This window comes from Capra hircus, chromosome 1, assembly GCF_001704415.2.
Source record: "Capra hircus breed San Clemente chromosome 1, ASM170441v1, whole genome shotgun sequence".
Lineage (NCBI taxonomy): Eukaryota > Metazoa > Chordata > Mammalia > Artiodactyla > Bovidae > Capra > Capra hircus.
Window position 1 is genome coordinate 82,663,501 of NC_030808.1, and position 237,446 is coordinate 82,900,946.

Below are 237,446 nucleotides of genomic sequence, written 5' to 3' on the forward strand. Positions count from 1 at the left end.
CCTCAACACCTACCCTAAAGAAAGTAAAGTCACTCAGTCGTGTCTGACTCTTTGCGACCTCATAGACTGTAGCCTAACAATCTCCTGAGTCCATGGGATTTTCCAGGCAAGAATACTGGAGTGGGTTGCCATTGCCTTCTCCAGGAGATCTTCCCAAACCAGGGATTGAACCTGGGTCTCCCGCATTGTAGGCAGACGCTTTACTGTCTGAACCACCAGGGAAGTCTCAATATTTACCCTACCCCCCTACCAATTTAGAGTAAATAATAATGATAATAATAATAGTAGTAGTAATAATAATAGCTACCATTTATTGAGCACCTATTCTACTGTGTGCCAGGCACTGTGCTAGGCACTTTTCGTACAATATCTAATTTAAATCCTCACAACAACCCTGTGAGGTAGGTATTATTATCATTTTACATATGAGAAAACTGAGGCTCAGAGAGATTAAATAACTCTCTTATCACACAACCAAAAAGTAGTAGAGTTGGGATTCAAACCCAGAGTAACCTGACTCCAAATCCCAAGCTCCTGTGAACTAGAGTAGAGGCAGAGGGGAGAGGAAGGACCAAATTCAAGAAAACTTGGATTGGAATGGATATGATATACTGACTAGTAAAATATGGGAAGGAATTTAAGCCCATAAATGTTTCTAGCTGGTGAGCCTATTAACAGTGATGAATGTAACCAGGATTGGAATTCAGGAGGAACATACTTGGCGGTACGGAGGGAAAGAGTTGAGTCTATCTGGACATGTCCAAGGAGATATCCAGCAGGTGATAAAAATACCGATCTAAAGATAAAGGGCAGTTAGGGATGGAGATATATATTGGGGAATCACCAGCATATCAATGGCAGTTGACATCAGGATGGATGATTCTATTTTGGAAGTAAATAGAGAGGAAAGAGAAGTGGACCAATGATGGAATACAGGGACCCTTAAGGCATGAGCAATAGTGGAAGAATCCTCAAGAGAGTCAGAGATGGTGAAACCAGAGGAGGAAGAGAAGTACAGGAGGCAGCCCCATAGTAGTGGCTAGAGGCAACCATGGTCTGGGCTGGGAGCAAACCTAGAGCTCCCAGAAGGAAGACAAGACTGAGTTACACTTCTAACACAGCCCTTAGGCACCCCCCCCCCACCGACCCCAGGAATATGTGTTAAATGAATGAATGCCAAAATACCCCTACCCTAGTTTACACCAAAACTTGGGAGCTTAGGACTTCATCTTACTCTTGACACCCCAGGTCTAAAAATATGGAAGCCTAGGTGAGCCAGAATTTATAGAAGAGGCTCATAGAGAAAGCTGTGATTTGTTTAAATGGGAGAATACGATTAAGGAAAAAAAATCACCCCACAAAACCTGGTACTCTATCTGAAATCCCAGAAGTCCTCCTGCCCAACCTTGCTCTGAGTTATGATGACTGTGAAAACACTGTTAGTTGCCTGGGGTATCTTGTGCTGAGTCCAGCTTATGGGCTTTATTCAGATAGGAAGATGATGGGCACATGTGTGGGAGGTGTGAGGGCTATGAAGAGAGAAAAGTCAGGGGACCAGCCCCACAATCTGAGAAGAGGACTGGGAGAGAGGGTCCAGCCCTCTGGTCAGGGACCAGCCCTGAGGCTTAAGTGAACTTGCATAGGCACGTGTGTGTGTGAGAGAGAAAGAAAGAGAGACAGACAGACAGGGAGAAAAAGGGAGAGAGGGAATGAGAGAGCAGAGAACTCTGGGGAAAGGGGAACAGAGGCTCTCGTAGGTGGGTGAGAGGCTGGGGTGATTCTCAGAAGTCTAGTGACTTGACATGTTTGTTGAAGTGTGGGTATGGGGGCTGAATATCCTTGGAAAGCCCTGAGGGGCTGCTGAAGCAAGGTTCCTGGTCTCCTCAGAGGCTGGGCCTCCTCTCGCTGGGGACTCACAGAAAGTCAAACAGCCCGAAATTCTTGGCTGCTCCAGGCCCAGGAAAAATTGGGAGAGGAAAAAAGAAAAGAAAAGAAATGTTTCAGCCCAGAGGTGAGATGAGCCTGCTGATTAGCAGGGTTAGGGGTCTGAAGGAACCAGCACATGGGGCAGGCATGGGGTGGGTGTAGGTTTGGGTGCAGAGCAGAGATGTTCCCTGGGATCTGCTAGCAGCTCAAGCAACTGAGGGGGCCCTCTGGGCTTCTGCTAAGGTTGCGTGCAGGCAGGGTTAGTATGCATGATTACTGGAGGGGACTGCAGCTCTAGGGTGCAGGGCTGAGGCAGTAGGTGGGGACAGTTAGGAGGAGGGGCAGATGAAGCAAGTCTTTTTTGGTGTCAGTATTAAGGGAAAAAGTCAAGAATCATGCATGCAAGATTAATAGAGGGATGATGCCGCTAAATGAATGGTGAAAAGGAACTGGGAGAGGGGAGGCAGGGATGACGGGTATGCAGGTCTTCAAGGGCACTTCTGGGGTCAATTCTTGAAATATGTGTGTACGGGGTTGGGGGAAGGTAAGGAGCAGCACTAGCCATTTGGGTCCCAGGGACATGAACGATCCTGGGAAGTCCTGCGCAGCAGTTAGTGGGCAGAGGGACAAGCTGGGGCCGGTGGCAGGTTAAGGGCTGCATTGCCAATCAGTGGGTGCACCCCACCCTCGCTGCACCCAGCGAGCAGTTAGCGCGCCTGGATTTAGTTCCATTTATTTCCCTTTCAGGTACCAGACAAAATAAAAAAGACGGACGGAGAGAGGAACGCAGCCAGCCTGGGGCGGGGTAGGATGGTAGTGGGGGAGGGGCCCTGCTCACATCACATCCACAAAGAACTCACTGGGGTTTCCCATGGCCATGCGGAAGGACTGTCTGCTGGCGGTCAGTTCGGGGGGCACGGAGGCCAGGTCGCGGCCCGGAGGGGCTCCCGGGGGCCCCATGGCCGCGGGCGGTGGGGGCATCATCAACATGGGGGGCCCGTAGAGAGGGGGCACCCCAGGGGGGCCGTAGCTTGGGTGCGTGTGATGGCTGCGCAGGCTGCTGGCCAGCGAGTGGTGGCTGCGGTGGCTATGCTCGCTGGCGGCAGGACCCGAGCGCTCGCTGGGCGCCCGCTCCCGCGGCCCCCGCAGGCTGCTGCGGGTCGTGTGGTCCGATTCGCTGCCACTGCCGCCCGACTTCGAGTCCCCGGCCTTAGGGTCCTTCTCCTTCCGCCGGTCGCTGCCACTACGATTAGAGCCACTGCTCCGGCTGCCTGCAGGGGACAGGCAGGGACGGGGTGGGAGACACTCAGAGCTTGTGGAGGAAGCCTGGGGCTCGCCCGTGGCCCTCTCCTCATTACCTTCACTGTGCTGACTGCTGGCACTGCCCCCGCCATAGCTGTACCCCAGCTCTGGGAAGCCTGGGTGCGGATTGTAGGGGTGTGGAGGCGGCGGGTACTGGTAAGGGAAAGCCATGGGCCAAGGGGCGGCCCCTGGGTGCGGCAGAGGGGCCAGCGTGTCCTGGTCGGAGGCGCCGCTGGAACCGTCGTGATCGTGGAGGGAGAGGTTGGCCATGTCTGTGGAGGGAAGCCGAGGACGCATGAGCCGGGTCTGTCCCATGCCTCCGCACCCTTAATCAGCAGAGAGATCCCCAGCCTAGGTCAGGTGGATGTGCTTGGGAAGACAGCGACAGCAGTGGCTGCCAGAATGGGAAGAGGGATAGGCCAGAGATTGCTCACTCCTTCAGACCCCCTCTGCCACCCTCCAGAGGTGGTAGGAAGGGAGACCCTGCAGAGACAGGCCCAGAGAAAACCGTCCCTTGGAAGGTCCCGAGTCACCACTTCAGATGGTCAGATGCCCAGTTTCTCCTGCTTCCTCAGTGGGCTGGAAGAAGGGGCAAAATTCTTATTTGGCAATTTTCTCCTCAGTTCGCTTAGAGGGTAAACAGTAGGGAGCGGAGTATGGGAGGCTGAAATACCAGATAGCCACCAGGTGTTGCACACCTGCCCTTCATCAGGCACAATACGAAGCACTTCATCTCATGCAAGTGTTATCACAACCCTATGAGGAAGGTATGTTTAGTCACATTTTTTTTTTCCAGATGAGGACAGTGAAGTCCAGAGAGGTTAAATGACCAGCCAGAAGAGGTCAACCCGAACTGTAGAAGCTCAGAATTGCTAACTTTACCTTTCCAGATGAGGGCATTAGTAAGAAGAAAGGAGTAGTTTGGGGAAATTTAGGTGAAATTTTGCCCTCCTCACTCACTTAGGACTAAGATCACACCCCATCTGTACCAGGTTCCAGAGCTCTGAGAGCTGCAGTTGCCCTAGGGGCCAGTTGTTGGATCCAGGCTGAGCCCTTTGATCCCAGCCCTTAAGGGAGCTGACCCAAACTTATATGGGAGGAGGAGTCAGGAGAGGGAGCTGAGGCAGCCGATGAAGTCTACCAGCCAAACCATCCATGGTCAAGGCCAGAAGCTAGCATGAGTGGTGGTGGTCATAGGAAGCAGGCAGCTGACTTGGTGACTACTTCAGCCACTAGGCTGTCATCCTATGGGCAGTGACTGTGTGCTCCTGGGCTACCCAAGTCCCCAGCTCTTCCCTTTGAGCTTGCAATATTCCCAACTGAGTAGACCTCGGCCAGTACAAAGGAAAAGGCCTGTTCTGCCAGCATCTCCCTGAGCTCGGCTTCTGGTGACTTGGTCCATGGGTAGAAGACCAGAATGCCCTTGGGATGGACAGTATCTCACAGTATCTCTGAGCAAAAGCCACACCTATCCTGAGAAGCTTTATGTGCCTCTGAAGGTTTGGGGCCAGGGCTGCCTTCTCCTAAATAATGATAATAATAATTATATTTGATTGAGTCTAAGGAGTCACTGATTATAAGATGCACTCCAATTTCAGATATTGAAATGTGAAAAAATGTTCTTCTTAGAATCAATTAAATACGATAAATGGGTAAGCTTTTTCTTTTAGAGCAATTACTGTGGGCCAAACATGGCGCTAAAAGCATTATATACATTAAGCTTATATCATTCTCAAAACAAACCTATAAGATAGGTTTTACTATTAACTCCCATCTTACAGATCAAGAAATTGAGGCACTGAGAGGGTATGTCACTTACTCATGTTCACTCAGTAAGGGTGGAGCTAAAATCTGAACTCAGAACTGTCTAATTCCAAAGCCTTATGCATCTATTATTCCTCCTCCATGGGGCCATGCTGGAGCTGCTGAGGCCCAGGGACACTCCCCTCCATGCAGGTACTTGTACTCCACAAGAACAGCCTTTCTAGTGCCTTGCACCTAAGCTGAAGCAGAGGCAGAACTGGCTTCTGAGGCTGGGCTTCAGCTCCCAATCCTGAGCCTTGCTGTCCTGTTTTGAGGACTCCCTTCTCTAAGGGCTGTCTACTGGCTCTGGAGAATGGGGCTTCCCTGCAGACTTCTGCTTAAGAACCCTCACTGGCTTTGTATTGTCTCACGATCAAGTCCAGATCCCTTGATACAGCTTGCAGAATCCTCTACAGGCTGGCCCTGTCACAGATTTTCCAGCTTCAGTGTGAGGCATAGCTTCAGGGGAGCTGAAGGCATAGCTTCTGAGGAGGCTGGGGACTTGAGGCCTCTGGCCAGCTCGTTTCTGTCTTAGTGGAATCTGCTGTGAGGGTGAGCAGGAATCAAGGCTAGGAACTCTGACTGGCCTTGTTGGGGCAATGTTTCTGCAGCACTGTATACCTAGGACAGCCCTGATGTGATGGGAAGAACAAAGGCTCTGGAGCCAGAAAGACCTAGACTCAAGGTCTCGCTTCTCTGCTTCCAGCTGTGAAACCTGGAGTAGACTACTTAACTTATATAAGTCTCAGTTTCCTCATCTGAAAACAGAATCATCTCCTCAAGGGCTTTAGGGAGGTTGTGAGGATTGAGTGAGAGTGAGATGATGCTTTAGAAACAACCAGCATGGTGCCAGGCACAGAGCAGGCACTCAAAAAACGCCAGCCCCAAGGGGGCTGGGCAGGGAAGTGAAGAAGAACTGGTGCGGGCTCTGCCTAAGAACTGGTCTGGGCTCTGCCTCTACCACACAGAACTGTCAGGTCTTGAGGCTCCCCCAGCTCTACTGCCCCCTAATCTGGGTTCCCTAGAGTCTGCTGCCACATCCACCCAGGCCACTCCCACTTTCAACCAGGAGACGGGGCAAGGAGGCTGGGGAGGCACGTACTGCCACAGAGGTCGCCGAAGATGTAGTAACACTGCTCGGAGAAGGTGATCTTGTTGACAGTGTGGCGGATGAAGCCGGCTTTCAGCAGGTTGCTGGCATACTTGCGGGCCTCTCGCCGGTCAGTGAAGCCTTCCACATTGTGGTACAGCCAGTCCACCACATCCGAGCCTGAGGGCAAGGCTGCCACTTGATTGGGAGGCCCACCAGACCTGGGCTCTTCTGACCTCATAGGAGCCATGAGGCTGGTGCTGATTCCAACTCCAAGGGGTGGCCCAAGGGAGTTCTTGGGTCCTGGCCTGCCCCGCCCCACCACTTTCCACCCCATCCTTCATCCCACCATGGGGCCCTCTCACCGATGAAAGCGTTGGGGATGGTAATCTTGAGCCACATTCGGTCACGGACCTCTAGCCCGGATTCAGGGGAGGCCATGGCTTTTACTATGGCAGCCATGTCACTGTGGATGGACAGGTGGAAGTCGTCTAGGCCTGGGGGTGGGAGGTAGAATGGTGAGGCAGAAAGGGGCTATGGAGTCAAGTACACAGGAGTTTGCATTCCAGCTCTACTGCCTAATAACATGGACCAATGTCAGGCAAATTACCAACATTTGGGACACTCAGTTTCCCCTTCTGTAAAAATAGGGACTTTAATATCTATTTTACAAGGATATTTGAAGAGAGAATTAAATAATATAAATGAAGGTGCTTAGCCCAGTGTACAATGTATGCTGTGATAATAGAAAGGCAGTCATTTACTGAGCGCTTACTTTATGCCACACACTGTGCTTGATGTTTTACTTGTATCCTCTCATTAAACCCTAGAAGCCTGGTAAAGTGCATATCATCAGTCCCATTTTACAAGAGGAAACTGAGGCTTACTGGGTGCTCAGTACAGGTTCAGAAGCAAACGGTTTGGTGAGGGTCAGTGTCCACTGAGGGAAACTGCAGAGTGAGGTGGCTGGAACAGACCGACTCTCCTCTCCAGCTCCCTCGGATGCTCAAGCAAGAGTCTCCAGGTGGGCCTTCAGCAGTCCCTTCCAGCTGGTCCTATGTGCTGGACCCAGGGGTCAGGGTTGGACACTCACGCTCTGTGTCAGGGATGGAGCTGGTGATGGAGGAGCTGGTGGAGGTGATGGTGCTCAGGGAGGGGCTCATGCCGTAGGCAGGGAAGGTGCCGGTCATGGCTGCAGTGTGGGAGACCCAGGCTGCGGGGTCAATGGGTCGGATGGGCTCACCTGCGGGGAGGATGAGGAGTCAGGGACTACCTGCCCTGCCCACTGCCTGGCCCAGTAGGGTAGGTGTGAGGTTCAGGGTAACACAGAAGGAAGGAGAGACCGGGCTCACATATGCTAAGCACCAGCTTTAGGGCCCAGTCTCCCATCCACTTACTCCTGGGCAGTGTGAAGCACCCACGTGGACTTGGGTCCCAGCACTTGGCTACAGTCAAGGTGATGGGCCTGAAAGCAAGGGTGTCCCTAGTGAGGGCAGGATGTGTGGAGGCCAAACCAAGCCCCTTCCCTGTTAGTCAGAAATACCTGCCCTCTCCTTCCCAATGCCATCCATACCCTGGTTTGTGTACAATTTCCCGAAGTACTCGGACCGCGTCATCGTTACTCATGTTCTCAAAGTTGATCTCGTTTACCTGGGAAAAAGGACCAGGAGTGGAATACGCAGCTGTGTTGGGGAGATGGTAGGGAAGCTAAGTTTGGTGGGCTAGGGGGTCTTCCCCATACCAAGAAGCAGGATACAGAGGGTGTGGACATTTCCCCGTCTCCATCCATACCACCACCCAGGGTGGGCAATGGTACCTGTAACAGCATGTCTCCTGGCTCAATGCGTCCATCAGCAGCCACGGCCCCACCCTTCATGATGGAGCCGATGTAGATGCCTCCATCACCACGCTCGTTGCTTTGGCCCACAATGGAGATGCCCAAGAAGTTATACTTTTCTACAGGGAGTAATAAGAACTTGAGACAGGAACGTTCCTACCCAGATTCTCTCTTCATTAGAAAAGGGTAGAAAGGGACAAGAACTAACATTTATTGAACTTGAATCAGGCACTGTATTCTGCATACTCAAACATACTTTCACTTAATCCTTGTTGGCTACGAGGTAGGAACTCAATCCTGTTTTACAGAGAAGACAAATGAGGTGCAGAGAATTTGAGCCATGAAGTGGCAGAGTTAGGGTTCAAACTCAGATTTAAATTCCAAAGTTGGGGCTCTTTTCACTACATCCTGCTACCTCCTAAAGAAGAACACCTAGGGCAGAAATCAGAGACCAAGAATGTAAGGGATGGAAATTGGAAAGTGGGGAAGCATCAGAATCAGTTTAGGAAGCCTTCCTGGGTGCCATTCTCTGCTTCCATAGTGCTTATCTCTGTCATAGCTCTGATCATGAGATACTGAATGGATCAGTGTATGTAGCAGTTTATGCTTATGAAAGAGAGCTCCTTGAGGGAAGGGAACATATCGTGTATCTCTCTGCACTCCCGGTGTGGCACGTAGCAGGTGCTGGAAAGTGTCATTTCACGAGACTCACCCATGTTGAGAGTGACGGTGATGATGTTGAGCGACATGGTGGAGTCCGTGATGCTGCTGAAGGATGAAGACTGGAATAGACAGAGGCCCTGAGCAGCAGGCAGGGGTGGCAGGAACTCACTGCTCCCACCGAGCTCTCCCTCAAGGCTAGCCCTCAGCACCACCTCCCCTCTAGGATGCTTTACCCTGACCCAAGGGGAAGGATCGAAGGAAGCACAAACTCTCGTCTTGCTGGGGGCAGGGGGGCTCCATCTGCTCCACCCACCCCAGCGTCTTGGCCCCATACCCGCTCAATCCGGGAAACCTTCTGCTTCCGCCGCCGTCGCTTGTGTCTTCTCATCAGGCGTGAGGCGCTGCTCTGCTCTGTGGAGCTGCTGAACCTGTGGGGCCCACAGTCGTTCCCCACCAGGCTGGCCCAGCCCTATCCCAAAGAGGCATCGCAGGGCCCGGGTCCCCACCACAAAGCCCACATCCTGCCCAGAGGCCCAGCATCCTCAGGGGTCAGGGCTCCTACGGGTCACTTGTCCCACAGTACCCAGGAAACCAAAGCCCCACCTGCTGGTGGAATCATCCTCATCTGAATCAAAGAAGCTGGTGGTCTCCAACTCGCTGCTCATCAGGGTGGAGGAGCTGTCATAACCCCCTGGCTCTCGTCGCCGCTCCCCCTTGGCAGTTCCATTCAGCCGGGTTGCTGCAGGGGATGGAGGCAGCTGGGCTCACAGTGCTTGATGAAGGAGAGAGGGAGGCAAGGACGAGCCAGGGGCTGTACTGGGGCCAGGCCTATCCAGAGCTCAGGAAGGAAGGCAGAGAGTTGGGTAGCTGGGTGGAAGGGGCAGGGAGAGATGCTGGGGGTGGGGAAGGTGTGGGTTCAGGGAGGACGCACTGTGCTCTGGGCCATCCCTCCGGCGTGGCCGCTCTCGCTGGGCGGACACCAAGGAGTCTGTCTCTGTGTCATTGTCCAGGTTCTCCTGGCTGCCCCCACCAGCGTGAGGGCTGTAGGGAAGAGAGGACTCGGTGGGGGAGGGCGCAGGCTGGGGGCCCCCTCCCCCAGCCAAGCTAAGCTGAGGCAGCCCTCCCCCTAGGGGCTCTCCCTACCCTCCGGTCACACTCACTGGAAGGATGGGGGCCGGGAGTCGCCGATGCCTCCTGTGCGCTCCATGGGCGGTGGCAGTTCTGCTGGGCTGTCAGCACAGAAGGGCGCTGGTTCTGGGTGTGAGCCTTCAGCCGACACCAGCTGATGGGGAGAAGATGCTTGGGTACTGGGGCACAGAGGCCCCAGGGAAAAGGGGCTAGCTGGCTTCTGGCAGGGCATGAAGACTTGGGGAGAATGAAGCAGGGGCCATGGGGGGAGAAGAGACGGGACTGTGCAAGGTCAGCTGAGACGATGAGGAGGCTGAAAGGCATGGGCTGGCGAAATGGAATGGGAGCGGAGAACAAGGGTCAGAAGTCCAAGGTGGAGGTCGGCACGTGACAGAAGGAAACCTGGCCAGTGCCACAAAGGACAGAGGAGACGCTTTTTGTCTCCAGTGTGTACTTCTGTCCCTTTCCCCACTTCCCACCACTCTCACTTTTCACCAAGGCTATAACATGATCTGGAGTGAGAGAGTTCAGTTAGAAAACTCAAGGAAGATTCAGATACTGAAGAACCAAACCACGGTCTCAGCAATGCCTTTCCTCCATCCAGCTCACTGCAGGAATGCAGGTGGAGAGAGGGTTGAGGCGAGCTCCTTACCCAGGACACCACCCGGCCATTGAAGCAGGGCAGCTTGGCATTGTCATCCGAGATCTCCTCCTTCACCACTCTGCAGGGAAAGGAGGGCGTCAGACTGAGCTTTCCGGGGTGGGAAATACAACCCCAACTCTCAGGGGCTCCTCTACCCTGAACTGGGAATCAAACCACCAGCATAAGCCTGTTCAAATGGGAGTGGGGGCGGTAACCCAGGAACAGATCTTTATCACCACCAGAAGGACACCAGCCATGCCCGGGCCAGCTGCCTTCCTGGGGCATTCTCCTGGCCATCGAGTGACTGCAAATTACACCTGATAAATCACTGTCCCCATTGAGCGCAGTCACCCCTAGAATCTCAAGAGCGGTACTCATCCCCCAACATGGCTCTCCTGTGCTAGATTTTATCTTTCCCTCTGAACCTAAACTAGGAAAAAACACACCCTTATCACTGTCCTCTTCTCAGCTGGGAATCCTGACATTCTTCTGGGAGGTGTGGATGAGGAATTGAAGGAAATTAGAAAAGAGAAGGGGAGAAGGCATTTACCAAACATCCCCCACTGCCACTATGACACTGGTAACAACTCCCTTCATTTACTGAGCATGTACTATGGGTCAAGCACTGAGCTAAGCAGTTTACTAGTATTACTTCATTTAATATTCTCAGCAATGCTGTAAAATAGATACAGATGGGGAAGCCAAGGCTCAGCAGCTTCAGAAATTCACCTACAGTCACACAATTAATAAATGAAGAGCTAGAATTTGAATCCTGGTCAGCCTGATTCCAAAGCTTTTATTCTTACCTATTATACCATCTTATCCCCCTACAGTTAGAATGTATAATCTTCACATCAGCCTCACTGTATAGACAATATGATCTTGATTTTATTAATAAGGAAATAGAATCAGAAACTTATTCAAGGTTACAAGAGCTAGATGTCAGGGCTGGAATTCCACTCTAAGCTCATCTGACTCCAAAGCCTATATTCTTCCCAGGGTATTTCACATTATTTCCCATACAGTGATGGAGGTGATGTGGGTCTGTGTGGAGGGTGGGGTTGTGGGAGACAGTGATGCGGGGTATAGGTGAGGCAGGTAGCATACAGTCTCAGGTGTGCAGTTTGGCCTGGTGCATCAGTGAGGCAAGAAGTCAGATTATAACTATAGTTTGGGGCCAGGAAAGGGAACAGAAAAGCTTGACACCCCCCTCCCCTCCACCCCCTGCCAGACTGCATCAGACATCTCAGGAGCTCAGAACTAGAAAGCTGTGATCCAGGGCAAGAGGAGGACATGTGCCTGGAGCTCCAAGCAGAGAGGGAAGACAGGAAGGAGGCTGGGAAGCCCAGTCCTCCCGCGTTCTTAAAGCAGCTCCTGCCCAGAGCTAGGGACGTGCTTGGCTCCTAGTGATGCTCACATTCCTGGACTCACAGCCAAGTTCAAAGGCTGAGCATACCCTCCTCCCTCCCATTCAGCTCTGACTCCTCAACCCCACAGCGACCCCAAGAAAGCAGCTCAAATCATCCTGCGTAGGCGCACCACAGAAAGCCTGGAGACAGAACAGACTAGAAAACAGAGACACAGACATAGCTCAGACCCACTAGCCAGCCTGATCACAGGGGACCCCAAGCTTGTAGCTCCCATGGGAATTGGGGCTCAAATTGAAAGGAGGTATGTAGGCCATGGGGCAAGGACTATGACCTTCTCTGGAGAGGGTCTCAGCACCCCTGTGGTGGGAAACTGCTGTTGGGTCCCCACCACCCCCTCCCCCTGGAGGCCCCACCACACAGCTCCACACTACAGATGTTTCCTCTCTTTGTGGGGGTCACCGACAGGTCACCAAGGCTCTGCTGACTCACAATGATCAGCTGATCTTCAGCAGCCTTGAGGGACTTCAGACAGGCCTCCCCCTCCCACCATGGAGCTGAATGGCTCAGGGTTCCACAGCACTTATACACTCACAAACACATACATACCAAGTGGAATCAGACAAATCTGGGTTCAAATTCCAATTCTGCCACTTATTAGCCCTCCTCTCTTAGAGAATTTTCTTAACTTTTCCAAGCCTTTTCTCATCCTGGTAAGTGAGATTTGTAAATGCCTGACATAGGCCAGACATACACTAAAACCTAGTTATTAACTTTGTCAATTTTTTGCAGGATCCATACTCTCTTTCTAACTAGGTGTAAGTTTCTAAGGGCAGGGACCAAACAAATCTGCTTATCACTCATTGTTCAATCAAGTAAAAAGCCTTTGCTGAGAGCCCAGTGGGCTTTAAGTTTTGTGCTCGCCATTGCATGGTGCTCAAAAAGCATCAGCCCTGGAGCCTACCCTATTCTTGGAGGAACTGACCAATGCACACAGTTCATGTGCGTATGCTGCAATGGAAGCGATCGGAGCTGTAAGGGCAGCAGATGTGTTTCCCGGACAGACATCTGCTGAGTATTACTGAGTGTAGGCTCCTGGCTACGACCAGGGTAGGTGTAAGGATAAACAGGAATAAGTGCCATAACTTTCAAAAGTACAACCAAGAAGAAAGAATTTGGACCTGGAGAAGATCAGGGAAGAGAAGTACCCCAGGTAGAAGGCCCAGAGCCAGGCCAATGTGGGATGTGGCACCGGGAGCAACACGCTTAGCAGCCCGTGCTGTTCCTCCCACAGCTCATGGCCCCTCTAGTAGCTTGTTCTCCCATCCACCATCTCCTCAGTGCTGAAAATGTTTAATGTTTATTTCTATATCTCAAATAATTTAAGAGGACCGGGCCTACCCTGAGCTTGACAAATATTTCTGGAGACCAGATGGGGGTTGGGAGTCCTCAGACCTTGCACACCAGAACCTGGTGAGTGAGCCTGGAGAGCTGGAGGAGACAGCAGCCTTCCCTCCCTGACCCACTTCCCCATCTGTCAGCAGGGGTCACAGGGCCCTGCCTGACCCCTTACCATGGGGCTAGGATAGGGGGCAGCCCTGTCACCTCCACAGCTTGCCAAGGCTCAGCATCTCCCTCAGAGAGGATGTATTTGTTAAGTGATGGTGATAATAATACCTACAGTTGTGTGATTAATGCCTTGACTTTGGAGCCAGGTTCCTAATAAGCTCTGCCACTTACTAGCTGTGTGACCTTGGATAAGGAAGTTACTGAAGTTTTCTGTGCTCTAGTTTCCTCATCTATAAACTGAAGATATTACTACCTGTTCCACAGGACTGTTAAGAGGATCTGAATGAGTAAAGATTTGAAAGTCATTTAGATCAGTGTCTGCACACTATAAGCACCATAAAAAGAGTTTAATAAATGAAATATAGATATATACATTCATCAGCTATTAGTTATCTGTGACAAGATAGCCCTACCAGGTCTCCTTATCATTAATCCTTCTGGGGATAAACAAGATCAATCTCCTCTACTTCATTTTTACCATTGTTCTCAACACTGCTAAAATGGCCTACTCTAATATTTTACAAAAGATGGTTCAAGTGCAAGTACCACTAATGAATGCAAGATGGTTTCAGGAGTATCTGAATGAATGTTTAACTCAAGAGTTAAATATTTTTAAACATAGTTTAGAAAGAAATATAAATAGAAAATCAGACCTGTGGTTCCATATTATTGATTGGGTCAAACTAAGAGTGAGTGGACTGACAGTGGACTCAAAGATATTAAGTCAACAGTGAGTAGCTGTAAATGGGGGCCCTCTATGACTTCAGTTAGGCCTGGCTTGACAGCAGCCTGAGGACAGTGGGAGGTGGCCCACAGAGGTCTAGGTTTAGGAGGTGGGGGCGCTCGGCCTAGTGGATTCTGGGATGAATAGAGGGTAGAGACACAGGCCTAACCTAGTCCCTTAAGGCACTTGGCCCCAGGCTGGCCCCACTGGACTCCAGCTGATTTTCCCCTATCCCATACCCTGAGGCAGTATCTTGGTCTCTTCTAACTCCACTCTTCCCTTACCAGACCAAGGCATCTCCCCAAGTCCCCCCACCACTCCCACCCCTTGCAGATGGATCCTTCTTCACCATCTTCCAATCGGGGGTGTCTATCTCTGGACTGAAGCCAGGCAATCATTACTACACCAGGAGTACTCCACCCAAAGGCAGGAACAGCAACAATCAAAGACAGTTAGAAGCTGAATAGTACTTCCCACCTTATAAAGCACTTTCACACATATGAGCTCATGGGATCATCAAACCCTGAGTTCCAGGGGGAAAGGTGACACGAAAACATGCCAGGCAGAAGACAGAGAAGGTGCTAGCATCCCAGAGCCAGGAGGGCTAGGGGCCTTGGAGAGAAGCCAGAGTGATGAACACCAGGGAGAAGAATGTCTCCCCTTACTCAGATCTGGGCCTCGGCTCTGAAGAGCACTGTAGGCCTCAGGCTACGGCTGGAGAGGCAGCCTTTAGGCCTGTAGGGCCCAGGAAGGCCTTCCCCGCAGGCCTTCAGGCCCAGTGCCCAGTTACTGCGGGGCAGGCTAATGTGAGGGCCTCCCCCTCCCCAGTCCCCTGGGAGTTGGAGGGGAGGATGAGGGGATCAGCCAGGCTCCCCCTCCCAGGCCAGCTGCTACAGAACCTTCCTTCTCCAACATTCCATCCCCTCTTAAAGGGGAAGTCACTGCTTCCAAACTCCGCCTGTCCAAAGCCCAGCAGCTGGGGGAAGAAGACTCTGCCAGTGGGGGAGGATGAACACCAAGAGACCCTTCCTAGCCCTCTCATTCAGGCTCCGAGGCCTTTTCCAAGGTCTCCTCCTTGGCCACCATCTGGAGGAAAGAGGCCTCTGTTCTGCGAGGGAATCTGCACCTGGGCTAGCAGGGACTCCTCCACCGGGGTGAGGCGCCCTGCTCCCTGACAACATCCCGAATGGCCCACAGGGGACAGAGGAGACAGCTAAGTAAACATCAGAGCTGCAGCCTTAGTTTAAGCCTGAGCAACCCTCAGCCAATTCAAGGTCCCACAGCATAGCCCCTAGATGCTCCATATTCCAAATATGGCTCGGAGTTGTGGAGCTGAAAAGATGGAGAAGGCGAAGGCCGAGTGCCAAACACCCTGAGTCTCTGCTAGAAAGGTGGCTCCGTTGGCAGGAGGGCTGGGGACTGCACTCTGGAATGGGTATGGGGGGTGTGTCTGTCTGTGTGGGCCGCTGGTTTCTGAGGAGGTGAGGGAGCTTGACTGAGCTGGAACTGACTGCTCTTAGGGAGTTGAACGTCCCCTTTAAACCAGGGGGCCAGGGTCCCAAACAAGAGGGGAAAGGGGAGCCCCTAGAGGGGCTGAAAGTCCAGCCTCTGAAAAAGCCAACGGGGGCCGAATGGCCGCGTGGCCCCTAGAATCCAGAGTAGGGCTAGAAGCCAGCGTTGCAAGGCGTGGGGGGTGGGGGTGGGGTGGCGTCCGAACTGGTCGAGTGGGCCCCTAGAAGCGGAGTGGCCGGGGTCCCCTGGAGGCGAGGCGGAGCCATCCTCACCCGAAATCGTCGTCCATAGACTTGAAGAAGAACTTATAGCTGGGTCGTTGCAGAACGCCCTTAAAGTCCGCCAAGGTGACGCGCTCGGCGGGCAGGGGCAGCTTCACCAGGTACGGCGTCTCCTGCCCGTCCAGGTGGTAGATGATCTTGGTCTCGCCCATGGCTCCGGCCTCGGGCCCGGCGGCCCCCGCGCTGCCTGCTCGGGAGGCCGGGCCGGGCCTCTCGGGCGGCGGCGGCGGCAGCGGCGCTCGGCGCGGCCCAGCGGCTCAGCCCAGCTCCGCGGCCGGCCGCGGCGCCAGCTCCCTTGTTCTCCAGCCGCTCCCGGGTCCCAGCGCCGCCTGCCGCGGTCGCGGCCGCCGCTTCCGCTCCCCACTCTCCCGGCTCGGCTGACTTCGGCGACTCTTCCGGTGGCCGCGGCCCTCCCGGCGCTGGGCCGCGGCCCGGTCCACTCCCCGCCCCCGACCCCGGCGCGCCCCGCCCCGGCGCGGCCCCGCCCCCGGCCGCCGCCGAGCCGCTCTGGCCTCGCGGCAGATGGCCTGGCTCTCCGCCGGACTCGCGGACACCCCGCCCACCCACCAGGCGGTGCTCGGCTCCTGCGCTCTGGTCCCAGGGCCGGGGGGAGCGTGGCGGCGGTCGCCTACGCCCCCAGGGGCTGGTTGGATAGATCTCTCCAGGATGGCCGGGTTCCCGGACTTTTCAAGGCTCTGGCTCTGGACCCAAGGGGATCGGCTGCTCCTCTGCAGCTGGGGAGGCATTAATGTAGGGGTTGCTTTGCTTCCCAGAGAAGGGGTTCTGACCAAGTATCTCTGGAGGATACAGCCTCATCGACCTGGCCTTTTAGGGTCTGCTGAGAAGCATAGCTGCTCTCATTGAGTGTACCTGACAACTGCTTAAGGACAGAACAAGATCGAGTTCTGATTCCTTCTTGTAACCTCAGTACCTAAGTGTGAAGTAGTGATTTAATAAATGGACTGAATGCAGAATGAGCTTAAGTATGAAGATGCCTGCCTGACTGGGACATGAAGTCTCAAGCCAGGGCTAAGTATAATCGTTTCTAACAGATCTCCTCATGCCTAAGCTTTAGGTAACTTGTTTAATACTGAGTGCCTACTATGTGCAAGGCATACTGCATGAAAGAGCAAAACAAGGCCGATAAGGCTGTTCTTAGGCTCTTCACTCATTTGGAAGGAGGCACAGTGTTCAGTTGCTCAGTGGTGTCTAACTTTTTGTAACCCCATGGACTGTAGCAACATACAGGCTTGTAAATAAATAAGTTCAGAGTGACAAATGCTATGAAAAAGAGTAAAACAGAGTGATGTGATAGTAACAGGGGAAAGAGTAATATGGGAAGTCAGAGAAGGGCTCTTCCATTTGCCTGAAGACCTAGAACTAGTGAGGAAGCATCTATAAGGTCTGGTCTTGAAGGAAGAGCATTCTAGGCAGAGGTACAGACAAGTATAAGGGCTAAGGCAAGAATAAACTTGCCAATTTTGAAGAACAAAAAGAAGGTCATTGTGACTACAATGATGGTGGTAGATGAGTGTCAGGTAGGCTAGGACCAGACCACATAGGTCCTTTTAGGCCACAGTAACAAGTGTGGGCTCCTCCCACTCCATTTTGTATATTGTTGCCAAATAAGCATTTCAAGATTAAGGACCTTTCAGATACCTCTTCAGCTTAGAAACCTCTCCACATTTTGCAGTACTTTCCAAATATCCATAGCATGATATTCAAAGCTCTGCATAATCTAACCTCTACCTACCTCTACAGCCTTTTTTTCATTGTATCCTGTCTATAAAGTTTTGACTTAAATCTGTTCAACCTACTTGTTAGCCCCTGCTCATGCACTGAATATATTTTCATTTCACACCTTCCCTTTAAATTTTTATCAAACTAATATGCATGCATAGACAAATATCAAGAAAATGTTTAACAGCAATCCTGTTTCATTTCCCTCCTCACCCCGACCCGTGTACATTTTTTAAGCTCATATTACTTCTTGATTTATACATTGTGTAAGTCTTTCAAAATTTTTATTTATTTATGGCTGTGCTGTCTTCCATGGCTGTGCACAGGCTTTCTCTAGTTGAGACGCATGGGCTCAGTAGTTGTGACGCTTGGGCTTAGTTGCTCCAAGGCGTATGGGATCTTCCTGGGCCCAAGACTGAATCCATGTCCCCTGCATTGGCAGGTGGATTCTTAACCCCTGGACCACCAGGGAAGCCCTGATTTATGCATTCTAGACATTGTTTATTGATTTCCAATTTTGATGGATTTACCTTTTCTCTACCTCCCCTAACTTCTTAGGATTTTGGTACTTAGTATTGACATTTTGACTATGTTTCCAACTTTTCTTTCTGGCATTAATCATTGCCTTGCTCTTGCGTTTGCTTTTTTATATAGTGTACTTATCATTAAGTCTTTCCACATAATCTAATAGCTTCTCAATTCATATTTTACTAATTCAGTTAAATGTACTAGATAACCCATTGGCTTTCTTTTCTGGACCCTTCCATTCCATTGCTCTGGTCTGCACTGCTGGCTGTCTCAGTCTGTGAACAGCTCTCATCCTTGGACTTCTTTGCATTATTCTCTGAATTCTCTTTACCTCTCCTCTGTATTGGATTCCAGTTTCCTCAATAATTTGCTCCTCAATAGTAATAAAACACATCCTTTGGTAGTTTCCCTTGAAAGCATGAGAAATAAAAATTTGGGGTGAACTATTATGGAAAAGAATCTGAAAAAGTATATATATATTAATATGTATAAAACTGAATGACTTTGCTGTACACCTGAAATTAACACATTGTAAACCATCTATATTTCAATTAAAAGTTTTGAGAAAAAGATTAACTGGGGAGAAACTTGAAAAGATGAGAGCAAGTATTAACAATTTTCCTTCAGAATTCTGAGTCACTCCATTGTCTTCTAGCTTCCAGTGTTGCTATTAAGTGATCAGTCTGATCTCTTAATTTTTCTTAAGCATTTGTATAGGACTTGTTTTTAACTCTCTTTGCAAGTCTTTAGGAAGTACTCTTTATCCCTGGGGGTTCTCAAATTTCTTGGTGATATGCCTTGGTGCTATTCACTGTGCTAGGCATTGGGTGAGCACTTCCCATCTAGTTCAACAATCCTTTCTTGAATTATTTAGTAACATTACTACCATTTTTTCCTGTTGTTTCTGCAACTCCTGCTACATGTTGGACCTTCTGGATTGATCCTTTCTTCTTCACCATCCACTTTATTTTTAAATGATTTCACCTTTTTGCAAGATTAAAAGTATTTCCAAACTTTCCCCTATCTAATCGTACAGGTAAAATATTCAGAATTAAAAACTCAGTAAGTATATAAGGATGGACATAGTATAATCTCCCTCCTATTTGGTTTTGTACTCTTCCAGTTTTCCAGTAGGAAAAAAATCATTTACCTATTTTTTTAATTTCTAAGAATTCTTTTGTTCTCCAACTTTTCCTTTTCATAGCATTTATTCAAAGACACATTATCTTCTCTGAGCTTTGAGAATTATAGCATTTTCCTCCCTAAAGTTTCCAGAAAGCTACTTTGTGAATTCCTTAGTTTCAATTTTCTGTTTGTTGTGATCTCTACCTTTCATATTGCAAGTTTCCTCAAATGTCTGCTGCTGCTGCTGCTAAGTCGCTTCAGTCGCGTCTGGTGGCCCTTAATGGTCTATTCACATTTAAGAGTGAAATACTAAAAGGCTAATTGTAAATTCTGTCCATGTACAGGGCTTATTAAATAACCAGCTTCACTGTAGGGTGATGAGTGGGGGGAAGATGGATTTTTTTTTTGAAACAAAAATATATTTGTAGGCCTTTTGTCTGCAATTGTTTTGGCCTAGGGGCTGTCAGTTGTGATTCAGAGCCCTGCCACTCATATACTTTCACTTTATCCCTCATTTTCAATCTAGCCCCTCACTCTCATCCCCACCATGTCTCCTATTAAATCCAGTGGTTCTAAAGGTTTATACTTTCCCTGAGGTTCTGAGATTTCACGGTGCTATTTTTGTTCATTGTGCTGGGCACTCACTGACTCTTGTCAGTTCTAAAAACTCATGACCTTTGGGTTTAGGAAATCTTTATAAGTAGTTCTTTGAAAATTGCCTCCCCACCATTTCTCCAATGACTAAAGCTCCTATCTCTTGCAGAGAAGTAGGGGTAGTCACTCGGCTGGATCAGATAAAGGACCTGGGGGGCTTTTTCTCATACACATCTCTGATTCCCCTCTCCCCCAACCTTAGTTCTCAGCCCCAATCCGTACCCCCTCTCCTGAGCCTCTTCTGGGTTCGGAAGGGCACACTGATTTGCTTCTTGTTAACAATCACCTCAGCAGGTAGAGCCCATCTCATTCTGCTCTGCTAGCTCAACCTTCACCTTCCCATTTACTTTTTTTCCAAAATGTTTATGTCTTTCATTCATTGCTGTCACCTTGTTTTCCTTGTCATAGAGTCATGTGCCTTTTTCGAAAAATTCCTCTGTTGACACTGAAAGGGGTTTTGGAGGGAGTAAAAAGCTCATGTGTTCAATCTGCCATACTCAAGTGGAAACCCATTGCTTTGCTTATAATGTTCTCTTCTACTTTTCTTTTTTAAAGCCACTCAGGTGTCACAATCCTGTAAGCCTTCTCCCTAAGCACCCAAACTAGAAGGAATATCTTCCTTCTAAAAAGTTCTACAGGCCACTTCTGATCTCTGCCACCCACTAGGTATAAATTAGAGGTACTCTACAGTTAATTGTACTTAACTGCCCCATGAGGTCCATCTATAACCTTCACATGCTTTCTAGTCACTAGGTCCTGTATTTGACAAAGAAGTGAAGTGAAGTGAAGTGAAGTCGCTCAGTCATGTCCGACTGTGGACTGTAGCCCACCAGGCTCCTCTGTCCACGGGATTCTCCAGGCAAGAACACTGGAGTGGGTTACCATTTCCTTCTCCAGGGGATCTTCCCGACCCAGGGATCGAACCCAGAAACTGAGATTTACTGAATAAGAAAAGCAAATTAAGCCAAATCCCAGCCACCCTGTTTCTCCCTCTTCAGAAATACTGAGTAATGCCCCTTCACACTCCTGAACACAGTTCAGTATGCCCTTCCTCAGCTTACTCCTTCTACCCGATTGAAATGAAGAGAGGCAACCATTTTATCTGATGTCCAAGAGGGCCACTTGTTACCAGAGACATCTGCCAGAGTTAAGTGTTAACAGAGTGAGGATTATAGGAAAGCAACAAAGAACTCAACAAGATAAGACAGAAGGGCATGTCTCACAGTCCAAGTTAAAGCAGACAATATTGGAACCTGACAAACTCCAGTTCTAGAGTCTAATAACAAATCCTTGCTCTATCACTTACTACTTATGGGACCTCTATGAACTTTAGACTCCTCTCATCGGAAAACGGGGATAAGACCTACTTCATACGGCTGATGTGAAGATTAACTAAAATAACACATATGAGGGGACAACCCATCTCAGATTCTTCCTCTGTTCTTAAGAATATCCATTGCTGGCCTGAGGTTGTATTTGCATCTGGGGGGAATTTCCTTTCACTGAGACACTGAAAATGGTGAAGGAAAAAGAATTCTGGATGAGGATCAAGTCCTTAACTTTACCCTCCAAAAGTCATGAGACCTTGAACAAATTCCCTTATTTTGAAGATGAAGAGTAGCCCTGTTTCCCTGACAGTGGACCTGGATCAACTGGACAAAGCATGTGATGGACTGGCAGGTGGTTAATGGACTTTACATATTCTTGGTATCATCACCCTCTGAAGAAAAGTGTTTGGACTAGGACTCTCTATGGAACTTGGTTTGGGCACAACACTCCAGGACCACAAATTGGTCCACAAAGGCTGGAAAAGAATCTAGCCCCTTCACTATCATGACCATGGCAATGGTCAACTAGTACCATGGCACCACAGTACCATCTAGTGGACACAACACCCCTCTTCTCCCTCTCCACCAGGTGGTTAAGAAAAAGCTACTACTACATCAGAGGTTCAGAACTCTTTGGTCACCTACATCAACGGCTGATCAATCAGAGTTGGAGAGAAACCAAATATACCCCCTCTCTGTTTTTTTAATATTAACAAATACAAGCCGCAGAGAGGGCCAACTGCTCTCTGCTATTCCCTGAGGGGAACCAGAGCACAAAGCTGTTCCTCTGGTCTTCCTCTAACAGCAGGGCCTGCTTAGCTCCTCCTTAGGCAGAGCTGTTATCCAGCCCAACTTCCTTCACGCTCACTCCCCAGTCAGGATGGGAGGCACACGGTTGCTGATGGTGGGAAGAATACTGTAGTTCCAGCCTCTGCTCCAGTCTCAGTTCAGATGGTGGTCACTCATCCTTTTGAACTAGTCTCTCACTTGTCCTGGCCCAGAAACCTTGAGGTTAATCAACAACACCCACAGGAGCAGGCAGTGTGACTTCAGTCATCTTCAGATGACTCCTCTTCTGCCTCTTTTAGCCACTGGATGAACCTTTGCAGCTGTAAGGAAACAGAGTGGAGAGCTTTGTGCGTTATGGACGCACATAACCCTCCTGTTCTCCTTAGCGAATAAACAACCAGAGGCTCAGGGACCAGCCACCTGGAGTCTAGGGCCGGGAGCCAGGGAACCAGACACCCACTGCAGTCAGAGGAAGGCAACCTGACTCACCTGCTGATTCTTGCGCAACTGCTGGCCTTTGTCAGTTACCTCCCTTTGGCTGAACCAGCTCAGAATTGTTTCCTCAGCCAGGATCTCCAGTTGGTAGAAAGCCATCAGTACCTACAGAAGGCCAGCAGAGGAGGTCTCAGGGGCCTTGCAGGGTTCAAGATACAATGGGTAACAGAGGAAGACGCAGCACGATCTAGTGCCTTCCTACCAGGCCCTCAGCTGCCTCCTATACACTGTGCAGTCTCCTCCAAAACAGACAAGAGTGAGCTGTTCACTCTGATACTGGGACAGGTCTGACTTCTGTAACTGTAGTGCTCCACACATTCCCAGGACAACCTCCAAATGGCTGCCTTACTAGCTTGGCTCCAAGCTGTACTATCTCAGCAATGAGCACAACACTACAGGTAGATGACACTATTAACCAAACTCCACATGGATTCATGTCAGTCTATACTGTGTCTCCATGGAGGTCACCAAAGCCTGTTTCAAAGTAAATGCAAGACTATATGGCTTGGGGTGGTATTCACCTTGGCCATGGAAGTGCTAAGAGCTTCATGCTCCAAAAAGAAGTCCTCAATGGCTGCCAAAGATTCCAAATGATCAGCGGCGCGCTTTATGTAGTTCCTAAAGACAGGGCTCCAGGCCTTGAGCAACTGTGGGAAAGAGGAGAAGCTGCAATATATTCCTGAGCATGTACCTAGACCTGGACAGTAAAGAGAATCAATAATGATAACATAGGTCTTTCAAGACAAGAGGTGGTTGCCTGGTGGTCTAGTGGTAGGATTTGGTATTTTTGCTGCTATGACCTGGGCTCAATCCCTGATGAAGGAACTGAGATCCCGCAAGTCACAAAATTAAAAATTAAAAAAGACGAGAGATTATACAGGCTTTGTGGAACTATGTCATAGGCACCTGGGAGCTGCTGGAAGGACTGGAGAAAAAGAAATTTCCTAGGGAAGGTGAAGAGGGTCAGATGCTGCAGGCTGCTTCAAAATATCTGTTCCCAGTCTAAACGTTCACCTTATTCTGGGTCAGATCATTTTCAGTCGGAGTATGACAATCCAGTCCATTCTGGGTATGCCTTTGGGGTCTAGTACCATCTGAATACTGGAATCTCAAAGGCCACTCATTACTGAAACTAACTTGACTCCCCTGGACAACCAAACCTGCTCTAGAACCCAATCTGTGTCCAGAGGCAAGGAGAAAGGAACCACAAGTAACATATACCTCATAAGACCTTCTACTCCTGATTTCCTTTAAAGTCAAGCCCCCAAAATGTATACCTGTCTCCACTCAACCCCTTGTACCCAGCCTCAATCTTTGCTTACGGGAATCAACAGGGCACAGTAGCGGTTTGGGTCTAGCGGGGAATCCATTTGTTGCAGTGGGAACTCCAGGACCACATGGCTCAATACTTGCATCACTTCCTTCAGGCTTATGTTGTAGGCATACCTGTGGGGACACTGGGGTGACACCAGGGCCTTCACTGGCCCTTTCAGCATACTGTAGGACTATGACTTTGGCAGGACATTGGGGAAGAGGAAGTCAGATGCAACATGCAAAGGGAAGATTTTGGAAGGAAGAAGTCTATGCTGAGGCTAGAACAACGTTCTCTGTTTCAAATGCTACCAGCCTTGTCCAGTCGCGATGTCAAGGGAACATGTTCCTATTTGGGGAAGAATTAGGAGAGAACCTCCACCACCTAGGATTACCCCGAGAAGATGAGAATAGGGAGAGGCTGCTCTTACTTGAGAGAATTTATCTCCAGGACCAGATTGTCACAAGAAATGTTCTCCTCCTTGCCCCGCTGTAGTGTTCCCAGGACTTCATTCTGAAACACTAAAATCAAAGCAAGAATAAGTTCATGGGCCAATATTGCTCCAGGACGCTTTAAGTCATCCAGTCCTCACTTTATGCCCAACCAAACTGGATGTTCTCCTCTTCTGTCCCAGACACTGCTCCCTTGGCCACGTACCTTTGATGTCATCCATCTGTGGAGAGCCTGCCCGGCTGCCTAGCTCTTCAGAATCCATACTTTGCTCACTTTCAGTTTCACTCTCTTCTTCCATGTTGATTCTGAGTCCTGAGAATCCAGAAGGGGTGAGAAAAAAGAAAACGGAAGAGCCCCTGACAGAGAGCAATATATCTGCTCTGTCTGCATGAATAAATTAATGAACAAGCAGTCTGATTCTGATCCCCTGCAGAAGAAAATGGCAACTCACTCCAGTATTTTTGCCTGCAGAATCCTATGGATAGAGAAGCCTGGCAGGCTACAGTCCACTGGGCCATAACAGTCAGACATAACTTAGGGACTAAACCATTGCCAGTATGATTCTGAAGTGTTCAAACTCCCTCAAAATAACCTGATTTAGATAGTGGGTTGCAGGAATGAGGCCTAGCTTACCCCATAGATTCTGCCGTAGTTCCTCCTCTTCCTCCATGTTCATGTCTGCAGCTTTCCAGAGGTAGCCCTGGCCTGCAACTCCGACTTCTGCTGGATTGTAACCTGGAAAAGACACTGATCTTTACCAAGGGCCCAGGAGAAGCACCAACCCCTTAGGAGGAAACACTGGTATTTCTATGGGGCAGAGAGACACACAGATGCCCCACACCTGCTGAGTCTCACACCTTTCAGCTTCACTTTCTCCTTTTCTTGGTCAGCCCCAGAATCATCACTGAACTGACCATCATCCTCATCATCCTCTGCATCTGGAGAGTGCAAAGAGATCACCGAGCCCTCAGGCAGCATGATATCTGGGCCTACTACCACCTGGAGGAGAAAAAAGGAGTGGGTGGCACAAATCCATTAATGTGTGGGACAAGTACTCCCTGCAAAGGAGAGTGACTTTACTAAGTCAAGTAGAAAGCAAATGAAAACCCTGGATTGGGAATTTCAATTCAGGCTGGATTTGGTGGACATAAGGCACTTTCTGGCTCAGCATAACCACCACTCAGCTGTGCCATGTGGAGCAGGTCTTACCTGGGAAGTAAGGACACAGTGAGGCTTCAGTGTAACATTTTCCTTGACCTCAGCATTGTCACAGAGCAGAGACTGATGAATATGTGCTCCAGCAGCAACTCGGACCCCCTGCCACAGGAAGGCCTGGTCCAGCACCACGTTATCACCTGGCTCAGGACAGGAAAGACTCCTGGTCACCCATGGCTCCAATTCCAGACCAGACCACTTTTCAGACCATTTGTGGAGAATGGGGCTGACTGACACCAGCAGAGCTCCCATCCAGCTCTACCACTCCATCCCCAAATTACCATAAATCCCTTCTTCCTCTCTAAGCTCAGGCCAGAGACCAGAACATTGCTCAGCCTGACTACCCTCCACCAGTTTTACAACAATTTGACTATATACTGAACTTAAGAACCTGAGAACCTTTAAGATTTCTGGAGATCCCTTTCAAGAAACTTATTAGAATCACACTCCTGTCTAAAAGTAGAACCAAATTATTCTACCGCTTTTGTTTTGGTACATTTTAAAGTCAGAATCTTATTGTTCTCTTAATGGGGCAGTTCCATGAGAAGCATCACTTTCTTATAACCAAAGTGAGTTATTAAAGAGTATAAAGAACCCTAGACTTATAATCAGAATCAAGTACCTGCATTGCCTCTTATGAGCCATGACCTTGGAGGGACAACCACTTTTAGCCTTTTTGATTATCTATAAAACTTATCTATAAATAATACCTCACAAGGTTTTTATGAGGATTAAATGAAATAAAGTACACAGAACCCCTTTGTAAACTGCAATGTACTGAACAGGTGTTATTGCATGTTAATTATCCAGTTGGTCCTGAATGTGAATACAGGGTACCCTGGAATGCGAAGAGTCACCCAATAATAGGCTCACAGACCACAAATTAAAAGTATCACTGTTTTTACATTCCTGTTCCTTCCTTTATTAAGGCAGCCACTCTAGTTCCTTATTCTCAGGGACTATCCCTCTGTATCCTTTTCTGGACTCATGGGGTTCCCCCAAGTTCCTGCTCCTAGGATGGCCAGCTTGACCTCCCTACCTATACTCACCAATGTGACAGCCAGGGCCAATGACACTGTTAGTGATGGAGCAATTGCTGCCAATGACAGTGCCAGAACCTAAGAGCACGTTTTCCTCCAGGATGCTGCCATGGCCCAGGCTGACCTCAGGCCCTCGGTAGATGTTATGTCGGGAGTGAGTGCAGCTCTGGGTTGTGCTGTCAGTGAAGTTAGCCTCTGGGGTGAGAGGGTAGACCCATCGGCGGATGACATCTGCGCAGACAGCAGCATACATGTGTAGGTTGGAGACCCGGGCACCATATTCCTTAGTTGTTACATGCATGTGGATCTGGTTTCCTAAGATCTAAATGAGGAGAAAAAAAGGTCACCCAAGCAAGCAAGAGAGAAAGAACATCCCCCAGTATAATTCTCTTCTAACTTCCTTAAATTCCCTACTGCTTCTCAATGTCACAGCCAAGTGGCCTGAGACTTTTTTCTGTACTGCTTCCCCCTCACCTCCAGCTATTTTCCTTCCTCCTACAGCTCAATAAAATATAAGACGGGACCAAAAGTCTCCCCACCTACCCAAGGGAAAACAAAATTTCACATTACGTGTAATGGTGGATAGTCACGTTTTTAGCAATCAATTTGTTGATTTTGAGATTTTTTAACATGTCACTGGTGGTCAGATGGTATTGGGGATCTGACAAAAACGAAAAATGAATCTTCTGTGTGTCAGCAGGGTCTACTGTCCCTGAAGTTGGTGAAAATAAAAAAAGCAAATGAAGAAAGAGAGGGAAAAAGGCAGGGTTGGAGGGGTAGGGGTGGGAAACCAAAAGTTATCAGCGTGAGATAATATTACAGCCCTCTTCTAAAGAGGCACTGGGAGCCTCTTATTACCTCCTCATTCACTAACAGGCCTCGCACAAAGTCATCTCGTGTTTGATAGTCGAAGTTGTCTGTAAATAGTTGAGCCACCTGTGTGGAGAAGTCAGAGGGGGATGATGTTAAGTACTATTCTCTGGAAGCAAACATAGCCTCCTAGAGACATATCAGACACTGTGACAGCAGGACATGGGCAAGAATCCCAAAAAAGTCAGCCAATGAACTATTGGGGTCAAGACGACAACACCTCCTTGCTATAGAACAGATAAGAGAGAGGGGGAGAAGAAATATACCTTGTAACTTAAGGGGGTGGTAATACACCCTCAGAGTTTTCCTCGGTGGATATGCAGCCTTTGACCTGAGGAGCTCACCTGAGGAGAGCAGATGCTGATGTGACAATCAAGTAAGTCATAGCGAATCTCCACTCCATCTCCACTGCCCTGGAACAAGCTCTGTGGAGAAGTTACAAGGACTTAACTCATCTCTCCTGCTGAAGCCTGTCACCTTCCCACTTCAAGGACCCCAGATAAACACATACCAGAGGGAAAGAAAAACGTCGGAGGCCTTGGGTCTTCTGGAAATGGAGCACCTGATTTGTGGCACTATCCACGGCCACTACCACGTTGTCCTCATGACAACGAGTTGGGTGGCTGGGGGATGACTCCTTGAAGATCATCGTCATCACAGACACATTTTTTTCTAGCTTCCTCCTTAACCTATAAAGGACAGGAAGGAGATAGCTGTAAAAAAGCAGTCCTAGGGCTCTGTTGGTCCCAAACCCTACCTCTACTGTTTTCCCATCCTGACCTGTGTTCTTCCAGGGCTCTGGTAATATTGATGTTTGAGATGACATCCCCATACACCAGAAGGAAGTCAGAGCGCACCAAGGCTTTAGCATCAACATCACGGAGAACATCCCCCAGTGATCTATACAGCTCTGATGTAATTATTCGAACCACATTGAGGGATGTTGGGCGGCACCATTTGGATTTCCTAAGGGAAGGGAGGGGTGAGGGGAATGAGTAAACCAAACATAAAGATCATGCAGAGCTTCTCTATTCCCCCACCATTCAACATTCACACTCCTTTGCTGTGATTTTTTTGGAGTTTCTGCCAGCTTCTCCTCCACTTCAAAGAGATTAATGAACTATAATTAATGGTTTCAGTATAGTGTCTTGTTTTATGTATATAATCTTGTTTGATGTATATAAATCTTGTTTTCAGTATATAATCTTGTTTTATGGGCTAGAGAAGCATGGCTATTTCCTCTCCATTCCCTGACCCATCCCCAAACATGGATTGGAACTAAAAATCCCACTGAGACTTAGGTTATTTGAAGTATTCTAGGGACAAACTTTTCTCTTAAAGTTCATATCACATTTAGGAGCTGTCTGATGGAGATCATGCTAATCCTAGCCTTTATTTCCTAAGCTTCCTTAAATCCTGAGAGTCACTCTTTATCAAAAAGATTTCACTCAACATTTGTTAAGTGTTTACTATGTGCTTGGTACTAAGCTAGGTACCAGGAATACAAAGATGAGGAAGAGCTCAACATTTAGAAGCTCAGTGGAAAAAAAAAGATGTTACTCTTGTAACTGGCAGATTGGAGCCACCAAATAAAAAGCAAAACTCACTGGGACTAAACTTTATGAGATTCAGAAAAAATTCAAATGCTGTTCTTTAATCTTTGTCACAACTTCAGCTACTCTCCTCCTAAGTGGAGAGAATGCCCTTAGACCTTACAATGGGATACAAATAGACACATTTTTCTCCCTCATAATTTCCCCTTAGTTACATTCATCCTAAGGAAACCAGGGAAAAAATGGTGAAACACGGAAAGAAAAGTTGCAGAGCTTACAGTAAATGTTCCTTGATTTGAGCAGCTTTCCAGCAACAAAAGACAAAGGTTTCCTGTACACCTGTGGCAGTCAGAAATTCCAGAGTGTAGTCAATTAGTGCCACATTGGCCAGGGGCAAGAGGACCTGGAGGATAAGAGACAAAAAAAAGTCTGAAGACTTGTTATCTGTGAGGATCCTCTGAGAAGCATTCTTCCCCCTACTTCAACCACAATTTCACTCTTCTGTCAGTATTTTCAAACACTAGTTTTATCTTTCCTATTTAAAAGTAATCAGGCTCCTACCTTTGATGTTTATGGAATGCTCTAAACATGAGTCTGCTGTGCTTAGTTGCTCAGTCATGTCCAATGTCCAACTCTTTGCAACCCCATGGACCGCAGCCCACCAGGCTCCTCTGGCCAAGAGGATTCTCCAGGCAAGAAAATTGGAAGTGGGTTGCCATGCCCTCCTCCAGGGGATCTTTACAACCCAGGGATCGAATGCAGGTCCCCCGCATTGCAGGCAGATTCTTTACCCATCTGAGCCACCAGGGAAGCCCAAGAATACTGGAGTGGGTAGCATATCCCTTATCCAGGGGAATTTCCCCACCCAGGAATCAAACCGAGGTCTCCTGGATTGCAGGCAGATTCTTTACCAGCTGAGCTACTCCGGAAGCCCAAACATGAGTTTAACGTGTTGCAATCTGGATACAGTAAACACAGAATTTACTTGCTTAGCATCAGACAGAGCTGATACAGAACAGACAACCCTGATTTCTAACACTAGAAATCAGTCATACCTCCAGAAACTTAGGCCTTTTTCCCTGTAAGATTTCCTTCCTTGATCTCTTTCTAAGAGCCAGGGGCTAGCCATCCCAATCAGTTGCCCCAAATAAATAGCCAATTAGACTATCTGGAGGTGGGGTGGGGAGTCAAAGACGGTTTTCCGAAAAAAGAATGTAAGTCCTTTTCTTTGAAATGGGGACTGCTGAGGAACCCAGCAATCATTAGGAGTAGTTCAGTCCAATTCCCCAGTGTCTAGACAATACAGGGGATGCTGGCAACCAGCCACTGAACCCGTTCTGTTCTCCTTTTGACAGATGGCACTGACTGTCATCAAAAGCTGGAAAGGAAAAAAGCACACTGTACAAGATCCAAAACAGCTGTTACTATGGGATCAGACTAGTCTGCTCCTTTTTTAGGCCCAGAACCTCCCTTTTGGAGGCAAAAGGAGGTAACATTTTCTTTCACCTAAGAATCTCTTTTTCCTATGCATAAAAGCCGCGCAGCCTCCTCTTGAGGCACTGAATCCTCGTGTGAAGGCTTCTCACAAGCACTGGTCCAAGGTTAGTTCTGCGGGCCTCCCAAACCCGGAGGTGAACAGCACTACGCGTGCCCAAATCTGCCAGCCACTCACTTGGTCAGGGCTTTTGACCGTCTCTCCGCTTTCCTCCTAACCAGATAAACACGATTTCTGGGAAAGAGAGTGGGCACAAGTCCTTCCAGAGGCCGCCTCACCACACAGTATTACTTGCTCTAGCCCTGCCACCTACAAGGCCCTCCGGCAGCTCTCGAGCACGTCGCTCACCCGAGGCTGGTCCTTGGAGATGGGGAAGAAGCGACGGTTGAAGCTGTCGGCCACCAGAACTGCTTGTAGGGGCGGCGGCGGTTCCTCCTCCGCCCCTCTGGCCGCCCCACCACCGCTGCCGCCGCCGCCTCCCGGTCCGCCGCCGCTGCGCTTGTTGACCTGACTGGCTAACGCACCAGGCGGCGCCACCACAGTAGCCGCCATCTTCTCTCACGGCCACCACTTCCGCACGGAAACTGACACGGCACACAGTAAGGGACAAAAAGATCCAGCACTCGAAATGCGAAGGAGTAGCGAAAGAAGGGAGGGAGGAGCCGAGGGCGGAAGAATGCGCATGCGTCTCCCCTAGGTCTGCCTAAGGGCTGAGCTGCGAGGCAGAGAGCAGTGGGGCCCAGCGGCGCGGGTGCGGCCAGTTGAGGCCGTCGGGCGGCGAGGAGGGGTTTTATGGCAACAAATGTTGCCATCATTTGTTCCTGAGCCAAACTGCCGTTCTTAGGGGATAATGAGACTCGTACTCTGCGAAGCGGCTCTGGATGTATAATCTCCACTCCGTGCTTGCGTGCTAAGTCGCTTCAGTTCAGTTCAGTTCAGTAGCTCAGTCGTGTCCGACTCTTTGTGACCCCATGAATTGCAGCACGCCAGGCCTCCCTGTCCATCACCAACTCCCGGAGTTCACTCAGACTCACGTCCATCGAGTCAGTGATGCCATCCAGCCATCACATCCTTTGTCGTCCCCTTCTCCTCCTGCCCCCAATCCCTCCCAGCATCAGTCTTTTCCAATGACTCAACTCTTCGCATGAGGTGGCCAAAGTATTGGAGTTTCAGCTTTAGCATCATTCCTTCCAAAGAGATCCCAGGGCTGATCTCCTTCAGAATGGACTGGTTGGATCTCCTTGCAGTCCAAGGGACTCTCAAGAGTCTTCTCCAACACCACAGTTCAAAAGCATCAATTCTTCCGCGCTCAGCCTTCTTCACAGTCCAACTCTCACATCCATACATGACCACAGGAAGGGACAAAAAGATCCAGCACTCGATGGACTAGATTGACTAGATGGACCTTAGTTGGCAAAGTAATGTCTCTGCTTTTGAATATACCATCTATGTTGCTCATAACTTTTCTTCCAAGGAGTAAGCCTCTTTTAATTTCATGGCTGCAATCACCATCTGCAGTTATTTTGGAGCCCAGAAAAAGAAAGTCTGATGCTGTTTCCCCATCTATTTCCCATGAAGTGATGGGACCAGATGCCATGATCTTCGTTTTCTGAATGTTGAGCTTTAAACCAACTTTTTCACTCTCCTCTTTCACTTTCATCAAGAGGCTTTGTAGTCCCCCTTCACTTTCTGCCATAAGGGTGGTGTCATCTGCATATCTGAGGTTATTGATATTTCTCCCAGCAATCTTGATTCCAGCTTGTGTTTCTTCCAGTCCAGCGTTTCTCATGATGTACTCTGCATTTAAGTTAAATAAGCAGGGTGACAGTATACTGCCTTGACGTACTCCTTTTCCTATTTGGAACCAGTCTGTTGTTCCATGTCCAGTTCTTACTCGCTTCCTGACCTGTATATAGGTTTCTCAAGAGGCAGGTCAGGTGGTCTGGTATTCCCATCTCTTGAAGAATTTTCCACAGTTTATTGTTATTTATGTAGACTTGTGAGTGCCCTGAGGGTAAGAAATGTCTTACTCGGTCTGGACTCTCCAAGGTGCCAGCTCACATTAGGTGAGGAGAAAGAAAACGGAGGACTACAATTTTTAATGTGCTGGGATCTGGTGGAAAAGAACCAAATTATGTGTGGCTAAAATTTTATTCTTTTATGACATCTTCATTTATTCAATCTGTCAGCATTTATTGAAACCCTACTCTGAGTCTTAATCAGATTGGAAATAAATTTGGAACCAAGAACTGTATAAAGTGGAGTTGGACGTAAGCCACAAGACTGGAGTCTTGAGAAGTGTGGCATCCTAAGGGAAAGAGCCCGTGACTGCGGCGCGTCAGCCAGGCCTGCCGAAGTGCGGGACCTTGGGGACACAGTGGAAACGGGGTGAGGCAGTTTGAGTGTCCTTTGGTTTTAAGGAGCTTTCCAGCAAGGCAGCGCGCTCCTTCAACACGAGAACTTTCGGTGTTTCACCATGTGGCAAAGTTTCTGCAAGGGTCTTTACCTTAACCCATGGCCGCGTGGCATGTCGGGATTCGGAGTTCCAACGGCTGAGCTTTGTTTCCACGCAGCGGCTGTGGCTTGGCCCGCGTTCGTCAGGAACACTCCTCGTGGGTCTGATGGGCCTTGTCATTTCTTCCCTGTACCAGTTAGTGACGGTGCTGAATGAAAACTATTTCTTCAGAATTTTGGAAAATTTAGCTTGGAGAAGGAAAGGCAGACGGCAACTCAGTAAATGTTTTCAACTAAATGAGTATACATTGCAGAAGATGTTTGACCGTCCTACAAACCCACAGGAAGAAAGAGAAAAGAGGGGTGAGTAAATAAACAGGACGCACACAAGAGGGTTGTGTGGGGGTGTGATGAAGGTATGGAAAGTCCAATTGTAGAAAATTTTAAATGACTCCAGACACTTCAGAAAGTGCTGGCTCAGAAGGTAAAGAATCCGCCTGCAATGCAGGAGATGCGGGTTCAATCCCTGGGTGGGGAAGATCCCTTGGAGAAGGAAATGGCATTCGATTTCAGTATTCTTGCCTGGAGAGTCCCATGGACAGAGAAGCCTGGCAGGCTACAGTCTATGAGGTCGCAGAGAGTCAGATAAGACTGATTGAGGAACACTTTCACCTCAGAAAGTGTGAGTGGTAAATCCAGGCCTTGTAATTCTGTAGATCCGTAGCTGGATAGATAAGGTTTTAACAGATGTCTGTTACAGAGACTCTTTCTTGACCTGTTGATTTTTTTTTTTTTTTTGCTTCCAAAACTTAACAATAATAAAGCAGAAATGGGCAAAGGACTTGAATGGACATTTCTCCAAAAAAAGATATAAAAGTGGCCAGCAAGCACATGAAAGGTGTTTAGCATGACTAATCATTGTGTGCTGTGCTGTGCTTAGTCATTCAGTCATGTTGGACTCTGCAACCCCATACATTGTAGCCTGCCAGGCTCCTCTGTTCATGGGGATTCTCCAAGCAAGAATACTGCAGTGGGTCGCCATGCCCTCCTCGATTAATCATGAGTAAGTGCAAATCAAGACTGCAATGAAATATCACCTCATACTCATTACGATTACTGTTATCAAAACAAACAAACCCAGAAAATAAGAGGCATTAGTGAGGTTGTGGAGAAATTGGAATCTTTATATACTATTGGTGGAAATGTAAAATGGTGCAGGTTCTATGGAAAACAGTATGGTGGTTCTTCAAAAAAATGAAACATACGATTACTATGTTTCCAGCAATTCTACATCTGGATATATACCCCAAAAAAGTGAAAAAAAGGACTCAGATATTTATATATTCATGTTCATAGCAGCATTATTTATTCATGATAGTTAAAACATGGAAGCAACCCAAGTGAATGAACTGACAAACAAAAGGTGCTGTATATATACAGTAGAATATGATTCAGTCTTGAAAAGGTAGGAAATTCTGACATATGCTACAAAGTAGATGAAACGCCATTGTGGACATTATGATTTGTGAAATGTCAGAAAAAAGACAAATACTATAGAATTCTATTTATATGCGATACTTAGAATAATCAAAATCATATAAACAGCAGAATGATTGGGGCTATGAGAAGGAGGAGAAAATGGGGAGTTATTTATGGGTATAGCATTTCAGTTTTACAACATGAAAAGAGTTATGTGCAAGGATGGTGGTGATAGTAGCACAACAGAGTGAATATACTTAAGGCTACTAAACTGTACACTTAAAAATGGTGAAAATAGTAAACTTTGTATTATGTATATTTTACTAAAATAAAAAAATTGGGAAAAAAGCTTTCTGGAAACCACAAATTAACAAACCACACACACACACACACACATACACACACACACACACCACATAGAAAAACTACATAACGAAGTAAAAATTTCTTCCCCTACTTCTCTCACTCTATACAACTCCCAGAGTTATAACCATTACATTAAATGGGTATTCTTTCTATTTCCCTGCTAGATTTATGTATCTAGGCATAGAGTTATATGCCTAAGCACATATATACACACACACCATTTTCATGTATTCAAACACACACACACACACACACACACACACACACACACACAAGAGTTCCAGATGTATAAGCTGGGTTAAGAAAAGGCAGAGGAACCAGAGATCAAATAACCAACATTCATTATATCATAGAGAAAGCAAGGGAATTATAGAAAAACATCTACTTCTGCTTCATTGACTATGCTAAAGCCTTTGACTGTGTGGATCACAATAAACTGTGGATAGTTCTTAAAGAGATGGGAATACCAGACCACCTTACCTGTCTCCTAAGAAACTGTATGTGTGTCAAGGAACAACAGTTGGAACCAGACACAGAACAATGGACTGGTTCAAAATTGGGAAAGGAGTATGACAAAGCTGTATATTGTTACCCTGTTTGTTTAACATATATGCAGAGTACATCATGTGAAATATTGGGCTGGATGAATCACAGACTGAAATCAAGATTGCTGGAGAAATAACCTCAGATATGCAGATGCAGATTTCTCTCTAATCACAGAAAATGAATAGGAAATAAAAAGCCTCTTGGTGAGGGTGAAAGAGGAGAGTGAAAAAGCTGGCTTAAAATTCAACATTCAAAAAACTAAGATTATGGCCTCTGGTCCCATCACTTTATGGCAAACAGAAGGAGAAAAAGTGGAAAGTGACAGATTTTATGTTCTTGGGCTCCAAAATCACTGTGGACAGTGACTGCAGTCATGAAATTAAGACACTTGCTCCTTGGAAGGAAAGCTATGATCAACCTAGACAATGTATTAAAAAGCAGAGACATCTCTGTCGACAAACGTGTATATAGTCAAAGCTATGGTTTTTCCAGTAGTCATTTAAGGATGTGAGAGTTGGACCCTAAAGAAGGTTGAATGCCAAATAATTAGTGTTTTCTTTCAAACTGTGGTGCTGGAGAAGACTCTAGAAAGTCCCTTAGACTGCAAGGAGATCAAACCAGTCAATCCTAAGGGAAATCAGCCCAGAATATTCATTGGAAGAACTGATGCTGATGCTGAAGCTCCAATACTTTGGCTACCTGATGCAAAGAACCGACTCATTGGAAACGCCCCTGATGCTGGGAAAGATTGAAGGCAAAAGGAGAAGGAAGCAACAGAGGATGAGATGGTTAGATAGCATCACTGACTCAATGGACATGAATTTGAGCAAAATCTGGGAGATAGTGAAGGACAGGGAAGCCTGGAGTGCTGCAGTCCAAGGGGTCACAAAGAGTCAGACATGACTTAGCAACTGAACAACAACAATAACAGTATTTACCTCATTAGTTTGTTGTGAGGATTATATGAGATAATATATGAAAAGCCCTTAGAACACTGTTGACACATTATCAATGCAATATAAGTGTTAGCTATCATTATTATTATTTTGGCTGTACTGTTTGGCATGTGGGATCTTAGTTCCCCAAAAAAGATTTGAATCCATGCACCCTGCATTTGCAGTGTGGAGTTTTAACCACTGGACTGCCAGGAAAGTCCAGGTATTAGCTATTATGATGATGATATGTTTTTGTCTACAACAAATTTAATTTTTATTTAATATATGGTGGAATGTAGACAAATTATAGCTATTTTCAATGATTCTGTAACATTCTATAGTTTGGTATATCATTATTTGTTTCTTGTCTGATAAACATTCAGATTATTTTTGCAGTTTTTTCTATTGCAAATAATGCTGCAACTATTAATATCACCTTTCTATTGATATCTTTGGGTTTCCCCAGTGATTCAATGGTAAAGAATCTGTCTGCAATGCAGGAGCCGTAGGAATCAGGATTTTGATTCCTGGATCATGAAGATCTCCTGGAGGAGGGCATGGCAACCCACTCCAGTACGCTTGCCCGAAGAATCCCATGGACAGAGGAATCTGCTGGGTTACAGTCCATAGTTGCATTGGACATGACTGAAGTGAATTAGCACATTGATATCTTTATACATTTGCATTTATTTCTTAAAATTGTCTTTAAAATTTTTAATTTATTTTTGGCTGCACTAGGTCTTCATTGCTGTGTGTGGCATTTCTCTAGTTTCAGTGAACAGGAGCTACTTTTCGTTGTGATGTGCAGACTTCTCATTGTGGTGGCTTCTCTTGTTGCAGAGCACGGGGCTCTGTAGTTGTGGCACATGGGCTTAGTTGTTGTGACCTGTGGGTTGTAGAGCTTGGGCTCAGTAGTTATAGCACATGGGCTTAGTTGCTCCTCCACATGTGGAATCTTCCTGGACCAGGAATCGAACCCTTGTCCCTTGCATTGTCAGGTAGATTGTTATCCACTGTACCACCAGAGAAGTCCTAGAATTTGTTCTTAAAGGAGAGTGATTAGTTCAAATTGAATTCAATTTCCATGGCAGGGGACACTCTGTTGAACTCACTGTGAAGCCTGCTGAACCTTCATTGCTCTTGGTGTTGTGAATACTTAATGGCTATCCTTGGAAAATGTGCCATTTTGCCCTGACACAGGCAATGTATGAGAATGCCTGTACCTCTGCTGCCTCATAAACAGAATGTGTTGTCAAAGTTTGGGCTTTCTATCAATATGTAGGGGAACAGAGTATAATTTTAATTTGCACTTCTCTTAGTTTGAGTGAGGTTGAACATACTTTCATATGTTAAAAGACCATTTGTATTGGTCAACCACCAGTTCTAGTTCTTTTTGTAAATCAATATATTGCCATTAAGGTTTCAAAATGAGTCTTGAATATCAAGTAGTCTAGAATGTAAGCTCTGTGAAGACTGGGGCCTTCTGTCTGTTTTATTCCCTGCTGTGTGTCAGGTGTCTAGAAGAGTACCTGGCACATGGTACATGCCCAGGAAATATTTGCTGGATGAATGACTGGTTGTTGCCAGTCAGTAAGGGAGAGTCTTACTAACTTTAGACTGAGAAGTAGAAGTAATTTCAGGCTCCTCCAAGCTGAGGCTTATGCTTCTTGTTTTGTTTTTTAATTGTAGTAAAATACATGTAACATAAAATTTACCATCTTGGGACTTCCCTGGTGGTCCAGTGGTTAAGACTCAATTCTTTCACTGCAGGGGGCACGGGTTCTATCCCTGGTTGGGGAACTAAGATCCCATTTGTCGTGACACATGGCCAAAAGTAAATAAAATAAAGTGCATCATCTTTAAAAAAATTACCAAGATGGTATCCCAACCAGGGACAGACACGTGTACACCCGTGGTGGATTCATGTTGATGTATGGCAAAACCAATACAATATTGTAAAGTAATTAGTCTCCAATTAAAATAAATAAATTTAAATTTAAAAAATTGCCATCTTAACCATTTTAAGTGTACAGTTCAGTGGTATTAAGTACATTCACATTGTTGTGCTTCTAACACCACCATCCATCCACAGAACTCTTCATGTTGTGAAACTGAAACTCTGTATCCATCAAACAATATTAATAATTTCCCATTCTCTTCTCCCCTATTCTGCTGTCTACATGATTTTGACTATTCTAAGTACCTCATTTAAGTAGATTAAGTAGACTCATACAATTTTGTTCTTTTGTGACTAGTTTATTTCACTTAGCATAATGCCCTCAAGTTTCATCCATGTTGTAGCATATGTCAGAATTTCCTTCCTTTATAGGGCTAAATAATATTCCACTCTATGTATACACTACATTTTACTTATCCATTCACTGTGAACCCAAGTGAAACAATACTTGGGTTGTTTCCGTACTTCAGCTAATCATGAACAATGCTGCTTTGAGCATGAGTGTATAAGTATCTGTTTGAGTCCCTGCTTTCACTTTTTTTGGGTATATACCCAGAAGTAGAATTGCTGGGTTGCATGATTTAATCTTAAGCCACCATACAGTTTTCCAGCAGCTGTACCATTTTACATTGTCACTTACATGCATAAGGGTTCCAGGTCCTCCATATCCTCACCAAAGCTTGTTATTTTCTTTGAAAAAGTTTTTCTTTTATAATGTTCATCCTTACAGGTGTCAAGTGATATCTCATTGTGGTTTTGATTTACATTTCTCTCATGACTAGTGATGTTGAGCATCTTTTCATGTGCTTATTGACCATTTGTATATATTCTTTTGAGAAATGTCTATTCAAGTCTTTTGCCCTTTTTAAAATCAATTTTGTTGTTGTTGAGTTGTAGTAATTGTTTATATATTCTGGGTATCAATCCCTTGTCAGGTGTATGATTTTCAAATATTTTCTCCAGTTCTTCAGGTTGCTTTTTGACTCTGTTGGTAGTGTCCCTTGATGCACAAATGTTTTAAATTTTGATGAAGTCCAACTTACCTGTTTTTTTTCTTTTGTTGCCCGTACTTTTGGTGTCATATTCAAGAAATCACTGCCAACCCTGTGTTTTCTTCTAACTGACACTTTTTTCCTCTCCAGGTTCTACCTGTAAAGATGCCAAAATAATGGTTTGATACGTCCCCTTCAGAGTACCGTTGATACATGTATAAGAATTGGACTTTTCTAGACACTGCCAGTCAGGGCTTTGGTTTTTGTATGTATTGAGCTGATGGATTAGGGCACTTTCAGGGTAAATCTTAGAGCCGTTCATGCTTCTCAGCTGGGCTTACTTGTTGCTTAGTGATCAGAGTTCGTGATCTGAGCCACAGTCAGCTTCTCCATCTTTGGCTGTAAAGAATATAATCAATCTGATTTTGGTAATGACCATCTGGTGATGTCTATGTGTAGAGTCTTCTCTTGTGTTGTTGGAAGGAGTGTTTACTATGACCAGTGCATTCTCTTAGAAAAACTCTATTAGCCTTTGCCCTGCTTCATTCTGTACTCCAAGGCCAAATTTGCCTGTTACTCCAGGTATTTCTTGACTTCCTACTTTTGCATTCCAGTCCCCTATAATGAAAAGGACATCTTTTTTGGGTGTTAGTTCTAGAAGGTCTTGTAGGTCTTCATAGAACTGTTCAACTTCAGGTTCTTCAGCATTACTGGTTGGGGCATAGACTTGGATTACTGTGATATTGAATGGTTTGCCTTGAGAATGAATAGAGATCATTCTGTTGTTTTTGAGATTGCATCCAAGTACTACATTTTGGACTCTTTTGTTGACTGTGGTGGCTACTCCATTTCTTCTAAGGGATTCTTGCCTACAGTAGTAGATATAATGGTCATCTGAGTTAAATTCACCCATTCCAGTCCATTTTAGTTCCCTGATTCCTAAAATGTCGATGTTCACTCTTGCCATCTCCTATTTAACCACTTCCAATTTGCCTGGATTCATGGACCTAACAGTCCAGGTTCCTATGCAATATGGCTCTTAACAGCATCAGACTTTACTTCCATCACCAGTCACATCCACAACTGGGTGTTGTTTTTACTTTGGCTCTGTCGCTTCAATCTTTCTGGAGTTATTTCTCCACTGATCTCCAGTAGCATATTGGGTACCTACCGACATGGGGAGTTCATCTTTCAGTGTCCTGTCTTTTTGCCTTTTCATACTGTACATGGGGTTCTCAGGGCAAGAATACTGAAGTGGTTTGCCATTCCTTTCTCCAGTGGACCACATTCTGTGAGACCTCTCCACCATGACCCATCCGTCTTGGGTGGCCTTACACAGCATGGCTCATGGTTTCATTGAGTTAGACAAGGTTGTGGTTCATGTGATCAGATTGGTTAGTTTTCTGTGACTGTGGTTTTCATTCTGTCTGCTCTCTGATGGAGAAGGAAAAGAGGCTTATGGAAGTTTCCTGATGGGAGAGAACACTCAGGTATGACCTAAATCAAATCCTTTATGATTATACAGTGGAAGTGACAAATAGATTCAAGGGATTAAATCTGTTAGACAGAGTGAGTTCTGAAGAACTATGGGCAGAGGTTTGTGACATTGTATAGCAGGCAGTGATCAAGACTATCCCCAAGAAAAAGAAATGAAAAAAAGCAAACTTGTTGTCTGAGGAGGCCTTACAAAATAGCTGTGAAAAGAAGAGAAGCAAAAGGCAAAGGAGAAAAGGAAAGATATACCCATTTGAATGCAGAGTTCCAGAGAATAGCAAGGAGAGATAAGAAAGCCTTTTCTCAGTGATCAATGCAAAGAAATAGAGGAAAACAATAGAATAGGAAAGACTAGAGATCTTTTCAAGAAAATTAGAGATACCAAGAGAACATTTCATGCAAAGATGGGCACAAATAAAAGACAGAAATGGCATGGGACCTAAAAGAAGCAAAAGATATTAAGAAGAAGTGGCAAGAATACACGGAAGAACTATACAAAAACGATCTTCCTGATCCAGATAATCACAATGGTGTGATCACTGGACTAGAGCCAGACATCCTGAAATGTGAAATCAAGTAGGTCTTAGGAAGCATCAGCACGAACAAAGCTAGTGGAGGTGTTGGAATTCCAATTGAGCTATTTCAAATCCTAAAAGATGGTGTTGCAAAAGTGCTGCACTCAATATGCCAGCAAATTTGGAAGACTCAGCATTGGCCACAGGATTGGGAAAGGTCAGTTTTCATTCCAGTCCCAAAAAAGGGCAATGCCAAAGAATTTTCAAACTACCACACAATTGCACTCATCTCACATGCTAGCAAAATAATGCTCAAAATTCTCCAAGCCAGGCTTCAGCAATACGAACCGTGAACTTCCAGATGTTCAAGCTGGTTTTAGAAAAGGCAGAGGAACCAGAGATCAAATTGCCAACATCTGCTGGATCATTGAAAAAGCAAGAGAGTTCCAGAAAAACATCTATTTCTGCTTTATTGACTCTTGCAAAGCCTTTGACTGTATGGATCACAACAAACTGTGGAACATTCTTAAAGATGGGAATACCAGACCACCTGACTTGCCTCTTGAGAAATGCAGGCCAAGAAACAACAGTTAGAACTGGACATGGAACAACAGACTAGTTCCAAATTGGGAAAGTAGTACGTCAAGGCTGTATATTGTCACCCTGCTTATTTAACTTATATGCAGAGTACATCATGAGAATTGCTGGACTGGATAAAGCACAAGCTGGAATCAAGATTGCCCGGTGAAATATCAATAACCTCAGATATGCAGATAGAACCACACTTATGGCAGAAAGTGAAGAACTAAAGAGCCTCTTGATGAAAGTGAGAGAAGAGAGTGAAAAAGTTGGCTTAAAACTCAACATTCAGAAAACTAAGGTCATGGCATCTGGTCCCATCACTTCATGGCAAATACATGGGGAAACAATGCAAACAGTGAGAGGCTCTATATTATTGGGCTCCAAAATCACTGCAGATGATGACTGCAGCCATGAAATTAAAAGATGCTTGTTCCTTGGTAGAAAAGTTATGACCAACCTAGACAGCATATTAAAAAATAGAGATATTACTTTGCCAGCAGAGGTCCATCTAGTCAAAGCTATGGTTTTTCCAGTGGTCGTGTATGGATGTGAGAGTTGGACTATAAAGAAAGCTGAGTGCTGAAGAATTGATGCTTTTGGACTGTGGTGCTGGAGAAGACTCTTGAGAGTCCCTTGTACTGCAAGGAGATCCAACCAGTCTATCCTAAAGGAAGTCAGTCCTGAATATTCATTGGAAGGACTGATGCTGAAGCTGAAACTCCAATACTTTGGCCACCTTATGTGAAGAACTGACTCATTGGGAAAGACCCTGATGCTGGGAAAGATTGAAGGTGGGAAAAGAAGGGGACCACAGAGGACAAGATGGATGGATGGCATCACCAACTGAATGGACATGAGTTTGAATAAGCTCCGGGACTTGGTGATGGACAAGGAAGCCTTGCATGCTGCAGTCCATGGGGTCATAAAGAGTCGGACATGACTGAGCGACTGAACTGAACTGATCAGAGCCAATTTTTCACTACTGTGAGTGTTTATTTTTCTAGTTTCTTTTAGCTCTGGAGTCATTGTTCTGAAAGTTGAGAATTCTTAATATGCTATTGGATAGCTGAGATTTTTACTGTTCATGTCCTAGCTTGCTAGTCTCTCTTTTTTTTTACTATCACCTCCAGAGATGTAACTAGTCTCCAGAGATATGACAGCCCTCTTTGTCCAGGCTGAGCGTTGAAGAAAAATAACTTTAAACTCTTTCAAAAGCTCAGTTAAAACAGGTTGAGGTCATTCAATAGAAACTTCACTTAAAAACTTAAGAGAGGAGAATGGCAGAAAAAAACAGAAAAGAAAATGTTCTTTGCCTAGGCCCTGAAATACTGGAGTGGTTTATGGAGTTAGGCAACACCACCCCCTAGAGGTCATTGTCCACCAACCTACTCACCAATTGTTAGACTGTTGAGCCTGAATCAGTTCACTTCAGTTCAGTTCAGTCGCTCACTTGGGTCCGACTCTTTGCGACCCCGTGAATTGCAGCGCGCCAGGCCTCCTTCTGTCCATCTAAACTCCTGGAGTTCACTCAAACTCATCTCCATCGAGTCGGTGATGCCATCCAGCCATCTCATCCTCTGTCATCCCCTTCTCCTCCTGCCCCCAATCCCTCCCAGCATCAGAGGCTTTTCCAATGAGTCAACTCTTTGCATGAGGTGGCCAAAGTACTGGAGTTTCAGCTGTAGCATCAGTCCTTCCAAGGAACACCCAGGGCTGATCTCCTTTAGAATGGACTGGTTGGATCTCCTTGCAGTCCAAGGGACTCTCAAGAGTCTTCTCCAACACCACAGTTCAAAAGCATCAATTCTTCGGCGCTCAGCTTTCTTCACAGTCCAACTCTCACATCCATACATGACCACAGGAAAAACCATAGCCTTGACTAGAGGGACCTTTGTTGGCAAAGTAATATCTCTGCTTTTTAATATGCTATCTAGGTTGGTCATAACTTGTCTTCCAAGGAGTAAGCGTCTTTTAATTTCATGGCTACAGTCACCATCTGCAGTGATTTTGGAGCCAAAAAAAAAGAAAGTCTGCCACTGTTTCCACTGTTTCCCCATCTATTTCCCATGAAATAATGGGACCAGATGCCATGATCTTCGTTTTCTGAATGTTGAGCTTTAAGCCAACTTTTTCACTCTCCTCTTTCACTTTCATCAAGAGGCTTTTTAGTTCCTCTTCACTTTCTGCCATAAGGGTGGTGTCATCTGCATATCTGAGGTTATTGATATCTCTCCTGGCAATCTTGATTTCAGCTTGTGCTTCTTCCAGGCCAGCGTTTCTCATGATGTGCTCTGCATAGAAGTTAAATAAGCAGGGTGACAGTATACAGCCTTGACGTACTCCTTTTCCTATTTGGAACCAGGCTGTTGTTCCATGTCCAGTTCTTTTTTTTTTTTTCCATGTCCAGTTCTAACTGTTGCTTCCTGACCTTCATATAGGTTTCTCAAGAGGCAGGTCACATGGTCTGGTATTCCCATCTCTTTAAGAATTTTCCACAGTTTATTGTGATCCACACAGTCAAAGGCTTTGGCATAGTCAATAAAGCAGAAATAGATGTTTTTCTGGAACTCTCCTGCTTTTTCAATGATCCAGCGGATGTTGGCAATTTGATCTCTGGTTCCTCTGCCTTTTCTAAAACCAGCTTGAACATCTGGAAGTTCATGGTTCATGTGTTGCTGAAGCCTGGCTTGGAGAATTTTGAGCATTACTTTACTAGCGTGTGAGATGAGTGCAATTGTGCAGTAGTTTGAGCATTCTTTGGCATTGCCTTTCTTTGGGATTGGAATGAAAACTGACCTTTTCCAGTCCTGTGGCCACTGCTGAGTTTTCCAAATTTGCTGGCATATTGAGTGCAGCACTTTCACAGCATCATCTTTCAGGATTTGAAATAGCTCAACCTCCACTAGCTTTGTTCGTAGTGATGCTTTCTAAGTCCCACTTGACTTCACATTCCAGGATGTCTGGCTGTAGGTTAGTGTCACATCTTCGTGGTTTTGTGGGTCATTAAGACCTTATTTGTACAGTTCTTCTGTGTATTCTTGCCACCTCTTCTTAATATTTTCTGCTTCTGTTAGGTCCATACCATTTCTGTCCTTTATTTGTGCCCATCTTTGCATGAAATGTTCTCTTGGTATCTCTAATTTTCTTGAAGAGATCTCTAGTCTTTCCCATTTTTCTTTTCCCATGTATTTCTTTGCATTGATCACTGAGGAAGGCTTTCTTCTCTCTCCTTGCTCTTCTTTGGAATTCTGCATTCAGATGCTTATATCTTTCCTTTTCTCCTTTGCTTTTCGCTTCTTTTCTTTTCACAGCTATTTGTAAGGCCTCCCCAGACAGCCATTTTGCTTTTTTTCATTTCTTTTCCGTGGGGATGGTTTTGATCCCTGTCTCCTATACAATGTCATGAAGCTCCGTTCATAATTCATCAGGCACTCTATCTATCAGATCTAGTCCCTTAAATCTATTTCTCACTTCCACTGTATAATCATAAGGAATTTGATTTAGGTCATACCTGAATGGTCTAGTGGTTTTCCCTACTTTCTTCAATTTAAGTCTGAATTTGGCAATAAGGAGTTCGTGATCTGAGCCACAGTCCGCTCCTGGTCTTGTTTTTGTTGACTGTATAGAGCTTCTGCATCTTTGGCTGCAAAGAATACAATCAATCTGATTTCGGTGTTGACCGTCTGGTGATGTCCATGTGTAGAATCTTCTCTTGTGTTGTTGGAAGAGGGTGTTTGCTATGACCAGTGTGTTCTCTTGGCAAAACTCTTAGTCTTTGCCCTGCTTCATTCTGTATTCCAAGGCCAAATTTGCCTGTTACTCCAGGTGTTTCTTGACTTCCTACTTTTGCGTTCCAGTTCCCTATAATGAATGGGACATCTTTTTTGAATGGGAAAGGCTAAATAAATAGGAAATGCCTGGCTGGTTGAAGCACAAGCTGGACTCAAGGTTGCTGGGAGATTTATCAATAACCTCAGATATGCAGATGACACCAACCTTATAGTGGAAAGCAAAGAAGAACTAAAGAGCCTCTTAATGAAATTGAAAGAGGAGCGTGAAAAAGTTGGCTTAAAGCTCAACATTCAGAAAACTAAAATCATGGCATCTGGTCCCATCACTTCATAGCAAACAGATGGGGAAACAAGGGAAACAATGACAGACTATTTTCTTGGGCTCCAAAATCACTGCAGATGGTGACTGCAACCATGAAATTAAAAGATGCTTGCTCCTTGGAAGAAAAGCTATGACTAAACCTAGACAACATTCTAAAAGGCTGCGACTTAGCGACTGAACAACAACAACGACTAAGATGTTGAACATCTTTTCATGCTTATTGGTCACTTATATGTCTTCTTTGATGAAACGTCTGTTCGGATTCTTTACTACTTTTACAATCGGTTATTTGTCCATTGTTGAGTTTGTAAGAAATGTTTGGTTTTCTTTTTTTTTTTTTGCTTTGCCATGTGGCATGCAGGATCTCAGTTCTCTGACCAGGGATCAAACCTGCACACCCAGCATTGGAAGTGCACAGTCTTCAAATATTTTCTTCCTCTCACTTTCTTGATGGTTTGTTTTAGCTCTTGCATCTAGGTTTAGAGATCTGCTCTGAGTTAGTTTTTGTGTATGGTGTGAGATAGGGATCCAAACTCATTCTTTTGCATGTTGGTATCTAGCTATCCCATCACCGTTTGCTAAAAAATATTTCTTTTCCCTATTGAATTGTCTTGGTCCACTTGTAAAAATTAATTGATCATAAATATTTATGAACTCCCAGTTCTGTTTCATTGTTCTATATGTCTTTCCTTAAGTTAGTACCACAATATCTTGATTATTGTAGTCTGTAGTAAGGTTTTAAAAAAGATTTATTTATTTATGGCTGTGCTGGGTGTTCATTGCTACGCAGAGCTTACTGTAGTTGTGGTGAGCAGGGGCTTCTCTCTAGTTGCAGTGTGTGGGCTTCTCACTGTGGTGGCTTTTCTTGTTGCAGAACATGGGCTCTAGGGTGTACAGGCTTTAGTAGTTGTGGTGCATGGGTTTAGTTGTGCTGCAGTCTGTGGAATCTTCCTAGACCAGGGATTGAATGCATGTCCCCTATATTGGTAGAAAGATTCTTAATCACTGGTCTGCCAGGGAAGTCCATTGTTGAAATAATTCTTAATTTTATTTTCAAGTTGTTTATTGCTAATGTATATAAATACTTTTTTTATGTATTGATCTTGTATCTTATAATCTTGTTTAACTCATTCATTAGTTCCAATAGATGTTGTAGTGATTCCTTCAGATTTTCTATTTATAAGATCCTATCATCTGCAAGTAGAGCTTTTATTTCTTCCTTTCCAATATGGATGCCTTTTATTTATTTGTATTGCCAGTTGCCCTGGCTAATAGTACAGTGTTGAATGGAAGTGGGAAAAATGGGCATCCTTATTTTGTTCCCAATTTTATGGGAAAAAGTTGCAGTGTTTTGCTATTTACTGTGATGACAGCAGGTTTTTCACAGATGCGCTTTATCAGATTGAGGAAGTACCATTCTATTTTCAGTTTGTCGATCGTTTTTATACTGAAAGGTGTTGGATTTTTGTTAAATGCATTGTCTGTATCTGTTGAGTTGATCATGTGGGTTCTGCCCTTTGTTCTTTTAATATAGTCTTACACTAACAGTTTTTTGATGTTAACCAACCTTGTGCTCTCGGGTAAGTTCTGCTTGTTTCTGGTGTGTAATCCTCTTGATGTGTTGCTGGATTTCAGTGTGTTAGTACTTTGATGAGAATCTCTGCTTTTATGTTCATAAGGGATATTGATCTTTAGTTTTCTTTTTATAATGTCTTTGTCTGATTTTAGCATCTGGGTAATAACACGGGTCTCAGAATTAGTTTTGAATTATTCCCTCTGCTTCTAATTTTTGAAAGAGATTGTGTAGAATTCATATTAATTATTCTTTATATATTTGACAGAACTCACCAATGAAGCTCTCTGGGTGTGTGGGAAGTTTTTTTTTTTCAAATTATTGCAGTCATTTTAGGTTTGTTTGATATTTTATCATGATTAAATTGAAGTTATACATCTTAAATCTCTTACTTTATAGATCCCTTCTTTTGCTCTCTCTTTATATTTGCAATTTGTGGGGCAAAAAAGTTTTGAATGACGAACATTTAATGGCTCACATTCAAAAATGACCATATAGCAAGATAATAGGCAGTTTAAGAGTGAAAGTAATTTCTATATATTTTTATATCCCTCTTGATGGACAGGGAGGACTGTCATGCTGCAGTTCATGGGTCGCAAAGAGTCGGACATGACTGAGCGACTGAACTGAACTGAACTGAACTTAGCATATAAAGAATCAGGCCTCTCTGTTTCTACAGAGAAACAAAATATATATTTTCTGAAGAAAAAAAATAGAAATCTTTAGATGGTAAGAAATAGACTCTATGGACTTTCCTGGTGGCCCAGTGCATGGGAAGACTGCACTTCCAATGCAGGGGGCATGGGTTGGATCCCTGGTTGGGGATCCAAGATTCTATATGTTGCACAGTCAAAACATTTTTTTTAAAAAAGGAAAGAAATTGACTCTTGTGATTGTAGAGGCTAAATCTGTAACATAACCTGAAAGATTGGAAATTCAGGTAAGAGTTGCTTTGAAGTGCTGAGTTTGAAATCTGCAGACCAGACCGGGAGGCTGGAAACTCAGTCAGGGTTTCTGTGTTGTACTCTACTTTATTAAGGTATAATAGACAAGTATGTTGCATTATTGAGTAAGAATTCCTTCATCAGAAACATCAGTCTTTGCTCTTCAGATCTTCAACTGATTGGATGAGGCTAACCCACATTTTGGAGGGTAATTTGCTTTATTTTAAAGTCTGTTGATTATAAGTATTAATCACAGCAACATTCAGTCTATTTTTTGACCAGGGAACTGGGTATTACAGCCTAGCCAAACTGACACATAAAATTAACCATCTCAATCACCAAGATGGATATTTAGGACAGAGGCTCCTACTGAAGTAGAAAGGTAAAAAAAAAAAGACAGTGAAGATAATGTTTAAGGTATCTGATCAGAACATTTAAAGACGTTATGAGAGTAAAAAATGTGTTTTTATTTTTTTCCAGAATTTTATTTATTTTTTTATGGCTGTGCTGAGTCTCTAGCTGTGCAGGCTTTTCCTCTAGTGTTGACTCACAGGGGCTACTCTCTTGCTTCCGTATGCAGGTTTTTCTTGTTACAGAGCACGGGCTCTAGGGTACACAGACTTCAGTAGTTGTGGCATGTAGGCTCAGTAGTTGCAGCTCCCAGGCTCTGGAGCACAGGCTCAATAGTTGTGGTACACGAGCTTAGTTGCTTTGCGGCATGTGGGACCTTCCTGGATCAGGGATCAAATTCATGTCCCCTGCCTTGGCAGATGGATTCTTTACCATTGAGCCACCAAGGAAGCCCTTCCCAAAGTGTTTTTAATTAAAACATTTGATAGATGAACTAAGAGTAGAAATGGTCACTACTGAGAACTGAATTGGTTGTCTAGAAGATTGATTATAACACAAAACCAACCTACAAAGAAATGAGGGCATGATGAAAAAGAGTGTGGAGGGCAGATCTGCTAACCTGTGAATAGCAAAAATTCCAGCACAGAGAAAGATTAGATGGAGGGCAGTGTTGCTTAAAACAGACTGTCTTGGTGGGGAATCAGTATAATAATTTAGTTTTGGAAATTAATGAAAATATATTGGTCTAATTATAGTTATTAGGAACATGATCATGAAAGTACTTAAAAAGTATTATAGGACTTAAAATTTATAGGAGGAAAAAAATTAATAGAAATTAGACCGAGCCAGCAAAAGTGAGGGAATGGCAAATAGAGAAAACAACACCAAGGAATATAAATCGTAAACAGAAAATGTATGGAAGGACTAAAACCAACTGTATTTTTTCTAAATGCAAACAAAGCTGAATCCATTTATCAAAAGAAATGTTGAATTAAATAAAATCCAGCTTTATGCTGTTTACATAACTTCATCAAAAGCAAACTGACAAGGAAAGGTGGAAAATGCGTACCTGAAAGATGCACAAGAAAATGGGGAGCTTGGTCACTGGAAACAGAGATGAAAGGTAGACATGTTTTACTCTTTCATACCTTTTAATATTTGTACCTTGTATGCATAATAGTTTTTCAAAATTAACCAAAAATTAATAAAATAATTAATAATTAATTTATTAAATAAATAATTGATGATTGATAAAATTAATAAATAAATATAAAATAAAAAATATTCTGCCTGCCAATGCAGGAGATACAAGGGACTAGGATTTGGTTCTTGGGTTGGGACAATCCCCTGGAGTAGGGAATAGCAACCCACTCTAGTATTCTTGCCTAGAAAATTCCATGGATGGAGGGCTTCAGTCCATGGAGTAACAAAGAGTTGGATACAACAGCAGGTGTACACACACACACACACAGAGGTAGAGTAGCAACGTTATTGTCATACAAATGGAAATGAAGTTCAGAACACATTGAATGGAATAGATAGTGCCATTATTTAAGGATCAAATCAGGGACAATTCAAGATATAATAACCATACACTGTTATGGATCTTATGAAATAGCAGTCAAGTATATAAAAGAAAAACTACAACTACTCAGATAATTTGAATAAAATAGCACACACGGAGAGGATTTAAATTATTCAATCAATAAGCTCTATTTATAGAAGTACATGTAAATAGGGAATATATACTTTTTAATGTCCTGAAACAAAAAATCAATCATGAATCCAGCCAGAAAGAAATTTTATAAATTCAGAAAGTTTCTAAAGTTCGTGTGATCTCTGATGATAATTCAGGAAACTAGAACTTAACAATGAGAGATAGCACTAGCAAAATCCACTTATCCATGGATATAAGAAACACTTTCCTAAATAGGTTTTAGATCAAGGAGGAAATAAATACTCAAGTTATGAACTGTCCTGGAACTAATAAAGAAGAGAACATTTCATTCTAAAACCTATAGGATACAGCTCAAACTGTGTCAGAGTAAAATTTATAGGAAGACTGAGAATATTTTAACTGAGAATTCAACTTAGAAAATTATAGAATAAAATAAAAATAAATTATGAGAGTATTAAATTGAAGTTAGTGCAAGAAAATGAAAAAGATGAATAAAAGCTTCTATCTATAAGTAAGAAGGGCTTTCCTGGTAGCTCAGCTGGCAGAGAATCTGCCTGCAATGCAGGAGACCCTGGTTCAATTCCCTGGATCAGGAAGATCCCCCTGGAGAAGGGATAGGCTACCCACTCCAGTATTCTTGGGCTTCCCTGGTGCCTCAGTCCGTAAATAATCCACCTGCAGTGAGGGAGACCTGGGTTTGATCCCTGGGTTGGGAAGATCCCTTGGAGGAGGGCATGGCAACCCACTCCAGTATTCTTGCCTGGAGAATCCCATAGGCAGAGGAACCTGGTGGGCTACAGCAACTTAGCACACACATGAGTAAGAAATACATCTTTAAAAATGCCTAAGAAATTAAAACTTCTAGTACAGGACATTCGTGACATTGGGTTGTCATCAAAGCTTTATCACAGGCAGAGGGATACACGATGATATTTTGAAACTATCAGTCCTGGATAGTTAACTTTTTATCCCAAAACACGATAAAGAGCCAGAGTTGTCTGCAAAATGATTTATTGGGGCCAGTTAAGCAGGCAGAGGAGGCAGAACTGCTATGCAGGAGATATAAAGGAGAGCCCAGAATCTCATGGGAGAGCTGAGAGAAGCCAACAGAATGCAGGAAGAGGGATTGTTCTTGTAATTGTAATTGGGTTGAGACTGACTGGCAGGGCTGGATTGAGATGCATGGAATGTAGCAGGAAACTTTATCATCTTTGGGGTCGTTACAGTCAGTACTCAACAAGCACAAAGACCTGGCTGACCCCTGGAGGCCAAAGCAACTCTGAGCTGGATGTGCAGGAGCAGACAGATGCCATGCTTAGGTGTTCCAGAGGATGATGACTGTGATAATGGAAGTGGCCAAGAAGAGCAGGTAGAGGCAGAAGAGCAAGGTGTCCATCATGTGGCTGAACTGCACCCACAGGCTGGCCAAGTGCTGCTTTTGAGCCTTGTCTTCCTGCTGGGCCCTCGTGGACCCAGGGCACCCATTTAGCTCTGTCTCTCTGGGACCTGGCAACTTCTGCACCAACTCCATGGGCTCCTTCACACCTATGGAGAGACAAATTCAGCCATGGGCCACCAGGGTCAACTGGGGAATTGTGAGGGCAGGGAAGGAGATAGGAGCAGAAAAGCGGAGGTGATGGAAGAGGAAGCCTGGGCAGTGCTGACTTCCCTCACCAGGCAGGTGGGCAAGGCCCGTGTTTCCCTTCTGGGGCACAGCGGGGCAGCATGTCCTTGGGCTGGTGCAGTGTAGAAGCAGGAAATGGAGCCAGCGAGGCATGGGTGGGGGCTGGGTGGTGGCCAAGTGCAGCAGGTAGGAGATGAAGATGGTCTCCAGCAGGCTGAGCACCATCAGGGACAGACACAGGGCAAAATAGACACCTGGAGGGAAGTTGGGCCTGCCTGAGGGCCAGAGGCACCAGCCAGGACTTCGTTCTTCTCTTCCAATCCCACCCTGGGAAGCACAGCCTCTTTTGCCCAGTATATCTCCCTTCCCTGAGCCAGTTCAGCCAGTCCCTCCCACCCTTCTCTTCTGAAGAGCTGGAGGGGCCATACTGATGAGGGGGGTGCCACTGGCAGGGAGTAAGTCATTCATCATGAGCAGGAAGACGTTGTAGCCCAGCAGAAGAGTTATCTTGAATGGGGCACGGCTCTCGCTTCCTGCTGGCAGATAGAAGCTGAGGGCGTCAATGGTGACCAGAAAGCTACTCGGCACCAGGAGATTCATAATGTAGAGTTTGGGTCTGCGCCTGATGGCCACCTAGTGAGAAGGAGAGGAAGGGAAGTGAATATGGGATTCAGAGGCTGCTTGGAATAGTAGTGACTGTTTCTGTCTCTGCCTTCCTCATTGGTCTCTTATCACTCTGGCATCTGGAGCTATGCAGACAGCTTCATATTTTGGTGTAGAACTTGCCAAGGGAGAGTTAGATTAGAGCCATGAGCTTTAGGAGGAGTATGTGGCTAGGCAGCAAGAAGAGAGGGTTCTGGTCTCTGGCAGAAGTGGTAAAACTGAGAAGCCCTGAAACTTGGGAGATATCCATTTGGTGGAGATTGTAGGCAGCAAGCAAGAAGGAAGGAAAAAGCAAAGGCCTCTGAACTCACATAGAAGATGATCTGATCATATAGGTTGGTGCCCACAGACTTCTTCGGGGTGGCCTTGTTGATGCCCAGGAGCTCCCATTCTCCATGGGTCTGAATGATGTTCTGGGATGTGTCTGCTATTTCCCACACTTCTTTCTCCATGCCCAGCGATATGTACTCCACTGGAAGGAAGAGCCAAATAATTTTCCAAAGATAGTCTCCTGTTGACTCAACTGAACTCTTTTCCCATCCTTTCATTCAACAATTTTTAAAAGTTCTTTATAAAAAATATTTATTTATTAACTTGGCTGCATTGGGTCCTAGTTGTGGGATGTGGGCTTAGTTTCTCCAGGGCATGTGGGATCTTAATTCCCCAACCAGGAATTGAACCTATGTCCGCTACATTGGCAGACAGATTCTTAACCACTGAACCACCAAGGAATTCCCTCAACAAATATTTTTGAATGCCTGCCATATGTCAGGAAATTTGCTAGCAGCTGGGGATGGAAATGCACAATATTTTCCTAACTCCCTAGGAAATATTTTATGGAAAATATTTAAGCATCCAAACAGACTTAATCTTTGCTGCACTTGGTCACTGTGCATGCTAAGTCACTTCAGTCATGTCCTATTCTTTGCGATCCTATGGACTGTCGCCTGCTAGGCTCCTCTGCCCATGAGATTCTCCAGGCAAGAATACTGGAGTGGGTTGCCATGCACTTCTCCAGGGGATCTTCCTGACCCATGGATAAAACTTGTGTCTCCTGCAGCTCCTGCATTGCAGGCAGATTCTTTACTGCTGAGCCACCAGGGAAGCCCATTTGTCACCATTTATTCATAATTTTTTATACATTATTTTCTGTTGCTTTATTGGTTGCTGTTATTCACTCCATCCCTAAGACTCCACTTCAGCTCACCTGTGTAGAGAAATGAGCTGAAGGTGAGGGTGCAGTTCTGCTGGTCAAAGGGGAAGTAGAAGATGTTCAGGTTACAGATGCTTACCACCTTCATGGGTTTCTTATACCTGATGCGACCTTCATTACTTATGAATGCCTTGAGGCCTTTTGGGGTCTTATCCACATCCATGCTGTAAGAGAAATGAGGTGGGAGGCAGGAGCAATGTTTTTTCTTCTTACCCATCTGCTCCTTTCTCAGCCATGTAAGACCACTTATAGTGGCCTTTGGTAGATTGTGCACCATTGTTGCCAGAAGGCAGGGCTTCCCCAGCCCTTAATACGCACAATTCCGTGATGAAAATGTCTGGGAGCCACAGGTTCTTGGTTGCCACACTGATCTTTGAGATGCCGTCACACTCCTCTGGGTTCCAACTGATAAATGGGTTGTCCCAGACCTAGAGCCCAGATGGAGGAGAGATTGAGAGCCTGATAGGAATCAGGGTTATTTTCTCTGCCTTTTAAATTTTTCTTTAAAAAAGAAGTGCTATGAAGTATTTCAAACACATAGAAAAGTATATAAAATAATGTAACAAACATCAGTGTATCTAACACCGAACTCTGTGGAGTCAGTATTCTGATAAATATATTTTGGCTTTTTTTCAAGAAATAAGAATTGCAGATAGAATTGAAGCTCCTTATGTCCATTTCTTCATAAACTTTGATCCCTCTGCTTTCTCACTTCCATGGGAAATTACTGGTGATCAGAGAAATCCTGTCCTTTCTGCAGAAAGGTTGAGATTCAGAGTTGAAAGGTCAGTGGCTCAGCCTCTCTGAGATAGAATTGCCTTCGTGTGAAGTAAGGGCAGGGGGTAGTGGGATTGAATGAAATTAGCTTTCTACTTAGCTGTTTATTTTCTCTTTAGTGGAACATATTTTAGAAATTTAATTTTAAATTCCTAAGAAATAAGATTTTGGGGAAGGGGGCTACTCTTTGTATTTTGTATTATAGTCAGAGATTGTGGTCTAGATAACTTTTGCTTTCCTTCTTGGTAGCCAAAAATATGGTCAGTTTAGGGGAATATTCCATTTGTGTCAAAAAGATTATGCATGATCATTGTACAAAGTTTGATATGTTTATTAAATCAAGTTTCTTAAAAATCACTATATGTTTATTCTTTTTTGACTTGATTTTTGAAAGCAATTTATTGATGCCTTTCACTATACTTGTAGATTTTTAAACTTCTCTCTCATATGTTTCAATGTTATGTTTTGGGGTACATAAACTATCATAATCTTTGTTTAAAATCCATTCTGACTGTAAATATAGAGAGAGAATAAACAGTGTTGGTCTTACCATTTCCAGCCACAGAAATGATGACAAGAGCTGTAACTGTTCATCCTGTCAAAAGAATTTCCTGTTTCCAGCATGTTGGTGGTACAAAATCTGTGCATCCCAACCGTTGCTCATTTTTGTTTATCAGGCCCCAAGGTGTGTAAAAGCTGTGCTGTGGTCAAATCCAACATTACTGGTCAAGGACAGAATCTTGATCAAAACATGTGTTAGGCCATGGGCAGAAGAGTTCATGGCAGGACTGGATTAGAGTAGTGCTTCTCAACCCTGGCTCTATCTTTGAATTACTTGAGGAGTTTAAAAAATTCTAATGCCCATGTTCCATCTAGTCAGAACTTCTGAAGGGGAGCTTGGACATTGGTGTACAGCCAGGGAAGAGAGTCAATGGGTGACAAGAATCTTCTGTGTATGATTATACGTCATTCTGCTGAACTGGATAGAACTTCTTTGGGATCCCCACAGGGCACATGCTTATAGCAGTGATGGAGGAAGCTTCGGTGTGTGGTTAAGGGTTTGGGGGGTTGCCTTGCTGGGAGTGGGGAAAAGGTTAAGGATACTAAGGAGGGCCAGAGAGTCAGTACTCACAACATTTAGGATGGCAGACACAGTGAAGGAGATGTTGACTATGGTGGGGATGCTGAAGTTGATGACTGGACGGAAGGCCTTTCTTTCAAACACTGAATCCAGAGCAGTGGTGTACATCCCGTTCTGGCCAAACCCTGTGCAGTTGATGGTGAAAGTACTGCCTCTTCCTGTAGTCAACATAGAATGTGTGAGAATTAGGGGAGAACACTTATGTTCCCTATATGAGAGGGTCCCAGGTCAGGAGCTTGGGGGTAGCCTGTGATATTAATGATAGTGAAGTCGCTCTGTTGTGTCCGACTCTTTGCAACCCCATGGACTGTAGCCTACATGGGATTTTCCAGGCAAGAATACTGGAGTGGGTTGCCATTTCCTTCTCCAGGAGATCTTCCCGACCCTGGGACTGAACCAGGGTTTCCCGCATTGTAGGCAGATGCTTTACCATCTGAGCCACCAGGGAAGTCGATATTAATGATACCTAACATTTATTGAGCATTGAGATATAGTTCAAGCCCCTTAAATGGATTACCTTATTTAATCCTTCCAAGCCCCTATCAGGTAGAAACTATTTTTATCCTCATATAATAAATGAATTAACTGAGTTTCAATAAGAGGAAGTAAATTTCTGCAGTCAAACAGATCGTAAGAGGTAGAAACTGGACTTGATGTAAGCCCAGGTTTGTCTAATACTGCTGTACCATATACCCCCTTAGGTATCATTCTTAGGAATGAGATGGAGAATAGGGGAAAAGGATCACCATGATCCAGGTGCCAGGCACTTTCTACAAGGTGAGGAAAGAAGGGTTGGGCTGGAAGGCAAATGATAGAAACTAATGTGGTGAGCTGAATTAGGGCTCTGGGCTCCTTGCTAATGTTTTTTTCTCCATGCAAAGCATGCCCAAATCTTTATGCAAACACTGAGCCATGGGGCAGCAACAGCCATCAGAAAGAATTTCATTCCCAGGGCCCCAAAGAGAACATATCTGTTTCACCTTAACCACCCCAACCTTCCTTCCCCCTATTTGCCCCTCAACCCTATATCAGCCTTCTAATTTGAGCTTTTGAGGTCTTGCCTTCCCCTTTCTTCTGACTAGTAGATTCTAATTTTCTACTAGAGCAAATTTATTAGAGAAGTAGCAACCTGGAATGAGAAATAAAGACGGTTGGTGACCTCTGTGATGAGAACATCAAGCCTTATCTTTTCCCAGACTGACAGTGCTCTCCAGGCAAATCCTTGGATCATTCTGTGAGCGATGAATATTCATTTGTCAATCACTGTGCGTGGCCAAAGGACATTTATCATGTTTTTTACTGCCTAGACTAGGTGTACAGTTTGTGTTTCTTCTCTGCACTGGCCTCTAAAGCACCTCTTGTTCAGTCCTCTCCTCAATGAATCCTCTCAAGCCCCTATCAGTTAGAAACTATACTTTTGTTTTCCTACACCTCCCCCTTCCCAAAAGTCACATGACAACCTAAAGGGATAAAATGCCATTTATTGGCACCTATCAAATGCCAGGCTCTGTGTGGTCTTTCTCATTGAATCCTCACAATGCTTCAAGGTGGTCCTATTTTACAGATGAGAAAATGGGAGCTCTGAGAAGTCAAGCAGTTTGCCCAAGTTTACACAGGTAGCCAGCTGAGGGACCAAGATTCAAACCCAGACCTTCTAGTGCTAAAACCCATGTTCTTTCCAGTATACCATGTTAACTCCAGTATACCAGTAAAGCACACTGTAGCTTTACTCTCCACCTGCTGCTCTCTGACATCTTACCTAACCTAGAGCACTTGGGGAAGTAACTAGTGGGGAAGTTATAGCTGAAAGTGGGCCCTTTGCCGCAATGGAGTAGGTTTCAGAGCTATAGAGAGAAAGAATTACACCTGTGCATAGAAAGGTGGATAGTCTTGGAGGCTAAATGGTAGAGAAAACAACTGGGGATGGTTCATGAAAAAAAAGTAGAAGAGTCCTTATGTAGCATGTCAACAGAAGGGGATCTTCTATCTTTCAGAGGAGAGCCTATTTGGATATTATGGTAACATAGTTATGAAATAATTATGCTCATCTTAAATAATTTCTAGAAGTTGGAAATTTGAAAGCACATCTTAGGTGTTCTCCCAGAGAGGGTCCTTGCTTCTTTTCCTGTGTTGCCCATGTCTTACCTGGAAGCAGAAGACTGAGAACAATATAGAAGGAGAGTCTCTCCCTATGGAACCAGCTTCTGTCCATCTTCTTTGTCTAAATTCTCCTATGAGCCTGTACCAGGACCCAAGAATTCCCAGACTAAAAGAGCACAGGCCACACCTAAAGTCTAAGTTTGAATACTGATAGGATTAGCTGACCACGGACATTTGTAACCTCCCTGGAAACAGAGTTCCGGTTGTCTTGTCATTGCCCTTGCTTGAGGTTTAAGGCTTCTCTCTCAGATGTTTCACTACAACAGTTGTGGTTGTGGATTATCTGATATTTACTATCTTTAGATATTGGTGTGATCTCTCAGTCTGTAGATTCATCTCTTTAATTCTGGAAAGTTCTCAGTTATTAAAAAACATTGTTTTTTTTCTATTCTCTCTTATTAGACATCTGTTGGAGAATTCCTTCTATCTCAATATGCCTCTTAACCTCTTTTATTAGTTTCCTATAGTTTTTGTGACAAATCACAAACTTACTGGCTTAAAAAAACCTCTATTTGTTATTTACAGTTCTGTAAACCAGAAGTCCGAAATTTGTCTCAATGGGCTAAAATCAATGTTTTGGTGGGACAGCATTCCTTCTGGAATGTTGCCTCCTATAGGAGCAAATCCATTTTCTTGTCTTTTCCAGGTTTTAGAGGCTGCCTGCGTTCTTGGTTTAGGGTCCTATTTCTCTGTCTTTAGAACCAGCAACACTGAGTCATTTCTCTCATTCTAATGCTTTTCTACTTATATGAAACTTTGTGAATACAGTGTGTCCACCTGGATAATCCAAGCTAATTTTCTCATGCCATGGTCAGTTGATTAGCAACCATAATTCCATCTGCAACCTTAACTCCCCCTTTTCCGTGTGACCTAAACATATTGGTAAATTTTAGAGATTGAGATATGGACATCTCTTGTTGTTCAAGTGCTCAGTCGTGTCCTACTCTTTGTGACCCCGTTGACTGAAGCACGCCAGGCTTCCCTGTCCTTCACTATCTCCTGGAGTTTGCTCAGATTCATGTCCATTGAGTTGATAATGCCATCCAACCATCTCATCCTCTGTCACCCTCTTCTCCTCCTGCCCTCAGTCTTTCCCAGCATCAGGGTCTTTTCCAATAAGTTGGCTCTTTTTATCACATGGCCAAAGTATTGGAACTTTAGCTTCAGCATCAGTCCTTCCAATGAGTATTCAGGATTGATTTCCTTTAGGATTGACTGGTTGGATCTCCTTGCAGTCCAAGGGACTCTTAAGAGTCTTCTCCATCACCACAATTTGAAAGCATCAATTCTTCAGTGCTCAGCCTTCTTTATGGTCCAACTCTCACATCTGTATATGAGTATTACAAAAACCATTGTTTTGACTAGATGGACCTTTTTTGGCAAAGTGTTGTCTCTGCTTCTTAATATGTTGTCTAAGTTTGTCATATCTTTCCTTCCAAGGAGCAAGCATCTTCTAATTTCATGGCTGCAGCCATCATTTGTAGTGATTTTGGAGCCCAATAAAATAAAATCTGTCACTGTTTCCACTTTTTCCCCATGTATTTGCCATGAAATGATGGGACCAGATGTCATGATCTTAATTTTTTGAATGTTGAGTTTTAAGCCAGCTTTTTCACTCTACTCTTTCATCTTCATCAAGGGGCTCTTTAGTTCCTTTTTCCTTTCTGCCATAAGGGTGGTATCATCTGCATATCTGAGGTTATTGATATTTCTCCCAGCGATCTTGATTCCAGCTTGTGATTCATCTAGCCTGGCATTTCACATGATATACTCTGCATATAAGTTAAATAAACAGGGTGACAATATACAGCCTTAATGTACTCCTTTCCCAATATTGAAACAGTCCGTTGTTCCATGTCTGGTTCTAACTGTTGCTTCTTGACCTGCATACAGTTTTCTCAGGAGGCAGGTAAGGTGGTCCAATATTCTAGGGGACCACTATTCTGCCTACCATATGTCTCTTTCATATTTTTCACCTGTTTATCTGTGTCCCTAGTGATTTCCTCAGTGTTAGCTTCTGGGTAACAAATTCTCTTCTCAGCTGTGTATATAATGTATACCCTCTGACCAAATAGCCCTAAACCAAACACTCATAGTCATGTAATCAAAATTTAAAACTATTCTGATTTCTCTGAGATGCCAACTTTGACATTGACTTCAAGCTTTCTTCATATGCATGTGACCTTACAGCTTCCTAGGTAAATCAGCTACAGTAAGTCCCCTCCATACACACCTTCAAGTTGTGAACTTTCAAAGATATGAGCATGCCGCTGGATGCCAGCTCTTGTACTGTGAAGTGAAGTCACTCAGTTGTGTCCAACTCTTTGCGACCCCATAGACTGTAGCCTACCAGGCTTCTCTGTCCATGGGATTTTCCAGGCAACAGTACTGGAGTAGATTGCCATTTCCTTCTCCAAAGATACTGTACTGTATGATTTTAAATGTCTTCTTTGTGTCTGTATTTTAATGTATTGTTTGTGTATTATGACTATGTATTATTTGTGTGAAAAGTATTATAGGTCTATTATAGTATAGTACTATATAGCCAATTGTGTTAGTTGGGTACCTCAGTTAACTCTGTTGGACTTAACAAATTGGGCACTCTCGGAAAGGAATTCATTCCTAGTGTATAAACACTGCAAGTTTATGCAGTGACAAAGAATGTAAGTTTCTAGTAACCAATCACAATAGAAAATAGTATACTTACTCGTTCACGCTTTATAAACTGAGTCGTAACCACTGAGGGTCAAGCTTCCTAACCACTTCTGGTTGGAAGTCTCTCTATTCTCAGTTTGTTTCTTGCTGAATGATATATTCACATCAAATAAAGTTCTCTGAATTTTCTATGACAGAATATATTTATTTTACAATTTCAGATCATTTTATTACACCTAGTTTTTAGTATACTAACAGTTTTGTTAACTTTGTCTCTTCATGGTTTGTTTCCTTATGTGATTTTTATTTATTTATTTGTTTAGTTCCACTGGGCCTTAGTTATGCCATGCAGGATCTTTTGTTGCAGCATGAAGGTTCAGTAGTTGTGATGTGAGGGCTTAGTTGCTCCGTGGTGTGTGGGATCTTAGTTCCTTGACCAGGGATTGAACCCGTGTCCCGTGCACTGCAAGGTGAATTCTTAACCACTAGACCACTAGAGAAGTCCCTGAAGTGAAATATTTGTAAATGATATCTTTCTCCTTGCCTGATCTCTTCAGAATTTGGAAACTCTTATTGAATATTCTTAATTTCATGACATATTATGATTATATTTTTATGACAGTATGGTTACTGGGATTGATTTAGTAAGAATCATCTCCTCTTTACTAACACATTAAAAATGTTGATTAAATAACCAGTGCCCTGCCTGCAATGTTGTATTTGAGAATGATACTTATTCAATCAAAGGTGGTCAGACACTTTTTTTTTTTTTCTTACCAGACTGCAGCAGGTTTAATAGCAGCCCCAAAGGTATGCCCAAGTTGTAACCTCCAGAACCTACAAAGAGGACCTGATTTGGAAAAACAATCTTTGTACATGTAACTGTGGATTTTGAGATAAGCTCAGTCTGGATTAAGGTGGGCCCTTGTTTGTGCTCAGCTGCTCAGTTGTGTCGACTCTTTGCGACCCCATGGGCTGTACCCTGCCAGCCTCCTCTGTCCATAGACTTTCCCAGGCAACAATACTGGAGTGGGTTGCCATTTCCTACTCCATGGTCAGACACTTCTAAGGAATGAAAGTTGACTTTATGGAGCCAATGCTTACAAACCCTTCCAGGAATACTGGCTGTTACCTAACTTACAGGGTTACCAGCTTTTAGGTAGGTAAGGCCACCTTCTGCCAGACTCAAGAATCTTAACGTAGCCTGGGGTCTTCAAGAACAGAGAAATTCACCCGATGGGTACTATAGCTGCCTAGCCTCAAGAGGCTTTTAAAAGTCACATTGGAGGTTTTGGGGAAAACCTACAGCAAAGCAAATTTAAGAATGCCTAAAGGGCAAATTACAGCTTTTTTTCTTTTGCCACTGTAAACAGTGAAGTCATATGTTATGAGACCAGCCTTATCTTGTGATCAAGAATAATCTTTCTTTGAGATTATTTTTGATTAAAAGGGAGGAAATTATAGAAAAAAATTGTACTTCAATGAAAAGCTAATGTTTTGGGTAATTGTTTCCAGTTTTCTGATTCTAGCCCTGTCCATTGCCTTTGAATTATAGCTCATATTAACTTGCAGGTAACTGAGTATTCTTTACAGCATTGGATTTTACTTTCACCACCAAATCCATCCACAGCTGAGCATCATTTCCACTTTGGCCCAGTCACTTCATTCTTTCTGGAGCTATTAGTAATTGCCTTCCACTCTTCCCCAGTAGCGCATTGGACACCTTCCGACCTGGCAGGTTCATCTTCCAGTGTCATATCTTTTTTCCTTATCATACTGTTCATGGGTTCTTGCTGTGAAAATACTGGAGTGGTTGCCATTCCCTCCTCCAGTGGACCACGTTTTGTCAGAACTCTCCACTATGACCCGTCTGTCTTGCTCAAAATCCTTCAAGCTAGCCTTCAGCAGTATGTGAACCAAGAACTTCCAGATGTACAAGCTGGATTTAGAAAAGGCAGAGGAACCAGAGATCAAATTGCCAACTTTAATTCGATCATAGAGAAAGCAGGGGAATTCCAGAAAAACATCTGTTTCATTGACTATGCTAAAGCCTTTGATTGTGTGGATCACAACAAACTGGAAAATTCTTTAAAAAAATGGTAATACCAGACCACCTTACCTGTCTTCCTGAGAAAACTGTATGCAGATCAAGAAGCAACAGTTAGAAACAGACATGGAACAATGGACTGGTTTTAAATTGAGGAAGGAGTACAACAAGGCTATATATTGTTATCCTGCTTATTTAACTTACATGCAGAGTACATCATGCGAAATGTTGGGCTGGATGGATCACAAGCGGGAATCAGGATTGCTGGGAGAAATATCAACAGCCTCAGATATGCAGATGATACCACCCTATTCGCAGAAAGTGAAGAGGAACCAAAGAGCTTCTTGATGAGGGTGAAAAAGGAGACTGAAAAAGCTGGCTTAAAATTCAGCATTCAAAAAGTGAAGATCATAATATCTGGTCCCATCACTTCACGGCAAACATATGGGAGAAAAGTGGAAACAGTGACAGATTTTATTTTCTTGGGCTCCAAAATCACTGTGAACGGTAACTACAGCTATGAAATTAAAAGATGCTTGCTCCTTGGAAGAAAAACTATGACCAACCTAGACAGCGTAGTAAGGAGAAGAGACATCACTCTGCCCACAAAGGTCTGTCTAGTTAAAGCTGTGGTTTTTCCATTAGCCATGTAAAGATGAGAGTTGGACCATAAAGAAGACTGAGCACTGAACAACTGATGCTTTCAAATTGTGGTGCTGGAGAAGACTCTTGAGAATTCCTTGGACAGCAAGGAGATCAAACCAGTCAATCCTAAAGGAAATCAACCCTGAATATTCATTGGAAGGACTGATGCTGAAGCTGAAGTTCCAATACTTTGGCCATGTGATACAAAGAGCCAACTTATTGGAAAAGACCCTGATGCTGGGAAAGATTGAGGGCAGGAAGAGAAGCGGGTGAGAGAGGATGAGATGGTTGGATGGCGTCAACTACTCAATGGACATGAATCTGAGCAAACTCCAGGAAATAGTGAAGGACAGGGAAGCCTGGCATGCTGCAGGCCATGGGGTCGCAAAGAGTTAGACACAACTTGGTGACTGAACAAGAACTGAAGAATATTGTCAAAGACAAGATCAAATAATTAAGAAGACTGATTTTATTCAGGCTATTGTAATAGGGAAATCACCTAGATCCATGGATCAGAATACATTTTTATAGAGAGAAGTAGACATATTACAGGTGAAAATTTACAGTTGAGTTTGTTTTGTAATCAGGAAAGTCTCAGTCAGTTGAACAGGAAATGTTTATTTCTGTGTCTAGCTAGTTTCAGGGGATAAACAGTGCTAATCTCAGTTAATCATTTATGTGACAAAGAGCTAGTAGTTGAGGCTCTGTTCCTGGCCTTGTTAGGGTCTGGGCTCACAGGTAAACAACGAAGTTATGAGAAAGAGTGGGCAGGGGGAATGGTGGTTCTTTGTAGTTAGCCATTTCCTGGAACACAAAGGGTGGGGAGATTTCAGAAAGCAAAAGATTGGTAGGTTGGCTTCTTAACCATTGTTGTTTTCTCAGAACACAGGTTCAGGTAAAGTTCAATGTTGTTAAAATGCAAACTGTATCTCATCCTATAGAGTTACAGTGGAATTCTCTCTCTCTCTTGTGGAAAAATTGCCTTTATTTGCAATTCAGTATCTTTTCTCCATACAGATTTGTGCTTCTTGACTTTTGAATCAATTATAACATCTGCCTGGTTCTTTCATATCATATGAGTCCTATCAATTCTTTTTTTTAAATTTATTTTTATTGAGGTAACATTGATTTATAACATGTTTCACGTGTACAACATTATATTTCTACTTCTGTATGCTCTACCACCAAAAGTGCTCACCACCAAAAGTTTAATTTCCATCTGTCACCATAGAGTTGATCCCTTTACCCATTTTGCCCTCTCTTCCCCTCAATCCCTTCCCTTCTGGTAACCACTACTCTGTTCTCTATATCTACATGTTTGTTTTTATTTAATTTGGTTTCTTCATGTATTTTGATTTTCTGTTTATTTTTAATATTCCAAATATGAGTGAAATCATCCAGTATTTTTTCTTTCTCTATCTGACTTATCTCACTTAGCATAATACCCTCAAGTTTTCTTCATATTGTCACAATGGCAAGATTTAATCTTTTTATGGCTGAGTAATATTCCTATTATATGTGAATATATATATACATATTATATATGTGTATACCACATTTCTTTATCCATTCATCTATTGATGGACACTTAGGTTGCTTTCATACCTTGGCTATTGTAAATATGCCATAATAAACATAAAGGAGCATATATCTTTTCAAATTGGTGTTTTTGTAGTCCTTGGATAAATACGCAGAAGAGGGGTAACTGGATCATAGTGTAGTTCTAGTCTTAATTTTTTGAGAAATCCTCCATGCTGTGTTCCATAGTGGCTGCACCAATTTACATTCCTACCAACAGGGTGTAAGTTTTCCCTCTTTTCCGCATCCTCACCAACACTTATTTCTTGTCTGTTGGATAATAGCCAATCTGGCATGCATGAGGTGATATCTCATTGTGTTTTTAATTTGCATTTCCCTAATATTAGTGATGCTGAACATCTTTTCATGTGCCTGTTGACTATCTGTATGTTTTCTTTGAAAAAATGTCTATTCAGCTCCTCTGCTCATTTTTAAATTGAGCTGTTTTGGTTTTTTGTGTTGAGTTGTCCGAGTCCTTATTGAATATACCGTTTGCAAATATCTTCTCTCATTCCGTAAGTTGTTTCTGTTTTACTGATGGTTTCCTTTGCTGTGCAAAAGCTTTCTAATTTGATGCAATTCCATTTGTTTATTTTTTGCTTTTGTTTCCCTTGCCTGAGGGGACGCATCTAGAAAGATATTGCTAACACTGATGTCAAAGAGCTTACTGCCTAGGTTTTCTTTTAGAGAGTTTTATGGTTTCAGGTCTTTCACATAAGACTGTAATCTATTGTGAGGTAGTTTTGTGTGTAGTGTGAAATAGCAGTCTGGTGTCACTATTTTTTAGCATGTGACTGTCTAATTTTCCCAGCACCAGTTATTGAAGAGACTATCCTTCCTCCATTGTATATTGTTTTCTCCTTTGTTGCAAATTGTTCACATATCCATGGGTTTATTTCTGGGCTCTCAATTCTATTCTATTGATCTATGTATTCCACACCCCACCCCCAATACCATGCTGTTTTGCCAATACCATGCTGTTTTGCCAATACCATATTGCCAATACCATTACTATAGTTTATAATATAGTTTGAAATCAGAGGGTGTGATACCTGCAGCACTGTTCTTTTTTTCTTGGGATTACTTTGGCTATTCGGAGCCTTTTGTGGTTCCATTTAATTTTAGAAAAACATTTTGTTTATTTCTGTGAAAAATGTCCTTGGTGTTTTAATAAAGATTGCGCTGAGTCTGTAGATTGGTTTAGGTAATATGAACATTTTGACAGTTAGTTTTTCCAGTCCATGAGCTTGGAATATCTTTCTGTTTGTTTGTGTCTTCCTTAATTTCTTTCAACACAATGTCTTATAGTTCAGGGTATAGGTCTTTTACCTCTTGGGTTAATGTTATTCCTAGGTATTTTATTCTTTTTGTTGCAATAGTAAATGAGATTGTTTCCTTAATTGCTGTTTCTACTAGTTGATTGTTAGTGTATAGAAGTGCAATAGATTTGGGGTTCTTTTTGGCCATGCTATACAGCATGTGGATTCTTAGTTCCTCAGCCAGGGGTCAAACCCATGCTCCCTGCATTGCAAGCATTGTCTTAACCGCTGGACCACCAGAGAAGTCTCAGAAATGCCGTAGATTTTTGTATATTGGTTTTGTATCCTGCAACTTTACTGTATTTGTTTATTGTTTCTAAATAGTTTTTTTTGATGGAGTCTTTAGGGTTTTCTGTTTATAAACTTGTGTCATCAGAAAATAGTGACAGTTTTACTTTTCCCTTTCCAGCTCTGATGCCTTTTATTTCTTTTTCTTGCCTAACTGCTCTGGCTAAGACTTGCAATATTATGTTGAATGAGTGGCAAGAGTGGGCAACCTTGTCTTGTTCCTGATGTTACAGGGATAGCTTTCAATTCTTCGCCATTTAGTGTAATACCAGCTGTGAGTTTGTCATATGTGGGGTTTATTATGTTGAGGTAAATTCTTTCTATATGCATTTTATTGAGAGTTTTTTTTTAAATCATAAATGGGTGTGCAATCTTGTTAAGTGCTTCTCCTGCATTTATTGAGATGATTGTATGGTTTTTTATCCTTCCTTTTGTTAATGTGATATATCATGTTGATCACTTTGCAGATGTTGAACCATTCTTTACATTCCCGATCATGGTGTGTAATCCTTTTAATATATTGTTGTATTTGGTTTGATAATATTTTGTTGAGGTGTTTTGCATCTATGTTCATAAGATACAGTGGCCTATAATTTTCATCTTTTTGTGTTGTCTTTGGCTGGTTTTGGTGTCAGGGTGATTTTGGCCTTGTAAAAGGAATTAGAAAGTATTCTCTTCTTTAAATTTTCTTGGAAGAGTTTGAAAAGAATGGGTAGTAAATATTTTAATGTTTGCTAGAATTAACTTGTGAAGCTATCTGGTCCTGATCTTTTGTTTTTTGAGAGCTTTGTTTTAAAATTTTTGCATAAATATTTATTATGCCTCTCACAAAGACAGACCTCTTTTTGACATAGTCACAATACTAACAATATTCCTGTAATATCCTAAAATATATAAGTAGTGTTCACAATTCCCTGATAGATCAGTTTTTTAAATTAATTTGTTTTAAAATTAAAGGATAATTGCTTTATAGAATTATGTTGTGTTCTGTCAAACCTCAACATGAATCAGCCATAGGTATACATATATGCCTTCCCTTTTTGAACCTCCCTCCCATCTCCCTCCCCATCCCACCCCTCTAGGTTGATATAGAGCCCCTGTTTGAGTTTCCTGAGAGATATAGCAAATTCCCCTTAGCTATCTATTTTATATATGGTAACGTAATTTCGATGTTACTCTCTCCATACATCTCACCCTCTCCTCCCCTCTCCCCATGTCCATAAGTCTATTCTCTATGTCTTTTTCTCCACTGCTGTCCTGAAAATAAATTCTTCAGTACCATTTTTCTAGATTCTGTATATATGCATTGTGAAAGTCTCATAGTCATGTCTGACTCTTTGTGACCCCATGGACTATACAGTCCATGGAATTCTCAAGGCCAGATTATTGAAGTGGGTAGACTTTCCCTTCTCCAGGGCATCTTCCCAACCCAGGGACTGAACCCAGGTCTCCCACATTGCAGGTGGGTTCTTTACCAGCTGAGCCACAAGTGAAGCCCATATATGCATTAGTGTATGATATTTATCTTTCTCTTTCTGACTTACTTCACTCTATAATAGGCTCTAGGTTCATCCACCTCATTAGAACTGACTCAAATGCATTCCTTTTTACGGCTGAGTAATATTACATTGTGTATATGTACCACAACTTCTTTATCCATTTATCTGCCAATGGACATCTAGGTTGCTTCCATGTATTAGCTATTGTAAATAGTGCTGCAATGAACAATGGGATACATGTCTTTTTCAATTTTGGTTTCCCCAGGGTATATGCCTAGGAGTGGAATTGCTGGGTCATATGGTGGTTTTATTCCTAGTTTTTTAAGGAATCTCCATACTGGCTTCTATAGTGGCTGTATCAATTTACATTCCCACCAACAGTGCGAGAGCATTCCCTTTTCTCCACACTCTCTCCAGCATTTATTGTTTGTAGGCGTTTTGAAGACGGCCATTCTGACTGGAATGAGGTGATATCTCATTGTAATTTTTGTTTGCATTTCTCTAATATTGAGCAATGTTGAGCATTTTTTCATATGTTTGTTAGCCATCTCTGTGTCTTCTTTGGAGAAATGTCTGTTTAGGTCTTTTTCCCATTTTTTGATTGGGTTGTTTGTTTTTCTGGTATTGAGTTGTATGAGCTGCTTGTATATTTTGGAAATTCTTTGTCAGTTGTTCCATTTGCTATTATTTTCTCCCATTCTGAAGACTGTCTTTTCATCTTGCTTATAGTTTCCTATGCTGTGCAAAAGCTTTTAAGTTTAATCAGGTCCCACTTGTTTACTTTTGTTTCTATTTCCATTACTCTAGGAAGTGGATCATAGAGGATCTTGCTTTGATTTATGTTATTGAGTATCCTGCCTAAGTTTCCTTCTAAGAGTTTTGTTTTTTGAGAGCTTTTTGATTATTGCTTCAACCTCTGTACTTGCGATCACTCTCTTCAGATTTTCCATTTCTTCATGATTCAGTCTTGGAAGGTTGTACAATTCTAAGAATTTGTCCATTTCTTATAGGTTGTCCAATTTGTTGGCATATAGCTGTTCATAATATTCTCTTATAATCTTTTGTATTTCTGTGGTATCTGTTGTTATTTCTCTTGTTTCATTTCTGATTTTATTTTGAGGACCTTCTCTCTTTTTTCCCTTAGTGAATCTAGCAAAAGTTTTGATAGTTTTATTTATGTTCTTGAAGAACCAGCTCTTAGTTTCATTGATGTTTTCTATTGTCTTTAAAATCTCTATTTCATTTATTTCTTCTCTGGTCTTTATTACTTTCTTCATTCCACTGACTTTGGGCTTCCTTTGTTCTTCTTTTTCTTGTTCTTTTAGATATAAAGTTAAATTTTTTTGTTTTAGAGTGTTCTTGTTTCTTGAGGTAGATTTGTATTGATATAAACTTCCCTCTTAATACTGCTTTTGCTGTATCCCATAGGTTTTGGTGTATTGAATGTTCATGTCTTTTGGTAATTTTTAATTTTTCCTTTGATTTCTTCATTAACTCATGGTCGTTCAGTATCAAGTTGTTCAGTCTCCACATATTTGGAATTTTTTTTCCAGTTTTCTTCTTATAGTTGATTTCTAGTTTCATACTGTTGTGATTGGGAAATATGCTTGATGTGATTTCAGTCTTCTTAAATTTATTGAGACTTGTGTTTCAACATATGATCTGTCCTTGAGAAAGTTCCATATGTACTTGAGAAGAATGTGTATTATGTTGTATTGGATAGAATCTGCTATACAAATCTTTATTAAAACAGTTTGGTCTAAGGTTTCACTTAAGGCCATTGTATCTTTGTTGACTTTCTGTGTGGATGACCTATCCAAGTCCTCTACAGTTATTGTGATGCTGTCAATTCCTTCCTTTAGGTCTGTTAATTGTTTTATATACTTTGATGTTCCCATGTTAGGTGCATATATAGTAATCACTGTTATGTCTTCTTGATGAATTTTACCCTTTATCATTATCATTTATCATTTCCTTCATTTAAAAAATATCTTATTTATCTTTCCTCTTCCAATTGTTTCTAGAAATCTATCTTTTAACTCAGTAATTATCTTGTCCATTTCCATTGCTTTCTTATACATCCTTCATCTTGTTTAGTGAGTTCTTTAGCTGCTTCGTTCTTTTTTAGAGTTTTCATCTGTTTAATAAAGTATTCCTTCTGTTTATTAGTTTTATTCCTGAGTTCATTAAACTACCTTTCTGAATTTTATTGTAGCTCATTGACCAATTTCTGGAGAACTGTCATTTTCTTTTTGTGGTATAATGTTAATTGATTATTCGTAGCACCTGATGAACTATTCCTCTGCCTGCACATTTGAAGTAGCGACAGACTAGAAGTTAGAGGCTCTTCTTTTTTTCTGGTAGGTGGTGCTATAGGACAAGTTTTTGGTTTTTCTTAACCTGGGCTGCCTTAGGTTTTATCAGCTCTGTGACGGGTGTGGCTCTGTGCCTTCTTGTAGCTTCTTATGCCCCCTGGGCCGTTGCTGCCTTGCTTCTGCCAGTGCTGCTGTCGTTGCCTCCTGTTGCCCTGGGATGGTGGGCCCTTCCCTTGCCGCTAATTTCCCCTGAGTCACAGGATCCACCCCCTGGCGGGAGAGCTAGGATAACGGGGAGCCCAGATCACTCAGGCACTTCTGTTCTGGCTGGTGTGAAGGTTCACAGGCTCCACTGTGAGTCTTGGGGGAGGAGCCGAGATATGGATGCCTCAGTGTCAGGAAGGACGGGCCCCAGGCCCCACTGCTGCTGCTCCCCAGGTGTCTGCGGACGCTGGAGCTGCTAGAGTCGTGTGTTGCCTCCCCTGCTGCCGCCATGTCCTCTAGGGCTGTGGATTCAGCTGCCATGGCCCGAGGCCCAGGATTGCCAACTCTGCTGTTCCTGCAGTTCTCCTTCCTTGATGTGTTCCCGTCTACTCTCTTTTAGATGTACAGACGTTTGAAATTCTGTGGCATCCTGGTGTGTTGGGCAGAGGTAACTTTGTTGAATTTTGGATGTCTTACTGTAGATTGAAGGGGAGAGACAGAGAGGTTTATTTATTTTTTAAAATTTATTTTTGGCTGTGCTGGGTCTTCATTGCTGCACACAAGTGGTCTCTAATCACAGCAAGTGGGGGCTTCTCTTCATTGTAGAGCAGAGGCTTCTCACTGCAGTGGCTTCTCTTGTTGTGAAGCACAGGCTTTAGGCATGTGGGTTTCAGTAGTTGCAGTACTTGGGCTCAGTAGCTGTGGCTCTTTGACCATAGGGTAAGAGGTCTTCAGTAGTTGTGGTACAGGGGCTTAGTTGCTTCATGGCACTGTGATCTTCCTGGACCAGGTATTGAACTTGTGTCCCTGCATTGGCAGCAGATTCTTATCCACTGTACCACCAGGGAAGTCCCACAAAGGAAGCTTTTGATTTCACCATGTTGCTGACATCACCCAGTCAATTCTTTAATATGTATCCCTTTTTATATTTGTACAAGTGTCAAAATTTTGCCTTTTTTTTCTGAAAATTATCTTTACACAGTATAATCCCTAGAGTTTTTTTCAGATTTCACCAGTTATACACATGTTCATTTGTTTGTGTGAACAAGTTATTTTCCGAGGGTTCCAGTAAGAAGCAAGGAAATCATGAGAGCTTTGGAAAGTCCAAAGTCTGATGTTGGCCACAGTGAAGACTGACACCCTGAGTTAAGAGTTATCAGAGTAAAATGGGATAAATCTTTTGATGGGGATCATTCTGGATCCAGAGTCTAATGCTTAGTTTTTCATGTGCAAGAATTACTGTATCTGCTTTCCTTGGCTATTACCTGGATGTGTTAAAACACAGGATTAAGAGTTAGACAAAATTGGATTTAAAATGGTTCTACTGCTTCCTTCCTATATGATCCTAGGGAGGGATCTTTTTCTTTTTCTACCTAGATGTGTGTGCTGTGTACTAAGTAGTGTCCGACTCTTTGTGACCCTATGGATCTTAGCCCACCAGGCTCCTCTGTCCAAGGGATTCTCCAGGTAAGAATACTGGAGTGGGTTGCCATGCCCTCCTTCAGGGGGATCTTCCTGACTCAGACCGGGATCGACCCCGAGTCTCTTATATCAACCTGCATTGGCTGTCGGTTTCTTTACTAGTAGTGCCACCTGGGAAGATATCTAATGCTAATATCTGCCTCATAGTGTTGTTGTAAGGATCAAATGAGATAATGACTGCAATGGGCTTGGCATATAGAAAGTATAGTTAATCTTTGAACAACATAGGAATTAGGGCATCTACCCTCTGCATAGTTGAAAAATCTGCTTATAACATAGTGGGACTTCCATGTCCGTGGTTCCTCCTTATCTGTGGTTCTGCATCTGTGGATTCAACCAATCTTGTACTGTGTAGTACTACAGAGTTTACTATTGAAAAGATTGTGAGGACTTCCCTGGTGGTCCAGTGGCTAAGACTCCACACTCCCAATGGAGGGTCCTGGGTTCAATCCCTAGTCCGGGAGCTAGATCCCACATGCTGCAACTGAAAATGCCTCATGCCACAACAAAGATCCAGCACAGCTAAACAAATAAAGAAAAGAAAGAAAAGAATCTGTGTAAAAGTAGACCTTCTCAGTTCAAACCCATGCTGTTCAAGGGTCAAGTGTACTCAGTAAACAATGGCTATTATTGTTAAAACAACTCTTCTGTGTTCAAACCAAGGAAAGGCCTAAACTAACAATCTTTCATGAAAACTGCAAAAACCACTATGTCTTTATTTCACTCTAGACCCATTAATACTCAAATAAGCAGAGTTCTTGCTCAACAAGAACAAATGGAGTAATAGTTTATCAACTCATCAACTTCAACAGTAGATCAATGATGAAAATCACAGATGCATGCTAATTGATACCTGTTCTTTGTTTTCTTTGCAACTTTTATATTTCTTTTCATGTAAGAAATAATGTACGATCTATAAGACTGTTCATGTAAATGATTTTACAGATCAGCAAAAACCCAATAATGTGTCCAAATTCTTGTCAGGAAAATATGAGTAATGTAGGTATGATCTTCTGACATATCTTGGAGTCACTAATGGTATCAGAGGGGTCAGTAGGGTCCCCACTGGAGGGCTACCGGTAAGAGACTCCTGAAGGGCTGACAAATCCAAGAACTTCTTTCAGGTTTTCCTTTCAGCTTTGCATTAAAACCTACTTCAGTATTCTTACCTGGGAAATCCCAAGGCCAGAGGAGCAGAGGAGTCCATGGGGTCACAAAGAGTGGGACATGACTTAGCAACTAAACAGCAGCTGCAAGGATTTGCTAATACAGGATTGCCAAAATGAGGCATTTGTAAACTAAAATTTGCACATTACTCAAGTGTCCTCAGGATTCAAGTTAGGCACTCTACTAAGATCCTGTATTCCCTGAGAAAGTTAAAAAGCTCCTGCCTGCAAGCAGACACCCTCATGTCAGAATTCTCTCAGTTTCCAGGGGTTTTTGTTATCAATGCATTAGCAGCATTGACCTGAGGTGGTTGAGCTGCTATTATTGCTTTCTGATAATGATCTGGTAGCTTTGTTTCATCATCACCTATTCAGTGTCATGTGAATTGTTTGATTTTCTCCTTCAAGGTGCTGCAGTGCATATTTGCATCAAAAATAGTTTTAGCAATCCTGTGTTAACAAGGCCTTGCTGCTGCTGCTATTTATTGCCTATTTTAAAGTGTATAGGGTATTGTTTGATTAAAAAGACTCATGTAAACTCATATTCTCTTATATAGTATAAACAAATCCATATGTAATTATAGCAGTAAGTTTGCTGCAACTTTTAATTTTGTTCCTTTTCCATTCTGTTATTATCACCAGTTCTTTTTTGAGTGAGGCATTATTTATGGATGAATAAAATAGATTCCATGATCAAAACCATTTGAAATATACTGTTCTAAATTCTTTGAGGAGATTATTAATGCTCACCCTCACAATCCTTAAGCATTGCACAATAGTAACAAAGTAACCAACATGGGACTCTCCCTCCAATTTCTCACCTTGCTCATCCAAAGGTCCTGGCTGCTTTCATCTACTTCCATAAATGTAGAGCCTGTTTATTATGCTACATCCTAACCTTTCCTGATGAATCTATCAGGATGATATCCCAGGACACATCTCATCATTATCTCATCATTCATTTCTTGGCTGGCACAAATGTCATTTTCCCACAGAGGTTTTCCTTGAACATTCTGTTTATCTATTCTATTTCTCTGTCCTGTTACCCTGTTTATTTTCTTTAGGACAGTTATCAGTATATCATATCATCAGTGTCCTCCTGTCTTTTGAGTCTTCTCCTGTCTGTCTTATTCATTGCCATATCCCCAGCACCTAAAAAATATCTGGAATATAAGGAAGCACTAAGTACACTAAAGATTGGTAAATAATGAATGAGTTCTTTGCTCATTCATTTAACATTGCTGTTCTGGGGAGCAGATGACGGGAAGGTCCACAGAGGCAGAAGCTTTCATTTAATCCTGATGGCATGTTGCATGTATTGGAGGTCTACCTGCCAGCCAACCAGTGGGGATTATCAGCTACCCCAGCCCAGTATTTTCTTCTTCAGTTGCAGCAGTTGAAGCAGGGCTGCTCTTCTTCATTGCATCCCCCAACCTCCTCCATCTCAATGGGAAAGAGTCCAAGGCTCTGGAAACTTGTCTTAGGTGTAATGTTTGAATCCCTTTCTCCTATCAAAGAGCCCTAACTGGTCTGGCTGTGAGGATTTCATATAATTGGAAATGGTGAAATCTGTGCGTGAGCTGAAGCTGTGAGTGATGTCAACATATGGGAAGCATGTAGAGCTGATAGATGGGTAGGGAGCTGAGGTCTGTGAGCCCCTGGTGAGTCATCCAAAGGTCAAGGAGGGCCAGGGGCAGACATTGATGAATGTTGAATATATGTATCTGGGAATTGGAGAGTCTGGGAGATGACAGTGGGGAGCAGTGGAATGAGAGAATAAGCTGGAAGTGGTAAGCAAAGAGAATTTTGTGGTGGGGTTATTTATTTTTTGGTGGTGTTTAATGTCTCTATTGAGATATAATTTACATACTATTAAATTCACCTACTTGAAGCACACAGTTCAGTGGTTTTTAGTTTATTTGCAGAGTCACGCAGTCATCACCACTATCTAATTTTAGGGATTCATGTCGATGTATGGCAAAACCAATACAATATTGTAAAGTAATTAGCCTCCAATAAAATAAATAAATTTATATTTTTTAAAAAAGAACATTTTTTTTATCATCCCCCAAAAGAATCCTGTACTCATTAGCAGCCACTCCTCTTTCATCTACCCCTTTCCCCACTAAGTCCTAGGCAACCACTAATCTACTTTCTGCCTCTATGGATTAGCATATTCTGGATATTTCATGTAAATAGGATTATATGATATATGATCTTTTGTGACTGGTTTTCCTTGTACTTAGCATGTTTTCAAGGTTCGTCTATGTAGTAGCCTATACCATGTGCTTCATTTCTTTTCATGGCCAAATAATATTCCATTTTATGGGTATATAACTTCTTATTTATCCATTCTTTAGTTGATAGACACTTAGGTTGTTCCACTTTTTTGCTATTTGAATAATGTCACTGTGAACATTTGAGTACAAGGTTTTGTGTGGACATATGTTTTCATTTCTCCTCGGTATATATCTAGGGATGGAATTGCTAGATCATGTAGTAATCTTGTGTTAAACACATTGAGGAGCCGCCAAACTGTTTGCAAAGTCTGTACTATTTGCATTCTACTGGAACTTTTTCTGACTGGTGGTTTTATGAGTTTGTTCTGGACACTTGAGCCACCTGAATACCACCAGAATGAGTATGTTGGGATTCTGCTTGGATCTCACTATTTAACTTCTGCTGCACAAACCTCTGGATCCCATGAGGCCCATTTGCTATGCTGCTAAGTCACTTCAGTTGTGTTCAACTCTTTTCGACCCTGTGGAACATAGCCCACCAGGCTCCTCTGTCTATGGGATTCTCCAGGCAAGAATACTGAAGTGGGTTACCATTTCCTGCTCCAGGGGGTCTTCTCAACCTAGGGATTGAACCCACGTCTCTTATGTCTCCTATATTGGCAGGTGGATTCTTTACCACTAGAGCTACCTGGGAAGCCCAAATTTTGGGACACAATCCTTTTCCAAAGTTAAGAACCCATCTTCTCATTGACTTTTCCTTTTCTGGCCATGACACACAGCATGCAGGATTTTAGTTCCCCAACCAGGGATCAAACCTGTGCCCCCTGCAGTGGAAGCACAGCAGTGTAACCACTGGACTGCCAAGGAATTCCCCTGATCATTTGTTAAGGTTTTACCTAAATGTAACCCCAGAGGTTGCAAAGAATATAATCAATCTGATTTTGGTGTTGACCATCTGGTGATGTTCATGGGTAGAGTCTTCTCTTGTGTTGTTGGAAGAGGGTGTTTGCTATGACCAGTGCATTTTCTTGGCAAAACTCTATTAGTCTTTGCCCTGTTTCATTCCATATTCCAAGGCCAAATTTACCTGTTACTCCAGGTGTTTCTTGACTTCCTACTTTTGCATTCCAGTCCCCTATAATGAAAAGATATCTTTTTTGGGTGTTAGTTCTAAAAGGTCTTGTAGGTCTTCATAGAACCTTTCAGCTTCAGCTTCTTCAGTGTTACTGGTTGGGGCATAGACTTGGATTACTGTGATATTGAATGGTTTGCCTTGGAAACGAACAGAGATCATTCTGTCATTTTTGAGATTGCATCCAAGTACTGCATTTTGGACTCTTATTGACCATGATGGCTAGTCCATTTCTTCTGAGGGATTCTTGCCCACAGTAGTAGATATAATGGTCATCTGAGTTAAATTCACCCATTCCAGTCCATTTTAGTTCGCTGATTCCTAGAATGTCGACGTTCACTCTTGCCATCTCCTGTTTGACCATTTCCAATTTGCCTTGATTCATGGACCTGACATTCCAGGTTCCTATGCAATATTGCTCTTTACAGCATCGGACCTTGCTTCTATCACCAGTCACATCCACAGCTGGGTATTGTTTTTGCTTTGGGTCCATCCCTTCATTTATTCTGGAGTTGTTTCTCCACTGATCTCCAGTAGCATATTGGGCACCTACTGACCTGGGGAGTTCCTCTTTCAGTATCCTATCATTTTGCCTTTTCATACTGTTCATGGGGTTCTCAAGGCAAGAATACTGAAGTGGTTTGCCATTCCCTTCTCCAGTGGACCACATTCTGTCAGACGTCTTCACCATGATCCACCTGTCTTGGGTGGCCCCATGGGCATGGCTTAATTTCATTGAGTTAGACAAGGCTGTGGTCCTAGTGTGATTAGATTGACTAGTTTTCTGTGATTATGGTTTCAGTGTGTCTGCCCTCCGATGCCCACTTGCAACACCTGCCATCTTACTTCCAACAACATAAGAGAAGACTCTATACATGGACATCAGCAGATGGTCAACACTGAAATCAGATTGATTATATTCTTTGCAGCCAAAGATGCAGAAGCTCTATACAGTCAACAAAAACAAGAACAGGAGCAGACTGTGGCTCAAATCATGAACTCCTTATTGCCAAATTCAGACTTAAATTGAAGAAAGTAGGGAAAACCACTAGACCATTTAGGTATGACCTAAATCAAATCCCTTATGATTATACAGTGGAAGTGAGAAATAGATTTAAGGGACTAGATCTGATAGATAGAGTGCCTGATGAATGATGGACGGAGGTTCGTGACATTGTACAGGAGACAAGGATCAAGACCATCCCCATGGAAAAGAAATGCCAAAAAGCAAAATGGCTTTCTGAAGAGGCCTTACAAATAGCTGTGAAAAGAAGAGAGGCGAAAAGCAAAGGAGAAAAGGAAAGATATAAGCATCTGAATGCAGAGTTCCAAAGAATAGCAAGAGGAGATAAGAAAGCCTTCTTCAGCGATCAGTGCAAAGAAATAGAGGAAAAGAACAGAATGGGAAAGACTAGAGATCTCTTCAAGAAAATTAGAGATACCAAGGGAACATTTCATGCAAAGATGGGCTCAATAAAGGACAGAAATGGTATGGACTTAACAGAAGCAGAAGATATTAAGAGGTGGCAAGAATACACAGAAGAGCTGTACAAAAAAGATCTTCACGACCCAGATAATCATGATGGTGTGATCACTCATCTAGAGCCAGACATCCTGGAATGTGAAGTCAAGTGGGCATTAGAAAGCATCACTACGAACAAAGCTAGTGGAGGTGATGGAATTCCAGTTGAGCTATTTCAAATCCTGGAAGATGATGCTGTGAAAGTGCTGCACTCAATATGCCAGCAAATGTGGAAAACTCAGCAGTGGCCACAGGACTGGAAAAGGTCAGTTTTCATTCCAATCCCAAAGAAAGGCAATGCCAAAGAATGCTCAAACTACTGCACAATTGCACTCATCTCACACGCTAGCAAAGTAATGCTCAAAATTCTCCAAGCCAGGCTTCAGCAATACGTCAACCATGAAATTCCAGATGTTCAAGCTCGTTTTAGAAAAGGCAGAGGAACCAGAGATCAAATTGCCAACATCCGCTGGATCATGGAAAAAGCAAGAGAATTCCAGAGAAACATCTATTTCTGCTTTATTGACTGTTGCAAAGCCTTTGACTGTGTGGATCACAATAAACTGTGGAAAATTCTGAAAGAGATGGGAATACCAGACCACCTGACCTGCCTCTTGAGAAACCTATATGCAGGTCAGGAAGCAACAGTTAGAACTGGACATGGAACAACAGCCTGGTTCCAAATAGGAAAAGGAGTGTGTCAAGGCTGTATATTGTCACCCTGCTTATTTAATTTATATGCAGAGTACATCATGAGAAACGCTGGGCTGGAAGAAGCACAAGCTGGAATCAAGATTGCCAGGAGAAATATCAATAACCTCAGATATGCAGATGACACCACCCTTATGGCAGAAAGTGAAGAGGAACTAAAAAGCCTCTTGATGAAAGTGAAAGAGGAGAGTGAAAAAGTTGGCTTAAAGCTCAACATTCAGAAAACGAAGATCATGGCATCTGGTCTCATCACTTCATGGGAAATAGATGGGGAAACAGTGGAAACAGTGTCAGACTTTATTTTTTTTGGCTCCAAAATCACTGCAGATGGTGACTGTAGCCATGAAATTAAAAGACGCTTACTCCTTGGAAGAAAAGTTATGACCAACATAGATAGCATGTTGAAAAGCAGAGACATTACTTTGCCAACAAAGGTCTGTCTAGTTAAGGCTATGGTTTTTCCAGTAGTCATGTATGGATGTGAGAGTTGGACTGTGAAGAAAGCTGAGCGCTGAAGAATTGATGCTTTTGAACTGTGGTGTTGGAGAAGACTCTTGAGAGTCCCTTGGACTGCAAGGAGATCCAACCAGTCCATCCTAAAGGAGATCAGTCCTGGGTGTTCACCGGAAGGACTGATGCTGAAGGTGAAACTCCAATACTTTGGCCACCTCATGCAAAGAGTTGACTCATTGGAAAAGCCTCTGATGCTGGGAGGGATTGGGGGCAGGAGGAGAAGGGGATGAAAGAGCATGAGATGGCTTGATGGCATCACTGACTCGATGGATGTGAGTCTGAGTGAACTCCGAGAGTTGGTGCTGGACAGGGAGGCCTGGTGTGCTGCGATTCATGGGGTCGCAAAGAGTTGGACACGACTGAGCGACTGAACGGAACTGAACTGAACCCCAGAGGTGTATTGTGACCAGACAGTCCTGTCAGGCCTCATGTCTCCATCTGTTCTTGTATTCTATTCATTGCTTTCTCCACACAAAGCTTTCCTAATGTCTAGCCCAGTAGTTTCAGCTCTAGCTGCACATTAGAATCTCCTGGGAAGTTTTCAAACATACCAAAACCCATGCCAGAGCTTCTCATTTAGGTGGTCTAAGGTGAAGCCTGGGTTGTAAGATTATTTGAAAATTTCCTCAGATAATTCTGACGTGCAGCCAGGATTGAGAACCATTGCTCCAGCTAGAAGAGTCCTTTCTCCTCTGAACTCTATAGCAGTTTTTTTTCCCTCTGTCTCCTGTTGGCTGCTTTGTACATGCCGTGTATCTTAGTTCCCCAACCAGGACCCCAGCAGTGAGAGCACTGAGTCCTAACTACTGGACCGACAGGGAATTATTGCAGTTTCTCTTTAATGGTGCTCAACAAAACTTTAAAAACGTGTTCTACATTTCACTGAAGTTATTTACACACGTATTTTATTTCTCCAGCTGTGCCAGAAGCTTTTTGAGGACAGATATTGTGCTTCATTCTTCAAATCTCCAACAGGGTTCAGTTCAGTTGCTCAGTCGTGTCCAACTCTTTGTGACCCCATGGACTGCAGCACTCCAGGCTTCCCTGTCCATCACCAACTCCCAGAGCTTGCTCAAACTCATGTCCATCGAGTTGGTGATGCCATCTAATCACCTCATCCTCTGTCGTCCCCTTCTCCTCCCACCTTCAATCTTTCCCAGCATCAGGGTCTTTTCCAATGAGTCAGCTCTTCTAACAGGGTTACCCAAGGACGTTTGTTTATCCCCTCACCTGGGCTCAGTAAACATTCATTAAGCACAAACCTATCCCTGAAAAAAGAACTAAAAATAGCAAAACCGCATGACCTTGAGCAAGTTACATAACCTCTAAACCTCTTGGAAAATACTTGGTTACAGCCAGTCTTGGAAAAGACTGGTCCCCCACTGGCATTATCATGGAACAACGTGCAGGAGCCAGCCTGTCAGGAAGTTATCTGACGTCTTCCTTGACCACCCTTCTAAACTTGCAGCTCCCTCCCTGCATTGCCCATTCTTTGCTTTTTCTCGTTGGCACTCAGCACATACTCTGTGTTTCACTTCTCTTCTTTATTGTCAGTCTCCACCCACCCGCAATGTAAGCTCCCTGTGGATAGAGATTTTTGCCAGCCTGGTTCACTGCTGTATCTTCAGAATTCAGAATAGTACCTCTCAGGTAGTAGATGCTCAATAAGTATTTGTTAAAATAATAAATAAGTATTTTAGCCTATTTTTAAAAAGAGGTTTAATCCCTGACCTCTACTCCAGCAACATGAATTATTTTTTGGTAAATATTTGTAGTCTTTACTATAAAGCCTTTCTTTTCCAATAAAAATTATATTTCTAGCATAAACATGTATATTCTGAATTGTGTTTTGGAAATATAATGTCATTTCTGAGAGCATCAACAGTGGTTCTGTTTAAGCCCAGGGAAGGTTGGAGCAGGGATCATGGGCATGTTTTGGGGACTGTTGTATGTGAACTGGAGCAGAGGAACAGGGTCTGGGATGGTTAGTGGAAGCCAAGGAAACCTGAACACTGGGTGTTCTTGCACCACAAGAACTCTACTCCTAGGTGTTCCAGAGGACAAGGACCGTGGTGACAGAGGTGGCCAAGAAGAGCAGGTAGATGCGGAAGAGCAGGTTGTCCATCATGTGGCCGAATTGCACCCACAGGTCAGCGAGCTGGGCTCTTGTCAATCCTGAGCCCCCATTCAGTTCTGCCTCTTTGGGTCCCAACTCCTTCCCTCCCAGTTTTCCTGGTTCCTTCAGTCCTGTAGGGAGGACAGAGATATAGCCATGAAATGGGAAGGAGACAGGATTAGAGAAATGGGAGACTGGGAAGTTGGGCCCAGTGTAGACAGGGTGAGCAGTGTAGACTTCTCTTACCAGACAGGTGGGTGGATATAAGGCCCAGGCTTGTGTTTTCTTTGTGGGGCACAGCAGGGTAACATGTCCTTGGACTGGCGTGGCGTAGAAGCAGGGAGTGGAGCCAGCAAGGCATGGGTGGGGGCTGGGTGGTGGCCAGGTGCAGCAGGTAGGTGATAAAGATGGTCTCCAGCAGGCTGAGCACCATCAGGGACAGACACAGGGCAAAGTAGACACCTGGGTGGCAGGAAGAAGCACACTCAGGTGAGTCAGGTCCAGAGGGACCACCAAGCCCCCCTTTCTTCTGTCTCACACCTCAAGCCTTTTTTAAGATTGACTGCACCTTAGGTGCCTCAGCAGATCTAGCCAGTTCACTCGCCTACCCTGCCTATGTTTTTTTTCATTTTTCATTTCCCAACTGTGAGGTAGGGGACATACTAATGAGGGAGGTGCCAGTGGCAGGAAGTAAGTCACTGATATTGAGCAGGAATACATTGTAGCCCAACAGGAGTGTCATCTTGAATGGGGCACGGTTCTCGCTTTCTGCCGGCAGGTAGAAGCTGAGGGCATCAATGGCGACTAGAAAGCTACTGGGCACCAGGAGGTTTATGACGTAGAGGGTGGGCCTGCGCCTGATGGCCACCTGGTGGAGAGGGGAGAGCAGAGAACCAGGTGAAGTTAGAACTGATGTGAAACCAAGGGATGAGTCCAGTCCCTTCTTTTCTTTCTTTTCTTTTTTTTGGTCTCCACCATACAGCCTATTGGATCTTAGTTCCATGACCAGGGATCAAACCCGCACCCCCTGCACTGGAAGTGCAGAGTTCCAACCACTGGATCACCAGGGAAGTCCCTCCCCTTCCTTTCTTGATGTTCTCACTCCAACAGTAACTCTTTTTGGGAGGAGCAGCTTTTGTGTGACAAATAGGACTCCCCCATACCCACTGAAGAAAACCTAGGCCAGGGATGATAGGTTCAGAGATGGGGGTTGCTTTGGGGACTTGGGAGAGAGGAAGGCTGTGAGGGTTATGGTACCTAGGGACTTTTTTGGTCTTAGGGCAAGTGGTGAAAGGCTCTGAGACTTAGAAGGGTCTGATGAGGAAGCTATGGGGGATGAAGAGTCATGCTGGAATCTCTGGCCTTACATAGAACATGATCTGGTCAAAAAGACTGGTGCCCACAGACATCTTCGGGGTGGCCTTGTTGATGCCCAGGAGCTCCCACTCTCCTTGTGTGCGGCCAAGGTCACGTGAGTTATCCATTATCTCCCACACTTCCTTGTCCATGCCCAGCAACATGCTTTCCTCTGCCGGGGAGACAAACGCTCAGTTAATATCTGCTCAGCACCTGCTGTATGCTGGGATTGCAGAGATGATTCAATGACTGTTTTAGTTACTTTTTCAGCTAGTCCTATAATGTGACTTCCTTGCTGCCCAGTTGCCTCCTTTCAGTTTTGGGCTTTTTCAGGAAGTCTCTAAAATTCAACTTCTCCCCACCATCCACACACCCACAACTAGCAAATACTCCACTATCCCCTTTTATACATAAAAAAGTGACTTGGCCCCTGAATGATTTTTTGTTGCGCCACTGGTTGATCTCATTTTACCCCAGTTACTCAGTGCAACTCACCTGTATAGAGGAAAGAGCTAAAGGTGAGGGTGCAGTTCTGCTGGTCAAATGGGAAGTAGAAGATGTCCAGGTTACAGATGCTGGTCACCCTCATCGGTTTGTTATACACAACGCGACCGTCATTAGACACATATGCAGAGAGGCCGTCCGGGGTCTGATCCACATCCATGCTAAGTGGCAAAAGTGGGGGCAGGCATCTGTTTAAGTTTTGGTCTTAAGTCAAGGTTTCCCAATGCTGCTGCTCTGCCATCTTTTCTTTTTTTAAAAAAAAAATTATTCATTTTAATTGGAGGCTAATTACAGTATTTTAGTGGTTTTTGCCATACATGGACATGAATCCACCATGGATGTACATAGGTTCCCCATCCTGAGCCCCCCTCCCTCCTCCCTCCCCATCCCATCCCTCTGGGTCATCCCAGTGCTCCAGCCCTGAGCACCCTGTCTCATGCATCGAACCTGGACTGGTGATTAGTTTCATGTATGATAATATACATGTTTCAATGCTATTCTTCCAAATCATCCCACCCTCACCTTCTCCCAGAGTCCAAAAGACTGTTCTATACATCTGTGTCTGTTTTACTGTCTCACATATAGGGTTATTGTTACCATCTTTCTAAATTCCATATATATGTGTTAGTATACTGTATTGGTGTTTTTCTTTCTGGCTTACTTCACTCTGTATAATAGGCTCCAGTTTCATCCACCTCCTTAGAACTGATTCAAATGTATTCTTTTTAACAGCTGAGTAATATTCCATTGTTATATGTACCACCAGCTTTCTTATCCATTCGTCTGCTGATGGACATCTAGGTTGCTTCCATGTCCTGGCTTTTATAAACAGTGCTGTGATGAACATTGGGGTACACATGTCTCTTTCAATTCTGGTTTCCTCGGTGTGTATGCCCAGCAGTGGGGTTGCTGGGTCCTATAGCAGTTCTATTTCCAGTTTTTTAAGGAATTTCCACACTATTCTCCCTAGTGGCTGTACTAGTTTGCATTCCCACCAACAGTGTAAGAGGGTTCCCTTTTCTCCACACCCTCTCCAGCATTTATTGCTTGTAGACTTTTGGATCACAGCCATTCTGACCGGTGTGAAATGGTACCTCATTGTGGTTTTGATTTGCATTTCTTAGATAATGAGTGATGTTGAGCCTCTTTTCATGTGTTTGTTAGCCATTTGTGTGTCTTCTCTGGAGAAATGTCTGTTTAGTTCTTTTGCCCATTTTTTGATTGGGTCTTTTATTTTTCTGGAGTTGAGCTGCAGGAGTTGCTCGTATATTTTTGAGGTTAATTCTTTGTCAGTTGTTTCATTTGCTATTATTTTCTCCCATTCTGAAGGCTGTCTTTTCACCTTGCTTATAGTTTCCTTTGTTTTGCAAAAGCTTTTAAGTTTAATTAGGTCCCATTTGTTTATTTATATATTTATTTTGCTTTTATTTCCATTACTCTGGGAGGTGGGTCGTAGAGGATCCTGCTGTGATTTATGTCAGAGAGTGTTTTGCCTATGTTTTCCTCTAGGAGTTTTATAATTTCTGGTCTTACATTTAGATCTTCAGTCCATTTTGAGTTTATTTTTGTATATGGTGTTAGAAAGTGTTCTGGTTTCATTCTTTTATGAGTGGTTGACCAGTTTTTCCAGCACCACTTGTTAAAGAGATTGTCTCTTTTCCATTGTATATTCTTGCCTCCTTTGTCAAAGATGAGGTGTCCATAGGTGCGTGGGTTTCTCTCCGGGCTTTCTGTTTTGTTCCATTGATCTATGTTTCTGTCTTTGTGCCAGTACCACACTGTCTTGATGATCTGCCATGTTTTCTGCCCACCGTTTTCTCATTTCTAGGGGAAAAGTTGATGAGCTGTGACTGTGCTCCTCTCTGAAGTGAGTTTTCAGTAGCCCCACTGCATGGGTTTGCCCTGCACTGCCCTGGCCTGCTCCTTGCAGAAGAGTCTTCCCCCAGCTTTTCCCAGCCCTGATACTCACGATTCTACGATGAAGATGTCTGGGAGCCACAGGTTCTCAGCTGTGATGGTGAGTTTTTTGATATTACCACATTCTTGTGGGTCCCAGCTGATAAACGGGTGATTCCAGCTCTAGGATACAGGGTGCAGAGAGATGGTTATGGCTCAGACCTGAAGCTAGTTTATATCAGCATTTGCTGCCCTTGAGTCCCTTAAAATATACATACATATGTCTGAATTTTTTCTAAATGTATGTACTATGGGCATATGATAAAACTTCAACAACTCCAGAAAGATATAATATAAAAAATAACTTTTTCCCTCCTTAATTCACTCCAACTCAGTTCATCTCCCCAACTCAGTCCCATTATTAACAGTTTTTTATACGTCATTCTAGAAAAAATATATATTCCAGAATTCGTTTGTACTTACCTGGACTCATACTGTGCACATTGTTATATATGTTGCTTTTTAATTTTCTTTAGCCACATTTCCTTTTAAACTCTGATTCCTTTTCTCTCTCTGGTGATAATGTCCCTCTTCTCTAGTTTACAAAGTCTAGAAACCTTTAAGGTTTATAGGAAAACCTTTACAGGAAACCTTAAGCTGGGGTGCTGGATACTTTTGAGCCTTGAAGCTTACTTAAGGGGTTCCAACTATACTGCCCTTTTTCTTCCTGTTTTTTCCATCTGAATTTCAAAATTGATTGGCAGCCCAGAAAGCTATTTGTCACCAGCAATGGCCCCATTCTGGTTGTATTTCCTTGGGCACTGTCAGTTTTAACAAATGTGATTTTTGCAAACAAAGCCAGAAAATCAGGCAAGGAGAAAGAGAGAAAAATGCTGGGATTACATACCAACTTTAACCACAGAAATGATGTCAGCAGCTGAAGTTGTGCATCCTGATTAAAAAAAAAAAAATCCCCATTCAAGATCATTAGTGCTATGAAATCAGGTCCTAGTCTACCTCTTCCCTTTGTTTCCTAAGTGGTCCCATGTTCAGTTTTTCAATTACAAGTCTCGAAAGATAGTTCAGAAAAATTCAGGTTGCACAGAAACTATAAGGAGAAAAAACAGCATGGGAGCCCATTGGGAATATGTTTTTTTTTTTCTTTTATTCTAAGTGGAATATTCCTATAAGGGCAGGATTCAAGGACAATGTTCCCTGCCAAAATGTCACTGCAGCATTCCCTGTCATGTCTCTCAACCCCATAGGATGAACATCAAACTTGTACAAAATCCATTCAGGAGGCTTATCGCTTACCACTGGACAGCTATAACGCTGGACTGACAAGGTAAAGAGTTCTTGTTTTCTATTGGCAACCTATAGAAAAATATAGCAGTCAAAACTTACCACTTCCAGGATGGCAGACAAGGTGAAAGAGATGTTGATACGAGTAGGGATGCTAAAATTGGTGACTGGACGGAAGTCCTTCTTGTTAAATACAGACTGGAAGACAGTGGGGTCTACCCCCTGCTGGTCAAAGCCTGAGCAATTGATGGTGAAAGTGTTTGCCCTTCCTGTAGAGAATAGAGACCCTTTGAGATGAGAATAGGGCTTTTGTGTTTTCCGAAGTGAGAGGAGAGCCAGGGCTGGGACCTGAGAGCCTCCCTGCAGAGAAAGAAATGTGGACACGGGGTGGTCATGTGAACCACCACCACCACCCGCCTTCTTGAACAAGAGTCCCAAAGGCCAAGGCTCTGGGACTTTCTTCCTGCCAGGGCTGAGGAGGATGGGCTGGTGTGGTAGGCAAATGGTGGAAGTTGATGTGGTGAGCTGAGTCAGGGCACAGCCCTTTCTTCCTGTGCTTTTGGTCCCGTATAAAGCCTACCCAAATCCGTATGCAAACTGCTTCTCTGGGGAGACCTCTTCCTTCCATAGTGGTGACCCTAAAGTTTTGACCTTTGTCTGACCAAACTTTTCTTCTCTCCAGCTCTATTATGATTCTTCCTTGTAGATACTGAACAAAATTCCTCTAAAATTTTGTTTCTCAATGTTCCCTTCCCACTTTCATGTTTTCTCATTTCACAAACATCTGTGTGATGTCAAACACGTGGAAACTTAAGGAACGTGGTATGCAATGTGAATTTATTGACTTCCTACAATGTCCTGTGCCCTGTGACCTTCTCAAACTCAGTGATTTCCTCTAAGATCTATGGGAGGCATTTTCATCATCACCATCTTGATAAGATCTCGTTGATCATCCACCATGTGGCTGATGGAGCTGTATGATGAAATGTTATAGTCCTTCTGCCCACCTCCCCCGCACCCCAACCCCAGGTGACTCTGGTTATTCCTGTAGCTAAGCCCAGCCTTTTCTTTCCCACGTCTCTTTTACATCTCCCCATTTCAATTATCTCATGAGGTACATCTCCAAACTAAGGAGAAGCATATCTGGGGGGAAGCAAACACTGTCCTTTTCCTCTATATCACCTCTCTACCACATCTGCCAAAGCAAGGTGGGAAGGAGTTATGTTATTGTCAGAAGGACCCAAACTACCCTGTTCATAGTTACTAATCTGGTAGAAGGACAAGTTGAACATTATTAATATAAAGGAGTGGAATCAGAGAGGCAGTAAAATGGAAGAACAGATGATTTAGTAGATGTCTATGCAGGCAAATGAGACAGGAGCTGTGTGTTCTGACTAGTGAAATAGGTTTTTCATCTGTTTCCCAAAGGAAACCAAAGCATAGATATTAGAGAGAAAAGAAATGTTTAACTCAACTCCTTTGGGTGCTTTCTAGTTCTGGGGAATGAGAGGGTTTCTGGAATTTTCTCAGAACAGTATTCCCCTCTTTCCCTGTTCTTGTCTCATCTTACCTTGAAGCAGAAGGCTGACACTGAGGCAGAGGAGGAATCCCCCTGTAGTGGACCACCACCCTTCCATCCTCCTCTTCTGGATTCTTCTCTAAGGACTCACCAGGAACCCCAAACCCTGGAACTTAAAAGAGTCCAGACCACACCTTGATTCCTGGTTTTAAATGCTGCTCATGACAGCTGACCACTCCCTAGTGAGAGGCTGTGGCCAGAGAGGTCACAGCAGAGTGTCCTGCTTTGCCCCTGTCCAAGTATGCCTTCTGAGCTCTAGGCATGGAGAAAATTGGGCCACTTATCTTTGTCTAGATAAGTGGTCTCAAATTTGAGTTACAAGGACCTTTCAGGAAAACTGGGGGACTTGGGAGATGGGGCAGGTGAGGTCATTAATAAATGTATCATGAAGTCCTTCTGGAAAGAACTGTGCCTCAGATAAAGTGTATGGACCACCAGGAAGGGATGAGTGTGCTCTTTTGTGGTGGGGCCACTTGCTGATTTCACAAGGCAGGAACATGTAATTATTTTGTTGCAGACCTAGAAATATATCCTTTGTCCAGCTAAGGACCTTAGGGATTACTGTCAATACTGAGTTAAGAAGCTTGCTTGAGAGTTTAAGTTCCATTTTTTGTGACATAAACCTTTCAGAACTCTGTCCCTGCAGCTAGCACCACAATACAGCTTCTTTATAAGGTTTCCTCTATCTAATTTTCCCTAACGTAATCCTTTATTTTGCCATTCTCCTAAAATAGAAGTCTCCCACTTACCCTTCCCTGTCTAATGTCTCTAAAGGCCTACAGCCCTGGCATCATCAGGTAATGTTTGTGAGTTGAAAAATCATTTGGAGGTTTGCACGTGTGTCTGAAAGCACCCCAAGTGGTTCTGATTCATACTCAGTTTATTGAAAACTTTGGGATGGGCTATATTGAGATACCACAATCAGGATATTGCTATTACTATTGATATACTCAAGATATAGAACATTAACTCCAAGATTTTTCATGTCACCCTTTTATAGCTATAATTACCTCCCTCCCCATTACTCTACCACCGGGCAACCGCTCACTTGTTCTCTATTTCTATAATTTTGTCATTTCAAGAATGTTATATAGACCAAATTATGCATATATAACCTTTTGGGATTGGCTTTTCTCACTCAACAAAATTCTTTGGAGATCCATCCAGATAGTTGCCTGTATCAGTACCACCCCCTTTTCCTGCTGAGCAGTCGTCCACAGTATGGATGTCACACAGTTTGTTTTTCTACCTGGTGAAGGACTTCTGAGTTTTAAGGGAAAACACTTACTTTGGACACCAAATGTGTTTTTTCTTCCCCCCTTATACTGAGCCATTTGGATATTCATTATCCACAGTTAGTGCCAGTCCCACAAGCAAAAGTCTCATTCCCACAAGACTGCCCCCTACTTCAGATGCCTATTACAAGCCCAGGTCTCCCACACTTCTGGACAACTGACTATAAATTGAGGGTTCCCACAACTCCATCCTCAGGTTTGATGGTTTGTTGTATGGCTCACAGAACTCATGGAAACACTTTGTTTACTGATTTATTACTAGCTTTGTTCGTAGTGATGCTTCCTAAGGCCCACTTGACTTCACATTCCAGGATATCTGGCTCTAGATGAGTGATCACACCATCGTGATTATCTGGGTCGTGAAGATCTTTTTTGTACAGTTCTGTGTATTCTTGCCACCTCTTCTTAATATCTTCTGCTTCTGTTAGGTTCATACCATTTCTGTCCTTTATCGAGCCCATCTTTGCATGAAATGTTCCCTTGGTATCTCTAATTTTCTTGAAGAGATCTCTAGTCTTTCCCATTCTGTTCTTTTCCTCTATTTCTTTGCATTGATTGCTGAAGAAGGCTTTCTTATCTCCTCTTGCTATTCTTTGGAACTCTGCATTCAGATGCTTATATCTTTCCTTTTCTCCTTTGCTTTTCACCTCTCTTCTTTTCACAGCTATTTGTAAGGCCTCCCCAGACAGCCCTTTTGCTTTTTGGCATTTCTTTTCCATGGGGATGGTTTTGATCCCTGTCTCCTGTACAATGTCACGAACCTCATTCCCATAGTTCATCAGGCACTCTATCTATCAGATCTAGTCCCTTAAATCTATTTCTCACTTCCACTGTATAATCATAAGGGATTTGATTTAGGTGATACCTGAATGGTCTAGCGGTTTTCCCTACTTTCTTCAATTTAAGTCTGAATTTGGTAATAAGGAGTTCATGATCTGTGCCACCGTCCGCTCCTGGTCTTGTTTTTGTTGACTGTATAGAGCTTCTGCATCTTTGGCTGCAAAGAATATAATCAATCTGATTTCGGTGTTGACCATCTGGTGATGTTCATGTGTAGAGTCCCAAAGAAAGGCAATGCCAAAGAATGCTCAAACTACTGCACAATTGCACTCATCTCACACGCTAGTAAAGTAATGCTCAAAATTCTCCAAGCCAGGCTTCAGCAATACATGAACCGTGAACTTCCTGATGTTCAAGCTGGTTTTAGAAAAGGCAGAGGACCCAGAGATCAAATTGCCAACATCCGCTGGATCATGGAAAAAGCAAGAGAGTTCCAGAGAAACATCTACTTCTGCTTTATTGACTATGCCAAAGCCTTTGACTGTGTGGATCACAATAAACTGTGGAAAATTCTGAAAGAGATGGGAATACCAGACCACCTGACCTGCCTCTTGAGAAATCTGTATGCAGGTCAGGAAGCAACAGTTAGAACTGGACATGGAACAACAGCCTGGTTCCAAATAGGAAAAGGAGTGTGTCAAGGCTGTATATTGTCACCCTGCTTATTTAATTTATATGCAGAGTACATCATGAGAAACGCTGGACTGGAAGAAACACAAGCTGGAATCAAGATTGCCAGGAGAAATATCAACAACCTCAGATATGCAGATGACACCACCCTTATGGCAGAAAGTGAAGAGGAACTAAAAAGCCTCTTGATGAAAGTGAAAGAGGAGAGTGAAAAAGTTGGCTTAAAGCTCAACATTCAAAAAACGAAGATCATGGCATCTGGTCCCATCACTTCATGGGAAACAGATGGGGAAACAGTGGAAACAGTGTCAGACTTTCTTTTTTTTGGCTCCAAAATCACTGCAGATGGTGACTGTAGCCATGAAATTAAAAGACGCTTACTCCTTGGAAGAAAAGTTATGACCAACCTAGATAGCATATTCAAAAGCAGAGACATTACTTCGTCGACTAAGGTCCATCTAGTCAAGGCTATGGTTTTTCCTGTGGTCATGTATGGATGTGAGAGTTGGATTGTGAAGAAGGCTGAGCGCCGAAGAATTGATGCTTTTGAACTGTGGTGTTGGAGAAGACTCTTGAGAGTCCCTTGGACTGCAAGGAGATCCAACCAGTCCATTCTGAAGGAGATCAGCCCTGGGATTTCTTTGGAAGGACTGATGCTAAAGCTGAAACTCCGATACTTTGGCCACCTCATGCGAAGAGTTGACTCACTGGAAAAGACTCTGATGCTGGGAGGTATTGGGGGCAGGAGGAGAAGGGGATGACAGGGGATGAGATGGCTGGATGGCATCACTGACTCGATGGACATGAATCTGAGTGAACTCCAAGAGTTGGTGATGGACAGGGAGGCCTGGCGTGCTGCGATTCATGGGGTCACAAAGAGTCGGACACGACTGAGCGACTGAACTGAACTGAATTGATATAACAAAGGGCTTCCCTGGTGGCTCAGATGGTGAAGAATTTGCCTGCAGTGCGGGAGACACAGATTCAATCCTTGTATTGGGAAGATCCCCTGGAGAAGGGAATGACAACCCACCCACTCCAGTATTATTTCTTGGAGAATTCCATGGACAGAGGAGCTTGGTGAGCTACAGTCCATGGGGTTGCAAAGAATCGGATGTGACTGAGTGACTAACTTTTTAACTTTTATATAATAAAGGATATAGATAAACAGCCAGATGAAACGATATACAGGGCAAGGTTTGGAACGGTGCTGAGTGCAGGAGCTTCTGTCTCTAAGGATTTGGGGTGTGCCACCCTCCTGGCACATGAGTTTGTCAATCCAGAAACTCTTCGAATTCCATAGTTCACGGATTTCTTACAGAAGCTTTGTTACATAGGCGTGGCTGATTATTAACTCAATCTGCAGCTCCTCTCCTCTCAGCAAAGCATGGGGATTGGAGCAGGAAGTTCCAAGCTTCTATGGCTTGGTCTTTCTAATGACCTGTCCCTATTCTGAAGCTATCCAGGAGTCTACCAAAAGTCACCTCATGAGGACATCATCTGGGAAATTCCGAGGGATTTAGGAGTCTGTGTCAGGAACCCAGAGCAAAGACCAAATATTGAACACAAGATGTTCCTAACACAACTATCGCTCAGGAAATTACAGTTTTAGGAACTCTATTTCAGGAATTGGGAGCAGAGATCAAATATATTTTTCTTCACAGAGTTGTTTACAGTTTTTGTCTATTATGCATAAAGCTGCTAGAAATATTTGTGTTGTGGTTTTTGTGTGAACATAGGTTTTCTGGAATAAATACCCAGAAGTGCAATTGCTGGATTGTTTGGCTGTTTTTGCTGTTTCTCATGGTCTACAGTAGTGAAAGCCTGAAATGCTAATCACTAAGCTAGCAGGGAACTCCCTGAATATACAGTTTATTTATTTATTTGGCTGTGCTGGGTCTTTGTTGCGGCATGTGAACTCTTGGTTGCGACGTGTGGGATCTAGTTCCCTGACCAGGGATCAAACTCCAGCCCCCTGTGAGAGGGGTGTGGAGTCTTAGCCATTGGACCACTAGGGAAGTCCCATGGGTGTAAGTTAAGTTACTTTACCTCTTTTCCTCAATTTCTTCATCTATCAAATGGATAATAGCAATAGCTCTTATCGTATTGTTATAAGGATTAAATAAGGTCATAATTTCAAAATGCTTAGAAAAGTGCTGGTACATAATAGCATGATATAAATATTTGTTAATACTAATTTCAGAGAACACAGTCTGACTGCTACTAAATTTTGAGAAATACTTATAGTCTACCTATAGTTGATTTTTGTAAATATTCCAAATGTGCTTACAAAGAATGTATTCTCCAATTGTTAAGTGTAGAGTTCTATATATTCTCATTACATCTAATTTAACTGTGTGGTTAAAGTATATTATTTTTTCAGTAATGTGTTGTCACTGTGAAATATATTGAAATCTCCTATTTTAATACTAGAACTGTCACTTTATCTTTGTAATTCTTTCCAGTTTTGCTTTATGTATATTTGAAGTTATTTTATTAAATTCATTCAAGTTTATAATGTTTATATCCTCCAAGTGATAGAATAAACATTTTATCTTTATGTTGAGATTCTCTTTATTCTGAATAATTGTTTTTGTCTGATGTTGCTAGAACCATTCCAGCTTGCTTATGATTAGTATTTACCTTACATGTCTTTTCCTATCTTTTACCTTCAGCTTTTCTATGTCCTTTGGTTTTAGGTGTGTCTTTTTAAAGTCCAACTAAACAAACACTACCTAAATTGTTGAGTTTAATACATTTACATTTGTTTTATTATTAACATATTTGGATTTACTTCTGCCATCTTATTCCATGCTCTGCTTCTTTTTTTCCTCCTTTCTTGACTGCTTTTAGTTTCATTTAGGATTTTCTTTCCTCATTTCATTTTTCCTCTCCAACCCTTTGTCTTTGTTTACCACTTTCAGCCAGTCTTCCAACTTATCAGTTCTTTTTTATCTGTGTCTAATTGAATGGCATCACCGACTCAATGGATGTGATTGAGCAAGCTCCCGGAGATGGTGAAGGACAGGGAAGCCTGGCGTGCTGTAGTCCATGGAGTCACAAAGAGTCAGACACAACTGAGCGGCTGAACAACAACAATTTACTTTAATTTATCTACTGTGGTTGTTAAATTTCAATAATTGTATTTTTAATTTTTTAGAAATTTTATTTGCTTCTTCTAATACATCTGCTTATTTTTATAGTCCTTTGTTCAGTGTAAGGGCTTCCCTGGTGGCTCAGAGGTTAAAGCGTCTGCCTCTGATGAGGGAAACCTGGGTTCGATCCCTGGGTCGGGAAGATCTCCTGGAGAAGGAAATGGTAACCCACTCCAGTATTCTTGCCTAGAGAATCCCATGGACAGAGAAGCCTGGTAGGCTACAGTCCAGGGGATCGCAAAGAGTCGGACATGACTGAGTGACTTCACTTTCACTTTCACTTTCACTTTCAAAGGTACATAATGGAATGAGAAATCTCATCTAGTGAGTAGTTACATGTACAGAATATATCAGAATTGTAAGTCATAAGAAAGTTGGAGAGAGAAAAGAATTTTTGTTCAGTGTACAAAATCTTCGCCTACCACAATGTTATAGTATGTTTTGCTCTATTTTTTTCTTTTTAATTTATTTTTTTTATTGAAGGATAATTGCTTCACAAAATTTTGTTTTCTGTCAAACCTCAACATAAGTCAGCCATAGGTATACATATATCCCCTCCCTTTTGAACTTGGCTCCCATCTCCCTCTTTATTCCACCCCTCTAGGCTGATACAGAGCCCCTGTTTGAGTTTCCTGAGACATATAGAAAATTCCTGTTGGCTATCTATTTTACATATAGTAATGTAAGTTTCCATGTTACTCTTTCCATACATCTCCCCCTCCCCTCCCCCCTCCCCATGTCCATAAGTCTAATCTCTATGTCTGTTTCTCCACTGTTGCCCTGTAAATAAATTCTTCAGTACCATTCTTCTATATGTATTCTTCATATATTCGTATATATGTGTTAGAATACAATATTTATCTTTCTCTTTCTGACTCACTTCACTCTATATAATAGGTTCTAGATTCATCCACCTCATCAGAACTGACTCAAATGTGTTCCTTTTTATGGCCGAGTAATATTCCATTGTGTATATGTACCGCAACTTCTTTGTCCATTCATCTGTTGATGGACAGCTAGGTTGCTTCCAAGTTCTAGCTATTATAAATAGTGCTGCAATGAACAATGGGATACATGTGTCTTTTTCAATTTTGGTTTCCCCAGGGTATATGCCTAGGAGTGGTATTGCTGGGTCATTTGGCGGTATTATTTGTAGTTTTTTAAGAACTGTCCATACCGTCTTCCATAGTAGCTGTATCAATTTACATTCCCACTAACAGTGCAAGAGTGTTTCCTTTCCTCCACACCCTCTCCAGCATTTATTGTTTGTAAACTTTTGGATGATGGCCATTCTGACCAGTGTGAGGTGATATCTCACTGTAGTTTTGTCTAATAACGAGCAGCTTTGAGCATCTTTTCATGTGTTTGTAAGCCATCTCTATGTCTTCTTTTGAGAAATGTCTGTTTAGGTCTTTTTCCCACTTTTTGATTGGGTTGTTTGTTTTTCTGACATTGAATTGTATGAGCTGCTTGTGTATTTTGGAAATTAGTCCTTTGTCAGTTGTTTCATTTGCTATTATTTTCTCCCATTCTGAAGGCTGTCTTTTCACCTTGCTTATAGTTTCCTTTGCTGTGCAAAAGGTTTTCAGTTTAATCAGGTCCCACTTGTTTACTTTTGTTTTTATTTCCATTACTCTAGAGATCTCTTCAAGAAAATTAGAGATACCAAGGGAACATTTCATGCAAAGATGGGCTTGATAAAGGACAGAAATGGTATGGACTTAACAGAAGCAGAAGATATTAAGAAGAAGTGGCAAGAATACATGAAGAACTATACAAAAAAGATCTTCACGACCCGGACAATCACGATGGTGTGATCACTCATCTAGAGCCAGACATCCTGGAATGTGAAGTCAAGTGGGCCTTAGAAAGCATCCCTACAAACAAAGCTAGTGGAGGTGATGGAATTCCAATTGAGCTATTTCAAATCCTGAAAGATGATGCTGTGAAAGTGCTGCACTCAATATGCCAACAAATTTGGAAAACTCAGCAATGGCCACAGGTCACTTTTCATTCCAACCCCAAAGAAAGGCAATGCCGAAGAATGCTCAAACTACCACACAATTGCACTCATCTCACACGCTAGTAAAGTAATGCTCAAAATTCTCCAAGCAGGCTTCAGCAATACATGAACCGTGAACTTCCTGATGTTCAAGCTGGTTTTAGAAAAGGCAGAGGACCCAGAGATCAAATTGCCAACATCCGCTGGATCATGGAAAAAGCAAGAGAGTTCCAGAGAAACATCTACTTCTGCTTTATTGACTATGCCAAAGCCTTTGACTGTATGGATCACAATAAACTGTGGAAAATTCTGAAAGAGGTGGGACTACCAGACCACCTGACCTGCCTCTTGAGAAATCTGTATGCAGGTCAGGAAGCAACAGTTAGAACTGGACATGGAACAACAGCCTGGTTCTAAATAGGAAAAGGAGTGTGTCAAGGCTGTATATTGTCACCCTGCTTATTTAACTTCTATGCAGAGTACATCATGAGAAACACTGGACTGGAAGAAACACAAGCTGGAATCAAGATTGCCAGGAGAAATATCAACAACCTCAGATATGCAGATGACACCACCCTTATGGCAGAAAGTGAAGAGGAGCTAAAAGGCCTCTTAATGAAAGTGAAAGAGGAGAGTGAAAAAGTTGGCTTAAAGCTCAACATTCAGAAAACGAAGATCATGGCATCTGGTCCCATCACTTCATGGGAAATAGATGGGGAAACAGTGGAAACAGTGTCAGATTTTATTTTTATTTTTGGCTTCAAAATCACTGCAGATGGTGACTGCAGCCATGAAATTAAAAGACGCTTACTCCTTGGAAGAAAAGTTATGACCAACCTAGACAGCATATTCAAAAGCAGAGACATTGCTTTGCCAACTAAGGTCCGTCTAGTCAAGGCTATGGTTTTTCCAGTAGTCATGTATGGATGTGAGAGTTGGACTGTGAAGAAGCCTGAGCGCCGAAGAATGGATGCTTTTGAACTGTGGTGTTGGAGAAGACTCTTGAGAGTCCCTTGGACTGCAAGGAGATCCAACCAGTCCATTCTGAAGGAGATCAGCCCTGGGATTTCTTTGGAAGGAATGATGCTAAAGCTGAAACTCCAGTACTTTGGCCACCTCATGTGAAGAGTTGACTCATTGGAAAAGACTCTGATGCTGGGAGGTATTGGGGGCAGGAGGAGAAGTGGATGACAGAGGATGAGATGGCTGGATGGCATCACTGACTCAATGGACGTGAATCTGAGTGAACTCCGGGAGTTGGTGATGGACAGGGAGGCCTGGCGTGCTGCGATTCATGGGGTTGCAAAGAGTCGGACACGACTGAGCAACTGAACTGAACTGAGGAGGTGGGTCAAAGAGGATCTTACTTTGATTTAGGTCATCTAGTGTTCTGCCTATGTTTTCCTCTAAGAGTTTTATAGTTTCTAGTCTTACATTTAGGTCTTTAATCCATTTTGAGTTTATCTTTGTGTATGGTGTTAGCAAGTGTTATAATTTCATTCTTTTATGTGTAGCTATCCAATTTTTCTAGCACCATTTATTGAAGAAGATGTCTTTGCCTTATTGTATATTCTTGCCTCCTTTGTCTAAAATAAGGTACCCATAGGTGCATGGGTTTATTTCTGGGCTTTCTATCTTGTTCCATTGATCTATATTTCTGTTTTTGTGTCAGTACCATACTCTATTGATGACTGTAGCTGTGTTGTATAATCTTAGATCAGAAAGGTTGATTCTTCCAGCTCCATTCTTCTTTCTCAAGACTGCTTTGGCTATTCGGGGTCTTTTTTTTCCATATGAATTATGAAATTTTTTGTTCTAGTTCTGTGAAAAATGCCATTGGTAATTTGATAGGGATTGCACTGAATTTGTAGATTGCATTTGGTAGTATAGTCATTTTCACAATATTGATTCTTCCTACCCAGGAACATGGGATATCTCTCCATCTATTTATGTCATCTTTGGTTTCTTTCATTCAGTTCAGTTCAGTCACTCAATTGTGTCTGACTCTTTGCAACCCCATGAATTGCAGCACACCAGGCCTCCCTGTCCATCACCAACTCCTGGAGTTCACTCAAACTCACATCCATCAAGTCGGTGATGCCATCCAGCCATCTCATCCTCTGTTGTCCCCTTTTCCTCCTTCCCCCAATCCCTCCCAGCATCAGAGTCTTTTCCAGTGAGTCAACTCTTCGCATGAGGTGACCAAAGTACTGGAGTTTCACCTTTAGCATCAGTCCTTCCAATGAACACCCAGGACTGATCTCCTTCAGAATGGACTGGTTGGATCTCCTTGCAGTTCAAGGGACTCTCAAGAGTCTTCTCCAACACCACAGTTCAAAAGCATCAATTCTTCGGTGCTCAGCTTTCTTCACAGTCCTACTCTCACATCCATACATGACTACTGGATAAACCATAGCCTTGACTAGACAGACCTTTGTTGGCAAAGTAATGTCTCCTCTTTTCAATATGCCATCTAGGTTGGTCATAACTTTCCTTCCAAGGAGTAAGCATCTTTTAATTTCATGGCTGCAGTCACCATCTGCAGTGATTTTGGAGCCCAAAAAAAGAAAGTCTGATACTGTTTCCACTGTTTCCCCATCTGTTTCCCATGAAGTGATGGGACCAGATTAGTGTCTTATAATTTTCTGTGTACAGTTCTTTTGTTTCCTTAGATAAGTTTGTTAGATATTTAATTCTTTTTGTTACAATAGTGAATGGGATTGATTCCTTAATTTCTCTTTCTGATTTTTCATTGTTAGTATATAGAAATGCAAGTGATTTCTGTGTATTGATTTTATATCCTGCAACTTTGCTAAATTAACTGATTAGCTCTAGTAATTTTCTGATACTACCTTTAGGGTTTCCTTCAGGGTTTTCATGTCATCTGCACACAGTGAGAGCTTTACTTCTTTTCCAATCTAGATTCCTTTTATTTCTTTTTCTCCTCTGATTGCTGTTTTGCTCTATTTTTTCCCCAGAATTTTTATAGTTTTAACTATTATATTTATGCCTATGATAAATTTTGAGTATATTTTTGCATATGATATGTGTCAATATCTATAGTCAACACAAATATCTGTTTTTTCTAGCACCATTCATTTAATAAGACTGTTCTTTCTCCACTGAATTATCTTGACCCATTATCAAAAGTCAATTGACTAACATGCATGGATCTAGTCTGGATCCTCTCTGTGTTCTATTGATCTATGTCTATCCTTACATTGCCTCACATACTGTATATCTAAAGTAAAACTTAAAATCAAATAGTGTAATTTCTTCATCTTTGTTCTTCTCTTAAAAATATTAGGCATTTGCAATTCTATATATATTTTAGAATCAGCTTGTCACCTCTCTAGAAACAAAAAACCTTGCTTTTATTGTGAATTAAACAATGCTTAAACAAATATACAAATTTAGGGGAGACCAAGATGGTTACATAGGAGTCTCTTAAACATCCCTCCTCCCATAGACACACACAGAGCAATTCCCTCTGAGAGAAATCAGAAACTGGCTGAGTGACTTCTACATGTTGGGCAAATGAGAAAATATCCACATGGAAATGGGTAGGAAAGATGGAGACATACACTCAATGTACACTAGTTCCTTCACCCAGCACAGTACCATATAAGCAGGAGAGAACCCTCAACTCTGGAATGAACCGTGACCTGAAGAGTGAAAGCTTTGAACCACACATCTAGCATCCCAACTTTTATTCATCTCCTTCCTTGTTGCAAAAATGATTTAAGATATTATACCTTTTAACTGAGGGCATAAAGGGAGATAAGCAAGTACAGTTAAATTACCTAGTTAAATGCATGGTTGAAAACAATCTGCCAATGTTCTTTTAATATCAGAAAGTGAGCAGTGATTTTAATCTAATGTAAGTTCAAGTCTGTTAACTCCATAAATAAGACTGCAATTACTGATCTAAAAATAATTAAATGAAAACCTATACAACAATGAATATGAACAAAATATTGCTATTTACACATGGCTAAATCTCACAAATATAACACTGAGGGAAAGAATTCAGACATAAAAGAATACCTACTGTAATTCCACTTATCTAAACTCTAAAACAGACTAAACTAGTCTAGAAGTCAGGTTAATGATTACCTTTGGAGAGAATGAATGGGAGCAACAACTGCTAAGGCCCCAATGAGTGTTTTTCCAAGAGTTGTTCTATTTCTTCACTTGGGTGGTGGTAATACAGGTGTGATCAACTTTAAAAATTCATTCAGTGGTACACACAAGATTTGTACACTTCTCTGTATGTATCCTAGATTGCAATAAAAAGTTTGAAAAGTTAAGGAAGAAAAACCTTTATTGTGTAAGGGTTTGGCATGCCAGCTGTGTGTTGCACTTAATATGTTAAAAGGTTGCATTAATGATTCAAAATATTGCTTAACAGTTATTGAATACTGAAATAAGAAACTACTTTGGATGACTGAATGTCTCAAATTAGTTTAAATAATACATGGAAGATGGATTCCAAGTGTAAGCCTGAGTAGAGTGAAAAGAAAGTAGCCTGTGAACTCAAGACCCCTGAGACTAGAATTCTAAGCAGATCTTTTTTCAAAAAGTATGAGGAAATAGGCAAGAGTTGTGGTCTTTGGTCCGATGTGGGAACTAGGCAAGCTGCTCCTTTGGGGTCTAGTGAATACCATGTTAGCACAGTGTGGAACAGGTAGTAAGAGAGTAAGAGAGACCTGGGCATTGGACATGTTGTCTTGGGATAACTTGGCAGAATTACTCAGTTTACCTTGAAGGGAAGAAACTTGAAGAATGATTTTATTTCCTAATTGCATTTTATCTTCTGTCTGCTAAATTGCACCTTTAGAAATCCTTGTGTTTGCTCAGTAAGCTTTCTGGTGTTTCATTGAGACAGATGGCCACACGAGTTATAGAAAACTCTCATGGTATAATTATAAAGTGCTACTTATTTTGTACAGATTCCTACCACTATGCTATATAGGTGGGAAATTAGTATCAGGAGTATCACCTCTGAATTATTAAGTATAATAATATAAATGAATTGTCTGATGGTAAAGAATCCACCTGCAAAGCAGAAGACCCTGGTTTGATTCCTGGGTTGGGAAGGTCCCCTGGAAACAGGATAGGCTACCCCACTCCAGTATTCTTGGGCTTCTCTGCTGGTGACTCAGATAGTAAAGAATCTGCCTGCAATATGGGAGACCTGGGTTTGATTCCTGGGTTGGGAAGAGCCCCTGGAGGAAGGCATGGCAACCCCCTCCAGTATTCTTGCTTGGAGAATCCCCATGGACAGAGGAGCCTGGCGGGCTACAGTCCATGGGGTTGCAAAGAGTTGGACACAACTGAGTGACTAAACACAGCACACATAGTAAAGGAGAAATAATAATGAAAGATGTTGGTATAAAGAAGGTGTAAGAGGAAATACAATAGTGACAGAGGAAGGTGAGAGAAAACAGTGTTGAAAGAGCAGACAGGCTTGGTTTTCAGCAAGAGAAACAGAGAGATGAAAGAAGAGAGGGGATAAGTATGAAACATGGTATTGTCTGTAGATATTCTGGATTTCTAGAAGATAGAAGGAATCAAAGGCAACTCACAGTAAGAATGGGCAGGTATATGGGGCACCAAAACAATAAGTAAGAAGGGATTTTTCTTAGAACTGTTTAGTGAATAAAAGAAACACCGAGGGACTTTCCTGGTGCTCCAGAGGTTAAGACTCCACGCTTCCACTGCAGGGGGCATGGGTTTGATCCCTGGTTTGTGAATTAAGATACTGTATGCCTCACGGTGTGACCAAAAAAAAAAAAAAAAAAAAGACAAGAAACACTGACATGTGAGAAGGTTGTGAGGATATATCGGATACTGCTAATAAAAGGAGAGAGTGGGAGCTTAGAAATGGCAACCTAAAAAGTTAGAAACATAATCAAGCATTTGAAGAGAGTAGTAGTATATCCAGGGCCAAAGAGTTCATAAATTTCCAATGTGTTCCCTTAACAGAGGTTTATACTAGCAAAAGGAGGAAAAGGAAATAAAGTGGTAAGTATATGTTTTTTTGAAAGGGAAAGGGATATTGTAAATCACATGTACATCCTCTGAAATTGTGAAATACCCTTAACATTCCTGCTGACACATCTAGGCTAGAGCTTAAACTATAGCTTAAACTATTTTGCCTCATTGTCAGGTCATGTTTTAAACTACAAGAATTGCCTCAGCCTTAACACATGAATAGGTGGTTGCTTTGCAAAGGATATTGTCAATTGTAATGGTCTTGGCACAGAAAACCTATAGTCACCTATGTGTGAGGTAGGACTGCAAAGTTGACGTCTAGAGAAACACAAACGTGGGGATGGGAAAGGACATGATGCAAAGGTGACCTTAAGGAATTTGAAATTCCTCAAAGTTGTGGTAAACACTTTTCATGTTAAATTATTAGCAGAAGTCAAGGGCAAGTTTCTGATTGTTTCTGATGTTTCGAGTAATGGAAAGAAGGAAACGTAAGAGAATCTACAAGCAGAAATACCATTGTCGGTGTAATAAGGACTGTTTCTAAGAACAGAGATAGTTGACATATAAGAATGGACTGCTAATTTTCTACATAAGTTATGGGAAAATAAAATAAAATATACCAAGATGGGATAAAGGGATTGCATCTAGAGCTAATAAACACTGATTCTTGGCTAGCTGGTGTTCATTCATACATTGCAACAAGTCTGTTAAGCACCCATGATGTGTCAGGCGTCATGGTACCATATACTGATTTGTAAAAATGGGTGAGACATTGTCTTTTAGGAAATCACACTCTTTAAGGAGAGTCAGAAATATAAATAAATCTCTGAAATCTATTCATCTAGTTGAATATAATTAAAACATAATACAGATATTCATCCTTGGTATTCTTTCACTTCCCCTTTCAATTTCTCTCTCTCCTCAGGTCCTTGCTCCCAGTTACCTGTTGGAGTCCTCCCCAGGATATGTGCTGGTGGGGATATGAAGTACTGTTAATACGGAACCCTTTTTTTAAAAAAAAAATAGGTTTTGGGGAATTCCCTGGCAGTTCATTGGTTAGGATTCTGTGCTTTCACTGTCGGGGGCCTAGGTTTAATCCCTGGTCGAGGAGCTAAGATCCTGCAAGCCTCTTGGGACAACTCCCCTACCCCACCAAGAAGGAAGGGTTTTTGGCAGGGAGTAAATATAATATACGCTCATTGAAAACACAGACTTCCCAGGTGGGTACAATGGTAAAGAACTTACCTGCCAACGCAGGAGATGCAGATATGATCCCCGGGTTGGAAAGATCCCCTGGAGTGGGAAATGGCAGCCCACTCCAGTATTCTTGCATGGAATATTCCATGGACAGGGGAGCCTGGTGAGCTACAGCTGATGGGGTCACAAAGAGTTGGACACAACTGAGTAACTGAACACGCACGCATTGAAAACACAGATAAAAATATAAAAGAAGATAGCAATCCTCATAATCCCATTATCCTGGACAAAGTTAGCTCTTGTTATTTTTGTTTTTCATGTCTAGCTCTCCATTGGAGAAATAAATGGCAACCCACTCCAGTATTCTTGCCTGGAGAATTCCATGGACAGAGGAGCCTGGTGGGCTATAGTCCATGGGGTCACAAAGGGACATGAATAAGAAACTAACGCTTTCACTCTCAGCTATTCATATCTTTCCCTCTGCATTTCTATCTAGCATTCTTTAAAAAAGAAAAAACAGAAAATTTTATATACATACTGTTTTATAACTTGTTTTTTCCACAGTATATATCATGGACCTGTTTCCCTGGTTTTGACATAAATCTACATTCTTACTTTAAACGGCTACAGAGCATTCCTTTATGTGGCTATAGGACTGTTTAATTTGAACTCTTTAATTGAGGCCCTTAATTAGTCTTCGTGGCCCTTCTTCAAGCATGTATATGTATTCAGAAGGCCTTCTCTTTGATTTTGTGAGATTAGAAGAACCTGTCACAATAAAACTTGACACAAAGGAAAGTGAAATGAAAATGGTTGATGAAAGGGACATTTTAAAATTTAAGTATGTTATAATAATTTCTTGCAAATGAGGTGATCTTTTCATTCTTTTGAATCTCTGAAAGTGTCTGAGAGTCTTCAAGTCAAATCCCATTACACCTGTTTAGAATGAAGTATCAAAGCTCCTAGAAAGGGGCTTTAAAAAATCATTTATTTTTTAATTGAAGGGCAATTGCTTTACAGAATTGTGTTGGTTCCTGCCAAACATCAACATGAATCAGCCATAGGTATACATGTGTGCCTCCCTCTTTAACCTCCCTCCCACCTCCCACCCCATCCCACACCTCTAGGTTGTTACAGAGCTCAGTTTGAGTTCCCTGAATTATACAGCAAATTCCTATTGGCTATCTAGTTTACATATGGTGATGTAAGTTTCCATGTTACTCTTTCCATACATCTCATTTCTCCTTTCTACCCACCCAGCTGTGTCCATAAGTCTGTTCTCTATGTCTATGTCTCCATTACTGCCCTGAAAATAATTACGTCAGTACCATCTTTCTAGATTCCATATATATGTGTTAGTATACAATATTTGTTTTTCTCTTTCTTACTTCACTCTGTATAATAGGCTTTAGGTTCATCCACCTCATTCAGTTCAGTTCAGTTGCTCAGTTGTGTCTGACTCTTTGTGACCCCATGAATTGCATGCACGCCAGGAGTTCACTCAACTCCTGAAGTTCACTCGAACTCATGTCCATCGAGTCGGTGATGCCATCCAGCCATCTCATCGTCTGTCCTCCTCTTCTCCTCCTGCCCCCAATCCCTCCCAGCATCAGGGCCTTTTCCAATGACTCAACTCTTCGCATGAGGTGGCCAAAGTATTGGAGTTTCAGCTTTAGCATCAGTCCTTCCAATGAACACCCAGGACTGATCTCCTTCAGAATGGACTGGTTGGACCTCCTTGCAGTCCAAGGGACTCTCAAGAGTCTTCTCCAACACCACAGTTCAAAAGCATCAATTCTTCGGTGCTCAGCCTTCTTCACAGTCCAACTCTCACATCCATACATGACCACAGGAAAAACCATAGCCTTGACTAGACAGAACTTTGTTGACAAAGTAATATCTCTGCTTTTGAATATGCTATCTAGGTTGGTCATAACTTTTCTTCCAAGGAGTAAGCGTCTTTTAATTTCACGGCTGCAATCACCATCTCCAGTGATTTTGGAGCCCCAAAAAAGAAAGTCTGACACTGTTTCCACTGTTTCCCCATCTGTTTCCCATGAAGTGATGGGACCAGATGCCATGATCTTAGTTTTCTGAATGTTGAGCTTTAAACCAACTTTTTCACTTTCCTCTTTCACTTTCATCAAGGGGCTTTTTGTTCCTCTTCACTTTCTGCCATAATAGGGTGGTGTCATCTGCATATCTGAGGTTATTGATATCTCTCCTGGCAATCTTGATTCCAGCTTGTGCTTCTTCCAGTCCAGCATTTCTCATGATGTACTCTGCATATAAATTAAATAAGTAGAGTGACAATATACAGCCTTGACGTACTCCTTTTCCTATTTGGAACCAGTCTGTTGTTCCATATCCAGTTCTAACTGTTGCTTCCTTAGAACTGACCTAAATGCATTCCTTTTTATGACTAATATTCCATGTGTATGTGCACCACAGCTTCTTTATCTGTTCATCTGTTAGTGAACATCTAGGTTGCTTCCTTGTCCTAGCTATTGTAAATAGTGCTATAATGAACGTTGGGGTCCATGTGTCTTTTTCCTTAGAAAACAAAATAGTGGGATTGCTGGATCATATGGTGGTTTTATTCTTAGTTTTTTCTCCATACTGTCTTCCATAGTGGCTGTATCAATTTACATTCCCACCAACAGTGCAAGAGGGTTCCTTTTCTTCACACCCTTTCCAGCATTTATTGTTTGTAGACTTTTTGATGATGGCCATTCTGAGCGGTGTGAGGCGATATCTCATTGTAGTCTCGATTTGCATTTCTCTCATAATGAGCGATGTTGAGCATCTTTTCATGTGTTTATTAGTCATTTGTATGTCTTCTTGGGAGAAATGTCTGTTTAGGTCTTTTTCCCACTTTTTTATTGGGTTGTTTGTTTTCTGATATTGACTTGCATGAGCTGCTTGTGTATTTTGGAAATTAATCCTTTGTCAGTTGTTTCATTTGCTGTTATTTTCTCCTGTTCTGAGGGTTTTTTTTTCACCTTGTTTATAGTTTCCTTTGCTGTGCAAAAGCTATTAAGTTTAATCAGGTCCCACTTGTTTATTTCTGTTTTTATTTCCATTACTCTAGGAGGTGGGTCATAGAGGATCTTGCTGTTATTTATGTCATAGAATGTTCTGCCTATGTTTTCCTCTAAGAGGTTTATAGTTTCGAGTCTTACATTTAGGTCTTTAATCCATTTTGAGTTTATTTTTATGTATGGTGTTAAAAAGTGTTCTAATTTCATTCTTTTGCATGTAGCTGTACAGTTTTCCCATCATCACTTATTGAAGAGTCTGTCTTTGCCCCATTGTATATTCTTGCCTCCTTTGTCAAAAGTAAGGTACCCATAGTTATGTGGGTTTATCTCTAGGCTTTTTATCTACAAGAGGGCTCTTTACCTCAGTGTTTGTGGAGATTATCATAAATGCATTGAGGAGCCAGTGCTTCCTGGAAAGTTATTTATTGGGACAATCAATCGAGGAGAGACTCCAGTGACCCCAGTCTTCAGTGATAAGGGAGTCAGAAGTTAGGTGTGGCTAAGGAACACTGAAGTGTGCGGGAATGAGGACCCACATGCCCGTGAGGCATGTGAGAGGTCAGGAGATTGTCTAGGGCAGCCCTAAACCTGCTTGGTGGGGCTGTGTTGTTTTGGGAATTTAGAGGGGACATGGTAGTCACTGGGCTTCCCTGATGGCTCCAACAGTAAAGAACCTGCTTGCAATGCAGGAGATGCTGGAGACTCGGGTTCATTCCTGGGGTCAGGAAGATCCTCTGGAGGAGGAAATGGCAGCCCACTCCAGTATTCTTGCCTGGAGAGTCCCATGGATGGAGGAGCCTGGTGGGCTACAGTCCATGGAGTCGCAAAGAGTTGGATACGACTGAAGCAACGGAACATATGCATACACATGGTAGTCATTGCAGGTAAGTGGTTAAGACTAGGAAAGGGCCTGTGTCTGGCTGGCCCTAAGACCATGAGAAACTTCATGCTGTAGTTTGTAGCGAGAAGTGGATATGGATGTCATGCCTTGGTGTTTCAGAGGACAATCACCATAGTGATGGAGGTGGCCATGAAGAGCAGGTAGAGGCAGAAGAGCAGGGTGTCCATCATGTGGCTTAACTGCACCCACAGGCTGTCCAAGTGCTGCTTCTGAGTCTTGTTTTCCTGCTAGGTCCTTGCTGACCGAGGGAACCCATTTAGCTCTTTCTCTGGGACTTGGCACATTCCCCACAAACTCCATGGGCTCCTTCACATCTACGGTGAGACAGAGACTCAGCTGTGGGCCACCAAGGTCACCTGGGGGATTGTGGGGAAGGAGTCAGGAGCAGAAAAGCGGAGGTGATGGAGGAGGAAGCATAGGCAGTGCTGACTTCCCTCACCAGGCAGGTGGGCAAGGCCCATGTTTTCCTTCTGGGGCACAGCGGGGCAGCATGTCCTTGGGCTGGTGCAGTGTAGAAGCAGGAAATGGAGCCAGCGAGGCATGGGTGGGGGCTGGGTGGTGGCCAAGTGCAGCAGGTAGGAGATGAAGATGGTCTCCAGCAGGCTGAGCACCATCAGGGACAGACACAGGGCAAAATCAACACCTGGAGGGAAGTTGGGCCTGCCTGAGGGCCAGAGGCACCAGCCAGGACTTCGTTCTTCTCTTCCAATCCCACCCTGGGAAGCACAGCCTCTTTTGCCCAGTATATCTCCCTTCCCTGAGCCAGTTCAGCCAGTCCCTCCCACCCTTCTCTTCTGAAGAGCTGGAGGGGCCATACTGATGAGGGGGGTGCCACTGGCAGGGAGTAAGTCATTCATCATGAGCAGGAAGACGTTGTAACCCAGCAGAAGAGTTATCTTCAATGAGGCAAGGTTCTTTTTATTATTATTATTATTTTATTTTAATTGGAGGCTAATTACTTTACAATATTACATTGGTTTTGCCATACATTGACATGAATCCACCAGGGGTGTATACGTGTTCCCCATCCTGAGCCCCCCTCCCACCTCCCTCCCCATCCCATCCCTCTGGGTCATCCCAGTGCACCAGCCCCGAGCACCCTGTATCATGCATTGAACCTGGACTGGTGATTTGTTTCACATATGATAATATACATGTTTCAATGCCATTCTCCCAAATCATCCCACCCTCACCCTCTCCCACAGAGTCCAAAAGACTGTTCTATACATCTGTGTCTCTTTGGTTGTCTCGCATATAGGGTTATCGTTACCATCTTTCTAAATTCCATATATATGCATTAGTATACTGTATTGGTGTTTTTCTTTCTGGCTTACTTCACTCTGTATAATAGGCTCGTTTCATCCACCTCCTTAGAACTGATTCAAATGTATTCTTTTTAATGTCTGAGTAATATTCCATTGTGTATATGTACCACCAGCTTTCTTATCCATTCATCTGCTGGTGGACATCTAGGTTGCTTCCATGTCCTGGCTTTTATAAACAGTGCTGTGATGAACATTGGGGTACATGTGTCTCTTTCAGTTCTGGTTTCCTCAGTGTATATGCCCAGCAGTGGGGTTGCTGGATCATATGAAAGTTCAACATTCAGAAAACTAAGATCATGGCATCTGGTCCCATCACTTCATGGGAAATAGATGGGGAAACAGTGGAAACAGTGTCAGACTTTATTTTTTTTGGCTCCAAAATCACTGCAGATGGTGACTGCAGCCATGAAATTAAAAGACGCTTACTCCTTGGAAGGAAAGTTATGACCAACCTAGATAGCATATTCAAAAGCCGAGACATTATTTTGCCAACAAAGGTCCGTCTAGTCAAGGCTATGGTTTTTCCAGTAGTCGTGTATGGATGTGAGAGTTGGACTGTGAAGAAAGCTGAGTGCCGAAGAATTGATGCTTTTGAACTGTGGTGTTGGAGAAGACTCTTGAGAGTCCCTTGGACTGCAAGGAGGTCCAACCAGTCCATCCTAAAGGAGATCAGTCCTGGGTGTTCATTGGAAGGACTGATGCTAAAGCTGAAACTCCAATACTTTGGCCACCTCTTGTGAAGAGTTGAGTCATTGGAAAAGACCCTGATGCTGGGAGGGATTAGGGGCAGGAGGAGAAGGGGACGACCAAGGATGAGATGGCTGGATGGCATCACTGACTCGACGGACGTGAGTTTGAGTGAACTCCAGGAGTTGGTGCTGGACAGGGAGGCCTGGTGTGCTGCAATTCATGGGGTCACAAAGAGCTGGACACGACTGAGCGACTGAACTGAACTGATGGCAGTTCTATTTCTAGTTTTTTAAGGAATCTCCACACTGTTCTCCATAGTGGCTGTACTAGTTTGCATTCCCGCCAACAGTGTAAGAAGGTTCCCTTTTCTCCACACCCTCTCCAGCATTTATTGCTTGTAGACTTTTGGATAGCAGCCATTCTGACTGGCATGAAATGGTAACTTATTGTGGTTGAGGCAAGGTTCTTATTTCCTGCTGTCAGGAAAAAAAAGCTGAGGGTGTCAATGGTGACCGGAAAGCTACTGGGCACCAGGAGGTTTGAAATGAAGAGGCTGGGCCTGCACCTGTTGGCCATCTGGTGGGAAGGAGTGTGGAGAATGTGGCAAATAACTGATGCCAGAGCGCTCAGCTCTATATTTGCTTATTCATTCTTTGCTGATGTCCAGTTAGGCTGGTCATGGGTTGACCTCTCTGGGTAATAGATGCATTGAATTGTGCCCTCTTCAGAAATCCCACAAATTTCATTGTCTAATTTCCCCTTATGTCCCACTTTCTGGGAACACAATTATAGACTTTTGTGGGCAAATGGGGCCCTTTAGACGATTGGACAGGACCATCCATTTTTATAAAATCCAGCTGCTCCTCCTGTCTTCAGGGCAGATGCCTTGAGGATCCTTCTTGAGGGCAGTTAGGGTAGAAAGTGGAATGAGGAGCAGGTACTCAACTCCTTAGAATTATTTTTACATCCTAAAGGGCCTTAGATTAAGAGGAAAATCAAGAGCAACTCGGAAGTCAAACAGGGGCCCTTGGACTTACATAGGAAATGATTTGGTCATATAGGTTGCTGTCCATCAACATCTTTGGGGTTGCTTTGCTGGTGTTCAGAAGCTCCCACTCCCCCTGGGTCTGAGTGACATTTCAAGGTATATCTGTTATCACCCACAATTCCTTTTCCAGGAGCATGCTGTCCACTGCAAGCAGGCCAGGGTTGCTCAGTCCAGAGTGTCCTCAAATCTGCCCACAAGATTCAATTCCTCCCCGACTGAGCTTCTTCCACAGATTCTCCTCCCTGTCCTTTTAAAGTAGGCATCTAGGTTTTTTCAGAAGTGGGTCATAGGACCAGCAATTCATATACATGTGGGCTGCAGCATTAGGAGGTTTGTTTGTTTTTTTTTTTTTTTTTTTTGGTTGTTAGGGTCAAAGTTATGGGAAGATTAGTTATGACTCAAACACGAGTCAAGAATTTTTGGAGGGACTTTCCTGGTGATCTAGTGGTTAAGAATCCACCTGCCAATGCAGGGGACACAGGTTCGATCCCTGGTATCCCCTGAATTGGCTAAGGGGAACTAAGATCCCACATGCCTTGGGGCAACTAAGCCTGTACCACAACTACTGAAGCCCATGTACCCTAGAGCCCATGCTCTGCAACTAGAGAGAAAGCCTGCATGCAGCAATGAAGACCCAGTGCAGCCAAAAATAAGGTAATAAAATAAATAAAAAGAATTTGGGGAGTCTTTCCTATTTTTCTTCTCAGTTCCCCAATTCTATGTGTTGTTTCAGTGGAATAAATCTTGAACAGCTCAGTATTTTTATAATTCCATGCATGCCAGTTATAATGATTTATTTGTCTGATTCTGCCATAGGACACATGGTAGCTTCAGTTACATTAATTACTGGTTAAAGTGTATTGGCTGTTAATGTTAACAGGCTTGAGCTAAAAATTATACACGTGCAGCAGGTCAGGGTCAGGTTAGACTCATTTGGTGGAAGGGCTATCTAAGGTAAAGCAGTAGTTTTTGTTTATTTTTTTCACTTTATTGAGAAATTAAAGCAGTAGTTCTTAATCCTGTCTGCACATTAGTGTCACCTGGGGAGATAGAAAGAAATCACAGTAGTAGAACCCCATTTGGAACAATTACTTGGAATTTCTGGGGTAATGCAAAGTTATTGGTATTTTTAAAAAGCTTCGGTGGGCAGCCAGAGTTGAGAAGCACTGATCTAAAACCTTCCTAAATAATGCCTGCATCACTGATACATCTTCCTCTGAACCCTAAATGGCTGCCACAACGTGTCTCACTCACCTGTGTAGAGGAGGGAACTGAAAGTGAGCATGCAGGGTCTGTTGGTCAAAAGGAAAGTAGGTGGGTTATAGGTGCTGGTCACCTTCCTTGGCCTGTGGTGCTATAATTCGACCTTGGCTGCTGAGATATGTAGTGAGACCTGGAGGTACCTGATCCACATCCATGCTGCTCGTGAGAGGCAGAGAGAGATAGGCGCTGTGGGTGCCTGCATCAGCTTGTGTCTCCCTCCCTTCCCAGGTCTTCTATTGTGCTCACTCTTGGGGCTATTTCTCTAAGGTCACTCTCTCTCGTCTCTTCTGCTCATAGTGTTTTGTGAGAGTCAACTCATTGAGGCTGTACCCTGATCTGAATCTGCTGGTGTCCCTGTGCCCTGCACTGACCCTTGGTTGCTCTTTTCAGATGGGCTTTATGCTGGCTTTCCCTGACCCGGATATGCACTATTCCACGATGCTGATATCTGGAAGCCACAGGTTCTCAGCTGATACAGTGAGTCTGTTGTTGCTGATGCACTCTGCTGTGTTCTAGCTAATGAGAGGCTTGTCCCACATCCACAGCCAGGTCAGTAGAAGCAGAGGTGAGTGATGGTGGAGCCACTCCAGCCCTTCCCTTTCTTCTTCTCTTTCTTTTTGGCCATACTAAATGGCAGGCAAAACTTTCCCATATCAGGGATCAAACCCGTGTCCCTTGCAGTGGAAGAACAGAGTCTTAACCACTGGACCACCAGGGAAGTAGTCTTTAAACTCTGATCCTCTTCCTCCCACTGGGGTCCCTAATGACCACACCCTATCTCCCCTACTTTGTTAGCCAAGTATCATTGGCAATGGAGAAGGAAATGATCACCCACTCCAGTATTCTTGCCTAGGGAATCCCAGGGACAGAGGAGCCTGGTGGGCTGCTGCCTATGGGGTTGCACAGAGTCGGACATGACTGAAGCGACTTAGCAGCAGCAGCATTGGCAAAGTACCCCTTAATGGCCTTTTTTATAGGCAGACATTAAATACAGCCTAAAACCACTTGGACCCAGGGTTGTACCAGTGCATTGGTCTGCAACCACTTGGCCATTTTCTTGGGTTACCAGTTCTATCTTCCTAAGCTGCCCAGGGAGATTTGTGTCCCCTGGACCAGTTCTAGATGGACTTATTTGGTCCAAGAAAGATTTATACATTGGGTAGAGGTCTGGAAAACCTTTAAGTCACTCTTAAAATTTAAACTTATAATTGGTAGTGGGAAAGGGGAAGAGTTGATCTGCTTTACAGTAGTAATCCACAGGAATGATGTCAGAAGCTGGAGCTGTGCATCCTGGTAAAGAAATTCCCATCCAGGCTTATTAGTGCAAAAAGATTTGGCCCCTGCCCACTACATATTCTTATAAATATTTACTAATTTATTGGAGCAGGCATCATTTTAGATGCTAATCTATCTTTTCCTTATTGTCTCCCCTTGTATCTAGGAACAATTCAGGTTTGTTTGGTTTTTTTAAAGAAAGGTCTTAATTTTGTTTTTGTTTTTTTATTTTTATTTTTTCAGTTAGAGGATAATTGCTTTACAATATTGTGTTAGTTTCTGCCATACATCAACATGAATCTTCCACAGGTATACATATGTCCCCTCCCTCTTGAACCTCCTTCCCACCTCCCACCACATCCCATCCCTCTAGGTTGTCACAGAGCATTGGGTTTGAGTCCCTGTACCATATAGCATATTCCCATTGGCTATCTGTTTTACACATGGTAATGTATGTGTTTCAATGTTAATCTCTCAATTCATCCCTTCCTCTCCTTTCCCCACTGTTTCCACAAGTTTGTTCTTTCTGTCTGCGTCTCCTTTGCTGCCCTGCAAATAGTTTCATCAGTACCATCTTTCTAGATTCCATGTATATGTGTTAATATATTATATTTGTTTTTCTCTTTCTGACTTACTTCACTCTGTATAATAAGCTTCATTAGAACTGACTCAAATGCACTCCTTTTTATTCCTTTTACAACTTCTTTATCCATTCATCTGTTGATGGACATCTGTGTTGCTTCCATCTCCTAGTTATTGTAAATAGTGCTGCAATGAACGTCAGTTCAGGTTTTAATTGGCATAAAGATCACTTCTTTCTGGAACCTTCCAGAAAGGTCAGGACTCAAGGATAAATCCTTTCTGAAAAAAATGTCACTGCAGCCTTCTTCTCTGTGTCTCCCCATCCCATAGGAAAACCTTCTAATTAGCCCAGAATCCATTCAGAGTACCTGTTGCTCACCACTAGACCAATACAATGTTGGGCTGAGAGGGCAGAGGATTATTATCCCCTGTTAGAAGCAACGGAAAGTGGGGACCAGGTCTCATCACTTCCAGGATGGCAGACAGATGAAAGATATGTTGACTTGAGTGGAAGTGCTGACCTTGGTAGCTGGACAGACCTTTAAGTCAAACAATGCTTGGAAGGCAGCAGAATCTACCCTATGCTGGTCAAATCCTGAGCAACTGATGATGAAAATGTTGCCTCTTCCTGTAGCGAGCAGAGACCCTGTGAGAGAGAGCCTCTGTTACTAGGATGGGAGCCTCTCTGCAGAGAGAGAAAACAGAGGACTCACTGGGAGGAGTGGGTAAGCCCTCCTTCTTAGGCCAAGACTTCTTAAGGTCAAAATCCTTCCTGCCAGGGCTGGAGAGGATGGGCTGGTCTGGTAGGCAAATGGTGGAAATGGATGTGGTGAGCTGAGTTATTACCTATTCTCATTCTCATTGTTCATCCTTATGCAAAATCTGCCCAAATCTGTATGCAAACTCATCCTTGATGTAATGGCAGCCACTTCAAGAAGGCCTGTGATGCACCCATCATAAGTCTCTTGGATCTACCTACTAGCACCACCTAGCACTGCCCTTGGACTTGTAGTCAAGGTCACTTATAAATCTGCTCTAATGATTTCTCATCCTCATTTTCAGGGACTTCTGTTTACCTAAAACAGAGTTAATTTATCAAGAAGATAAGATAGATAAACAACTGCGCTTACTTACTAAGCAGATATGGGAAACATGAAGTAGGTATTCTGAATGTGTGGTTATTTTGGTGCTTTGGCTTATTTTGCCCTTCTCAGATTTAGTGATCTCAGATAACTTAGGACTTATTTCTAGCACTGGGATCATTAGGCCATATCACTGGGCCAGTAGTATAGTAAGCCCTATGTGGATCTTTGCTCCTGGCCATGGCCAGGGAGCTATTTGGGTAGTATCTGAGCAGAATCTTTGCTCCATTTCCTTTTTTTTTTTTAATCTTTTTTTCCTGCCTTCTCCTCTCTTTCTCCATCTCTTTCCATAATATTTAAGGTACATACCCAGACTGGGAACAAATATTTCCCCGTGGAGGCAAAGTATCTGTTTTCTTCTACCTCAGATTGATTCCTATCCTCCCTTGATATTTTATTTACTCTTTCAGGGCTACTTTTATCATAGACATCATATCAAAGGAGGTAGGGAGGTTAGGATGAAGGTATGGTGAAAAGGGCACTGGAGGACAAGAAAAGGCAGATTTGGAAAGGTAGTGAAATGAGATCCCTATGCAGGCAGGAAGTGAGGAGAGCTCTGTGTCCTGAGCAGTGGAATGTCTTTCTATCTGTCACCAAAAGGAAATCAAGACACTGACATTATGGAAGAAATATTTAACTTGTTAATTCTAATGACCTTCACGTGCTAGAAGAAAGTTCCTATATATCCTTCAGAACCACACTCTGGTCTTCTCTGTTCTTGCCCCATCTTACCTTGAAGCAGAAAGTTGACGGTGAGACACAGGAGGAATCCCCCCACAGCGGGCCACCCTCCTTCCATCCTCTTCTTCTGGACTCTCCTCTGGGGACTTGCCAGTAGCCCCCAAACCCTGGAGCTTAAAGGGGCTCCAACCGTACCTTGGTTCCTGGTTTTGAATACTGCTCATGACAGCTGATCACTCCCTGGTGAGAGATTATGGCCAGAGAGGTCACAGCAGTTTTCTGCTTTGCCCCTGTCCATGAATGCCTTCTGAGCTCCAGACAGGGAGGAAGTTGGGCCAAGACTAAGGGAAAAGTATCCTGTTTGGCAGCTCTGTACTGAGCTCAATAACAAAATAACTCACTTTAATTAGAGAGTGTGGACTGGCGAAATAAGAATTAATACTTTTCTAAAGCCAGGGAATCTGCAGATTTGGAAAGGTGACAATATTTAGTGATTTGGTTACATATATATTAAGAATAATTGCAAATACCAAATTATAAATCTTTATTCATAGCTTCATTATCTATTGTTTATATTTTTCCAACATCCCCTAGCTAGATTTCCTCTTTCCAGTCTTTCTGCCTCCCTGATTTGTTCTCCCCCAGACTGATGTTTTCTATACAAGTTTTAATCTAGGTATTGATTCCATGATAATAGATGTCACAAAACTAAGTTAACAGATCTGTTTTTAACATTCTTGTGTTGTCAATAGTGATATACATTATCATAAACTAGTAAACTCAGCTACCATCAATATTAACGGCCTGTGTCAATGTTATGTCTTTTTTCACATCTTTATACAAAATACAAATAACCAAATGAGTGAATTGGAACATTGTTATATTAAGTATCTTAAGTCACATTTCCAGAAAGACTTGAAAATGTTTTCTTGCAGAAGGGATGAAGAGTCAGACCTAGAATACAAAAGAAACTTTGTTCAGAATGTAAGATCATGACAGTCCAAAATAGAAACCGCTAAGGAAGGCAGGACTGACTTGGGGGCCCAAAGTTGGAAAATATAGAACAGAAGGCTGCAATGTCTTTTGTTTAAAGTTTGAAATGTCTGTAGTCTTTCAGTCCTACCAGCTCTGTAAGTCATTGCTTCCCGTCTTTGGAAACTTGGCCAAGGGATTGGGCCATCATGTCATATAGGACCAAAGTACTACTGTGTCTGTGTCTACATGGACACACTCATAGCCTACCTGAGTTCCACAGGTAGGCTGTACTCACAGACCCTGGATCTAGGAAAGGAGGGTTAACTTCAAGCCTTGCTGCAAGTGGCTGAAGGTAGTTGATATATACCTTGTTTTTAATAAAGTTGGCTGAAAAATGGGACCTAAGTTCTGATTGTACTCAGTAGACATAGCTGTCAGGAGATGGAGGTGATAGAGGCAGGAGAAATAAAGCACTGAGGCACAGGCTTGCTTCCAACCTGGAGAATCAGAGTTTCAACTCTGGGATCTGGAGATCTCAGGGGCTATTATTACTCCTGCTGCTGCTGTTGCTGCGGGTGATAACTAACATATTGAGTACTTTATTGTATGCCAGGCACTGTATTAGGTTGATGCAAATGTAACTGTGGTTTTGGACCGTTAATTTTAAATCATTATAACTAGGCTCAAACACATCTTTATTAATCAAATTAGGAACCATTACAATCAACACATTTTTGCCAATGAGAAATCTTTGTTTATTCCTGTAGCATAAAAATCCATGTTTTTGGATTCAGTGAATTCTTAGAAAGCATTTTCTGCCTCCTACTGGTTATGGAAGTGTTTTCCCTGCAAAAAGTTGTTAAGATGCTTGAAGATCTGGTAATTGGTTGGCAAGAGGTCAGGTGAGTATGGTGGATGAGGCAAAACTTTGTAGCCCAATTCACTCAACTTTTGAAATGTTGGTTGTGCAACGTGCAGTTGGGCATTATTGTGGAGAATTGGGCCCTTTCTGTTGACCAATGCTGGCTGCAGGTGTTGCAGTTTTTGGTGCATCTCATTGATTTGCTGAGCTCACTTCTCAGATGTAATGGTCTTGCAGGATTCAGAAAGCTGCAGCAGACCACCGAACAGTGACCACGGCCCTTTTGTTGGTGCAAGTTTGGCTTTGGGAATTGTTCTGGAGCTGCTTCTCAGTCCAGCCACTGAGCTCGTCATTGCCAGTTGTCATATAACATCCATTTTTCATCGCATATCACAATCCGATCAAGAAAGGGTTCATTGTTGTCACCTACAATAAGAGAAGACAACACTTCAAAATGACGATTATTTTGATTTCTAGTCAGCTCATGAGACACCCACTTATCAAGTTTTTTAACCTTTCCAATTTGCTTCAAGCGCCGAATGACCATAGAATGGTCGACGTGGAGTTCTTCAGCAGCTTCTTGTGTCTCAGTTCTTTATGTGTAAAAGGATCAGCTTTGATGATCCTCTCAGTTGGGTGCTGTCAACTTCCAGGGGCCATTCACTGTGCTCCTCGCCTTCAAGGCTCTGGTCTCCCTTGCAAAACCTCCTGAACCACCACTGCACTGTATGTTCGTTAGCAGTTCCTGGGCCAAATGCATGGCTGATGTTGCAAGTTGTCTCTGCTGCTTCACGACCTGTCTTGAACTCAAATAAGAAAATCACTCAAATTTGCTTTTAGTCTAACGTCATCTCCCTAGTCTAAAATAAATGTAAAATAAACAGTAAGTAATAAGTCACTAGCAAAGAAACATAAAGTGAGAAATGCACATTAAAATGATGCATACCATAGCCACATTTATTTAAGAATGTATTCCAGTATCAAACAGCAAAGTTCAACAATGCAATTACTTTTGAACCAACCTAATATGTCTAATTTTATGTCATCCCCCAACATTCCTACAGTGCAGATACTGGTAGGAGTATGTGGAAAAAAAGAAATGGAGCCAGGTAAATAGAGAGATGGCAATGGGATCTTGTACTTTCTGATCATATTTTTGAACATAACAAACACATGAGGAAAATATAAATTTAGTTATTAACCACAAGAATTGAACACCTACAATCTATTGATCATCTTTTATAAAAATACTTAAAATGATGAACTAGAGAACATTTTCAAATAAAGCAATAAAAATGATAGTACTTAAAATAACCAGGGTTTCAGGTTTTCTAGTGCTTATGGTTTATAACAAGCTGTATAAGAATCACATAGTTTTTCATCATGAACACTGAGTCTCTTTCTACCTTCAGAATTCTTTACTTGTAAAAGGTGCTTTTCACGTTGGCCAGTCCTCCATCTCAGACAAATTATTAAGCACCTAGAATTCTTGTCTAGGAGACATACTGGCTTAGGTTAGCTCTCAGAGTTCATGCTAGCATGGAGTTCCTTGTTACCAATGTGGTTTGGATACCCGTCCTGCATATGCCTGCCTCCTCCTTTCCTTCTCCAATAGGCTCTCAGATGGGGGAAGGTAGCCATATTTAAACAGGACTTCAGTAGCTAGATTGTCATTTTCTGAGGCCACTAGAAATAGCTGTCTCCAACATTCTCTGGAATATCCTGGGAAGTCTCTAAGACTCTCATTTTAGCTCTGATACACGTCTCTCCTAAGCCAAGCTGTGGGCTTTGTTTGTCACTCATGACTAGGAGATGGTTCAGAAACTCTTAGCTGATTCAGGGGTCATTGTGGGAGGGTGAGGACTTCCTCCACTCTCAGCTTTCTCTGGGCATCTTTGGAATCTCCATCTTGGGTTCAGTATCTTTAGAATTCCTGAGCACTCAGCCATGGCCCCTAAAAAAGAGGCCCTGAATTTAGGCTTTAGCTGCTTCCTTGGACAAGTCTGAGGCCAGTTAGGATTCCTGTTTGGGTTGTAGTCCTGGATCTGTTGGAGGATACCATCAATTTAAGGTGTGGGTGTTTCTAGAAATCCTTGCATTCACCTGGGGTTTCCTAAACTTGAGTTGCAGCTTAGCAATGGGCATCCTCACCTGGAAAAGCATTTTTGTCATCCTCTAGCTGCCTTTTATTTTGGAGGATGACCTCATACAACACAATCCAGCCTTGAGGAGGATAGAATGCCAAGGTGAAGAATCTCTCTGGAAACTGTATAGCACCATCAAAGCTCCCAGGCTTCACACCTAGTGGTGTCACTCCTAGTCTGGCTTTTTCTAAATTATCCTCCACTGTGTAGGTTGTGTAATTTGAAATGCAGAGCTGACCATATCTTTCTTATACTTGAAATCTTTCAGTGGCTCCCATTGTCTGTAGCAGTTATGTTAAGATTGCTGAGTCTGAAAATTCGTATTTTCAACAAGTTTCCCAGGTGCTGCTGCGGCTACTCCTCCTGGGACCACACTTAGAAAACTGACCTATAGGATGAAATCTCCCTCCTTAGCATGATGTAAAGAACTCCCTGACTTAGGTCCCACCTATCCTTCCATCATGTTCCCTTGGATTTTATGTTACAAAAGACTTGTTCTTCTCTTTAATATGTATCAGAATTACTTAACGTGCTTTACCCTTACCACTCTGGCCCTAAATCAGAATGATAGCCCCGAATCAGAATACACAGCCTTGACGTATTCCTTTCCCAATTTGGAACCAGTCTGTTGTTCCATGTCCAGTTCTCTCACTTTCGTCAAGAGGCTCTTTAGGTCTTCTTCACTTTTTGCCATAAGACTGGTGTCATCTGCATATCAGAGGTTGTTGATATTTCTCCTGATAATCTTGATTCCAGCTTGTGATTCATCCAGCCCAGCATTTCTCATGATGTACTCTGCATATAAGTTAAATAAGCAGGGTGACAATATACAGCCCTGACATACTCCTTTTCCTATTTGGAACCAGTCTATTGTTCCATGTCCAGTTCTAACTGTTGCTTCCTGACCTGCATACAGATTTCTCAACAGGCAGGTCAGGTGGTCTGGTATTCCCATCTCTTTCAGAATTTTCCACAGTTTATTGTGATCCACAGTCGAAGGCTTTGGCATAGTCAATAAAGCAGAAGTAGATGTTTTTCTGGAACTCTCTTGCTTTTCTGATGATCCAGTGGGTGTTGGCAATTTGATATCTGGTGACTTTTCTAAAACCAGCTTGAACATCTGGAAGTTCACAGTTCACATATTGCTGAAGCCTGGCTTGGAGAATTTTGAGCATTACTTTACTAGCGTGTGAGATGAGTGCAATTGTGTGGAAGTTTGAGCATTCTTTGGCATTGCCTTTCTTAGGGATTGGAATGAAAACTGACCTTTTCCAGTCCTGTGGCCATTGCTGAGTTTTCCAAATTTGCTGGCATAATGAATGCAGCACTTTCACAGCATCATCTTTTAGGATTTGAAATAGCTCAATTGGAATTCCATCACCTCCACTAGCTTTGTTCGTAGTGATGCTTCCTAAGACCTACTTGACTTCACATTCCAGGATGTCTGGCTCTAGGTGAATGATCACACCATCATGATTATCTGGGTCGTGAAGATCTTTTTTGTATAGTTCTGTGTATTCTTGCCACCTCTTCTTAATATCTTCTGCTTCTGTTAAGTCCATACCATTTCTGTCCTTTATTGAACCCATCTTTGCATGAAATGTTCCCTTGGTAACTCTAATTTTCTTGAAGAGATCTCTAGTCTTTCCCATTCTATAGTTTTCCTCTATTTCTTTGCATTGATCACTGAGGAAGGCTTTCTTATCTCTCCTTGCTATTCTTTGGAACTCTGCATTCAAATGGGTATATCAACTCATACAACTCAATATCAAAAAAACCAAACAACCTGATTTAAAAATGGACAGAAGACCTGAGTAGACATTTTTCTGAAGATATACAGATGGCTAACAGGCATGAAAAGATGTTCAATAAATGTGAGTTAACTATCTGGCCTGTCAGTGCCCCATGAATGGAGACAGAGACACAGGCACCTTTGGCAGATGTAAGAAAGGTGTTTGGACTCCTCATGGGAGTCCTGAGGCCATATCAGAGAAGTTACCTAATGTTCCCGTGATGTAGCTGAGGAGGGGCCTCCACCTTGGGTGCAGTTTGGTGGAGCTGGCGGTTGGCAAAACACCCTGGAGAAGGGAATCGCAGCAGTCTGCTGCAGGTAGGCTCCAAAGGGCTGGAGCCAGGGCCTGGCCTTTTATTTTTGACTGCCCCCTCTAAGTTTCTAATGAAAGCGACACTCAGAATGGCCTAGCAGGAGCTACCATTTATTGAGTTTGTGCTATGTGCCCTATAATGTGTTATGTACTTTACTTAGTGTTCATATCCTCACAACTGCTTTGAAAGTTTAGCACCATTACTCCCAGTTTTACAGATTAAAAAACTGAAATACAGAGAGGTAAAAAATCTAAATCTTGCTCAGTGTCCGTCTAGGTGAAAATCAGTGGAATCCAGATTCAAACCCAGATCAGTCTAGTTCCATTGTTCTTTCCTTATTCTCTTCATTACTCCATAGCTGGGAAGTCTCATGGACTAGATTATTAGGCCTCTAGGTTTTCAAATATGAAATCACTTGGCCTAGACAATGTTTGGCTCCAAAGGCAGATGGTAGGGACAGGAGCTGTCGTTTTGCAAGTCATATACCAACACCTTTGTTAGTCATTCAGTCATGTCCAATTCTTTGTGACACCATGGACTGTAGCTCGCCAGGCTCCTCTGTCCATGGAATTCTCCAGGCAAGAATACTGGAATGACTAGCCATTTCCTTCTCAAGGGTATCTTCCCAACCCAGGGATTGAACCTGGGTCTTCTACATTACAGGCAGATTCTTTACTGTCTGTGCCACCAGGGAAGCCCTACCAGCATCTTTAACCTTAGCACATCCTAAGGGGGATCATGTTGCATGGCTCTCTGATGGCCCCATTCATCTGGGGCCCTTTAGAGACCAGATTTGGGATTATAACTGTAACCTGGCAAGAGCAGAATTGGCTGGTAGGAGGGGAAGTGAGGGCCGCTGTTTTGCAGCCCTGATGGATGGTAATCACATACAGAGGCAATTGGCCAGGGCTAAGGATCCAGGAGTATGGAGGCAGCCAAAACATCCAAACTACAGGGTGAGTCACTAGCTGAAGTCAGGTTGGCTACAATGCCTGGAACAGAAAAAGGGAGGGTTCTGGGACTCCTTAGAGGCGACTGGGAAAAGAGCCCAGGATGACTACTCACCTGTGGCTGCCACTTTACAGGCCTGAACAGTCTTGAAATGTGATAACCCATATTTATCACTTCATATTTCTCCACTTCATTTTTCTCATGTGAAAACAGGGAATTGTGCTTGAAAGTCTATAATTCTTTTCGTTTAGTGTCTCCTACTTCAAAGTTGATTTTGCACTCTAGGTGTCAGTCTGCATGATGAAAGGATGCTCTCTAGTATCACATTAGACTTTCTAGCTTCTGTAAGGCTATAAATGCTTTTTTTTAATCCATATTAAAAAAATAATTTAATCTGTGTTATTGGCTCCATTTCACAAATGAAGAAATTTAAACTTGGAAGACTAAGCCACCCATGCACTTAATGAAATCAGATTAGAACCCTGGGCTGCCAAATTCCAAAGTCTCTATGCTATACTATCTTTTTCCCTACTATATAGAAGAGCCAGTGCCAATGAATGATCAAATAAGAGAGTTTATCAAAGGGAGAATCACAGATTGGAAAGGATGGAAAGGATAGGCTTGAAATGAAGTCTGTGACTTCATATCCTAGAATGTGTCTTCAGGAAGAAGAGAGAGAGGCAGAGACAGTAATGAGATAATACACTTGAATGTTGGGTTAATATGGAACCCCCAAAATGTGGAAAACATGGTGAAATGCAGCTTATAATGGTTTAGAGAAAAAGAAAGTGAAAAAAATATGTGCATGATCCACAGGGCAGCAGATGAGTGGACAGTGAGGAGTTGTTGGCAGAAATAGGCCTTCAAATGCAAGGTGGTCCAGGCAGGACCAGTTGCCTGTCAGCAGGTTTTCCTATAGAGGTCATAAACTATCTTTCAAAGCCTTTCAGAGTTGCCCATAACAAGAGGAAAATCATTAGCCCAGAGGGTGCTTATCATATGATTCTGTTATTGATGGGACAGAGAAACAGCTACCACATTTGTTAATGTTCTGGGAGCTCTGTGATCTCAAAGTTTCTGTCTGATTATCCATTGTGTGCTAAGATCATGTGTTCAGATTTTGATTTTGAAAGAAATAAAATCACTATAATTGCATCATACCTTCTCTTACTGAAAGGAGATATGACATCTTAATCCATATGTCAGAAAAGATAAAGTGCGTATTTTCTATTCAGAGGGAACATAAAGTTATGTAATGGAAAAAAATGTGAAGAAAATAAATAGAGAAATATGTACCATGATGATAGGTGGGAAAACCAAAATGATGCAAGTGGATCTGACGTAATTTCTGAATCTCTTGAAATCTGGGTAAGTGAGCTACTCTGCAAAGTCAAGTATGAGTCTCCATGTGAGGTGACTGTCTCAGGATAGGGCACAAGAGTGGAACATCCCAAAGTATCTGGCAATAGATATCAGCAGCAAAAAGCTAAATCTGTAGAGAATATAAAGGGAAGAGGGATTGCCCAGATCAGATTTGGGGAAATATGTGCTTCAGAAAGCAGTGGAGGAAGTACATAGTGAACTTGGGTGTTATGTGGGTGGGGGAGGGAGGGGTGAGCAGTCAAAAAGACTGAGGGAGGGAGTAAAAGGAAATTGAAAAGCAAGTTTGTCTTAGGGACCCTTATCAGGGACTTCCTCTTCCTGGTTTTAAAAATATTTATTTTATTCATTATTTATTTGGCTGCACCAGGTCTTCATTGAGGCACGTGGGATCTTTCAGTCACATCATGCGAGTTCTTAGTCATTGAACTACCCGGAAGCCCCACTTTTCCTGTTTTAATTCTCCTATAGTGTTAGCTGATGAAGACTTTCAGTGGGTTGAAGTCTCAACAGGAGACTCTTAGAGAACCTGTCTAGTTTCATCAGTCTGGAGGGCTGTGTGGCAGAGGCTCAGTCCTGGGTCTCTAGCTAGCTGCCTCTGTTCACACTGCAGCTCTGTCACCTGCCTAGCCGTGGGAACTTGGGAGATAGTGGCCATCACTGCACTCTGTATTTCATCTTCTCATTTATCTTATCTCATTTATTTGAATATATAAAATGGGGATAGTAATATAAAAACAACAGTTTTAAAACCTAAAGAGTTTTGAAAACCAAATTATTTTTTATAAATCATTTGGTGGCAAAAGCTGACCTGAACTGATGTGGGGTTGTCCTTAATTTCATTTTTGCTACCAAGTGTGAATATTCATAGATTTCACTGCGGAAATATTGTGTTTGACTAGAAAGTGCAAAAGTTGGCTTAAAGCTCAACATTCAGAAAACGAAGATCATGGCATCCAGTCCCATCACTTCATGGGAAATAGATGGGGAAACAGTGGAAATAGTGTCAGACTTCATTTTTTTGGGCTCCAAATCACTGCAGATGGTGACTGCAGCCATGAAATTAAAAGATGCTTACTCCTTGGAAGGAAAGTTATGACCAACCTAGATAGCATGTTGAAAAGCAGAGACATTACTTTGCCAACAAAGGTCCGTCTAGTCAAGGCTATGGTTTTTCCTGTGGTCATGTATGGATGTGAGAGTTGGATTGTGAAGAAAGCTGAGCGCTGAAGAATTGATGCTTTTGAACTGTGGTGATGGAGAAGACTCTTGAGAGTCCCTTGGACTGCAAGGAGATCCAACCAGTCCATTCTGAAGGAGATCAGCCCTGGGATTTCTTTGCAAGGAATGATGCTAAAGCTGAAACTCCAGTACTTTGGCTACCTCATGCGAAGAGTTGACTCATTGGAAAAGACTCTGATGCTGGGAGGGATTGGGGGCAGGAGGAGAAGGGGACGACAGAGGATGAGATGGCTGGATGGCATCACCGACTTGATGGACATGAGTCTGAGTGAACTCCGGGAGTTGGTGCTGGACAGGGAGGCCTGGCATGCTACAATTCGTGGGATTGCAGAGCTGGACACGACTGAGCGACTGAACTGAACTGAACTGAGAGAGTGCTACCTGACTTGGGGTGTTAGTAATTTATATAGTACATGTATAATTGTTACCTTTTAAAAGTCTGAAAAATTTCACATTTGGTTCCAAGATATTTGTGGATCTATAGTTCCTACTTCACAAGCTTACTGTAAGGATTAAATATGCTTCTTCATATAAAGCACCTAGAAAAAGTGCCTGTCACATATTAAACTCAGTAACTGTTGGCTGTTATTATTACTATATTGTGTATTTTATAAAGGCTCACTTTGTTGAAAGCTGTGAGTTGAGAAACTGCCAAAATAATAACAGACAGGCTAATTTATTTAGGTGAATGTCAGGGCTCCTGATTTAAGCTTAGCTAGATCTTCCACATGCCTGGAGGGCTGGTAATGGTGAAAGGAGTGTTTGACAAGGTTCCAGAAACCGAAGAGTCAAAGACTTTCCTGAAATTAAACAAAGAAACAGACAACAACAACAAAAAAAGGCAGAGAAAATTAAAAGCAGAGTTAAGAGACACAAATTTAGTTGAAAGACCAGGAATCTGAATGAAAGGAGCCATTCAGGGTATAGCAGGGTATTTCTGCCTCCATACGCCCTGATTCCCATGAATTTCTACCTGAGTCCCAGCAGAAGGGGACTGCAGGGAAAGAGCATTTTACAGTTGCTCCTAGTGACTCAGTATCCAGCTGGGAACATCTGAGCTGTGGATTCAGCCTTCCAGTGGCCTAGGCTCCAAGGGGGCAGAAGCTCCTGCAGCATACACTGGGGTAGGACCTCAGGCCCACACCACCAGCAGTATTTCTGGTGGACACTGACAGCTTTTGCCACCCTTTGGGCATCTACAGTGACCAAAGGAAGCCATAAGAGGTTTCCTGTTTGAGGAAGAGCAGTGGAGAGGAAGAATCAGGGAAATATAGTTTAGTGAACAATATTGTGACTCTCTTTTTACTGCTAGCCTGATCAATGCAAAGGAAAACAACACTGGGAAAGACAAGAGATCTCTTCAAGAAAATTAGAGTTACCAAGGGAACATTTCATTGAAAGATGGGCTCAATAAAGGAGAGAAATGGTATGGACTTAACAGAAGCAGAAGATATTAAGAAGAGGTGGCAAGAATACACAGAAGAACTGTACAAAAAAGATCTTCATGACCCAGATAATCACGATGGTGTGATCATTCACCTAGAGCCAGACATCCTGGAATGTGAAGTCAAGTGGGCCTTAGAAAGCATCTCTACAAACAAAGCTAGTGGAGGTGATGAAATTCCAATTGAGCTATTTCAAATCCTGAAAGATGATGCTGTGAAAGTGCTGCACTCAATATGCCAGCAAATTTGGAAAACTCAGCAGTGGCCACAGGACTGGAAAAGGTCAGTTTTCATTCCAATCCCAAAGAAAGGCAATGCCAAAGAATGCTCAAACTACTGCACAATTGCACTCATCTCACACGCTAGTAAAGTAATGCTCAAAATTCTCCAAGCCAGGCTTCAGCAATATGTGAACTGTGAACTTCCAGATGTTCAAGCTGATTTTAGAAAAGTCACCAGAGATCAAATTGCCAACATCTGCTGGATCATGGAAAAAGCAAGAGAGTTCCAGAAAAATATCTATTTCTGCTTTATTGACTATGCCAAAGCCTTTGACTGTGTGGATCACAATAAACTGTGGAAAATTCTGAAAGAGATGGGAATACCAGACCACCTGACCTGCCTCTTGAGAAACCTATATGCACATCAGGAAGCAACAGTTAGAACTGGACATGGAACAACCAACTGGTTCCAAATCAGGAAAGGAGTACGTCAAGGCTGTATATTGTCACCCTGCTTATTTAACTTCTGTGCAGAGTACATCATGAGAAACGCTGGGCTGGATGAATCACAAGCTGGAATCAAGATTACCAGGAGAAATATCAATAACCTCTGATATGCAGATGACACCACCCTTATGGCAGAAAGTGAAGAGGAACTAAAAAGCCTCTTGATGAAAGTGAAAGAGGAGAGTGAAAAAGTTGGCTTAAAGCTCAACATTCAGAAAATGAAGATCATGGCATCTTGCCCCATCACTTAATGGGAAATAGATGGGGAAACAGTGGAAATGGTATCAGACGTTCATTTTGGGGGCTCCAAATCACTGCAGATGGTGACTGCAGCCATGAAATTAAAGGATGCTTACTCCTTGGAAGGAAAGCTATAACCAACCTAGATAGCATATTGAAAAGCAGAGACATTACTTTGCCAACAAATGTTCGTCTAGTTAAGGCTATGGTTTTTCCAGTGGTTAGGTATGAATGTGAGAGTTGGACTGTGAGGAAGGCTGAGTGCCAAAGAACTGATGCTTTTGAACTGTGGTGCTGGAGAAGACTCTTGAGAGTCCCTTGGACTGCAAGGAGATCCAACCAGTCCATTCTAAAGGAAATCAGTCCTTGGTGTTCATTGGAAGGACTGATGCTAAAGCTGAAACTCCAATACTTCGGCCACCTCACGTGGAGAGTTGACTCATTGGAAAAGACTCTGATGCTGGGAGGGATTGGGGGCAGGAGGAGAAGGGGATGACAGAGGATGAGATGGCTGGATGGCATCACCGACTCGATGGATGTGAGTTTGAGTGAACTCTGGGAGTTGGTGCTGGACAGGGAGGCCTGGTGTGCTGCAATTCATGGGGTCACAAAGAGTTGGACACGACTGAGGGACTGAACTGTACTGAAACTGAACTGAACTGATGACCTGGGAAATTTAGGGTTCAGATAGAAAGTAGTAGAATAAACTAAGGAAAAGAAATGCTTGCTAAAAATGAAAGATTGTGTTCAAGTTGTAATTAAGTTGCTCCCAAATCTGTGCTTTCCTGAACCTGCTGTCCCGCAAATCATACCACAGCTCTGGTGTAGAGCGATACAGTGGGGTCTCCACTTCCCCTAAGAAGCTATTGGAGGGGACTTCCCAGGTGATCCAGTGGCTGAGACTGCACTCCCTGATCAGGGAACTAGATCCTACATATCACAACTAAGAGTTTGTATGCTGCAACTAAAAGACCTGTCACAGGCAAATAATAATGTTTCCAAAAAAAAAAAAAAACCATTGGAAACAATGGGCCAAGACACTAAGACTTTCAAAATGAAAAGGCAAGTGTTTGGAAGGGAAATTTTCCAGTTCATGTGGGGTCATTTGTGTTACTCCCAAGTAAAGCAGATGCCATTTTCAAATGTGCTCTCCTTAGCCCAGTGTTCTTTTCTTAGCATGATTAAGGACAGATCAACTCTGATTGCAGTTAGCAGAATTTGGGATTATGTTAACACTCTTAGCCCTTAATGATGAATGAGTCACATGTCAGGCTGTGACAAAAGGCTTCACTCTATAAACAAGGGCTGCCTGGTTCTGGCACATCATTAATTGCAGAAGCTTAAATCCAGGATAACTGGATTTAGGAGGTTAGTCCATTTTATAATTCCTCGTAATAGATTTTGGCCCCTTCTCTACCATTTCCCTGCTTTCACATGTTATCTAGTAGAGTTGAAAAAAAAAAACAAAACAAGAATATCCTTCTTACTTTGGTAGTGAGAAGTTTCTACAAGAAGTCTCTCAACCTCAAAGTTTTCAAACTACAATATAATGCAGAGAAGAGCCAATGCTTTCTGCAAATGGGGTTTATTGGAGGAAATTCAATCAAGGAAGTATTCTAAGAACCTGAATCCTAAGGAGCCAGAAAGGCAGGACTCACCGGAGGGCTGAAGGTAGCTGATGGCATGCCAGAGCAAGGACTTGACTTGGAAGGGCTTAGGAAACCATCCAGATCTGGTCTGAAACTGTAGAGAAAATGGGATGAAAACAAGGTTGTTGCCAGAGCTGTAAGGTGGGATTTGGGCAGGGATGAGAGCCTGGCTGGTTTCAGGGGGCGAGAGAAGCTCTGGCCTGGAACTCGCAGGTAGGTATCTGCCTAGGTGTTCCAGAGGATGATGACTGTGACAACGGAGGTGGCCATGAAGAGCAGGTAGAGACAGAAGAGCAGGGTGTCCATCATGTGGCTTAATCGCACCCACAGACGGACCAAGTGCAGCTTCTGAGCCTCATCTTCCGGCTGGTTCCTCACTGAGCCAGGGCACCCATTTAGCTCTGTCTCTCTGGGATGTGGCACCTTCCCCACCAACTCCATGGGCTCCTTCACACCTACGGTGAGACAGACTCAGCTTTGGGCCACCAAGGTCAGCTGGGAAGTTATGTGGGGAGGGAAGGAGGTGGGAGCAGAGAAGTGGAGGTGATGGAAGAGGAAGCCTGGGCAGTGCTGACATCCCTCACCAGGCAGGTGGGCAAGGCCCGTGTTTCCCTTCTGGAGCACAGCAGGGCAGCATGTCCTTGGGCTGGTGCAGTATAGAAGCAGGGAGTGGAGCCAGCGAGGCATGGGTGGGGGCTGGGTGGTGGCCAGGTGCAGCAGGTAGGAGATGAAGATGGTCTCCAGCAGGCTGAGCACCATCAGGGACAGACACAGGGCAAAATAGACACCTGGAGGGAACTGGGCCTGCCTGAGGGTCAGAGGCACCAGCCAGGACTTTTTATTTTCTCTTTCCCCAGAAAAGAGGCCCTTTTCCAGGATCTCTTTTCGCTCTGACCTGATTCATCGGTCTGTGCCATGCCCCACCCTACTTTTCTTCTCCTAAAGGCAACAGGGGCCATACTGATGAGGGAGGTACTACTGGAGGGGAGTAAGTCATTCATCATGAGCAGGAAGACGTTGTAGCCCAGCAAGAGTGTCATCTTGAATGAGGCATGGTTCTCACTTTCTACTGGCAGGTAGAAGCTGAGGGCTTTGATGGTGAACAGAAAGCTGCTGTGCACCAGGAGGTTTATGGCATAGAGGGTGGGTCTGCGCCTGATGGCCACCTGGTAGGGAGGAGAGAGGGAGGCAGTTGAGGAGAAGGCTGGGAGCCTGCCAATCCAGGTAAGAGCAAGAATTTAGATTTGTCCCAGGTCAAACTTTCTATTAAGGAAATGTTACCTCAAGTCCCTTTCTCTGTTCTCCCTCTCCAGCAAAGTCATCTTAATCACCACATTGTCTTTCCATGGTTAATTCTACCATGCTGCTTACTGTTGAAATATATTTCATTCCTTCTTGGCCCATGTGTCAATTTTCTCCACCTAATTTTTTTTATTCCTGCCAATGTGCTCTCAGCAGAATTGAGGGACCAAATTCTTAGGTATTGTGTGCATTGTATTTCTGCTTGCTTTCCTCATCAAGGTGTAATCTCTAGTGCCTTTGCTGGTAGACGTTTAAAACCAGTGGGAGAGAAAGCAAGACAGAGCAGCCATTTTGGGATCACCAGGATTTGGAATCATAATATCCCTAAGACAGTGTTTCATAACTTTTCCACCCATTCTTTTTAAAAATAAATATAAAGATTCCTGTCCTCCCAAAAGTTCAAATAGCCTTGGCAGCCGGTGAGGGACTGAGGGACATGGAGTGGAGGTTCATGCTCATTGTAAATCACTGCGGTGGGAGCTTTGTTTCTTCCTCAGGGAGGATCCATTCAGTCAACATTTCCTGAGTGCCAGGTACTGTTTTAGGTACAGAAGATTTTTCAGTGAAAAGAGTGATAGCAACCTCTGCCTCCATGGAGCATGTTTTCTTGTGGTAGAGCTTACATTGTAGTGGAGGACATGAGCTATGCATGTAGAAGAAGATCCCACCCAGGGCCCCTGAACTCATATAGAAGACGATTTGGTCCTAGCCATTGGTGCCCGCAGTCATCTTCGTCATTTGATGGATACTCTGAAGTACCCACTCCCCCTTGCTCCAAACGATGTTCTGTGTTGTTTCCAAAATCTCCTGCACATCCTGCTCCATGCCCAGGACCATCTTTTCCACTGCAAAGGAGACCCAGGCAATTCAGCCTTCCCTGAGCCTCCCAACCCCTTTGCCCAGACTGTTGGATTCCTTACCACTTAGCTTCCACACCCCTTTCAGTGAGATTCACTCACTCTTCCAAGCTGTCTGTCCTCTTCTTCTCAAACCCTTTCTTTCTCTTTCAGCATGTGATTCTCACTTACCTGTGTAGATGAAAGAGCTGAAGGTGAGGGTGCAATTCTGTTCATCAAAGGGGAAATAGAAGATGTCCAGGTTGCAGATGCTGGTTACCCGCATTGGCTTACTGTATTTGATGTGGCCATTACTGTTGACGTAAGCCATGAGAACTGGCGGAGTCTGATCTGTATCCATGCTGAGTGTGAAAAGGACAGAGAGGTAAAAGCTGTGGGCTCCCCATCAGACCTGGCCCTCATCCTCTCCCAGGCTGCCCATTTCTGTGCTCCAGCCCCACTCATCTGACCTCCCCCTTCTACCTGTCTGCGTGTTCTGAGGGTTTCAGATGCTGCTCCTTTCTGGTTGAGTCTGTGCTTGGCCCCCATTGGTTACATCATGCTCTCCCCTGGAAATATGGTCTCCTTCTTGCTTTTTTCAGCCCTGACACTCACAGCTCCTCAATGAAGATATCTGGAAGATATCTGGAAGCCACAGGTTCTTAGTTACCATGCCCAGCTTCCTGATACCCCCGCATTCCTTTGCGTTCCAGGTGATGAATGGATTGTACCAGATCTAGAGAACACCATGGTATGGGATAAACAGGAGATGGGAACTGGCTTTAGTCTTCTTTTGTCTCTTCCACTCCACATTCCTTTCTTTACTCATTTCTTTGCTCTCCCACTGCACCTCTGGTTACAACTGTCACACTGTCATCGACAAACGTGTTCTGCTTTCACTTCTTCCTCAGTGCTCTCTGGGGAGACCTGGAGCTTGGCTTTGGATTCCCTGGGATGGAGCCACTGAAGTATTGGCTTCCATGATCTTGGTTTATGCCACTTGCTTCCTGAGCCCTGTCTCTGCCCTACTTAAACTGGCAAAATAAATCAGAAAATTTTATATTTTCATTATTGGTCCGGCTGTTTGAACTTGTTGAATCTGTGGATATTCTCAGCTTTATCCATTTTAATCCTCAAAGTTGGACCGTGCAGTGGAAAAAGGGAGGTACTATAGCAAAGGGGAAACTGAGTCCATCATACCATATTTAGCCACAGAAATGATGTCCTCAACTGAAGCTGTGCATCCTGGAAAAACAGTTTTCATCTGAGATCATTAACTAATGAAGTGAAATCCAATGACACCACCCACCTCTTAATCATTTACAAGGCTGTTCTGTATGGCAATTATGAGTTTTAATCATAAACCACTAAAAAATGTCGGTCATATAATCCAGGGTACATGAGAAATGCAAGTGAAAACACCAGTATGAGAGTAGTCCATTGGGATTATGTTTCTTGTGGTGTATCCCCCAAAAGGGAGAGCTTTTATCTGCATTGTATCGTTGTAGCATTCCCTGTCATGCCTCCCTATCCCATAGACTGAGCTCTTAACTTACAAAATCCAGTCAGTGCACCCACTGCTCATCACTAGATCATTACAGAGTTGGGTCAGGACTTACTACTTCCAGGATGGCAGACAGAGTGAAGGAGATGTTAACACGAATGGGGATGCTGACATTGGTGGCTGGACGGAAGGCCCTTCTGGCAAATGCTGCTTGGAAGGCAGCAGGATCCACCCCATGCTGGTCAAAGCCTGAGCAATTGATGGTGAATGTATCTCCTCTCCCTGTAGAGAGAAGGAACTTTGAGAAGAGTGCCAGGGCTGGGGTGTGGGGAATGTTTCTGCACAGAGAGACAGCAGGGGTTATGGAAGAAACAGGTAGACTCCTACTGCTTGGACTAGGCAGTGTGGGCTAGCCTGGAGTAGCAGGCAAATGGTGGAAGTTGATGAGGTGAGCTGAGTCAGAGCCCCATTCTCAATTCCATTCTCTCTCTCTCCATGCAAAACTTGTCTACATGTGTATGCAAACAGCCCTGAGCACCACTTTTTAGTGTCCTGCTATGTTCTTAACAATCTCACCACAAACCTCTGTCCTTGAGCCATTTGGGTGAATGTCACTGACAGATTTTGCAATCACATTTCTCCTCTTCACTATATGAACAGGGCATAGATGGTCATGAATTAATAATGAGAGAAATAATCAGGTGGGTAGTGAGAAATCCGGAGAAGGCAATGGCACCCCACTCCAGTACTCTTGCCTGGAAAATCCCATGGATGGAGGAACCTGGTAGGCTGCAGTCCGTGGGGTCACTAAGAGTCGGACACGACTGAGTGCTTTCCCTTTCACTTTTCACTTTCATGCATTGGAGAAGGAAATGGCAACCCACTCCAGTGTTCTTGCCTGGAGAATCCCAGGGACAGGGGAGCCTGGTGGGCTTCCGTCTATGGAGTCGCACAGAGTTGGACATGACTGAAGTGACTTAGCAGCAGCAGCAGCAGCAGCAGTGAGAAATCCATCTGTGGGACCTTAAGGAAGGAACTCAGTTTTCAATTTAATGATTGTATGTCTTTGCTTTGTGCTGTGATTGTTCTCTTCTAAAACTCAGGACTCATCACCACTGAGACTATCTTATAAACAGTTCCTTGATACACCTCTTATACCCAATCCTTTTTTAATCATACTTTGTGAGGCAGAAACAAAGAATGTATGTAGTAGCATCTCCTGGTCGAGTCTGTTTTTGTCTGTCTCTAATTTTGTGCTATACCTCATTGCTTAATCTCAATAATGAACAAGAAATTACTCTAGACTGGGAAATTATTCTGAAAAGTTGTACTGAAAAGTCACAACGGAACTTTTCATCTACCTCAATTCCCTTGGCATCTTTCCTTTTCATTTGCTTAAGAGAAATAAGGCTTCCCCAGTGGCTCAGCAATAAAGAATCTACCTGCCAATGCAGGAAATCTGGGCACTCAGGTCCAATCCCTGGGTCGGGAAGATCCCCTGGAGAAGGGAATGGCAACCCACTCCAGTATTCTTGCCTAGAGAATCCCACAGACGGAGGAGCCTGGTGGGCTACAGTCCATGGGGTTCCAAAAGAGTTGGACACAACTGAGGGACTAAACAACAACAACAAAGAGAAATAAGGAAGAATTTTCTTCTCTCAACAGCAGTTGATACCCAGAAACCGTGGGGTAGATTATATGCCTGGAAAGAGAATGACGTGGAGAAAGGAAAGAGGCCCATGGAAGCATGGGGAGTGGAGAAGTAGCTTAAGGGAAAAGCCAGCTAACACTTAGGACCCTAGAAAGTGCTATACCAAACTGTCAGTGTCATGAATTTCCATTTTTCCAAAATGAACACCCATTTGTTAACTAGAAATAAAAAGAATTAGCCTGGTTTCTCCGTTCCCAGACTTTATATGGATGCTGTGCTCTTGTTCTTGTCCCATCTTACCTTGAAGCGGCAGGTAGAGGATGAGGCAGAGGAGGAATCCTTCCCAACCTCGTTCCGTCTTCCTCTCCTTGGCTCTTCTCTGGGGACTTAGTGATGATGTTAATCTTAAAAGACCATAGGCCACACCTCACGCCCTAGCTTTGAATAATTCCGGTGTCAGGTGTCAATAAGCCATCTCTCTAACACCCCCCAGTGACAACAGAATCTCATAGAGGACTCCCCTACCCAGTGCCCTAACTAGACCTGAACCTGGTCTCCAAAAGTCATCTGACAAACCAGTCTGGAGAGGAGGAAGAAAAAATATTTTGTCAGTGAAGCAGTGCTAATGGCCTCCTCATACTTTAGAATCACTCTGGCATATAGGGCACCACGGGAAAGGCACAGAATGCCTGCTGTTTCCTTCAAGTAGCACACACACTTGTTTTAACCCTGCTGTCAGCTTTCCCCCCAAAATGGCGGGGGGCATCTTCTTTTATATAATCAACATCAGACTCAGAGATTTTATATATGACTTCTGTACTGGCAAGTCTTAACTTCTGACTTTTTGAGTGTGTCAGAAGCAGTTTGGACTGGAGAAGGAGTGGGTGGAGGGGAGATGGCAGGGTTTTCAGCGGAAGTTGATTTGTAAGGTCATGACCAATCTGCGTACAAATTCATGTTGCTTTTGGACCCGCTGGTGTTTTTTGGAAATTTATTAGTTGTTAACATTTTAAAAATTGGGAGATTTCATTTCTGGCCTCATTTGAAAAATAAGATCAAGCAATACTGGGCTCACATTTTTACTATACACAATGCTTTCTGCCAGAGCTGCAAAGTGGTTAACTCTTTGGATGAAGAATATTCTCTCTAGATCATCACAGTGTCTGTCACCAACTATTGTCTTATTCCTGACCAGCTCCCCTCACTTATGTTACCTCCTTGGCCTCAGTAGGTGTTCAAGTTTGCCTTTGAGTGTTAAGATTAATTTTCTTGTTTGATTCTTAAAGAGCCTTAGGAAGTAATTTCAAAATACCATGCCATGCCTAGATGATCACGGTCTTGTCAGATTCAGTTCAGTTCAGTCGCTCAGTCGTGTCCGACTCTGCGACCCCATGAATTGCAGCACACCAGGCCTCCCTGTCCATGACCAACTCCCGGAGTTCACTCAGACTCACGTCCATCGAGTCAGTGATGCCATCCAGCCATCTCATCCTCTGTTGTCCCCTTCTCCTCCTGTCCCCAATCCCTCCCAGCATCAGAGTCTTTTCCAATGAGTCAACTCTTCACATGAGGTGGCCAAAGTACTGGAGTTTCAGCTTTAGTATCATTCCTTCCAAAGAAATCCCAGGGTTGATCTCCTTCAGAATGGACTGGTTGGATCTCCTTGGGAGAATGTGCAAATATTTGGTTCCTGGTAGAAGCCAGACATATGCATACGTGGGCCAAAGTCATCAGTGGTTTCACCTGTTATTCTAGAGTGATTTCTGTTAGGGAAATCTCTAGGGAACCAAGGGAGATGTTGCTTCAGGGAAGAAGCTTTTCAGGCTAGTTAGTATGAGATAGTAAGAAAGGTCTAAGACCAAATCCTATTAGAATCATGTCACCCTCTCTCTGCCTCCTCTCTAAGGTTGAGAGGATAAAACCTGTCTTGCAGGAGTTTTATGTGCCTGGAGATAATATGTATACACTGCCTGTCCCATCCTAACCAGCTAATGAATTGGAGCAGCAATAAACAGTGAAAGTGGCAGTAAGAGTAGTTGTTATTGTTATCCTCGATGTCTTAAGATTATTCAGGTTGCTTCAGCCTGCATGGAATCTTCTGGACTTAAAATGTCTGAGTTGACTGAATCAACCCCAGTTCCCATGAGCAAGAGTGTTTCCTCTCAGCTTCACTTAGCTGAATGCTGACAAGGACAATCCTTCCATTCTCCTCAGCATCACTCTTCATCTTTTGAGACTTCTTTCCCCTTTAGGAAGTTTATTTACTTATTTTTTCTTTTTTAAAAAGATGAGTTTGGACCATCATTTCTCAAAGCATTTTCTTCAGAACTCTAGTTCTATGGAATGTTCAATGCTTTCCTGAAAAATCATTTTTCATTGTTCAAGTTCAAATAACTCTGAGAAATGATGAATTAAACAAGGAGAATCAGGTATTATTACTGTAGGATTTCTCAGAGTATTTAACTAAAATGTTAATGTGACTTGCAAATGTCATGTATATGATTTCCGACATGTAGTTAACTTTTGGAAATTTCTTTTTCTCAGACTAACTTCAGAACTAGTACTCCATGAATATTTTTGGGAAAACACTGCTTTAGGTAAATAGAGTAAATCTAGAAGAAAGAAAACTTGAAAAAAATTTGTCTTAGATTTCCTGCAGATAGAATGTAGAATGCTGCAGCTTAGGTAAAAATCAAGAAATTTTAAAAATAAATGAGGTAAGTGGTTTTTTTTTTTAGATAAGTATTTTAAACCTGAAGTTTGATTAGAACCATGAGACCCCACAAACAAATAGGAGATAAAAGAAGTATCGATTTCAAGCTATTTCTGAATCCCTGAGCAATATAAACTTAGACTGCCTCAAGGAGGAATTTTCTTTTCTCTCTTTTTCTTTAGATCAGTGACCTACCAGCCAGAAGCCATGTGTCATCCACCTAGATCTAATTTTAGGATGAGAATTTAAAAACATGCTTTGGTATTGTTACCTCTCAAAGATACTCAGAAAGAAAACATTTTAGGAGCTGAAGGACAGTGTTGGTTTTTCTCATTGGTTGTCTTGCAGTCAATAGTGGGTATAATTTATGCTTTAAGAGTACATATTTTTCCCTTATGGAATTCAATAAGTGAATTATTTTGAATGAAAAATAAACACAGCCTGCATCAGCTTAAAATTTTCCTGGCATTCATGCCAGAATTGTTATTACCAAGGAAGACCATAGATATTTATCACTTCGTCTGATCAAAAGCCCATATTTATAAAACATCACACCTGAGAAGCTTTTTGGAATGACTTGGAGTGACCATTCTTCCAGTCTGTCTAGGCCTGTCCTAGTAAGAAGGCTCCATCGTAGCTGGACTGTTGGTTCTGGCTTCTCTGGCTTAGTGGGACCCTGTTGCCTCTCAGTTGTGACCTAACGGGTTTCCAGTCCAATACTTCGTGATGTGGGAGAATCCTTCATGCGTATATTACTGTTAGAGATGTTAGATATACTGAATCCATTTATTGGCTTGAGTAAGTTATCCTTACTTGTCATTCTGGGAGGAGTAAAATTCTAAGGCCTGTAAAATCCTACACTGTGATGTTGGTTATTTTAATTGAGTAGATTTATGTGGATGTTCTGGGTGGTGGCAACAGCTAGAGTAAAAACATGGAAGCTTTAGTGTTGAGAGGACCTCAGATTTGAGTAGAAGAGCGACAGGAAATGAAGCTGTGGTATTATGTGGGGCCAGATCACAGAACGTCTTGTATACCAAGCTAAAGTTTGGTTTAATTGCATAGCCCAGGATTTCCCAAACTTGAATAAAGTTCAGATCTCTTTTAAGGGAAATAATTCTCCTAAACCCCTGATATTGACTTAAATTATTTATATTATAATATTACTTAATATGTATCTTCATAAAGCCATGTATAATGTCCTTATGCTCATAGTTCTTATACCACTATAAAATTAAAATAAATTTATAAATTACTACATACAAGACTACAGAATCAACACATCACTAGTTTAATGAGGTAGATAATATTGTTTTATTAATATTAGATAATTGCTGTCATTTTTTTCCTCTTAATAATGAAGAGCTAGTTTTTAGAATACCTGTCTGTTATTTTGTTGAGCCAACTTGATAATTCATCTCAGTATGCTGCTGCTAAGTCACTTCAGTCGTGTCCGATTCTGTGCGACCCCATAGATGGCAGCCTACCAGGCTCCCCCGTCCCTGGGATTCTCCAGGCAAGAACACTGGAGTGGGTTGCCATTTCCTTCTCCAGTGCATGAAAGTGAAAAGTGAAAGTGAAGTCGCTCAGTTGTGTCTGACTCTTAGCGACCCCATGGACTGCAGCCTACCAGGCTCCTCCCTCCATGGGATTTTCCAGGCAAGAGTGCTGGAGTGGGGTGCCATTGCTTTCTCCGATAGTAGTTCTTAAACCTTTTTTTAAAAAGTAATCATTCATTTCATTCTAACTACTCCCCCTAGTTGGGAAGTTATTACTGCAAAGGTGGGGAGTGTGTAATTCTTTCCTACATAAAGTGAATATGGGATATGATTTATCATAACATGCCTATACTGCTGTATACTGTGTGAACACTCAGCTTCTCCCACACAGTTCTCTATTAAAAATTCTGTGAAACCTTTGTCTGTAAAACATGTTATGACATCATTTGGCTTTCATTCAGTATTGTTTACATTTTAAATCCTCTTCTCTTCTTTCCTAATTTGCCTGAGACCATTAAAGGCACATTATTCTGTTGTACTGTATTGTTTCCATGATCATGATGTTAAATAAAAGATTCTGTTTATTAACTAATCTTTAAAAATATTTATATTTGGCTGCACCAGGTCTTATGTTAGTTGCAGCAGGCAGAATCCTTGATCTTTGTTGTGGCATGTGGGATCTTTAGTTGTGACATGTAGGACCTAGTTCCCTGACCAAGGATTGAACCTGGGCTCCCTGCATTGGGAGCTCAGAGTCTTAGCCACTGGACCACCAGGGAAGTCCTAACTAATTTTTTTTTAAAATCTTATTCTATGAAAATTGTAAAGTTGATCTGCAAATGAGAAATTTTGTTTTATAATTGGCAGAAGAATTCAACACGAGTGCCACAGCAGATGTGGGGTGATCACTCTTGACATTAGCTCCTGACAAGCTAGCTAGGTGAGGGTGTTGGGGGATTGCTGCAGTAGAGCATTTCTTACGTCACTGAATGGCACTACCATCCATCAAGTTCTGCAACCAGAAACCAAGGTGTTACCCACCACACCTCTCTTTCTCATCCTGCTGTATCTAATCCATCAACAAGGTTTGTCAATTTTACCTCTTAAATTTTTCTCATGAGTCTGTCCACTTCTCTCCATCTTTTCCACCACAATTCTAGTCCAAACCACCATCCTGGATGACAACAGTCACTCCTAGTTAGAAACTTATCTTCCATTCTAAGCTATCTAATTCTTCCTCCAGTCTGCTGGCCTCAGAGACATTTTCAAAATGTAAATTTGATTTCTCAACCCTTAACCTATTCACTTTTTAAAACCTTGCAGTGGTTGGCTTCTGCTGTTACTCTAAAGACCTTTAGCATGGTCTACCTCTGGAGACCTTCCCTTCCTTCTCCCACCACCTGGCCCTTGTTAAAGTTCCCTCCGCTTGGAGTGCTCTCTTCTCTGCCCTCTTCTACCATCTTCACTACTAGCTCCTACTGCTTTACTAATAGCTCCTAGTCTTCTTCAGATGTAACATGAACCTTTCTTTCCCAGTGCACAGCACAGTTACAGTTTAAATTTGGATTGATATTTATCTGACTCTAAACCAATGAGGTCAGGAAGCTTGTCTATTTTGCTTCTATTGTATCTCCATCAAATATTGAATAAATGAGTAGACTAGGTACATTACATAATATAAATATATTTAAAGATGTATACAATTCTGTATTGGAACATAGATTCTCTAGCTCCTTGCTTGAAGGTTGGAGAGTATCATCCCCTGAAACACTTCAAAACACAAATACACTTTGAGAAGAGGATGCTTTGCAATTAATACCATGTAAATAAGTTGTCTTTGGCCCAAGCTATCCTTGGACAAGCCAAAGTAGTTGGTACCTTAATGTATTGAAGCTTTGATCCAGGGTTGTATAGTGTTCATCTCTCTATATATTTTTTAAACCTACATAAACAAACCAACATATTTAAAGTATTTCAGGGAGATTTTTTGAGGCTTTTTATTTTATATGAAGGTATCAGATATGCACTTTTGGGTACTACAGTGTTTTAAGCAGGGTCAGAAGTACTAGTATGCCTTGGAGAGGTGGCTTGAGGTGTGTTGAGAAAGAAGTTTTCTTCTCCCACTGGATGGCCAGAGGTGCTTAAAGACTTCTCAACAGATACATGTTTATATATCTATAACTTTATATATCTATATGTATACAAACCCTCAATATTTTTCTGATAAACTGCATGTATCCTTATCGAGAGGAGAAATTATTTATTCCTATGATACTAAAACTTTTTTATTATGACATACTTACAGGTTACCAAAAAGTACAGCAAATGATTTTAGAAGCAACCTGTGTACCCACTGTGAAGCTTTGTTAAATTTTAACATTTATAAATCATTTTAAAAAATTGATGTATAGTTGATTTACAATGTTGTGTTAGTTTCTGGTGTACAGCAAAGTGATTCAACCATATTATATATATATATATAATATATATAAATATATATGTGTTCTTTTTCAGATTCCTTTCTATTATAGGTTATTATAAAATATTGAATATAGTTGCCTGGGCTTCCCTGGTGGTTCAGTTGGTAAAGAATCTGCCTGCAATGCAGGAGACCCGGGTTCGATCCCTGCATTGGGAGGATCCCCTGGAGAAGGGAATGGTTACCCACTCTAGTATTCTTATCTGGAGAATCCATGGACTGAGGATCCTGGCGGGCTGCAGTCCATAGAGTCACAAAGAGTCAGACACAACTGAAGCGACTGAGCAAGCAGCACTCATAGTTGCCTGTGCTATACAGTAGGTCCTTTTTGCTTATCTGTTTTATATATATTAATATGTATCAGTTAATCTCAAACTCCTGATTGTTTAGAAGTTAATCCCTCCCCCAACCTTTCCCCTTTGGTAATCATAAATTTGTTTTCTATATCTGAGAGGCTGATTCTGCTTTGTAAATAAGTTCATTTGTATCATTTTTTAGGATACCACACATCAGTGATATCATATGGTATTGGTCTTTCTCTTACTTACTTCACTTAGTATGATAGTCTCTAGGTCCATCCAAGTCATTTCTTGAAGAAATAAAATATTATAGGACAGATGAAGCCCCTTGTGTATCCCTCTCTGTTCTCACTGCCCCCCAACAGTAATTGGACCTCGAATCTGTTCTTTTTCCTGCTGAAGCCTGGCTTTACATTTTTAAATATACATCTTCATCTATAAACAACATATAGTTTTACATGTTTACAAAATTAATAGAAATTAATTAAGGATGGGATGTTTAGATAGCATCACTGACTCAATGGACATGATTTCGAGCAAACTCAGGGAGATAATGGAGGACAGATGAGCCTGGTGTGCTGCAGCCCATGGGGTCACAAAAAGTGGGACACAACTTAGCAACTGAACAACACAATAGCGATGAATACAAATGAGGTCATACAATTTGAGTCTTTTTGTAACTTAATTTTATTTATTTATTTTTGGCTGTGCTGGGTGTTTGTTGCTGCTCCGGCTTTTCTCTAGTTGCGGCGAGCAACGGCTACTCTCCAGGGCTTCTCATTGCGGTAACTTCTCCTGTTGTGGAGCGCGGGCTCTAGGGTGTGTGAACTTCAGTAGTCGTGGCAGGCGGGCTCAGTACTTGCTCCCGAGCTCTAGAGCACAGGCTCAATAGCTGTGGTACACAGGCTTAGTTGCTCCACTGCATGTGGGATCTTCCCAGACCAGTAATTGAACCCATGTCTTGTGCATTGGCAGGCAGATTGTTTACCACTGAGCCATCATGGAAACCCTTTGTAACTTATTTTTGCTTAACATTTTTTTTGAGGTCTATACATATTGATAACATTTTAACTCTTGTTCTTTAACTGTTGTATAATACTCTATTGTACAAATATCATAATCTTGTTCTCTTGTTAATGAAATTTAGATTATTTTCTCTATTATAGAAAATGCACAAGGAACATACCTCCTTGTGTGAGAGACCCTTTAGGGCAGCTTTTCTCAGATGATAGTATTAAGCCATAACACCTGAAGGTATTCACTGTGTATAAAGAATTAAGTTCTAGGCATCTAGAATGAGTGTGCCGTACGTAGTTGCTCAGTTGTGTCCGACTCTTTGTGACCCCATGGACTGTAGCCCACCAGCCGCCTCCATCCATGGAGATTCTCCAGGCAAGAATACTGGAGTGGGTTGCCATGTCCTCCTCCAGGGAATCTTCCCAACCCAGGGATCAAACCCAGGTCTCCTGCATTGCAGGAGGATTCTTTACCATCTGAGCCACCAGGGAAGCCCAGAATGAGTTCAGCTATGTGTTATCCTTGGGAGAATTGAGAAAATAGTCACTCATAATTTTGTGTAGGGTTTGATTCATTTTGCAGAAGCTCTGATTGAGAATGGCTACTATAGAGCATATATGTAGAAATAGAATAGCTAGGTTCAGGGTAGGCATATGTGATAGAACATTAGCTTTCACCAAAATCTGTTCTTTCCTTCTTCCATTGTGACGAATTGTAGATGGCTCCTAGCTGTCTCATTGAGAACTGCATTTTCTTGCTTCCTTCTCAGTTAGATGTAACCGTATGACTAAAATGTTACCAATAGAATGTGAGTGGAAATGAGAGATGTTGCTTCTTGGCTGATGCCTTAAGGCCAAGTCACACCTCCTTCACACTCCATTTTTCCTTCCCTCCACTTGGGTGACTGGTGGTGGCAATTAGTAGAGCAACTTTGGAAGCCAAATGTTGAACTTGACAGAGTTCACCCTGGGTCTCCACATAAGTGCCAAGACTACAACTATACTGCTGATCTGGTATACTCACTCACCTGGGACTTTTATGCAGGAGCGAAATAAACTTGACTACAAGACACTGAATTGTAAGGTTTACTTGGGATCTTTTTCATACTGTTCACAGGGTTCTCAAGGCAATAATACTGAGTGGTTTGCCATTCCCTTCTCATTTCAGATGCTAGCAAAGTAATGCTCAAAATTCTCCAAGCCAGGCTTCAGCAGTACATGAACTGTGAACTTCCAGATGTTCAAGCTGGATTTAGAAAAGGCAGAGGAACCAGAGATCGAATTTCTGACATTGGTTGGATCATAGAAAAAGCAAGAGAGTTCAAAAAAAAACAACAACAAACAAACAGCTGCTTCTGCTTTATTGACTATGCCAAAGCCTTTGACTGAGTGGATCACAACAAATTGTGGAAAATTCTTAAAGAGATGGGAATACCAGACCACCTTACCTCCCTCCTGAGAAATCTGTATGCAGGTCAAGAAGCAATAACTAGAACCAGACATGGAACAACAGACTGGTTCCAAATTGGAGAAGGAGTACATCAAGGCTGTACATTGTCACCCTGCTTATTTAACTTATATGCAGAGTACATCGCACAAAATGCTGGGCTGGATGAAGCACAAGCTGGAATCAAGATTGCCGGGAGAAATATCAATAACTTCAGATATGCAGATGACACCACCATTATGGCAGAAGTAAAGAGGAACTAAAGAGCCTTTTGATGAAAGTGAAAGAAGACAGTGAAAAAGCTGGCTTAAAACTTAGCATTCAAAAAAATAAGATCATGGCATTCGGTCCCATCACTTCATGGCAAATAGATGGGGAAACAATGGAAACAGTGAGAGACGTTATTTTAGGGGGCTCCCAAGTCACTGCAGATGGTGACTGCAGCCATGAAATTAAAAGATGCTTGCTCCTTGGAAGAAAAGCTATGACCAATCTAGACAGCATATTAAAAAGCAGACATTACTTTACCATTACATAAAGGTCCGTCTAGTCAAAGCTATGATCTTTTTAGTAGTCATGTATGGATGTGAGAGTTGGGCCACAAGAAAGCTGAGCACTGAAGAATTGATGCTTTTGAACTGTGGTGTTGGAGAAGACTCTTGAGAGTCCCTTGAACTGCAAGGAGATCCAACCAGTCCATCCGAAAGGAAATCAGTCCTGAATATTCATTGGAAGGACTGATGCTAAAACTGAAGCTCCAATACTTTGGCCACCTGAGATGAAGAACTGACTCATTGGAAAAGCCCCTGATGTTGGGAAAGACCGAAGGCGGGAGGAGAAGGGGACGATAGAGGATGAGATGATTGGATGGCATCACCGACTCGATGGACATGGGTTAGAGCAAGCTCTGGGAGTTGGTGATGGACACGGAAACCTGCTGTGCTACAGTCCTGGGGTTGCAAAGAGTCGGACACAACTGAGCGACTGAACTGAACTGAACTTGGGGTCTAACAGTACAGTTCATTTCCAACCTATTAATTTGGCCAACTGTAATGTGGTTCCATCAGTCAATACTCCACCAGCATGTGTGAAGCATCCTGTCTCTCTAGATCCTGAAAACACAATATTGTCAGAATTTTATGTTTCCCTATCAGGTGGGCATAAAATGGTATCTTGTTGCTAATTTAATTTCCATTTCCCTGATTATTAGTAAGATTGGGTGTCTTTTTCCCCCGGGCCCTGGTGTGCTTGAGACCTTGTATGTGCCCTTCAAGGGCGAAGTTTCTGTATTCCCCAGTTCTGTGGAATTCCTGCAATCAAACCCTGATGTTCTTCAAAACCAGATTCTCTGGGGGCTCCTTCTCCTGTTGTCAGACCCTCTGGCTGGGAAGACTAAGGTGGGGCTCAGAACTTCACTCCTGTGGCAAAACTTCTGTGGTATAATTGTTTTTCAGTTTGTGGGTTGCCCACCCAGCAGGTATGGGATTTTATTTTATTGTGATTTTGCCCCTCCTACCATCTCTTTGTGGTTTCTTCTTTGCCTTTGGATGTAGGGTATCTTTTTTGGTAGGTTCCAGTGTGTTTTTTTTTTGATGGTCGTTCAGCAGTTGTTTGTGATTTTGGTGTTTACATAAGACAGGTGAACTCAAGTCCTTCTACTCTACCATCTTGAGCTTATCTCCCTGGGTCTCTTTTGATATTTGAGTGGCTGCTTGAGTTTCCTTTTCCATGAACTGTCTATTCACATCATTTGCCAATTTTTCTATTCAGTTGTTTAGCATTTCTTATTGAGTTGTAGAAATTATTTGTATTAAAAACTTTGTCAGTTATAACTTGTAGTTTATCTTTTTGCTTTATGGCATCTTATATAGAAACAAATTTAAATATGATAAAAATTAATCAAACTATTTTATTAATTTGTTTTTGTATCTTATTTAAGAAATTCACAAAGATATTTCACATTTTCTTCTAAATGTTTGAAGGTTTTCCCTTTCAGCTGGGCCTTTAATCTATGTGGTATGAAGCTATAACCCCTGAATTTTAAGAAATATGGATAACCAGTTGTTCCAACATTATCCATAGTCTTTTCTTTCTTTCTCTACTGATTTGTAATGTTTTCTTTGTTACAGATCAGGTTTACATGTATGCATGAGTCTGTTTCTAGGCTCTTTATTGCATTGATTTATTAATCCATTCTTGGGCTGCTGCTGCTGCTGCAAAGTTGCTTCAGTCGTGTCCGACTCTGCAACCCTATGAACAGCAGCCCACAAGGCTCCTCCATCCCTGGGATTCTCCAGGCAAGAACACTGGAGTGGGTTGCCATTTCCTTCTCCAATGAATCAAAGTGAAAAGTGAAAGTGAATCGCTCAGTCATGTCCGACTCATAGCGACTCCATGCACTGCAGCCTACCAGGCTCCTCCATCCATGGGATTTTCCAGGCAAGAGTACTGGAGTGGGGAACCATTGCCTTCTCCACATTCTTGGGCAAAACACTGTATTAATTACTTCAGCTTTATTGTACATTGGTGTGCATTTTGTTTGTTTGTATTTTGCTGTGGTTCAAGTCACTTGGGATCTCAGTTCTTAGTTCCCCCATCAGGGATTGAAGCTGCGTGCGACCTTGTCAATGAAAGTGGCGCATCCTAACAGCTGGACAGCTGGGGAATTTCCTACATTGGTGTTTCATACTAGCTAAAGGTATAAAGGTAGAGGAGTCATTTTACCTTCCATTAAAAAAAAATCTTTGAAATGGATAATCATAATACCTATACATTGGGTTGACATGGAGATTTAAAAAACAAGTATGTAAAGCACAAGATACAGACTAGGTAGGCACTAAACACAGTAGTTATTTATGTTATGATGGGAAGGCAATGGCACCCCACTCCAGTACTCTTGCCTGGAAAATCCCATGGACGGAGGAGCCTGGTGGGCTGCAGTCTGTGGGGTCGCTAAGAGTCGGACACCACTGAGCGACTTCCCTTTCACTTTTCACTTTGATTCATTGGAGAAGGAAATGGCAACCCACTCCAGTGTTCTTGCCTGGAGAATCCCAGGGATGGCGGAGCCTGGTGGGCTGCTGTCTATGGGGTCGCACAGAGTCGGACACGACTGAAGCGACTTAGCAGCAGCAGCAGCATCTTGAAGGTACAAATGAAACACAAAGAGAAATGATCAGTCTATTTGGAAACCTCAGTTTCATTTATAAAAAGAAAGGGATAAATTGGCATGTCCTTTCTAAGGCTCTTGCCACTCTAAAAACTCATCCTGGCGTTTATTTTCTAGAACGTGGGCAGCACAACAACATGTGATGGACAGTGGGATTAAAGTGAGAAAGGTGACAACGCAGAGTGGTGAGCACGCAGTGGTAAAACGTTAAGGGCCATACAGATAAGATTAGGGGCCGGCTGGTCTCCTATAGGCTACGATGACCTTCACAGTGTTTTCTGGTGCATAAACGGCCAAGCATCGCCGTGACCGTCCTGCCTACAAACACTGGGCAGCCAGCCCACAGAAGGCTACTGTCAACCCTCCCGACCACTCAACTGGAACACAGAGCCTTGGAGAAGATTCCAGACAGGATCGCAGAAACTCTGGGGAGGATGGTGCCAGAGCCTGGAGCGCAATGGAAGGGAGGAGCGGCCGGCACCTCCTCCAGGGCTTCTACAGTGCTTCTGGGAAATATAGTTCTTAGCCGCGAAAGGAGCCTGGGGCTCCAGGAAGCGGGACTACAATTCCCTTCAGTCTTGGAAATTCTTTGTGCAGCACGCCTGCGCAGTCTGGCGGCCAATGCCGCTATAAAGGCTTGTTTTGCTCCGGGGGCTAATGCTCCGGAGCGTGGTCGAGTGGCCGGCGCGGCCGTCCTGGAGCTGGGGCACAGGTAGGTGTCGGTGACTGCCGCACTCCTTCTTTCTCCCTCGGATTGTCGCGGGTGCCATCCCCACCCAGTGTGTTTCGGCCCAGGGTAGGGGACTGCGATCGAGGATGCGAGCAGTCCGCGGGAAGTCGGAAAACTGAGAAAAGCGGCCTGGCCTTTCTCTAGTCTCCCGCCGCCTCATTTTCGGGACGCGACCGGGAGGGTTGGAGGTGAGGTCCTCGGAAGGCAGGTAGGGTGGGATGAGTGATCGGGGTGCCGGCTACATTCCCGGCTAACGCCACCAGGTGGTGCTACGCACGCGGCCCGTGTGTGTGGGTCGCTATCGCCTTTCCAGGCCAGAATTGGCCGTGGGAACGCCCTAAGGCCAGGGCATCCTAGGGGATGCTGGCCTGAGAGAAGCCCTCCTCTTCAAGGGTGTCGAGAGGCGGTTTGGGGCACTCCGGCATAAGCCGTACAGAGGGGATTGAGCAGCCAGCGACCTCAGAATTCATCGTCTCGTTTTGGCTACGGGGTAGATGGAGGTTCGTGACAGAAGCACGCACAGGAAACCCTTGGCAGAGTCCGGAATGGAATCCAGATCTCTTGACAGTCATTAGTGCCCTTTCCCTTTCCACCGCACAGAGCTGCGTGGGGCTTTATATTTATCACATAGGGGTCATTCGATTTCTACACAGACATGGGGGAGGCAGGAGGCAGATGGACACAGAAAAGACTGGCAAAGTTTCAGAAGGTTTTGAAGGAGAAGATGGATAGGCCATTCTGGGGTCTCCAGGGTGAGTCAGTGAAAGGTGCGGTAGGCTGGAGACAAGTAGATTTCAGGGAGGTGGTAAGTACATACCCTTGTAGCTTCAGGTCTTTTTGTGTGGCTGCAGGGCCTGGAACCACATTCCTGAGGTGTTGGAAACCTAAGGAATATTGCAATGAAGGCAATTTGGGAACACCAGTCTGGCTACTTCCAGGCCTTGCAATCCTGTGCAAACTCCTCCCCCCAGGCAGTTTTGACTGCATCATTGTGCAGGAGAAGGTCTACACTTAGCACTGAAGGAGTCTTGGTTAAAAAAAAGTTGCTGACCAAGAGACTTCTGTGCCGAGCAACTCTATGGGTTCTCTCACTTTGATTATTCTGTGAAGTGTCATTGTACAGCTCTGATTCAGAAGTAAATGAAAATCCTTTCCCTTTCTTCTCTCTTAAAAAAGACTTTTAAACACCTTTAAGGGAGAACAGAAAGAAGAAAAGAGGGAAATACAAATAGTACCCTCCCCTCCTGGTGGCTCAGAGGTTAAAGCGTCTGCCTCCAATGCGAGAGACCCGGGTTCGATCCCTGAGTCGGGAAGATCCCCTGGAGAAGGAAATGGCAATCCACTCTAGTATTCTTGCCTGGAGAATCCCATGGATGGAGAAGCCTAGTTGGTTACAGTCCATGGGGTCGCAAAGAGTCCGACACGACTGAGCGACTTCACCTTCACCTTCACCCTCCCCTCTGTCTCCAAACTCTGGCCTAGTGATCTTTCCTTAATTGTTTTCTTCAGATTTGGGCTTTGTTTGTTTCCCAGATCTATTGGACTTTCTAGCTCTTGGCTGGCCTTCCTGATACACAGAAGATGGAATCCTCCTTATGTTCAAGGCCAGGAGATAGTAGCTTTGTCCCTGGACAAGACCTGCCTACTTTCATTGCTCTACCTCTTGGCCCAGGAAATTAAAGAAGCAGCAGTGTTAGAGGGAATGGAAAATTACTCCCCACACTCTTCCAATTTAGAATAACCTGGAACAAAGTGACCAAAAGAAGCTGAGGTTACATGAATTCTTAGGCAATTAAGGTGATCCCTGTGGTCTTTCTGACTTGGCATTTGGCATTCTGAGTGAGTTTCTATGGCCTCCTTCCTTTCAAACTTGCTCCCCCCCTCTTGCCTTTTTTCAAAGCAGGACTGATTTTTTTTCTGCTTTCCAGATAGTTGGCGAGGTTGAGGAACCTTTGGCGGGGAAGGTTGGACTTCAGTGATCCCTGTAACAAGCAGGATTATTCTGATCTGCAGCTATATCCTGACACTGGGGACACTGGCAGATGCCAGGTCTGTTTATAGTTTAGGCTTAATGAGGTCTCAGTGACGTGATTGCTGCGCTCTTGGTTGTAAGCCGGTGTTCTTTATGGTGCAGTTTGTCATTGGACAAGGTGATTTTTTCTTTGAAAGATAAGTAGTTGAGCAATATCAACACAGGGTACTGGAGCCAGACCTCTGAAAAGTAAGAAGTCAAGCTTTCTTTTGCGCTGGAAACAAGTCTCTATGGTAGAGATTTAGTCCTTTTTATTTAGAGGATTCGTAAGTGTTCTTGTTTTCCGATACCTTAAGAAATGAATTGTAGCTCTCAGAATTATGTCCGCAATGTTGTACTTTTCATTCTCAGTGATTGATAGGAATTTATGGAATTCAAAAGGCAACACAGCTACAATTCTTTAGTTTCTAGTGAGGCTGTTATAAAAAGTGTTTTCCCAGCTTGTATCTGGGAAGCTTTGACCATCTTAGGGTGGAGGAAATGTTTTAGAGAGGGTATGTATGTGTTTTACTTTTTCTAAAGTAACCAGAATTGATACCGGGTATTGATTAATCAGGCTAACTGGGGTTTAGAACAGTGTTTCAGGTAGATACTAGATAAGACGTCATAGAACAGGGTGGGGAACAGGGTTCAGAACAGGGTTTTTGCTATTGTTTTTTTATAACAGCTTTGTTGAGATATTTGTATACAATGAAATTCACCTGAGTATAGAGCTTGGTGTTTGGTTAGTATATTAACAGAATTGTGAAATCGTCACCACTAGCTAATTTTAGGACACTGTCCGTAATCCACGGGGAATTTGTTTTTAAAATTCAGGTGTAAAATTTTTTTGGAACAAACTTAAATTGTTTCTGGAAAACCTTTTTTTAAAAGACTTATCTAAATGCTCTATGCATTGCAATTGAACTTAGTTGAGAAAAATAAAATGGTACTTGAAAGATGTTTGAGAATTTATTTTTATAGATATAATGACAGAAAACTTTAATGCTTTTGTCTCTTTCTCCCTATTTTAAAGTACTTTTACTTATTAAGCACAATTTAGGAAATACCTGTCCTTGATGCATTTTTAATTCCAGGAATTCTCAAGTGGAACCAAGAGTCTGTGAACCCTCCACTCACAGAAGATGAAGGACATTGACATAGGAAAAGAATACATCATCCCCAGCCCTGGTTATAGAAATGTGCGGGAGAGAACCAGCAATTCAGGGCAGCACCGAGACCGTGAGGACTCCAAGTACAAGAGAACTCAACCGGTCAGTGTTGCCCGGCCCGATTCCCTCTCCTTATCTGCTTGCTGTGCTAGACCATACCTTCTTTCGTCACAAAATGCATAACTGAAAAAAAGTTTCTTTTTCTTTACTGACTTTAGGTCATTGTTAAGAATTTATGGTTGTTTGTGAAGGAGAAGAGGTTGGCTCTCAACCTCTCATCTGTTTTTCCCCTTTGAGTTCTCCTCTGAAAAGGTGTTGCTTAAAAGAAGACAGTTTATGCAGGGTTGGGGAGGGGAAGGGCTGGGCAGGGAGCAGTGAGAATAGGAACCATTATACTTCTTTCTTGTATTTATAATTGTTCCCTCCCTCTGCCTCTGTTGTCTGCTTTTAAAAGGTAACTGGAGATTCTCATTCAGATTTCAGAGCGTACTTGGAACAATTTTAGATTGATGGAGGATAATCAGTTGAAATTTTCAAGAAAACCTATGAGTGTAAAAGAGTCTTTAGTGAATAATTTCCTCCAAGGGAAATAATGAATATGCATTTTAATCTGGAAGAAACATCGTCGTCATCTGGGGAAAAACTCTTGAATTGCAGAAGTAATAAGAAAGAATGGGGGTTGCTGGGTAGGAAGTTGAGGTTTGTGTTCATGTATTTGTTCTGTGAAAATTGGAGCAAGATATGGCTCTACAGCTGACACTGGAGTTTCATTAGCCTGACCTTACTTGTCCCTCTTTGCTATGTGAAAGCTGTTGCCTTATTATTAATCAACATTTTCTCACTGATGGATATTTTCTGTTTCTACTGTCTGTGGTACAATGCTTTCCTATTCAAGCTTAACTTTGGAGAAACATAGATTCACTGTAATCAGTGTCAAATCCTTAAGGTCCCAGTTCTGTACCATTTCTGTGTCCTTTTGTCCAGACTTTATGTTAACACATTTATTGAATATCTTTTGAATGCTTGACATTTAGTATAGCACTTATACTGGAAAAAGTCAGAGAGGATGAATAAAGTGGGGATGCTGTCAAGCTGTTAAGTCATCTGTGCCTTACTGGCTTAGGAATTAAAATAGTATCAATGGTAGAACCTAACTCATGAGATGCCTTGAGTATTAAATGAGCTAATACATATAAAATGCTTAGAATGGTGCCTGCCACATAGCCTATGCTCAAAGAATGTTAGCTCTTAGAGCTAGTAGTCTAGGGCATAAGAGGTGTGTGAGAAAGTTCTACATGTCATGCTAAGGAATCTTACTCTGGGCGTAGGGGAACTACTGGAAATTATTGAAAGGGTTTTTTTCTCTTAATTTTTTATTTGGAGATGACTGCAGATCCACATGCAGTTATAAAAATAATACAGAGAGATCCCATACACACTTTATCTGGCTTCTCCCAGTGGTAACCTCTTGCATCCTATAGTATAAAGTCACGACAGGACATTGATTGACAGGGATAACATGCACCCACTTCATTAAGACTTTGCCAGTTTCATGTGCACTTGTTTGTGTGTGTTCTATGCAGTTTTTTCCCGAGTAGATTCATATGACCACCATCACAGTCAAGGTACAAATCAGCGCCACCAAAAGGGTGTCTGGTGCTCCCCTTTTAGAGCCGCAGCCTCCTCCCTTGCCCTCTCCCCGTCTTTGGCAACCACTCATCTGTTTTCCATCTCTGTAATTTTGTCATTTTAAGAAAGCTGTACCAATGGGATTATATAGTACGTAACCTTTTGACATTGAATTTTCTCACTCAGCATTATTCCCTTGCGATCCATCTAATTTGTTGTGTATCAATTGTATTTTCCGTGTTATAGATAGACTACAGTTTGTTTAACCATTCATCTGTTGAAGGAAATGTGGGTTATTTCTAGTTTGTAGCTATTATAAACAAAGCTGCTCTGAACATTTGTGTATAGGATTTTTTGTGAATAAACCTTCCATTTCTCTGGGTAAATTCCAGGAGTGTAATTGCTGGGTCATATGTTAAGTGCGTGTTTAGTTTTATCAAAAACTTCAATACTCTTTTTTTCCAGAGTGACTGTTTAATTTTACATTCCCATCAGCAATGTGTGAGTCATCCAGTTTCTCTGCATTCTTGCCAGTATTTAATGTTATTAATTTAATTTTAGCCATTCTGATAGGTATGTCTGATATCTCATTGTAATTTTACTTTGCATGACCTAATAGCTAATGCAGTTGAGCTGAGATTTTTAAGACTTCATTTATCTTAGGAAGATTAATTTTGAGGCAGTATATGAAAAATGTGTATGAGAGAGAGAGAGACAAAATACAGGGAACAGTCTGGAGGCTTCTGTGCCAGCCCAGGTGAAAGAGACCAGGGGTCTGGATCCAAGTCTAATAGTGAAGATGGAGGAGAGGGGGGAGACTTAGGGGTATTTCTGGAAGGAGGGAGGGAGACATTGGGGTGCCTGTGGTAAGGCTATTGATGAGCATATGGGGAGAGAAAGAAGGAGAAGGAGGTGAGCATGAGTTTACTTTTGAACATGTGGAATTTGAGGTGCATCCAGATGAGGTGATCAGTAGACAGAGTACAGATAAGGAATGGAGCTGGGACAAGTTTTAGAGTCGTTAGTGCATCCATGTAGTGAAGCCTTAGTGAGCAAGCTTGCCCATGCCTAGCTTGTAAAACAGGAAGAGATGGAACCTGGAAAGATAGAGCGTGGTCCTGTGAAGTTTCTGAGGACAGAGGCCCTGTCCATTTGGTTAGAGCAGAGCTGACATTAGGGTCTGCAGTGGCAGCAGGAAGCTTTTCCTCTGTGGGTAGAGAAGGCTTGGAGGTGGAGTCACTGTTGTGCCTTTTGTCCTCTAAATTATTAAGTCAGGCACTAGACAGAAAGTTTCCTTCATGTGACTCAGCCTCATCTTGAAGAAACAGGAGGCTAATACCAACCACTTTTGTGAGATCTCCGGAGTCCACATGAATTTAATTTTCATTATCCTTTGATGTTTCCTAAACTTTTAAATATGGGTACTGTTTTCCTGTTTCTATTACCATATCCTGTAGCCTCTGAACTTTTTTTGTTTTTAACTTAAACTATTTCTTTTAATCAACTTTTTTCTTTTTGCTCAGTCTTGACCTAAGGAATAGAATTATAGGTTTATATAACTTTTTTACACATGTTAAAAGGCATATATAATGATCAAGTGATTTTAAAAATTCACATATCACCTAGAATGTTCTTGCATATTATCTATTAAAACTCCAGATTTCACAGATACAAATACATCTTCAACTTGTCTCATGTGTTAGCAGTTTGCTAAGAGGAAAAAAGCAAAATGACAAATTTCTGGTTCAGCGATGGTATAAAAATGGACAATTTAAGTATCTGGGAAGTGGAATGGCTGTAAAAGCATACCATTTACCTTTTTTAAGAATGTAAGTAGATAATTGGGTAGAGATTACAGTTTCGTGTCTTATGATCATAGCCATTGTTTCTGTATTAGTTGGTAGAGATGCAGTCTGGGACAAGACCTCCCAGATGCCAGCTCTTCCTATTATTATCCATCAGAAATGAAAAACAGTACCTCCCAAAGTAACAAAAGATAAGGATACATTTGTGACTCTTAATTGAAAAACAAGGTTTTATCCACCACCATTAGCCTTTGATAGGTTCAGTTTAACATGGACACATGAAACTGTCAAACAGAAGTCAGAAGTAAAGTGCCAACTATTAAATGCATTTTAAACAAGTTGGTGATTTTTTTTTTTTTTTTTTTTTTTTGCTGTCAGCAAAGTTTCAGAGTATATAGCTTGCCGCTTTCCTAATATTGTGACCAAATCTTTTGGAATACTCTTTGGGAAAATTGCTCTAATCATTCACACCTTCAGATACTTGTATCACATCTGCTTGCTGCTGCTAAGTCACTTCAGTCATGTCTGACTGTGCGACCCCATGGATGGCAGCCCACCAGGCTCCCCCGTCCCTGGGATTCTCCAGGCAAGAACACTGGAGTGGGTTGCCATTTCCTTCTCCAATGCATGAAAGTGAAAAGTGAAAATGAAGTTGCTCAGTTGTGTCCGACCCTCAGTGACCCCATGGACTGCAGCCTTCCAGGCTCCTCCGTCCATGGGATTTTCCAGGCAAGAGTACTGGAGTGGGGTGCCGTTGCCTTCTCCAATCACATCTGCTTAGAGCTAGTTAAAATAATGCATTTTCACACCTTCCTTTTGTTCAAGACTATTGAGGTAAAGCTTGTGGCCACACACAACTTGATGATTTGCAGACATCCTTTAATCCTAAAGTGCTAATAGGGGTGCCTTCTGGTGCTGTTAGTTCTTTGAGCCTAAGTACTAATCTTGGCTGGTGTTAGGCTGGCATTATTTCAACTAACATGAAGATTTATGTCCAGATCACTCCTTAACACTGTTCCCGTGTCTGAGGTGTGGCTCTCTGAGCATAGATCCTTTTCTTATAATTGCATTCAGATATGTACATGTTGATCACATAACTCTACCAACTCTGGTTGGTTTAAGATGTGATATATATATATTTTTTTAATTCAGCAAACATTTGAGCACTCTGCAAGATGTACACACAGCCCTGAATGAAGTGTTCTGGTGCACATGATGGTAAATTGAGTCTGGCCCTGCCTGCCCTCCCTAGAAGCTTCAACTCATAGTCATGTATGTAGATTACTAAAATTTAGATGCTGTGGAAATTAACAAGAAGAAAAGAATTCTTCAGTCTCTGAGATCAGGGAAGACTTCAGGAGGAGGTAGAATTTGGTTGGAGACTTGAAGAACAGGTAGAATTTGGAGAAATGAAGAACATGCCTGGTGGAAGAAAGAGCTGTGGGTAGAACCAACAAGCTGTGGGTAGGCCAACCAAAGAACTGTTGGCTTTGAGCATCAAGTGTGAAGTCATAGATATAGAGGGCTTGATCATGAGTTTCAGATGATGTGTGTATGTGGTTTTTGTTTTTTGTTTTTTTTTTTGCTAAATCTGCAGTTTATTTTGGTAGGTTTTTTTTTTTTTCCTCATTTTAAAAAAGGCCAGTGGGGTTTTGTGTTTGTTTTTCAAACTTTTAATTTTATGTTGGAGCATAGCTGATTAATAATGTTATGATAGTTTCAGGTAGACAGCAAGGAGATGATGTGTGTTCTTGAATAACAAACAGGCCAAGGAGTTGGTATTTTAGTTGCTTTAAATTAAAATTAAAGCAAAAATAAGACAAAGCTCTGTGATGCTTTCATAAGCTTTTTTTTGGTGGTGCTGGTTTTCTCACTGTGCTCAGGCTAAAGCCAAGGGTGACTGTTTTTTCCCTAGCATGTCTAATCTAACTAAGAAAGGAGGAAACATGCAAAATAAGGAGTAGTCAACTAAAGTTCATGGGCCTTTACTACTTTTCTCTTTTTGTCCTTTCTGTCAAGTGTACCACTGGTGGAATTTGCTTTCTACCCATGTTAGAATATTCTGCCTCTAGGCAAAGTAACAAAGCAAGTATTCACAGAGTCCAGTGACCTTCACCAAGTGTCTCCTTTAGTTCTGTGTCCGGCTGACACTTTAGCCTTGGTTGGAGTATTTGTGATTAGTGAGTGGAAGAACTATTTGGGTGAGCTCAAGTTATATGCTAGAGACAAGGATGTGAATAGTAATCTCTTACCAAGAAATAGGATTCTAGGATATGTTATTATGAAAGAATTATGGTCTCTTGCAGAAAATGTGCAGATTATGGAAGATTACAGGAAAAAATAAAATCACCCTTAGCACCTCTACCTAGGGACAACTATTGTTGTCATAAAATAGTTTTGTTTAGTACTTTAACAAAATTTGACTCTGAAAGCTCTTCTTTATGGATGAAAAGTATGTGAATTTTTCTATGCCCTTGTGTTTTCAGCGTCAAAAATATTACCTGTGAGTCTCCTTGCTGTTAGGAAGGAGAGCGGGGTGAAGGAGATTAGTATTGCAGTCTCTGCATTATTTTTCTCTTGATTGGTACTCAGTGACTCAGCATATTTTCTGAACAGTCAGTAATAGGATGAGTAAGAACACCTGCCTCCCTACCCCCCTTTTCCCTGAAGGCATCTATAAAGCTTTATAGAGCTTAGTACGGTATGATACGGTCTCTGGTCAGGTGCCAGATGTTGGTCTCCAATAGCAGCCTGGAGCTCTCTGCTGGGGATGACAACAGCACTGCCATTGGTGCAGAGCCCAGGTGGCTTTCCTGCATGGTGACTGAGTCTAGAGCCCGCAGGTCTCCTGAGGTTGGCCTGCTGCCTTGATCGTGAGCTCTTTTACGCCATCTGCAGCACGGCTGCTGCTTCTTAGCTAGGAAATGCTGCTTAAGGGGAATAAATATAGCTTGTTGGCACGAGTTAAAGGAGCTTTCTGTCAAAAGGGAAGAAAAGTATTGGAACTAGCAGCGTATTTTTCAAGCAATTTTAAATACTCAAGCCTTTATTTTGTTAAAATCTATAACTTGGAAGTGACAAATGGTTAATGAAAAATTTTTCATTGAAACCTGGATTTTGCTTTGAGGTAGCCTTGTACTGAAGGCTACATGACTGAAGCAACTTAGCAGCAGCAACAGCAGCAGCAGCAGCAGCAGCCTTGTACTGGGGCTTCCCAGGTGATGTATTGGTAAAGAAACTCACCTGCCAATGCAGGAGATGCAAGAGACATGGGTTCAATTCCTGGTTTGGGAAGATCCCCTGGAGAAAGAAATGGCAACCTGCTCCAGTGTTATTGCCTGGAAAATTCCATGGACAGAAGAGCCTAGCAGGCTACAGTCCATGGGGTCACAAAGACTGAGCATGCATACGCAGCCTTGTGCTAATGCTTTCTAAAATGTCTCACCATTCTGTCCCTTGCTTTCTCTTAATCAAAAATAAAAAAGGCCAATGCCAGGAACAGGGAACAGGGCCTCTGTAAGTCTTTGCAATAGTTGAACCTCTCAGTATCAAAGTTACAGACTAATATGAAGTTAATTTAGTACACAAAAGTCCACTAATTAGTAGAATTAATCTTATTAAGTCGATCCCTTCCCCCTTACCCCCCTTTTTGTGAGTTAACCTATTTAGATAATTAGATGCCATATTTTTTTTAATTATTTAAGATTATTTTCTGAATTAGCTGTTCAAAGAATCAACTCTTATTAGATATCAAATGACAATTTCTGTTGACTAAAGCAGGTATGATGTTAGGCAGTTACTTAGTTTCCTTAAATGTATTCTCACAGTGGAAAAATAGGCCAACTGCCCAAATACTCACCTTTACTTTGCATCTCACTATTGTCAGCGCTTCCAGCCTGCTCTCCAGTACAGGTCACATAATGGACCCACTCATGTCTTATTTGAGGCATTTAACACAGGCACACACAGTACTGGGCACTGAAGGGAGTTTCATTTACAAATTATATTTTGGCTTTTTTTGTTTTTTTTTAAGCTAAAGCCTGAAAGTCTTCAAGGGATTTTGTCAAATGTAAAATACCAACATTTTGTTATCTGCATTGGTGGTTCTCAGTTTAGGCTGCATATTAAAATCACTTGAAGAATGTTAAAAAAAGATACTAACACTCCAGACAAATTAAACCAGTCTCTGGGGTCATGCTCCGGCAATCAGTGCTTTTTAAAGCTGCCCTGGTGATCCTAATGTGTTACCAGCGCCAAGAACCTCTTCCCTAGATCTCACAGGATCGTCTTTTCCATCCCCTCAACCAGTGGGGCTTTCTTCTTCTGAGATTTATTTTCAGTTTATCCTTTGAAACCTTATCATTGTAATAACAAAGTTAATTTCATCCCCCGATGTAATAGGAACTTGGGGAAAGTTTCTTGGAATTTAGCTTATGAAACAACTGAAAGCCCTCCAGTTTTTCTCCTGATTCTGGGGTAATGCTAGATTATGAGGTATGGAAAAATACCTGTTTTACCATGGTGGTAACAAGGCATATCCACTGGTTTTACGTATTTATATTTGTGGGTTGTATTAATAGCAGATCCTGGACATTAGGGTAACACAGCCTAGTTACAAATGAGTGAGCTGGGGTACAAATTAATCCATAGCCACTGAGCAATAAGACTGAGGTTAGCAGGTTCCCCAACTCTGACTAGTGAGCCATTTCTAATATATTATGCTTCCTTCCTGTGAAAGTTGCATTCTGAAATTTTGCTGTCCCTCTAGACTGAAGTGGCCACTCCCTGGAATTTCTTAAGGGAAATGCTTGAGATGATCGGGATCTTGTTACTTATGCATTGGAATAAGAAATTGCTGAGATCTGGGGGAATTGTCCTTTGCGGTGTTAATTTATTGAGAGGGAGGATGGGAAAGCCTGAAGTCAGATGTTCTTGGAAGGGCATCAGCTTTTTTCATTTCTTTTTAAATTTAAAATAAAATGTAACTTTCTCTTTAATTTTTAACATTTTAAGTCTCTTTGAAAACTGTTACCTTTGTAACAGCTTCCCTTATACGTTTGTCTTTCTAAATGTTTATGGAGTGGGACACCTACGGCTATCCATTCCGTATTTTTGTTAATATCTTGTGAATTGAGGAGAAAAATATGCTCTAGGCTTTTGAGGCAAGTCCATTCTGATTGTGCCCCTAGGGCGGCTTTCTTTGTGGGGCGGGTCAGACCGGAGTATTGTAACCTTTAATCCCCTTGGAAGCAGAGAGGTGCACCTGGTTGGTTCCTCAGCCCCTGGGCTTCGTTCAGAAGGCTACCCTGCTGTTTGCTGTCAGGAAGGAACTGTTCAGCCTGAGGAATGACCATCGGCCCTTGGTATCTTGTCCCAGGGGCCTCCAGGCAGGGGGAAGCCCGAGGTTGCCCTTTCAGCAGACATTCCACTCTGGCAGCCTGTTAAAATGAAATGGACAAACTAGATAAGCAGAAGCCCTGTGGTGTGACAGTGAGCCTGTTATCACAGTCTTGGAGCACAGAGGAGGGAGGGCCCCTGTGCAAGTATCTCTGTTTGCTTATGGATCGAAAGTTCCTTACTTTCTTCACCCGATGGGCATATAAATGGCTCTGTGTTTCCCTGACCTTTATTCGAACAGTGGCTGAATCTAAATTTCACTGTCCCCTTTTGGTTCCCCAGCGTCCTCACCCTGCTCCACCTGAGTCTCCTAGCCAGAGTCCTCAGGAAGATACAAACAGCAGCAGTAATTTCTTTGTTGAATGTTTTCTCAACTCCTGGATCAAGCAGTATTTTTCCCTTTGGAATGAATCAGCTGCTGTGGATGCCTTCTGTGGCTGTGTCCTCTGTCCATGGAGAGCCCTTCAGTCTGCAAAGCTCCTTAGGAGCAATACAGAAAAATTAGTGCATCTCAAGAGAAGCCTTAAGAAGTTACTTCTAAAACTGATTTAAAGCATTATAATATAAAAAACAAATAGGCCATAAAACACATTTCCCTAGGTCAGCATACACCGAATACTAGCATGTGAGCTAAGTTTAGCTCTCTTGGGCTACCTTAGCACTACTGACATTTGGGGGCTAAATCCTTCTTTGTTGTGGGGGCCTGTCCTGTGCCTGGTTGGCTGCTCGGCAGCATCCCTGGCCTCTACCCACTGAATGCACAGTTATGACCAAAATGTCTGCAAACATTACCAGATGTCTCCTGGGCAAGCAAAAATCCTCCTCAGTTGAAGACTACTAGGCTACACTATCCAACACTGTAGCTGCCAGCCATAGGCAGCTGTTGAGCCTTGGAAATGTGGAAAGTCCGAATTGAGATCTGCCATATAGAACACATGCACCAGGTGTCAAAGACTTAGAACCAAAAAAGAATATAAAATACCTCGTAATTTTTTATTGATTACATGTTTAAAAGATACTATTTTGTATATATTGGGTTAAGGTATATTCTTATGGTTAAATTTCACCTGTTTCTCTTCCCTTTTTAGTATGGCTACTAAAAACATTTAAATTACATTTGTGTCTTATATTTTTTTCTGTTGGGCAACATTGCACTGGAGTGTCAATCTACTGTGGTTTAACCATTAATCTTCTATTAAGCATCTAGTCCCCTGTATACCATTGGGTTTAAATTATATCTTTTCTTGGGGAGAATTTTCTTTCTACAGTAATATTATGAAGACAAAGCATGTATAAAGTGTTACATGTGACCAGTTTGTTTCCCTGACTGCTGCTGCTGCTGCTAAGTCGCTTCAGTCGTGTCCGACTCTGTGTGATCCCATAGATGGCAGCCCACCAGGCTCCCCCGTCCCTGGGATTCTCCAGGCAAGAACACTGGAGTGGGCTGCCATTTCCTTCTCCAGTGCATAAAAGTGAAAAGTGAAAGTGAAGTCGCTCAGTCGCGACCCCATGGGCTACAGCCCACCTGGCTCCTCCGTCCGTGGGATTTTCTAGGCAAGAGTATTGGAGTGGGGTGCCATTGCCTTCTCTGGTTTCCCTGACTACCTGCCAGCAACTCACTAGAAATCCAGTCAAGGTTCAGATGTATGTTTTCTTATGTTTCCCTCTTTGTTCGCTTGGATTTTATCTCTATTTCTACTGATATTAAGGTATGTATAATTGTATCTTAAAATTTAAGTTTAATTTCTTGCTTGGTGACATTGAATTTAGAGGGTGAGAGATGGACACTTTTGAATCAATTTAGTAGATTATTCTGGATTTTGAACTTTTGTAAATACTAGACTATAACCTGCATGAAAGCAGTGATTTTGAGGTGTGAGTCTGTTTTTTCACTCCTGTTTCCCCAGCACCCAGAGCTGTGCCTGGCGTGTTGTAGGTCCCTCAATAAATACTGAATGGATGGGTAAAACATGTTTTTCAGTAAAAGCTGACTGTTCAAAATATTATGTTAGTTACCTGGTCACTTTTTTAGCTGCATTCTCCTTTTTCTTGTGCTGATTTCATTACACAGAAAGTTTTCCTTTTTATATTCAAGCCATCCATTTTGCCTTTGGTAAGTTTCTGACTTTGGGGGAAGATGGAGACTATTTTCCTTCCATCAGTGTGCTAAAATGCTATTTAATTCTCTTCTGTTTATTTCACCATTTTAATGTAACTTTGAGGGTTAATCCTAGATGGATTAATGTATGATATGAAACATGAATCTCAGTTCATCTCCATTCTGTTTTTTATTTGTCCCAGTGATATCCACTGAATCATATTTCCCTACCCTGTTATATTATTTATGTATTCATATAGCAAGCCTATATAGCTTGAGTATATAGAGTCAGTTTTCTTGGTTCATTTCCATTTTTAATCCAGTCAGTCTTAGAACATTGATAACTTGCTTTACAGAATGTTAATATATTAGAATATATTTGTTTTTACTTTAAATAGACATTTTTTTTTCGCTCGACTTGCTTAGCCAGGTAAACTTCTTTTGGAAAGCCTAGAAAGAAAGAGAAGTTAGGCATCCAGCCAGATACAATTAGACATTTGTGACATCTTTGCAGTTACTAGCAGGGTGATATAAATATGCTTTTACTTTATTTTAAAATATCAGTCTGTAATGTATTCATCTGTTAGCATCTACTCATCTTTGGTTGAAAAACCACCTGGAAGTGCACTTTTGCAATTAAGTAAACTCATCTGTTTATAGTCTAGTGTTCTAATCATGTATTTGTGATTTTGACTTTGGAAAGTACCATTTGCTTATAATGAGGTTAGTTTGGAGAGTCAGAGTTTATTTTAATCTGATACTCACCCTGGGAAAGAGAGGCAAGCTGGCTGTCTATAAAGATACATCCGAGGTCATCTTATACAGTAATGATTTATTTGCTTGTTTTTTCTTTGAAAGACACATAGCTTAGTAATTAAGAGCCTTAACTCTGGAGCCTGGATTCAATCTCTGCTTTTTAAAGATCTCTTCAAGTCTTTGTTGTTATTTCAGTTTCCTCAGCTGTAAGACAGGGGAATGAGAGTGTCTACCTCATAGGGTAATTGTGAGAATTATAGGAAGTTAGTATCTGTAAAACATTTAAAACAATGCCTGGCACACAGTAAATGCCATATTGGTTTGTTATAAGTTCGTTTGTCCACATTTTCCCATCACCTTCAAGTAAGTGGTTTGCCTTTACAGATAAATGCTAGTCATGAGATCTGGCTGCAGACAAAGAAGGCTGTCCTAACTTCCTCTATTTCTTGCTAATGTCCCAGAGTAGGTGGGACAAAGGCAGCCTTGAGTCGACAAAATAGAACTGAAAGTACTAAAGCTAATAGAAGTTCTCTTTTGCAATATCACTGTAATACACATTTTATAATGAGTAATTAAGCAAACTGGATATATGTCTAGTTGCTAGGAGCTATACTTTTTAATCCTATAATCCCACTGGTGGAATTTATCCTAAATAATCCAGAAAGAGAAAAATAAACTATAATTGTTTATTACACTGTTAATAATACAGAAAACATTAGAAGTGTATTGGTTAAGAAGATTTCTTAGTGGTATATCATGTAGCTTTAAATGATGATAATGCAGACTGTGGAGCAATATTGAGATATTCTAGTTGACATTTACATAATAGGTGCCAGGCTGTATACTGAGCCAGGGGCCAGGGATACAAACAAGAATTAGTCAGCCTGCCCTCCAGGAGCTCTTCTCTTGCCAGAAGCATCCCACTGCAGTGGTGTAGTACAGGGAAGAGATAGGAAGGAGGAAATGAATTCCCTAATCTTGAAACAATTAGGGAAAGCTAAAGGAAAGAGGAATGGTTGAGATAGTCCATAAGATTTATCAGGTGGATCAGTTGGTGTGTAATTAATATGTATCAAATGTTTGTTTAATACTTATACCCAATATTTTGCTAAACACTTTTCATTATCCTATTCATTCTTCTCAACACTTTGTGGTCTTCCCTGGTGCCTCAGCTGATAAAGAATCCACCTACAATGCAGGAGACCTGGGTTCAGTCACTGGGTTGGGAAGATCCCCTGGAGAAGGGAAAGGCTACCCACTCCAGTATTTTGGCCTGGAGAATTCCATGGACTGTATAGTCCATGGGATTGCAAAGAGTCAGACATAACTCAGTGACTTTCACTTTAATTCATTCTTCTCAACACTTTGTGGTAGGTGCATGTACCATTGTAAAAATGAGTAAGTTGAAGCTTAAAGTGACTTGGTAATATGCAGAAAGTTGGTGGCAGAATCAGCCTGTGAGCCCATATCTTATCTTCTAAAAGCCATGTGCAGGGACTTCCCTGGTGGCACAGTAGATAAAATCCACCTGCCAATGCAGGGGACACGGGTTCAGTTCCTGGTTCAAGAAGGTTCCTATGCCACGGAGCAACTAAGCCCATGCGCTCTAGGACCCTCAGGCCACAACTCCTGAGCCTGTGGGCTGCAACTGCTGAAGCTTGCATGCCCTAGAGCCTGTACTCCACAACAGGAGAAGCCACCGCAATGAGAAGTCCTCGTACGGCAAAGGAGAGTAGCCCTTGCTTGCAGCAACTAGAGAAAGCCCACATGCAGCAATGAAGACCCAGCATAGCCAAAAATAAATATATAAACTAAATTATAAGAATAAGAAAATAAAATCCGTATGCAAAACCACTATACTTCACAGAGGCCTCCAACTATGGGAAAATCCCACAGTGGCCTAAGGAGTGTAAATACTTTAAGATCATAGAGAGTATAGTTTTATTGGAGTAAGGGGGTTTTGTCTTGGTTTTCTTGATAGTGTTGTTTTATCATTCAAGAATTCTTGCCAGGAGCTAAACACCTGCTACTTACTGTTTTGAGAGTCCTGTCTTTGAAGGAGCTGGGGGCAAGTATGGAGCAGGACTTGAAACAGGATTCTGCGTGGATCCTATCATCTCCAACAAATATTTCACCGTTGTTATCTAGGCAGTGAGTAGGATATGGCAACAAGACTGACAGTTTAAGAAGCAGTTTTCCTAAAGCTATTCTTTAGGAAAGAATAGCAAAAATATGATGTAACTTATTAAGTGGGTTGCTTAGAATGATAACTTTCAGTTGTCTTAGATCAACAATATAGACTTTTCCATACCCTTACAGTGGTCATTCCTACTCCATGTGTTATTATTATATGAAAATATGAGAATTAATTTAGCCACTTTTCAACTACTTTTATGGGGGTTTTTCTTTGTCAGGATAAAATTATACTGAATGCCTTGTATGAAAATCAAAAACAGTACAAGAGCCCTCAGTCTCTTGATATGTTACAGGCGTTTTCTCATGCTGGTGTAGCACTCATGATATGCCTGGGGGAGTGAAACCTCGCCTGTCTGCTCTCATCTGAGTGTTTTTAGAGAACCTTTGAATTTCACATTCTCCACTATGGGAAGTAACTACCCGGAAGGTGGTAGAACATGACATCATGCGTATAGTCAAAGGAACAAAACTCATGCATTAAGATCAATTTTTGTTTGTTGTTATCATTAAATCCATTCACTTTTCTTTTCATAGCTTTTGATGAAACTAGGCATTTTAGAGATGAATAAAATGAAATCAGTGTACTATAAAGATAGAAATTGGAATACTTTTATTCCCAGTATCTAGGACAGTTTTGTATATAGGTGTTCTGTAAGTTATTTGTTGAAAGAATGAATTAAATAAGATGTGAAGATTTTAGTTTTCTCTTAATGCTACTATGCCATTCTTATATAAGAATGCTAATGGATGGCATACCAAGTCTTCTTTTTTTTAAAAAAACATAAGCTTTGATACTTCTTTCTTTCTTTCTTTATTGGTCATACTATGTGGCATGTGGGATCTTAGTTCCCCTACCAGGGATCAAACCTGTGCCCCCTGCAGTGGAAGCTCAGAGTCCTAACCACTGGACAGCCAGGAAATTCCCCCCAAGTTTTCCTTTTCTGATTCTGTACTGTCCAAAGATGTTTATAAAACTCTCCTAACTCTTGAACTTGGTTCTCCTGGAGATACAAAAGATCTAGAACAGCTAAACCAGGTTTGTAAAGGAAGAATAATAAAGTTGGAGAGATAGCACACTGTGCTATTGTAAGACTTACTAAATAGCTGCCTCTTAATATTTGAGTTGCTTCTCTTCTGTGTGTAAAAGAGGTAGTGTGTGAAAATAGAGACTCCACTTTGTGTAAGGTCCAGTGTGTTAGGTGCTACACCGCTTAACTTTTTCTTGATCCAAGAGTCTATTCTTTCTTGCTAGTTCACAATAATTGCTAGAAATATTTGTGAGAATGTCAGAAAAGAATAAGATTCCTTATAAACCCTTTCATGAGGAAAAGAATGGTTCTGCTTCTGTAACAGTAACTGCGGAAGTCACTTTGGGTTGATAAACAACAAGGCCCTATGGTATAGGACAGGGAACTATATTCAATATCCTGTGATAAACCATAATGGAAAAGAATATGAGGAAGAATATGTACGTGTGACCCTGTGATCCCACTCTGTATGGGGATATTTGTGACTCTATGATCCATGGCATATATCTGGGGAACAATATGATCCCAAAAGATACATGCACCCCAGTGTTCACTGTAGCACTGTTTACAAAAGCTAAGATATGAAAGCACCTAAATGTCCATTGACAGAGGAATGGATAAAGAAAAGGTGGTACATATATACAATAAAATATTACTCAGCCATTGAAAAGAATGAAATAGTGCCATTTGCGGCAACATGGATGGACCTAGAGATTATCATTCTGAGTGAAGTAAGTCATACTGAGAAGGGGAAATATCATATGACATCCCTTATATGTAGAATCTAAAATGAAATGATACAAATGAATTTATGAAACAGAAACAGACTCACAGACCTCCAGAACGAGCTTCCGGTTGCTGGAGGGGGAAGAGGTAGTTAGGGAGTTTGAGACAGACATGTACACACTGCTAAAATGAATACCAAACAGGGACCTACTGTATAGCACATGGAACTCTGCTCAATGGCTAATGTGGCAGCCTGGATGGGAGGGGGTTTGGGGAAGAATGGATACATGTATATGTATGGCTGAGTCCCTTCTCTACTCACCTGAAACTATCACAACATTGTTTGTTAATCAGATATATACCCCAATACAGAAGTTTTTAAGAAAGAATGTGTATGCATAACTGAGTCCTTTTGCTCTACTGTAAAAATTAATGCACTACTATGAATCAACTACACTTCAATAAAATAAAATTTAAAAAAAAGTAATTTGGGGTTACTTTTAGAATGAACAGGCAAAAATCTTAGATGTGTCCAGATTTTTGGCCCACCCTCTTCTGCCATAGTTTGAATTACATGCATTTTTATTAATATGATTAATTGGTTTTTATAAACTTTGTAGTAAATATGTATAACTTTGTATTTCTACCCATGAGACCCTCTGCTTGTGGAAGTCTGGAGAGGAGCTCTTTAGCTGGGCAGCCAGGGTGAGAGCCCCAGTTCTGCACTCCTTGTTGCTAACGAGAGAGAGAGGGGGGAGGCATGTGTGCATTCTGGGTTTTTCTGCCTGACAGAGCTGTTTAGTGGGGAGGGGTGTTGATTGTTAACTTTTTATCATAGAAAATAGGCAATAGAATTTGCAGTTAGTAGTGAAGTAATTGACTCTCAGTCTGTATTGGGAAATGAAAGATAAAACATTTTGGTGATAAAAATATAAATTTTAAAACATACAACACAATGAGTGAATCCTAATATAAACTGTGGATTTCAGTTAGTGATAACATATCGGTCTTGGCCCATCACTTGTGGCAAATGTAGTGCACTCATGCAAGATGTTAATTACGGAGGAGAAGAGGGTAGGTGAGGAGGTCTATGGGAGCTCAGTACTTTCTGCTCAGTTTTTCTGAAAGTGCTCAAATAATAATAATAAATGAAGTCTATTAGTATAGAAGTTTTAAAGTATCCGGTTGAATGTTCCTTAGTGAGTTCATATCACACAAATGAGTGTTTAACTTCCTGACCCTTGGGATTTCCTGGATGAGATGAATCAAGTTTGCAGTTTGAGCTGTTGTGTCAGTAGATTTGGTCCTCTCTGATTCTCTCATGTTCATTAACTGTGCTTTGCCTTTTCTCCCTCTCTGTTGAAACAGTTGGATTGCCAGGATGCCTTGGAAACAGCAGCCCGAGCGGAAGGCCTTTCCCTGGACCCCTCCATGCATTCTCAGCTCAGAATCCTGGATGAGGAACATCCCAAGGGAAAGTACCATCATAGCTTAAGTGTTCTGAAGCCCATCCGGACCACTTCCAAGTAAGAGGTTCTGCTAATTAATGGCTTGTCTGTGAAGCACCAGAAAAATTTGGGCTAAGATTATTTGGGGAAACTTGAGTTTAGTCATCAGTATCAGTTCAGTCGCTCAGTCATATCCGACCCTTTGCGACCCCATGGACTGCAGCATGCCAGGCTTCCCTGTCTATCACCAACTCCTGGAGCCTACTTAAATTCATGTCCATCGAGTCAGTGATGACATCTAACCATCTCATCATCTGTTGCTCCTTCTCCTCCTGCCTTCAATCTTTCCCAGCATCAGGATCTTTTCCAGTGAGTCAGTTCTTCACATCAGGTGGCCAAAGTATTGGAGCTTCAGCTTCAGCATCAGTCCTTCTAATGAATATTGAGGATTGATTTCCTTTAGGATTGACTGGTTTGATCTCCTTGCAGTCCAAGGGACTCTCAAGAGTCTTCTCCAACACCATAGTTCAAAAGCATCAGTTCTTCGGTGCTCAGCTTTCTTTATAGTCCAGCTCTCATATCCATACATGACTACTGGAAAAACCATAGCTTTGACTAGATGGACCTTTGTTGGCAAAGTATTGTCTCTGCTTTTTAATATGCTGTCTAGGTTGGTCATAGCTTTTCTTCCAAGGAGCAAGCATCTTTTAATTTCATGGCTGCAGTCACCAACTGCAGTGATTTTGGAACCTAAAAAATAAAGTCTCTCACTGTTTCCATTGTTAAGAGTGCTGTATACTAACTAAACAGCATATTTTAAGTGTTGGCTAGCCTCTCCATGTGTGTTGACAATTCTGTGCTCTGGGTTTTCTCTCCTCAGACACCAGCACCCAGTGGACAATGCTGGGCTCTTCTCCTGTATGACTTTTTCTTGGCTTTCTCCTCTGGCTCGCAAAGCCCACAAGAAGGGGGAGCTCTTAATGGAGGATGTGTGGTCTTTGTCGAAGCATGAGTCTTCTGAGGTGAACTGCAGAAGGTAGGCGTCTCTGGTCCACCCTCGTCTCCCACAGACTGGATATGTAGGGCCTGAGCTAGGAGTGTGGGTCTGGCAGTGCCACGATCAGAACTCTGAGTCTTTTTAGGATTTGAGCTGTGCTATAGAGGGAGGGTAGCCTGGGGGTGACTTTCTCTTTGCTCTTCTGCTTTATCTCCTATTTTACCTTGAATCCTGTTTTAACTACGGGCTTTCTCTCTCTCTCTCAGCCCCGCTTCTCTTCCTGAGTCTGCAGGGAGATTATGTTGCTGCCTTGTGACAGAGTACATTTTTGTGGTAGCCGATTGTCATGATTAAAATCTAGTTTACAACTTTATACTTTACCAGAGGATCCTTCAGCAAGGGTTGGGGACCCCTGAGAAAGACAGATTCTATTCAGGGATAATTTTTGTGGGTGGAAGGGAAGACTTTGGTTCTCATCATTTTCTGAATCCTGAGAGGCTGCCTATACAGGGTAAATATGTGGTTACCAGGAAGGGTCTTTTTTCCCCAGAAGGTGAAGACTCTGTACGTAACTTTAAAGGAGAGACTGGTGTGAGTGGGGGCAGCAGGGAGGCTGGGGTGTGCGTATTCCCTGGAAAGATGTGTAATGGAGGATATGTGCCCTTGTTAAGACTAGAGAGACTGTGGCAAGAAGAGCTGAATGAAGCTGGGCCCGACGCTGCTTCCCTCCGGAGGGTTGTGTGGACCTTCTGCCGCACCAGGCTCATCCTCTCCATCGTGTGCCTGATGATCACGCAGCTGGCAGGCTTCAGTGGACCAGTAAGTCCTAACCATCCTTTCTGACAGTCTCCAGGGGCCCGGCCATGGCCAGCTCTAACATTCTTATTCTGTTTCAGGGGTTGTGCTCACCTTTGGGCTAGTTAGCAACCTTAGAAATCCTCCAGGTCTGTTGCCAGGGCACAACTGATACTGAGTGAATAGTGGTTTGTGAAAACTGGAAGGATGAGGGGGCCGCATTACCAGAGACGAAGCGGAACTGGCTTGCTTCCCTGGGGTGGGGGTGAAGCTGAGTGATTCCGTTTCTGCACAGGACCATGCTGCTGTGCTGTGTGTTGACATGAAACAACAGTCCTGGTTCAGGCAGTGTGTCTTGCTGTGCTGTGAGTGGCATTGTGTGGCATAGGCTGTCGAGTTGGTGCTGGTGACACAGCGAAGGTCTGGAGGCAGAGTTGTCACGTGTTTGCCGGTTCTGTGGCAAAGGAGCCCTCGAGAAGCTGGAGGACTGTTGAGATTTTTAGAGTCTAACCTGAAGTTCATTTTCAGTTTTGGTTTATAGTGTAAGCTGCGTAGCAGGTGTCGGGGTGGCAGCCCTGGTTTTCCTAGTGTTGCTGAAGCAGAGTAGGAGAGAAGAGTGACTGTCACACTGTTCTCTGGACACCTGTTTCTTACACCCACTGTGCTGCCCTTACACTTGAGACTTTGATTAAATCTATTTTCTACATATTTGCCTTGAGGCATCGGAGCAGTAGTACTCCTTATTCTGTGCATTTTCCGTGTGTGGGTAAGCTGGAGGTTCATGGTTTTGGTAAGTATGGGCCTAAGATGCATGGTAATTAGGTAAAACTAATTTGCAGTTTTTCTGTTATGTTCTCTTTTTGTTGTTGTTTGTTCATTTGTTTTTTGTTTTTAATGTTTGATGCCTTTAAAAAGTTTTGATCTCTTTTCTGAAGCAGAGAACACTCCTTTTCTGGTATTGGGTTTCTTATTAATTGACCAACTAACACACTTTGGTATAAGTTTTTAAGTAAGAGGGACCATGTACCTGAATATCATGTCACTGACCAAAATGGCAAACGTTTTCATAGGACCAGCTTCCCCCAAGAAGAGCTTCTGTCATTGTTTCACTACAGGGCTGGTGGCTGCTCTGATCTTTCGAAGAATTCTTTCAGCTGGGTAGCACGGTATACAGGCTTCCTTGATTCTGTTTGGTCAATGCTAGAATTTCATTGGCTCTCCCACCTCCCCCCCCACACCAAAATTCCATATTGTTGGGATTTTAATTTTTCACTTGGGAAAAAAAGTTACTTATGCTTGTTCAGCTTGGGGGCCTTACAGTCACTCCCTTAAGCACCTGCATATTCTTTCAGCTCTCTTTTAAGGCACTGTGCACTGGACTACTAATCTCTAGTAAAGTGTCCTCAATGCCAGGGAAAGCTGAGAGCCTTCCTTCAATAGGAAAACAGCAGCACGCTTTTCCTTTTCTTCACTCTCTTTATGAAACAGCACCTTAAGGCCTGTGTTATTTCAGGAGACTTTTTCCCTGGAACGACCAAGAAAGCAGTGGTTCCATTCACAGTCTCTCATTGACAAAAAAAGATTTCAGATTGTAAGCAATGGAAATTTCTGTTTTTCAGAGCTCCAGTTCTAACAAATTTCTTTTTAACTGGAAATTGAAGAATTGGGTTTGAGATTACTATTAGCAGTGAGCATACCTTCCATCTGTGGATTTAAATCCTCTGGAAGAATATCCATTTTTTATTTTGCACATTTTCTAATATGTCAGGGCTTTCAAACTGTCTTCACCTGTTCTTACAGAAATCTACGTAAGAACTGAGTCCCCAGATACCATATATATATATATATATATATTTTTTTTTTAAATCTCCCCTCCAGCCTCACTGAACCTTGGTAGCCATATGCAGAGCTAATGAAACACAATCAAGTGAATGTGTGTTGTTTCATTTTTTAAACTGCTGGCTGGCCAGGGCTGGACATTAATGATCAAGATGGGTTTCAGTCACACCAGTGGACCAGCACTCTGCACATGGCGTCTAAGGGTCACCATAGTGTTAATGGAGAACCAAAATCTATAAGGGTATGATCCTGAACTCCGATGAGTGGCCAAATTGCTAAACTTGCAGAGGTGATCTGTGGCCTTCTTGGATAAAACAATTTTAGAAGACCAGGCCTGATTTATGATTTGTGTGTAAAGAATTAGCATCCGCCCTGTAGATTTGCAAGAGACGGCTTCCTCCTGCAGTGCAATCTCTTGGTGAATGCTAACTCTGCTCACGGGCCTTTGCGGGAAAGGACAGTGAAAAGCCTCTAGAGAGGTAAGTTTCCCGCCCTTCCAACCTCTCTCCAGCTGCAGCTTGCTTGGTGCTGTCAGGATCTGGATTTGGGGGGAGTGTCTCTGTAGTGGAACCAGTGACAGAAGCTGTTCTTTAGAATTTTCAGGATGGCTGTATTCTGCGGTCAGAAAGAGAGTCAAGCTGGGCAGAATCTCTCGCCAAGAGTTCAGGTAAGGTAATGTTTATTCACTGGGAATGGACAGCCAGACAGCTCTGCTGACAATCTCAAGTTTTCTCCCAGTTTGTTTAAATTTAAATGATAAATTTGTAACCTTTTAAGATGAAATTTTGGTTGGTTTTTTCATGAGAACCTTTTTATTTCCTTTGTTCTATACAAAATGGTTTGAAATGTAATTGTTTTTTATAAACGGTGTGTGTTGAAAATTCTTTAATCTGCTGTTTCCTCTTTTCCCTCCCCTTTGAAAGTTTTATATAGTGTAAGCATTCATTTTGTCTTTTACCCTCCCCCTTCTCCTCCCCTCTGGGAGTTCCTAATGCTATTGCCTGGTGCTGAAAAGTGGCACAATAAAGGTATGGGAAGGAAGGAACCCCAAACTACAACCTGCTGTCCTTTCACGCCTTCCTTTGGAGACGGCTCCGTCAGTGCCGAGGTGTGTGAGAAAATGCTTTACCGCACCGCCATCTTACTGAGTTGCTTCACGTGAGGAAAATGGGGTTCTGGCCCTGCCACTCAGTGACTCAGTTCCACATTTTGGATTGCGTACTGGAAAAGAAGCCAACCTTCTTGCTAGTAAACCAGCAACCCAGCTGTGTGCAGTGGTGACCCAAGCAGTGGATATAAAACCCAAAAATCCAAGGGAGGGGAGCGATGGGATACACAGTTCTTGGCATCTGAAATCTCCTATTTACTTGATCAGGTTGTTTTCTGAGACTTGACGGAAATCTGATTGGTGGGGATCTCTTAGGATCTAGTCAACATCTGGTATTAATTTCCTCTTAGGAAAAAAAAAAAAAGAAATACCGATCCACCCAGAGAGTCTGGAATTCAGCATTAGCTGCTTCAGGACGATTGCATCTGGCTTCCATTTTGGGCTGTCAGTCAAGCTCTGGCTTCCAGCTTCAGTGCCCTTTGCTATAAAGATTGGGGTAGATGGTGGATGGGTTTCTCCTTAATTTTGTTTTCTCCCTTTAGGGAGGGGGATTGGTTTGGCTTTCTTTTTGCTGTGGTTTGTTTTGTTTCATTTTTCGCAAGATCGACTTTAGCTGTAAGGACTCGAAAAGACTCTGAAGGATGCCACCCGTTTTTCCTGAGGCCTAGATTTTTGTATTCCGTCCTGAGCAGAGGTCACTCCTCATGGCCTAGTGACCCAATAGCACCAGTGATTTTAAGCAAGAGTCACCCCTTTGGGGAATTTTCAGTTTTGTTTTGTTTTTTAACTCTCTTTCCTTAGCAGCGAGGTCTTTATTCCTGGAGAATCTCCTCTGTTGCAGACTCACTGCAACTTCAGGAGCCCTAACCAATTTAAGTGCCGTCAGCTTGATGCGCTCCTCCGGACTTTGGAAACAGATCTCGGTTCAATGCTGTATTTCCACTGTGTGTAGTTAAAAAAACAACAGTCGCAGCCAGACGACCTGTTGGCTGGCTAGCCCTGTATAACTCAACTCTGTATGTTCCCATGTATGTTACCGCAATGCTCCTCCTGTTGTACAGTGTCTGTGAGATGCTCTTTGAAGATGGTACTTTTTTTTTTTTTTTCATTTTCAATAAAAGTACATGACCTCCCACTTCCTGGTATTTAATCCTGTTGCTGAATGTGCCTTGTGTGAGTGTGTGCTCCGGCGTTGCAGGACCTCAGAGCTGGAGGTGGCACTCGGTGGTTCTGGGGGCTGCTGCCTTCCCTCCCTGCAGGTGGTGTTAGACATGTGCTACCTGAGGTAACATGTTTTTGTTTTTGGGAGGGAGTGGGGCATGGGGGAGGGCCCGTGGGAGGGGCTCTGGATTGTGGATAGTCTGCTTTGTTTGCTTTCTTCTGTACTATTAAACTGCTGATGTTTATTTTCAGGAATGTTTTGCAAATGCACTTCTCACTCTTCCCCAGTCCAACTGTAGGTACACTGTTCCTTTTTATCAAATAAGCACGTTTGAAACGATCCAAAAAAAAGAAAGGTCTTAATTTCATGTAAAGAAATGTATCATTGTGTGGAGATACTGGAATAAGGTCAAATATATACTTTTTAATGATCAGTGTGTTGAGAATGAATTTCAGCTCATGGACAGGTTTATGTTACATTAGAAAGAGTATTAGTTTTGATGGTATCCAAAGGAAGAGAAGTTTCAAATTAGACCTGTTTCCTGCAAAATGCCCTGCATAAGTTGCCGAGGGTGGGCCATCAGCAATAATTGGTCCTCCGAGAAGGTCTTTCTCTGCTTAGGCACTTGTCACTATACAGTGGAGATGCCTTCTCTTTCTAACTTAACATAAAACTGTGGTGTGGTGTGTGGGTGCGGTGGAGATGCTGACAGCAGTGTGTGTTTCTCCCTGTAGGCCTTCGTGGTGAAACACCTCCTGGAGTACACCCAGGACACAGAGTCTAACCTCCAGTACAGCTTGCTGCTAGTCCTGGGCCTCCTCCTGACAGAAATCGTGCGTTCTTGGTCACTTGCACTGACATGGGCGTTGAATTACCGAACTGGGGTACGCTTGCGGGGAGCCATCCTAACCATGGCGTTTAAGAAGATCCTTAAGCTGAAGAACATTAAGGAGAAGTCTGTGGGTGAGGTGAGTGAGGGGTGATGGCTTCAGGGCAGAGAGAGAGCTCCCAGCCTGGGCTTTTTCCTTCCCTGGAGCCCCTGCTCTGTCCTTTACATTCCTGCTGAGCCAGCATCTATGTCCTTGCAGTGTCCACTCACCGCTGTTTGTATCTCGTAGCTCATCAACCTGTGCTCAAACGACGGGCAGAGGATGTTTGAGGCAGCTGCTGTTGGCAGCTTGCTGGCTGGAGGACCTGTTATTGCCATCTTGGGCATGGTTTATAATGTAATTATTCTGGGACCAACAGGCTTCCTGGGATCAGCTGTTTTTATCCTCTTTTATCCTGCAATGGTGAGTAAGCCTTTTTACTGTATTTTGGCAGCTTCTCCACAGATGAATTACTTCTGTTGGGCTGTATATAGTTGACACCTCTGAGGTATCACATCTTTGATTGGAAAGTTCTTTAAGCAGGTACCTGGTTTGGAAATGTCTGGAAAGAGCTAAATAGTGTACAGTCCATACAGGCAGAATTTTGACTTCAGAGGAAGTTGGATGTCATTAGAATAAAGGCAGTAGCTCCTACGTGAGATTTAAAAAGAGAGTGTGAGTGAGGAGAAGGTCAGCAGGTGAACTCTGCCCCCAGGTAATACAGGAACTGTTGAGTCACTCCATTTCGAGCAGATGCTAACTGATATAGCTCTCCTGCTTTCCTTTGGTACCCTCGATGTCTCTGATTATTCTGAGGGCAAATACTTGCGTTAACTTTCTTCCAGAGGAATGAATCAAGTACTATTATTATTTAAGAGACCACTTTTATTAAAAGGCAGTACAGGGACTCCCCTGGTGACCCAGTGGCTAAGACTCTGTGCCCCCAGTGCAGGGGGCCCAGGTTTGATTCCTGGTTAGGGAACTTGATCCCACATGCCCCAACTAAGGATTCCACATGCCGCAAATAAGACTCGGTGCAGCCAAATAAGTAAATAAATAGTAAAAATATTAAATTTTTTAAAAAAAGGCAGTACAACTACAGGATGCTCACTTTTATAATAATCTTAAGTGGATTTACTTCCCAGAAAGAGTAGACACTTCTTAATTCTAAATAAGCTCTGATATGGCATGACATTGTTTTTCCTTTCAGATGTTTGTTTCACGGATCACTGCATATTTCAGGAGAAAATGTGTGACCATCACAGATGACCGTGTCCAGAAGATGAATGAAGTTCTCACCTATATTAAATTTATTAAAATGTATGCCTGGGTCAAAGCATTCTCTCAGAGTGTACAAAGTGAGTTTAAAAACTTGGTGTATGTATATTGGCTTCTTTGCTTTCTGAGCACATTAGCTACTGGGAATCCTAATGTTGTAGGATCAGAATATCATATGTTCTTATAATATCCTATGACCATTATGTTGATAGGGATCTTAGAGACTGTCACTTATGACCTCGCCTCGTAAACGAGAAAACTGAGACCTGACTTTTCCCAAGATAACTCAGCTGGTTATGAGGAACTGATTCAGTTTCAAAACCCCATATCTATACTGTCACCCTGCCTGTGATTTTCTGGTCTGGACATGAGGCCATCACAGAAAACAGTAGCAAGTGGCTGCTGAGAGCTCCACTTCTGCCCCCTGCCCCCCACTCTCTGGGTATGTGTGCAGTACGAGTAGGCAGGTGTAAGAACCTGGGGGTGGTGCTGGGAGAGGAGCTGGGCCGGGGTTCGGGACAGCTGGACTCTGGGCCTCACTCAGTAGTTTTTAAGTTTCTTTTCAAATAATTGATTTGTGTTGAGTCACAAGGTTTTCAGTGCCTGGCCCTACTCTGATCCATAAATTCAGTGCAGACATAAGCATGTTGTACGTAAATGCCACAAAGTTTGGAGGAATAATTAACACCTTAGCTGGGCATTCCTAAAGATCTTAACAAAAGTTGAAATCTTGGGCCTTAAAAAGTGAAATTTAAGAAAAAATATATTTAAAGGCACTTTAGAGTTCAAATGAGAAGACATAGTTACAGTTAAATTTAATTTAAATATAATAGAAATGCCTGTTCATCAACCATAATCTTATAGTGAGCTAACCTGAATATGTTCCAATTAAAAATTTGGTGCAACTTTGGGTTGAACAGAAGAAATACAGTGTTCAGATTAAGGAAGCTGTTTTATTTTCACTGCTTGATTTGTTGAGTAAACCTTCAGGGACACTCCATAAACTTTATTTATGAGTGGTCATCAGAAGGAAGCGACCACTCAGAAGTTCCAGCAATGGATCGGGCCCCTTCTTTAACTTGTGAATTTGTTGCCAATAGAAAACAACAATTGGATGCTAACAGGATGTCTGCCAAGCCTGTTGTTGGCAGGGTCACCACTGATGGTCCCTTCTGGCTCTCGAATTCTGATTTTCTCAGTTTTCTAATCTTCTTTCTGAGATTCCACTCATCCTTCAGCTCCTGACTTTGGTATCTTTACCTGTGTGTATTAGCTTGAAAAGAGCATTCTTGCTCATTACAGATTTGGGTGAGTTATGTGATAAATGTTAAAGCAATGAAATGAAATTTTTTTTAAAGTATGGCTTGAGAGCTGGCTCTTATATATTTCTCAGTGTTTGGGACAGTGGTAATACCTTTAAGGTCAGTGTGTAGCCTCTCAAAAGAATTGCTTCTGTGTTTGAAAATGTTTTGAAAAGACTTCACTGCATTATTGTCATACTTCCTACTCTGTGGTCTTTTGAACTCCATGGTTACTCTGTTAATAAGGTTGTTAGTTTTGTAGATATTTAAGAAAAGTCATTCTGCTTACAAAAATTGTATTTTATCTCATTCATCTTCTTTCAGTCATTCTTACTGCTTTTTTGTGTGAAAGCCTCTGTCCTAGCCCCAATATACAGTAGGCACCCTAGTAAATCTTATTTCCTTTTTAATTCTCCATTATTGTTGTGTAGTCTTCCCTATAAGTACTTAAGCTAGAAATGAACAACAACCAGATAAGCAAACGTAACTGCCAATAGCAGACATGATTAATGTGTTCATTCCTTCTGAACATAAGAAATTTGCAAAAAGAATCAGACCAAGGCAGAAGGTGATTATTGTACTGAGAAGTAATGGCTTTTCTGTTAGATTCATTCCTATGACTTCATCCATTTCAAACCTCAGGCTTGCATACCAGCTTTCAGGATTAAATTATAATTGATGGTCATATTGACCTAGTTTTTGCATCGTAGATGTTACAGGGCCCTTTTAAAACCCATGGTGGCCAAAGATCTACCAAGTTGTGTTTGGTGACAGATAAGCAGTATCCCATAGTTTCTTTCGACTTGCTTTTTAGCAACTGCCTTGCTTTTTTTCCTTAGAAATCCGAGAGGATGAGCGTCGGATGCTGGAAAAAGCTGGGTACTTTCAGAGCATCACTGTCGGCGTGGCTCCTATTGTGATGGTGATCGCCAGCGTGGTGACCTTCTCTGTTCACATGACCCTTGGCTTTGATCTGACAGCGGCCCAGGTCAGTGAGCTTGGAGACATTTTAGAAACACCACATGTAGAGATGCTCTGGTCCTCTTATTACTAGACTTGGATTTTTCACTCATGCAGTTAATCCACATGGAAGAATGGAGATTTAGCCCCAGTGCTCAGATAATGTATGGCTTGTTTTTAGTCAGCTCAGCTTTGGGTTAATTCTGAAATACAGATCATCAATTGATTTAGATTCACTGAGAATTTTAATTGGAGGTCTCATAAAAATTCGATCTTTAAAAAAATGTATTGGAAATATATCTGACTCATACCAACGTTTGACAGTCAAGCTGTAGCCCTCCTTAAACCTGAGAGGAAATTGATGATGTTGTGTTACTTTAGTCACAGAGCCTCATCAGGCTCAATTTCTCCTCTTTTCCTATTTTCAGGCTTTCACAGTGGTAACTGTCTTCAATTCCATGACTTTTGCTTTGAAAGTTACACCGTTTTCAGTAAAGTCCCTCTCAGAAGCATCTGTGGCTGTTGACAGATTTAAGGTAAGTGGCTCCCTTCGCCCCCTTCCATGTCAGGATCTGTCCATGGCAAAACTAACTGCTGCCTTTATTCCAGTGGGCCACATGGGCTGGCTACACTTGATGTTTTTCACCTTTAGCCTTTTGGCAAGTTGGTAAGAAAGAAGTCAGTGAGAGACTCAGAGAGCCTTTCCATAGAAATACGACTCTTTACATTTTACAGACAGCCTATGTAGTTCTTGGCTCCCAAAATTTCATTGTTCCCCTTCAGAGCTAGTCTCTTTTGTCTGGACTTAACATGGATATTTGTTATAATTTACTGGGCCTTTAAGTGATTCAAACCTAGGCAGTTAGAATGATCAGGAGACTGTCAGCTTTTTCTCACCTTGATCTACATCTACCTTTACCAAAATGCTGCTGGTCATAAACTCTTTTTGATTCTTTTTTCTGTCCTGTATGTTGGTCATTCATGGTACAGGAAGTGCAGTGACATGGGAATAGTATAAAGCTAGACCAAACTGAGAAGTTTTTTCCTTGCAAGGGATTAGTTGATCATGCCTTGACTATGTTCTTTGTGCTTTCAGAATAACACAAATACATAACACAAATATATACAAGATATATTTGGGAGGGTGGAGGGAGATAGATATTTGCAAATGGTTAGTACTTAAATGAAAACAAAAAGAAACAGCACCTGTGTGGCTGGATTCCCAGCTGTTGGCAAAGTGGCTGTTGACAAAGCCACTGCTGAGAGTAGCTCCTGCTAATCCTTCTTGGCTGCTGAGAGCAATACAAAAGTAAGGTTCTCAGCCTTGTTGGTCAAGAAAGGTAGTCCTCAAGAATGTGCCCCCCCAGGCCCAACCCTCCATCACCCCAACCTGGTTGCTAGAAGGCCAAATTCCAGAGCCACGTGAAAAGAAATGGTTTAATTGTAATCAGAGCTTTATTTTGCAGAACCCACAATGTCTAGCTTTGACGAAGGCAGATTTTTTTTTAATTGAAAAAATCTTAATTGGATTTATTCAGTGATTCATGAATTGGGCAGCACGCAGTCTAGTAAAGAGAAAGAGCTCTGAGGAGCTATACAGAATGAAAGGATTTACAGGCAGAAGGGACCGGGAACAAGGATGTTTTCCTAGGCAGAAAACTGCATTGGTTATTGTGAGGTTACTCTCCTGTAGGGGATAATAGAGGTCTCTCCGGAGAAGGCAATGGCACCCCACTCCAGTACTCTTGCCTGGAAACTCCCATGGACGGAGGAGCCTGGTAGGCTGCAGTCCATGGGGTCGCAAAGAGTCAGACACAACTAAGCTTTTGTTTTCATGCATTGGAGAAGGAAATGGCAACCCACTCCAGCGTTCTTGCCTGGAGAATCTCAGGGACAGAGGAGCCTGGTGGGCTGCTGTCTACGGGGTCGCACAGAGTCGGACACGACTGAAGCGACGCAGCAGCAGCAGCAGCAGCAGCAGGGGTCTCTCAGGCATGTTTCCTAGCTAGTGCTGATCAGGTGATTCCTCACTGACTGGTTTAATATTCCATTCCTGGGAGAGGTGAAACTGTAGTTAAGTCCTAGTTTGGGGGTCGCCATCAGCAACTCTATTTGAGGCCTGTTGTTTTTAACACCCCATAGGAAGCAGACCAGAATTGATCCTAAATGGATCAATTTCCTCCTAAAACAAAAACAACATTTTTGATAGGATTCAAAACCAGGGCCTAGAGTCTCATAGTGTAATATTCAAAATACCCAAGATACAATCCAAAATTTCTCTACATACAAAGAACCAAGAAAGTTGGAAAACACTGAGATGACCTAAATGTTGGAATTATCAGAAAAAGACCTTAGAAATGAAAAGATAGTCTCAGCAGAGAAATAGAAGAGCTAGAAACTAACCAGATAAAAACTTTTACACTGAGAAAATATATCAATCAAGATTTGAAATATATTGAATGGCCTTAAAGATAGATCAGTTGAAATGATCTGTAATAATCAGAGTGTTCACCTCTAAGGCAGATGTTTTGACCATTAATTAGTCCCCTGTTTGTTTCTCAGTCTTCTTTAGTGAATGGCTTTGGTGACATTTTGGATGAAGAGATAGGAATTTATAGTGTAGATTTGTTCACTCCTCCTATTGTTTCTCGAGAGCTCGCTTTTCACTTACTAGTGAGAACTTATATTGGCAGATGGCTTTTCACACTATAGATCCTTCCTCTACCCAGGAAGTTTCAGAGTTAATAATAGAAGCAAAACCACCCACAGCTCTGCTATATACCCCATGAGAATAAGTCGCGTTCTGGCTAGTTCCTTTTGTCAGTCTTCTCCTCCTCCCCCGCCTCTACTTCTAGGAGGATGATAACTTATAGAAAGGCAGTGAGCAGCCGCCTTATAACTTTTCTGATAAGACAGTCACCACTATAGTGTTTCTGGGTTTAGCCAATAAAAACACAGTTAAAACCCAGTTAATAACTGCATGAGATGTACTTAGAGTAAAAGATTAGTCATTGTTTATCCTGAATCAGGATTTAGCTAGGTGTCCTGTATTTTATCTGGCAACTCTACGAGTGGTCCCCTCTTCTGTTCAACAGATACACTCCAATTTGATTGTTTCAATGACTGAGAGTAGTGTCTGGATGGTCATCATCCTCTGGTGAAGCTAAGGTTTATGGGTGATGTACCTCTAAGATTCTTGCCTGGCAGGTGCAAATCCATGTAGATATGAATTCAGGTGCGTGGGGCCCTTGTGTGCCTCAGTGTGTCCGGGCAGAGTGGCTGAGGCTGAAGTCCTCCTGGGAGGAGTACGGGGCTGTAGGGAGCCTGTGGGAAGGGAAAGTGTGGACAAGCTGTGCAAGTCAGAGGCACTAGCATAGTTTTTATAGTGCATAAGCCCTAAGAAATCCTTTTAGTAACTCTTTAGGGGAGAGAAATGACGGGAATTCTGTCAGCATGTGGTTCGGTCTGTGAAGGTGGGCAGAATATTTGGCATGTTATTCTCAGCCCAGTCTTCTCAGGAAGGCTCTGAACTAATGAAACCAATGGCTCTTTTCAAACAACTAAACTTTACTCTTTTTTTAAAGGTTGACCAAGTGCAAAGATTATCCAGATTTAGAAACATGACACTTCTGGGAAGATGGAGGATTAGGAGTGGGTAGGAGATGTGGCAGTTTAGGAGTGGAAAGACCAAGTTTAGGCGTTTAGGATTTAGGAGAAGGGGCTTGCTCTCAGGCAACGGAATTATGTGGTACACTTAATAGCACCTGCAAACTTTAAAGGGCTTTTAAAATAGTTAGGGGTTCTTGGTAATGAAGTGACTAAGGAAAGAGTCCTGCCACTAAAAGTTATCTTTTTTCTAAAGACTTTCTAATGTTTAAAAAAAAATTGTTTAATCATGTTGGGAATCCAACTGGTATAGCATCCTGTAGAAAAGATCACTTAGTTAAGGGAGGTGTCAGAAGTGGGTTCAAAGTCATGGGCCCCTGTTGGTTCTGGGCAGAGGTTTATTATGGTCAGTGTTTCCAGTGTAATTTCCAAGACATTTAGCTTTTCAAGCATTCCTCTTTTCTTCCCCTGACATGCCTCAGTGGGTTTGGGGAATGGGTGGGAGGGAAAAGTCTTGCTTTCTTCTCAACGGGGTGTCTGAGGGAGATACCTTTCCCTTTCATGCAAGCCCTTTGTTTGAATTCTCACAAGTTCCAAGGTCGGACTTGAAAGACATGAGAACTTGTTCTTGAGAAGATGTACTCTGCTGTCAATCAAACCTTAGGTACTCCTTTTTAACTGGAGAGAGCTAGGGCTGGTCATCAGCTCACTTCAGCCTATCCCTGTGCCATGTGGTACGTGAGGAAAGTGCCCAGGCTTAGGAGCCCTGCAGGAGTGGTCTGGATGGCAGAGTGATGAGGGTCAGGGCAGGAGAGCAATGTGCCCTTTGGTTTTCCCGCTTACATTTTACTGCCTACCACTCAGCAGCTCCTGAATGAGAACAGAGGGCTGCAGACCAGTCAGTTAAATATCCCTGGTCCTCTTGAGAGTGGTGGAAAAGGAAAGAGGAGTTTAGCATGTAACTGGTAGCATAGAGTGTAGGCCGATTGAGGAGGCCCCTGTCCTTCCCAAGGTGTCCCCACATTCCCGTGACCTCTCCATGGGCCTGAGGCTGGGCTACACTAATGAGCTACCTTTTGCCCTTCAGCTTCCTTCCACTGTATAGCCTGATGTGTTTTGCTACGTGAGTGTACGCCCTAGGCTTGTCTCCCTGGTCTTGATCCAGTGTCTCATCTTTGCACCTCTCTCACAACTCCTATCAGAGTTTGTTTCTAATGGAAGAGGTTCACATGATAAAGAAAAAACCAGCCAGCCCTCACCTCACGATAGAGATGAAAAATGCCACCTTGGCATGGGACTCCTCCCACTCCAGTATCCAGAACTCACCCAAGCTGACCCCCAAAACGAAAAAAGACAAGAGGGCTGCCAGGGGCAAGAAAGAGAAGGTGAGGCAGCTGCAGCGCACTGAGCATCAGGCGGTGCTGGCAGAACAGAAGGGTCACCTCCTCCTGGACAGTGACGAGCGGCCCAGCCCTGAGGAGGAAGAGGGCAAGCACATCCACCTGGGGAGCCTCCGCCTGCAGAGGACGCTCTACAACATCGACTTAGAGATCGAAGAGGTAACTGTCTCCCGGCTGTCCTCTGGGGAGAGGGGGCTGCTACCGGTCGTTTCGGCAAAGTGCTTCATGGCTGGGAGTGATTTTGCACTAAAGAGCCAACCTGGCCAGGTCAACTCTAGAAGGGATTCTTGGGAATTTAACACTAGAAATGAATAACAATAGAAATAAATAATAGAAATGCTCTCATGAGATACTCATTTTGTAAACAAGGAAATGAAGCATTCAAGCGGGTTTTCCACAATCTTGCCCTGAGTAGATTTGATTGTTATGTGTGAGCTGTAATAGTGATTTCTTATTATAACTCTGTGTGAGCTGCTCATTAGTGCTGGGCTATGCATAGCACAGAACCTGGCGTAGGTACTCCCAGTGGTGCTGTCATCAGCAATTCTATCGTAACTTTATTTTTTCATGAAAGTAAAGGCCATTATGGTATATGTGTTACAGCCCAGGACTAGAGTCTCTCAGAAGTCTCCCTATGAGGAGTGACTACCAGACACTCCAGCTTCAAGGCTTAACCTACTGAACTATGACTGGGGGCCAGCAGTGTGTTGAGGACTGCAGCATCCAGAAAATCCCAGGGGTATATATATCTGCTCACTCCACAGCCATTTGTCTTTAAACTTTTTATTTTGTACTGGGGTACAGCCAATTAACAATGTTATAATAGTTTCAGGTGAACAGCAAAGGGACTCAGCCATACATAAACATGTATCCATTCTCCCCCAAACTCCCTCCTATCCAGGCTGCCACATAACATTGAACAGAGTTCCTTGTGCTATACAGTAGGTCCTTGTTGGTTATCCATTTTAAGTACAGCAGTGTGTACATGTCCGTCCCAAACTCCCTAGCTATTCTTTCCCCCCACCCTTCCCCCCTGGTGATCATAAATTTGTTCTCTAAGTCTCCACAGCCATTTTGAGTGCCATCTGTCTGTCAGGCACTGTTATAGAGCATCAGAAACCAAAATCCATGCCCTCCCAGATTTTGCCTTCTTCTGAGCAAAGGCAGCTGGTAAACAGGTAAAGGGGCTACAAAGAAAAGGGGATGAAGGGCTTGATGGACAGCGAGCAGGTGTCACTGCAGTTTAAATAGAATACTTGAGGGAAGGCCTCAAACTAAGATTCTGCATTCCTCAGAGCACAGCCAAAAAAAAAAAAAGTGATAACAGGCATGATGCTTTTGTTTATTTATTTTTTTTTTACAAATTGAGGGCTTCTGTCAACCCTGCATCAAGCAAGCCTGTAGATGTTTTTTTTCCAACAGCATTTGCTTACTTCATATTTTTGTTATGTTTTGATAATTCTAGAAATATATCAAACCCTCCATCAGAGAACATTACGACTCATTGAAGACTCAGATGATGGTTAGCATTTTTAAGCAATAAAGTGTTTTTACATTAAAATAGATAGTGTTTTTTCTTAGACCTAATGTAATTGCACACTATATAGGCTAAAGTATAAAGTTCAGTTCAGTTGAGTTGCTCAGTTGTGTCCAATTCTTTGCGACCCCATGAATCGCAGCACGCCAGGCCTCCCTGTCCATCACCAGCTCCCAGAATTCACTCAGACTCACGTCCAACGAGTCAGTGATGCATCCAGCCATCTCATCCTCTGTCGTCCCCTTCTCCTCCTGCCCCCAGTCCCTCCCAGCATCAGAGTCTTTTCCAATGAGTCAACCCTTCGCATGTGGTGGCCAAAGTACTGGAGTTTCAGCTTTAGCATCATTCCTTCAAAGAAATCCCAGGGCTGATCTCCTTCAGAATGGACCGGTTGGATCTCCTTGCAGTCCAAGGGACTCTCAAGAGTCTTCTCCAACACCATAATTCAAAAGCATCACTTCTTAGGCGCTCAGCCTTCTTCACAGTCCAACTCTCACATCCATACATGACCACAGGAAAAACCATAGCCTTGACTAGAGAGACCTTTGTTGGCAAAGTAATATCTCTGCTTTTGAATGTGCTATTTAGGTTGGTCATAACTTTCCTTCCAAGGAGTAAGCATCTTTTAATTTCATGGCTGCAGTCACCATCTGCAGTGATTTTGGAGCCCCCCAAAAATGAAGTCTGACACTGTTTCCACTGTTTCCCCAGCTATTTCCCATGAAGTGATGAGACCAGATGCCATGATCTTCGTTTTCTGAATGTTGAGCTTTAAGCCAACTTTTTCACTCTCCTCTTTCACTTTCATCAAGAGGCTTTTTAGTTCCTCTTCACTTTCTGCCGTAAGGGTGGTGTCGTCTGCATATCTGAGGTTATTGACAGTTCTTCCGGTGCCGGGGTCCAGCCCCGGTGGATCCAGGGAACTCGAAGGGTGGACGGCGTTGGCGTGGAAAGACTTGTTTGTTTATTAATGTAAGATTAGATTAAGAAACTATAGTGTAGTAAGAAGGTTAAGTGGAGGAAGAGGGCTGAATAGCTTGGTTTACGCGGAAGGCCAATAAAATTCCAGACAAGGAATTTGCACCATCTACGTTGGGCCACCGGCGCCCACTTGAATATCTAAGGGTGCCTCGCCTTAAGCTCCCTTTCGTGCGGGTCTTAACAGCCGGGGCAAGTAAGTAGACCTGGCGAGCCTCCGCGCCCCAGATGGAGATTCAGCCTGAAGTTAAAGTAAAGAGCAGAGAGAGGGAAGGGGAGAGAAGAGGAGAGAGAGAGACATGGGGGGAGCCAGAGTCCCAAGAAACCAGGCCGAGAGACTAGTTCGAGAAACTGGTCCGAGAAACTGGCCCCCGGCCCCTGGCCCCCATCCTTTATTGTTTAGAAGGCCTTTTATACTTTTGATAAAACACGGAGATCAATGGGTAATACAAAATTATGTAGCATTCGCAACCCAGATTCTTTCCGTATATCATTTTGTATACAAAAGGTCTCAGGTGATTTACATTATCTTCTGGCCAAGAGGCTTGTTAACACTTTTTGGCTCTCTTCCTTAATGAATGTTAATTTTGTTTCCCCTGAAGTGTTTTTCTTTAATCTGCATCTCCTTAACGCATTAAAGTTACATCTCTATAGAACAAAGGTGCAGTGGGATATAACAAAGAAGGTACTTAACTCGAAGATCTAATGTTGCTAATACCAGGTCTACTACTTGTTTTTCTATATACCAACTATATCTAAAAATAAAGGATATGAAAGTTTGGCAGCAAGCATTGACTCAACAAATGAAACCTTTAATCAGTCCTATTCTAAAGATTTTGACTCTTCGGAAGCCCCTACATTCCTAGGATGTTTTAAGCTTCCTGTGCCTCCTGCGGTCAGGAGGCCTCAAACAATCACACTCGCAGAGTCCTGCAGGCAGGCTAGAAAGCCATCGGAGGGGTTTTTTGGATTGAAACACTCTTTCAAATGCAGAAGACTAAAGCCCTGACTTGACTTTTTCCAGAAAATGTCAGAAGAGTGGAAAAGCAGAGCACAAAAGCCGGCAGATTTTTGTTGGGGTACATGCTTAGGAATTTCCAGAGGGGTCCCTGAAGTCTGAGCACGCCTTGCGTATGTCAGCTTCCTGCCTCATGACCTTGTCACGGGCGGGATTCCTCACACTGGCTCCCGGCATTCCGGCAATCTTGATTGCAGCTTGTGCTAGTAAACATAACTAATACAAACACTGGGAAACCAGAACGTTTGTGTGAGTCACTTTAATGCGATATTTGCTTTACTGCAATAATCTGGAGCCAGACCTGCAGTATGTGCAAGGTATGCCTGTATTTGAGCAAAGATTTGAAGGAATGGGCCATGAGAATACATGGAGGAAGAAGAGCATTCAGGCAGAAGGAACAGAAGCACGAAAGCCCCGTGTGTGTTACCTGTGCTTTTCACAGGAGCAGAGTGAGTGTGGGAGAGAGGGGAGGGTGCTGAAATCAGAGAGGATAGGGGTGCCAGAGCCTTCGTAATGACTTCTGCTTTACTCTGAATGGATAGAAAAGCCACTAGAGGGATTGGAGGAGAAGAGTGATGTGATCTGACTTACAGATGCAGAGAATCATTCTAGCTTCTAGATTCAGAAGAGTGTAGGAAAACAAGGAGTGAAGCCAGGAGAACCAAGGAAAAGCATTGGTTTTCTGGACTGTGGTGGTGGTGACAGAGGTGGTAAGGAATGTTCATCTACCTCATTGGAAGTAGTCTTCAGGGGTTCTAATGTGGTGTGAGGCATGTTGTTGTTCAGTCGCCTAGTCGTGTCTGCCTCTTGCGACCCCATGGATTGTAGCACGCCAGGCCTTCCTGTCCGTCACCATCTCCCGGAGTTTGCTCACGTTCATGTTCATTGCATTGGTGATGCCATCCAGCCATCTCATTCTCTGACACCCTCTTCCTCTGTCCGCAATCTTTCCCAGCATCAGGGATTTTTCCGGTGAGTCATCTGTTTGCATCAGATGACCAAAATACTGGAGTTTCAGCTTCAGTCCTTCCAGTGAATATTCAGGGTTGATCTCCCTTAAGATAGATCTGGTTTGATCTCCTTGCTATCCAAGGGACTTTCAGGAGTCTTCTGCAGCTCCACAGTTCGAAGGCATCAGTTCTTTGGCATTCTGCCTTCTTTACAGTTACAAGCTGGAATCAAAACAGACGGGAGAAACATCAACAATCTCAGATATGCAGATGATACCACTCTAATGGCAGAAAGTGAAGAGGAACTAAAGAATCTCTTGATAAGGGTGAAGGAAGAGAGTGAAAGAGCTTGCTTAAGACTAAATATTGAAAAAACTGAGATCATGGGATCTACCCCCATTCAGTTCAGTTCAGTTCAGTCGCTCAGTCGTGTCTGACTCTTTGCAACCCCATGAATTGCAGCATGCCAGGCCTCCCTGTCCATCACCAACTCCCGGAGTTCACTCAGACTCAAGTCCATCGAGTCGGTGATGCCATCCAGCCATCTCATCCTCTGTTGTCCCCTTCTCCTCCCGCCCCCAATCCCTCCCAGCATCAGAGTCTTTTCCAATGAGTCAGCTCTTCGCATGAGGTGGCCAAAGTATTGGAGTTTCAGCTTCAGCATCAGTCCTTCCAGTGAACACCCAGGGCTGATCTCCTTCAGAATGGACTGGTTGGGTCTCCTTGCACTCCAAGGGACTCTGAACAGTCTTCTCCAATACCAGTTCAAAAGCAGTAATTCTTTGGCACTCAGCTTTCTTCACAGTCCAACTCTCACATCCATACATGACCACTGGAAAAACCATAGCCTTGACTAGACGGACCTTTGTTGGCAAAGTAATGTCTCTGCTTTTGAATATGCTATCTAGGTTGGTCATAACTTTCCTTCCAAGGAGTAAGCGTCTTTTAATTTCACGGCTGCAGTCACTGTCTGCAGTGATTTTGGAGCCCCCAAAAATAAAGTCTGACACTGTTTCCACTGTTTCCCTATTTCCCATGAAGTGATGGGACCAGATGCCATGATCTTCGTTTTCTGAATGTTGAGCTTTAAATTTTTTCACTCTCCTCTTTCACTTTCATCAAGAGGCTTTTTAGTTCCTCTTCACTTTCTGCCATAAGGGTGGTGTCATCTGCATATCTGAGGTGATAGATATTTCTCCCGGCAATCTTGATTCCAGCTTGTGCTTCTTCCAGCCCATCGTTTCTCATGATGTACTCTGCATATAAGTTAAATAAGCAGGGTGACAATATACAGCCTTGACGTACTCCTTTTCCTATTTGGAACCAGTCTGTTGTTCCATGTCCAGTTCTAACTGTTGCTTCCTGACCTGCATATGGCAAATAGAAGCGGAAAAGGTGGAAGTAGTGACCAATTTCCTCTTCTTGGGCTCCAAAATCATTGTGGAAGGTGACTGCAGCCATCAAATCAGAAGACAATTGCTTCTTGGCAGAAAGCAAGGACAAACCTAGACAGTGTGTTGAAAAGCTGAGACATCACTCCGTCGATAAAGATAATAGTCAAGGCTATAGTCGTCCCAGTGGTCACATATGGTTGTGAGAGCTGAACTGTACAGAGAGGCGTGTTACACAGATCCAGAGCTGTACTAAAGGGAAACAAAAAGCTCCTAGCTGTTGGAAGTTACAGACAAGAGGGAGATGGATGAGACCACATGAAACATGGCCAGCATGGCTCATCATTGGAGGGCGTGCAAGTCAGTTTTTTGACTTCAGTTACCTTTTAACAGCAGGCTTCTTATTTAATAACAGTTATCTTGAGGCAACTCTATTATATTGCTAATCAACTCTATTAGAGGATTATTTCTTGTAATCAGATAAAGTTTACTCTCTTCTTTCTATCTGTTGACCCTCCTTCTGCCCTTTACAGTCCATGTTCACATGACAGACGTTTAGCTATTATTCCCCCCAGCCCCTCTCTTTAGGGAAGAGGAGGGAAGTTAACATTTGCCTGATGTCTTCTGTGTCCCAGGCACTTGCTTCACTGTTGACATCTTCTTTAGCCACCGTGTAGTCGTCAGAACAGAGTTTTCTTTGTGTTAACCTGCCTGACCAGAGCAGAGTCTAAGCCTGTGACTTGGTCTCTTTGTAACCACTGGTTTGTAATCTCTCAGCCCCCTGGACCATGTCAAAAACTTTGTCAAGAATACTTTTATAAGACCAGTCTGCCTCCAGAATCCGTGTTCTTTCCACACCACCACTCTCCATCCCCTTCCTCCATGCCAGGCTTGAGGCGATAGAGTGTTGCTGAACAAGTGGGCCTGTTAAAATCATCTGTCTGTTCTTAAAAACTGTTAATACTGCCCATGGAGAACTCATCATTTTGCCTGGGGATATTCAGTTAATCACAGGCTTGGTTTTCTACTTTCATGTGGGATTGATGGTAAAAATATGCCCTTAGATTCTTGGGAATGTTTTGTAGAAAAATGGAAACAACAGTGCACATTGCACATAGTTTTTATTGAAAATGATTTATAGACCCTGAGGAAAAAATCATATAAAATAAAATGAAAATAAAATGATTTTCAAGAGTCCTGTCCTCTCTTTCAAAACCATCAATAAAAACAAGCAAGTTATCAAAAAGCATGGGTTGCCAACAAAGTAGGGAAAGGTTTGGGCCTTTCTAAAAGTGATGTGGGACCCCTTAATGCCCGTGGCATATTTAAATTTTCTAAAAGGCTTACACAGCTATTACCTCAGTGCATCCCCACAGAAACCCTATGACATGGGTGGCTGATGAGGGAGAAAAGAGGTAAGTGACTTGCTGGGTCCTCAGGACGACAGTTCCCATAGTGATGGACTGCCACTAATGTTTTTTTCCTCAAAGAAATCCAAAGTCCTTGACATGAATGGTCAGTATCCTTTAATGACCTTCCTCTCGCATGTGCTTTGTCCAGGGTAAACTAGTTGGAATCTGTGGCAGTGTGGGAAGTGGAAAAACTTCTCTCATTTCATCCATTTTAGGCCAGGTAAGATTTTGTTATTGTCCTGGGCATTTTCTGCTTCTTTCTCTGGATTCTGCTTAACAAGAGTCTCAGGAAAAATAAGCTTATTTCCTGAAGAGAGTCAGGAAAGGTGGAAACAAAAGGACCCTTGGTCTGTATCATGCTCCTGCCACTCCCCGCCCACTCTTACCCCTTAACAACAGCATTGTATCTGGGATGGGATTCAGCGGGACCCATGGATACCCAGCTCACTTGTTCCTCATGCCTTCTTTTATTCAGCATGTATTTATTGAGTACCGCAGGTGTGCCAGACAGTGTGTTGGGGAATGTCAGAGGTCAGAGACTGACAAACTACAGACTGCCAACAAATGGACCAGCCTCAGCAACCTCCCTGTCAGAGAGAGGGCCTTCAGGATTTGATCTAGCAACAAAGACCTGCTCCATTTTCAAGCTAACCACTGAAAGAATTATGCCCTCGAGGAGTTCATGGTTTGGTTGGGGTGCTAGGCCTTCTAGACACACTAGCACAGCCCAAGGCAGTGAGTGAATAGTGCTCAGAGGGCCCAGAAGTCAGCATTTCAAGTAGGCATCATCCAACTAAGACAGATTGTCTTCTACTATGTTTTAGAACCAAATAATCAGGAGTATAAAGCAAAACCCCATGTGCTTCTAAAACTTGGATTAAACGAGCTTGGCTTAGATGATTGAGATGAGGATAAATGTAAGATTATTCCTGCTGATGGATGAGGTCCTCTGAGTCATTTATCCATGTTGAAGAAATAACACAAGGGATTGGGGAAGATTTTCATGTAGCATCCACTCTATGGGTTATTTTGTCTTGTTCGGCATCATTGTCACAGTTGGTGGAGCAAAGGTGTTCAGGGTGGTCTGAGGAAAGCGGCATCCAAATCATTGGGAGGGACAGCTCCCCACCCCTGCCCCTTCTGGCTTATGAGACTGTGCAGAGGTTGGGCTCAGCCACTGGTGTTTGCTAAGAGCCAAGAACCTCCTACATAATTTCTGGTCATCAGCCAAATTTCAGGGCCAGTGATGAGAGACACAGGCGGACTGAAAGGGAGGATTGGTGGGCAGCAGTGAAATTGAAAACTGAATGGGTCTTTGCTTCTGGATCAAATCCTGACAGAGAGGCAGGGGCTACTTGTCAGCCCTGCTTCTTTAGAGTTTAGCTCCTTATTGGTGGTCTGCAGTGTGGGGTGTTTATTCTGTAGCAGCTGGAAGAGCTGGATTTCCACAGTAGACCCTCCAGGTTTCTGAACACTATGCATGCCTTATCTGGGAGAGTGCTTACCTGTGTGTGGGCAGTTGGCAGTATGTTACAGTCTTGTGTGTGTCCGCTGTGCGTTACTGTGTTTGAGAGGACAAGCTTGTATGTGCATTGGTTAATGAAACCGTTTCAAGCTGTAGTATTCATAACCCAAGACAAGCATCTACTGTTAGTCCCTTCGAAAGGAACCCTAATAGAGAGTAAAATGAGTAAATTGATTCATGTCAATCCCTGCAATTGAAAACATAATTCAAAGCACACAGCTTATCATATAATCTCTTCACATCAGAGTGGAAGGTCTGTCACCATTATGTAAATACTCTATGCTGCTGCTGCTGCTAAGTCACGTCAGTCGTGTCCGACTCTGTGTGACCCCATAGATGGCAGCCCACCAGGCTCCCGTCCCTGGGATTCTCCAGGCAAGAACACTGGAGTGGGTTACCATTTCCTTCTCCAGTGCATGAAAGTGAAAAATGCTAGTTGATGTCTAACTGGAATTTTTCCCCCCTCTGGTCCTCATTTTACAAAAGCAGCTGACCTAGCCAACAGCCTGGATTAATTCTGTAGATGAGTTGGTCTGCCCTCATCATGAGGCAGGGACTAGCTCTAAATCCTTGCAGCATCCTCCCCAGGGGAATTCTGCAAGCACTTTCTGGGTTCCTTTAATTAGAACAGTTTGCAGTTAGGAAGAAAGGATGATAAAGTAGCTTATGAGCTGCTGAATGAAATTTTCATTGATTCAAGTCATGGGTTATGCTGGGCTCCCATCACACATAATAAGCAAGGAGAACTTTGATTTTCTTGACTGCTGTGGAACAAAGGTGAGAGTGGGATTTGGATTCCAAAAGCATCCAAGGAAACCGACTAGACTGTCAACTCCCTTGTGGAACGTGGGGGGTTCTGCTGACTCCGGGTGATGGCTTTGCGTTGTGATGCCATTGGATGGTGTCTCTTTCCCTAGATGACACTTCTAGAGGGCAGCATTGCAGTCAGTGGAACCTTCGCTTATGTGGCCCAGCAGGCCTGGATCCTCAATGCCACTCTGAGAGACAACATCCTCTTTGGGAAGGAATTTGATGAAGAAAGGCAAGGAATGTTTGGTTTCTGTCGTGCTTTCCTCTTGGCCGTGGGAGATGCAAGGCAGCCCAAGTCAGCAGGCTCTACCCCAACCATGCCCCTGACTGGGTCTTTTTGTGTCCCTCAGATACAACTCCGTGCTGAACTGCTGCTGCCTGAGGCCTGACCTGGCCATCCTTCCCCACAGTGATCTGACAGAGGTACTGGCCTTCTGCCCCTGGTGGGCCAGGATGTCTAGCAGAGAGGATTCTGGTAGTTGGGGGCAGAGCTGTGCTGGAACTGCCTCCTAGGCATGCACCTTAAATTGTGGGAGAAGAACTTTCACTGGAGTTTTGCTCTCATTGGGACTTTATGTTAGGGACACGTTTGTTCCTAAGGGCAGGGATAGCAACATTGCCTATTTTAAGCACATAAATTTCATGTGTTGTGGATTTTAAACAAAATCCCATTGTTGGTGAACAGTTCATATTTTCTGCACTATTCATATTTAAAACCATTATTCAATCATATGCCTGTTGAGATTCCTTGAACTTTATTCTTCCAACCTCTTTTTACTCGTGTAACTCTCTAGAGAGCCGATTCCCTCTAGAAAGAAAGAGGCCTTAACATAAAGCTGCCTTTCATTGCTTCTCTGCCCTTGAGTAGTTCCCCGAGGCTTGTCTTTGGAACTGGCCCTCAGTGTTAATGCTCATCTTCCATGACCTGCCCTTGAGGTCTCTGAGGCTGACTTTTATTCAGTTGACTTCCGTTTAAGCCCTCAAACCAGATTGGAGTGGTTTGATTAATTTACTGGGTCTCAGATTCCAGTCCCCTGATTAGCAGCACATCAGCAACATCACTGCAGACTCTCAGCCCCACCAGAGACCTGAATCATGACTCAAGAGGTGGGGCCTCTCGGTCCATTTTAACAAGCCCTGCAGGTAATTTGTATACATGCTCTTATTTGAAAACCTCTGAATTAATTGAATTTTTTTTTTAAGGACAGCATTAAAAAAAAAAAAAGCCAGTTACTGTTTGACAATCAATTTTGTTTTTTCACTTAGTAACATTTATTAAGTGCTTGTTATATGCCAGCTGCCTGTGCAGAAGCTTCTGGGGGCACTGGGAATATAAAAGAAAAGGACAATAATCTGTAATCTCAACAAGCTTACAATTGGGAAAGACATACTGACAAATAGGCACCAAATAAGGTGATGAAAGAGTCCTCTTTCTTTTGGGTGTTAGTGGAGAAGGGGAGGGTAAGCTTCACAGAGGAGAGGATGCCAGAACTGAGCAGACAAGTACAGGAGAAGGCACGACAGTAGTCATGCGTGTTCATAATGGACACACAATATAACTGAGCAGACACACCTGCTCAGATCCCAGGGTATAGAAGGGGCATTGACAGTGGAGGCTAAGAGTTGCTGGAAAGCCAGTTGGTAAAGGGCCTGCTTTGTCAGCCATGTCTGGGGACTTAGATTCTATCCTTTAGGACTAAGCAAGATGGTCAGCTTTGTGTTTTGAAAAAGTCATTCTGCCCATGGAGAATGGATTGTAATGGGGCATCCAGAGGATGTGGTAAGGCTCAGACACAGAGTTGGTTAGTAACCAGATGGTTGTGGGAGAAAACGAGGCATTTGGGTTGATACCCCCAGTTCTGGGCCCTAGAGGATACAGCGGCATTCCATCCAGGAGGGGAAGTGAAGAGAAGGAGCTGGTTTGGGTGGAAGAGAGGAGAGGTGACTGAGGCAACCACTGAGTGTCGTTCTAGATTTGAACTGGAATCTTCCTTGTGCTTTCTGGGCTCCTATAGATTGGTGAGCGAGGAGCCAACCTGAGTGGCGGGCAACGCCAGAGGATCAGCCTTGCCCGGGCCTTGTATAGTGACCGAGACATCTACATCCTGGACGACCCCCTCAGTGCCTTAGATGCCCACGTGGGCAACCACATTTTCAACAGTGCTATCCAGAAGCATCTCAAGTCCAAGACGGTTCTGTTCATTACCCACCAGTTACAGGTATGTGCTTCCTTCCCCAAGCTACCCACCTTGACTTGGGCAGTCAGAAACAGGGAGGTGGGCTTGGTCCAGGTACCTTCATGGGGCTCCTTGAAGTCCCTGGAATCATGGTGTTCCCTTCCTCAGCAAATAGCCTCCTGGCTCATTGTACCAATAAAGCTTGTTGTACCAGATGGCCATCTGAATCAGAGATCCTTGGAGCATGTTAGCTTCTGCATATAAATCAGTAAGTAAAAGGGCTAAGAGGAATAGGCTGAAAATGGAGTCTGGGTAAGAGATAGTTTGGAAAGCATTCTGTTAACATCTATATGTGAGTGGGTACTGTTTAGGAAAAACAAGCTGTCTCACTCTGTCATTCCATAACAAGCAGCCACTTCAGAGAGCAGATCAAGGAGGTTGCCATCTGCTTTGCTTATGTTGTCTAGTTTAGGGGGCTAACCCCCCATTCTGCCACAGAAAGTCCAATTATGTGTACTTCTGCGTCTAGTAAAGGGATATAAAGTTTAATATAAGACTGTGTGGCTTCATCAGCAGATTTATATCAAAAACTGGAGAACCTGCTTTTTGAACTATATCACAAGACAGGATAAACTCAAGCAGGAGTTCTCAGTCTTAGCTCTCTGTTGGAGGGGCCTGTCCTGTGCATCCCTGGCATCTATCTACCAGATGGCAGTAGTACCCCCCTCCCCCCCCCCACCAAATTGTAACAATCAAAAATGTCTCCAGATATTGTCAAGGGTCCCCTGTGGGGGGCTTGGTCCCCTGGGGGGGGGGGGCTTGGTCACCTCCAGGTGAGACCCGCTGAAGTAAGGTATAGGTGTTTGGATGTATTTGCACAAATAATCAGCCACACTATGTTGTCCCTGTCTTTGTCTCCAGTACCTGGCTGACTGTGATGAAGTGATCTTCATGAAAGAGGGCTGTATTACAGAAAGAGGCACTCATGAGGAATTGATGAATCTAAATGGTGATTACGCTACTATTTTTAATAACCTGTTGCTGGGAGAGACACCCCCAGTTGAGGTAAGATTTGCGTGGTGTGTGTGTGTGTGTCTTTTTAGTGAGAGACAGATGTTACCATAGTGAATGATGGAGAAATCTCTACTGAACTCATTGTCTGTGTCTTGCTGGCAGGGGTCTTGTTTTCCAGTGACCAGACTACTATGCTTTAGTCCACACACTGGTTCTGTTCTAGGAGGGCAGGACTGTGGGACTAGAGAACCAGGGTCTTCTGTCACTGAGAATTCATCAGTAAGGCAATGACAAGGAAAAGGATGTGGGCTCCGTGTGTGCTATTGTTCAGTCATAACTCAATTTCTTAAACTCTATTAAATCCTAACCAGAGCATTACGAAAGCTCCTTTCTTAACAATCAAATGAATAATGTGGCAGGGAAGAGACATTAAATCCTGCATACATTTGAAAATTATCCATGGTGTCTTGGCTGCCAAGTTGGCACTTATTAACTAGCACCGACTGTGTCCCAATTACTGGTTTAGGCACTTTATAGATGTCATCCAGCTGATACTTTGCACAAGTTAGAGTGGATAAGAATAGCATAAAGTCTACTGTGTTTGGAATTTAGGTCTTTAGTGACTTTGGGGAGAGCAGGGTCTATGGAATGGCCGGAACCCAGACCTCAAAGATGTCAGGAGTTAGGGAAGTTACATAACTTAACTTTTAAGCAGTTGGAATGTCTCTTTTCAATAAGAGCAGCAACTCCATGGATGATTTGCTAACATGTCCTTTGGACATTTATCTGAATGGCCATATCATGATAACTGGAGACACTTTTTTTTTTTCATTAGATTAATTCAAAAAAGGAAACCAGTGGTTCACAGAAGAAAACACAAGAGAAGGGTCCTAAAACAGGATCAGTAAAGAAGGAGAAAGCAGTGAAGCCAGAGGAAGGTAATGAACCTTTTTGAGAATTGTCATTAAAGTTTTTGCTTTTGTTTTGTTTTGGCATTTTATTTGCATATATGTATTACATCCGTAGAAAAAGGATCCCATGGTTTTCCCTCTAGTGTGTTTTCACACACTTGCTTTTTGATGGTCCATGATGCCAGATAAGATTGTCAGTACAATGAAAATGATGGGATGGGGGCTCCCGTTTTTCCACATATTTGAGTTGCCCATCATATCTGGGGCTGATCCTTCCTCACTTGTTTAACCTGCCCATGAGGTTCACAGTAATTTTCCCAGCCCTGTGATCATCAGTTAAATTTGCCATTATAACCACACTTCACCATCAAGTCAAAAGCCTGATGATGACTGTGGCACATGGACTGGTAAGAACCTGGTGCTTGCCTCTCTTTTTGGCATTGATGATGCTCTTGAGGTCATCAGCCAGCCAGGGCATTCATGAGCGCCAGTACGGCAGTGCAGATGCAGAAAGATGATGTAAAGTGTGTCGTTAAAGTTTATCGGAAATTATGCCATGTAGCAATTCTTGCTGCCTGATACCATTGTCTGTTGTGGAACACCTGGCCTTATATCTCTAGAATAACAAGATTCTTATATGATTATCGGGAGACCATGAGGCAACTTCTGTTTGCTCAAATAGACCAAGGCAATAAAAATGACCTTTACTCCTATGCCTTTTTTTGCTATGCAGGGTGGAGTGAGGTGTAGGTAGTCATAGCTGAGTCATCTTGACTACGGAAAAATTGAATCATGGGTAGAGGTATACCTTTCTTTCCTGTGATTCATCCCTGCTCTTTAAAAGTCATGCCAACCAAAGCAAAGGCATGCCAGCTCTAAGAATGCCCACATCCTCAGTTAACCCCCCTCTACCCCCTCCCCTCGTACAATGATCACTCCTTGGCTTGTCCCAAGCAGGCACCAGCAGGGCTGTGGTGAAGAGTTATAGCCAAGATTTTTCCTGCTTGATTTTCCTATCCAGACTTCTTGGTCCTGTTTTTTAAACCCTTCATCTTATCAACCAAAACACATCTTGAGAGTTAGAGAAGCTGTTTGCAATACTTAAGGCATTTTCAGTTTTGTAAATAATAAATAGAAATGCATTCCTGTTTTAAAGTTATTTCTTCTGTGTTACCTTCTCACCTGACATGTTGAATTCAGGACTTTTTTTTTCTGGTTTGCCGTGTTGTTTTCATTTCCTTGGTCTTAAAACCGCAGCAGACATTGGGTGTTAGGAGTTGACCATACTGATTCTTTTCTTTCTTTTAATAAGCCCTGTAGGAGCTCTTGAATTCAGGTGTGATTGGAGATACCTTACTCTCACAAAGCAAACACAGCACAGAAGGCTGAGATATCTGTCAATTCCTGCCACAGGCAGTAGGAAAAAACAGAATGTCTTTAGGGGACATGTGACCTAGAGACTCTCATTGTAAAGTGGTCTCATTGTAAAGAGGCCTGTGTGGCTTGTTCCAAGATAATTGCACAGCTTGTGTGATAAAGAGGTGGGGCTTTCTCTGTATTCTCTTGTCAACATCAATCTCCTGACCAGTCCAGGGAGCCCCTAGGAAATATCCTTAAATGTTTTTTCTCCTCCCACAGACAGTCACCCCATCCTACTGAATTTACTTCCTGAATACTCCATCCCCATGGCCACAACCCTGGTTTTCAGTCAGTTCAGTCATTCAGTTGTGTCCGACTCTTTGTGATCCCATGTACTGCAGCATGCCAGGCTTCCCTGTCCATCACCAACTCCTGGAGCTGACTCAAACTCATGTCCATCAAGTCAGTGATGGCAACCAACCATCTCATCCTCTGTCATCTCCTTTTCCTCCTGCCTTCAGTCTTTTCCAGCATCAGGGTCTTTTCCAATGAGTCCATTCTTCACATCAGGTGGCCAAAGTATTGGAGCTTCAGCTTTAGCATCAGTCCTTCCAGTGAGTATTCAGGACTGATTTCCTTTAGGATTGATCTCCTTACTGTCCAGGGGACTCTCAAGAGTCTTCTCCAACACCACAGTTCAAAAGCACCAATTCTTCGGTGCTCAGCTTTCTTTATGGTCCAACTCTCACGTCCATACATGACTACTAGAAAAACTGTAGCTTTGACTAGACACATCTTTGTCAGCAGAGTAATGTCTCTGCTTTTTAATATGCTGTCTAGGTTGGTCATAGTTTTGCTTTCAAGGAGCAAGCATCTTAATTTCATGGGTGCAGTCACCATCTGCAGTGATTTTGGAGCCCAAGAAAATAACCCTGGTTCTTACCTTTATCATCTCCCACCGAGACTGTTACAGTTGCCTCCTATTAAATCTGTCCTCCACATGAACAACTAGGAGATCTAGTTAAAAACAGGAGACCAGCCAACTGCCTGGGGCCTGAGGCCTTTCAGTGGCTTCCCCGTTTCAAAGCAGCATTTTAAAAATCTTTTTCCTGATGTGGCACAGATAGAAAATCCATTCTTTGTCTGAGATGCTGGGATGCATGGAAGAGGCTACCTGAGGTGGCTGGTCTGGCCATCCCAAGCCCATCTCCTACAGTAGGGCTGGGAGTCAAATCTCTACACCCCTGTAGCCCATTCTCTTGAGAAGTTCTTGTCTGAAGGATAATCTTCAAATGCCTTTATCCTCTGACCACAGCCTGCTTAATCAGCCTTATCTCCCACCACTCCTTAGGCATGCAGAATGTTCTAGCCATGCTGAATTGGATATCTGTGTATACTGATTTCCTGTTTCCTCACACCTACGCCCATCATTTCCCCACCTGGCTGACTCTGGCTTACCTTTCAATATGGGGATTTTCCCTGGCAGTCCAGTGAGTAGGACTCCACACTTTCATTGCAGAGGGTGTTGGTTCAGCCCTGATAGGGGAACTAAAATCCGAGTCATGCTGTGCAGCTGGGAAAAAAAAAAAAAAAAGACACAATATGGACCACATAGAAAGTCTCACCTGGACCTCCCTGCAAAGCCCCTCACAGCTCCTCCAAGTAGGTTAGGTGCACTTCTTGAATGTCCCCATGCTGCCCTGCAAGTAGTTCCAGCATTGGGGTTAGCACATTTTATTATAATTTTGTACTTATTTATCTGTATGTGGATGAACTGAGCCAGGGACCTGGTCTTAATCCTCTTTGCCTCTCCAGGGCTTATTCCTGGGCCTGGTTCATAGTAGGTACCTGGTAGATAGATATTAAATGGATAAATGAATGCCCCTGGAAAGGGAGAAATAATTCCAACCTAGAGCTCTGTGAAACTGTGGGCTTTGGTTCTACTCTTCTACAGGTGACTTCATTTTGGAAAAGCAGCTTTTCCTTTCTGAATTGCGTTTCTCTTTTCCTCACCTAGGGCAGCTCGTGCAAATGGAAGAGAAGGGGCAGGGCTCTGTGCCCTGGTCAGTGTATGGTGTCTATATCCAGGCTGCTGGGGGCCCTTTGGCGTTCCTGGTCATTCTGTCCCTTTTCATGCTGAATGTGGGCAGCACCGCTTTCAGCAACTGGTGGTTGAGTTACTGGATCAAGCAAGGAAGTGGGGTAAGATTCCTCATTGATGGGAAAATTGTACGTCTAATTATATGGCCGTCTCTTCATATTCCCTGGCTCATCTTAGGGAAAGTGCTCTAGTTTTCTGTTAAAAGAGGTAATTAAACCCAGGATTAAAGAGATGAGTCCCTAAGATAACCTCACCAGGTAGTTGCTCCCTGACCAACTCACAGAGCAGTAGCGCTTACCAGGAGCACATCTACAGGCTGTCTGTTGTCATTAGAGAAGAGAGGGGAAACAGGCAAAGCCTGCCTTGTGTTTATCTCTACCAGCTCCCAGAGTTTGTTTCCTGTACCCTGCCTTGAGCCAAGAGTGGCCCTGATAAGGGCTTCTTGGATGTCCCTAAGGGTCTTGCCTCACAGAACCTTGCTTCCAAACAGAACACCACAGTGACTCAAGAAAACAGGACATCTGTGAGCAACAGCATGAAGGATAATCCTCTCATGCACTACTATGCCAGCATCTATGCCCTCTCCATGGCAGTCATGCTGATCCTGAAAGCCGTTCGCGGAGTGGTCTTTGTCAAGGTAGGCACTGGGGCCTCTGCTCCTCTTCTCCCTGGTGGCTGTGTGGTCAGGCTTCTGCCTGGCACCTCTTGGGTTTATTCTGAGTTGGGGAGCTCCTCTGAAGCAGGATGCCTCTTGCCGAAGTGACCTGCATCCCGTAGACTTAGCCCTTTCTAGTTAGCCACCTCCTTCCTCCATAGCCACTTGCCCTTCTCTGGCTTTGGACCCATGGAGTGGGTACTGAGCCTGCTGAGTCCTGAGTCTCTGATTGCTCTGTACTCTGCTCCTCAGGGCACATTGCGAGCCTCCTCCCGGCTCCATGATGAGCTTTTCCGAAGAATCCTTCGAAGCCCTATGAAGTTTTTTGACACTACCCCCACAGGAAGAATTCTCAACAGGTTTTCCAAAGACATGGATGAAGGTATTTCTCACTGCTTCTCTCTGTTGTGCTCCAGAGCATGAACCCCCCAGCACAGTGGCTGCAATATTTGCATCAGGAACATGTTAGGTTGGGCGTTTTCTCCATGTTGCAATTTCTCTTTAGGCTAAGAACCTATCTGATTTTTCATCTTTCATGTGAGCTCTTATTTGATCTTATTTAACCTGAAAACCAGTTCAGAGGGCTGAGCATAAAGGCTTTGGACAGGGTGTCTGAGAGTCCAAAAGACATATTTACTTGTGGGTGGTGCGTAGGTTCCTGGACAGGTTTGCTGGATGCTGAATGCTTCATGGGCTGTGCCAGCACCAGAACTTAAATACACTTGACCCTTGAACAACAGGGTGGTTGAGTCTCTGGATATGAAACTGTGGGTGAGGAACCACATCTATGGAGGGCTGACTGTAGATTACATGCAGAGTTTTGACTGCATGGAGGGTCTGTGCCTCTAACCCCCATGTTATTCAAAGGTCAACTGTACTCCCATAGCCCGTAATAATAGTGATGCTACCTGACATTTTTTGAGGGCTTATACTATGTTACAAGCAGTTTTACATGCATTATCCTAGCCATCATAGCAGTCCTGTGAGGTGTGGGTATCATTTCACCCACTGAATGCATGGGAAAGCTGATATCTAGAAAGGCTGACTAGCTCAAGATGGCACAACTATTAAATAGCAAGCTGGGAACTGAGCTCAGATCTTTTCGACCCCAGAACTAATGTTTTTAACTACTTACTGTGCTGCCTCCATAGAAGGAGTTTGTTTCACATGTTGATAGGCCAATGTATAGCTATGGCCAGAGGTAACGAGAGATCGAAACCATCACTGATACACAAAACAGTGATACACATGTGAATAATATGATCACGTTTGTATTAAACTCACATACGCACAGATGAATAGGAAAGAGACTGCTGAAAATCAGTGGTATCAACATGTCTCAGATTTGTATGAAAATAGGTGGGGGGAGGAGATGTCCAAAATGGGCGAAGAAAATGTTAACTCTTGGAGGTTCTATATTCTTCCAGTTTTTTGTATGTTTTAAATTTTTGTGTATGTTTAAAATTTTCCATGAAAAGTTTCTTAAATGTTAGCAGCAGTTCATTCATATTGGTAAGAATAAGACTATGTTTATTTAATTTTTTGCATATTTATTTTCCAAATATTTTATAGCAAACATATATTACTTTGCAAAGTGGGAAATGTTTAAGGGGGTTGGGCAGCACAGTGAAACAAAAAGAGGACACAGGTGAGAAAGATCACGTAAATGCTCTTGGGACAAGAAGAATTAGAGCAACTACATTTCCAGATTTTTATTTGGTCAGACTGTTTAAAATACAAAAATAGTCACAAATTTCAGATATGGCTCTTTGGGAGCCTCTTTTTGTTTTTTAAAAATTCTGGCTGTTTATGGATCCCATCCTCTGACACATGTTCCTTTACCGTTTCCCCAGTCGACGTGCGCCTGCCGTTCCAGGCCGAGATGTTCATTCAGAACGTCATCTTGGTGTTCTTCTGTGTTGGAATGATCGCAGGAGTTTTCCCATGGTTCCTCGTGGCAGTGGGGCCCCTTGTCATCCTCTTTTCAATTCTGCACATTGTCTCCAGGTAAACAGGAAGTCTTTGTGTCTTTCAGTGCAAAGGGTGAAGCCAGAGTTGCCAGTCCACCCCTCTGACACAGAACTCGTTCTCTCTCCAGGGTCCTGATCCGAGAGCTGAAGCGTCTAGATAATATCACGCAGTCACCTTTCCTCTCCCACATCACATCCAGCATACAGGGCCTTGCCACCATCCACGCCTATAACAAAGGGCAGGAATTTCTGCACAGGTTAGTTCCATGGGGGCAGAGGGCTCATCAGGGAGCCAACATCTCAGCATTTAATGAGAGTTTAAGAAGCCTTTCAAAGTCAAAATTGGGGATTATAAAGCTCATTACTAAGAGTATTAGTGATTTAATGATCTCTGCTGATTAAGATTCACTTGCTTGGTGGAACTCCCTTCTGAGAAAATGGGAAGACAAAAACAGATTTGGAGTTTTTATTAGCTTTCAGTTCTGAATGGCTATATTTGACAGAGTTTTGCTCCTTTTTTTTTCTTGGAAAAGTAAGATATTCATAGACAATAGATTGACATTTTATTTAGTTGTTAATATTGTTTGTGTGAAAAATTTGTATACTTATATAGTCATTGTGGAGATTTATGTTAACTAGAGGTTGAACTAGACTAAATGTCCTTCAGTAGAAGACTGGTTAAATAGGCTATGGTATCCCCATATAATGAAATATTATGTGACCCCTAAAAAGAATGAGACTGCTTCCTAGGTACTGATGTGGAATGATCTCCAAGTTATATTAGATGAAAGAGCAAGATACAGATGTGCATGTATAGTTTGCTCCTTTAAATATGTGTCTATAACATTTAGAATATCTGAAAGAACACACAGGAAACTAACAGCTGCCACTGGACAGTGGAAGTGAGTAGCTGGAGGAGGGCAGGAGAAAGACTGACTTTTCATGGTAAAACTTTTTGTACCTTGTGAATATTCTGTCTTATAGAGTATATAGTTCATTCCAAAAATTAAGTAATTAACGTTAAAAAGTAACTCTAGGATAGAAAGGTTTGGTTAAATAATTCTGAAAAATCTATCCTAACTTTAAGCAAAAAAAGAGTAAAATATGTTGACCATGTGCATGTGTAGGTATGTACCCACATAAACGTGAGGGCATTGGAAAAAATACTGGGAGGAAATGCAGCAGAATATGGATTCTGGTTTTAGCTGAGTGGTGAGAGTACTGGAATTTTACATTTCCCTCTTTTTTATTGTGTTTCCTGAATTTTCTCTAAAGTGCACATATCTTCTTATAAGGAGGAAAGGGATTTTCTTTAAGGCAAAATATCTGCCTACCCAGGCCTCCCACTCTGGAGTTCTAGTTGTGTGTGACCCCAGACCCTCAGGTGGGCTGAGAGCTGCTCTCTAGGACCCCTGATGACAGAGGGTCTCCTTCCTGCAGCGACTAAGGTTGTCTCTGTCTTTCTGTTCAGGTTTAACTCACTCACTGCTTCTGGTTCTTTGCTCCATGGCCTTGGGAAACAAGTGTGTCAGCAGACCATTTCTACTTTCTCGCATTCAGTCCAAGAGTCTTTTTCCTGCTCTTGTGCCATTTCTGCAGTTTGTATTTGTAACCTCTCTTTCCTCAAGAAAATGACCACTTACCTAAAACAATTCTCTAAAGCTTAAACAGCCTCTTTATTTGGTCTTCTTCCCTCTTGCTTTCCCTGTGCTGTTGAAGTAGATATGTTTTTCCTAGTATCTGGAATATGTTTCTTTCAAAGGGTAAAACTAGGAAACCCCTGTGTCTTCCTGTGTGTGGAGCCTGGAATACTCTGCACTCCTTAAGTTTCCATATCACTCTCCTGGTTACAAGCAGTAGTGTTATACTTTAGCATTAGCCCTCTACCCAGAACTCACCTGTGCTTTGGCATCCTCCATGACTGGGGTTGTGTGGTACTTTATTTACTTTATTAGGTGTTCTGTCTTCCTCACAGGTACCAGGAGCTACTGGATAACAACCAGAGTCCTTTCTTCCTGTTCACTTGTGCGATGCGGTGGCTGGCAGTACGGCTGGACCTAATCAGCATTGCCCTGATCACCACCACTGGGCTGATGATTGTTCTCATGCATGGGCAGATTCCCCCGGCATATGCAGGGCTTGCCATCTCCTATGCTGTGCAGGTTAGTCTTTGGGATGAGGGCATTGTCTTTCTCATACATTGGCCTAGGAGAGGCCTGGTAGGTGGCTCTGCCCTAAGCTGCTGTTTTACCTCTGGCTCCTAGAGCTTCTCCCCATCTGCTTTGGCAGTAGCACTGTGGACTGGAACACAGTCAGGCCTCCATATCCCCGAGTTCTGCATCCATAGAGTCAACCAACTGCAGACCAAAGATATTTGGGTGGGGAAATTCCAGATGGTTCCAAAAACTGAATTTACTATAGATGTACAACTATTTATGTAGCACATTGTATTTATAACTATTTACCAAGTCTTTACACTGCTTTAGGTATTATAAGTAATCTAGAGATGACTTAAAGGATACAGGAGAATGTCTGTAGGTTGCAGGCAATTACTAGGCCATTTTATATAAGGGGCTTGAGCATCCTTGGATTTTTGACAGAATCCTGGAACCAGTTCCCCATGAATGCTAAAGGTTGATTTTATGGGAATAAAGGGATTTAATTCTGTTGCATGTGTTTATGAAGTAGGTGCTGTTTTTTCTTAAATAAACAGATTTTGAAAATTGTTTCTCAATTGTAGATTTATGTCTTCACTAACCTTTCTTCTCTGGCCTCTTCCTAGTCTTCTAAGAAATACATATCCTCAATATACTACTTCTGTGTGTTTTATTTTCAGGCCCCAAATTTTCCCAGTACTGTTACATACGTAAACCTTTTTGGTGCTTAGGGATGGTTGAAGGTCTTCAAATAGCTCAGAGAATAGCGGGGAACTTAGCACTGACTAGATAGTTAAAGATGATAAAGAATTGTTACTAACTTTTTTAAGATATGGTAATGGTTTTCAAGGAGATTTTAAATTTTAGAGAGATAGAAGCTGAAGTATTTATGGATAAGACTTAGGCTATATGAGATTTGATTCCAGATATATGGAAGGATGGGGTGGTACAGATGAAACAATGCTGGTTGTAAGTTGATAATTTTTTTAAGATGAATGTTTGATACGTGGGAGCCCATTATACTGTCCTCTCTATTCTTGTATATGTTTGACATTTTTCTATATTGGAAAGATAAAAATAAGTGGCCAGAGGAAACCTAAGAAGAGATCTATATCTTTACAGATACTCAAAGGTATTTGTCCATGTCTCGCAGACTTAACTTGATTCTTGGAGGGCTGGGGGTGGGGCGTGGGAGAAATCTGTGTTATATGTACTTCTGTTTCAGAGTACTCAGTCTGGGGTGCACAGACTGGGGCTCTGCATTCAGTTTTGGCCCAGTCTCATTTCTGCTAACCTTCCTGGAAGCATTCTCACTGCTGCTCACAGGTTGATACAGTCTCCATTTATTGTTGCTGCTATATCCAGGTATAGGTGCAATTATGAAGCCCAGAAACTATTCAGCTACAGCTGAATTTCTGGAAATGTATAAACAGACAGAAAGCCTTTAGGTATAGAAAAGTTAGTGCCAGTACTGCAGTGCCACCTGGATTCACTGAGAGTTGCAGTTGATTGGGGGCTATTAGGCATTGTCTTAAACATTTGAAGAATGATTTGGTCCCTAAAGCCAGCTGCTGTCTGTCCACAGTTAGTTCTCACAATTGAGTTGTGATCCCTGAGGTGAAGGAGGTTTGCTGGCATTCCCTTGGTATATATTAATAATAAATTCTCTCTTGGATTGTTGTTTTCCATGATCAGTTGACAGGGCTGTTCCAGTTTACTGTCAGACTGGCATCGGAGACAGAAGCTCGCTTCACCTCAGTGGAGAGGATCGACCACTACATCAAGGTCAGGCTCCTGCAGGCCTTCTGCTGCAGTCTGACTTTTCGGGCAGCGGTTTTACCCTTTCACCGCCTGGAATAAATGTCCCAGGAAGATGCTTGTTTTCTCTGCCTCATCTTGTCCCACAGGAGAGGCAGCATCTCTCCAGTATGCATGGAATGCAAAAGAGAATATCATAAGATTTTCCTAAGTGTATTTGTGAATTGTGGTCTGATTGAGAACTTACATTCATCATCTAATTTCCAAAGTGTTCCTAACCTCGTTAATTCAGTTAAGCAGACAAATGTAATATTTTCCTTATACTATTTAAAACCAGGTGTTATTTCAAGTCTTAGTCTAGTTCATTTGGTTCTTAACCAGGAATGGCCATCAGAGTCCCATATGGAGCTTGAGGCAAAGACTAACTTGGGCCTCATCTCTAAAGATTCTGATGTAATAGGTTTGAGATAGGACCCAGACTTCTGGAGTTTCAGTGGCTCCATGCCTAATTCTATACTGTGTTCACAGTTCAGAAACCAGTTAACTGCATTGGTACTGAGATGATCCAGCTCTTCCCACCTTCCTCCAGGAACCCCTGCAGTCCTGCAGTGGGGCGGTATCTTCCTCCTAGTGCAAGGTCTGAAAGCAATTTTCTGTAGAGAGAAACAGCAATTTTCTTGAGTAGTTAACATTCTCATGTTGAACTCATTTCTCAGGAGTTACCTATTTTACAAACTGCCCAGAGACTTTTTTTTCCACTTATATCATCATTTACATGGGCAGAATACATTCCAACTTCCAACTAGAATATTGACTTACAAACACTGTTTTGAAGAACTGCCCTTTCACTGAGAACTAGTATGTTATGTAACTGCTTTTTCTAGCAGGGACATGTCCCACTGATTTGTTTTGGCAATGAACCTGATCAGTCGTAGGATATTTCTTAAACTTATAAATGACTGTTATCAGGAAGAATGGCAGATAGCTATCTGATAAATCTGCTAATAGCCATTTATGTTTATACATGAGCCTCTTGGCTGGGTACTCTGGTCTGTGGGCAATTTGTGACTGTACATGTTGTGTTTGATTTAGTATCACTGTTGGTGTGGGTCTCTTGCTGGAAAGGTCAGGGTGATGGTCAGCCATGGTACAGAGTGTACTTTGCACAAATCAGTCACATTCCTGAGAACTGGTTCCCTGCTGCCCATCCACAGCCTGGAAGCCTGTCCCAACACAGAGTTTTAGACTTGAGTCCCTACCCTCAGCCACCAGAGCACTGCAGTCTTTGACCTTTACTTCCCTGTGAGGCTATAGGCTCCATGACTAATCACCAGAGAGTTTTAAAAACATGGGGAGGTGTGACTATAGATGGCCAAAATTACCCAATAATTATTATTAAGCACAACATTATTAAGCTGGAATGGATTTCTAAAATCATCTAATCCAGTCCCTAGAGTTTACAGATGAGAAACTAAGACAAAGACTGAAGAATTGGTGTATCCAGTTCACGCAGCTGTTAGTGGTAGAGTTGGGATTAGTGTCTGAGTCTCCTGGATTGACTGAGATGGCTCAGGGTGCTAGGCTCTCATTAAATGTTCCATGAACACTAGTTTTGCTTCTTTGAGTTTCAGTTCAGTTCAGTTCAGTTGTTCAGTTGTGTCCGACTCTTTGCGACCCCATGAATCGCAGCACGCCAGGCCTGCCTGTCCATCACCAACTCCCAGAGTTCACTCAGACTCACGTCCATCGAGTCAGTGATGCCATCCAGCCATCTCATCCTCTGTTGTCCCCTTCTTTTTCTGCCTCCAATCCCTCCCAGCATCAGAGTCTTTTCCAATGAGTCAACTCTTCGCATGAGGTGGCCAAAGTACTGGAGTTTCAGCTTTAGCATCATTCCTTCCAAAGAAAGGCCATTGGTTTTCAAATGATGGAACCCTGTTTCAAGGGGAATGTTTTCAAAGAATTCCACTAAAATCTGCTGTGGCTAAAGAGGGATAGAAGGCCATTGTAAACTGCCAAGGGTAGAGGCAATTGTTCTCTGTCTGTTTATTGGTGATGAGCGTTTACTGCCAGGGGCTCTTTCGCAGCAAGGGAACAGGGCAGCAGCTCTCTCTATGGTTGCTACGGGTATCCTGGTCTTACTTCTGTGACAAAACCTTGCAGCTACCCTAGAATCTGTGGTCAGTCTGAACTGGCCTTTTCTGTCTCCCCAGACTCTATCTTTGGAAGCACCTGCCAGAATTAAGAACAAGGCTCCGTCCCCTGACTGGCCCCAGGAAGGAGAGATCACCTTTGAGAATGCAGAGATGAGGTACCAAGAAAATCTCCCTCTGGTCCTGAAGAAAGTGTCCTTCACCATCAAACCCAAGGAGAAGATTGGCATCGTGGGTCGAACAGGATCAGGTAAGGATCCCCTCTCTGAAGAAACGTTTGAATCAACCAGAGTCAAGTTTAGGGCCCACGATTTGCTGCTTATTGAATATCACTCTCATCTCTTCAAACCAGATTCCTGTTAGATGAGTAATTAGTGTCTCACATCTCTGAAACCACTTTTTCTTTTCTTCCCACATAATTTTTATTTAGTTGCAATCATAGGATATGGGAAAACAATAGGGAATGGAAAACCAATTCAATATTCTTGCCTAGGAAATTCCATGGACAGAGGAGCCTGGCAGACTACAGTCCATGGGGTTGCCAAGAGTCAGACATGACTGACCATGTGAGCATGTGTGCACACACACAGGATATGTAAAAGATGGTATTATACTTTTTAAATTTAATTTTCATAAGGTGAAACCACTTTTTGAGGTTTATTTTCAACACTGCTTCAAAACATTTAATATTTTTTCTAATCATCAAAGTATACATTCTCAATGCAGAGCACTTGAAACGTGTCAGTTCAGTTCAGTTGCTCAGTCATGTTCGACTCTGCAGCCCCATGGACTGCATCACGCCAGGCCTCCTTGTCCATCACCAGGTCCCGGGGCTTGTTCAAACTCATGTCTATCGAGTCAGTGATGCCATCCAACCATCTCATCCTCTGTCATCCCCTTCTCCTCCTGCCTTCAATCTTTCCTAGCATCAGGGTCTTTTCCAATGAGTCAGTTCTTCACCGCAGGTGGCCAAAGTATTGGAACTTCAGCTTCAGCATTAGTCCTTCCAGTGAATATTCAGGACTGATTCCCTTTAGGATTGACTGTTTGATCTCTTTGCAAAGGGACTCTCAAGCATCTTCTCCAGCACTGCAGTTCAAAAGCATCAATTCTTTGGTGCTCAACTTTCTTGTGGCCCAACTCTAACATCCATACATGACTACTAAAAACACCATAGTTTTGACAAGATGGACCTTTGTTGGCAAAGTAATGTCTCTGCTTTTCAATATGCTGTCTAGGTTGGTCATAACTTTTCTTCCAAGGAGCAATTTCATGGCTGCAGTCACCATCTGCAGTGATTTTGGAGCCCAAGAAAATAAAGTCTGTTAATGTTTCCATTCTTTCCCCATCTATGAAGTGCCATCTATGCCATGAAGTGATGGGCCCAGGTGCCATGATCATAATTTTTTGAATGTTGAGTTTTAAACCAGCTTTTTCACTCTCCTCTTTCACTTTTATCAAGAGGCTCTTCAGTTCCTCTTCACTTTCTGCCATAAGGGTGGTGTCATCTGCATATCTGAGGTTATTGATATTTCTCCCAGCAAACTTGATTCCAGCTTATGCTTCATCCAGCCCAGCATTTTGCATTATGTACTCTGCATGTAAGTTAAATAAGCAGAGTGACAGTATACAGCCTTGATGTACTCTTTACTAATTTGGAACCAGTTGGTTGTTCCATGTCCGGTTCTGACTGTTGCTTCTTGACCTGCATACAGATTTCTCAGGAAGCAGGTAAAGTGGTCTGGTATTTCCATCTCTTGAAGAATTTTTCAGTTTGTTGTGATCCGCACAGTTAAAGGCTTTGGCTTAGTCAATAAAGCAGAAGTAGAATATTTCTGGAAACATATAGCAAAGTACAAAAGGTGAAAGGTACACATAACTCCACTACCCAGAGATAATTAACTGCTAGCATTTTGGTGGATATCTTATTAGGCTATCAACAAATGTATTTTACAAAAATGAGGTACTTTTACCCACACTGTTTCATGGCCTATTTATAAAATTACCTCGTGTTTTCCATGTCAATTAATAGTCTATGACATGATTTCTATGCAGTATGACATAAAATTCTGTTTTATAGAAATGAGGTACTTTTACCCACACTGTTTCATGGCCTATTTATAAAATTACCTCGTGTTTTCCATGTCAATTAATAGTCTATGACATGATTTCTATGCAGTATGACATAAAATTCTGTTTTATAGATATATCATAATTTATATTAACCCAGATCCAATTGAAGGGCAGTGAGTTGTTGTCAATTTTTCGCTTTTATGAATAGCACCACAGCAACATCCTTATTTCTATGAAGTCAAAATATACAAAAAGCTTAAGGTCTTTGTGATGTGTTACAAGTATAGTCTCGTATTTATTAGAAGGCAACATAGCTCTAAATAAGGAATCTGTGTTCCTTTGAAGACAGAAATTATTTGAGTTCCCTACTGTTCTTAGAAGTGTGTTTCTTTCCGCCTTTCTTTCCTGAATAACATTTCAAGATTGAGTCTTGGCTTCTTTCACTAACCTGTTCACCCTTGTGTAAGAGTTCTCTCTGAGTCACTTCTCTTGAGCTTTCTGGGCTCTATGCTCCCTTGGCACCAAAACTCCTTTAGCTTTTTTTTTTCTTGCCATTAAAAAATAGTCTTTTCTAGTCAATTTACTTTAAAGAATGTGGTAATCAGAAAAGAAAAAGCTATTTCCTGCTCCCTCTTTGAAGGCATTATTTCACGTCAAAACAAGATACGGTCTCTAGGTTTTTACACTGGAGAGAGAATGCCCAGCCATGAGGGTGACTATACCCGTGGCTCTTACTTTGCTCCCTCCCACAGATTCCCTCTACTGCATTGGCCCCCTAGGGGTGCACTGCTCACCTAAAACCTCTGACCTCCCTTCTTGTGATGTCCTTTTAACACACTAAGACAGATCAAAATTTTCACCAAGACTTCATTAAAGTATAAGTAGATGAGAGATAAAAATAAAATAAAATAATTCTAAATAGCCTGACTTACAAAGTCTAAACTGTAATCTTAATAAGGTCCTTTCAAGACTGTGACATAGGTCCTGGCTGTCTGCCATGGTTATAACCACCTGAGGACATCATGGCTTTTTTTTACCAGCACATTCCATCTGTGCAAAGGTAGTCTAGACTCAGATCTTTTGTTAAAACAGAACAACTTAACCTATTTATTTAAGCACTATTCCTTCCATCATTCCTTCAAGATTTATGGTGCTCAGATAAATGGTGCTTATCATTTATTTGAGCACCATTCCTTCCTTTGAGCATCATTTATTTGAGCACCTTAAATCTTGAACCACTGCCTTGACACTGAAGGGGGCCCTCCACCTCCTCCCTTCTACCTGGGTGAGAGACCACTGGCCAGATCCCCCAGTCCTGCAAAAGCCACTCCCAAGAGGTAAGGCTCCTTGAGAACTGTTCTGCTACATGGATTCAGGCTTCCCAACTCGCAGATGGACATGAAGACCCCTTCCGTAAGGAGACGGACAGTCAGGGTTCCCAGAAGTTGTTTGACAGGGGTCAGATCTAGACTGCAGGTCTGTGGCTACAGACACTGGGGCAAGGCAGATATTTGTATCCTCACTGACCTCTGAGTAGACAGTCAGGAGGCTGCCATGAGGAGTCTCTAAGTACATGGAGGCAGACTAGAGGGTATGAGTTTGATCCCTGATTGGGGAGCTAAGATCCTGTATGCCTCAGCGTGTGGCCAAAATTTTTTTTTAAATCAATCAATCAATCAATCAAACTAGTTTAAAAAAGGTGGTTTTTTTTTTTTAAAGACAACCAGGAAAACTGCTCAAACAACTAAAAACCCATAGTTCTGCATCTAAATTGTGGGTCTGACTTGCAGAAAGATAGACAGGACTATGTCAAACTTATATTTTTTTGATGGGGGAAGAGCACTGAGCTTTTTAAATATATATGTAAGTATTTAACAAAGTCGTTTCAGTTCTCAGAATCTGTTTCAAGGAAATTTTCTGAAGTCGTTTCAGTGTTCAAAATCTGTTTCAGGGAAATTCTGCAAGGTAGGAGCAGTTTGAGTGATGACAAGGTCACCATAGCATTATTCTGCTGCTGCTATCTGGTCACTCAGTCCTGTCCAACTCTTTGCAACCCCATGGGCTGTAGCCTGCCAGGTTCCTCTGTCCATAGGATGTTCCCAGCAAGAATACTGGAGTGGGTTGTCATTTCCTTTTCCAGGGGATCTTCCCAACCCAGGGATCAAACTTGGCAGGCAAATTCTTTACTACTGAGCCACCTGGGAAGCCCTATAGCATTATTCTAGCAAGTTTTAATTAAACTACATGTGCAACATTAGAGGACTGTTTAAATAAGAGTACAGCCACAGAATGGAAATTATTGTAGCCACTAAAACTTTATCTCAAAAAGGTAATAATATAATTGAGTGCTTGCTATGTAATGTTCAGTGGAGAAGATAGTTACAATATTTCTCTGCTATCATCTCAACTCTTAAGGAAACAAACTAAAAGGAAAAGTGTCAAAAAAAAAACAAAAACAAAAAAAGCAGGACTTTCCTGGTGGTGCAGTGGCTGGCGCTCTGTGCTCCTAGTGCAGGGGTCCTGGGTCTAATCCCTGGTCAAGGAACTACACTCCACATGCAGCAACTTTAAAAAAAAGATCCCACAACTGAGACCCACTGTAGCCAAATAAATAAACAGATAATGTACATACATAATTTTTTTTTAAGCAGTAGTTAGATAATGGGAAATTGATGTTATCTGCTTGAATTGTTTATATCATTTTTTAAATGAAAAGTCAATTATGAAAGGCTATTCTGCCTATCACTGTGATCCTGAACTTGCTATTTTATCTCCCAAACCTGCTTTTTTATATTTTCCTATCAGTTGAGAATCCACAGTCACCCATTTTCTCAAATCCCAAACTCCTTTCCTTGTCTGTTTAGTTAGAACTCCCTTCACTAGCTTCGTGGCAGTGAAAGGCCTTGTCCTGTTTTTCTCTCCTGAGATAAGGGGACAGAAGAGAGACAACAGCTTGTCCTCTGACTTTCCTCAAGCTCCTAGCTCTTGGTTCTTGCCTGAGAAGCATCAAACCCTGTGTACCTGTACCTAAGGTGAAAAGGAGACGTTTTTCCATTTTACTCTCAGGAGAGTGTAATGGTCCCTCCCACTCCTCCTCAGGCTGCAGTATGTTGTATAAGCATATATGCTCGGTAGCTCCAGAGAGTTCCTTGTTTTTTGTTTTTGTTTTTCTGGCTATCACTTTCTGCATCATCTGAGTTATCTATGTTATCCATTGAAATAATGATTGAACAGAAATAGAAAAATAGATGATGTTGCCCTGAGAAGAAGCCAGTTTTGTCTTCTCAGAATTTGCCAATCGAATGACTCTTGCCTGTCTTCTGACTTATCAGGGAAGTCCTCTCTGGGCATGGCCCTCTTCCGCCTGGTGGAGTTGTGTGGAGGCTGCATTAAGATTGATGGAGTGAGAATCAGTGACATTGGCCTTGCTGACCTCCGGAGCAAGCTCTCCATCATTCCCCAGGAGCCGGTGCTGTTCAGCGGTACTGTCAGGTGAGACCTCAGCACCATGTGCTTCGTGCCGTGTCGCAGGCCAGGTGAGTGGGATAGAACCCCGCCAGGGACTGAGATCCAGTGGCCTCTGGTGCGGCACTTTCCCAACACCGTGCACTCCCTGTTGCAGGAAGAGCAGCTCCACAGTACTAGTCACCTCATTAGTTAAGCAGGACCCGGGAGCCTTGCAGCGGGATGGTAAGAAGTCAGACAGATCTGGACTGTCTGTCTTCAGACAAGTTACTTAGCCACTCCTAAGTTTGTTTCCTCCTCCATGAAATGGGGATGTTACTAAGATCTGTTGTTGTGATGATTGAATGAATTTGTACAAATTTTATAGAAGCGTGGAGGCTGGCGAGCATTCTGTGCATGGAAGCAGCCACCATCATCCCTCGCTGTCCTCTCTCCTAGGGACACTCAAGAGTTGCAGTTCTCTCCATGGTTTTCAGGCATTATTACTACTCATGGTTTCTCATTTTCTAGTATCTTCTGCAAACTTTTGGTTCTTACTCTGGAATGATGTCCCTCTCTGAAATCTTCCAGATTGCCAAAGAAAACATTTCTTTTCTCGACCTGTTATAACAGTAACTATTAAGGAAATATGTTTAACCCCATTGTCTTTTCCTGTGCTTTATCAGGCTAGCCTTAAGCTTTTGCCTCCTAAAAACAATGGGTTCCCATAATTTGTGTTCATTTCTATTAAAGTTGACTCTCTAAATAAAAATAGCTTCAACCATATAGTTGACCTAGATAGCACTTCTTTTTTAAAATCGCTCTAAAAGTGATATTGTCATTTTCTCTACTTTTTAGCAGCTTCCAAGAAAAGGTACCAATTTAATTTCAAATAACCACAGTGTTCAGAATTGTCTTTAAAACAGACTCATCCCCCCCCCCCCCCACTTTTAGAAATGGCATTTGAACTCACTGATTTGAGGAGGTTCGGTAGATAAATTGAATTCTTACCTATATTTATGTGGGGTCAGTACTCTTGGGTGTGTTTATTTTGGCATTTCTCTAAATCACTTGTGAATTTGTATAGTACAGACTGGCTCTGTTGATGATGATAAATGAAAGTGTTAGTCACTCAGTCATGTCTGACTCTTTGCAACCCCATGAACTGTAGCCCACCAGGCTCCTCTCTCCATGGAATTCTTCAGGCAAGGATACTGAATTGGGTTGCTATTCCCTTCTCCAGGGGATCTTTCCCACCCAGGGATTGAACCCTGGTCTCCCAAATTGCAGGCAGTTTCTTTTTTTTTTTTTTTGCAGGCAGTTTCGATGATGATTAATCATTCCCTTTGGGTAAATAAATAACAAGGTCAAACAAGCAACATCAAAGAGAATTAGAATTTATTGAAGACTCAAGTCTAAAGTTAAGAAATTGAGAGATATTACCAAATCTGCTCTTCTTTCCTGTAAATCTCTATTTTTAGGTGCCGTAGGAATGCCGTTGAGAATAAAATTGGCCTAATGATTTTTTGGCTCAGGACAAAAAAAAAAATTTTTCTTATTTTTTGAAAATCACCATTTAGAAGAGAACTAGAAAGTAAGACATGTTATAGACTTCCCATGAATATGCTGCTACCAAGAAGTATCAGTGTTCATTTCACATTTTTACAGCACTTCATTTAAGTCTGTGACTTGGCTTCTGGAGTTAACGGTTAAGAACTGATCTGCTGGCTGCTGTTTGTGGAACATTGTGGAAGCGCAGCCTGTTTGGGAGTCGGGGCCGTTTGTTACCAGCTCCAGAGGCGTGTTGCCACCTGATGGACAGGCTCAGTAGCTGGTGTGCTGCTGCCTGAGTTTTTAGTCATTGAGCTTGGAGCACTGTTTAGTCAGTCAGCTGTGCAAACCTAGGAAATCATATAAGTTACATTTTCTGCTTACTGGAATTTTGACTTTTTAGGTCATTAGTAGACACTGAGGACAGATTCAATCCCAGACCTTCTACCTTTCCTTTATCCTCTCAAGTTTCTCATAGATCCCAAAGAATATCCAGTGTTTGATATTGTTTTGCTGTTCTTAGAAAATTAGAAGACCTGTAATGAGTTTCCCAAGGCAAGGGCAGGCTAGATCATCTGCTCCCTCAGCTACCTCCTGCTGCTGCTGCTGCTAAGTCGCTTCAGTTGTGTCTGACTCTGTGTGACCCCATAGACAGCAGCCCACCGGGTTCCCCCATCCCTGGGATTCTCCAGGCAAGAACACTGAAGTGGGTTGCCATTTCCCTCTCCAGTGTGTGAAAGTGAAAAGTCAAAGTGAAGTCACTCAGTCGTGTCCTACTCTTAGCGACTCCATGGACTGCAGCCTACCAGGCTCCTCCGTCCGTGGGATTTTCCAGGCAAGAGTACTGGAGTGGGGTGCCATTGCCTTCTCCAGCTACCTTCTAGAGACTCCAAATTTTGGAACTGTATCTCCACCGCCTTTAAACAGCATTGGGGTGGGTACGTCTCCTGGAGATTCCAACTTGCAGTTAAAGTGTATCAGAAGGGAATTCAAGGTAAAACCAAAATTGGACAAACAAAACTCAGAATCTCGAAAGATAAAAATGTCTGAATTGTTCTGCATACAAATATCGATAAATCATAGACCAGATCATTTAGGGGCACACCCCTCCCTGGATTAGCCCTTTCCAATAGCTCATCCTAATCCGATCCATTCCAGTAGCTCATCCAGGCCTGCCTCATCCAGCTGTCTGGGTTTGAGCTCCTGTGTCTGGGCTCCTGTCTGTCTGAGGCCAGCCAGTACTTTCCTCTGCCGTTTGCTCTGATGATTATCTCCATGAAGAGAGGTCCGTTTTCATCCAGACCTAAATACTTTGGCTGACCTTCCCTCTTTCATAGTCCTGGCACTACTTTTCTTTTCCCAGAGGACCTATGCTTCCTGGTCTCAGGAAGCCCATCTCTTTGCCTCCACCCTCGCTTTCCATCCTTGTGGACTGTCTGCAGTCTGGCTTTGCTGGTGGTTAGTCTGCCCCTCAGAGGGACTAGTTGTCCTCAGCTGTCACTCTGGTGTGTCTCTGCGTCTCAGTCTCCTCACCGGGGATGAGCGCATCTCATCACTGGGAGCCTCTCTACCTAGCGTCCATCCATTATCAGGAAGCAGTGTTCTCACTTCTTCCTGTTCAGATGCTTTCTCTCCTTTTCTACTTGCCCATTTTATTTTATTTTTTTCCACTTTTGAGGAATATCTCAAGCTCTCAACTCAAAATCACAACAAAGATACCCGAGCCCACAGCTGATCCACCTCTGCTTTGGTTCATTCCGGGCCAAAACACCTTCAGGCAGAAGCACGTGGTGCTCTAGAAGAAATGGAAGCTGCTCCAAATTTGAAGCAGTTCTTAGAATCTCAAGGTTTTTCATTTGTCTTTTTATTATTTTGTTGTGTAAGAGGCCCCCTTTTACTTTTTTTGACATCTGAGTCTCTGTGGAATCAAGGAATCCCCAAAAGCTTCTAGTCTCAATGTCAGCAAGTAATGGTAAATCTAGGATAACTATGAAGAACACTAGATGTTATCTAAGTTTTGTTGAAGTCTTTCTGGCTGGGATTTTATATGAAATCTCTGTATCTTCATCTCAATTTTGCTGTGAACCTGAAACTGGTCTTTTAAAATTGTCTTTAAAAGAAGGAAAAGATCATTCTGGGGCGTTCCCTGGTGGCCTAGTGGTTAGGATTCTAGGCTTTCACTCCTGGGGCCCAGGTTCAGTCCCTGGTCCGGGAACTGAGATTCTGCAAGCTGTGGCATGGCCAAAAAAAAAAGTCACGCTGCACCAGACACTGCTACTCTAAAGAACAACAATAACAATAGTATTAGCTAAGCTTATTAAGGATTTATGTGGCCTACCGTCCTAAGCACTTAAATTGTATTAATTTATCAAAATTAAAGTGCTCAAAATTTGATGAGGGTAGGTACTATTATCATTCCTATTTATAGGTGAAAAAGCTAAAGCCCAAAGTGGTTAAATAACTCGCCCAAAGCTAAGAATTTGAATCTGGGCTATTTGGCTCAGAGCCTGGGTTCTTCCTCACCATACTTGCTGTGTTGTCTCCTGAAGTTCCTACCACACCCTCCTCAGTCATAACCTTGAGAGGTAACCCTGTCTCTCCAAGCACTAAGGTTGGGCCTGCTTCCTCAGGCGTCTTGACCGTTAGTTACCTTTCTTTTTCCAGTATCTTTAAAATTTCATTATCTGCTTTCAGATTTGCAGTAGGTCTCTGTCCCCTTTCCTGAGAAAAATTGTCACACAAACTCTGCTCTTCTCTTTAGTCTTTTTCATATGCTCTACTCTTAACTAAAAGCCAAAATCAGTCCATATTTCTGAATGACTATTTTGAGCTTTCCTTTAGCTTCCTGTCAGAAGATCTGAGGGTCCCGTAGTCTCCTACCCTGAAATCCCAAGGCTACAGGGAGGTGCCCACATGGACAGAGGACAGTGTGGTTCAGCATGGAGTCTTCTGTGTGCCTGGAAGGGATTGCTGTATCTTCATTCCCCTCAGGAGATACTCTTGACCGTATTTGGTAGTTGTCAATAGGTGAGCTTAGAATATTGCTAAAAATAAAATATAAAAAACCAAAGATGAAAATACACTTTGGGCAACATAGGACTCCAGGACTTCTGACTGTTAAAAATAACCTTCATTCTCAGATTTTCTTTCTGTCCATCCACCCAGCTGAGTACTTGATGCAGTGGATACGTAACTTTGCTTGCTTTCATTTTTGTGGGTCAGACCAGGACCATCTGGCCACTGTAATGAGGATGTGTTTTTGTTTTTTCCATTCTTGATTGAGTTCCCTGTTGAGATCAGTCTGGTCTGCCTTAATGTGTAGGTATACCGCCTGCTGGGGTTTCCCCGATGGCTCAAGCAGGAAAGAATCCGCCTGCAATGCAGGAGACAAAGGTTCAATCCCTGGATAGGAAAGATCCCCTGGAGAAGGAAATGGCAACCCATCCAGTGTTCTTACCTGGAGAATGCCATGGACAGAGGAGCCTGGAGGGCCACAGTCCATGGGGTGGCAAAGAGTCAGACATGACTGAGAGACTAAACAGCAACACCTGCTGGTGTACATAAATATTCCCTATATATCTGGAACCCATGGCTTAGTCTTGGGGGCTCCTTCAGCTGGCGTGATGGGCCTGGGCGAGGTTGAAGGTCAAGCCCATCCACATGTCTGCCGAGTCTGATGGGGCAGCTGCTCAGTGAGCAGGGTCTGCACTCTGGTGTGCTTCCTGCTTGTCTAAGAGACGTATCTGATGGTTTTACTGGATGTGTTTGTGTGCTAGGGATGCTGCAACAGTGTACCACAGACTGGGTAGTTTAAAACCACAGAACTTGACTCTCTCACAGTTCCTGGAGGCTAGAAGGATGACATCAAGTGTCAGCAGGGCCGTACTCTGAAGCCGGTAGGGTCCTTCCTTGCCTCCACTATGTGTTAGTGGTTTGCCAGCAGTCTTTGGTGTGCTGGGCTTGTAGAGTCATCATTCCAGTCTCTGCCTCCATTGTCACATGGGTTCCCTCCCTGTCTGTCTCTATGTGGCCCTCTCTCTAGGACTGGTGTCCTAGATTGAGTCTACTCTACTTTACCACTCCAGGCTGACCTCTTCTCACCTAATACTATCTACACTGATTTATTTCCAGATAAAGTTACATTCTTAGGTACTGAGGATTAAATTTCAGCTTATCTTTTGGGGGCATACTCTTCAACCCATGATGCTAGGCATCAGTGTACAGTATTAACATTTCCTTGGGACTTCCCTGGCAGTCCTGGGGTTAGGGCTCCTCACTCTCATTGCTGAGGGCCCCAGTTCGATCCCTGGTTGGGAAACTAAAATCCCACAAGTCTCACAGCCAAAAGAGAGAGAGAATACTTCCTAGACTAACTCTAGAGAAATTATCTGCACATTCCTTTCCTGAAAACCAGTATTATGGACCCTTCAGTCTTGAACATATATTTATTGAGGTCTTAACTCTGTGGAAAGGACTCGACTCCGCAGAATTGGGAAGAATCTGAACAAGTGATAAAATCTAAATCCTAAAATTATACGGTCCTTCCAGGAAGACATAGAGAAAGGGAAGATTTGAGCAGTAGGTGACAGGCTAAGCCAGAAATCCAAAAAGTGAGGTATCAAACCATAGGTAGCAGTTTATCAAGTTACTGGTGCTGGGAATTCCAGCCTTAGGTAAATACAAATTTTCTACAGGCAAACAGATCACAGTAGTAGAGACTGGGCAGTGTTCCAGGGAGCTTGGGGCTTGGAGACAGAACCAGAGTAAGGTGGGGCCTCAAACCTTAGGAGCCTGAGCAGGCTGTCAGGCTAGACCTGGATACATGGAGACAGAATAGGAATTGAGCTAGCAGAGCTGGCTAACAGGTAGATTCTAACTCAAGAAGAGGTTTTGCTGGCTCTAAATGGGAACTACAGTCAGAGCAGGAGCCAGATCAGAGCAGCCGGGTGCTAAACCACAGATCCTATTGCCTGAGGAAGAGTTGACTCTCTGTAATGGGCAGAGGCCGCTCTTCAGCATGCAGTCCTGTGGGGTGGCTGTATAGAGAACGCAGTGCAGGGTGAGACCAGGCAAAGCATGGTCTTTGCTCAGGTGCTTTAAACATAACCCCTGTTTAAAGCCAATGATTTCCCACGAGAGTAGGTACCCCTTCTAGGATGATGAGGAATTCTGGACCACCACAAAAGTCCTGGAACTTTTTTTTTTAAGTCTTTATTGAATTTGTTACCATATTGCTTCTGTTTTATGTTTTGTTTTTGACTATGAGGCATGCGGGATCTATGCACCCTGCATTAGAAGGGGAAATCTTAACCACTGGACCACCAGGGAATTCTCTTGTTTTAAAAAAGAGCTCTGAGCATTTTGGTTCAAGACTAAGAACCCTGTTATGATCCCCAAGGTCAAGAATTCTGCTATAAAAGTATGCGGAAGTCCATATTAGACCACACAAATAGGAGAGAGAATATTTTATTATGAAAACTTGCCTTGCTGTCTGGATAAATGTCTCTCAGAGGATTGTCTTGCTAATCTTGCTCCATGGGAATTCCCACCAGTCTGTTTTGAATCAGGGGAAAATGATTAACCTTTTATTCCCCCAGACTTGGGATGGAGAACATGTGTTTGAGTCTGTCCCTGATCTGTGGTATAACAAAGTTCCCCTAAAAAGGTGGCTGGAGAGGAGAGCCATAGACACAGATTTCATCAACCCTGATGCATGTGCAGACAGACTCCAGAGTGTTAGAGGGACAAGGATGATCAGGTGCTTTCAGCGTCTTTCAGTCTTGTCTTTTTGATTAGAAACGGGTGAGATTCTCCTTTGACTTAGCCTGTGGTCTGCCATTTCAGTTTTAGGTTATCAACAAATCGAACTGCCTTCTTTAACTGAGAGGGCTCTTCCTGGATGACATCCCTGCAGAGGTCAGCCTTCCCCATCTAGACTTTCCATAGGAAGGATCCTGGTGTTCAGGATCATGGGATTGTTGTGTCCACTTGGGAAATGTGCTGAGTATAAGAGTCAAAACCACTAAACAGTATAACCAGGCATTTAAAGTGACCACGTCCCCAGTCAGTTTAACAGCCACCAGCCATCAAATGTCTACCATGTTCCAGGCGCTGTATCTACACATCTCTAATGTTCACAGCAACCTACCAGGGCGTGTCACGTCACTATCTCCCCATTTTATAGGTGAGGAGACCGAGGAGTGACTTGTCCAAGCTCACGCAGATGGTAAGAGGCAGAGTAGGGATCAAGCCCAGTTGGCTCTTACTCTTACAAAAATGTTAGACAGTATACCCGGGCTACAACAGTGAGTAAGATCCAGAGAGGGATTCTAATCCAATGGAGGAGAGAGACAAATGAAACAGTGACGAGTACCATCATAAGGGTGAGCAGGGGGAACCCCCAGTCCAGGCCTGAAGGGCCAGAAGACACTTCCTGAAGACACCAGCTAAGTTGAGAGCTGAAGCATGAGAAGGAGGCATAGCCAAGGAGCAGGAACAGTATAATAATGGTGCAGTTCTAGTAGCTCTCACACACACTGCCAAGCCTGCAGCAGGCGCTCCTGCAAGCGCTTTACATGCGTGAATTGTAGTGCCCACAGCTGCCTTTTGAGGAGGTGCTCTTTTATTTTTTGGTTGCACTAGGGCTTCGTTGCTGCACAGGGGCTTTCTCTAGTTGCGGGGAGTGGGGGCTGGTCTTGGTTTCGGTGTGCAGGCTTCTCATTGCAGCGGCTTCTCTTGCAGAGCACAGGCTGTCGGTGCTCAGGTTACGGTAGTCGCAGCACTTGGACTTGGTAACTGTGGCATATAGGCTTAGTTGCTCTGAGGCATGTGGAGTCTTCCCAGACCAGGGATCGAGCCCATGTCCCTTGTATTGGCAGACAGATTCGTATCCACTGCACCACCAGGGAAGTCCAAAGAGCTGCTCTTTTATCCCTTACACTTAAGGAAACTGAGTGTAGAGAAGTTAGGCTAACTTGGCCAGGGTCACACAGCTGTCATTGATAGAAGCTGTGAAGGAATCAAGCAGTCCAGCTCCAGAGCCCTTGCTTTTTACCAGTGCCTCTCACGTCAAAAGGTGGGGAGTGATCTCGTGTTCTAAGTGGTGGGAAGCACATGTGTGAAGGGACACGAGAAAGTGGGACTGTTTAGTGAGTCTCCCAGGAGTTCAGAGATGGCATGTACCAGCCTGCACTCTCCTCCAAAGAATTCTTCGGTAATGACCTGCTTGTGTTTGCATACCCGAGATTAGTCACCCCAGACATGGAGACGAGTGTGGATCAGAACTAGAGTTCTCCCAAAGGTTTTTCTATTTCCCACACCTCAAGTGTAATTTATGAGCAAAGCAAATTATATTTAATATCTTTAAGATTACTAGACCCACAAATGTGATGTTTAGATCGAGACAAGACACCCAAAATTAATTCTACAGCCCACCTTCCACCCGGTATCTGTTTCATCGTCACCTGTTCACCTCATCCTCCACGACAAAGAGCTTCCTCTCCTGTCTTTAACACTTTAAGAGCTATCTAGTCCTATTGTTTTGGTGTCAATCTTAATCTCCTTGAGGTGCATACTTTTGGTATAGTAAGCAAGAACAGTTCCCAGACTGATTTTTGGTGCCAGTTAAATCCTTCCTCTTGAGCCCCTTTCTGCTTAGCTTTGTCCCTCCCCTTCCTGCAGGATCGGCTTCTTTCCTGGTCAGCTAGCTGTTGAGACCCCTGCCCAGTGACAGGGCTCTCACCCTGGTGCAGCAAGAGAGAGGGAGTTTCTCCTAGTTTATACATATAAGAGATGTATTTTAGTATGCATATGCGTAGGAAGAAATCTAGAAAGATATATGCCAAAATGCTAACAGTGTTTGTTTCAAAGGATCTGATAAGTGATTAAATATATATTGGTTTTAGGGAATTCTCTGGTGGTCCAGTGGTTAATACTCTGGACTTTCGGTGCAGAGGACATGGGTTTGATCCCTGACTGGGGGACTAAGATCCCACATGCTAAGATCATATATATATATGGGTTTATATATCTTATATATATATATATGGGTTTTTTTTACTTTTTATGTCTATATTTCCTAATTTTTCTATAACTAACTTGTATCATTTACATAATAAAAATAATACAGTTTTGTAAAGAAGAAAGGGAGTCTCATTCCTGTGACGGCCAGGCTGCAGCACGCCCGTCTCGGCTTCCACCTGTGGCCTGAGGGGTCTGAGCCGACTGTTTAAACCTTTACCACAGTCAGCCTGTGCAGGGTGGTTGCTTATGTGTTGGATCCCTGAGAAATTCCTATTATGTTTCTCATTAGATCAAATTTGGATCCCTTCAACCAGTACACGGAAGACCAGATCTGGGATGCCCTAGAAAGGACACACATGAAAGAATGTGTAAGTAAAGAACTGAGGGAGAACTTTGCTAGAATTTCAAGGATGGAAACTCGGTGATGCCATGGTCATTCCCCAGCCACCTCTGGCTGCCTCTGTCCAGCCCGGCCTTTCCCGCCACCTCCTGGATGTCTGTGGAGGAGAGCTTCAGAGCAAGGCTTCCCAGGCATTTCACAATGGGTATAAAAGTCGGTATTTCCCTATCCTCACCTCCCCTCTCTTATTCCCTCCCATGGTCATATTTCCCTTTTTATTGTACCATCCATTGATTGAGAAGATATTAATGACAACCACTCAGAGTTCAGTAATGCTTTTAAATCAAGTTCTATTTTATTAATCATAACAGTACAACATCCTTTTGAAGCATGTATATATGTGCAAAAGATTTATCACTTCTTGAGTCCACAGAAAGCATGCAATGTGCATATGAACCTCTCAGAGTAACTTACCAGGCACCCTCCAAGGGCCACGAACTAAGATTACCCCTGGCCTGGAGTGGGGTCTCTTGTGCTCCTGCACACTAGCCCAGGATCTCCTGCCCAGATTCAACTAGAGCAGCTCTGCCTTCATGACCTTCCTATTGAGCTTCTTCAAGCAATTTCATTTGAAGAACAGGTTCTGTAGTTTATAGGAAGAAAAGTTTGACAGCCATGGGTCTACAGCTTTGGCCTTCAGAAAGAGAGTAGTTTTGCTTACCGCATCTCTCATTGCATGACCGTATTTTCAGGACCAAAAATGACAGGATTTAAGGACATAAAAAATATTGGAATTTCTGGGACTTTTTGACGACATGAGACTAATAGATAGTTTAGTTGAAGTATGGAATGGCCTAGAAAATGTGGTCCTGCTACATGATCATCACACCTGTATGTTCTTTCTAAGTGAGCCAGATTCTTGGCTAATAATTCTTTCATCTGTTTAAGAATAATTTTACCACTGGGTTTTTTACAAAATTTAGCTTTGTTTTCTTTCTTTCAAAATTTAGGTTTTTTTTTTTTCTTTAACCCTTCTAATCCCTATTTCCTTTCTCCCTAGATTGCTCAGCTACCTCTGAAACTTGAATCTGAAGTGATGGAGAATGGGGATAACTTCTCAGTGGGGGAACGGCAGCTCTTGTGCATAGCTAGAGCCTTACTCCGTCACTGTAAGGTAAGGCAGTCTGGTGGGTGGCAGAGGAGGGAGTCAGCAGAAGCACAGGAAGATGGAAGAATAGCCCCATTGCCTGTGGCATGAGGTCCAAAGGCATTCTTGGCTCCGAGCCCAGTGGCACTTTTTTTTTTTGGTTGCACTGAATCTTTGTTGCTAGGCTTGGGTGTGGGCTTCTCATTGCATGGCTTAAAGCTCAACATTCAAAGAACTAAGATCATGGCATCCGGTCCCATCACTTCATGGCAAATAGATGGGGAAACAATGGAAACAGTGACAGACTTTATTTTCTTGGGCTCCAAAATCACTGCAGATGGTGACTGCAGCCATGAAATTAAAAGACATTTGCTCCTTGGAAGAAAAGCTATGACCAACCTAGACAGCATATTAAAAAGCAGAGACATTACTTTGCCGACAAAGGTCTGTCTAGTCAAAGCCATAGTTTTTCCAGTGGTCATGTATGGGTGTGACAGTTGGACCGTAAAGAAGGCTGAGTGCCGAAGAATTGATGCTTTTGAACTGTGGTGTTGAAGAAGACTCTTGAGAGTCCCTTGGACTGCAAGGAGATCCGACCAGTCCATCCTAAAGGAGACCAGTCTTGAATATTCATTGGAAGGACTGATGCTGAAGCTGAAGCTCCAATACTTTGACCACCTAATGGGAAGAATTGACTCATTGAAAAAGACCCTGATGCTGGGAAAGATTGAAGGCAGGAGGAGAAGGGGACAACAGAGGATGAGATGGTTGGATGGCATCACCAACTCAATGGACATGAGTTTGAGCAAGCTGCAGGAGATGGTGAAGGACAGGGAAGCCTGGCGTGCTATAGTCCATGGAGTTGTAGAGAGAAGGACACGACTGAGCGACTGAACAGCAACTACCCTGTTGAGCGTGGACTCCAGGGCTCACAGGCTTCAGTAGTTGCAGCTCCTGGGTGCTAGAGCACAGGCTCAGTAGTTGTGGCACTTGAGCTTAGTTGCTGTGTGGCATCTTCCTGTACCAGGGCTTGAACCCATGTCTCCTGTGTTGGCAGGTGGATTCTTCACAACTGAGCCGCCAGGGACGTCACTCAGTGGCTTTTTTTTAAGAGAATACCCAGAGATGTTTAACCTCGACACAATTTGGGTATATGGATATTTTGTTTGCTTTTTTGTTTTTATTTTTGATGGCCTCGAGCCTTCAGTTTCCAAGGGCAACTTGTTTCTGTCCTGTGAGTAGTTGTAGTATTGGAAGCCATAGACTTAAAAGATTTTAAAACTGTAAGACATGTCCAGACCATCAAATACAGTCCCCTCATGTTAAAACTGGAAAAGGGAAGTCCAGAAAAGTCACTCTTCAGAGTCACAGAGCAAGTGAGGTGAATAGTTTGTTAGATCAGTATTTTACATATTTGTGGAAATCAAGGCAAACATATGAATTTGAAGTTATATCAATTCTAAACAAAATAGTATTTTTACATTTGTGTGTACTTATTTAGAAAAAAACAATATATGATATAAAATTCAAAGCCTAAAACACATTTTGGTGAAACCTAGATTAACTAGAATGCTTAAGGAATTGGTTGGATCCCTCTTTCTCCTCTCTTCCCCGACAGATTCTGATTCTAGATGAAGCCACAGCTGCCATGGACACCGAGACAGACTTACTGATCCAAGAGACCATCCGAGAAGCATTCGCTGACTGCACCATGCTGACGATTGCCCATCGCCTACACACAGTCCTAGGCTCTGATAGGATTATGGTGCTGGCCCAGGGGCAGGTACTGAGACCCCAAGGGACCTTGGTTTGGCACGTGGCCTTGTCTGGGAGGAGAACTGGCCCCTGGCAGGATTGGGCTGATGGCCCTCGTAGCATTCAGATAAGCAGCCACAGTGACTCCAGCCTGGTTCCTTTTGCATGGGATGCAGCCCTCGCAGTCAAGAGATTGAGTCTGGAGCATGCCTGTTGGGTTCTCATGATGCTTTCCTACCTGCTCTTTTGTTGCTTGTGGACAGTAACACTTTGACTTAGGTCAGAGAGCATGTGTACTTTGTAGTTCACTCACAGGCCTTTTCCAAAGCTGTTGAGACCAGCCACCACACGTCTGCTTTTCGCAGTCATGTAGTGGTGCCAGACTTCTTGCTGTTCCCAGCTTTCCCACATACTGGGCCCCAGGCTTTTTCATTTCCTACTATTTCCTTTCAGTGCTGTTGGCTATAAACCATCTTGGGTCCCCTAAGCATTTCCACCTCTGTTTACTCATACAGTTCCATCTACCTAAAATGCCCTTTCCTGTGCTCGCTCTCCCGTGTGGACCTGCCTATACCCTGCCTGTCCCATAAGAGAGCCAGTGTCTGCCTCCCCTCTTACTGTACAGGGTGTCTGCTCTGGCACCCAACCTCATACCATCACATGGCCAGCCCCAGGAAGACACTTTGTCCTTATGCCTGTCTCTGTTGGACAGGATAGCCTTTCCTAAGAGCATCCCAGGAGATGTCCTGTTCTCTCTCCTTGGCCAGAGTCGTGTCACACACCTTTGCCCTGCCGCAAGGGAGGCTGGGGGAGTGAGTATGTGGCCTCTGTCTGGAGGCAGGTTCTGCCAGCACACTGTTCCGTTTTCTACTGCAGTGTGATTTCCGGTGACTGCCTAGTAGTCTATCATGGGAATGGATAATTGACTGAGTTGAACCCTTATACTCACTTCCCTTTTGTTTTTCTGCCAACTAGGACTCTTTTCCATCCATAGGCTTGGATCAGCTTGCACAGCAAGATGCCATTTACTTGGTATGCCTTTGACTTGAGCTGCAGTTTCTTCCCTCTGCAGCATATAGGACCTTTTGATTGATTCCTTCTTACACAAGGCTGAAAGAATGGAGACTTAATGTGAAGGCACTCTGGAGGTGTCTCTAAATTTTCTCTTCACTAAACTCTGGTTAGTTTTTTAAAAAGAGAGAGAACCCAGGTGGGCATGGCAGAGCTAGCTGAACTGCCACGTTGATTCCATCCTCCAGGGTTTGGGGCTTTGCCCCTCTTTCTGAGCTGTGGATCCTATAGGACACCCCGAGTGTCCCCAAGTCACCTTCCGTTGCTCTCTCCTTCCTCTACAGGTGGTGGAGTTCGACACCCCATCCGTCCTTCTTTCCAACGACAGCTCCCGGTTCTATGCCATGTTTGCTGCTGCAGAGAACAAGATTGCCGTCAAGGGCTAACTCCCCCAGCGCCGCCCACATCTCATTTTTTTGGAGCATTGCCATTCCCTGCCTGGGGCGGGCCCCTCACCGTGTCCTCCTGCCGAAACCTTGCCTTTCCCGATTTTATCTATCGCACAGCAGTTCAGGATTGGCTTGTGTGTTTCACTTTTAGGGAGAGTCCTATTTTGATTATTGTATTTATTCCATATTCATGTAAACAAAATTTAGTTTTTGTTCTTAATTGCACTCTAAAAGGTTCAGGGAACCGTTATTATATATGTATCAGAGGCCTATAATGAAGCTTTATACGTGTAGCTATATCTATATATAATTCTGTACATAGCCTATATTTCCAGTGAAAATGTAAGCTGTTTATTTTATATTAAAATAAGCACTGTGCTAAGAACAGTGCAGATTCCTTTCTATCATTTTTGTACAGTCTGCTGCACTAGAGGTCTGGTTTTGCTATTAGACTATAAGAAGGGTAGCGTGCGTTCTTCCCCAGCTGGCTGTTTCACGGTGCCGGGATTTCTGGGTGTCTGAAGGAAGGAGTGTAGCAGTAGCCGGCCCTCCAGGGGCCCCCCTGCTGCCTTCCCAGCAGCCACGCCGGGGTGGGGCAGAGCGGGGGCCACGGAGGCCGCGCAGAGCACCGTGAATTCTCAGGGCTCCTGCTTTCTGTCCTCTTGTCACCTCACCGCTTCTGTCGGGAGAGCAGTGGGTCAGAGTCCCAGACCCCTCTCCTCCCTCTCCACCGGGACCGAGAATCACAGACCCTTCCTCGGCCAAGGGGGAGCATCCTCCTGCCGTCCTCTTTTCTGCTGTTGCTTCTCAGCAAGCATTGAGTCTGCCCCGAGTGTCCCACTGCCTCAGGTTCCCAATGCTGGCCGGCGCACGGAGCTCTGGCGCCTTGAAACCGTCGGTTCCAAGCCCTGGAGCCCACTGCTGCTTGGCCCGATGGTCCTTCTTCATTTGCCTGGCCTCACACCCCCACAGTTGAGTGACAGGGTTCAGGATTTCGTGGGTCTGTTTTCCTTTCTCCCTGCGGTTGCCGCAGAGTCTCTTCCTCTCTCCAAAGTCCGCGACTTTAAGCAGCTCTTGCTAATCAGTGTCTCACACTGGTGCAGAAGTTTTTGTACTGTAAAGAGACCTACCTCAGGTTGCTGATTGCCGTGGGGCTCGGTGTGTTCCCACCAACCCCGGTTGTGCCGTGGGGCCAGTAGCTCAGGTGGGCGTGCTCACTGCTGTCATCCGTTGAATGGTCAGCATTGCATGTCGTGACCAACTAGACATTCTGTCGCCTTAGCATGTTTGCTGAGCACCTTGTGGAAGCAAAAATCTGAAAAAGTGAATAAAATTATTTTGGATTTTCTAAAACTCTTGGTGTGGAAAATAATTCTCTGGGAGGGGAATAAGCTGTCTTTGAGTGGCTTTGGAGTCCCAGAACCTTGGATCTGAATATCCAGCAGTGAAGTGACAGAGGGGAGGGGCCAGTAGTGGAGCTGACTAGTTGCAGCGGATGTGGAGTACACCTTGCCTTGAATCACTGCAGTGGGCCGAAGTCCCTGCAGCCTGTGTCCTGGGCGTGGTCACCAAATCAAGTTCCTGTGCTGCTGCTAAGAGTCGGAAGTGGAAAGGGTTGTAGTGAGATCGGTGGCTGTGGAGAAATGTGTTTTAAATGAACAGTTTGTTGAGGGTTCTCAGCAATCCAAACAATGTAATTGCTCTTTCAGCCAATTCATTCAGATTAATTTATTGAGAATTAAGTACCCATTCAAAAGGGTACTCATTCTAACATTTCTCAATATGTCATATTGTATGCAGAAAGCTTTTAAACTATTTGGTATCAGTTCTGCTGAGTCATCAATAACCTCAGATATGCAGATAAAACCACCTTTTATGGCAAAAAGCGGAGAAGAATTAAAGAGCCTCTTGAAAAAGGAGAGTGAAAAAGCTGGCTTAAAACTCAACATTAAGAAAATGAAGATCACTGCATCCGGTCCCATCACTTTATGGCAAATAGATGGGGAAACAATGACAGACTCTATTTTCTTGGGCTCCAAAATCACTGCAGATGGTGTTTGCAGCCATGAAATTAAAAGATGCTTGCTCCTTAGAAGAAAATCTATAACCAACCTAGACAGCATATTAAAAAGCAGAGACATTACTTTGCCAACAAAGGTCCGTCTTATCAAAGCTGTGGTTTTTCCAGTGGTCATGTGTGGATGTAAGAGACTACAAGAAAGCTGAGCACTGAAGAATTGAGGCTTTTGCACTGTGGTGTTGGAGAAGACTCGAGAGAGTCCTTTGGACTGCAAAGAAATCAAACCAGTCAGTCCTAAAGGAAATCAGTCCTGAATATTCATTGGAAGGACTGATGTTGAAGCTGAAGCTCCAATACTTTGGCTACCTGATGCAAAAAACTGACTCATTGGAAAAGACCCTGATGCTGGGAAAGATTATAGGCAGGAGGAGAAGGGGAAGACAGAGGATGAGATGTTTGGATGTCATCACTGACTTGATGGACATGAGTTTGAGCAAGCTCTGGGAGTTGGTGATGGACAGGGAAGCCTGGTGTACTGCAATCCATGGGGCCGCAAAGAGTCAAACATGATTGAGCAACTGAACTGAACTGAACAGCCCCTAACCCAGGTCCTCAGCTCCTCAAGCTGGGATTACATTGGAAGAACCTCCCAAATATCTAACTACCTGCAGGATTTTCCTGATCCATTCTGACTTGTACTCTGACTCAATCTGTCATTGATGTTAATCACACGCTCACGTTTTCAGTCTAATTTCACACAGCTCCCCTGTTTCAAACAGATGAATTCCTTCATCTGTGTTCAATTTGGATCTTTCAGGCTCTTTACAGCCATTCTGTGGGCATTATTGGGGTCTCCATCCGTCCAACTGGCTCCATCTAAGTCACCTTGTGCATGTCCTTTTCCCATCACTCTTGTCTGCTGACTTCCCCTCATCTGGTGTGAGAGGAATAACCTGGCCCGTAGGCCCTGGGAGGACCATCCATCACCTCCCATGGATGACCATAGGAACATGGACCTGCTGCTTTTCCTGCCTGAATCTCAGCTTCTTCCTCAGAAAAATTGGGAGCATAATGTCTATCTTATCTTACAGGGGAAAAACACTGAAAACTGTTTTGCAAGCAAACCACATTCTTTAGCTATTTCTGTGCTTGTGTCCACACCATAGAGACACATCCTCCATGAAATCATGAACTCCACATTGCAAAGAGTCAGACATGACTGAGCGACTGAAGTGCTGAGTCATCAGAAAATGGATGTTAAACCCAGCCGTTTTTATAAACCAGTATCATAGAAATTAAGGGGCTCAGCTCTTAAGTTGAAAATGCTCTCAAGTGCCACATTTCAAGTGCTTTGTCACCACCTGTGGCCTGTGGCTACACAAACATATTCAATAGAATGTTCTCGGCATTGTGGAAAGTTCTCTTGGATGGCACCAAGGTAAGCAACCACTTTTTTGGATGCACTGGAATTGCCCTCCAAGAATGGTAACAAGGGTGGCAGAAGGAACCCTGCATGGTCATCCCAGAAAAGCTCGCTGCTGCATATGACACTGACTTTCCCTCCTTCAGTTCTGTTCTCTCTATCTTGGGTCTCCTCCCACCTCTGTAACCTGCTTTGTCCCTTTAGGAGGAGGCATTGCCCTGCCTTCTGCCCTCTCCCTTTGTTCTTCTTGCCTGGATTCCTCCACTCCCAGCAGCACAGTGACAGACCTTCAACTATGGGCTTGGTCTGTCTTTAGGACCAGTCTCTGCTGCCTGCTGAGCGCCTCCACTGAGCACCAAGCCCCTCAAACAGCCTTTTGAAAATCAGTGTTCCTTGTCTTAATTAGTGGCTCCTCTGACTTCCTTAAGTCTTTCAGGCTAGAAGCCTTTAGTTATATCAGTTCTCCTGCCCCTTCCCAATAAACTCAGTCACTTCAGGTCCTACGCGTCACCATCACCACCCTCTTCTCTCCTTTTGCCGTAATTTAGACTCACCTCCCTTTCTTTTTTTAATTTGGTAGTTACAGCCTCATTGCTAGTCTCCCTGCCGCAGTTGTCCTCTCCAAATCACTGTATATACCACTTCCAAAATACAAACCAAAATGCAAGTTGATCAAATATTTTACCTTCCAAAAGTCTTCAGGAGACAGTTACCTATAGAGTGGCCTATATTCCTGAGTTTGGCAGCGTGTTCATTATCTGGCTCCAACCCTCCTTTTCTACTCAGTATTCCTAAATATAAGCCAATATTTTATTTTTTATTTCTTTTTGGCTGTGTTGGGGCTTCATTGCTGTGAAGGCTCTTCTCTGGTTGCAGCGATTGAGAGCTACTCTAGTTGCAGAGCACAGGCTGAGGTGGTTTTTCTTATTTTGGAGCCCCAACTCCAACTCTAGCCCCAACTCTAGGCTCACCAGCTTCAGTAGTTTCCGAACACAGGGGCAGCTCCCGGGTTCAACAGCGCAGGCTCAGTAGTTGTGGGGGGGGAGGGTAGTAGTCATGGTTCACGGGCTTAATTGCTTCAAGGCATGTGGGATCTTCTGGGATCTGGGATCTTCTGGGATCAGGGATCTAACCCATGTCTCCTGCATTGGCAGGTGGATTCTGAGCATCAGGGAAGCCCAAGTTGACATTTTCACACCTCTAAATCTTTACTATTTTCTCAACCTGGAATCTCTTGTCAAACAAATCCATGTTTTCCTTCTTAGGCTTTTCTGGTGGCTCAGATGGTAAAGAATCTGCCTGCAATGCAGGCGACCTGGGCTCCATCCCTGAGTCAGGAACATCTACTAGAGAAGGGAATCTACCCATTCCAGTATTCTTGCCTGGAGAATTCTATGAATAGAGGAATCTTAAATTCAGTTCAAATACTATGCCTTGCACAATGCCTTTCTCTTAAAACCAAGTTCCTCTTGGTTCCTACAACACTTTGCTCACAAATCTATTTTAAGGTTTATTTTCCTTTTGCTTTGTATATTATGGCTGGTTATTTCCTTATATTTCATCCCATGAATATAAACCTGAAGGCAGTAAATAATCTTATTAAATATACCCTTAATTATAAGGTACATTTTATATACCTTTTAATTCCTGCCTTAAGTATTATATTTTACATACAGAAGGTGCTCAATAAGTATCATACTACTTAGCCAACTTTTGAATGGTGCCTCAGTGAATATTTGTTAATAGAAATCAGTGTTACAGACTTTCTTTATGGTCATGGCAAAAAATGAATTTAATTTCTCCAAAGGCAAAGAAGTGGCATTGAGGGAAAGAGGCCTTATATAGAATGACGGGGTGTTGGGGTCTTTTAATGGACCAGAACCTGGTGGTCCGGAGTCGACGATAAGAACGTGAAAGAGAGAGCTGGAGGGAGGGAGAGAGAGTGAGAGAGAGAGAAAGAAAGACATGGGGACCCAAGCTCTGATGGCGCAAAAGTGCTTTAATGATCCTTCTGTGAGTATATACGGGCTGTTGTACAAGAAATGTCTTTTGACGATGATAAAGATCAGAAAACCAGACGAGGTAAAGCGACCATTACCAAGGGAACAAGGGATTAATAATGGTCACAAGGTCAGGAGACAACCCATATCTCAAGAAAGGGGGTCAAGACTAAGCAGTTTTTTCCTAAGGAGAATGTTTACTGAAGGAGATTCAAGCCTGTCTCATCCTATGATCTCAGTCCTGGGAGCGGCTTGCCGCTCCACTAGTTTCTGACAACAGAAACTGACAAGGAACAGAGGATTTATGAGAAACAGCATGTAGGAATACTCCTGTTAAACATTCTCTAACAACCGGGAATACCAGAGAGTCAGAATGCCCAGCATTTGAGGTGTGGCTCAATGATGTGACCGCTCCTCTCCTGCCCCTTTCCTGATTGATCACCTAGAAATAGGGCCCAGACTGAAAGAAAATGAGCTATGGGGGTGGGGGGGTTGTGTCACAGAAAGGCTCAGCTACTGAAAACTGACCTTGCACTGATGGTTGCCTGCTGATCATGTGCCATAATTTCTAAAGAGCTTCCTTTTTTTTCCTGACTATAAAAGTAATGCATGCTTCTTGTACAAAGTTTGGAAGAATGCAGACAGATGCAGTGAAGAAACCCAAAACTGCCTGAACCCTGCCATGGCAGTGTGTTTAGAACCATGGCCGTAGCAGTGTCCCCCATCTCACGGGCTATCCTGCCCGGTGACCTTGCCACCATCCCATGAAGAGATGGGGTCTGTTTCTCCACCCCCCTGAGTGTGGGCTCTGTGATAACTTTAACCCACAGAATGTGGTGGTTCTCTGCTAGTTCAGAGCCCCTTTGTGGCCTCGAAGAGTGGCTGCCTCTTGGAAGCCAGCCGCTGTGTCAGGAGTGCATCTATTGGGAGACCAGCGTTTTGTGAGATTTATAGAGCACATGGAGGGTTCCAGGAGGATGAGGGAGCGTGTAGAGAGAGAGTGAGGCCAGGGAGTACTGAGGCACCCAACTTGTGTGTGAAGAGGCCACTTAGGGAGTAAAACCTCCAGCCCCCATCCCAGCTGATGCCTCGTGGATTAGAGACGAGGTACCACTGAACTGTCCCCAAATTCCTCAGCAAAATTAACTTTTTTTAAGCCATTACATTTTTGGGTAGTTTTACAACACTACTGAAGCATCCATTACCCCAAAATAGCCAGTGTTACCTTGTATTCTTTATAGCTTTTTCTAAACATGCATTTTTTTTCTTTTTAAAAAAATTATAAAAAATATTATGGATGTGTTTTTGTTAGAAACTAAGAAAGCACTTAAACATAAAAAATATAGACAGTGGAAATGCATCTTAATCACATCCTACAAAGAAGGCAACCACTATTAACAATTAGATCTATATTTTTCCAGGTCTTTTTTCTAAACACATAACAGCATTATTCATTTAAGATAGAACTCATTAAACACAAAATTAGGATAACTTAAAACCACAGTTTGTATGATCTCAACTAATATATTGTGAATATTTTCTCATGTCAAATATTCTTCAGAAACATTTTAATAGTTTTATAGCATTTTCTTATAGAGATTCATTTATTTGTTTCATTAAAAAATATTTATTGAGCATATAATATAAGGCAGGCGCTGTTCTAAGAAGTGAGAAGTGATAGTACAGTAGTGAGTGAAACAGAAACATCCTTGCCCTCATGGAGTTTACATCTTATTGGGAGAACTGGTAATCAGTAAGATATGTGGAATATTAGATAATGATAAGGAAGAAAAAGAATAAAACAAGGAAGGGCACCAGAGGGTAAACTTTAGAGAAGCTGGTTAGTCTTACTGAGAAGATGGCTTTGGTGCGCTGTTCATAGGAACAATCCAATTTTGCTGGATATTTAGGTTGTTTCCGTTTTCATTTTTCCATATTTTGACTTTAAATTGATTTTTTTTTTAATGGAGAAGAAAAGAGTGGCTTTATTTCTTTGCCAGGCAAAAGGGGAACGCATTAGGCTAGTGCCTTAGGAACTGTGCCTTTTAAAGGCAGTTTTCATATCACCACTTTGTGCTCGCCCAGCTCATAATTCCCTGAATCCAAACAGATAGAGCGTGCTAACTGCTCTAACCAGCCAAGCTTTGAGCAGCTTATCACCATGACCCCACGCCTGTCACAGAGCAGTGTTGTGCTGGAGGTGTGGAGTGAGAGTCCTGCTCCTGTAGTCACTCTGAACCCAGGCTTCCTCCCTCCAGTCATTCTGGCGACCTCTAGACCTAAGTCCTCAGCCAGCTCCTCTCTGTAAAGCTAGTAAACCAGGGAGGAAAGAGCATGGCATGTTGAACAGGAAGTTTCTGTGGGCCCTGCCTAAAGATGGTATGTATTGCTTCCACTCAAATTCCACTGGTTAGAACTCAACTTCTGTAGCTGCACCTAGCTTTAAGGGAGGCCATGCAGTGTCTAGCTGTGTGCCAAGGAGGCGGAAACTGCTTTGAGGACAAAGCAGCTTTGGCAAATACCTAGCCACCTCGGCTGCAGGGAATTCGTGACCTGGCAAAGCCCATTTCAAGGTCTAGAAACAAACTGCTTGTCTCAAAATCCTCTATTTCATAATAGGTATTGATTTATCATATTTTAATTAAGGTTTCAAACATAATGATCTTTATAACCTATCAGTGTTTTCACCTTTGACTGGGAGCGAGAGTACTCATATTATCTGAGCACCAGTGTGCCAAGCACTGCAGAGGCACCTGCAATATGACCTTATTTAATTTTCTCAGTTATTATACTGGGTGGTAGTGGTGGTAGTTTAGTTGCTAAATCGTGTCTGACTCTTCAGACTCCATGGACTGTAGCCCACCAGGCTCCTCTGTCCATGGGATTTCCCAGGCAAGATTATTGGAGTGGGTTGCCATTTCCTTCTCCAATTATACTGGGTGGGTGTCATTAAACACATTTTTCTGATGAGGAAACAGGTCCACGGAGATTAAGTTCTCTCAGGTCACACATGCAGTATGTGGTAAATTACACAGAATTCAAACCCAGATGGTTTGATTCCAACTACTTGTAGTCCTCTTGCTTCAGAAATAAAAGCACGTGCTGGACCATATCGTTTCTAAGATTCCTTCCAGCTACGATTTTTTTTTTTTTTTTTTTTTTGGCCACGGCCACCCAGCACACAGAATCTTAGTTCCTTGAACAGGGATCGAACTCTTGCCTGCTGCAGTGGAAGCGCAGAGTCCTAACCACTGGA

The 237,446-nt window shown here is 43.1% G+C and overlaps 6 protein-coding genes and 2 pseudogenes across 14 annotated transcripts; 1 reads left to right on the forward strand and 7 right to left on the reverse strand.

The window, feature by feature from the left end:
- DVL3 (dishevelled segment polarity protein 3) lies at positions 289–16,254 on the reverse strand. Of its 2 annotated transcripts, XM_018047311.1 has the most exons (16): positions 15,837–16,202; positions 10,402–10,471; positions 9,782–9,903; positions 9,553–9,662; positions 9,225–9,360; positions 8,956–9,049; positions 8,671–8,740; positions 7,938–8,077; positions 7,695–7,771; positions 7,519–7,586; positions 7,215–7,364; positions 6,487–6,618; positions 6,134–6,301; positions 3,285–3,500; positions 2,787–3,197; positions 289–1,945 (listed from the first exon to the last, which is right to left on the reverse strand). In XM_018047311.1, the coding sequence occupies exons 1-16, from the start codon at positions 15,995–15,997 to the stop codon at positions 1,914–1,916; spliced, it is 2,157 nt and encodes a 718-aa protein (XP_017902800.1). In that variant the 5' UTR covers positions 15,998–16,202; the 3' UTR covers positions 289–1,913. The 2 variants fall into 2 exon arrangements, with proteins under 2 accessions (XP_017902800.1, XP_017902809.1); XM_018047320.1 differs by having other exon boundaries at positions 289–3,197; positions 15,837–16,254.
- EIF2B5 (eukaryotic translation initiation factor 2B subunit epsilon) lies at positions 21,906–31,196 on the reverse strand. Of its 2 annotated transcripts, XM_005675263.3 has the most exons (16): positions 30,791–31,196; positions 29,226–29,350; positions 28,175–28,360; positions 27,906–28,083; positions 27,739–27,819; positions 27,383–27,460; positions 26,534–26,846; positions 25,479–25,624; positions 25,127–25,268; positions 24,903–25,004; positions 24,474–24,581; positions 24,247–24,337; positions 23,827–23,950; positions 23,026–23,151; positions 22,499–22,609; positions 21,909–22,329 (listed from the first exon to the last, which is right to left on the reverse strand). In XM_005675263.3, exons 1-16 carry the CDS (start codon positions 30,992–30,994, stop codon positions 22,270–22,272), a joined length of 2,175 nt encoding a protein of 724 aa, XP_005675320.2. In that variant the 5' UTR covers positions 30,995–31,196; the 3' UTR covers positions 21,909–22,269. The 2 variants fall into 2 exon arrangements, with proteins under 2 accessions (XP_017902820.1, XP_005675320.2); XM_018047331.1 differs by lacking the exon at positions 23,026–23,151 and having other exon boundaries at positions 21,906–22,329; positions 30,791–31,034.
- Positions 51,416–58,051, reverse strand: LOC102185396 (5-hydroxytryptamine receptor 3E). Its single transcript, XM_005675199.3, has 8 exons — positions 57,985–58,051; positions 55,831–55,997; positions 54,240–54,349; positions 53,916–54,085; positions 53,020–53,180; positions 52,474–52,678; positions 52,096–52,299; positions 51,416–51,966 (listed from the first exon to the last, which is right to left on the reverse strand). The coding sequence occupies exons 1-8, from the start codon at positions 58,049–58,051 to the stop codon at positions 51,737–51,739; spliced, it is 1,314 nt and encodes a 437-aa protein (XP_005675256.1). The 3' UTR covers positions 51,416–51,736.
- LOC102185870 (5-hydroxytryptamine receptor 3C) lies at positions 81,047–88,126 on the reverse strand. The gene is made up of 9 exons (XM_005675200.2): positions 88,060–88,126; positions 86,592–86,758; positions 86,095–86,139; positions 85,261–85,370; positions 83,283–83,452; positions 82,799–82,959; positions 82,095–82,299; positions 81,678–81,893; positions 81,047–81,562 (listed from the first exon to the last, which is right to left on the reverse strand). The coding sequence occupies exons 1-9, from the start codon at positions 88,124–88,126 to the stop codon at positions 81,360–81,362; spliced, it is 1,344 nt and encodes a 447-aa protein (XP_005675257.2). The 3' UTR covers positions 81,047–81,359.
- Positions 107,124–112,505, reverse strand: LOC102183010 (annotated as a pseudogene).
- LOC108636852 lies at positions 116,806–117,820 on the reverse strand (annotated as a pseudogene).
- On the reverse strand, positions 129,080–147,659 carry LOC102183269 (5-hydroxytryptamine receptor 3C-like). Its single transcript, XM_018050191.1, is given in 9 exon segments — positions 129,080–129,309; positions 129,439–129,642; positions 129,816–130,020; positions 130,832–131,001; positions 131,185–131,360; positions 131,625–131,728; positions 132,193–132,237; positions 132,612–132,834; positions 147,370–147,659. Coding segments are annotated over 9 exon segments (1,647 nt in total).
- Positions 147,350–230,100, forward strand: ABCC5 (ATP binding cassette subfamily C member 5). Of its 7 annotated transcripts, none has more exons than XM_005675201.3 (30): positions 147,350–147,481; positions 150,608–150,784; positions 167,686–167,843; positions 168,646–168,801; positions 169,434–169,581; positions 174,401–174,634; positions 174,785–174,958; positions 175,746–175,893; positions 177,954–178,102; positions 178,503–178,610; positions 182,883–183,239; positions 190,515–190,586; positions 192,809–192,933; positions 193,052–193,124; positions 194,717–194,920; positions 195,800–195,943; positions 196,728–196,830; positions 200,180–200,364; positions 200,754–200,900; positions 201,171–201,300; positions 202,772–202,925; positions 203,017–203,145; positions 204,864–205,050; positions 206,740–206,829; positions 209,016–209,205; positions 214,361–214,520; positions 224,335–224,413; positions 225,446–225,559; positions 227,151–227,315; positions 228,643–230,100. In XM_005675201.3, exons 2-30 carry the CDS (start codon positions 150,656–150,658, stop codon positions 228,742–228,744), a joined length of 4,314 nt encoding a protein of 1,437 aa, XP_005675258.1. In that variant the 5' UTR covers positions 147,350–147,481; positions 150,608–150,655; the 3' UTR covers positions 228,745–230,100. The 7 variants fall into 7 exon arrangements, with proteins under 7 accessions (XP_005675258.1, XP_017902851.1, XP_005675259.1 ...); XM_018047362.1 differs by having other exon boundaries at positions 182,768–183,239; positions 228,643–230,094; XM_018047353.1 differs by lacking the exon at positions 147,350–147,481 and adding an exon at positions 147,669–147,687.

What these genes read in the sequence shown, in the direction of transcription:
- EIF2B5 (XM_005675263.3), bottom strand. Translation starts at nt 30,994, where the DNA reads ATGGCGGCTACTGTGGTGGCGCCGCCTGGTGCGTTAGCCAGTCAGGTC. An exon ending in GCCTGTTAGTGAATGAGGAG is followed by an intron (nt 26,847 to 27,382) that starts GTAATAAGAGGC and finishes CTCCTCATTTAG; the next exon opens with ATCTTAGGAAACCAGATCCA. An exon ending in ACTACGGCAGAATCTATGGG is followed by an intron (nt 24,582 to 24,902) that starts GTAAGCTAGGCC and finishes CTGGATTCTCAG; the next exon opens with GACTCAGAATCAACATGGAA.
- LOC102185396 (XM_005675199.3), bottom strand. Translation starts at nt 58,051, where the DNA reads ATGGACAGAAGCTGGTTCCATAGGGAGAGACTCTCCTTCTATATTGTT. An exon ending in TGTCTGCCATCCTAAATGTT is followed by an intron (nt 54,350 to 55,830) that starts GTGAGTACTGAC and finishes TCTGGGCTCTAG; the next exon opens with GTCTGGGACAACCCATTTAT. An exon ending in CAGTGGCACCCCCCTCATCA is followed by an intron (nt 52,300 to 52,473) that starts GTATGGCCCCTC and finishes ACTTCCCTCCAG; the next exon opens with GTGTCTATTTTGCCCTGTGT.
- DVL3 (XM_018047311.1), bottom strand. Translation starts at nt 15,997, where the DNA reads ATGGGCGAGACCAAGATCATCTACCACCTGGACGGGCAGGAGACGCCG. An exon ending in ATGGCCGGGTGGTGTCCTGG is followed by an intron (nt 9,904 to 10,401) that starts GTAAGGAGCTCG and finishes TCTCCCCATCAG; the next exon opens with CTGGTGTCGGCTGAAGGCTC. An exon ending in CATCCCCAACGCTTTCATCG is followed by an intron (nt 6,302 to 6,486) that starts GTGAGAGGGCCC and finishes CCTTGCCCTCAG; the next exon opens with GCTCGGATGTGGTGGACTGG.
- ABCC5 (XM_005675201.3), top strand. Translation starts at nt 150,656, where the DNA reads ATGAAGGACATTGACATAGGAAAAGAATACATCATCCCCAGCCCTGGT. An exon ending in TCGACTTAGAGATCGAAGAG is followed by an intron (nt 183,240 to 190,514) that starts GTAACTGTCTCC and finishes TGCTTTGTCCAG; the next exon opens with GGTAAACTAGTTGGAATCTG. An exon ending in GGGCAGGAATTTCTGCACAG is followed by an intron (nt 203,146 to 204,863) that starts GTTAGTTCCATG and finishes TCTTCCTCACAG; the next exon opens with GTACCAGGAGCTACTGGATA.
- LOC102185870 (XM_005675200.2), bottom strand. Translation starts at nt 88,126, where the DNA reads ATGGAAGGGTGGTGGTCCACTACAGGGGGATTCCTCCTCTGCCTCAGT. An exon ending in GACATCTTCATCGTAGAATC is followed by an intron (nt 83,453 to 85,260) that starts GTGAGTATCAGG and finishes TTTGCCACTTAG; the next exon opens with CATGGATGTGGATCAGACCC. An exon ending in TATATCCACCCACCTGTCTG is followed by an intron (nt 81,563 to 81,677) that starts GTAAGAGAAGTC and finishes TCCTCCCTACAG; the next exon opens with GACTGAAGGAACCAGGAAAA.